The sequence below is a fragment of the Homo sapiens genome, chromosome 5 (genome assembly GCF_000001405.40).
Source record: "Homo sapiens chromosome 5, GRCh38.p14 Primary Assembly".
NCBI lineage: Eukaryota > Metazoa > Chordata > Mammalia > Primates > Hominidae > Homo > Homo sapiens.
This window is the reverse complement of record NC_000005.10, coordinates 98,798,596-99,086,953: the sequence shown is the minus strand read 5'-3', so window position 1 is coordinate 99,086,953 and position 288,358 is coordinate 98,798,596. Positions and strand designations below refer to the sequence as shown.

Below are 288,358 nucleotides of genomic sequence, written 5' to 3'. Positions count from 1 at the left end.
ATATTTAAATTTATGTACATAATATATAAATGCTTTTTACATATGCAGTCAATATTTTTGCTTTTAAAAAAGTAAAGGAAAAAAACAAAAAAAAGGGGCTTTGAATATTTTTTCTTCTTCACAGCCCAAACAATCCTAATTGTGCTCAAACTGCTCCTAAATCTCTTCAATGATTTCTTATAAAATTTTAAATATTTTTAGCAAATATTCAGTGTGCTGTTACATATACAAAAGATTTATAATTGTGTTCCTATATGGTATTTATTTTTATTAATTATGGAAAAATATATACAAGATGAATCAATAATGGATATATACATATATAGAGATACACATCTTATAATCTGTATAAACCAATAATTTCCATAACTCATAGAGCAACTTATTACATACTAATACTATAACATAACTGAGAAACCAGGAGCCTTTTTTTTTTTGAAACAATGTATCTTGCTCTATCACCCATGGAGTGCAGTGGTGCCATCTCGGCTCCCTGCAATCTCTGCCTCCTGACTCAAGTGATTCTCCCATCTCAGCCTCCCATGTAGCTGGCACCACAGGTGTGCACCACTACAGCTGGCTAACTTTTTTTTCTCTTTTTTAGTATTTTTTGTAGAGATGATGTTTAGCCATGTTGCCCAGGCTGGTCTTGAACTCCTGGACTCAGGCTATCCTCCTGCCTCAGCCTCCCAAATTGCTGGGATTACAGGCGTGAGCCACCACATCCAGCCACAAGGAGATTTCTGTTTGAATACCTTTTTCTCTATCGGACTAGTTTTATTCACATTATGAGAAATAGATTCGGATGTGGCTGAATAGTCAACTTGTTAATTACTCTCTGAACAAGTTCTAAATGTGTCATTATTATCTAAATAATGAATAAGTGTGGGTGTGATTTCAATATGGAATAACCTGCCCTTGGCTTTTATTTCTTGAGAAATGTAATATCACTTCAATTGCTTTCGATCAGATGTGACATCTTCTGTACACTGATAGATATATTATTGATATTCCTGGTCTTGATGTGACAAAATATCTCTTTCATCTTTGATTAAAATGAATTATCACATTGCAACAGTTACTCTCCCAGTTGTCAGTTGCATAGCCGGCTTGCCTCTCATTTACCACAACACTTCGGTTTTAAAAAGCACGTTCAATGTTCAATGAATACACTGGTGTTTCTATACATGTAACTCAGCTTCCTTTCTCCTGAGATACCAGGCATATAAACTTCTATCCATTGCAGTGCCAGTCTATTGCTTTTGCCTGCCTGACTTCCTTTCTATGTGAGGTCACCGCAGCCCAACTTTCCTTTGAAGAATCTCCCCTTGTCCCTTTTCAGTCCCTGTGATATGGGTGGTGTTGATCTTAGCAGTCCTTCAATCACCCCTCTCTAAGAATAAGCATGTGAATAAACCTGACCCATGAGTTTGGTCCATGACCCAGCCACAGTGAATGGTTCAGGGTTAGGAACATAACCCAGTTGGGTGAATCAGAATCATCCCTTAGACTTTGTTGGTCTGAAATAAATAAATAAATGAAAGTGTAAGTTAGACTACAAGTTGGATGCAAATCCCGCTGACATGTTTTGATTCTTTTGATTCAGCTCTGCCTAAATCTGAAAATCCACTTTTGGACCTTTCAATTATATAAGCCATTCAATTCCCTTTCTTTTTAAACAAATAAATTGAGAGGGATTTTCATTCACTTGCAAAAGACCCTTGATTCATATGCCCATAATTAGATTTTTTTCCCATTAAGATTATATATTAGTCAAAATGGGATAAACTCCGGTGAAATAAATAAAATTAGAAATTCATCTACACAGTATAAATTATGTTAAAATAAATGAATTTTAAGGCCGGGCACGGTGGCTCATGCCTGTAATCCCAGCACTTTAAGAGGCCAAGGCATGCGGATCACTTGAGGCCAGGAGTTCAAGACCACCCTGGACAATATGACGAAACCCCGTCTCTACTAAAAATACAAAATTAGCTGGGTATGGTGGTGCATGCCTAAAATCCCAGCTACTCAGGAGGCTGAGGCAGGAGAATCACTTGAACCCGGGAGGCAGAGGTTGCAGGGAGCCAAGATCGAGCCGCTACACTCCAGCCCGGGTGACAAAGCAAGAATCCATTTAAAAAAAAAAAAAAAAAAAGATGACACAGACCACTACAGCTCACAGCCCATTGTCCAATCTGGTCACTTGGCATCAAACTATCTCCAAGGAAGGTTGGGAAAATGGAGGGAAGCACCTTCATACTCACTGGGCAGCAGCAATCTGTATCAGTCTGGAGTCGCCAGAGAAAAAGAACCAATAAGTCTTATACACACCCACACACCACACACACACACCCCCCCCCCCCCCACACACACACACAGGTATTTATTTTAAGGAATTGATTCACATGACTGTGGTGGCTGGTAAATCTGAAATCCACAGACCAGCAGGTTGGAAACTCAGGCATGAGTCGATACTGCAGTCTTGAAACCAAAAATCTTCTTTGGAAAACCTTAGTTTTCACTCTTAAGGCCTCAAATGATTAAATGAGACCAACCCAAATTACTTAAAGTCAACTGGTTATAGATATTAAGCATGTCTACAAAATACCTTCACAGCAGCCCCTAGATTCGTGTTTGATTTAATAACTGGAAACTATAGCCTAGCCAAGTAGACACATTAAAATTAACCATCTAACTAACTCTGCTCCAAATGAAATACCCTTCTTTTCCATTTTTTTCTTTTAATATTGCTATGGATATAAGTATCTCTGCTGTATGGTGGGAGATTATTGTCACGTCCTATTGCTGCACATATACTATACGTCTCCTCTCACAGCACAAAGCTGACTGTTTTAACATTAAAAAATTATTTCTCTGCTCATTAGGATGTTAATTCCTTTCTGAAATCTTAGAAACTTTCAATGCTATGTTTTCAACTGCTTCCATTTATGTATTCATTAATTTGTTCAATTAATATTTTTCAGTACCTACTGTAAGCTAGATACACCAAAGGTCATCTTTTCATGTCATAAATTTGCATCATCATATTGATAGAGAATAGTAACTGTAGTAACCATTTATTGTTTTGTGACAAATCGTCCTAAAACTTAGAGGCTAAAAGCAAGAACAACTTATTTCTTATGGTTTCTGTAGGTCAGGAATTTCAGAGCAGTTTCATTGGGTAGTTGGTTCTCTCTCAGGATCTTTCATTTGAAATGCAGGCAGATATTGGCTGGTGCTACAGTCATTAGTCATTAGAAGTCTTAACTAGGACTGCAGGATTACTTTCAAGGTGGCTCACTCAACTGTGCAAGTTGGTGCTGCCTATCAGCAGGGCTTTCATGGCTCTGCATGTGAACATCCTCACAGGGCTCCCTGTGTGAGTCCTGAAAGCTGGCTTTCTCTGGAACAAGAGATCCAAAAGTCTAAGGCAAAAGCTTCAATGACTTCAAAAGCTTTTATGACATATATTTGGAAGTCACACACAGTCACTTCCACTGCCTTCTATTGGTCACACAGACCAGCTCTGAATCAATATGGAAGGAGGCTATACAAGGCCATGCATTCCAGCTGAGGGTCACAGGGGCCATCTCGGAGGCTGTTTACAGTAACTTACGTTAATCCTTTACTACAAATACCTTTTGTTTAGTGATCCAGCTGGCTCACCCTATTGAATATATGGCTCCATCATTCATATATTCAGGTCTGACTACATCATGAGCTGACGTTTTAGTTACATTTAGCATGGACCTAAAACTGCTACCTTAGGTAAGAGTAACATGAAAAAATTACACTTCTTTCCTCACTGGACTGGTAGCCCAGATGTTCTCTGAGGAGGTTCAGCTGGAGGTTGTGGACACCAGACACATGTACACACACACCAGTCATTTACCTAAGTACACCATTCTAGGTTCCACCAACTCCTACACAAATAGAAGTTTCCTAACTTTGGTCACAGAAGCAAAACAAGTAAGAACTAAGTATTATTTGGGCATTACACTTAATAGAAAATAAAGAATTATGTAATATTGGCTCATTTCTACATCTTGATCTCTCTGAAATTTCCATCTTATTACATTAAAATGTCTAGTAAGTTCAGTCTTAGAGAAGACACAAATAGTAACAGAACAACATTGAATTTATTTTATTGGAAGGGGTACAAAATTGACATGCAGCATAAAAGGTCATGGGAGCTCTTGGGAAGATTCTCATAGGGAGACAATTGCCACGATGATAAAATGTGATAATTGCCATGATGGGCACAGCAACTTTGGGCTGGGTAATGTCGCAATATAGTTTCAGTTCTTATATCCATTAGTTGTAACAATAAAGCAGTTATATGCTAATTCCTATCTTTAATAAGGTGAAAAATGCTTTGAATTTTTAAAAATCACCATTTAAATTCAAATAATTATTCTCTGCGTTCTCCTCCCAATTCTACAGGACTTCTCCTAAGTGCATTTACGTTTGGACCCCAACACATAGATTGAGAATCTATTCGTTTTTATTAGGCCAGGTAGTTTGACTAATAGAGACACTTAAGGAGATGTTCAGAATAAACAACTTACAAAAATCTGAGTTAACTGGCCAAATAAATGTTTAAACATTTTCAAAGTTAAATAATCAATTATTTATTACTCAAAGGAAAATTTGACAGCACAATATGAGCTTTAATGATTCAATTAATGACAAATTATAATAAAATTTCTACAGACTTGTTTTCAAAATCCTGGTATACCACCAGATTTATTAACATTGTCATCACTTTTTTTGTCATTACTTTAAAAAATATTAATATTAAGGGAGCAGTTAGACAATTCAAAATAGGAATTCAAACTATCTCTTTGCAGATGATATGATTTTATACCTAGAAAACCCCATAGTTTCTGCCCAAAACCTCTTAGATCTGAAAAACAACTTCAGCAAAGTGTCAGAATACGAAACCAATGTACAAAAATCATTAGCATTTCTATACCCTAGGAATGTCCAAGCTGAGAGCCAAATCAAGAACACAATCCCATTCACAACAGTCACACACAAAAATAAAATACCTAGGAATGCAGCCAGCCAGGGAGGTGAAAGATCTCTACAACATTAAATAAAAATGCAGCTCAAAGAACTCAGACATGACACAAACAGATGGAAAAACATTCCGTGCTCATGGATAAGAAGAATCAATATTGTTAAAATGGCCATGCTACCTGAAGCAATTTACAGATTCAGTGCTATTCCTATCAAACTACCAATGACATTTTTCACAGAATTAGAAAAAATTATTCTAAAATTCATATAGAACCAAAAAAGAGCCTGAATAGCTGAAGCAATACTAAGGAAAAAGAACAAAGCTGGAGACATCACACTACCTGAATTCAAATTACTATACTACAGGGCTGCAGTAACCAAAACAGCATGGTATTGGTGCAAGAACAGACGCATAAACCAATGGAACAGAATATACATTCCAGGAATAAGACTGCACACCTACAACTATCTGATCTTTGACAAAGTCAACAAAAACAAGCAATGGGGAAGTACCCCCTATTCAATAAATGGTGCTGGGATAACTGGCTAGCCACATGCAGAAGATTGAAAGTAGACCCCTTCCTTTCACCATATACAAAAATCAACTCAAGATGGATTAAAGACTTAAATGTAAAACATAAAACTATAAAAACCCTAGAAGAAAACATAGGAACTATCATTCTGGACATAAACCCTGGCAAAGATTTCATGACAAAGACTTCAAAAGCAATTGCAACAAAAACAAAAATTGACACGTGGGACCTATTAAACATAAGAGCTTCTGCACAGCAAAAGAAACTATCAAGAGAGTAAATAGACAACCTACGGAATGGGAGAAAATATTTGCAAACTATGCATCTGGCAAAGGTCTAATACCAGAACCTATAAGGAACTTAAGTAAATCAATTAGCAATAAACAACCCCATTAAAAATGGGCAGAGGACATAAATAGACACTTCTCAAAAGAAGACATACATGGGGCCAACAAGCATATGAAAAGATGCTCAACATCACTAATCATCAGAGAAATGCAAATAAAAACCACAATGAGATACCATCTCATACCACTCAGAATGGCTATTATTAAAAAGTCAAAAAAATAACAGATGCTGGTGAGGTTGCAGAGAAAAGGGAACACTTACACACAGCTGGTGGAAATGTAAATTAGTTTAGTCACTATGGAAGGCAGTTTGGAGATTTCTTAAAGAACTTAGAACTACCATTTGACCCAGCAATCCCATTACTGGGTACATACCCAAAGGAATGTAAATCATTCTACCATAAAGACACATGCGCGCATATGTTAATTGCAGCACTATTCACAATAACAAAGTCATGGAACCAACCTAAATGTCCATCAGCAATGGAGTGGATAAAAAATATTTGGTACATAAAAAGGCAAAGCAAAATGGTAGAGTAGAAGCTCCATTGATCATGTTCCCTGCAAGGACATCAAGTTAACAACTATCTACACAGAAAAACACACTCATAAGAACTAAATATCAGGTGAGCACTCACAGAATCTAGTTGTAACTTCATATTTCTGAAAGAGGCACTGAAGAGATCAAAAAACAGCACTAATCACCGATGCCACCCCCCACCAACCACCCACAGCAGCAGAGTGGTGTGAAGAGCATCTCTGTGTACTGGGGGAAAGAGGACACAGCAATCATGAGGCATTGAACTCAGTGCTGTCCTGTTATAGCAGAAAGGAAAACCAGACCAAACTCAGCTGATGCCCACCCACAGATGGAGCATTTAAACCAGCCCTAGCCATAAGGGAATCATCCATCCCAGTGGTCTGAACTTGAGTAGCTGTAAACCTCACCACTGAGGTCTACAGCATTCTTTGTTTCTGAGGAAACTTGAAAGACAGTCTAGGCCATAAGTACATGCAACTATTAGGCAAGTCCTAGTGCTGAATTAGGCCCAGAGACAGTGGACTGGGGGATCATATGACATACTGAGACATTAGCTGGGGAAGCCAAGGGAATCCTGGTGTCACCCCTCCTCTAACCCCAGGCTGCACAGCTCATGGCTCCAAAAGAGACCCCTTTCTTCTACATGAAGAGAAGAGAGGCAAGAGTAGGGAAGAATGTGTCTTATATCTAGGGTACCAGCCCAGCCACCACAGGATAGGGCCCTGGCCAGAGTCATGAGGTCCTTGTTTCAGGCCCTAGCTCCCAGACATTTCTAGACACACTCTGGGCCAAACTGGAACCTGCTGCCTTGAAGGAAGGATTCAGTCCTACCAATATTCATCACCTACTAACTGAAATGAGCCACCATTCTGGAGGCTGAGAACTCCAAGATCAAGAGGTAGGCAGATTTGGTGTCTGGGGAGGGCCCACTTCCTCCAGCATAGACAGTCATTTTCTCACTGTGTCCTCACATGCTGGAAGTAGGGAGGGAAGTGTCTGGGGCCTGTTTTATAAGGGCACTCATTTCATTTATGGATGCTTCATTCTTATGACCTAATCACCTCCCAAAGGCACCACCGCCAAATGCTATCACACTGGGGACTAAGTTTCATCATACGAATTGGGGGTGGGGAAGGAAAACAGACACATTCACTCCTTAGCAAGGGACTTCTTGATAAAGCATAAAATAAGGAAATTCACTGGTAAAGTTTATCTGATGACACTTACACTCCGCATTAATAAATTTTTAGCAGCACATCTCATAGCTGACAGCAAAACAATGATGTTATGATAATGTACATTTTTAAGAAACATTGCCCAAATATACATTTACATTTATTTGGTGGGTTTCAAGAAAAACTTAAAAGTATGCTTGTTACAGACTGAAGCTTTGTATCCCCTCAAAATTCTTATGTTAGAGCCCTAGCCCTCCATGTGATGATATTTGAAGATGGAGCCTTCAGAGAGTAACTAGGGTTAGATTAGGTCATGAGGGTGGGGGCCTTGCGATGGGATTAGCATCCTTCTAAGAAGAGCAAGAGAGACCAGAGTGTGTGCACTTTCTCTCTCTCTCCCTCCCTCCTTCTCTCCCTCCCCCTCCCCTTCACCATCCACTCCTCTTTTCCCTCTCTCTGCCTCTCTCTTCCATCATGTGAGGACGCAGGGAGAAAGCAACCATCTACAAGCCAGGAAGAGGGCCCTCAACAGGAAGAGAATTGGCTTGCACCTTGATATTGGACCCCCAGCCTCCAGTACTGTGAGAAGTAAATGCTGTTTAAGCCACCTAGTCCATGCTATTTTGTTAGGGCAGCCTGAGTAGCCTAAGACAACACTACTTAAATGTAGTCATAAATCTGCATTGCCAACAAAAGGAACACTACAAATCTTCATTAGAACAATTTCACTTCAAAGTCTTTAGCCAAAAGAAATAAAAACATGTCCACAAAAAGATTTCTACAGAGCTTCCAGTTTCCAGTCCAACATATAAAGGGCTTAGCAGGTGTCGTCACTCCATCAGCAAGCAAGGAGTTGAACAAACTAAAAATCAGCACCTGTTCTTAAATCCATCAGCGAAGTGAGGTCTCAAGGCAAACTGCTGCTCCAAAAATTAGAGAGATAGGCAGATCCAGAGAATGACAACTTATCAGAGCAAAAGCCTCTGTGGTAACCACTGCTGGAGTAGGAAAACCTGAACTGTAATTGATGAGTTGCTGGAGGCTCAGTGTGGGCAGCTCTGAGAGTTAAGACCTCGGGGTGGGGGAGCCGTCACGGGGAAGAACCCACATTTTCTGACTTACCTCTAAGAGCTCTAGTAGAATCTCACAGTATAGACACCTTCCTTCTTCTGGCTACAGGAGGATAAAAGTAATCATTTTGAAATAAGTCAGAGCATTCTGTTCTTAGTAAGACCTGCCCTCGGGAGAAATTATTTTACCAAAGCCTAACCTGTTGGGGTTTTATCAGAGCCTAATTAAACTACGGCAAGGGAAATACCCAACTCTACAAACGTTTCTACATATCATGTCTCATCTAAGGGAGTAAAAAAATATGAGAAGCATTTCTGAGGTTTACAGTCCATGGACAGAGGCTCACTGGAAGACTGAGACCTAATCATGGGACTATGGAAAGCTTCCCCCACCCCCTGCACCTTACCACCACGTTGCTAAAGGTCTATTTACTCAATTCCTTTTACCTAGTACATCCTACTCTGCTTTTAACAAAAAAATTACAAGCATACTAAAAATGCAAAAAAGCACAATTTGAAGAAAACGAGAAAGTACCAGAAGCAGAATAGGATACGGCAAGAATCTTAGAAATATCAGGCCACGACTTTAAAATAACTATAATTAATATGGTAAGTAATCTAATGGAAAAAGTGGGCAACATGAAAAAAAATCAATGAATGATGTAAGCAGAGAGACAGAAATTCTATAAAAGAATCAGAAATGCTAGCTAGAGATTGAAAAGCTCTGTAATAGAAATGAAGGATGCCTGGGATGTGCTTATTAGTAGACTAGACACAGCTGAGAAGAGAACCACTGAGCTTGAGGATGTGTCAATAGAAACTTCTGAAACTGAAAAGCAGAGATAAAGAAACTAAAACAAAACAGAAAAGAATATCCAAGAGCTATGGGACAGTTTTAAGAAGTGTAGCATATAAGTAATGAAAATACCAAAGAAGAATGAGAAAGGAACAAAAGAAATGTTTGAAGGAATAATGACTACAGATTTCTCCCAAATTAATGTCAAACAACAGATCCAGCAAGCTCAGAGAACACCAAGCATGATAAGTCCCCCCTGCAAAAAAAAGAAAACTAACAAAACAAAACTATGCCTAGGCATACATATTCAAACTGCAGAAAATCAAAGATAAATAAAAAATTTTGAAGTAAGCCAGAGAGCGGTGGCAGGGGAAAAACCCTTAACAGTAGAAGAGCAAAGATAAAAATTACAACCCGCTTCTCAGATAAAAATTACAACTGGCTTCTCAGATAAAAATTACAACTGGCTTCTCCTCAGAACCGATGGAGGCAAGAAGAAAATGCAGTGAAGTAAAGCGAGAGGGAAAAAGACACCAACCTAGAACTCTGTGTCCTGCAAAATTATCCTTCAAAAGTGAAGGAGCCAGGTGTGGCTCCTGTAGTCTCAGCTACTCAGGAGACTAAGGTGGGAGGATCACATGATGGCAGGAGTTTGAGGCCAGCCTGAGCAATATAGTGAGACCACTATGTCTTTAAAAAAAAAAAAAAAGGTGAGGGTGGGGGTGGGAACAAAGAGAAAATAGGCTTCCACACAAAGAAATATTTTTATCAGCCTTATTAAAAATAGCCAAAACCTGGAAACAACCCAAATGTCTAAGACAGGAGATAAATTGTGGTATGTTTATATAATGGGATACTGTTTGGCAATAAAAAAAAAAAAAAACCAAACTACTAATACATACACCAGGATAGATAAATCTCAAAAGCGTTTTTTTGTTGTTTTTGTTTTTGAGACAGAGTCTTGCTATCTCCCAGGCCGGAGGGCAGTGGCTCACTGCAACTACCGCCTCTGGGGTTCAAGTGATTCTCATGTCTCAGCCACCCAAGTAGCTGGGACTACAAGCACGTGCTACCACGCCCAGCTAATTTTTGTATTTTTAGTAGAGATGAGTTTTTGCCATGTTGGCCAGGCTAGACTTGAACTCCTGGCCTACAGTGATCTGCCTGCCTTGGCCTCCCAAAGTGCTGGGATTACAGGCATGAGCCACCACGCCCAGTCTGGATCTCAAAAACTTTTGTTAAACCAATGAGGCCAAACCCAAAAGTGTATATATTGTATGATGCAATTTACATGAAATACAAATACAAATAAAACTAATCTATCATAATAGAATCAATTTTTGGCTGTGATATGGAATGGAGTAAAAATTGACTGGAAAGAAACACAAAGGACTTTCTACGCAATGAGAAACAATATCTTGCTTTGGGTAATAGTTACAGGAATGCACACAACTGTAAAGTTCATCATATGAAATAATATATGTGCATTTCATCATGTTAATTATAACTCAATTAAAAATTTATTTACATATAAACAATTTTAAAACAAAATTGTATCATACCTGCATCATTTAAAAATAGAGCTAAGCAACGTAAAGACTGGCCAGAACTCTGACCTTGAACTGACTTTTTTTCTGGTCTTAACTCCAGCTGCAAAGCACTTCAAATGGCTCACCTTACAAAAAAAGGAGGAAACAGAATGTTATACCCCACCTGATTACTTTGAGCCTAGTGTCTCCATCTAGTTTCCAAGAACTGTAGTGATAATAATAATGATGATAATAATAGTACGTAATGTTTATTTAATGTTTATTGTGTGCTAGGCATTGTACCAAGTATTTTGTATATGTTATCTCATTTCATCTTTACAACAGTTCTTTAATTCCATTATTTTCATCATATTACAATAATAATATTGAAGCTTAGAATGGTTGAAGAGCTTAGGCATTAGAAGGAAAGTGCCTCAACATAATAAAGACCACTTCTGAAAAAACCTCAGCTGACATTGTAATCAATTTTTCCACTAAGATATGGCAGAAGACAAGGATATACACTCTTATTACTTCTGTTTAAGAGAGTACTGTAAGTACTAGCAAGAGCAATCAGACAAAAAAAAAGAAAGAAAGAAGGCAAGAAAGAGAGAAAGAAAGAAAGAAGAAAAGAAAGAAAGAGCATCCAAATCTGAAAGGAAGAATAAAATTATCTCTATTTGCAGATGACAAAATCCCATATGTAAAAAAAAGAAAGAAAGACTCCACACCAAAAAAAAAAGAAAAAAAAAGTTAGAACTAATAAATGAATTCAGTAAAGTTGCAGGATACAAAATCAACATATGAAAATCAGTAGCATGTTTATACACAAAAAGCAACCCCTAATTGGAAACAAAATCAAGAAATTAATTCCATTTAGGGTAGCATCAAAACAATACCTGGGAATACGTTTAACTAAGGAGGTAAAAGATCTGTATACTGGCTGAGCACGGTGGCTCACGCCTGTAATCCTAACACTTTGGGAGGCTGAAGTGGGCAGATCACTTGAGGTCAGGAGTTCGAGACCAGCCTGGCCAACATGGCGAAACCCCATCTCTACCAAAATACAAAAGTTAGCCTGGAGTGATGGCACATGCTTTTAATCCCAGCTACTCAGGAGGGTGAGGTAGAATCACTTGAACCTGGGAGGTGGGGGTTGCTGTGAGCTGAGATCGTGCCACTGCACTCCTGTCTGGGTGACAGAGCGAGACTCCAACTCAAAAAAAAAAAAAAAAAAAAAAAAAATATATATATATATATATGTATACTGAAAACTATAAAACATTGATAAAAAAAGACACAAATAAATGGAAATATATCCTGTGTTCATGGATCAGAAAATTCAAATTGTTAGAATTACATACTGACCAAAGCAATATACAGGTTTAACATTATTCCTATCAAACCCCAATTGCATTCTTCAAATTCCATATTAATTTTTCTTAAATTCATATGGAACCATAAAATACCCAAAACAGCCAAAAGAATTCTGAGAAAGAAAAAGTTAGGGGCATCACACTTCCTGTTTTTAAATGATGTTACAAATTTGTGGTAATCAAGAGTATAGTACTAGCATAAAAACAGACACATCGACCAGGAGAATAAAATAGAGACCCCAGAAATAAATCCAAACATTTACAATCAACTAATTTTTGACAAGGGCACCAAAAGGACACAATAGGGAAAGGAGGGTCTCTTTAATAAATGGTGCTGGGAAACTGGAATTTTCATATAAAAAAGAATGAAATTGGACCCTTAAGTACCTTACACAAAAATTACCTCAAAGTGGATTAAAGAATTAAATATAAGTCAAGAAAGTATAGAACTCCTAGAAGATAACATAGCGAAAAATCTCCTGGACATTGGTTTTGGTAATGATTTTTTTTTGTATCACACCGAAAGCTCAGGACACAAAAGCAAAAATAAATAAATGAGACTACATAAAACTAACAGCCTCTGCACAACAAAGGGAACAATCAGCAAAATGAAATAGCAGCCTATGGAATGGGAAAAAATATTTGCAAGCAATATATATGATAAGAAGTTAGTATCCAAAATTTATACAACTCAATAGTTGTATAAATTTGTGCCTGTAATCCCAACACTTTGGGAGGCCAAAGCGGGAGGATCACCTGAAGCCAGGGGTTTGAGACACTCCTAGGCAACATAGAAAGACCCTGTCTCTTCAAAAAAAAATTTAAAAAGCTGGGCATGGTGGTGTGAGCCTGTAGTCCCAGCCACTCGGGAGGCTGAGCTGGGAGAATGACTTGGGCCCAGGAAGCCAAGGCTGCAGTGAGCCAAGATCACACCACCATACTCCAGCCTGGATGACAGAGTTAGATTGTTTCTTAATTAAAAAAAAAATCAAATAAGTTGATTAAAAAATGGACAAGGACTTGAAGAGACATTTCTCCAAAGATGATATAAAATGGCCAACAGGTATAGGAAAAGGTGCTCAACATCATTAATTATCAAGGAAATGCAAATCAAATGATTATGAGACACTACCTCACACCTGTTAGGATGGCTATCATCAAAAAGTCAAAAGAGGGGAGAAAGAATGAGAAGAAAAATAAGTCAAAAGATAACAAAAGTTGACTAAGGTGTGGAGAAAAGGGAACTCTTGTACTCTGTTGGTAGGAATGTGGATTGGTACACCCATTATGAAAATAGTATGGAGGTTTCTAAAGAAATTAAAAACAGAATTATCATATGACCCAGCAATTTCTCTTCTGTACATATACTCAAAGCAAATGAAATCACCACCTTGTAAATATATCTGCACACTCCCATGTTCACTGCAGCATTATTCACAATAACCAAGTTACAGAAACAACCTAGGTGTCCACTGACGAACAAATGGATAAAGAAACAGTGGTACATATATGAATGGAATATTATACAGCCCAAAAAAGGGATGAAATCTTGCCATTTCTCACAACATGGATAGGCTTGGAGGACATTATTCTAAGTGAAATAAGCTAGACACAGAAAGAAAAATACTGCATAATTTTACTAATATGTGAAATCTAAAAAAAATCAAATATACAAAGAAAACAAAACAGTAGTTACCCCTGTGAGGGTGGAGAGAGAAGAATTGGAGATATAGGTAAGAGAATGTAAAGTAGCAGATATGTAGGATGAACAAGTCTAGAGATCCAAGGTACAACATGAGGACTATAGGTAATACAATTGTACTGTATATGGGATTCATGCTAAATGAGTAGACTTAGCTACTCCTCACACACACACACACACACACACACACACACACACACACAAATGGGTAACAATGTAAGGTGATGGATATGCCAATTTGCTTTACTATAGTAACCATTTCACTATCTATATGTATCCCATAATATCATGTTGTATACCTTGATTATACACAATAAAAATTATTTTTTAAAAAAAGAAAGAAAAACAGACTGAACTATAACTAAAGTTTGAAACAAAGCCAGGCCTTGAATCTAAGGTGGCCCAACTCCAAAACCTATGCTTTTAACCACTACACTGTATGGTCTATCCAAAACTATTCCTGTTAATGAGACTTGGAAACTAGTAAGTTATCTATTTTATGATGGTGGTATGGGAAAAAGAAAGAAATCAGAGAAGACATAGGTAACAGTAGCTTATTAAGGCAAAAGTTGTTACTTATAATCGTAGATCTACTACTAGTTCAATATGTCACCTTGGCTTGATAACTTTATGAATAAAGTGAAGAGAAATGGACAGACCAGACCAGGTTTTGCGCCTATTAGACTGGAGTATACTAATGGGCTTCAAGAGATCTAAAAACACTAAAATTCTGTGATTCTGGGTATGTATTGTGAACACACCAGAGCATATGCATTTTTCTGGGAAAAAGATCCATGTCTTCAGATTCTCAAGTAGGTCTGTAATCCCAACATTTTTAAATAATCTCTAAGATCCCTTTAAATTTCAAAAGTGTGTGCATCTTTCATTTTGAGTCATAGATCTCTACCTTAATTTCCATCCACTACAGAGACTGTATTCATTCCAAAATACATAACATTTGAAGGGAAAAGAACAGAAATACATATAGTCACTGTGTCAATTTGTTGAAACTAGAAAATCTGAATTTTTAGTAATTTTAAGCAACTTTTATAGACTAAGTAGACATGAAATTTGTTGGAGGAAATGTTTGCTATGTCCTGAAGAGAAATGTCAAGTATTTTTTAGTTAAGTAGCAATGACAAGAATCTTTGCACATTTTCAGAGAAGTCCTGACATTGGTAAGTAATCCAAAGGTAATACTTAAGGATGGATTTATGAAACATAAGCATTCCCTGGGGATTCTAAGAAAGATCTGGGGAGGATATTAGACTTTCATTAATTACACATAATGGGACTTGGCTGTGTTCACCATGTCTTCATAGGAGAGGAGTCTCACTTAAAGGGCAGAAATATGAGAACAAACAAGCAGTGATATGCTGATAAATGTTTAACAACTGGGTCTCCAGGAACAAAATGAAAAGCTCCGACTTGTACTGTTGGCTGATTTCTGAAAGACTTCTTGGATTAGTAAAAGTAAAAATGAACTTAGACTAAAAGACAAAAGACAGCTCTGCTGTTAATCAGACTGAAAGGACAAACAATAAAGTCAGCTACAAAGTTACCAGGACATATGCTTTCTCCCAGGGTTATGTGGCTATGAGATGTCATCACGACCCTCACTATGAGTGATTACTGCTTCCTTACCAATGCCACTTCCCAATGCCCTTTGCTATTCCTGTTGGATGCCCAATTGCTAAACCTTCTTACCCTCATGACAGTAAGAAATCCCTAGTTGATCCACACTACTAATCCTGTCACAGAAGTAGCAACCAACCGAGAATGGATTTCCCATTCCCTTAGACCCTCCTCAGACTCCTCTGGCAGGAATCCAACACTTACAAAGCACAGGTGACCTTACACAGTTCCTGCATGTGCTCTCCTTGGCTATGACTCAGTCAATATATCTGATTTTGTCAGACTAAAGGCTGGAAGTCTTTTGCTGGTTAGGCTTTAACGTTTCCATGGTGTTAAAACTCCCACCAAGGTTGCTTTTAAGCTAAGAACATGATGTCCCTGAATACAGATTTGGGAAGAGAGGAACACAATCAGCTTAGGTACAAGCTGGCCTTAGCACACCACTGCCCAGATTACACTCAACAGCCATGGAGGAGATAACGTTTTAATCTCCATCATACAGATAAGGAAACCTAGGTTCAGAGAGTTTACATATCACGAAGCTAGTGTAAGAGTCACCATTTAAATCTGTGTCTTTCTGATTCACAATGCCATGATCTTTAACACCGCACTGTGTAATATGTTATAACATTACCATCTCTTATAATAATTTCATGGGTGTGGACCTTTTAAATACTACATTCCATTCCTTGTACACAGTGCATTTTATAAGACTTTTGTAGCTTCTATACACTATGTAACATTGGGTGAAAGATTTATCATCTTTAAGCCTCAACTTCATCATCTATAAATCGGGAGGGAACAAATATAATGTCAATCTCATAGGGTAGTTGAGTAGATTTTAAAAATTAATGAATGTAAACTATTTAGCATATGGTACTTAATAAATGTTAGCTATTAAAAGTATAATGCTTTACATGTAAAGTGCTGAACAAATATTTGTCATTTTTATGGAAATTCAATGTAATAACTTTCTATAATTATCATTCAAATCACTTTTGGATTTCATATACAGATGAGATGGTTTTAAAAATACTTCTGTAATCCTGCTTCCATTATCTGTTGCTGCTTTACAAAACAAAACTTACTGGTTTAAAAGCACAATGGTGTATTATTTTTCACATTTCTCTGTGTTAACTGGGTTGTTCTGTTCCATGCATTGTTAACTGAGGTCTCTCACATGTCTACACTCAACTGAAAACTTGGCTAGGGCACTTTGGTTTTCGTTCAAGTTGTCTCTCTCTTCATGTGGTGTCTCACCCTTGGTGGCCTATATTAGTCTGTTCTCACACTGCTATAAAGAACTACATGAGACTGGCTAGTTTATAAAGAAAAGAGATTTAATTGACTCACAGTTTCACAGGCTGTACAGGAAGCATGGCTGGGGAGGCCTCAAGAAACTTATAATCAAGACAAAATGTGAAGGGGAAGCAAGCACATCTTCACATGGCAACAGGAGAGACAGAGCACATGCAAAGGGGGAAGTGCTACGCACTTTCAAACAACCAGATCTCTTGAGAACTCACTCACTATCACAAGAACAGCAAGGGGAAACTGCCCCCATGATTCAGTCACCTTCCATCAGGCCCCTCGGCCAACATAGGGGGATTACAATTTGACATGAGATTTGAGTGAGGATGTACAGGGATATTCCACATGGTGTTTCTCTTTAGCGATATAGCCTGTACTTTCTTACAGTATTATCTGGCTTCCAAGATGGAGTTTTCTAAGAAGACAACTTGAATGTGAAAGCCCTCAACAAGCCTTGCTTGTGTCACACTGGCTGATGTCCACTGATAACCACAGCAAGTTACATGACCAAACCCAGAGTCCTTGTGGAAGATGGGCTATATAAGGACATTAGTATTGAGAGGAACAGTTTGGAAAGAGGGAAATCAAAGCACGAGGCTGCCACAGATTCCTATATAAATTCATGTATAAGCCTTTTCCAGAATCAATAAGAAGATGCCAAAGAACTGATTTTAACTGAAAGAGTCTTTAGTCCTGTGAATAATGAAAGCAGAATTGAAACTGACTTAATGTTCTTTTCAGTCTGATTCTCTGTGTCGATGCGCATGGCCCTATTATAGAATGAGAATTTAGAAATAATAGCAAAGTCATTTCAAACAGCTAAGGAAAAGAGAATAAATCATGACCTCATAAGTACCACTCAATTCTACCTCTTAATGCACTAAAAAAAGTGTCATAGATTATGATAATCATTCATCTAATAACACACACAAAACATCATCATCATTAGGGTTGCCATTATAACCATTACATTTTTATTAACATTTTCTTCCTGAAATTTCTATTTGAAAGCCAATGGCAATTTTCTTTTGAAATAATTTCTAACTATGAATGGCTCCACTATGTATTTTGCTCTAAAGCCAACCTCCCCTGACAAAACCTGTTTAACTTTTTTCTTGTTCCTTTCCTGTGCCCTTCTAGGTCAAAAAAGAAAAAGACATTCTTTAAAGAGAGAACTATTATTGTATGTCTGTCATAATTACACACAAGATTCAATTACACTGCTCTGAAATATTCATTGCAAATGTGTGATTTAAAGATATCTCATTTCTATTCATGTGTAGTTCCCATACTCACAGTATAAATATTAACAGTTAATTATGGAAAATTTCACACAATAATTCCAGGAGCGGGAATATATATTAATGAATGAGTCTTTAAAAAATTATCTTGAAGTGGGAAAAGAGATGGGTGTGATGTATCTACAGTAGCCAGTGCTTAAGCTTTGGGATCTCTCATTTACCCAGATCCTTTCCAAGGCCACATTCACATAATCATATGCTTCTGTAAAATTTACCAAATGAAGATACTTTATCTTAGGGTGACCTCTGTCTCTTTCCACTGTGAGTTTCCTCCCATTGCCTGTCTCCTCAGGTAGAGTGGTATTGATGTGGCCGTGGCATTTTTAGGATCTGCTTAGGGCTACATTTAAGGTCTTGTGGGATATATTTATGTGGTTTGCAGCTGCTTCAATATATAGTTAAGTTACTGCCGGTCATCCCCATACAGAAAAGGCTTTCAGAAATACATCTTTCCTGTAAACACTGCACACATTCATACAATGTGGTCACACAAAGGCTCAGACTAGAGGTCCTATCTCCATGTGAATGTATCTTACAGTATCTGGCATGGAAGTTGATATGTTTTGGATCTGTGGCCCTGTCCAAATTCATGTGGAATTGTTAACTCCCAGTGTTGGAGGTGTGGCCTGGTGGGAGGTGATTGGATCATAGGGGGCGGATTTCCCCCTTTGGCGCTGTTCTCGTGATAAGAGTTCTCACAAGATCTTGTTGTTAAAAAGTGTATAGCACCTCCCCACTCTTTCTCTCTTCCTCCCGCCTTGGCCATGTAAGACATGCCTGCTTCTCCTTCACTTTCTACCATGATTGTAAGGGCCTCCTCAGAAGCCAAGCATATGGCCAGCATCATGCTTCCTGTACAGCCTGTGGAACCATGAGCCAATTAAACCTCTTTTCTTTATTAATTACCCAGTCTCAGGTATTTCTTTATAGCAATGTGAGATTGGACTAATGCAGAAGTTTATTGGTAATGGAGGAGAAACATAGTTTGAAATGTATGAACTAAATTGCCTTTCTATTCTGAAGGGGCAACCAAAAATACACACCAAAAACTGGAGGAGAAGAGAGTAATAAACATCTATCAGGGAATTAAAAGCATATATTAATTATACATATTAATATATACTAAGTATATATATATTAATTAAAAGTAGGTATTTCCTTTCTGGATTTTGTTGTGTTTACAGTATTTTTCAGCTTTTAAAATTTTGTAAATTGTTATGATTTCTTTTCTCAATCTACATAGATATTCACTTCATACCTAATTTCATATTAGTACTTTTGCATTAACTTCTTAAAGAAAGGTCCCCAAACTGTACAAGCAAAACCTGAATCTGCTTCCAACGGTAACTAATCCCTGATACTGTGACATATTCTCTTATTTGAGGGGGTGAGTTCTTGAACAATAATAAGATCATGTTGAGTAAACTATCTTCTTGTTTTGGGGTTTCCATTTTTCTTCTCTTTACTCATGAAGACTGATTTCTGCATCTATGAAATGTGACTTTAGTCTCATACTTTTACATTAAACTCTAACCTGTAGGAATAGTGATGAATTTTAGCCAGAGGTAGATCATTAATCATACTTGACTGATTGTATTAGCCAAGGTTCTCCAGAGAAAGAGAACAAATAGGAAATATATATATGGAAAGAGAGATTTATTTTAAGGAATTGGCTCATGCAATTGTGAAGGCTGGCAAGTCCCAAATCTGCAGGGTATGCTAGCAGGCTGGGCACCAAGAAGAGTTGGTGTTGCAGCTCAAGTCTGAAGGCAGACGGCAGGAAGAACTTCCTCTTCCTCATGGAGTTGGTATTTTTGCTCTTCAGGCCTTAACCTGATAGAGGGAGGCCCACCCACATTATGGAGGGTAATAGAATGTTAATTCTATCTTAAAAATACCTTCGCAGCAACATCTAGACTCGTGTTTGACCAAATATCGGGTCCTATGGCCTAGCCAAGTTGGCACTGAAGAACACACAGTGAAGGCGGGGAAGCAGTATTGCTACATTGACCTAAATCATGACATAAAAATATATATCCCATATTCTGTTGATTCATCTGGAGGATGGACCCTATAGAATTGAGTACAAAATTAATAAGTAAAGAACTGGATAAAGCAATCTTTATCCAGATGCCAGAGAAGTAAACAAGGTCTTAGCTCTAGATACAGCGCATAAGAAAAATGTTGAGATTTGGCCAGGTTATAATGTTGGTGCAGTCCCCAGGAAGCACCTAGAAAAAAAAAAGATTACTTTGTATTGTATTTCTTTTAATCCCTTGGAGAATTAAAAAAAAAAAAAAAACCACAAAGATATAACCATGTGAATCAAGATCCCTTACAGTTTTAATATCCTGTAACTCAATTTGATTTTATGAAATGAAATTTTGGAGAGATGAGGAGGAACTATTGAAACCAGAAGATTGGGTAATAACTCTAGATTAGGTGTGTTAATAGCATATGCTACCTTCTACCTCAGAGCCTATTAAAAAATTCTTATCTAAAAATGACAGCTTTGAGAGGCAAAGGGGTTTTAAAATCAGACATTTATAGCTTATATAATAGTTCAAAATAGCTGATTCTCTAAACAATGTTTAAAAAAAACTGCTTTTCAGGTGACTCTTAAAAAGTGCTTGAGAAGTTAAACACAAAGTAACCACCCTTTATGATCTGAAACTTTAACATTTTGAAAACGGAACTCATGAGGTGAAAAACTTTTAGTTCAGGTTTCTTCTGACAAGCATCATTCTCTTCATGCCACTGTGCAATTTAATATCATACATTGTCTATCAAATTGTCTATATGATACATCGTCTATCAAATCAGCCTCCAGACAACATTCTCTCCTGTTAGTCTCTAACTTGATTCCTCTCTGTGTTCTACTAAAAGCCTGTCTGCACATCTCCTTTCACCTACACTTCATTCATTCTCTGGCTTATATGTTCTATTTCTTAATTCTAATCCAAATCTAATACCTCATTCAAAGGTCAGATCATGTCTTAACCCCTTAATAAATATGAGTACAAAACAGAGAATCATCAAGATAATATTAAACCATTCAATATTTGTAGCAGTGGTTTTCAAACCACGCTTTTACAAAACACTCGTTTTCCTCAAGCTGACGTAAGATTTCTTAATACGAGATATTTTAACTGCTAACATTTTAATATTGGTAGTCTTTCCCCAATCTGCATATTTTTAATTAGTAGCATTTTTTAATTAAATAGCACTAATTAGTAGATAAAATTTTTGATGCTAAAGAATTTGTTCTATAAACTTACACTAATTTTTAGTATCAGGTAGAATTCACCAGATGATAAAATGAATGTCAATAAATGAATATTAAAGAAAATTAAAGAACTTATTTATTTATCTTCTGGTGGTTATTAGCTGTCACTAAATTTTATGCACGCATTCTCCTCTCTTGAAAGGAATATCCTTCACTGTAAATTAATACATCAATATTCTGATTATCCAACATATTGCCCAAAAAATAAGTTTCTGGTAGCCATACTGGCTCAAAGCGCACTAACAAATTGAGTTTCTATATCTGACATTTTAGGTTTTTTGTTTGTTTGTTTTTGAGATGGAGTTTTGCTCTTGTTGCCCAGGCTGGAGTGCAATGGCACGATCTTGGCTCACCGCAACCTCCACCTCCCGGGTTCAAGCAATTCTCCTGCCTCAACCTCCCAAGTGCCACCATGCCCAGCTAATTTTGTATTTTTAGTAGAGATGGGGTTATTCCATGTTGGTCAGGCTGGTCTCAAACTCCCAACCTCAGGTGATCCGCCACCCTCAGCCTCCCAAACTGCTGGGATTACAGGCGCGAGCCACTGCGCCCGGCCAACATTTTAGTATTAACCCTGAGCTTTGACATCTCCACCAAAGCATCGCCATCACACAAGACCATGCAGAAACAGTCAGCCTTCCAACTTACCCTCATCACTCATTCTAGAAATGCAATGTGGATTTTGTGTTTATCCAATTGTAAGTTATTCAAATACATAGACTATGACTTCCACTTCTTGTGTATCCTCCACACCACCTATCCCATTACTGACATGTCAGAGACACTTAATAGATGTTTATGGTATTGTTATTTCTGCCATGGTATCCTCCAATGTTAGAAGATCTACCAGTCTTCACCCAACTACCACCACCCACAAACCCATACATGTCTTCCCAGCACCAATGCTAGCTGCTGATCTCTTGGTCAAAACCAAGGAGTAATTGGAGACTGATGTTTTGTTTTGTCCCCAAACCTCAACCCCCACAACCCTGCACTGGTCCCCACAGTGTATACATTTGCTCTCCTAACTCTGAACTACTGAAAAAGAAGCAACAGAAAATGACACCCTCACTCACCTCTTTTCTGGCAGCTAAATTTCTAGAAATTCAAAGTGTTCTGGCCTGAAAGCCAGAACATCTGCATCAACAGCATTAGTAGTGCTAACTACTTTTATCAGAGGCTTCATTTATATCGGGCATTGTACTAAGCACTTTACAAAGATCATCTTGTTTATTCTTCTTAATACACCTATGAAGTATGTTCTGTAACTTGAGGACTATTTTCCATAAATCCTACATTGGATCTGTTACGGAAAAGAAAACTAGGATTCCTAATGAGGCCTTGCAGTGGGGATGAGAAAGAAACAGCAGTCATGATGACTAAGCCCCGGGCAGTCAAGAGAATGTCCCCAGGAGAGATAGATGATGACACCCAGGATCAAATACTCTTTGCCTCCTTACCTTACGGCTATTCAAGGAAAAGGAAAGATTTTGTGTATATGAGCTAAATGAACCTGAATTAACTGAGACTGTTTTCCTTAATAGATAAATTAGACATTCATAACAGAAACTAACTCCAGTTACGGAAAAATAAACCTGTATTTCTTGCACAACTCTATTTGTGGACTCACATAATAATATCACCCCTCTGCTTCTGGAAAAAATAAAAAATAAAAAATCCTGAGATTCTGACATTAACATGTCTGTCCATGATCATACAGCTATTTATTGATGGTATCCAGATTTAAAGTCATAAGGTCTGAATCCAGTCTTCCAGAAGGTTTGCCGTTTCTGTGTATCTTCGGGTCATCAAGAAAAGGTGAAAATGTATTTAGCTCATAGCACTGTTTGATAAAAATCTAATTCAAAATACATATATAATTTTAAGTTTTCTGGCAGCCACAAGGTAAAAAGTCAAAAGAAACAGGCAAAAATAGCTCATAACATATTCCTTTTTAAAAATAGGTATATAAAATATTACCAATTTAACATGTAATCAATATTTTTAAACTTTTAATAAACTATTTCACATTCTTTTTTAATTTAAAGTCTTCAAAATCTGATGTGCATTTTATACTGACACTACATTTCAATTCAGCTTAGCCACATTTCAAGGGCTCAATAGCCGCGTGTGGCCAGTGGCTACTGTATTGGTCAGTGCTGGCTTAAGTAAAAGAATAAAGTGATGATTCAAACTCATCAGAAGGGACACTTTATGGTCGCCACTCATGTCGTCCCCAGATACTCATTCCATAGTGTGCAGCAGGAAGCACAGCCCTCCTGTCTGTCTTTCTCAGAACTTTACCTTTCTTTGAAAGAAAGCTCAGATTTTTCAGGAGTGGAACTTAACATTTTCTTCTAGTATGACAATTTTCATTTCAAAAATGTCTCTCACTTTAGTTAACAGCTTTACCGAGGAATAACTGACATACAAAAACTTACTTTTATGTGGAGAGAAAAGTTTTATTTTGCCTTAGTAACTGTCCTTGGTTTTATTGATGATCTCAGTTAAGCCTTGCCACCTATAAGGTAGGTACCACTAGTGTTATTTATCCAATGTCATAACATCAGGAAATTGAGGCTCAGACTATTGAGAGAACTCGTCCTAGGCAATTCACCAAGAAAGTTGGGGCATCTGAGTTCAAAACTAAATAGGCTGCCTCCACTTAGCAATCAGGAGAATCTATTTTTATATTATTGGGCCATAAAATGTGAGAAGCAGAGATGGGGAGGTGGGAGCATTTTAATATAATTACCTTGCAAAATAGAAGAAACAAAAATGTCTTTATGCAAATTTCTAGCTAATCAGTCAAATTAGCATACCTTGTTATGCTTTCTATTGTTTTATATAATAATTTGGCAATTTGGCAATTGCATAAAAGGATATGTACCAATGATTCTAATAATAGATAATGCCTTTAGGTAATGCCTACTTACTTATATACACATTTGTTTGACCATTAGGTCTCTTATAACTTTCGTATTTGTAAACAATGAGCTTAATAACAATTTGACATGTTTGCTGAACACATCACAAAGTGAGAGTACTTTATAAAACAGAATAGTGTGAGATTTTTAGTATTATGCTGTCATGATACATTCAAGCACTTTTGAAACTATACTGAAAGTTTTCATGGATGTGCTCCTCCCCTAAAGAGCAATTTCTGGAATATTTTAGAAATATGAGGGCTGCCAATATTTTTCCTCTAAAGATGTTCCTTCCCTCCTTGTAACCTGGTCACCACTGTCCACTATCACCTTTGTCACCATTAACTAATATGGAGAGAATCCTACACAAGCCTAAGTTGCATTCTTCCTAGATGCAGACATGCCTGAGCATTTCTGAAGAATGGATGAATCAGAGCCACAAGGAATCAGTTTGAGAAAATTAAAAACAGCCTCAGAGCAAAGAAAAAGAAGTGAAACTTACTGTTTCATCTAATAAAAATGCCCTGGGTAAAGACTGCAAGGAGTGATATAAAGCGAGTGTGTCTCATCTTGTTCTGTGACTTCCCCTCTTCCTCATAGGCTCTCTCTTCCTTCTATCTCTCTGGGAACCCGAGGGGAAGAGCCTTTGACAGAAATATAAGACAGCTGCCTAGCTCAAAGGTCAGAGAGCTACTGGGCACACAAATCAGCATTGCTTTTGAACTTTGAAAAACTATAGAACAAGAGTGGGATTTTTTCCCATTTGGCCAATACAGATCTAAGAAGTCAAAAAACTTGGTGAACCTTGGCATACCTAGAGCACCAGCACATCAGCAGTGACCAAGACCTCTCCACACAGAGCATTGCCCCAGTGACCTCAGCTGGCCTCAACAAGGCAGGAGCAGCCACCTCATGGCAACAGATTCAGGAGACACCTACATATACACAAACAAGCAACACGTGGCAGCCTGCATCTCCTAGGGTCCAGCTAAAGAAAGGAAAGTGTTTGTGTGGTGGCCGAGAAAACTATTTGAACACCTATGGGAATTTACAGGAACTCCCAGAAATAGTTGAGATAGGGACACCTGGAAGTGGCTGGAGCTCCCACAAAGGCAGGTATACAGTCAAAGAAATAATTTACATGACCACTGCTATGAGCCTAATTTTTTTTCCTAGCTTTGTGTGGTCTGGGCATGGGTTATACCCTGACTCATTAAGCCCTATTATCACATTAGCACTGTGCTAATCCCTCTACTGTTACTCAGACTCCAGCTCATCGTAAATGCTCAATGATGCTCAATTAATCTTTCCCGACCACAAGAAGGAAAATTAACGTGTCAGTGGAGGACAGGATGAGGAGGATGGGCCAAAGGAGAACACTGTTGTAGGAGATGCTAGGAAAGGAATGGCAGTCGGATGAGTTATGGAATTGTGCTGGAGGACCCATCCTGCAGTGGCAGACTGCCAGGACTCCAGTGACCACGGTGGGTCTTGACCCTGGAGCTGGGAAAATAAATGCTGAATGGAAGCCTCCCCTTTAGTCAAGTCCTAAATTGAGAAGGAAGGAAGCAGAGATGATTGATATTCTTGCAATTAATTATTATCAATATAAGTTAGAACCAACAATCCATCTAACAAAAAATGTAGTAGGAATTTCATTGCTTTATCGGGAGGTTTTTTTTTTTGTCTTATGTTTGCTTTAATAGAAATTTCTCTCAGTTCAATTCTGTAACTGAGCAAAAATTGTCACACTATTTCAGAAATTCAAATTATTTTGCATAAACAAATAGGAAAATTATTCGTTTTTTCAAACTTCCCTAAACAAGGGAGCTGCCAAAAACACTAGGAGCATTTGTCCACAAGAGGGCGCCAGAAGCCGACGGTTTCTGAGTTTGATGACAAAGTCAAAGGAGGAAAAACACCAAATAAAAAGCGATAGGTAGATGTATCTGGTTCACATGCTTGCCTTATGCTAATGCTTACATCGTATTGAACTCCCTTTAGAGATTCAGGATGTTAAATATGTAAATAGCAACCTCTGAGCAAGGGAGATAGTGGTATCTTTCTATTGAAATTGCCTTGCGACAGTGGGGTTTTTTAAAATGAATTAATTTTAATAGGTTTTCCTCCACTTAAAGGGGAACTGGAAATGCCATTTCAATTATTAGAATCATTGATACATGTCTATTTATGCAATTGCCAAATTGTTACATAAAACAATAGAAAGCATAACAAGATATCTACCGAAGTATATCATTGTTAATTTGCTAAGCAATGCCAATTGTAAGGATTTGGATTTGAAATGAAGCTGCAATGTAGAATACAAACAGAAGATTTTAGAATATTCTATTATAAAAAGAGACAGAAATAACATTGTTTTTAAAAGGGGAAGGACACAATATGTGATAGCAAATTACAGTAGAAATAGATTTATTTTTTTTTTTTTTCAAAAAAGAAAAGGTCAATGGTATTGAGGAACTAAGAGTTCAACTATTTTCAGCAGGAACATGTGAAACTGATGACTGTGACAGGTGCACACCATGTGATTTTATTCATAGTATTCAGTCTCTCACAACTGTATTTACTTTTATATGCAAATAATAACTGTTAATGAGTTATATCATTTCATTGTATATTTCTTAATTTCTTAAATTTCAGCATTTAAAATTGTAACCCAAACACCACACCCTTTATTTTATTTATTTATTTAACTACCTATTTGCTTACTTCTAGAGACAGAGTCTGACTCCGTCACCCAGGCTGGTCTTGATCTCCTGGCCTCACTATGTTGCCCAGGCTGATCTTGAACTCGTGGCCTCAAGTGATCCTCCCACCTCAGCCTTCCAAAGCACTGGGATTACCAGCATAAGCCACCTCACCCAGCCTACACCTTTTATTATGGAAGGGTAGGGTAGTATACTTGATAATCCTAGAGTCTTGTGGGCCAGTCAAGCAGACACACAGAATTTAAAAGAATAAACAAATAGCTTAGATTGGAGCAACATGTTCAACCTCTATATAATCCACAGAACAGTGGAATCTTGGAGTGGATTCTCTATTTAATTCATCTCTTAGTGTATTAGTTTTCTATTGCCACATAATTAGTTATCTCAATACACGTGGCTTAAACCAACACAGATTTATTATCTCAGTTTCTTAGGGTGAGGAATTCAGGAGAATCTTAGCTGGTGTTGGCTCAGGGTTTCTCATAAGGTTGCAGTCAAGATACCAGCCCAGGCTGTAGTCATCTGAAGGCTTGACTGAGAGGAAAGGATATACCTCCAAGATTGCTCACTTGGAGGGGGTTCTCAGTTCCTTACCTATGGACCTCTCCACAGAGCTGCTTGAGAGTCCTCACAACATGGCAGCTGTCTTCTTCATGATTAAGTGGTCCAAGGACCACATGTCTTTCATGATCTAGCCTCAGAAGACAAACTCCATCATTTCCACAATATCCTATTAGTTACACAGGTCAGCCCTTTTCAGTGTTGGAGGAGACTATATAAGAACATGAATACCAGGAGGCTAGAATTCTTGAGGGCCATCTTGATGTCTGGTGCCACACCTAGCTCCTCCAGTGTTCAAGATATTTATGGCATCCCCATATGGCCAACATAAATGTAGGCAGAAAAATATCTTTGCCAAAGGCCTTTTCTATCTCCTTCCTCCCACAACCTCTACAACCCTCTTCATATCCCTTTTCTCCTTGCCCTCATCTCCTTCAACCAAACCCCATGAGTCAGTCATCTGGTCCTTCCTTGTTCAGCTCCTTCACATTCCATTGCCAAGTTGTTGCAGAGATTTTCAGTTGCTGAAGGCAGAAGAGAGAAGAGAAAAAAATCTTCATTTAGGTCAGTCTTTTACCTTTTCGGTATAGGGCCATTAGCTTCTTCATACTATCAAAATCAACACATATTAGTATATCGTTTGCACTTTATTGTACTGAAGAATATCTGTCTCCTTTTTGAGTCAAATTCGCCACAGCTCTGTTTACTTGCTCTCAACAGGAGTCAGTCTTCACATGAGACATGTGGTGGGGAGATGAGGGGAGGGGAATCAGAAATCCATATTGCCACACAACAATTACAATCCACAAATTACTTGTAAATTATTCCTTTGGTATACCTCTTGTCTAATAAAATATAACCTTGCAAATGTAAACAGTGACTACTTAGAAGAAGGTTAGAGATTCATTGAAGAGGGGGAGTCTTTGAAATGAATCAAGGAAGAGAATACCATGGTGTCTCCCTTCACCTACACGAGAGGACAGGGGTGTGTTTCCCTAAAAGCAAGCCAAGGAAAGGGGACCCTAAGAGGACCACTCAGAGATGAAAGTTTTCTCCAAGAGATAGTTCACTCCTTAGGTGGAAGTTTGCTGAGTGGCAAAACTATGTAGGCAAATTGATGAGAGTATTTGGGGAAGCTCTGACATGTCTCAGTTATTTCTCCACGCATGAAGAGACAGACTGGGACTCTAAAGGAATCTGTAAGCAAGAGACCGCTGGAACAGCCCATAATGGTAGGGCAAGGACAGAGACTGACAGGCAAAATGGCCTACACCTCCAGCGTTTAGCTGGCCCTAGATGCACGAATTTTCCCATTTTCCATCATTCTGCCTGCTCTGGGAAGAAAACTGCATGAGTCTAGCAGAGTAAGAACTGAGGTAGGGAGATTGGAAAGCATCAGCCAGTAAGAGCATTACAAACACCAGGAAACTACAGTGCAAAGATCCCTGTGGGTGGAGAGGAAGGCAGAGAACACACAAAATCATCCCACAAGAGAACTAGTGATGGACACCTGCCAAGGTAAAGAGTAATCGGCATTGGTAAAACAGCCCCAGGCTAGACACAGTGGCTCATGCCTGTAATCCCAGCACTTTGGGAGGCCGAGGCAGGTGGGTCACTTGAGGTCAGGAGTTCGAGACCAGCCTGGCCAACATGGTGAAGCCCCATCTCTACTAAAAATACAAAAAATTAGCCAGGCATGGTGGCACATGCCCATAATACCAGCTACTCGGGAGGTTGAGGCAGAAGAATCGCTTGAATCCAAGAGGCAGAGGTTGCAGTGAGCCGAGATTGTGCCACTGCACTCCAGCCTAGGCGACAGTGCAAGAGTTCGTCTCAAAAAAAAAAAAAAAAAAAGGAAGGAAGGGAGGCAGGGAGGGAGGGAGAGAGAGAGATGAGAGAGAGAGAGAGAAAGAAAGAAAAAGAAAGAAAGAAAGAAAGAAAGAAAGAAAGAAAGAAAGAAAGAAAGAAAAGAAAGCCCCAGAAAAAAAAAAGAATAATACCCAGTAATAACTACTCCCATAAAAATATCCAGTAACACCTAACAATTACTGAGTAAGTGCTTTACATAAATCAATTATATGATCGTCAGAACCGTAAGTCATTATTTTGAAAGTCATTATTGGTATTGTGAGGAAGGGACACTGTGGAGACACATAACCAAGGTGACCAAGCTAGTGGGTGGTAGGGCCTCCAACCCCACGTCTCTCACTCCAGAGTTCATGATCTTAACCCCGTTTAACTGCCTCCTTTTTAACCCCTTTACCTCTCTTCACACCCCTGCCCCCGACCTGGACGCTGGAAGAGCCAGGAACAGCATAGTGAGCTGGAACTAAGGAGATAGAAAGAAGAGTTAACACCTCCGCCGTCTCCACCTACATCACTAATTCCTAAAACAGGGTCCAGCTGGAGGCTGAGGCAGGAGAACGGTGTGAACCCGGGAGGTGGAGGTTGCAGTGAGTGAGATCACACCACTGCACTCCAGCCTGGGCGATAGAGCGAGACTCCATCTCAACAACAACAACAAAAAAAAAACAACAGAGTCCATGCCGAGCCTAAAGTGAAAAAACTTTAAAGTGAAGGCAAGATTAGAATGCTGGCTTAGAATGGACTTTTAAACACTTGTTGGCTGGGCGCAGTGGCTTACGCCTGTAATCCCACCACTTGGGGAGGCTAAAGGGGGTGGATCACCTGACGTCGGGAGTGTGAGACCAGCCTGGCCAGCATGGTGAAACTGCGTCTCTACTAAAAATACAAAAAATTAGCTGGGCATGGTGGCGCATGCCTGTAGTCCCAGCTACTCAGGAGGCTGAGGCAGGAGAATCACTTTGAACCCGGGAGGCAGACGTTGCAGTGTGTCGAGATCCCACCATTGGACTCCAGCCTGGGCAATAGAGCAAGACTCCATCTCAAAAAAAAAAAAAAAAGTAAATAAATAAACACTGTTAATGACTGACAAACTAAGAGATCTGTTTAAAAAACGCTGTCAAATAGTGGGAAAGGGGAAGTCCAAAACTCAGGTGTGATATATAGTGGTGGAAAAATAAAGCTATTTTCTGATTGTATACTACGGAATCCAGATCATTCAATAAACGCTGCTTTTAGTAGCTTTTTATAGCTGCTTTTAGTAGTTTGAAACAGACAAATTTGTGCTTATCCTTCTGCCATGCAGATCAAGAGAATTAACTCACCAATGTGTGGACAAGATTAATTTTAGTCATAAATGTATTAAAATATAAGTCTGGAAGGACAGTGAGAAATATCTATTCTCCTTTCAAAAGACTATGTTAAGTCTAACCAATAATGAAAAATAATTGGGCACACAATGTAAATGAAATATAAAGGAAAAATGATTATTGTTTTCAAAGAGTAATTGAATCATGACTTAATAACAAAAGAAAAAACTAATAAGATTTATTTGCATGTTTTTTCAAAAACTCACAACTCTGAAAATTTACAACTTTAAAAATTTTTCTTATTAATTGATTCATCTTTTTACTTTAATACTGGCAGTACAATAAATGACTCAAAACAGTCAAAGCTGTAGGATACATGGTAAAATAGTCTAACTTCCACAAACCACAACTTAGAGTTTGAAGTAAGTTAGACAAATAACCTTTATTTTTCTTCTATCCGCAGATATAAATCATTCTTGAAAAAAAACAGATTTTCTAAAGACATCTGTTTTTCTAGCAGGTTACACATCTAAAACTCTCTCAAGAGTTACTGAGGAAAAAAATGTCAAAAACATTGATATTTTGTACCAGATGATTGCCTAAATGACTTCCCTAAGACATTTTACATATAAAAGAGGTCTGAAGAAAAAAAAAAACCCCTTCTTAGAAAACCTAAGTTCTCTACACAGTCTTTAAAGTTCACTAATCTTGGAAAGGAGGTCATCTCTAGATGAGAAGAGAAACCATTTCAAGGAGCTGAAACCCTAAACAATGGTTCAGTCTGGGGTTTGTAATTGTGCTCACAGAGGGCACAAAAATAACCGTTACCTCATTTTGCTTCCTTCCTGACCTATTGTAATTTTCAAGTGTAATATACTTTTTAAAAATTAATTTTATCACCATCTCCATTTTTAACTGAGGATAAAATTAAAGGGAAAGAATTCCAACTTTTTGACTAACAGCAATAAATGTTAGGCCATACCTCCAGAAATTCTGAGTTGTAATGCATCTTGGGTTAAAACTGAATATTAATACTTTTTTTTTTTTTTTTTTTTGAGACGGAGTTTTGCTCTTTTTGCCCAGACCGGAGTGCAATGGCGCGATCTCGGCTCACGGCAACCTCCGCCTCCCAGGTTCAAGCGATTCTCCTGCCTCAGCCTCCCGGGTAGCTGGACAGAGTCTTGCTCTGTCATCCAGACTGGAGTGCAGTGGCATGACCTCAGCTCACTGCAAACTCTGCCCCCCGGATTACAGGCATGCATCACCAACGCCCAGCTAATTTTGTATTTTTAGTAGAGACGGGGTTTCTCCATATTGAGGCTGGTCTCGAACTCCTGACCTCAGGTGATCCGCCCGCCTCGGCCTCCCAAAGTGCTGGGATTACAGGCGTGAGCCACCAGGCCTGGCTACTATTTTTTAAATAGTTTCCCTAGGATGAGAACCACTGCTCTGGTTCATTTGTGTATACAGGTATGCCTTGTTATTCCTTTACTAATAAGACCTTATGTCCAAACCTAAAGAGTAGGCAGATGCAAACCTCCAGCTATACCTACGTGCAGAGTCTGCCTTGTGTGTTCAACATTCCTGTAATTCTGCAACTACACTGTTCCTGGTCATTCACTGTAGTTTTCCGAGTATTATAACACATATCTTAATTGTGAATCTAAATGAGTCCTAAATGGAATTTAAAAGCTGTTTTTTAAACCATTAAACATATTAGGTGCCTAGACACTATGCATTCATTGAGCCTTTGCTAAAACTGAAATTAGGGCATTGTTTTTACTTCAAATGACCCTTATTACAAATTTATTTAGTATTCATTGGAACAGCATTTTTTGGAATGACATTTGTATTTAAATGCATGTATATTTATTTCTATAGATATTCCATTAATACAGTCTTTGTTAAAAATTAGTTGATACTTCCTCAATTGCCTTATTTGGGTGGAGATGAGTCCTCCCTTCTTTCAGAAGATCCCTGAAGCTGGCCTGATCAAGAGTTCTGGGTACGTAAGGCAAAGTCTCTGGTCTCATTTTGCCATACAAGCCAATCATCATTATTGCAACTGAATCCTCACTTGGTGAGAAAAATCAGGAAAATGTTCATTCTCCAATTATAATGTGGCATATAAAACTGCACAATAATGGCCAAGATAGACATGGAAGCTAGGTAGGAAAAATCATTTTCCATTTGTAAAATATAAGAGTGTCTTTTCAACCAGCAAGGCCATCTAGTCCTTTATCTAACTGCTGATGTTAAAAATAAATATCAGTATTTATGCATTTTTATTCAACAAGAATAACAGTTATTATTTAACTAGCATTTATATTACCATTCATATCTTTTCTCATTCTCATGGCAAATCTATGAGACCAAAAAAAAAAAGACAGGCAAGCTGGAGCTTAGAAATATTTAATGATTTTTTTTTCAGTGTGAAATAGCAAAATGATGGCAAAAGCAAGACCAAATTTTGAATCTCTCTTTTTTTTTTTTTTTTTTTTTTTAGATGGAGTCTTGCTCTGTTATCCAGACTGGAGTGCAGTGGCATGATCTCGATTCACGGCAACCTCTGCCCCCCAGGTTCAAGCAATTCTGACTCATCCTCCCAAGTAGCTGGGACTACAGGCACCAGCCACCACGCCAGGCTAATCCTTGGCCTCCCAAAGTGCTGGGATTACAGGCATGAGCCACCGTGCCTGGCCTTGAAACTCTTAATTCTTACTTTATCTCTAATATAAATGTTAATATATATTAGTTAAATGCAGGGGTATTTCTCTCAGTAATTGTATTAGTCTGTTTTCTGTTGCTTATAACAGAGTACCTGAAATTGGGTAATTTATAAAGAAAATAAATGCATTTCTTAAGGAGGCTGAGAAGTCCCAGGTTGAGAGGCCACATCTGGAGAGAGCCTTCCTGCTGATGGGGACTCTCCGAAGAGACTTGAGGTGGTGAGGGGCATCACATGGACAGGGGCTGAGTGTGCTGAGGTGCTCATTCCCTCTTCCTCCTCTTAGAAAGCCACCAGTCCCACTGCCATGACAACCCATTAATCCATTAACCCATTAATCCATGAATGAATTAGTCCATTCATGAGAGCAGGGCCCTTATCACCCAGTCACCTCTTAAAGGCCCCACCTCTCCAATACTGCACAACGGAGATTACATTTCAACAGGAGTTTTGGAGGGGACAAATATTCAAACTATAGGAATAATTGATCAAGCAACAAGTATTTCTTATTTGCCTAGCACTGTATCCTCAGGCCCCATAGGATGCAAAGAAGAAAAAAGCATAATCTCATAGAATTTAAAGTCTGGTTGGGTCTTGCTAAATTACTACCTCATTTAAATTTTAAATTTTTATTTTTTTAATTTAATATTTTCCATAATACTGTGGCAGATACAACCAGACAAACAAGAATGTGAGAAATGCTACAGAATTAGTTATGTATTTTCTTAAACAAACAGAAACCAGTTTTTAAAAAAGAAAAAAGAAAGACAGAAACCTACTGATGAAAAACTGTTAAGACAAATGTGGCCCTTGTTTAGATCCTACTTTGAATAAACCTACTGAGGGAATAGGAACATTGAACATTTAATGATAGCAAGAAATCATGGGTCATTTCTTTGAAGAGCAATATTAATATTTTAGTCACGTTTTTTAAATAGCCATCAAATTTTAGAAATAAAATTGAAAGGTTAACAGCCAGTTAATAATAGATAAAATTAAAAGGTTAGCAGCCAGCTATTGTTTACTGAGCATGTCATATGCTCCAAGGACTGTTGTAAGTATATTGCATGTATTTTCTCATTTAAAACTTACAACATTAAACATTGGGTCTCATTTTACAGATGAAAAACCGAGGGTCAGATTTCTTAAAAGCAATACCTACAATCATAGAGCTAGCAAATGTTTGAGCTAACGTTTGAACCCAGGTCTGTCTGATTACAAAGTTCACACCTTAGGTCCTCTGTCTGCAGTTAATTGTGTTTGTACATACTGCAGAGCACGAAGCTATGCTTTTAAAGGGAGAAGAAATAAAAAAAAATTCTAATTTTCTTTTTGAAACCAGAGCAATCAAAACTTTTACTGCTACTGAGAGTATATAAGAAATGCTCTCACAAAGAGCAAATCAGATTTTCTTTTGATTGTCACTGTAAGGAATTTGAGAAATTTCTTAGGGGACGCAGAAACATTGTTCTTCTCCTAAATTGGTTCTATAAATTCAGCCAGTGAGTGAACACATTCAAGAACAAGGGATATGGCAGAAAAGGCATTTAAATCACTTCAACTTCAAAATGCTTCGTGCTCTCTAAAACCTTTTGATCATTAAGCCAGCAGTAAGAGGATGTCTAAGTTAGAACATTTTGGGGAATATTTTCCAGAAAGTTTGTAAGAAATACTGATCTTTGAACTGAATGAATTTTCTTCAATAACATATTTGAAGGCAGATGAACCAGTGACAGCCTATTGTTATGAATGCAGTGAATCTTTTATGATGTCTTAGAAAATAATTGGATGTGGTTAAACCCAAGGGTAGAGAGATAGGACTGGAAAGATGATATTTAGAGATACAGAAGCAGCAATGTCTCTCAGATGAACATGTTTGTCCTAATATCTTCTCATGTGAAAAAATAGTGTGAGCCAGCACTAACATATTTTAAAATTTCGGAAGGGGAAAAAAAGAACTATTGCCTGATCTCCATCCATCCACCTCTCTACATGTAAAGCAGACGATGTACCATTCAGCATAGCAATGTCCTTCATATGCAATACTTTATATTTGTAAAATATGTACAAGGAAAGAGCTAGCAGAAGTATATTATATCCACCCTGTAATTCCAGCTACTGCTTCTTATCTCCACCTGTAGCAAAAGATGAATTTGCAGATAAAAGAAAGTGCTTCTTCTCTGAATACTCTCTTCAGATAATACAATTTTATATCTGTTATCAGAGAGTCAAAGAAATTTAAAATTGGGAATGATTTTGAAATTACCTAGTCAAACTTTCCTGATTTGCATATAGAAAAAGTAATCCCAAAGAACTGACTCTCCAATATATTGCACATTTTCAGATTCTTTTTTATCAAAAAAATTGACTGAATTATTAGTCAAGTAATTTACCTAAGGTAATAATAGAGCTGGCTAATGAAAGATCTGGGACTAAAAATAAAACTTTCTTACCCCTCAGGATCATTTTGGAGCAAAAGACTACCTAGATATATTGGGAAATTATAATTAAGCCTTCAAGGATAACTGTGCATATTTTAGCTAAATCTTGCTTTATGACATAAACATCCCACGGGATGAAAAATTTTAAAATTTCAAATATGACATGAGAATAACCGAGTTCTGTAAATATATATGTTTCTGCATTTCAAAGTTAAAACATTAGTAACAAATATAGAAAATATTCTGAAAGGACTATAAAGAAGTAATAGCTTCCTTAAGAAGTAACACACTTCAAGCCATTCTATGAAAAAGGCACGCATTGGGCATTGTGTGCACATTGAAGTACTTTTTCACCAGGAAAATTATTTGAAAAGGTCCTGTATTTAGCATTTCTGAACAATGCTGTATTGTTCATCTGAAAGTTCCTATGGCATTTTAATTTGTTTTTAAACATTCAACTGGATTCAGAATTCTGAAGGTATATGAAATTTTATCTAATTTTAAAATTCACAAGAAATCTCATAAAACAGTGAACACGAACAAAGCGGTATTGAGCAAAAAATTGCAGATGAAGTTATACCAAGAAGCAAAAGCCAACTAAACTCTATTGTTATCATCTCTAATGCTAGTCTTTGAACTTAATAGAAATATTTTTTCTTAAAAAGACATAAATTGGCCAGGCATGGTGGGTGATAATAATAATTACACACTTTGCCGTGGTATATAAAAACATTAAATTTTGTCTTTTTAAAAAATTTTGTCCTGAAGATATAGAGGAGACCAACTAATTGTTTCAAATAACTAAGTCATTTATATCTGTAGGAGATGCATGTAGGGAATATCAAAATAGTAACAAATCTAAAGTTTAAATCTTCCAAGACATGAAGTCAAGAGGAATTAAATGTAATGGATGAATATGATCATGCCAAAAACATAAAAGAGCAGGTCTGAAGAGGCTCCTTCTGGCCAAATTTGGGATAATTTGACATCAAAATAATAATAATAATAGTGAATTATAATGCGTTAAAATTTCTTCATTATTCAAAGTGTTAACAAGGAAAGAAAGAAAAATGAGAGAGAGGAGATAAAGCTAGTTTGGCAAACTATTAATAACTGGTAACTAAATAAAAGATATGGAAATTCATATGTCATAATTGGAAAGCTTACATTCAATCAATTTATTGATGTTAGCTATTTCTATTTAAAAATATATATATAGACAAACATGGAGTGGTCTTCTTGTTATCTATGAAAGAAGAATTTGGAGAGCCTTATTTGAGTGGTGCTGGGTTTCTAGCACTTTCTGGAGGACAGGGCATAGGACTTTTTATTAATTTGACAGTTAAACCACCATTATGAAACTGAGTATGCCAGGGCAGGCATGGTGGCTCATGCCTATAATCCAGCACTTTGAGAGGCTGAGGAGGACGGATCACTTGGGGTCAGGAGTTCAAGGCCAGCCTGGCCAACATGGTGACCCATGTCTCTACTAAAAACACAAAAATTAGCTGGCCGTGGTGGCAGGCACCTGTAGTCCCAGCTACTCCAGAGGCTGAGGCACAAGAACCACTTGAACCCAGGAAGCGGAGGTTGCAGTAAGCCGAGATTGAGCCACTGCACTTCAGCCTATGCGACAGAGTGAGTCTCAAAAAAATTTTAAAAAAAGAAAATGAGTATGCCAAGGGCCAACTGTAGTGACACAAGTTATTAAATTATCCTGAGTCTCTGCTCATGAAGACAACTCAACAGATTTGGGTAGGGGTAAGGGAGGAGAACTATGTTGAGTACTCAATATGCTCTACTTGGCAGACAAAGTTTTATTGACATTATGATTGATACATCAATTTTCTCCAGTTTTAGTGAGTATACATGGTTAAATATGTCTAGTCAATTAGGAAAAAATGTGTTTCTGAGTTTTTAGACAAGCAAACATCGGCAACAGAACAAAGACATGATCGATAACAGAATAGTTTTTTTTAATTAGAGCCTTTATTTTACTACCAAGTATTTCTGAAGTGACCTTGAAATCTAGTAATAATATCAGCAACAAACTAATGTCAGAGGATAAGAAACAGATAGAATTTTATGGTATAAACATCTTCAGGAAAGGCAAAAGAACTTTGACACACTTTCCAATAAAAGACAATATAGACTCTTAGTTAAGAGAGGTTTCAGCCGGGCACGTGGCTCATGCCTGCAATCCCAGCGCTTTGGGAGGCCAAGGTGGGAGGATCACTTGAGGTCAGGAGTTGGAGACCAGCTTGGCCAACATGATGAAATCCTGTCTCTACTAAAAACAAAAATTAGCCGAGTGTGGTGGCAGGCACCTGTAATCCCAGCTACTCGGGAGGCTGGGGCAGGAGAATCGCTTGAACCAGCGAGGTGGAGGTTGCAGTGAGCAGAGATCACACCACTGCACTCCAGCCTGAGTGACAGAGTGAGACTCTGTCTCAAAAAAAAAAAAAAAAAAAAGGAGGAGACTTCAACAAGACAATTTTTTCAACTCTCATCTGTGTATTTCTTTGAAGGATCTCTAATTCCCACAGATGAGTGAGTTGAAATTAATTCATTCAACCAGCATTTGTTCTGAGTCTGTTACATGTGAGGCTTCACTCTGGAGATTCAGCACTGGTCCCTACTTTCATAAATGTTTTGTTATATATTGTCTGTAATTTATTATAAAATTCTTCAACATGGATGGCAAGGTAATTTTCTTTCACAGAGGCCCTAGTCTGCCAAACCACACTCTATTTCATGTGTTATACTGGCCTAATTAATGCATCAGGTTATTTCAGCTTCCAGCACACCACCAGAAGACAAATTAGGGGGACCCCATAATGACAAATCCGGATATTGTCAAATCTAAGACAGTCTTACAACTAATCAAAATTTTCTAAAGATTATGACATGCCAGATGTCCTGGATCCTTGGTATTTACCCTGTAACAAATATTGGCCATATAAATTGTTTCTGGGACCAGCTACAAGACAGTGCCATAATCTGTCTGGATACCCAAGGAGAGGGTTATGGTAGCAGGTGGAAAGTAACAGGATATCAGCATTGGAATCTGACTAATTTGTGGGAACCTTCTCAGCACCAAATAAATATTATAGATGAAATCATCAAGATGAAATGGAAATTATGGAATATCATGGGAAAACCCTGGAAGGAAAAGATTACAGTAAGTGAATCAAATACACCCTTACACGGAAATATAATGAATAAAAAAAGAACAATGATTAGTATATTTACAAATGCTTAGGATATTTTACATAACAACCAGAAACAAATAAGAAATGAAATACACTATAACAATTGTTCCCGGATAGCCATTTTGGCACAAGCACAATGGGAATTATTTTTTAAAATTAATAGAATATGTATTATAAAGCAGCCACATTGGACAGGGTCAGTTAGAGTTCTGAAGACAGATATCTGCTCAGTGAACTGCCTCCAAATTATAGAAACAAAAGAAAGAATTAACATGTATTCCACCTTTTTAGAAGGAATTGTGATTTAGAAAATTAAATAGACCCAGTTGAAGGAAAAAGCAGTCTACATGATGAAGAAAGCTAACTAATAAGTGTGAAATAAATGATAAGAATCACAGATATAACTATTTGCCCTGATTAGATTATCGATGCAGCCAACTCTTATCAATTGGTGTTAAAATAAAATGACATAAATGGCTGTTGGTGACCTGAAAATTCACAGTTCTAGCCAAAAAAATTTGATCACAAACTGAGAAACATAATTTTGCAATAGAAGAATCAGACTTTTATTCCCTTGATCCTGTGGCCAAATTTAATATCACCACTGGTGGGACAATCAGACATTTATGACCATCAATGTGATGCAATGTTAAGTGTACGACATCACCTATGATTTTAACTTTGACAAAAATGTTTAACTTGAATTTAATATAACCTTTAGATTTGACTGCCAGATTACAGAGATTACTGGAGATGAAGAAACAAATAAAACATCACCACAAGAAAGGGATCAAACAGCATAAGATCTTCTAAAGGACAACTGGGAGGACTTCAGCAAGTCAGGGTGTCATGATAAAAGGTACTTTCAAAGAATAGAAGAGACTCACGGGATTTAACAAAATGTACTCAGACTGGATCTTGGTTCAGATTAAACCACCTGAAAAGGGAAAAATAGGAGAAATTTAAATATGGAGTGAGTATTACATGATACTAATAAACTAATAATTTTGTCAGGTGATATCATGTCATTTTGGCTATGTAAGGTGTTTTCAAGGAAGCATATTGATATATTGGGGCAAAATGTTTATTTTACACAAAATAGGTCATCATAGGCAATGCAATATATACATATGCATGAGCTTTAATATACAAACTATAAGCAGAATACTTATACTAAGGATAATTAGCATTTGGAAGACTATTCAAAAGCCCTTCAAGAGTAGCTTCAATTATCTCTATTTCCAGTCACCAAGCCTGCATTATGTACCGCCTGCATCTAAAATAAAAGTGAAAATTATTTTTAAAATAAATAAATAAATATGCCACTCATACCTAGGTTGTAGGAAAAGAGATATATAGAGTCTACCTACATTTAACTATTAGAAGTAGTTAACTATGTAACTACCAAAGGAACCTAATTGTGAACAAGCAATGTAGTTAATGTCAGTTTGAGTTAGAGTCTAACAAACTGCAAGAGCGGTAACTTCGGGCACTCGTGTAAACACTGTGTCGAAAGCAAAAACTCTCTGTGTTAGCTAAACAGGAAATTGTTCTCAAAGAGTTTACATTATGTAAAATAAAAGTAATATCTGGATATCTATTTTCAAACCAAAATTTAGTGCTTAGTTTAACTTTAACCAGTTTAATTCCCAATTCCTTGCCTTTTTCTTTTCTCTACAACAGTATCACACTCCTTAAAATAGATCTTTACTATCTTTTTAACATCAAAAGTATATTTATGTTAGTTCTTTGAAGCTAATCATAAAACATTTTAGACCTACAATTCCCACAAAGTGAAAAAACAAAGGTTGTTTCATAGGACTTCGGGTTCCATCTTATTAATTGATCATAAATCATTGCTTTCCCTTTACTTGCTAATTCTGAATAAGGGCAAGAAAAAAAAAATCTCAGGTTCTTTGTTCAAAAAAGCATTCCTGGTACTGAATCTTGTCACAGTAACTACCAGCTTTGTAGAAGCACAAAAGGAGAAAGAAGCTCCTTAATATTAGATTATTCAGGGCTTGACATTCTTGCTGAATAAGCAACATATTTCCAAAAAAATCAAAGGTCAGATGTCAAATCTTCCTGGCCAAGTGATGACCTGTTTTAAGATTCCCTAGTCACAACTTGTTAGAGCATCTGGCTTTCAATATTTCCTACGACTAACCCTTTATGCATGAAGTAATTCACACAAATAAACAATATATATTTGATGTTATTTTAATTTGGAACTAATTACATGATACTTCAATACAAATTTGCCCCCACTTTATGGAATAAGGCTACTCCTGACAAATTATCCAAACATTAAATATTTGTGGAGTATATATTTTAACTTCACCAGGAGTCCTTACTTAAAATAATAGCATCTACAATATACAATGGAAAACATTCTTTATGTAACAGCAAAAATAATTTATGCTAAGTTGTTGGTGCTTTTGGACAGCAACTTTATATTTCAATTTCTTTCATGTGCTCCTAAATCTATGTGTCTAAATAAGGTGGCACATAGATTTTAAGGCTCATTATTCCAGCTAAACAAGTGGAAATTTAAATGTATTGACATTTTGTATATAAAGGCTTGAGTCACATTCATAAATGAACTATTGTTTTATTTCTTCTTAGGACATTTGCAAAGTTAGGATTAAGGCCAACTGAAGAAAAGTTGATATATTTCCTCTAAGACAGTATCACTCATTTGTGTGCTTCCACCAGTGAAGGGTGGTGCTTTGAGACATTACAATGTCGCTGAACTTTCCTCCAGAGCTAAGAAAGAGCAGAAGTGGCTCACACACCACCCAATTATTCCTATTCTATTAAAAAATTGTTTCCCTATAGAGTACATTCTATTTACTAACATTTGCAGAAACATGTAGGAAAAATTAAATATGAAGCACTCTTTCAAGAAACACAGAAAAGAGGGTATCTCAGTCTGTCTGAGCTGCTATAACAAAATATTATAAACTGGATAACTTTAGGCCAGGCGCAGTGGCTCGAACCTGTAATCCCAGCACTTTGGGAGGCTGAGGTGGGCCGATCACCTGAGGTCAGGAGTTCGAGACCAGCCTGCCCAACATGGCAAAACCCTGTCTCTATTAAAAATACAAAAATTAGCTAGGCATGGTGGTGCATACCTATAGTCCCAGCTACTTGGGGGGCTGAGGCAGGAGAATCGCTTGAACCCAGGCGGCGGAGGTTGCAGTGAGCTGAGATGGCACTGCTGCACTCCAGCTTGGGTGACAGAGCAAGACTCCATTTCAAAATAAACAAATAGGATAACTTATAAACAACAAACACTTACTTCTCACAGTTCTGGAGGCTGGAAGGTTCAAGATTAAGGTGCTAGCAGATTTGGTATCTGGTGAGGGCTTGCTTCCCTTCATGAGGGCTCGGTGATCAAGACTTAATCATCTTCTAAAAGACCCCAACTCTTAATACCATCACTTTGGGGGTTAGGATTTCAACACAGGAACTTTAGGGGACACAAATATTTAGTCTGTAACAGTAGACAAAGTCTTTCAACATCACCAGCTTCAAGGTAGATACCAGACTTTGTGATCAATTTAAATATCTTTTAGGCCCTTCCTTCCTCCTGTTTTAATCTATTTCAACAAGACTTCTTCCTTTTGGCAGCTGACGATGTTAACTGCACTCTTGCCTAAATTGCTTTAAGCACTAACATCTTGTATTTAACTAGCTTATAATCCTTAGGAACCTCAAGCCCCCACCCAGTGTTTGCCTTGAGAAAATAATTCTCCCTGGAGAGAGATTCTTTATTATTATTATTATTATTATTATACTATAAGTTCTGGGGTACATGTGCAGAACATGCAGTTTTGTTACATAGGTATATGCGTGCCATGGTGGTTTGCTGCACCCATCAACCCATCACCTACATTAGCTATTTCCCCTAATTCTATCCCTCTCCTAGCCCCGCACCCGCTGACAGGCCCTGGTGTGTGATGTTCCCCTCCCTGTGTCCATGTGTTTTCATTGTTCAACTCCCACTTATGAGTGAGAACACGCAGTGTTTGGTTTTCTGTTCTTGCGTTAGTTTGCTGGGAATGATGGTTTCCAGCTTCGTCCATGCCCCTGCAAAGGACATGAACTCATTCTTTTTTATGGCTGCATAGTATTCCATGGTGTATATGTGCCATGTTTTCTTTATCCAGTCTATCATTGTTGGACATTTAGGTTAGTTCCAAGTATTTGCTACTGGGAATAGTGCCACAATAAACATACGTGTGCATGTGTCTTTATAGTAGAATGATTTATAATCCTTTGGGTATATACCCAGTAATGGGATTGCTAGGTCAAATGGTATTTCTAGTTCTAGATCCTTGAGGAATCGCCACACTGTCTTCCACAATGGTTGAACTAATTTACACTATCACCAACAGTGTAAAAGCATTCCTATTTCTCCACATCCTCTCCAGCATCTATTGTTTCCTGACATTTTAATGATTGCCATTCTAACTGGCATGAGATGGTATCTCATTGTGGTTTTGATTTGCATTTCTCTAATGACCAGTGATGATAAGCTTTTTTTCATGTTTGTTGGCTGCATAAATGTCTTCTTTTGAGAAGTGTCTGTTCATATCCTTTGCCCACTTTTTGATGGGGTTGTTCATTTTTTTCTTGTAAATTTAAGTTCTTTGTAGATACTGGATATTAGCCCTTTGTCAGGTGGCTAAATTGCAAAAATTTTCTCCCATTCTGTAGGTTGCCTGTTCACTCTGATGATAGCTTCTTTTGCTGTGCAGAAGCTCTTGAGTTTAATTAGATCCCAGTTGTCAATTTTGGCTTTTGTTGCCATTGTTTTGGTGTTTTAGACATGAAGTCTTTGCCCATGCCTATGTCCGGAATGGTATTGCCTAGGTTTTCTGCTAGGATTTTTATGGTTTTAGGTCTTACATGTAAGTCTTTAATCCATCTTGAGTTGATTTTTGTAGAAGGTGTAAGGAAGGGGTCCAGTTTCAGTCTTCTGCATGTGGCTAGCCAGTTTTCCCAACATCATTTATTAAATAGGGAATCCTTTCCCCATTGCTTGTTTTTGTCAGGTTTATCAAAGATCAGATGGTTGTAGATGTGTGGTGTTATTTCTGAGGTGTCTGTTTTGTTGCATTGGTCTATATATTGGTTTTGGTACCAGTACCATGCTGTTTTGGTTACTGTAGCCTTGTAGTATAGTTTGAAGTCAGGTAGTGTGATGCCTTCAGGTTTGTTCTTTTTGCTTAGGATTGTCTTGGCTATGCAGGCTCTTTTTTGGTTCCATATGAAGTTTTAAAGTAGTTTTTTCCAATTCTATGAAGAAAGTCAATAGTAGCGTGATGGGGATAGCACTGAATCTATAAATTATTTTGGGCAGTATGGCTATTTTCACGATATTGATTCTTCCTATCCATGAGCATGGAATGTTTTTCCATTTATTTGCATTCTCTCTTATTTCCTTGAGCAGTGGTTTGTAGTTCTCCTTGAAGAGGTCCTTTGCATCTCTTGTAAGTTTTATTCCTAGGTATTTTACTCTCTTTGTAGCAATTGTGAATGGGAGTTCACTCATGATTTGGCTCTCTGTTTGCTTGTCATTGGTGTATAGGAATGCTTGTGATTTTTGCATATTTATTTTGTATCCTGAGATTTTGCTGAAGTTGCTTATCAGCTTAGGTAGATTTCGGGTTGAGACGGTGGGGTTTTCTAAATATACAATCATGTCATCTGAAACAGGGACAATTTGACTTCCTCTTTTCCTACTTGAATACCCTTTATTTCTTTCTCTTGTGTGATTGCCTTAGCCAGAACTTCCAATACTATGTTGAATAGGAGTGGTGAGAGAGGGCATCCTTGTCTTGTGCCGGTCTACAATGGGAATGCTTCCAGCTTTTGCCCATTCAGTATGATATTGGCTGTGGGTTTGTCATAAATAGCTCTTATTATTTTGAGATACATTCCATCAATACCTAGTTTATTGAGAGTGGTTAGCATGAAGGGCTGTTGAATTTTCTCAAAGGCCTTTCCTGTAACTATTGAGATAATCATGTGGTTTTTGTCATTGGTTCTGTTTATGTGATGGATTATGTTTATTGATTTGTGTATGTCAAAACAGCCTTCCATCCCTGGGATGAAGCCAACTTGATCTTGGTGGATAAGTTTTTTGATGTGCTGCCAGGTTCAGTTTGCCAGTATTTTACTGAGGATTTTCGCATTGATGTTCATCAAGGATATTGGTCTGAAATTTTCTTTTTTTGTCGTGTCTCTGCCAGGTTTTGGTGTCAGGATGAGCTGGTCTCATAAAATGAGTTAGGGAGGATTCCCTCTTTTTCTATTGTTTGGAATAGTTTCAGAAGGAATGGTACCAGCTCCTCTTTGTACTTCTGGTAGAATTCGGCTGTGAATCTGTCTGGTCCTGGACTTTTTTTGGTTGGTAAGCTATTAATTACTGCCTCAATTTCAGAACTTGTTATTGGTCTATTCAGGGATTCGACTTCTTCCTGGTTTAGACTTGAGAGGGTGTACTGTCCAGGAATTTATCCATTTCTTCTCGTTTATTTGCGTAGAGGTATTTATAGTATTCTCTGATGGTAGTTTGTATTTCTATGGGATCAGTGGCGATATCCCCTTTATCATTTTTTATTATTTCTATTTGATTCTTCTCTCTTTTCTTCTTTATTAGTCTGGTTAGCAGTCTATCTATTTTGTTCATCTTTTCAAAAAAAAAAAACAGCTCCTGGATTCATTGATTTTTTTGAAGGGTTTTTTGTGTCTCTACCTCCTTCAGTTCTGCTCTGATCTTAGTTATTTCTTGTCTTCTGCTAGCTTTTGAATTTGTTTGTTCTTGCTTCTCTAGTTCTTTTAATTTTGATGTTAGGGTGTCAATTTTAGATCTTTCCTGCTTTCTCTTGTGGTCATTTAATGCTATTAATTTCCCTCTACACACTGCTTTGAATGTGTCCCAGAGATTCTGGTACACTGTGTCTTTGTTCTCATTGGTTTTGAAAAACATCTTTATTTCTGCCTTCATTTTGTTATTTACCCAGTAGTCGTTCAGGAGCAGGTTTTTCAGTTTCCACGTAATTGTGCGGTTTTGGGTGAGTTTCTTAATCCTGAGTTCTAATTTGATTGTACTGTCATCTGAGAGACTGTTTGTTATGATTTCCATTCTTTTGCATTTGTTGAGGAGTGTTTTACTTCCAATTATGTGGTCAAATTTAGAATAAGTGTGATGAGTTGCTGAGAAGAATGTATATTCTGTTGATTTGGGGTGGAGAGTTCTGTAGATGTCAATTAGGTCAGCTTGGTACAAAGCTGAGTTCAAGTCCTGAACATCCTTGTTAATTTTCTGTCACATTGATCTATCTAATATTGACAGTGGGTTGCTGAAGTCCCCCACTATTATTGTGTGGGAGTCTAAGTCTCTTTGTAGGTCTCTAAGAACTTGTTTTATGAGTCTGGGTGCTCCTGTATTGGGTGCATATATATTTAGGAGAGTTAGCTCTTCTTGTTGCATTGATCCCTTGACCATTATGTAATCCCCTTCTTTGTCTTTTTTGATCTTTGTTGGTTTAAAGTCTGTTTTATCAGAGATTAGGATTGCAAGTGTTGATTTTTGTTTGTTTGTTTGTTTTTCTTTCCATTTACTTGGTAAAAATTCCTCCATCCCTTTATTTTGAGCCTACGTGTGTCTTTGCATGTGAGATGTGTCTCCTGAATACAGCACAGCAATGGGTCTTGACTCTTTATCCAATTTGCTAGTCTGTGTCTTTTAATTGGGGCATTTAGCCTGTTTACATTTAAGGTTAATATTGTTATGTGTGAATTTGATCCTGTCATTATGATGCTAGCTGGTTATTTTGCCCATTAGTTGTTCCAGTTTCTTCATAACATCGATGGTCTTTACAATTTGGTGTGTTTTTGCAGTGGCTGGTACCGGTTGTTCCTTTCCATGATTAGTGCTTCCTTCAGGAGCTCTTGTAAGGCAGGCCTGATGGTGACAAAATCTCTCAGCATTTGCTTTTCTGTAAAGGATTTGATTTCTCCTTCTTTTATGAAACTTAGTTTGGCTGGATATGAAATTCTGGGTTGAAAATTCTTTTAAGAATGTTGAATATCGGCCCCCACTGTCTTCTGTCTTGTAGGGTTTCTGCAGAGAGATCTGCTGTTAGTCTGATGGGCTTCCCTTTGTGGGTAACCCAACCTTTCTCTCTGGAAGCCCTTAACATTTTTTCTTCCATTTCAACCTTGGTGAATCTGACAATTATGTGTCTTGGGGTTACTATTCTCGAGGAGCATCTTTGTGGTGTTCTCTGTATTTCCTGAATTTGAATGTTGGCCTGCCTTGCTAGGTTGAGGAAGTTCTCCTGGATAATATCCTGAAGAGTGTTTTCCAACTTGGTTCCATTCTCCCTTTCACTTTCAAGTACACCAATCAGATGTAGATTTGGTGTTTTCACATAGTCCCATATTTCTTGGAGACTTTGTTCATTCCATTTCATTCTTTTTTCTCTAAACTTGTCTTCTCACTTTACCTTATTAAGTTGATCTTCAATCTCTGATATCCTTTCTTCCACTTGATCAATTCAGCTATTGATACTTATGTATGCTTCACAAAGTTCTCGTGCTGTGTTTTTCAGCTCTGTCAGGTTATTTATGTTCTTCTCTAAACTGGTTATTCTAGGTAGCAATTCATCTCATTTGTTTTTGAAGGTTCTTAGGTTCTTCCTATGCAAGGTTCTTTCTTGCATTGTGTTAAACATGCTCCTTTAGCTCAGAGCAGTTTGTTATTACCCACCTTCTGAAGCCTGCTTCTGTCAATTTGTCAAACTCTTTCTCCATTCAGTTTTCTTCCCTTGCTGGCGAGGAGTTGTAATCCTTTGGAGGAGAAGAGTCATTCTGGTTTTTGGAATTTTCAGCCTTCATTGGTTTCTCCCCATCTTCGTGAATTTATCTACCTTTGGTCTTTGATGTTGGTGACCTTTGGATGATGTCTCTGAGTGGATGTGCTATTCCTTTCTTTTTGTTAGTTTTCCTTCTACCTTCTAACAGTCAGGACCCTCTGCTGCAGGTCTGCTGGAGTTTGTGGGAGGTCCACTCCAGACCCTGTTTGCCTGGGTATTACCAGTGAAGGCTGCAGAACAGCAAAGATTGCTGCCTATTCTTTCCTCTGGAAGCTTCGTCCCAGAGGGGCACCTGCCAGATGCCAGCCAGAGCTCTCCTGTATGAGGTGTCCTTCAGACCCTACTGGGAGGTGTCTCCCAGCCAGGATACATGGGGGTCAGGGACCCACTTGAGGAGGCAGTCTGACCCTTAGCCGAGCTTGAGCACTGTGCTGGGAGATCCACTGCTCTCTTCAGAGCCAGCAGGCAGGAACATTTAAGAATGCTGAAGCTGCACCCACAGCCGCCCCTTCCCCCAGGTGCTCTGTCCCAGGGAGATGGGGGTTTTATCTATAAGCCCCTGACTGGGGCTGCTGCCCTATTTTTCAGAGATGCCTTGCCCAGAGAGGAGGAATCTAGAGAGGCAGTCTGGCCACAGCTGCCTTGCTGAGTTGCGGTGGGCTCCACCCAGTTCCAACTTCCTGGATGCTTTGTTTACACTGTGAGGGTAAAACCGCCTACTCAAGCCTCAGCAATGGCAGATGCCCCTCCCCACACCAAGCTCAAGTGTCCCAGGTCGACCTCAGACTGCTAGGTTGGCAGCGAGAATTTCAGTCCATGTTAGCTTGCTGGGCTGTGTTGGGGTGGGACCCACCGAGCCAGACCACTTGGCTCCCTGGCTTCGGCTCCCTTTCCAGGAGAGTGAATGGTTCTGTCTCGCTGGTGTTCTAGGTGCCACTGGGGTATGGAATAAAAAACTCCTGCAGCTAGCTTGGTATCTCCCAAATGGCCGTGCAGTTTTGTGCTTGAAACCCAGGGCCCTGATGGCATAGACACTGGAGGGAATCTCCTGGTCTGTGGTTTGCAAAGACCATGAGAAAAGTGCAGTATCTGGGCTGGGGTACACTGTTCCTCAGGCACAGTCCTTTACGGATTCCCTTGGGTAGGGGAGAGAATTCCCAGACCCCTTGCGCTTCCTGGGTGAAGCAACGCCCCACCTTGCTTCAGCTCACCCTCCGTGGGCTGCACACACTGTCCAACCAGTCCCAATGAGTTGAACCAGGTACCTCAGTCCAAAATGCAGAAATCACCCACCTTCTGTGTCGATCTTGCTGGGAGCTGCAGACCAGATCTGTTCCTGTTTGGCCCTCTTGCCCAGGAGGCTGATAACCCAAGAGATTCTTTCCTGAGTCCTCTTCACTCACAAATTGTAAAGAATTGTATACCTACATGATAGGTTTACAAACATACCTGTCTTTTTTTTCTAATTAGTAGATAATTATCTTATTCACTCTATTCCTTATCACATATTCACATTTTATTCACATATTCATTCCATTCTTTATCAGTTCAGTACTTCATTTTCACCAAATAGTTTTTGGCTTTCCATAGAAAAGTTAAGTTTTCGAGGACTCAAATATTTCTTTTTATTTTGTCATGTGTGTGCAAAGTGTGTGTGCATGTATGTGTATGTGCACACTACTTCAAAGTAGATTGAGGAAGAGAGTATGTATATGCTTTTTATCATAATATTTTAATTATAAAATTTATATACTTCCACCTGGAACTATAAAAATCCTGGAAGAAAACCTAAGGAAAACTCTTCTGGACATTGGTCTACTCAAAGAATTCATGATTAAGACCTCAAAAGTGCAAGCAACAAAAACAAAAATAAACAAATGGGACTTAATTAAACTCAAAGGCTTCTGCACAGCAAAAGAAACAATCAATAGAGTGAACAGACAACCTGTAGGATAGGAGAAAATATTTGCAAACTATATGTCTGAAAGAGGGCTAATATCCAGAATTTACAAGGAGCTCAAACAGCTCAACAACAACAATAACAAAACAACCCCATTAAAAAGTGGGCAAAGGACATGAACAGACATTTCTCAAAAGATATACACATGGCCAACAAGCTTATTGTTAAAATGCTTAATATTACTTATCATCAAAAAAATGCAAATTAAAACTACAATGAGATATCATCTTACACAAGCCAGGATGGCTATTATAAAAAGTCAAAAAACAACAGATGTGGGTGAGGGTGTGGAGAAAAGGGAATGCTTATACACTGTTGATGAGAGTGTAAATAAGTACAACCTCTCTGGAAAATAGCATGGAAATTTCTCAAAGAACTAAAAGTTGAATTACCATTTGATCCAGCAATCCCACTACCGGGTATCTACCCAAAGAAAAAGAAATCTTTATCTTGAAAAGATATCTGTACTCATGTTTATTGCAGCATGGTTCACAGTAACAAAGACTTAGAATCAACCTAAGTATCTGTCAATGGATGAGTAGAGAAACTGTGGTATATGTACATACAATGAATGACTAGTCAACCATAAAAAAGAATGAAATCATCTTTTTCAGTAGCATGGATAGAACTGGAGGCCATTATATTAAGTGAAATAACTCAGAAACAGAAAGTCAAATACTACATGTTCTCACTTACAAATGGTAGCAATGTAACATGTACACATGGACATAGAGTGTGGAGTAAGAGACACTGGAGACTCAGAAGGATGGGAAGGTGGGAGGGGAGTGAGGGATGAAAAGTGGCTTAATAGGTGCGATGTACATTATTCAGAAGATGGTCACACTAAAAGCCCCAGACTTCACCATTATCCAAAATATCCATGTAACAAAACTGCACTTGTGCCCTTAAATTTATACAAATAAAAAAAGTTTTAGATGTACATACTTCTGATAGAAAGTAGATACAAAATCACCCATTATTTCATAATCAAAGAGTAATAAAATTACAATGTATGTCTTCTCAATATGTTTTTATATATGCATTTTTAACTTAATTTGTTTTAAAATTTTTACCAAAAAAGTCATATTATATAAATTTTAGCCTATTTTTCCCTTAGTAGTACATTATAATATTTTCACATATCAAAAAATATTATTCTATAATATGATTTTAAAGGAATCATAGTAATAATGGTGTTTTTAAGTAATTGAACAATATTCATCTTATGAGTAACTCCTTAGAGATAAAGCAACAGAAAGAATCCATAACAGCAAAAAGTGTAGTGAGCTTTTTATTTGTTTTTACATATCAAAGTAATTTTTGCCAAATGCCTACTGTTTGTCTTTTATGTACTGGGAAAACAAAGATAAGTTTTTAGAGCAGTTATAAGATAGGTAAGTTAGTCAAATATTATGTGATGGGTACTAAGACAGAGATAGTCCTACGCGGTACAGGAACACAGAGAAGAGGCCTCTAAGTAAGAATGAGAGTCACCTGTAAAGTGACACTAACTAAACTATTGAAGGACAAGGGGATTGGGAATTGCAGAACAAACAGCATAAGTAAAAGGACTGCCTAGAAACAGTCAATCATTAATTCACAAACTGGCTTGATCATAAAAATCAGTAGAGACTGCCAGGCACAGTGGCTCACGCCTGTAATCCTTGCACTTTGGGAGGCCGAGGCGGGTGGATCACCTGAGGTCAGGAGTTTGATACCAGCCTGGCCAACATGATGAAACTCTGTCTCTACTAAAAATACAAAAAATTAGCCGGGCGTGGTGGCGGGCACTTGTAATCCCAGCTACTCAGGAGGCTGAGACAGGAGAATCACTTGAACCCAGGAGGTGGAGGTTGCAGTGAGCTGAGATCACGCCCCTGCACTCCAGCCTGGGCAACAAGAGCAAAACTCTGTCTCAAAAAAAAAAAAAAAAATCAGTAGAGACATAAGCCCCACTCCTGGAGATTCCAATTTAATATGTTTAGGGTCAGGCCAAGAATCTGCATGTTTAATATGTCCCCAGAAATTCTTACATTCAGTCAAGGTTAAAAAACAATTCTAGTCCCTCCAACTGGAAACCTGCTTGTTTTACAATATAGCAGTAAGGAAGTAGCCATCCCTGAAGCTTGGAAAGTGGCCAAAGACAGAATGTGTGGGTTAAGCCTTGAAGTTTATCCTGAAAGATAAAGGACTGAATCTGAGTTTGCAGAGCAGATTAGCATTTTAGAAGGATCACTCTGTAAGAAACGGAGTATGATGTGTAAGGAAACCTTTTGAGGAGGCTAATGTAGCAATTTAGGTGAGAAGTCATTAAGACCTTAATTTAAAAAGTGGTTATGAGTTTAGGAAAGAGGAGAACAAGAGATACCAAGGAATTAAAAGCCACAGGGATTAGGGATTGATTGAGTATAAGTGAGAGTGACCTAGGAAGACTCCCAGGGAAGTGGATTGGGTGACTGGATAAGAGATATGCCATTTATGAAAATGTGGCATTCAAGTAAAGCGCAGGTTTGAAATACATAAGTTCACTTTTAGATATACTGAATTTTATTGGAAATTCAATCGTAGGTTCCATCGCAAACTCAAAACGAAGATTTGGCAGGAGGAAGTTTGTAATATAACAGTGATCGAAGTTGAACCCATGAGGAAGATAACACTTACTGTTTAAGCAGAAAAAAAGGGAACCTACAATGGAGACTAAAAAGAATTATCTTTTTTCTTTTTAAGGAAAGAATAATGCCACAGAAAACAAAGGAGAAGGACTCCAGAAGGAGAACTGCTACCGATAAATCAAACAAAATAAGGACAAAGCAAAGTTCCCTGAACTGTGCCTTATGGAATTCAATGGTGCAGGTATCAGGAGCATCTCCTCTGCACATGTTTCTGGTGGGCTTGGCCAATCAAATGTTTCCTTCCTAGGAGCTAAATCTTAAGTGGTGACACAAGGAGGAAAGGTAGTTGAACCTTAGTAAACATACATGATTATGCATGTCCACGGTTTCATTTCAGTGGTCCTGTACTTTCTGCCCTCAGGAAGCTTGACTGTTTAGTATTTTCTTCTGTTCTGCATTATACCAGTATATTTCCAATGAATATCATTTTTTCCATAAGTTGTTCTCAATTTGTTTCTTTGGCTTATAATTAGAGACCCAAAACTGCCAAGGTAATTTTACTTTTGCTTTCATTTTCAATAAGACAAACCACTGTTCTGTTTATTTTCTGAAGTAAAACAGGAAAGAGGGCGATGATTGATATAATAAAGTCATTGAGTACACAGAAGAGGATGGAATCCAATCTACAGGTTGAGAAATGAGCCTCGAGTTAGATGGGCACCTTTTCCAACAGGAAGGAGAAGTAAAAATGCCAATAAATAAGCGAATAAGTAAGAGGGAGAGGAAGGTGCCGTTTTCACTTTCTGCCCTTGCCTTTTCACAATGAAAAGGACAGAATCATCATTTGCTGAGTGTAAGAAGAGTTGGTGGTTTTGACAGTAAGGGAAGTAAATGTTTGGAATACCCACTGTCAGTTGATCAGAAGCACCTTCACCATAACTGAGGACTCAGCCTTGGTCAGAAAGCAACAACATACAGTGACATCAATTGGTATGGCTGTGTGATTTTTCTCCAAGAACTCTCAGCTGCTCAGTTCCAGAGTCAGAGAAACAGGATGGCTGGATTAAGAGTTGAAAGTAATATTGAAAGCATAATTTAAGTAGTGGACACCAGTGTGTGGAGCTGAACAGGGAAAATGGGAAGACAGAAGGAGACTAATTGATTAGGAGAAAATGGAGGGCTCAAAGCATATGGGGTCATGAGGTCAAAGGGCAGGCATAGTTCATATAAGGACCAGAAAGTTACCAAAAACAAATGGTGAGGAAAAGCAGATGTCTTGTCTAAACATGAAGCCTGTATCTGAATCTCCCTATGGATGGAGGGTTCACGTTTATCTACCTTCAGACTGCTCTACTCGGCTATCAGTCAGTCTTTCTTAGGATTCCTAATTTGTTTTTCTGACTTTCGCCCACAAGCTGGATGACCACTTGGTGGAGCTCCTGCAAAGAGAATGTCAGCCCATTGGTTAACAAGATACCCTGAAAAACGAGATTCCATAAAATTATGCAGTTCACTGTAGCCTAGTCCAGTAAATGGTGGACTGATTGAGAAATACTTTTTTAAAAAAATGTTGTGAGCTACCCTTTCCCTATTGCTTCCAACAGAATGACAGCTGATTCTGGTACTTGGAGCAACCAAAATTTCGGAAGGTTCTTTGATCTTAATGCAGCAATGAGTGTTCCCTCTACTGCTAGCCTAAGCCTAATCTAGTCCTTCATCAGTTGTAGAAATATAATATCTTTAAGAAAGGATAGGAAAAAGAGTCCATAATTAAGACACTGTTCCTTTAGGCCTAGCCTATTAATAATACCTTTAATCTACTTTACCTCGCGGGTTTAAAAATAATTCTGCCTGTTGCTTAGTGCCACCCATACTGCTGATGATGAACAATGATCTGTTGCATAAATTGCCACCTACCTTTTATTCTGTAGCAGCCATTCATTACAACTCTAAGGCCAGTAATTACCAGTGATGAAAGTGGCATTATCTGCCGTGACTTTCTGTTTGGTTTTACTTTGAAAGTGCCTTAGCTGGTTACCTTACTTGGATAGTGTAGACCGTTCGAGTGCCATAGACAACTTATTCTCCTATCCCTGGCATAGTCCCCCAAACAGTGCCTTCATTACTGCAAGGAGAGAGTGTGGCTTAATTACACTATATTCATCTCTATGACAAGCCAGACAACTCAAACCATAAGGTTTCATTACATGGTTCTTATAGTTTCATCACGGTTTATGACCAAGAGCACATACTTTCTAATGCAGTGTGAGAAAATCAAGATGTAGTTAGATTAATTAATTTGCAGCAAAATACTATCTGGAACATCAGGAAGACTGGCAGGTGCTTCCAGTTCAACTCCATGTCATAGATCAAATTATAAAATTTCAATAAGCAGTTTCTCTTCTTTTAATTGACAGATATAATGGTTACTTTTAGCTGTCATAGAATTGAATAAAAATCTGAGATAATAAGATAATAGGATGTTGACATGTTTTTAGGTGGCAAAAATAAACCTTAATATTGTGTCATCAATTTCTTCTTCTCTGCACCTATAATTATGCAGGCTGTGTGGATTTCATTCTTTTCATACTGATAGTGTTATACTATATTTGGTCACATTCCCCCTAAGATGATGAGGCTAGATTATAGATCTGGAGCAAACTTTTGCCCTTGGATTGTTGACAGGCACTGCAACTTAATTAAGTTGACATTTCTAGCATAAATTCCCAGAGATAGAAGACACCTCAGAGAATCTTTTATCTAACCTTCTGCCCACTATAGGAAATCTCTCCACAGCACACCCAACAAGTTGCTTTTCCAGTCTTCCTTGATTTCATCAGCATCCCAAATTATTCACTGGGTGTTTACTCATGGTTCTGCTTTCTTCTAGGAAACATACATACACAGAGTCAAATTTTCTACTATCAGAGAGGACAAAAGGGAAATGAGTTGTCTGACAGAGAGAAATGGGCAAGGACAAAGGGAAAATCATTAGTGGAAAGAAAAAGTAGCATTAAAGGGCAGTATGATGAGAAACAGGAAGAAGAGATGTATGCAGTTTAAGCAGAGCAATCACTTTCACTAAGCCCTTTTCATTCTCTTGCAATACTCTCAGGAATTACAGATTGGAAGGCACTGCACTGGTGTGGAAGTAGGCTGAGAAGAAACATGGGTTGGACACAGTGGCTCATTCCTATAATCCCAGCACTTTGGGAGGCCAGGGTGGGAGGATCACTGGAACCCAGGAGTCTGAGACTGACCCTGGCAACATAGCAAGACCCTATCTCTACAAAAAATTTAAAAGTTAGCCAGGCGCGGTGGCACATGCCCATAGTCCCAGCTTCTCAGAAGGCTGAAGTGGCAAGATCACTTGAGCCCAGGAAGATGAGGCTGCACTGAGCCATGACTGCACCACTACACTTCAGCCTGGACAACAGAGTGAGACCTGTCTCAAAAAAAGAAAGAAAAGAGAGAAGAGAAGAGAAAAAGAGAAGAGGAGAAGGAAGGGGAAGGGAAGAAACATGGACTGGAGAGAAGTGTCAATGTCATTATCAGAGCCTACACTGGCATTAATGTGACCAGTACTGTGTCTTTGTTTGGGGGTTAAGAAAGAAGGTCTACTTAGGTCAGTACCTAAGAAAGATGCATTCCTCTATTTGTAATGCTCACTTCTAATCTGTCACCTACCTGACCCACTAACTGTGGACCCACTAACTCTATTAACAGTAGGTATAATTGTATTAGTATAGATCTCTTTTTAAAAAGATGAAACAAGGGCTTATGTGCAAGGGATTATTTTGGGAAATGATCCCAAGTTTTAAGAAGTGAAGGGACTGGAGAGAGTAAAATAGGGAAGAAAGGAAAGCAGTATCAGGGGAAGAAGGTCTCAAGTTGAACATGACCACAGATCATGATCCATTGAGAATCCTCTAAAGATCCACACAGAATGAGCCTCAGAATTCTGCAAACAAGGGACAGAAGAAGGTGGCATTTATCCACTGGGTCTGTCCCTGATAGGTCACGATTTGCCTTAATGACATTAACCTCTTGTATACAATGTGTGAGGCAGATCTGTTACCTACCACAGACACCCCAGTTGCCCTGTAGAGTTAGCAATGGGGCAGAAATTAAGAAAAGCCAAGTGTGGCCTGGCACAGTGGCTCACACCTATAATCCCAGCACTTTGGGAGGCCGAAGCGGGCAGATCACTTGAGTTCAGGAGCTTGACACCAGCCTGGCCAACATGGTGAAACCCCCGTCTCTACTACAAATAAAAAATTAGCTGGGCATGGTGGCAGGCACCTACAATCCCAGCTACTTGGGAGGCTAAGGGGGGAGAATCACTTGAACCCATGAGGCTGAGTGCACTCTAGCATGGGCGGCACAGCAAGACTCCACCTCAAAAAAAAAAAAAAGAAAAAAGAAAAGAAAAGAAGAGAAAACGCAAGTGTAGGTTGAATAATGGACACTTCCACATTAAAGAAGACTAAAAAGATCTAAGAAGTAAATGCTATGTGTGATCCTGTTCAATTCTGAACCAGAAAAAAGTCATAATTCATAAAAGACATGATTAGAAAAATTTGCAAACTTGTATTAGGTGTATTGATTCAAATATTATATCAATGTCAAATTTCCTAGGTTTGATCATTTTACTACAGTACATAGATGAATATGCTGGTTCTTAAGAAATACACACTGACGTATTTAGGAGTAAAGGAGCATGACATCTGCAAGTCACTTTCAAATGGTCCTGTATATATGGGGGCAGGGTGGGAGAGAGAAATCAAATGTGGTAAAATGTTAACATTAGTGAATCTGTGTGAAGTATATGGGTGATCTCTGCACTATTCTTGCATCTTTTCTATAAGTTTGAAAATATTTGAAAGTAAAAAGTTTAAAAACTGTAAGCTCTGGACCAAAGGGAATTATAGCAAGGGTTCAAAAGACCTGAGCTTTAGTCCAAAGTCATTGATGCTTGTTGTTTCTGTTTTCTCATCCAGAAACTTTATAGAATTACTGTAAGAACTAAATAAAGTGATTTATGTAAAAGACGTTTGAAAGGTTTAAAATAACATACAATTGTGTAGTATTGTTAGAAATGGGAGTCTGACATTTGAAGACGGCTTAATAGGGTGTTAGATCATGTATCAGCTAAGCAGTGACAGACATATACAGAGAAACAGAAGAATGTGTGGGTTTATAACTTGAAAGTAGAGAGCATTTTAGGTCATTTTCAGCTACTAACTCCTTATTCCAAATTGGTACCCTGTAACAAACTTTAATTATCTACTGTATACTAGACAATATGTATATTGTAAGAATTGCAAGGATGAATGATTCATATTCTCAAGGAATTTAGAGTCTATTAGAGGATAAAACTACAAAACTAAAAATCAATCATATGATCTGTTAAGAAATGACTACAGAAACAAAAGTAAGAAAGCAGCAAATGTGAGGTTTGAGGATAGAGACAGAAGAATTTCTGACAGGAAGTAATTTTTGAATTGAGCCTTGATGAATGAGAATATCACTTAGAAATAAGAAAAGGAGGACCAGGTGCAGTGGCTCATGCCTGTAATCCCAGCACTTTGGGAGGTTGAAGCAGGCAGATCACCTGAGGTCAGGAGTTCGAGACTAGCCTGGTCAACATGGCAAAATCCTATCGCTACTAACAATACAAAAAAATTAGTCATGCATGGTGGCGTGCACCTGTGGTCCCAGCTACTCGGAAGACTGAGGCACAAGAATCTTGAACCCCGGTGGCAGAGGTTGCAATGAGCCAAGATCGTGCCACTGCACTCTAGCCTGGGTGACAGAGTGAGACTCTGTCTAAAAAAAGAAATAAGAAAAGGGCATTTTAGGTAAAGAAAATGGCTGAGGAAGCTATAAAAATACCTTACATATTTAGTCTCTTTGCAGTTTTTTGCCTCCTGTGTGACAGCTTCCCCACATTACACTCCCTAACTAAATACCCATGAAGCCATAAGAATTCCCTCCATTTTTATTTCTTGTTTTGTCACCAACTTTGAAATTTGATAGTGTATTAAAATAATGGATGGTCCACCACAGTCATGAAGAATGAATAGAACCTCCTGATAAAAGTGGTTTTTGTGAGTTTTTTTAGGGATGGTTAATTTTTTAAAATCTGATTCTGGAATGCAAGAAGATTATAAAATGTTTTTAAATTTAAAAAAACAAACATCTGTATACCATGCTGTTCTCTTCTTTGCATTGGGATTTGGGTTATTTCATAGAGCATTTTAATTAATGGTGCAAATTAGTCTAATTACCAAATTAGTCTAAAGCTCTCAGAAGTGAGGTCAATGGATACACATGCTGTGGAAAGGCCAGACTTTTCATAAAGCCACAAAAACTATTTTTGGTACCCAGAAGATGACTTGGTTAGTATCAAAAACAGTAAGATCTACCTTCATTTAGGACATAAGTGAAAGACACTTCTGTGGTTAATAAATTTCACTGGCAGCAAGGGAGTAGAAGCCCCTAGGAGATACACTCCACTGCTTCTACAGAGAGGTAGAAGTGGAGTTTCAGTTTTAATTTTGCACTGTCTTTCTTTGAAATGATTCTAGCTTCTGCTTTTGAACAAACAGTAACAGTTTCTGATCCCTGTTTTACTGTCATTGAATATCAAATGGAGAACTTGTTTCTGAGACAGGAAATGCTAGTGAAACTCCTCGCTCCTGTCAGCACTTTCTAAGCAAAGTCAGGCACACTGCTTGCATTCTCTGTATTTGGAGATCTTCATCTTTACACGATGCTTATTGCAATCTGGAAGCTAAAATAATCCATACTCAGGCTTCAATAGCCTAAACTGTTTTTTTGTTTTTGTTTTTTGTTTCATTTTTGTTTTTTTTTTGTTTTTTTTTTTTTTTTTTGAGACAGAGTCTCGCTCTGTCACCCAGGCTGGAGTGCAGTGGCAGGATCTTGGCTCACTTCAACCTCCACCTCCTGGGTGAAGCAATTTTCCTGTCTCAGCCTCTCAAGTCCCAAGTAGCTGGGACTACAGGCATGTGCCACCATGCCCAGCTAATTTTTGTATTTTTAGTGGAGACAGGTTTTCACCATGTTGGCCAGGCTGGTCTCAAACTCCTGCACTCAAGTGATCTGCCCCCGTCAGCCTCCCAACGTGCTGGGATTACAGGTGTGGGCCACTGACCCAGGCCCAATAGCTTAATCTTCATATTTCACACCTGGAAAACTATAATTATAGTACTGCTGACTTTTTAAACTGGTACAAAGACTTATCTTAGGCAATGTCTAAAAAGTGCTCTAATCACCTTAGAAGAAAATTATGCACTCTACAAATCACAGACTTGGGAGGCTTTGTTAAAAGTAACCTGTTCCAACACTGCAATATATGAATCAAGAATCATTTGTATGATACAGTGAATTAAGATGGGTACTCTGGGCATTTTATTTTGAAAGGTCAACAAAATGCAACTTGTTAGAACAGTTTTAGCTCTGTAGCCTATGGCTACCAGTTTACGCTAAAATAAGTCTTTTATTATACACAGTGACAAATTCTTCCATCTCTTCAGCTCTTTTCACCAATGCAATGTATACTGAGTAGTATCTCCTTCAGTTAGTTTAGGCCATCTCTGGCTCTTCTGGAATATTCTGTCCCTCTCAGGGCTGCATTTGATATGCACTTTAAATGTATTTTGCCTATAATTTAAAAGATAGGATGGGGCTGGGCACTGTGGCTCACACCTGTAATCCCAACACTTTGGGTGGCCACAGAAGGCAGATCGCTTGAGGTCAGGAGTACGAAAACAACCTGGCCAAGATGGTGAAATCCCATCTCTAATAAAAATACAAAAATTAGTCAAGTATGGTGGCAGGCACTTGTAATCACAGCTACTTGGGAGGCTGTGGCACAAGAATCGCTTGAACCCGGGAGGAGGAGGTTTCAGAGAGCCGAGATTGCGCCACTGCCCTGCAGCCTGGGTAACAAAGGAAGACTCTGTCTCAAAATAAATAAATAAATAAGATAGCAGGATGGGTGCAGTGGCTCACACTTATAATTCCAGCACTTTGGGAGGCCAAGGGGAGAGGATCACCTGAGTTCAGGAGTTTAAGACCAGCCTGGACAACATGATAAGACCCCATCTCTGTAACAATTTTAAAAATTAGCCAAGAGTGGTGGCATAAGCCTGTGGTCCCAGCTACTCGGGAGGCTGAGGTGGAAGGATCACCTGAGCCCATGGGGTAGAGGCTGCTGTGTTTGCACCACTCACTCTAGCCTGGGCAACAGAGTGAGATCCTGTCTCAGTCAATCAGTCAGTAATAAATAAATATAAAATGATAGCAGCTGGTAGTCAGCAGAGGCGGCAAGGGAGATTTCCCAAAATAACGAAATTCTCAAGATTCTATCCTCAGGATAGATTCTGAAATCCTCAGAGAATTTGGAAATTCTCAAGAGGTAGTTTTGCTAACACACATCCACTTGTAATCCATATTGTCTTTTCTCCCTTGGGGTGCAAGGCGTTAATTAACAATATTTAACTTAAACAGACTCATAGTGCTACAACTAAGGGAATTCCTGAGCTACTTCCTGTTTCCAAGTCCCTGGCCAAGCCGCTCTTGAACTGCTCCACCCCCCAAAACAAACAAATTCTTTTAGTTAATATTTAAACTCTGTTCATTTGAGCTTTATTCCTTTGACCCTAATGCTTTAACTTCTGCTAAAATAAAAATGCTCTTTGTACTATTATTAATTATTTATGCTCTACTGTGATGGAAGAATCCAAACAATTTTGATAGGTGACTGCTTAAGCCTCTGAGAGTGAATTAACTGTATTGATCTCTTTGAGAATAAATTAACTATTATTGCTCATTGCTCATTTGCATGTATAAGCTCTGGACTGGATACGTTTTTTAAGACACTTAATATTTTAAGGCACTTAATTATTGTGAGACTTTATATATACATATATAAATATATACACATATATGTATGTATGTATTTTTAAGTCTCACAATAATTCTACCAAGTAGGCATTCTTTTTCTGAAATGGAGTCTGGCTCTGTCTCTCAGGCTGGAGTGCAGTGTCACCATCTCTGCTCACTGCAACCTCCTTCTCCCAGGTTAAAGTGATTCTCCTACCTCAGCCTCCCGAGTAGCTGGGATTACAGGTGCGTGCCACCACACCTAGCTAATTTTTGTATTTTTCATAGAGAGGGTTTCACCATGTTGGCCAGTCTGGTCTTGAACTCCTGACCTCAGGTGATCTGCCCACCTCGGCTTCCCTAAGTGCCGGGATTACAGTGTAAGCCACCGCGCCCGGCCCAAGTAGGCATTCTCTCTATCTTACGAAAGGGAAAACTGAGGTTCAGAAGTTGGGAAAGGTTTACACCACCTGTAAGTGACAGCCAGAAATTGAACTCATTTGTGTCTATCAGATGCCAAAGCAGGGGTCACAATTTTGCCTAGACTCAAAATGACATATGCAGGTTCTTATTTTAGATGGTAGCAGGAAGAGAGTAGATGGGTGAGAACCAGAGACCCAGGAGAAGACTGGGGCTGTGGTATAGGAAACACAAGAATAAAAGAAAATTGTGGCCAGGCACAGTGGCCATGCCTATGATCCCAGTGCTCAGGGAGGTCCAGATGGGAGGATCACTTGAAGCCAAAAGTGTGAGGCCAGCCTGGGCAACATAGTGAGGCTCTGTCTCTACAAAAAATTTAAAAACTTAGTTGGGCATGGTAGCATACCTGTAATCCCAGCCACACAGGAGGCTGAGATAGGAGGATTGCTTGAGCCCAGGAGTTCAAGGCTTCAGTGAGCTATGATCGGGCCACTGTACTCCAACATGGGTGACAGAGTGAGATCCTGTCTCTAAAAAAAATTAGTTAATCAATTAATTAATTAAAATGGAATGAGAGTAGCAAAACATGAGGAAAAGTACATCTACTCAGTTAAGAACATTTATTGAGTAACTACTTAGAAGACACTGTGCTAAATCCTGGCACAAATATACACAAAGATGTGTATATTAATATATAAATGCACACATCTTTGTGTGTATATAAAAATATATATTAATATATATTTGTTATTTAAGGTAAAATACATAGTTGCTCTTTAAAAAATGTAGACAACAAGCTGGACACAGTGGCATTAGCCTGTAGACCCCGCTATTAGGCTGAGGAAAAAGGATCATTTGAGGCCAGAAGTTTGAGGCTGAGGCTGTTGCATACTGTGATCATGCCTGTGAATAGCTATCATACTCCAGCCTGGGCAACATAGCAAGAACCCATCTCTGAATATAAAAATAAAAAGAGAAATGGTAGTGTACAATACAAACTATTTATTCTACATCTTGCTTTTCTTATTAATATTTGTTATGTTAGTAAATATAGCGCTATCTCCATTCATCCCAATGGCTACATAACATTCCATCATCATTACCATACGTCAGTATGTACCAACATGTATCAGTACCATAGGTTATTTAACCAGTTCCTTTTTCATGGACATTTAGGTCGTTTACAATATTTTAGCATTAGATATGTGTTGCAATGACTATCCTTATGCACATATGATTTTGCAAGTGCAAGCCTATTTATAGGGTAAATGTAGAGACATAGAATTGCTGAGTTGAAGAATATGTAATATGTATACATTTATTTTTGACATGCATTGCCAAAATGCTCTCCATAGAGTTATTCCCAACTCACATTCCCACCAGCAATATATGAGAGTTTCTATTTCCCCACACAACACCATTTGAATTTATCCAGTCTGTAGGTGGAATACAGTGTTTCTACAGTTTTTATTTGAATTGACAATATTTTAAATACAGAGTATTTCATTTTTTAAAGAAAAGGATTTCCAACTTCTCTTGAAAAATCTGAAATGTATCAACTCTGGATCCACTTTCCACAGCTGAATAGTGACTACTTTCCTTAGGCAAGGTATATGCAGTCAATATTGTCCTTCCTCCACACACACACACAATCTCATATTCATCCCTGACACTGAAGCCAAGAGCCAGTTGCTATTCATCATTTTCCAATGCAGCCCCATTTACTAATCTATATTACCTTACTGGCTTCAGATATTTGAATTTTCAGCCAGGCTGAAGATAAATTAATAATAAAAGAGAAAACAAATGAAACAAGAAGTAGAATAGATAGACAGAATATTGAGTGAATATGAAAGAAAGATATGTTAACATAGTTCATGAGTAACAAATTTAAGGCTCTTCTGGTCACCCATCCTCCTGGAATTTATCGGGTTATATCCACAAACTTAATACAACATTGAATAACTTTATGTCTCTGGCACAAACATGCCAGAGTAACATTTTGAGAATCTTGAGGATGACTCTGGTTGTGAATCTAATTTTAGCAATAACCTTGGCCCTGACCTTCTAGAAAGCAAATACCTTCTATATATTCAGGTACAGAAAGCATCACATTCCTTTATTTCCTTATATCAAATTAAATTTGGAGTTATGCCCACACTCACTATGGAATTAAAAACAGCAGATATTAGTTATCATGGGGAGGCAAGAGAGAAGGGTCTCCCTGGGGTGGATGAATGCTGCCCTGATAACTTGGAGAAGGACTCTAGTCTGTGCTTTATCATCTTCTAAACCTGTGATGTTCATAGAAGACCAGCAGCCCATTTCCTTCATGGCAATTATGAGCACTGGAAGCTTTCACCATGATTCTCAAAGCTACAGCATCCATGCACTTTCTGGAAGAGTCCTTCCTCCTACACCCTTGGCTCCACAAGGGGTAATGTGCACCCTCAGTCACCACACCACTGGGAAGCTACCTGGTGGAGATAAGCCACATTTATCTGTTCAACTCCAAAATCCAGTTTTGGTGCTTTCTTCCTCTGAGATAATCCAGTTTACTTTTCTCCTGTCTAACCAGACGCGGAAAGAGAAGTTCTAACTCAGGCCTTTAAAAACAAATTGCTGGCCACTCCTCTCTTGTTTGGGGAAAGGAGATGCTTTACTCTTCCCTTTTCAATTCACAGTGGGGAAAAAAACACCACTTTAGATTTTATTTTCTTAATAACATTTAGTATGCTACTTAAGAGGGAAAGTTCTGCAAATCCTGCTATTTAAGAGTAGATTAGAAAGCCAGGTGTGGTGCCTCATGCCTGTAATCCCAGCACTTTGGGAGGCTGAGGAGGGAGGATCATTTGGGCTAGGAGTGAGCAGCCTGGGCAACATAGCAAGACCTCATCTCTACTAAAAAATAAAAGAAATAGTTTTTAAATAAAGGGTGATTAGATCTACTCTAGATTGAACCATATAAGAGATTTGCTCCTAGATTAACCAGGCCAACCTAGAGAATAATTAAATTGCCATAAATGAACCCAACTATTAAAACGTCTCTGAGACTTTTTTCTACACAATTACTTATAGAAATACATCTGGTCTGGATCTGAGTCCCACCATCATAGGGTATTAGCCATGTACTAATCTCTTCCATGCTGACCTGCCATTTAACCCATTTTCTCCATGAATTTGAAATTATCTCTTTGGAGTACAAAGAGAGTTATATTTATTATCCTCAAGCTTTCAGTTGAAGGGAAGGATGGAGGAGGTGAGGGAGGACAGTTAGATTCAGGTTCAATTAAAATTTGAAAGCAGATATGAAAGTTAGACTAAATCATCATTCATACAGATTTACCTTCTTCCCCTACTGACAGACAGCCAAATAAATATGTATCTGAATACGTCTTCCTTTCTTGTAATAAACTTAGCTACAGGGAAATAATTACCATTGCAAAGAATAGAGATATATGAAGCAGTTTTCCTGCTTATATAAGATCTCAGCAATTAATCACAATCAGAAAATTTGCTTATTGTATTTTTCTCTCAATATTTTGTAACTTGTCTAATAAATCTGAAATGTTTAGCAGAGTGTCGTGCCATGCACCTGTAATCCCACCTATCTGGGGGGCTGAGGAGGAAGGATTGCTTGAGACCAGGAGTTCGAATACAGTTTTGACAACATAGCAAGACCCTGTTTCTAAACACTTAATAATAATACTCTGAAATTTTTTAGACAAAAATAAGGTATTTCCAGTCACTAAAAATATATAAAGTACTACATCTAAATGAGATTTAGTTATAAAACTAGTTGACTTTCCAAAGTCCCCTTCCTGTGACTGCTTCAGAGATGAATGCAGAGAGCAGGAATCCTGATTATTTCATGTGGGAGAAGGGTCAAGCCTCTATAAAAGCTCTGTACCTTGCCCTGTCAAGTGTGTGCTTGCCTCCAGAATTCAAACTTTGGAAATATAATTAAGTAATTAGGTTGGATTTGCACTGATAGAGTTTTTGTTTTGTCTTTGTTTTTCTTTATAGAAACAGGGTCTCATTCTGTCATGCAGACTGGAGTGGAGTGGCATGATCATAGCTCACTGCTGCCTGGAACTCCTGGGCTCAAGTGATCCTCTCACCTCAGCCTCCCAAGTAGCTGTGACTACAGGCAGGTGCCACCATGCCTGGCCCCTGACAGAAACTTTAAGAAGGCATTTAGTATTATGATGAGAGGCTTTTGCACTGATTTCATGCAAAATGGCAACAGATAATTTGTACAGAGTACAGTTTTCCAGAAATAAAGTTGTTCTTAAATGAGAATGATGTCATACTAAAGCCATATATCAAGGATAAGTGCCCAACATGTGGTCTGTGAAAAGGAAGCTCATTATAGGTTTTATGTGATGAGTCACCACAGTTACAGTCACTGGACAATGTCTTCAGTGTAAATTTTGAATAGACTTTCCAGTTCATGGAAATTTTTGGCACCTTTTATACATAAAACGTTGCAGATTTCTCCATGACCCAGTTTTTTGTTGTTGTGTTGTTTTGTTTTGTATGGATTCAGCCCAGAACTTCTAGAGAGAGCAGGGCTTCCCTCCACCATTCCATGCTGCTGCTTCCTGTGTTCTTTCTCTGTCTTTTTGACACCATTTGCTTTCTACCTCCCATGTATTCCTCATATCTTACCTGTTTAAAAGTGAAGTTAACGTTTTCATTACCAAAAACAAACAAAACCAAAGATAAAGCTTTCCAGTTACTTCAGTGAGAGCTTGCCAAGAGAGTAAGGGAGTTGCACGAGTTCAGTCCTACTTCTTGAACATTTTCAGTGGCTCTTCATCACCTACCTGTATTTTTTAAAATTAATTTCCTCAGCCTAGTATTCAAAGTTCTTTATGCCCCACCCTAGTAGCTCACTCTAAACTTAATCCTATTACTCTCAAATCATTGCTATATAAGAAGTTTCTGGCCAGGTGCAGTGGTTCATGCCTATAATCCCAGCACTTTGGGAAGCCAAGGCACGCTGTTCACTTCAGGCCAGGAGTTTTGAGACCAGCCTGGCCAAGATAATAAAATCCCATCTCTAAAAAAAAAAAAAAGTAAAAATAAAATATTATGGGTTCAATTGTATCCTGCAATAAACGTACGTTGAAGTCCTAACCCCTAATACCTCAGAATCTTCCCATGTTTGGAAATAGAGTTTTCACAGAGGTAACCAAGTTAAAATGAGGTCATTAAGGTGGAAATTTGGACACAGAGACAGACACGAACAGAAGGAAGATGATGTAAAGGCAGGGAGAACATCATGTGAAGAAGGAGGATTGAAGTGACGCATCTGCAAGCAAAGGAATGCCACAGATTGCCAGCAAACCCAGAAGCTAGGAAGAGGCAAGGAAGGATTCTTCTGAAGCTTTCGGAGGAAGCATGGCCCGGCCAACACCTTGATTTCTGATTTCTAAACTGTGAGATAATACTTTTCTACTGTTTTAAGCCACCTAGCTCTCCAGTATTTTTTGTTGTTACAGCAAACTTAGGAAACTAATACAACTGCCACATTTTAAGCTTCTGTTGATATTATTTCTTCTGCTTCTATTTCTCCCCTTTTTGCTCTTTAAAAAAAATTCTATTCATTTTTAGAAGCCCAGTCACATCTTACTTTCCTCTGTTGCCACTGTCTCTTTTAAAAACTGGGCCAGGCACGGTGGCTCACACCTGTAATCCCAGCACTTTGGGAGGCCGAGATGGGCAGATCACTTGAAGTCAGGAATTCTAGAACAGCCTGGCCAACATGGTGAAACCTTGTCTCTACTAAAAAATACACACACAAAAAAAAATTAGCTGGGAGTGGTCGTGGGTGCCTGTAATTCCAGCTACTCAGGAGGCTGAGGCAGGAGAATCGCTTGAACCCAGGAGGCAGAGGTTGCAGCAGTGAGCAGAGATCTAGCCACTACACTCCAGCCTAGGCAACAGAGTGAGACTACATCTTAAAAAAGAATAAAAAGTAAAAATAATTATTCCTTGAAATTTGAACTCCTATATCATTTCTTGTATTCTTAGTACTAATGATTTGTTATATTCTGTGGGTTATGAGGTTTAAAAAGCAATACATACCCTTGTATGTATATATTCTCTTCCTCAGTCTAGGCTTTAAACAGAGAATATGTCTTATCTGTTGATATTTAATAGGTTAGCAATGACATAAGTGTAAGTACTCAATAAATATTTTTAGTGACATTATGCTATTATCTCCTAATTGGTAAATACACTTGAATAATCTAGTAAAACATAAAAAACACCAATGACTTTCATTATTAGAAAGATGATCTAATTTTAATGAATCTTAATTATATAAATAATAAATATGATGGTACAGCATTTTTCTCCCAATCATCTTTATATGTTATGAGGTTTAAAAAGCAAACAATCTATTCATTCAATCTTATATTCCACTTTATCGATTTAATATATCATCATAGAAACATTTTCTCTACTTTTGTATGTTTATGCATTAATAAATAATATTGAAATCATAGTATGCATTCAATATTTTGTTCCACTTTATTCATTTAAAATATATTGTACTCTGAGAAAGTTATATATTAACCAATTATTCAAAAGCATTTTATTGGTTATATAACATTTTATTCATATAGGTACACCATAATTTATTTAACGGTTCTCTATGGTTATTTAAACGGTTGTAATCTTTACTCTCATAATTTCATGAAGATTATCTTTGCTCATATATCCTTGATAGTATCTGATATGGTTTGGATATTTGTCCCTCCAAATGTCATGTTGAAATACAATGCCCAATGTTAGAGGTGGGGCCTGGTGAGATGTGTTTGGGTCATGGGGGTGGACCCGTCATGCCATGTACTGTACTCATGATAGTAAGTGAGTTATAATGAAAATATGGTTGTTTAAAAGTATGTGGCACCTCCCCAACCTCTTTCTTGCTCCCACTCTCACCATGAGATGCCAGTACCCCTTTCCCTTTCACAATGATTGTAAGCTTCCTGAGGACCTCACCAGAAGCAGATACTAGCACCATGCTTCTTGTATGGTCTGTAGTGTACAGTGAATCAATTAAACTTCTTTTCTTTATAAATTACCGAGTCTCAGGTAAATTTTTATAGCAATACAAAACTAATAAAGAAAATTGGTACCAAAACTAGAGTGTTGGCTGGGTGCAGTGGCTTACACCTGTAATCCCAACATTTTGGGAGGCCAAGATGAGTGGATCACCTGAGGTCAGGGGTTCAAGACCAGCCTGGCCAACATGGTGAAACCCCATCTCTACCAAAAATACAAAAATTAGCCAGGTGTGGTGGTAGGTGCCTGTAATCCCAGCTATTACAGGGGAGTTAAGGCAGGATGATTGCTTGAGACCGGGAGGCGGAGGTTGCAGTGAGCTGAGATCATGCCACTGCACTCCAGCCTGGGTGACAGAGTGAGACTCTGTCTAAAAATAAAAATAAAAATAAAAAATATGGTGTTGCTTTAAAGATACCTGAAAATGTGAAAGTGGCTTTGAAACTGGGTAACAGGAGAGGTTGAAGATCTCAGAAGACAAGAAGACAAGGGAAAGTTTGGAACTTCTTAGAGACTTACAGAGTAGTTATAACCAAAATGCTGATAGAAATATAAACAGTGAAGGCCAAGCTAACAAGATCTCAGATGAAAATAAGGAATTTATTTGGAACTGGAATAAAGGTAACCCATGTTACTCCTTATCAAAGAACTTTGCTGCATTGTGTTCATGCCCTAGGGATCTGTGGAAGTTTGAACTTAAGAGTGATGACTTAGGGTATCTGGCAGAAGAAATTTGTCAGGCCTCTGAACCCAAGCTAAGTCATCATATCCCTTGTGACCTGCACGTATACATCCAGATGGCCTGAAGCAACTGAAGATCCACAAAAGAAGTGAAAATAGCCTTAACTGATGACATTCCACCATTGTGATTTGTTTCTGCCCCACCCTAACTGATCAATGTACTTTGTCATCTCCCCCACCCTTAAGAAGGTTCTTTGTAATTCTCCCCACCCTTGAGAATGTACTTTGTGAGATCCACCCCCTGCCAGCAAAATATTGCTCCTAACTCTGCTGCCTATCCCAAAACCTATAGGAACTAATGATAATCCACCACCCTTTGCTGACTCTCTTTTCAGACTCAGCCCGCCTGCACCCAGGTGAAATAAACAGCCTTGTTGCTCACACAAAGCCTGTTTGGTGGTCTCTTCACATGGACACATGAGACACTTGGTGCCGAAGACCCAGGTCAGTGAGACTCCTTCAGGAGACCAGTCCCCTGTCCTCACCCTCACTCCGTGAGGAAATCCACCTATGACCTTGGGTCCTCAGACCAACCAGCCCAAGGAACATCTCACCGATTTTAAATCAGGTAAGCGGCCTCTTTTTACTCTCTTCTCCAACCTCTCTCACTATCCCTCAACCTCTTTCTCCTTTCAGTCTTGGCACCACCCTTCAGTCTCTCCCTTCTCTTAATTTCAATTCCTTTCATTTTCTGGTAGAGACAAAGGAGACACATTTTATCTGTGGACCCAAAACTCCAGTGTGACCCGGGAAGGCAGCCTTCCCTTGCTATTTAATCATTGCAGGGATGCCTGCCTGATTATTCACCCATGTTTCAGAGGTGTCTGACCATGTGGGGATGCCTTCCTTGGTCTTTCACCTTTAGCAGCAAGCACCACTTTTCTGGGGGGCAAGCACCCCCCGACCCCTTCTGTCCGTGTCTCTACCCCTTCTCCACTTTCCTGGGGGGCAAGCACCCCCCACCCCTTCTCTCCGTGTCCCCACCCCTTCTCTCCGTGTCTCCACCCCTTCTCCCCTTTCCTGGGAGGCAAGCACCCCCCACCCCTTCTCCCCATGTCTCCACCCATTCTCTCCATGTCTGTACCTTTCTTTTTAAACTTACCTCCTTTACTATGGGCAAACTTCTGCCCTCCATTCCCCTTTCTTCTCCCTAAGCCTGTGTTCTCAAGAGCTTAAAACCTCTTCAACTCTCACCTGACCTAAAACTTACATGCCTTATTTTCTTCTGCAATACCACTTGGCCCCAATACAAACTCAATAATGGTTCTAAATGGCCAGAAAATAGCACTTTTAATTTCTCCATCCTACAAGATCTAGATAATTTTTGTCAAAAAAATGGGCAAATTGTCTGAGGTGCCTGACGTCCCCAGGCATTCTTTTACACATTGGTCCCTCCCTAGTCTCTGCTCCCAATGCGACTTGTCCCAAATCTTTCTTCTTTCTCTCCTGTCTGTTCCTTCAGTCTCCACCCCAAGCTCTGAATCCTGTGAATCTTCCTTTTCTACTGACCTATCTGACCTCTTACCTCCTCCCCAGACTGCTCCACCTCAGGTTTCTCCCCGCCAGGCTGAATCAGGCTCCAGCTCTTCTTCAGCCTCTGCTCCCCTACCCTATAATCCTTCTATTACCTCCCCTCCCCACACCTGGTCTGGCTTACAGTTTCTTTCCTCGACTAGCCCTCCCCCACCTGCCCAACAATTTCCCCTTAAAGAGGTGGCTGGAGCTAAAGGCATAGTCAAGGTTAATGCTCCTTTTTTCTTTATCTGACGTCTCCCAAATCAGTTAGCATTTAGGCTCTTTTTCATCAAATATAAAAACCCAGCCCAGTTCATGGCCTGTTTGGCAACAACCCTTAGATGCTTTATGGTCCTAGACCCAGAGGAAGGCCGTCTTATTCTCAATATGCACTTTATTACCCAGTCTGCTCCCGACATTAGAAAAAGCTCCAAAAAATTAGATTCCGGCCCTCAAACCCCACAACAGGACTTAATCAACCTCGCCTTCAAGGTGTACAGTAATAGAGTAGAGGCAGCCAAGTAGCAATGTATTTCTGAGTTGCAATTCCTTGCCTCCACTGTGAGAAAAACCCCAAGCACATCTCCAGCACACAAGAACTCCAAATGCCTGAACTGCAGCTGCCAGGGGTTCCTCCAGAAGCTCCTCCCCCAGGAGTTCCCTTCAAGTGCCAGAAATCTGGCCACTGGGCCAAGGAATGCCCGCAGCCCAGGATTCCTCCCAAGCTGTGTCCCATCTGTGTGGGACCCCACTGAAAATCGGACTGTTCAACTCACCTGGCAGTCACTTCCAGAGCCCCTGGAACTTTGGCCCAAGGCTCTCTGACTGACTCCTTCCCAGATCTACTTGGCTTAGCTGCTGAAGACTGATGCTGACTGATCCCCTCAGAAGCCCCCAGACCATCACGGACACCAAGCTTTGGGTAACTCTTACAGTGGAGGGTAAGTCTGTCCCCTTCTTAATCAATACAGAGGCTACCCACTCCACATTACTTTCTTTTCAAGGGCCTGTTTCCCTTGCCCCCATAACTCTTGTGGGTATTGACAGCCAGGCTTCTAAACCCCTTAAAAACTCCCTCACTCTGGTGCCAACTTGGACAACATTCTTTTATGCACTCTTTTTTAGTTATCCCCACCTGCTTAGCTCCCTTATTAGGTCGAGACATTTTAACTAAATATTCCCAGGCTACAGCCACACCTCATTGCCACCTTTTGCCCCAGTTCAAAGCCTCCTTCGCATCCTCCTCTCGTATCTCTCCACCTTAACCCCCACAAGTATGGGATACCTCTACTCCCTCCTTGGTGACAAATCATGCACCCCTTACCATCCCATTAAAACCTAATAACCCTTACCCCGCTCAGTGCCAACATCCCATCCCACAGCACGCTTTAAAAGGATTAAAGCCTGTTATCACTTGTATGTTACAGCGTGGCCTTTTAAAGCCTATAAACTCTCCTTAAAATTCCCCCATTGTACCTGTCGAAAAACCGGACAAGTCTTACAGGTTAGTTCAGGATCTGTGCCTTATCAACCAAATTGTTTTGCCTATCCACCCCGTGGTGCCAAACCCATATACTCTCCCATCCTCAATACCTCCCTCCACAACCCATTATTCTGTTCTGGATCTCAAACATGCTTTCTTTACTATTCCTTTATACCCTTCATCGCAGCCTCTCTCCACTTTCACTTGGACTGACCCTGACACCCATCAGGCTCAGCAAATTACCTGGGCCATACTGCCCAAGGCTTCACAGACAGCCCCCATTACTTCAGTCAAGCCCAAATTTCTTCCTCGTCTGTTACCTATCTCAGCATAATTCTCATGAAAACACACGTGCTCTCCCTGCTGATCGTGTCCAGCTAATCTCTCAAACCCCAATCCCTTCTACAAAACAACAACTCCTTTCCTTCCTAGGCATGGTTAGGTACTTCCACCTTTGGGTACCTAGTTTTACCATCCTGACTAAACCATTATGTAAACTCACAAAAGCAAACCTAGCTGACCCCACAGATCCTAAATCCTTTTGCCACTCCTCTTTCCGTTACTTAAAAACAGCCCTAGAAGCGGCCCCCACGCTGGCTCTCCCTAACTCATCCCAACCCTTTTCATTACACACAGCCAAAGTACAGGGCTGCGCAGTCAAAATTCTTACACAAGAGCCGGGACCATGCCCTGTAGTCTTTCTGTCCAAACAATTTGACCTTACTGTTTTAGGCTGGCCCCCACCCCTCATGACTGTATCTCTCTGATCCACCTGACATTCACTCCATTTCCCTGTATTTCCTTCTTTCATGTTCCTCACCCAGATCACACTTGGCTTATTGATGGCAGTTCCACCAGGCCTAATCGCCACATACCAGAAAAGGCAGGCTATGCTATAGTATCTTCCACATCTATCATTCAGGTTACTGCTCTGCCCCCCTCCAATACCTCTCAGCAAGCCAAACTCATTGCCTCAACTCGAGCCCTCACTCTTGCAAAGGAATTACGTGCCAATATTTATACTGACTCTAAATGTGCCTTCCATATCCTGCACCACCATGCTGTTATATGGGCAGAAAGAAATTTCCTCACTATGCAAGGGTCCTCCATCATTAATGCCTCTTTAATAAAAACTCTTCTCAAGGCCACTTTACTTCCAAAGGAAGCTGGAGTCATTCACTGCAAGGCCCATCAAAAGGCATTAGATCCCATTGCTCAGGGCAATGCTATAAGGTAGCTAAAAAGCAGCTAGCATTCCAACTTCTATCCCTCGTGGCAGTTTTTCTCCTCATCTGGCCACTCCCACCTACTACCCCGCTGAAATTTCCACCTATCAATCTCTTCCCACACAAGGCAAATGGTTCTTGGACCAAGGAAAATATCTCCTTCCAGCCTCACAGGCCCATTCTATTCTGTCATCATTTCATAACCTCTTCCATGTAGGTTACAAGCCGCTAGCCTGCCTCTTAGAACCTCTCATTTCCTTTCCATCATGGAAATCTATCCTCAAGGAAATCACTTCTCAGTTGTTCCATCTGCTATTCTACTACTCCTCAGGGATTGTTCGAGCTGCTTCCCTTCCCTACACATCAAGCTCGGGGATTTGCCCCTGCCCAGGACTGTCTAATTGACTTTACTCACATGCCTCAAGTCAGGAAACTAAAATACTCTCGGTCTGGGTAGACACTTTCACTGGGTGGGTAGAGGCCTTTCCCGCAGGGTCTGAGAAGGCCACCGCGGTCATTTCTTCCCTTCTGTCAGATATAATTCCTCAGTTTGGCCTTCCCACCTCTATACAGTCTGATAACGGACCGGCCTTTATTAGTCAAATCACCCAAGCAGTTTCTTAGGCTCTTGGTATTTAGTGGCTCCTGGTTTTACCTCAAATCGCCACTCTTAAGTCTCTCTTGAAGTGGATAGAAGATCTTCAGTGGCAAGGTACCCTCCAATACTTTCACCCTGATGAAGTCCTATTCTTTACTTTTATACTCACTCTTATTCTGGTTCCCTTTCTTATGCTACCCTCTACCTCTCCCCAGCTATCTCCACCACACTATCAATCTCACTCTCTCCTACCCATTTCTAATCCTTCTTTAACAAACAGTTGCTGGCTTTGCATTTCTCTTTCCTCCAAAATCTCCAAGGCCTTGACTTACTCACTGCTAAAAAAAAGAGGACTCTGTATATTTTTAAATGAAGAGTGTTGTTTTTACCTAAATCAATCTGGCCTGGTATATGACAACATAAAAAAACTCAAGGATAGAGCCCAAAAACTCACCAACCAAGCAAACAATAATGTTGAACTCCCCTGGACACTCTCTAATTGGATGTCCTGGGTACTCCCAGTACTCCCAATTCTTAGTCCTTTAATACCTATTTTTCTGCTTCTTTTATTCAGACCTTGTGTCTTTCGTTTAGTTTCTCAATTCATACAAAACCACATCTAGGCCATCACCAATAATTCTATATGACAAATGCTTCTTCTAACAACCCTGCAATATCACCCCTTACCACAAAATCTTCCTTCAGCTTAATCTTTCCCACTCTAGGTTCCCACGTCACCCCTAGTTCTGCTTGCAGCAGCCCTGAGAAACATTGCCTATTATCTCTTCATACCACTCCCAAAAATTTTCGCCGCCTCAACACTTTACCACTATTTCATTTTATTTTTCTTATGAATATAGGAAGGCAGGAATGTCAGGCCTCTGAGCACAGCTAAGCTGTCATATCCCCTGTGACCTGCACGAATACATCCAGATGGCCTGAAGCAACTGAAGATCCACAAAAGAAGTGAAAATAGCCTTAACTGATGACATTCCACCATTGTGATTTGTTTCTGCCCCACCCTAACTGATCAATGTACTTTGTCATCTCCCCCATCCTTAAGAAGGTTCTTTGTAATTCTCCCCACCCTTGAGAATGTACTTTGTGAGATCCATCCCCTGCCCTCAAAACATTGCTCCTAATTCCACTGCCTATCCCAAAATCTATAAGAACTAATGATAATCCACCACCCTTTGCTGACTCTCTTTTCAGACTCAGCCTGCCTGCACCCAGGTGAAATAAACAGCCTTGTTGCTCACACAAAGCCTGTTTGGTGGTCTCTTCACACGGACGTGTGAGACAAAATTTCTAAGTAACAAAGCATTCACAGTGTGGCCTGACTGCTTCTACCAACCTATGTTCAGATAGAGGAGCAAAGAAATGGCTTAAAGTTGGAAATTATATTAATATGAATGGGAAGCAGAGCATAAAAGTTTGGAAAATTTGTAGCCTAACCATGTAGTAGGAAAAAAAAAAAAGCCCATTTTCAGGGGAAGAATCCAAGTGGCTGTGGAGCAACCACTTGCTAAAGAAATTAGCATGACTGAAGGTGAGCCAAGTGCTAATCTGCAAGACAATGGAAAAAAGGCCTTGAAGGCATTTCAGAGACCTTTAAGGCAGCTCCTCCCATCACAGGCCACAAGGACACTATGCAGCCTGGGGACACAGCTCCCTGCATCTAGGCAACTTCAGCTCCAATCTCTGCTCAAAGGGCCCCAAATACAGCTCGGTCCACCACTCCAGAGGGTGCAAGCCATAAGTTTTGCCAGCCTCCATGTGGTTTTAAGCCTGCAGGTAAACAGCGTAAACGTGAAAGATGCTTAGCAACTTCCCCCTGGATTTCAGCGATATATTGGAAAGCGATGTATTGGAAAGCCAGAGTGCCTGGCAGAAGCCTGCCACAATGTGGGGCCCCACACAGAGAAATTTACTAGGGCAGTGCAAAGGAGAAATGTGGGGTCAGAGCCCACACAGAGTCCCCACTGGGGACTGCCTAGTGGAGCCGTGGGAAGGGGGCCACTATCCTCTAGACCTTAGAATGGTAGAGCCACTTGTGTAGCTTGTGCCCTGGCACCTGGAAAAGACACAATCTCTCAACTCCAGCCTTTGAGAGCAGTTGTGGGGACTGCAGCCTGCAGAGGCACAGGGGTGGAGCTGCCAAAAGGCTTGGGAGACCACTCCTTGCACCAGTGTGCTCTGGATGCAGTTCATGGAGTGAAAGGAGATTATTTTGGAGCTTTAAGATTTAATGACTATTCTGCTGAGTTTCAGATCTGCATGGGCTCTGATGCCCCTTTCTTTTGACCAGTTTCTCCCTTTTGGAAGGCAATGTTTATCCAATGCCTCTACCCCCATTGTATCTTGCAAGTAAATTATTTGTCTTTGATTTCACAGGCTCATAGGTGGACATAACTCATCTCCAGATAAGACTTTGGGCTTTGGGACTTTTGAGTTGGGGCTGAAGTGAGTTGAGACTTCGGAGGACCAATGTCATTTTGGGAGAAGGGATAATTGTGTTTTGAAATGTGAGAAGCACATGAGATTTGGGGTGCCAGGGTGGAATAATATGGTTTGCATAGTTTTCCCTTCCAAGTCTCATGTTAAAATTTAATCCCTAGTGTTGGAGATCAGGCCGGGATGGAGGTGTTTGGGTCATGGTTGTTAATCTTATAGCTTTGTGCTGTCCTCACAATAGTGAATGAGTTCTCGTGAGATTTGGCTATTGTTGTTTTTTTGTTTGTTTGTTTTTGAGATGGAGTCACACAGGCTGGAGTGCAGTGACACAATCTTGGCTCACTGCAGCCTCCACCTCCCTGATTCAAGCAATTCTCGTGCTTCAGCCTCCCAAGTAGCTGGGACTACAGGTGTGTGCCACCATGTTCAGTTAATTTTATATTTGGTTGTTTAAAAGCATGTGGTACCTCCCCTACTTTCTTGCTCCCACTGTCACCATGTGAGATGGTGGCTACCCCTTCAACTTCAGTCATGATTGTAAGCTACCTGAGGCTCACCAAAAGCAGATGCTTGTATCATGCTTCTTGTATGGTCTGAAGAACTGTGAACCAATTAAACCCCTTCTCTTTATAAATTACCCAATCTCAGGTTTTTTTTTATAGCAATGCAAAACTGACTAATACAGTATCTAAGATTATTTTCTTGAGTAAATTTTTGGAAAAGGAATTAGTAGGTCAAAGAGTATGAATATATTTGTATTGACACAGGTTCTTGACATGGGTCCCCAAATTGTTCCTCATAACTGGTTATTCTTATTTGAAATCCATCAGCAGTGTATGAAAAGTGCCTATCACCCATAAGCTTGAAACATTTTAGTATTATGTATTTTTTTTTTGAGATAAGGTCTTGCTCTGTCACCCAGGCTGGAGTGCAATGGCATGATCTCAGCTCACCGCAACCTCCACCTCCTGGGTTCAAGCGATTCTCCCACCTCAGCCTCCCAGGTAGCTGGAACTACAGGGGCACGCCACCACACCCAGCTAATTTTTGTATTTTTAGTAGAGATGGGGTTTCACCATGTTGGCCAGTCTGGTCTTGAACTCCTGACCTCAGCTGATCTGCCGCCTCGGCCTCCCAAAGTGCTGAGATTACAGGCGTGAGCCACCGCACCCAGCCTTGATATTATAAATTTTAATGGCAGTATGATATATAAAATTGTCATACTGGTGTATTTGTCTGTTTTCGTGCTGCTGATAAAGGCATACCAGATACTGGGCGATTTACAAAAGAAAGAAGTTTATTGGACTCACAGTTCCACATGGCTGGGGAGGCCTCAAAATCATGGTGGAAGGGGGAGCAAGTCACGTCTTACATGGATGGAAGCAGGCAAAGAGAGCTTGTGCAGGAAAACACCCCCTTATAATAACCATCAGATCTCATGAGACTTACTCACTATCACAAGAATGGCACAGGAAAGACCTGCCCTCTTGATTCAATTACCTCCCACTGTTTCCCTCCCACAACATGTGGGAATTCAAGATGAGATATGGGTGGGGACACAGCCAAACCATATCAACTGGTCCAACAATATTTTGGATTTCCTAAGATTGCAAATGTTTATTAGTGATTTGTATTTTTGTGGATTTTCTGCTTAGGATCTTTTGTCATTTTTCTATTGTAGTATTAGTATTTTTCTTATAGAATAGGGTGTTAGGTAGACTTTTCTACTCTCTTCAATCTAGGCTTAGACTTAAGCTGAAGTCCAGAGGTGCCAAGTATCCTACATGCTAAAGAAAGACATAAAAATGCCATCAAATTTGTGAACAGAGAGTTTTCTCTACCCTCAAGGTTTACAAAATAGCCCTACAGCATCTTCCCACCCCCATCTTCCACTCCATACAAAGCACACTGCTAAGAAGTAGGAAGAATACAATTCAGAGAGTAGTTATTTTGGCTATTCAAGAACTATTTTTGTAGCATTTTTCTAATCCCTCTACCCATTTCTTGAAGTCACTCCCAGTAGCCAGAAACACAGCTTTTGGTAGTACTAGGAATGAAGACATGACCTGGTGGTTTGAAACTATGCAGGACACATTTAATTAAAAAAAAAACCAGCCCAGGCGCGGTGGCTCATGCCTGTAATCCCAGCACTTTGGGAGGCCAAGGCGAGCGGATTACAAGGCCAGGAGTTCAAGACCAGCCTGGCCAACATGGTGAAACCCGTCTCTACTAAAAATACAAAAATTAGCTGGGCATGGTGGCAGGCACCTGTAATCCTAGCTACTCAGGAGGCTGAGGCAGGAGAATTGCTGGAAACCGGAAGGTGGAGGTTGCAGTGAGCCCAGATCATGCCACTGTACTCCAGCCTGGGCAACAAGAGCAAAACTCCAAGTCGAAAAATAAAATAAAATAAAATAAAAAATAACCAGAAGATTTTGGAATCTGCCCAAGAGTGTGCTAAGGGATGAAAAAGAAATTTCGACACAGCACATTTTCAAACAATAATTAAAAAAAAAAAACTATTTCATTTCTATACCCGAACAAGTAGAAATAACTCAATGATCTATTATACTTATTAAAATAATATAAAGTGCTATTTCTGACAGTGTTAATATGTGTTGAAATAGTTTTCTCAATTTGTCTTTTGCCTTTTATTTAAATTTGTTATTCAATATACTGTGTTACATTAAAACTATTGGCCTAACTTGCACTTTAAATGAAACTTTCATGATTTTGTAACATCATGCTTTGAACATTTGGAAAATATTGCATTACTGAGTTATTCAGACCTTCCAAGTAGTGACACATTTCATTGTACAATAAAATAAAATGACAATCACTAATATCACATTAACATTATTTTTAACATCTTAATTGTGAAGTTTTCATGCTCAGAGTACTGGATGGTTTTCTAAAACACTAACTCTTAGTTGAAAGCTTACATTTTTTTTTTATTGATAACAAAATACTGTCAGTTGTTTTCCTTGAGATGACAGTCTTACTGCATTCATTTTTGAGAAAATGTCTGCCAAATATCCAAGTCTGAATAATCCTAATTTGTCTGTCAATTGTTCTTTCAAGTAAAAATAGTGCCCCATGAAAAAAATCAGCTAGTTTGGCCCACAACTTCATCACACAAATGCTTTTCCACAAGACAAATATTGTATTTTTGTACGCAGCAAAAGTGCTATATGAATGACTTATTTGCCACACAGAATATTTAGAAGCCATGTACTAAAGGGTTAATATTTAATCAAATTAGTTGGGCATGGTAGCATTTACTTGTAGTCCCAGCTACTTGGGAAGCTGAGACAGGAGGATCCCTTGAGCCCAGGAATTAGGGTCCAGCCTGGGCAACAGAGCAAGATTCCATCTCAAAAAAAAAAATTACTAAGTAATCATTTTTACTACCTCATCACTATATTCTTGATGTGAAACTACATTTTTTTCTGAGTCCCCAGTGGCCAAGAATCTTATAACTCAGTACAGTTTGGTGCCCCTGCCTTGATTTGTGCTAAGGAGACAGAGGTTTGACCCAGCATTGCTTTTGCATTATCAGTATAAATGTAAACACAAAGAAAATGGCAAGTAATGTCTTAGTTCTGTTTTAAAAATTGTTCTGGCCTTATAGATCCCCTGAAAGGGTCTTGGAGATCCCTATGGTTTCATGGATCATACTTGGAGAAACACTATTATGTGTAATACCATGATAGTGAATGAAATATTCATAGGTTAATTGATGGTGATGCTGACAGACATTTCAGACAAATAACACAAATTTTAAAGCCAAATTTATCCAAAGTGACAGTATATTCAAGAAAATCAACCTGCCAACAGATTGGTAACTGGTCTCCCCGGGGAATCCTGCTCTTTCAGAGGCTCAGCTAGGCTACTGGCCAGGCAAGCACTCAGCAGTGGCATTAATCAGATCAGCCTTGATGAGAGTAAGTTCATGTTGTTGAACCCATGTGTAATCTCCATTCCTGCTGTCAAGGCCACTTTGTTCATAAGCCCTTGAGGAAGCACTTGTAGATGCAGCTAGAAGCTGAATGTTATGCATACAATGGGTCTTCTTGTCTAGCTGGTAACTGCAAGACTCTTCAGTCAGTGACCTTTGGTAGGAATTCACATGAGACAAATACTCATATTCTGTCCTTATTCTGGGGGCACATACAAATACCTTTTGCCCAGATCTCCTTATCTTCATTCCTCCAGTTGTGTATCTTTCAAGTCATTGAATTTCCAGTGACAATCACTAGCCACTGTCAATATGATCCATATTTTTGGCCATCTCTCCTTCCAGGTGGAGTGGGCAAGCAGACGGATATACTGCTTGAAGTCCTGCTCAGTAGAAGTATTTCATTTCCTTACTATCATTCCAGACCACCTCTGAGTTGGGCCATAATTATGCATCAATTCACTTCTATCTGTGTCAGCATATCACTCAGAATCATATGTAAACCAGGCCTGAATTTTTTTCTTCCTCAGTCAGGGGGAACTCCCCATGAGGTCAGAAGAGTGAGTTGAAGGACAGGCAGCAATGCAATAACAGTAGGTGTCATGAGAGTCTAAACCTCAATTCATGCAAATCACATATTCAGTACCTCTTTGAGCTCAATCTCACACCACTATCACTTTATAATGGGGTTTTGCTGTTGATGTCCAACTTTAGAGCTTTGGGGATCAGATACATCCAGTTCATGACACTCATCTCAGATTGCCTGGTCATTTGATGTCCCATGGTCAGATATTCAATCTCTACCAGAAATGAGTGGCAAGAAAGATGCCATTTCTAAAAAGGTGAATGAATATCTACATTACTTTGTCTTAAAATCTTACAAGCATAGATTGTCATTCTTTATGGGGATTTGCCAGTAGCTCCATGGAACAGCCCTAAAAGTCACAGACCTGCTGATTCATATGGCCTAAATGGTAAAATAACTTGTACTGTAACCTGGACCAGCTTCAGAGTCTTCTTTTGCTCTGAGCTCCATTCGAAACTCAGTAAATGGGCAAAGCAAATCACACAAATTAGACATATGTTGACTCCAGATCCACAAAGTACCCACTTGTTTAATGCTAGTGGGTGGGAGATACATCAAGTTAACTTTTACTTTGGAGGAGAGATCTCAGTATATCTCGAACCCCAGGGACCTTGGGAACCCAATAAGTTTTCATGGGATTTATCTCCTCCCCCAGCACAAATGTGTCTTACTAAAGTTTCCCAATAGATCTATAAGTATGATTTCATAGATTATGTAGCCTGGATTATGACAGAGAGCCGCCACAGAGCTGAAAGTTAACAGTGAATTTTTTTTTGTCTTAATCATGTGACAGCAAATTGCTTCTTGGTTGGAATAGAGTGAATAAAGCATTTGCCAGAGCAATAGCTGCATACTAGGTATCAGAGATTTTGTTGTTTTGATCCAGTAAAGAGACTACATACATAAAAGCAGTAGTATTTCCTGTCACCACCTGATTAAGTTTATGAAAGTTGGCCAGGCACGGTGGCTCATGCCTGTAATCCCAGCACTTTGGGAGGCCAAGGCAGGCTGGTCACTTGAGGTCAGGAGTTCAAGACCAGCCTGGCCAACATGGTGAAACCCCATCTCTACTAAAAATAGAAAAATTAGCCAGGTGTGGTGGCGCTCACCTGTAATCCCAGCTACTTGGGAGGCTGAGGCAGGAGAATCACTTGAACCCGGGAGGCGGAGGTTGCAGACAGCCAATATCAAGCCACGGCACTCCAGCCTGGGCAACAGGGCAAGACTCTATCTAAAAAAAAAAAAAAAAAAAAGTTTATGAAAATCCTCTATCACTCTCCAAAAGCCCACTACCATCATGACAAGCTAAATCAACACTCTTGCATCCCTCAAGACTTTCATGGTGACATTAATCTCCACAGACCTCCTCATTGATGCACTATTGCTTTTGATTTAACATTTCGGTTGATCAGAGTAATTCTAGTGGTTTCTACTTGGCCCTTTTCATGTTAGCCATCATTCTACAGGCAATGGACCCAGTTTGAAGAGTCTGTTGGTTTTCAAGTGTTTTCTTGGGAACTACAAATTCAGAAATAAAGAGAATTACCATAGGGCCCACTGTGAGAAGAAATTAGACCAAAGCTCCATATAACTTCTAACATCTATAAATCCCCACTCTGACTATTTGGTCAAAGACCATTTGAATTCTCCACGAATTAGCATCAACTCTAAGTCTGTCCCAGTAATCCCAGAAAAATCTGGATGTTACCCTCTTTCCAGTACACAGATAACCTATCAAACAGCCTCTAGTGACTTTCAGGAAGGCAAAGTGGAAAACTTACAGTATACTCTATTGGTAGAATTGTAGAATTGTTCCTCAAGGAGACAACCTTGCTCCTATCTCAAAATCGGATGTCTATTCCTGAACCAGTTCCACAGTGTTTCTATTAATATAGCTTTATAATGTGTCCTCAAAACTGATAAAGTAATTCCTAATATTGTCAAAGATTATTTTGGCCATTCTTATACATTTGCTTGTCCTAATGAATTTTGGAATCCATTTGGCAAAGTACACACATGCATATACACACACACACATTAGCATTTTTATTGAGATTGTTTGGATTTATAAATTAATTAAGGGAACAATTAGATTTTTGTAGCATTAAGTCATCTCATCAGTGAACATGATGCATCTACTTATTTGGAAATTTTATATCTTCTATTAAATTTTGTAATGTTCTCAGTAGAGGTCTTGCACATTTTTATTAGTTTTATTTCTAATTGGTCTCATCCCAAAAAATTAAAATTTATTAGAAGCTCACATTCTCATCCATCTACCTCCCTTCTCCCCTTTATAGCCAAACTTCTAGAAAAGTCCACATACATGTTTCCATTTACTTACTTCACTTCCTCTTAAACATAATGCAATTTGGATTCAATTAGCCCCACTTCATCAAAACTGCTCAGTCACCCATGAAATGCATAATGAAAAACTCGAAAAGTCTTTTCTCAATTCTTATTTTGCTTAACTTTTAAAAAATTTTAGATTTAAAATTTATATAAACTCACTTATTATAATTCATATTTCTATGAATTTTGACAAATTCATAGAGCATCATCACGGTCATATACCAAACAGTTTCATCAGGCTGGGCACAGTGGCTCTCACCTGTAATCCCAGCACTTTTGGAGGCCGAGATGGGCAGATCACTTAAGGTCTGGAGTTCGAGACCAGCCTGGCCAACATGGTGAAACCCCATGTCTACAAAAATTAGCTGGGAGTGGTGTCCTGCACTTGTAATCCCAGCTGCTCAGGAGGCTGAGACAGGAGAATCGCTTGAATCCAGGAGGGCGGAGGTTGCAGTGAGCTGAGATCATGCTGCTGCACTCCAGCCTGGGCAACAGAGCAAGACTCCATCTCAAAAAAAAAAAAATAGTTTCATCACTCCCCAAATTCCTTCCTGCTTCCTCTTTATGGTGAGCCTCCATCTCTACCCTACTCGTGGCAACCACTGATTTGTCTCCCATCTTAATATTTTTGACTTGTTTAGAATGTTAAATATGTAAAATCATACAATATAAATTTTTTTGCTTCTATCTTCTTTCACTTTCACAAAATATATTTGAGATTCATTCATGTTGCTACATGAATCCATCATATTTCCCATATTTTATTGCTAAGAAGAGTTCCAATGTATAGATATACCACAAATTGCTAATTCATTTATTCAAGTTTGAATTGTTTCCAGGTTTTGACAACTACAAATAAAACTGCAATAAACATTCATGTACAGATTTCAGTGTGAACATAACCTTTCATAAATCTTGGGTAAATATCTGAGAGTCAGACTCCTGCATTATGAAAAGTATGTTCTTACATGATAGAATATATGATGGTAAGTATCGTTTAAATCTGCTTAAATCAACGAGGTTGTCAAATTGTTTTTCAAAGTGGCTATGACAGCAAAATATGAGGATTCCAGTTGATCCACATCCTCACCAACATTTGGTAATATCAGGAATTTTTCTCTATTCTCATAGGTATTTTGGGCATTTCATTGTGATCATACTTTGCATTTCCATAATGAGTACCATATCTTTTCATATGCTTATTTACCATCAACATATCTTTTTGAGTTGATTTGTTTATATTTTTGTTTTTTTAATTGTTGAATTTTGAGCATTCTTTATATATTCTGAACACAGGTTCTTGTTGTTGTTGTTGGTGGTGGTGGTGGGGCTGCTGGTGGTTTTTTTGGTCAGAAGTGTGACTTTAAATGTTTTCTTCCAGTCTGTAGGTTTGTCTTCATTTTCTACCAGTGTCTTTTTCAGAGCAAAAGATTTTAATGTTGCTAATTGTTGGACTTCTTAGCAGCATTTGACATAACTTTCTCATCTTTCAGGTCTCAGCTTCAGAAGGCTTAGCTGAATTAGCCTTCTTCAATATTTTTATCTCAGTAAATTTCTACCATATTACCCTCTATATTTTCTTTATGGCATCTCTTACATGTTGTAATTATTTTATTTATGTATTATGTTTCTTATGTATATTCCCCACTATGTTGTAAACTCCATGAGTATTAACTGGCCATGTCTGCTCTTTCACAATAGTGCTCTCAGTGACTAATAGAGAATCTGGCAAATAGTTATGGGAAGGAAGGAAGGGACAGTAGGTCTTGAAAGAGAGGTCAAAGGTTATTCTGATAATTCTAGCTCAAGAAATTGGCTAATTGTTAATAATTTAAATGAAAATCGAATATAGAGCAGGAAGAGATGGCTTGAGAGAAAAGTTAATATATTTATTTAAGGCCTACTAATTTTAGAGAATATCAGGAGACATGGTGGTATCTGCCAAATTTCTCCATGTAATTATCCCTCTTTTCCCATTATTAATAAGTATGTTAGGGGTAATAATTTGAGACTATGCAAATATCTTATTTTTCCTCAAACTTTTTCCCACTGATTTTAGAATCCTTCCACATATTTTACCTGCAACAATTGTGTTTGTCTATTGGAAATTTTAAAGTTTCCTCATTCTTTTCTCATATATTAATTGGATTTTTCTATAAAAAATAAGCTTTCCTTTCTCTCTCAAATATTTATTTATTCAACTATTCCAAATCATATTCCTTCTGTTTGCCTTATTTGCCAGGCAAGTGAGGATTTAGCAAAACAACAAGAGAAGAGCAAATGCTATTTAAAAAGACAAATCACAAACAATTTTCAAATTTTTCACATTAGCCTGTCAAGCCAGATGGACTGGTCAAACAACAAAAAAGTTAGATTAAGACGAGGCACACAAATACCATTGATCAAAGCAACATGAGTCCATAGAAAACAAAGTTACCACAAAAAGACAAAAGTACTTACCGACTGTGTGTGGTGTCTTAAGAGCAAAAGGTAAGTCAATGCATTTTGATAACTAATGTTCACTTTGTTCCTCTCCGACTCTTACTGGGTAGAGTTTCTAAATACAAGAAGAAACTAACTGCTTTATTTCAAAATGGGTAGTGGGTTTTTTCTCTTCTTTTAAAATCGACTTTTATTGTATTCAAAACAATGGATAGTGGTTTTAATGGTTTATTTGAGCAGGGGCTTTTTCCCTCCAACCAAGACATCTATTATTTTTCAGAGAAAACCCAACCAATACATTGTTGGGTTGAAGCAGTATGAATATTGATACCATCAAATGTTTCTGCCTTAAGAAAGATTATTTCCACGCCTATATCAATAATCTATTTTTTGCAAAATAGGTTTTGCAACAGATTGGTATACTGTGAAAGAAAAAAAAACATCATTTGCCTGTGAGGAGAATAAGCATTGGATTTTGGAAATGAGCCACAATTTCTTGGGTTGCCTAAGAACAAGCCACCAAACTTGCCTAAACCTGATTTTCCCATCTATGAAACAGTAATAGTTTTTACCTACCTCATTAAGCGATGTCAGACATTAATTAATGTTCATAATGGGCTTGAGATCTGTGATTAAAAGCTGTCATCGTTGATGGAAAACAGAGCCATTCAACTGTTGAGGAGGAGTAAACAAATCGGGGAAGATATGTAGTCCATGAGAAGAGATATTGAAAAGTGAAAAATTCATCAGGAAAGGGGAAATGGAGACTGAGTCAAAAATCTCATCTGATCTATAAGTATTTGTGATTTTCCCCATGGAATTAAGTAATATACCTCCCTAATGTCTTAATAAGGAACTATTCTTTCCTACACTAAGATTCTTAACCTTCTAGTGCCATCGAGCTTTTAAATATTTTAGCAAAGCCTATGGACTATTCTTGTAATAATTTGTAAATGCTTTTAGAAATATGTAGGATTATGAAAGAAACCAATTTTATCAAGACACAGTTTTCAAAATGTTTTCAAATTTAATTTTAGAGTAATACATATGCTTCTTTATTAAATTAAATGAAATCTAATGGCAGTCTGGTAACTACCATAATTTTTAAGTAGTGATGGTTATAAACAACACTTCAAGATATTTGCAGCAACTCCAATGCAATATAAAAATTTCAGTGTTTTCTGCTGATGACAAAGTTAATACTGTGCTTTGTTGTCTACATTTACAATTTTTTTAATGTTAGGTTTAATTAGGAGTTACTGAAAATAAAGATGTATTTTACCCCACCCAAGTTCGTGAACACTTTAAATTTTATTCACAGGCTCCTTTGGGATGTTTGGATCTCAGGTTTTAAGAAATCCTATTCTACACTTCTCCTGGAATTTCTAGGGTAATACTAAGAAATAAATATTATTTCTCAATGTGTAATCAGGTAATCACAGGTACAAGTGTTTATTAAAATGCAAATATGTTGGCCTTTTCCTAGACTTACTAAACAAAACTAGGGATGGAGAATAGGTGTGAATCCATATTTTTAGTAAGTACCCAGCTGACTGACATGTATACTAAAGTTTGAGAATTGTTAAAGAGTTGATTACCTCAATAGTCATCTTCAATGGAATCATAGTTATCAAGCCAAGGAGTCTCAAATATTAGTTTGAGATATCATAACATAGTAGCTCTGAAAGGGAATAAGAAATTTTAATTTTTCAACAGGAATTTCAAATATTATGATGAATATATTCTCCATTCCATTATGAGAAATATTCCTAACCAAAGACATTAAAAGTCAAAGTAAAACATCTGCCTGAAAATGAGAGGTGCTGCTGAGGAGCTTCACATCAGAATCTTCAACAGTACTCCACTCCTTTTCCTTTTCTGCACCAATTAACATTCTTTAAAAGAGTATCCTCACATAGAACAGTTAAATACAGAATCGATGCATTATGTCACAGAAGATACAAAAGAAGAGTGGCACTTATTTCTGCCCATTTAAAACATTATGCACTCAACTGGTAGGCAAAAATTAAATTTGTCATCAACATGAAAAGCAATAATTATAGAATAATAGGGTTGCAGAAGATCTAAAGATCATCTCAAGCTTTCAGTTACTACCTTTTTGGCTTCTGCCTCACAAATCTTTATCCCTATCCCAGAACTCTCTGTAATTTGATTTCAGACCAGTATATCCAACCACCTGCTAGACATCTATTCCTGAATATTACAGACAACTACAAACCAAAACTGAAATCATCACATTCTCTCTTACATTGTTTGTCTGGGGTTTTGGTACCCCCATCTTACAAGGCATTCAGAAGTTATCCTGGACTTCTCCCTAATTTTTTCTTTGCTAGGAGACACTGAGACACTTTTGGGGTGGCTGACCAACTTTAAAGCTCCAGCAGTGGCCTAGCATCCCTTAAGTCTGCATTTTTTTTTTTTTTTTTTTTTGAGATGGAGTCTTGCTCTGTCACCCAGGCTGGAGTGCAGTGGCGCAATCTCAGCTCACTGAAACCTCTGCCTCCCGGGTTCAGGCAATTCTTCTGCCTCAGCCTCCCAGTTAGCTGAGACTATAGGCGCGCAACACCACGCCCAACTAATTTTTGTATTTTTAATAGAGACAGGGTTTCACCATGTTGGTCAGGATGGTCTCGAACTCCTGACCTCGGTGATCCGCCTGCCCCAGCCTCCCAAAGTTCTGGGATTACAGGTGTGAGCCACCACGCCCGGCCAAGTCTCCATTTTTGGAGTGCCAATCTCCAATATGGCTGATGTTGTAAGATGAACATAGTGCTTGGATGCTGTGTATCCTTCTGATACAGCTTTCATGCCCCAAACTAACTCCAAAAACACAACTACAGACCTAGGAAAGTTTAGGAGATTATGTTTTACATGAGTTCAGATTTAGGCCTCTTTGAGAAATGCCTTTCATGCCTATGATTCATTTTTCCTTGTATTCATCTTTACGTTCCCCTCACTCCATTCAAGTCATAGGATTTCCGGATCTGAATTTAGGGTATAGTTCTTGGTGAACAGTCTTTCAGTCTGCCTCTGACCTAAACAAGAGAAATCCTTGGGGACCCACAAAGTCCTGATTGAATCACGAGTAGACTACATTAGAATTGGAGTCCAAAGCCCAACCTAGCAGCATATGACTCAGAAGTTGGAATTCTAGCCAGCTGCGGTGGCTCATGCCTGGAATCCCAGCACACTGGGAGGCTGAAGTCGGATGGCTGCTTAAGCCCAGGAGTTCAAGACCAGCCTAAGCAATATAGTGAGACCCTGTCTCTACAAAAAATAAAAATTTAGTCCAGTGTGCTGATATGTGCCTATAGCCCCAGCTACTTGGGAGGCAGAGATGGGAGGATCACTTGAGCCCAAGAGGTCAAGGCTGTGGTGAGCCATGATTGTGCCACTGCACTCCAGCCTGGGCAACAGAGCAAAACCCTGTCTCAAAAAATTTAAAAAATTTTTAAAAAGCAGAATTTGGAATTCTGATCACCAACATCTGGTGTAGTTAAACTGATCAAAGCATATATACACAGCTAAGGTTTAGGACGTAAGATCACTAAAGAATCTTAAACTTTAAGGGCTGTTGTCCTATTTATGGATAAATCCCCACAAGAAGAGCAAGGCTAATGCACAAGTATGGGATCCAGTAAGTAGACCATTGTCTTGGTGAAGACGGGGATTCAGTTCTAGGGTGTCTGGCTCAAGACAGAGCCTCAGTATGTAAACTTCTGACTTAAAAATACCAAGTACTGCTGGATTGCTCTGTGTTCTCCACTCCAAGATCAACTTTCTTCTTCATCCTATTCCTCAGCCAGGGCTGAAGGAATAATATTCAATGCTAGAGAAAATAGGCAAATTCCTCCTGGAACAGGAAAATAGGTGGCAGAAAAGAATGCCTGCATCACCCTGAGAAGAACAACTTTAACCAAGGTTTTGTGATTTCGACGCTGAAGAAAGGTGAGATTTGGGGAACGAGACTCTGCAGAGATAATATCCTTCTCAATGAGCCCCTGTATGCACAGTGCTGGAAGAACTTGGAGCAAAGAAAGCTAGGGTTCTGCTGGGATTAAAGTAGCTCATAGTGGCCTCTGTTCATATATTATTGAACTCATATTTAGTGGAAGATGACCTAGAATATACCTTAGAGGAAAAGACTCGGGCTGAAACATGGCCCTGAGTTAGTCCCAACAGTGGGAATGCATGGATTTAAAAGAAAATGTGCATGGTTGCAGGTAAACAGGAGGGAGACATGCAAGAGAGCCTGAGACACTGAATCTGATATTAGAGCTTTGATTTCTCTGTAGGAACAGAGAATTGGCTTGATATTGGGAAAAGATTTGTATTGTTAAAATGTATAAGGTGTATACAGAAAATAACTTACATTATGTGGTGCAGACCTCAAGGGCTCATTCTATTCTATAGTGGTTGAGAGGTGGATTTTGGAGTCAGACCATCTGGGTTTTAATACTACTTCCTCTATGGGCAAGTCTCTTAACCTCTTGTCTTCTCTTAAAAGTAGAAAAAATAATTATACCTATCCATAAATTAGTTGTGAGGATTACACGAACTGATATATAGAAAACACAGAATTGTGTTTAGCACATAATAGCTGTATAAATGTTAGCTATAATTACTGTATTATAGTGTGGTAAGTTTGCCGGGCAATGCATAGCTGAGCATACTTTATTTTTATTTATTTATTTATTTTTGAGATGGAGTTTCACTCTTGTCACCCAGGCTGGACTGCAACGGCATGATCTTGGCTCATTGCAACCTCCGCCTCCTGGGTTCAAGTGATTCTCCTGCCTCAGCCTCCCAAGTAGCTGGGGCTACAGGCATGTGCCACCACACCCAGCTAGTTGTGTATTTTTAGTAGAGATGACGTTTCATTATGTTGGTCAGGCTGGTTTCGAACTCCTGACCTCAGGTGATCCACCCACCTCGGCCTCCCAAAGTGCTGGGATTACAGGTGTGAGCCACCGTGCCTGGCCTGAGCATACTTTAAAATAAGGAAAGAATCACATCTAGAGGCACATGCCAGAAAGAGTAAAAAATTTAAAAAAAGAAAAGCAAAATAAAATAAGGATAGAAATAGAAGGAGCATTTGCCTAATGCAGGCTACAAAGGAAGTAGCAAGCCCAAATACTTGTAGGGGACAGGTAAGTTGCACAAATATATGTAGACGATGTGTATTAGAGTTATCAGAAAGACAGATATAATAGGATATGTACATAGACATATGACAGGGGATTTATTAGGAGAATTGGCTCACATAATTGTGGAGGGTGGGAAGTCTCCCAATAGGCCATCTGCAAACTGGATGCTCTGGGATGCTGGTAGCATGGCTTAAACCAAGTCTGAAGGCCTCAAAATCAGGAAAGCCAATGGTGTAACTCTCAGTTGGAGGCTGAACGCCTGAGAATCTGGGAGCTGCTGGTGTTAAGCCCTGGAGTCCAAAGGCCGGAGCCTGGAGTTCTGATGTCCAAGGATAGGAGAGGAAGAATGCATCCCAGCTCTAGGAAATAGATGGACATATTTGTCTGTCCTCTGTTTTTGTTCTCCAGCCCTGGCAAATTGGATGGTGCCCACCCACGTTGAGGGAGGGTCTTCCTCACCTAGTCCATTCACACTCACATGCTAATCGCTTCTGTAAACACCCTCACAGACACACCCCAAAATAATGCTTTACCAGGTTTCTGTGTATTCAGTAATCCAGTCAAGTTGACATCTAAAAGTAAACATTACAAGGTGTATTGGGGAGTTCAGAGACAGGGAAATAAAGTAGCGAATAATAGAATCTAGAAGAGGTAGTTGGCTTTTGCAAATCAGAGTAAGCATGTCTATAGTCTAAGGGCATTCAAATTCAGTATTTATTTATCAAAAGTGCTAACCAAATTAAACAGTTTTTGGATCATTCTAAGAGGCTAGCTCCCAGTTGGCCACATACATAGTTTTGAGTTGTCATATGTCATTTCGGTTAAAATATTGTCCTATCCTATTTCTGATGTGTCTAGAGGAAACACCATGCCTTGAGCGGGCTACATGGCCCATCTCTGGATGATGCAAAGCAGCTGTGGTAAGGATTACAATCAGTTAGGGCATTTCTTTTTTTTTTCTCTTTGAGACAGGGTCTCACTTTGTCACCCAGGCTGGACTGCAATGGTGTGAACATGGATCACTGCAAACTCCACCTCCTGGGCTCAAGTGATCCTCACACCTCAGCCCCCTAAGTAGCTGTGATTATAGGGGAACACCACCATATCTGGCTAATTTTTGTATTTTTTGTAGAGACAGAGTTTCCCCACTTTGTGCAGTTTGGTCTTGAACCCCTGAGTTCAGGCAATCCGCCTGCCTTGGCCCCTCAAAGTGCTGGGGATTACAGGCATGAGCCACAGTGCCTGGCCCAGTTAGGGTATTTCTAATACTCTGTGATCTCATTTGAATGGAACAGCAACATCCCATGGTTGGAGTGTTAAATTCATGTGGGTTAACAGGAGGACAAAATAAAAGCTATTGGCTTTACACTTGAGGGAACTCAAGGCGTTTCTTGCCTCACTTCGCCTCCAAAAGAGGATACCTACTGATAACAAAAGTAGGTAACAATGCTGGGGGCTGGAGTTTTTTATGTCACTAGTGAAAAGGTTAAAGCAGTACTTTCTCAACCTTTTTCAGTTTATGCCACAGCCTGCAGTGACTGCGATAAAATTCTTTCATCCTCCTACCTGCCCCAAAGGCACACTCTGACCCTTTTCTTTGAGAAGCACTCTTTAAAGTTCCTTGAATGCATGTGGTATTGCACCTGGCTTTTCCTCACTGGGTTTTTTTCTATAAACCTTCCTTACTTTATGGGTAAGTAGTAGATGGCCTTAGGGTTCCTCCTAATTGAGAAAGTGGTGTCTTCTTTTCTTTTTTCTCTTCCATTCCTAAACCTTCCCTTTTTAAAAGTTCACTTACAGAAAGAATTCACAGAGGTCTATTTGAGCTTGTCGGTCTTCAAGAAAAACATATTTTTGCTTGTGATATACTTTTGCTTGTGACAGTTCTCTCTTTGTTTTTTTTTTTTTTTAATTTAAGTTCTGGGATACATGGGCAGAATGTGCAGGTTTGTTACATAGGTATACATGTGTCATGGTGGTTTACTGCACCTATCAACCGGTCATCTGGTTTTAAGCCCCATATGCATTAGGTATTTGTCCTAATGCTCTCCCTCCCCTTGCCCCCCAGTTCTCTTTTTCTTAAAACTTTTAAGTTTGGGGTTACATGTGCAGGTTTGTTACATAGCTAAACTCATGTCATGGAGATTTGTTGAACAGATTATTTTATCACTCAGGAATTAAGCCTAGTACCCATTAGTTACTTTTCCTGATCCTGTGCCTCCTTCCCACCCTCCACCCTTTCATAGGCCCCAGTGTGTGTTGGTCCCCTCTGTGTGTACACATGTTCTCATCATTTAGCTCCCACTTATAAGTGAGAACATGCAGTATGGATTTTCTGTTCCTGAGTTAGTTTGCTAAGGATAATGGCTTCCAGCTCCAACTATGTCCCTGCAAAGGACATGACCTCATTCTTTTGTATGGCTGCCTAGTATTCCATGGCATATATGTACCACACTTTCTTTATCCAGTCTATCATTGATGGGCACTTAGGTTGAGTCCAGTTCTTTGCTATTGTGAACAGTGCTGCAATGAACTGTTCAGGCAGTTTATTGCAAGACACATGCAATAAAGACACATGCATGTGTCTTTATAACAGAATGATTTATATTCCTTTGTGTATACACCCAATAATGGGATTGCTAGGTCGAATGGTATTTCTGTCTTCGAGGAATCACCACACTGTCTTCCACAATGTCAACCTTTTACCATCTATAAGTCATCAAGAGCCCAAACCAGTGTCTGAGTTTATGAAAAAATGGTCAAGAATGACAGGTGGAGCACTGGGCACGGTGGTTCACACCTGTAATCCCAGCACTTTGGGAGGCCGAGGTGGGTGGATCACGAGGTCAAGAGTTTGAGACCAGCCTGGCCAACATGGTGAAATCCCATCTCTACTAAGAATACAAAAATTAGCCAGGCGTGGTGGTGCGTGCCTGTAATCCCAGCTACTGGGGAGGCTGAGGCAGGAGAATCTCTTGAACCCGGGAGGCGGAGGTTGCAGTGAGCCAAGATCGTGCCACTGTACTTCAGCCTGGGCGACAGAGCAAGACTCTGTCTCAAGAAAAACAACAAAAAAAGAATGATAAGTGGAAATTAGGAAAGTGTACAAAGCTTCTTCTGCTAAGAACTGTACAGTTTTTATTTAATATTAAATATACTAATATATCACCACACCCAGGCAAATCACTTGAGGCCAGGAGTCTGAGACCAGCCTGGCCAATATGGCGAAATCCTGTCTCTACTGAAAATACAAAAATTAGCTGGGCATGGTGGCGCATGCCTGTAATCCCAGCTACTCAGGTGGCATGTACCAGTAGTCCCAGCTACTTGGGATGCTGAGGTGGTAGGATTGTTTGAGCCCAGAAATTCGAGTCCAACCTGGGCAACATAAAGAGACCCTGCCTCCAAATAAAAATAATTAAAAAAAATCAAATATATAAAATACCTAATGAATGTGCAATGCAGATGACTTCAGCAGACTCCAATTCTACTAGGAAACTTGTGGAGCTAAGATAGTAGTTATTCATTTGTCTCTCTTTAATATCTCAACACAGTTTAGAAATCAAAAGATGAGGAGCAATATTAAATTTGGTATTCAAAATTAAGGTTTACATTAATGCTATCAAATGACTTTTATTAATTTAATACTTATATGCTTGGTTTTTCATAGATCAACTTCCCTCTTATTATTTTAAATTTTTATAGACTTAGAGAGTACAAGTGAATTTTTGCTTGTTTCTTTGGTTGGTTGGTTGGTTTTTTTGAGACAGGATCTTGCCCTGTTGCCAGGCTGGAGTGCAGTGCTGGAGTGCAGGGCTTACAGTAACTTCGAGCTCCCAGGCTCAAGCAATCCTCTCACCTTGGCCTCTTGAGTAGGTGAGACCACAAGTGCACATCACCACACACAGCTAATTGTTAAAAAAAAAAAAAAAAAAAAAATTGTAGAGACTGGGTCTCCCTATGTTGCCCAGCAGGTCTTGAACCTCTGGGCTCAAGGGATCCTCACACCTTGGCCTCCCAAAGTGCTGGGACTACAGGTGTGAGCCACCGGGCCAGCACAAGTGCCGATTTGTTACATGGATATACTGCAGAGTGATGAAGTCTGGGCTTTTAATGGTCCCATTATCCTAATAGTGTACATTATACTCATTAGGCAATTTCTCATCCTTCACCCTCCACTTCCACCCTCCTACCTTTCCAAGTCTCCAATATCTGTTATTCCTCTCTCTATGTCCATGTGTACATATTATTTAGCTCCCACTTACTAGTGAGAACATGAGATATTTGGCTTTCTGTTTCTGAGTTACTTCATTTAAGATAATAGCCTCCAGTTCCATCCATGTTGTTGCAAAAAACATGATTACATGTATTTTTATGGATGAGTAGTATTCCATGGTATATATGTACCATCTTCTTTATTCAACCATCCGTTGATGGACACTTAGGTTGGTTCCACATATTTGTTATTGTGAATAGTGCTGCTATAAACATGAGTGCAGGTAGATTTTGATATAATCATTTCTTTTCTTGTGGGTAGATACTCAGTAGTGGGATGTTGGGTTGAATGGTAGTTCTATTTTTAGTTCTTGGAGACATCTCCATACTGTTTTTCACAGAAGTTGTACTAATTTACATCCCCACCAACAGTGTATAAGCATCCTCTTTTCTCTGCATCCTCACCAACATCTATTTTTTTTTTCATTTTTAATAATAGCCATTTTTCACTCCTGTAATCTCAGCACTTTTGGAGGCTGAGGCAGGAGGATTTAGACAGTCTCAACATAGACAGGGTCTTACTATGTTGCATAGGCTGGTCTTGAACTCCTGGGCTCCAGACAGACTCTTGGGCTTGAGCCCAGGAGTTCAAGACCAGCCTGGGTAACATAGTGAAACTCTGCCTCTACAAAAAATAGTAAGTTAGCCCAGCATGGTGGCATGTGCCTGTAGTCCCAGCTACTTGCAAGGCTGAGGTGGGTACATCAGTTGAGTGTGGGAGGTTGAGGCCGTAGTGAGTTGTGATCATGTCACTGCACTCTATCCTGGGTGACAGAGCAAGATTGATATGATTAGGCCTTCTGTTACCACCCAAATCTCATCCTGAATTATAATCCCCATAATCCCCATATGTCAAGGGTGAGACCAGGTGGAAGTAACTGAATCATGGGGCTGGTTTCCCCCATGCTGTTCTCATGATAGACAGTGAGTTCTCAAGAGATCTCGTGGTTTTATATGGGGCTCTTCCCTCTTCCCTTGGCACTTCTCCTTCTTGCCACCTTGTGAAGAAGCTTCCTGCTTCCCCTTTGCCTTCTGTCATGATTGTAAGTTTCCTGAGTCCTCCCCAGCCATGCTGAACTGTGAGTCAGTTAAACCTGTTTCCTTTATAAATTACCCAGTCTCGCGCAGTTCTTTATAGCAGTATGAAAACAGATTAATACAAAGTCCTTGTCCCTAAAAACAAAAACAAACAAATAAACAAAATGAACACACAAAAAACAAAATAAAACCAATCCCAGCCATTCTGACTGGTGTTAGATGATATCTCATTGTGGTTTTAATTTACACTTCTCTGATAATTAGTGATGTGGAGCATTTTTTAATATGCTTCTTGGCCATTTGTATGTCTTCTTTTGAAAAACAGCCCACTTTTTAATGGTGTAGTTTTTTCTTTTTCTTTTTCCTTTTTGTTTTTTTTAGACGAAATCTTGCTCTATCGCCAGGCTGGAGTGCAGTGGCGCGATCTCGGCTGGCTGCAACCTCCGCCTCCCAGGTTCAAGCGATTCTCCTGCTTCAGCCTCCTGAGTAGCTGGGACTACAGATGAGTGCCACCACATCCAGCTAATTTTTGTATTTTTAGTAAAGATGGGATTTCACCATGTTGGCCAGGATGGTCTCGATCTCTTCACCTCCTGATCCACCCACCTCGGCCTCCCAAAGTGCTGGGATTACAGGCTTGAGCCATCGCACCCTGCTGGAGTAGTTTTTTTCTTGCTGAATCGTTTGAGTTTCTTGTAGTTTCTGGACATTAGTCCTTTGCTGGATGCAAAGTTTGAAAATATTTTCTCCTATTCTGCAGGTTTTCTGTTCACTATGTTGACTCTTTTGCTGTACAGAAGCTTTTGAATTTAAGTCCCATTTGTCTATTTTGTTGTTGTTGCATTAGCCTTTGAGGTCTTAGTCATGAATTCTTTGCCTAGGCCAATGTCCAGAAGAGTTTTTCCTAGGTTTTCTTCTAGAACTTTTATTGTTACAGGTCTTACGTTTAAGAGTCTTTAATCTATCTTGAGTTAATTTTAGTATACAGTGAAATAAAGGGATGATCTCTTGAGTCCAGGAGATGGAGGCTGCCGTAAGCCAAGACTGCTCCACTGTACCCCAGCCTGGGCGACAGAGTGAGACCCTGTCTTAAAAGAGAGAGAGAGAGAGAGAGAGAGAGAGAGAGAGAGAGAGAGAGAGAGAGAGAGAGAGAGAGAGAGACTATTAACCCAGATAGGAGATTAAGATGGTTTCAAAATGGTGAAAAGTTTCTGGATTTGGGATATTTATTGAAGGTGAGTCTAAAAGAATTAGTAATAGATTGGATGTGGTTATGAAGAAAGAAAAATTAAAAATTACTCCAAATTACAAATTCCTTCTTTTCCTTAGACTTTACTTCAGTCAAAGATGCTTCCACCTGTCTTTCATTCTTCCTGCCTGCCTGCCTTCCTCCTTTTCTTCCCTCCTCTCTTCTTCATTCAGAATCAGACTTGCATTGCATTCTGATGGTTCAATCAGCTCCATTTTTCTCTCCTTATTTTACAAACAGCATTCTTTTTTATTTATTTATTTATTTATTATTATTATACTTTAAGTTTTAGGGTACATGTGCAGAATGTGCAGGTTAGTTACATTTGTATACATGTGCCATGCTGGTGCGCTGCACCCACTAACTTGTCATCTAGCATTCGGTATATCTCCCAATGCTATCCCTCCCCCCTCCCCCCACCCCACAACAGTCCCCAGAGTGTGATGTTCCCCTTCCTGTGTCCATGTGTTCTCATTGTTCAATTCCCACCTATGAGTGAGAATATGCGGTGTTTGGTTTTTTGTTCTTGCGATAGTTTACTGAGAATGATGATTTCCAATTTCATCCATGTCCCTACAAAGGACATGAACTCATCATTTTTTATGGCTGCATAGTATTCCATGGTGTATATGTGCCACATTTTCTTAATCCAGTCTATCATTGATGGACATTTGGGTTGGTTCCAAGTCTTTGCTTTTGTGAATAATGCCTCAATAAACATATGTGTGCATGTGTCTTTATAGTAGCATAATTTATAGTCCTTTGGGTATATACCCAGTAATGGGATGGCAGGGTCAAATGGTATATCTAGTTCTAGATCCCTGAGGAATCGCCACACTGACTTCCACAATGGTTGAACTAGTTTACAGTCCCACCAACAGTGTAAAAGTGTTCCTATTTCTCCACACCCTCTCCGGCACCTGTTGTTTCCTGACTTTTTAATGATCGCCATTCTAACTGGTGTGAGATGGTATCTCATTGTGGTTTTGATTTGCATTTCTCTGATGGCCAGTGATGGTGAGCATTTTTTCATGTGTTTTTTGGCTGCATAAATGTCTTCTTTTGAGAAGTGTCTGTTCATGTCCTTTGCCCACTTTTTGATGGGGTTGTTTGTACAAACAGCATTCTTAAAAAATGAAATTGTCACTTGTTCCACATTACTGCAAAACAAACAAAAACACAGAAATTCAGTCACTTGTTCAATGAGAGGATCTTTAGAAATAATAATAACAACAATAATAGCTGTATTTGTCAGGAGAGTCTAGGTTATGTTGCTATCATGGAAAAAAATTGGCTGGATGCAGTGGCTCACACGTGTAATCCCAACACTTTGGGAGGCCTAGGCAGGTGGATCATTTGAGGTCAGGAGTTCGAGACCAGCCTGGCTAACATGGTGAAACCACATCTCTACCAAAAATACAAAAAAGAAAAAAAAAATAGCCTGGCGTGGTGGTGCATACCTGTAACCCCAGCTGCTTGGGAGGCTGAAGCAAGAGAATCCCTTGAACCCATGGCAGAGGTTGCAGTGAGCCAAGATTATGCCACTGCACTCCAGCCTGGGCAACAGAACAAGACTCTGTCTCAGAAAAAAAAAAAATGCAGACAAAAATCCATTTCTTCCTTTATGCAAAGTTTACTGCAGGTCCAGGAATTATTCTAGGGCACGTGTTTTCTATGGATTTTCCGGAGATCCAGATTACTTTGATGTATGTTAGCTCTTTCACCTCGACTTGAGGCCTCCTTCATGACCAGCAGGGAAAGATAGATGAAGAATTGTCAATGGACTTTCACTGCATCTGCCTGAAAATGATATGCATCACTTCTGCTCACATTTTTTCATCAAATCAAGTGACACAGCAGTCTTCCATGTGTCAGGAAGGGGAAGATGATGTAACATAAATAAAACCCAGAATTGTCTACCTTATTGTAGCATTGTTACCTAATATATAAATATATAGCATTTTCTATGTGACAGGCTATGAGATTAAGACATATCTATATCTATTTATCTAATCTTTCTATTCACTTTATTCTCACAAAGCTCCTAAGTGATAGGTAATACTAGAATCCCTTCTTTTCAAATAAAAAAAAAGAAACAAAAACCCCCTGCTAATTTAATTTTTTTAAACACTTATTTCAATAGATCACATAAAATCTTTTTATTTTCAATATAGTCCTTGTGGCAGTGGCAACCATGAGAGTGTGCCTCTTAGATCTTCTACAGCAGGAAGTCTAATGGGTCAAGAGCTCTTACCTCTGTGGTCTGAAATCAATTGCTAGGTTTGCACTGAAGCCAAATTTTCCAGGAGCTGCTCCCATCCAGCAGGAAGACAGGCCTGTTCCTGGGAGATGCCAGGACTCTTCTGATGGTCTGCTTTGTGTTTTTTTGTTTGTTTGTTTGTTTGTTTTTGAGATGGAGTCTCGCTCTGTCACCCAGGCTGGAGTGCAGTGGCACGATCTCGGCTCACTGCAACCTCCACTTCCCAGGTTCAAGCGATTCTCCTGCCTCAGCTTCCCGAGTGGCTGGGACTATAGGCGTGCACCACCACACCCGGCTAATTTTTGTATTTTTATTAGAGACAGGGTTTCACCATGTTGGCTAGGCTGGTCTCGAACTCTTGACCTCAGGTGATCTGCCCGCCTCAGACTCCCAAAGTACTGGGATTACAGATATGAGCCACCACGCCCAGCCGGTTTGCTTTGGTTTGAGGACCCTCCAGTGGTCTTGCAGACTTTTCCTTTGATTACACAACAGTAAAAGTTGCTTCTCCCGGTCCTTCCTTTTTCCTTCCTTCCTGCCTGCCTACCTTCCTCCTTTCTTTTTCCCTTTTCTTCACTCAGAATCAGACATGCATAATAGTCCTATGGCTCTCCTAGCATCTCCCAACTCCCCATGTTTCTTTCATCAGTATTTACCCTAACAAATATTTTTCATATTTAATCCTATCTTGGCTTCTGCTCTTTGGAGGATCCAGACTAACACAGGGCTAGTGTATTCTATATGTGACTCTGTGTATATATGATAATAATTTGTAATTTGTAATACTTTTGACTTTTAACTAATTTTAACTTGTATTAAAATAATGTATACACATAATTTAAAAGTTCAGTGGAACAGAAAAAGGCTTATAACAAATTGTAGCAAACTATAACCTTTCCCCTACCTTTCTCAACCTATTCCTTAAATGCTACCACTTTCAATATTCATACATTTTGCTGAGGTGAAGGAGTTTGTAATGATATGCTAATATTGTTCATTCTTGTTTTGTTAATTATATGTATCATAGTAGGTAAGGATATATAACCCCATTTGTCTTTCCCTAAAATTTCTCTAAATATTTTAAATGATCAGTCACTGTTCAGAATATTAAGAATATTAAAATATAATCTAATATTGATTCACTGTGTAATATGATAGTTTTTCATTTTGAAATGTTTTCTTTTTTCCATTTTTTCTTTTTTTTTCTGAGTTACAAATTATCAATCTGTCCAATTTATGTATTTTCCCACATACCTATCAAAAATTCTTTCCAAATTCTCAGAAAGGTCTTCAAAATATCCTCAATACTATTTTGTATATAGTTAAAATGCATCAGATTATCCATCAATCCCAGACACATAGCTGCCATCCAGGAATTCCTTTACCCTGCCTTTATTTTGGGACATCCTGGATCTCAGTGCTCATGATTTGTTTCTAATTTCCAAGATCCAGGATGACCAAAAATATGTTTGGATGGAGTAATTCATTAAATAATATATATATATATTTTTAATTTAGAGACAAGGTCTCACTCTGTCACCCAGGCTGGACTGCACTGGTGTGATCATAGTTCAGTGCCTTGAACTTCTGGGCTCAAGGGCTCCCTCCCTCCTCAGCCTCCCAAAGCACTGGGATTACAGGTGTGAGCCACCACATCTGGCTTGTAATTTTTTTTTTTTTTTTTTGAGACGAAGTTTCACTTTGCTGCCCAGGCTGAAGTGCAGTGGCATGGTCTCAGCTCACTGCAACCACCTGGATTCATGTAATTCTCTTGCCTCCGCCTCCTGAGTGTCTGGGATTACAGGGGTGCGCCACCACACCTGGCAAATTTTTTTTGTATTTTTAGTAGAGACGGGGTTTCATCATATTGGCCAGGCTGGTCTTGAACTCCTGACCTCAGGTGATTCACCCGCCTCGACCTCCCAAAGTGCTGGGATTACAGGCTTGAGCCACCATGCCCGGCCATGGCTTGTAATATCTTAAGAAAGAATGGAAGGGAAGTATATTTTTTGAGACTCACACGTTAAAAATACCTTTGGTTTTTTCTGATAACTAATGAGTAGTTTGGCTAAATATAAAACTCCAGGTTGAAAATTTTTCCTTAGAATTTTGAGAGCATTGACGCACTGTCTTCTACATGTACTTACTGCTCTTGCAGTCTGATGACATAATCCTCCATATACTACTTTTTTTTCTCTCTCTTCAGGTTAAAGAATGTTCATTTTATGTGTAGTATTCTGAAATTCCACAGTGCTATGCCTTGTTGGCCTTGTTGTTGGTCTTCATTTGCTACTATGAGCACTGAGTGGACCCTTTAAACACACAGACTCGTTCTTTCAGTTTGAAAAATTTTCTTTATGTTGTGTCTTTGATAATTCCCTCATTTCCATTTTCTTTATTCTTTATTTTTTTGGAACTCCTACTAATCAGATATTGAAAGTCCTGAATTTTCTTTTCTTCTTTTTCTTTTTTTTCTTTCTTTCTTTTTTTTTTTTAATAGAGATAGGGGCCTCACTTTGTTGCCCAAGGTGGTCTCAAATTCCTGGCTTCAAGTCATCCTCTGGCCTTAAAGTGTTGGGATTACAGGCATGAGTCACTGCACCTGGCCCAAACTTCCTGGATTTTCTTACATTTTTTTCTTATATTTCACTGCCTTTTGTTGTTGTTGTTCTATTTTCTTAAGGTTTTCATTTGTCGTTTTTTTCTAAAAGGACTTTTTTGTGGGGAGGGTTCCCAAATTATCCTTTTTAAAATATAGCATCTTATTTCTTTGCTACAAAGTAACATTGTTTTTTGTTGTGAGGATGCTATATCTTCTCTTGTTTCTCTGAGAATATTACTGATTTTTTAAAAAGATTTTCTTTTCTTCTTCTTGCCCTATCTCAATATTCTCTGGGTTCCTTTTCCATATTAGGTTGATTGAACCTGTGCCTCTCATGTCAAGGGGTCATTTTCAAACATCTAGAGATCTTTGGCTAATCACCCACATTTCAGGTTAAGGCAGTATAAAGCTTATTGGCTAGTTTTATTCTCAATTACCTGGGTAAAAAGCTGACTTTTTGGTTGGGGGATCCCAAGGCTATTCAATTTTTCGATGAAGAAATCCCCTGATCTCCTGTCCGATAGGGCATAGGTCTGATTGTTGGCATTTCGGGAAAAGAACAAATGAACTCAGGGTGTCACCTTCAGTATCTGAAGTTAACCCTCCCCCATCACCATCTGCTGAGCTGGTGTCTCCTATCCCAGAGCTTCTCTAATTCAGTATATCCAGAGACTAAACATCTAGTTTGTGGTGGGAGATAAGAAGGCATTTGTAGGAGAGTCTACCTACTCTGAGTATAGATTTTTCAGAGTTTCCCTCTGTTTCCAGCAGTCTTGTCTTGCTCCTTACTTTAACTGTTTACCAGAGTCCTGAAACAATTCTATTTGCTTCTCTTGGTATTCCCTTCTGCAGGCATTTAGGTTGCAGCTTACTTTGCTCTACTAATTTAATTATTGCTCCTCTGTGTTCCATCATCTTCCAAATATTTGTTTAAATTCTTTGCCTGAAGCTGGGCATGGTGGCACACACCTGCAGTCCCAGCCTACTCAGGAGGGTGAGGTGAGAGGACCACATGAACCCAGGAATTCAAGGCTGCAGTGAGCTAGGATGGCACCACTGCACTTTAGCCTGGGTGACAGAGCACGACCCTGTCTCTAAAAAATAAACAAACAAATAAATAAATTCCTTGTCTGCTATTGTCCCCTCTACCACTGTCTCCAAATCTGCCATTTTAGTCAGAATTTCCTGAGGCTATAAATGAATGTAATCCTCAGCCTCAGTATCAGTTATAGTACCCACCATTATTGTGATTATTGCATGATTGTTAAACATGATTTGCCATCATTTTCTATTCAGTGATATCATTTATAAGGAAAAAGCCTAGTAGGGTGAGCAGATATGGAAACAATTTTAAGTTCATTCCTATTACGGCACATTCTTATTGTAGTCTGGGACCATAAGTAGGTATTTTGGTAATGTTTTCTTTTCATAAAAAAGAAAAATATATATATTGAGGCAGAGTCTCACTATGTTGCCCAGAATGGCCTTGAACTCCTGGACTTAAGCAATCCTCCTGCCTCAGCCTCCCAAGTAGCTGGGGCTACAGACATGCAACACCATGCCCCATTCTTTTCCACTTCTAATAATCTGAAATAGTGCCCATCATTCATTCATTCATTTACTAAACAAATATTTACTATTGCCCTGGTACTGGACTAATTTCTGGAAAAGACAAAGGTGAGTGAGACCATCTCTTCAATAGCTCAGTGACTTGAAAAGACAGGCTTCTCCAGAAATAATCATCACAAAGTGAGATAAATTCCAGAATAATGATTTGGGCATGTGCTTAAAGAACAAACGATGGAGAACTATATGCCTATGAGAGCTCTACAAGGATTTTCTGAAGTTACTTTTATTTTTTTCAAATTATTTATTTTTAAAAATTGACATATAAAATTCTATGTATTTAATATGTACAATATAATGTTTTGAATATATACACATTGTGGAATGATTCAATCTAGCTAATCAACAAATCTATTACTTCACAGTTATCATTTCTGTGGTGAGAACAATTAGCATTTTTAAACTCTTTTAGCATTTTTCAAGAACATAATATATCTTCATTAACTAGTCACCATTCTGCACATGAACTTATTCATTCTAACTACAATTGTGTATTATTTGACCAACATCTTCCCAATATCTCCTCTCTCACTCCCCACAACCCCAGCCTTTGGTAATCATCATTCTACTCTCTATTTCTACGGAATAAAATTTTTAGATTCCACATATAAGTGAGATCATGTGGTATTTGTCTTTCTGCGCCTGGCTTATTTCACTTAACCTAATGTCCTTCAGATTTACCCATGTTGTTGCAAATGACAAGATTTCTTTTTATGGCTGAATAGTATTTTATTTTATATAAGTACAATATTTTCTTTATCCTGGTTGATTTTTATATCTGGCTATTGTGAATAGTGTTGCAATAAACATGAGAGGCCAGATATCTTTTTGAGGTACTGATTTCATTACCTTTGGATATATACCCCTTAGCTGGATTGCTGGATCTTATGCTAGCTCTATTTTTAATTTTTTTAGGGACCCCTAAATTGTTTTCTACAATAGCCATACAAATTTACATGCCCCACAACAGTGTGCAAGGGTTCCTTTTTCTCCACATCCTCACCAACACTTGTTTATCTTTTGCATTTTTAATGGTAGCCTTTCTAATAGGAGTGTAGGGTGTTATTGTGGTTTTTATTTGCATTTGCTTGATTCCTTAATGATTAATAATGTTGAGATTTTGCATACTTGTCCATTGTGTGTTTTCTTTTGAAAAAAAAAATGTCTATTCACATCTTTGGCCCATTTTCCAGTTGGGTGGTCTTCTTGCTATTAAATTGTTTACATTCCTTATATATTTTGAGTATTAACCTCTTAGGTGTATAGTTTGCAAATATTTTCTCCCATTCTATACATTGCCTCTTCACTCTGTTGATTATTTCCTTTGCTATGAAGATTTTTAGTTTGATGTAATCCCATTTGTCTATGTTTGCATTTGTTGCCCTGAGGTGAATTTTAAATTATATCTTAAACAATGAGTAGAACACTCTCAGGTAAAGAAGACTAGTGAAGAGAAAAACAGCAAACTATCGGAAATCTTCAGAGGGTTACTTATCAGGTAATCTCTCTCTAAAGCTTTTAAAGGAATACATATAGTTAAAGAAAAGGCAAATATTAATAGTATATCTTTGGTTCCTATCCTTTAGAGCATCTTTACTGGATTCTTTCACAAATAAGGCACAGATGTCATGTCCAGTATCTTTGAATTACTATTTATCTGAACTTCAGCTCATCTTTAGTTCATGCAACACCATGACAGACTAAGAGACTGAACACTGCAGTCATATGAGGGTTCGAGTCTGAAGTCAAATGAAAATGAGTCATGTAACAGTTCAAATTTTTAAGGCATACATATGGCCAGTCTTGGTGGCTCAAGCCTGTAATCCCAGCATTTTGGGAGGCTGAGGTGAGAGGATTGCTTGAGCCCAGGAGTTCAAGACCACCCTGGGCAACATAGGGAGACCCTATCTCTATAATTAATTAATTAATTAGGCATACATACAGTACCATAGTAAAAGGAAAGCAAAATAATCATGAAAACAAGATTCACAATAGTGATTACCTTGGATGCAGTGGGGGATAAGAGTGTTTTAGTCTGTTTTGTGCTGCTATAACAGACTACCTGAGACTGGGTAATTTATAAAGAATAGAAATTTCCTTTTCATGGTTCTGGAGGCTGGAAAGTCCAAGATCAAGACACTGGCAGGTCAGGGCTCAGTCTCTCTGCTTCCAACATAGCACCTTGAATGCTGCATCCTTCGGAGGGGAGGAACACCATGTCCTCATATAGCAGAAGAGAGAGAAAGCCTACTCTAACAAGTCTTTTTTTTTTTTTTTTTTGAGATGGAGTCTTGCTCTGTCTCCCAGGCTGGAGTGCAGTGGCCCAATCTTAGATCACTGCAAATGCCACCTCCTGGGTTCAAGTGATTCTCATGCCTCAGCCATCCGAGGACTACAAGCATGTGCCACCATGCCCAGCTAATTTTTTGTATTTTTAGTAGAGACAGGATTTCACCATGTTGGCCAGGCTGGCCTTGAACTCCTGACCTCAAGTGATCTGCCCACCTTGGCCTCCCAAAGTGCTGGGATTACAGGCATGAGCCACCACGACCAGTCTCACAAGCCATTTTTATAGGCACATTAATGCATTCATGATGGTCCATCCCTCATGACCTAAACACCTCCCATTAGGCCCCACATTCTAACACTGTTGTATTGAAGATTAGGTTTCTAACACAAGAATTTGGGGAAACACATTCAAATCAAAGCAGGAGGGAACAAGATAAGGAAGAACCACAGAGGTGGATGTAAATTATTGTCTGTGCTCTAGTTTTCCTGTGGTAGACTCATAAATGGTCATTTTCTTATTTGCAATATATAAAATTATTAAAATAAAAGGTTTGAGCCAGGCGCTGTAGCTCAGGCCTATTAATCCCAGCTATCCAGGAGGCTGAGGCAGGAGGATTTATTGAGCCCAGGAGTTTGAAACCAGCTTGAGCAACATAGCAAGACCCCATCTCTAAAAAAATAAGGCCAGGTGCAGTGGCTCACACCTGTAATCCCAGCACTTTGGGAGGCTGAGATGGGAGGATCACTTGAACTAAGGAGTTTGAGACCAGTCTGGGCAACATAGTGAGACCACCTCTCTACAAAAAAAAAAAAAAAAAAAAAAATATATATATATATATATATATATATATATATATATATATATATACACATATATACACTAGCTAGGTGTGGTAGCACATGTCAGTTGTCCCAGCTACTCAGGAGGCTGAGGCAGGAGGATCCCTTGAGCCCAGGAGGTTGTGGCTGCAGTGAAACATGATGATGCCATTGCACTCCAGCCTGGACGATGGAATGAGACCCTTTCTCAACAAAATAATTTTTAAAATATTTGAGGAATAGTAAGTGAATAATAAAAATAATAATCAAAAAATATTTTAAAATAAAAATAAATAAATAAAAAATAATAAATTGGCCAGGTGTGGTGGTGCATACCTGTAGTCCCAGCTACTCAGAAGCCTGAGGCAGAAGGATTGCTTGAACCAAAGAGATCAAGACCAGCCTGGGCAACATAGTGAGACCCTGACTACACTAATAAATTAAAAAAAAAAAAAGGCCAGGCATGGTGGCTCACACCTGTAATCCTAGCACTTTGGGAGGTCAAGGCAAGAGACTGGTTTGAGCCCAGGAGTTCAACACCAGGTTGGGCAACAAAGTGAGACCCTCTCTCTAAAAAAATAGAAACCAAAACAAAATAAAATAAAACTTAGCTGGGCATGGTGGCACATGGCTGCAGTCCTAGCTATTCTGGAGGCTGAGGTGGGAGGATTGTTGGAACCAAGAATTTCAAGGCTGCAGTGAGCTACAATTATGCACTCCAGCCTGGGTGACAGCAAGACCCGATTTGTAAAAAAATAAAAAATAAAGAAGGTTGGAAGGAGAGAAGGAAGGAAGCCCTGTGTGTACAAATGATGAGACTGTGGTAGTAAACAAGAATTATGAATAATTACATTCTGTGTATCAAATGTTTGATAAGAAAAAACAAAAGAAACTGAATAATTCAAATTAGGAAGTGGAGGTAAGGCACAAAAAAAGAACAATTAGGCCCTTAATAAATAAAGTACAACTTTCAGAATGAGAAGCCAGGTGGAGTGGGTGAGGTGAGAAGCATTAGGTTTTAATCTGGGGGTAAACATATCTAACAGGGTGAGCCTGGCTGTGCTTGGTGACTCAAAAGATTTACCTGGCAAGGGAGTGAGGTGGAATGGGGCCAGCCAGTGGAAAGCTAGAATTTGTTCTGGCAGAATACACAAGGAAAGATTGGCTCTTCTGTTCTACAGCAAGTAGCTCTTCTTACAACTATGTGCTTTAGCTGGCTTCTAGGATCCCCGGAGTCCAGAAAGCATAAATGGAACCTGCTGTCTCTCTCTCCTAGCTCTATCAGGAAAACAGTCAGGATGCAACATGAGATCTATAAAGAAAGAGCCTAAATATAAGCAATGAAAAATAGGTTGGAGATATTTGAAAGAGGACGATGAGGTACTAGTCCACTAGATAATTTCCTGACTTGAAAAGGGCTCAGTGACCTGTTCTTAAGTTTTTTCAGGGCCCAGTGTGGTGGGCGAAGTGATGAGGTACTTTAAATTCAAGTCTCTCTTGCTGCAAATTGCCTGTAATTATGGCCATATAGCTTTTTCTTGGCCAACAACGGATTAGCCTGAAAGTACATTTTTGAGGCATGGAATCCTAAGAACTGTTTATCTGCTCTGGTGGTGGTGGAGTTGTAGGGCCAAGGAGAAAATACAAAGTTCACAGTTATTTATAAGACCATTTTGTGTGGAGAATGTTTTAGGGGAAAAAATGGCTTCTTACCTGTTTATATGGCACCATAATCCAATAAAATTTATAGATACCCACTGATTAAAGTTTCATAATGTTCTGGAAACTCTTTCCTAGAAGTATTGATGATATGTGAAAATACAGCAAGTTCTCAGACAACGAACTTATGTTAAAATGTTTATGTATTTAAACATATAGTGTAATACAACCAAATACTAAACATCAAGTATAGTATATTTTTTTCCTCAAACCCCCAAATTCCCAGGAAACGTCAATCCATAGAATACCTCTCTCTAAACCAATGGTATTTATTTTATTTTTTGAGGGATCCTAGGGTACCTTATGTTATGTTCAACTTTTGGATTCTTTCATTCAGCATTTAGGATTTTACTCCATATGTTAAATCTTGGAAGCAGCAAAAAATTACCTCTAATACAGCAGACTCATTATTTCATGGCTTTATTTTTCCTGGTCCCAATTCTCTACTTGCATTAGGCTATGGTCTCTTCACCACTTTCTAGGAAACCCCTTTCATGGCAGCATCTGTTCCTCTTCACCTAGGCAGTACAAGAAAGGATGTTGTTGTAGGAAATAAAACTTCATCCCTTCCTCTGGCAGTTATCATTCTGTTTCACCCTTTTCATCTGACAATTTTTCCCCCTTGTTCAGAGGGTCTCTTCCTTTTTTTCCCCTAAGTCTTCCAGTGATGTCTGTGCACTCAGTTTGAAGCCCAAATCCAGTGCATCCCTGAATTATGGTCTCACTAAATTTACAAATTGTACTTGTGCTTCCATGAAGTGGCTTGAGGGGAAAATGAATTCCTGTAACAGGTTTCTATCAACATACTCCTTTAAAGTGTGCACCCCCAATCCTGAGAAGAATTACAGCTCTTTTGCAGGAACCACGAGAGTTGTGACACATATCATTGTATAAACAGAGGCAGCTCATAGGCTCTGAAATTATTGCTTTGAAACTGTCCTCAACCAGCAACACCAGCACATGAGGGTTAAGAGAAGATTGGGAATAAAGGAACTACAGAGCTGCTTGAGAAGCTGTAAGACCTTTTCTAATATGTTCTCACTTTCGTATACTCTGGAGTGGCACTCACGCATGACATAGTCTGGGTTTCCTGCCCTAGACCCTAACAGATGTGGCTTTTAATGCTTGGGACATTAAAGACACACCCACATAGGGTACCTAACTAAAGACACACCCACATAAACAAGCCACAGCTTTCAGAAGAGTCTATGCTTAGGCATTAACATTCATGAACTCTGTTCTTCTAATGTTTGGATATAAAATATTATGTCTTGGGAAGTTGATGCTATGTGCAAAAAGATTAATTATCACGGTATCTAAGAGATAGCCCTCCTCTGGGGCATCCTCAAACTGAACAGCTAGGCAATTCTGTAGCCTCCATAAAGTTCATGAATGTTACTCACTGCCCACAAGCAGCTAACTTTTGTACGTAGTAGAACTGAAAGAAATTCAGGGCACCCAACATGGCAGGGCACTATATGCAATGAGGATTCCTGTACCAGGGTAGAAACTGATATAGTTGGGATGTTTGTCACCTCCAAATCTCAAGTTCAAATGTAATTCCCAGTGTTGCAGGTGGATTCTGGTGGGAGGTGTTTGGATCACTGGGGTGAATCCCTCTTGAATGGCTTAGCGCCATCCTCTTGGTGCTAGTCAGTTCTTGCTCTGAGTTCATGTGAGATCTGGTTGTATAAAAGTGCATGACATCTTCTCCCTCTCTCTCCATGTCACATGCTGGTTCTCCTTCACCTTCTGCCATGCTTGTAAGCTTCCTTGAGGCCTCACCAGAAGCAGATGCACTAGCATCTGCTTCTGTACATACCCTATGTGGGTGTGTTCAGTTCCTGTACAGCCTGCAGAACTGTGAGTCAATGAAACTTGTTTACTTTATAAATTACCCAGCCTCAGGTATTTCTCTCTCTCTCTCTCTCTCTCTCTCTCTCCTCTCTCTCTCTCACACTCTTTTCTTTTTTTGAGACAGGGTCTTACTCTGTCACCCAGTTGCTGACGTGCAGTGGTGCAATCATGGCTCACTGCAATCTCCGCCTCCTGGGCTCAAGTGATCCTCCCACCTTAGCCTCCTAAGTAGCTGGGACTACAGGTGTGCACCACCAGGATAATTTTTGTATTTTTTTGTAGAGACAGGGTTTCAGTGTGTTGCCCAGGCTGGTTTCAAACTCCTGGACTCAAGTGACCTGCCCCCCTCAGCCTCCCAAAATTCTGGAATTATAGGTGTGAGCCATTGTGCCCGTCTAGGTATTTCTTCATAGCAATGCAACAACGAACTAACACGGAGGCAAGGACTGAATGTAGATTACTCCAAAATGGCAGTGGAAACTCATAAGGCAAATTTCATGAGATTATAAAAAAAGTTCCAGGTGCAAATATTGTTCCAGATGAAGTTACATTCCAAACATTTGTATAAGCATAACAGTGAGGTTCAACTGTCTCCTGTCAAATGAGTAATATCCAGGAGTTTAGTATTTTAATAGGAACACTAAAGTTTAGTACTTCAATAGGAATATTTGTTCCTATTAAATAGTTATTGTGATATTCCATGATTTTATACCAGAAGGCTTTTTTTTCCTCTCTCCTGAGTGTATCTTCCCCATTATGAGTATCCTGTTACTTCAAAAGATCTTCCATTGATGAAACACTCCAGAATCAATTTTGATTATTGGCAAGCCATGATTCTTCCAGGATCTTTTTTTAAAATACTGGCTTTTTATATATTCACAACTATAAACATGTAATTTACTTTGTGTATTACAAATTTTTATTCTCTATTTACGTATCTTAGTTCAGTGCTTAATAACATTAGTAGCTTTGCTATGTGATCTGCTTGATGAAATATTGATTTGGGGTAAGTGTTCCCAGACCATCTTAGGGCATTCTATTAATATGTTCTGTTCTTTCCTCCTCCTTGCCAGGATTTCACATTTCATCTTAAAGGATTCACTGGTTCACTTCTACTATGTAAAAATGTCTTTATATCTTATATTCCCATTGTTACAATAAAAGTTTATATTATAGCAGTTGATATGCAAAGTATGTTAAGCAAATTGCATATTAGATGTTTTATTCAAATGTCAAAGTAAAACTTTGTCAGTTAAACAACTCATAACAATACCAATAAATTTCAAGTTGTCAAATTGTATGTATTGTTAAGAATTATGTCCCATTACATGGGCAGTAATCTTTTTTAAAGCCACAGAGCATGGAAATGTTTGTCTAATAACTGAAACATATGTAGCCTTCTAGCTATGTAGCAACAGTTGCCACTTGATGTTTTCCTGCATCCTATTTTCTTTTTTCCAAGATAGATATTTTGACAGAAGTGACGAAAGTCTCATCTTTCAAAAATTAAAATCACGATGTTTAATAAAACATGTTTAATGTTATTTAGAATCAACGTGATGAATTTATTCTATAAGTGTGTTTTGTTTTGAATGTTTGAAATTTTCAGCTAACACCATTGGAAGCACATACAGTTAGACTGATAAAATATTGGTAGGTTTTTGGTTTCAGAGGAAACAAATACAATTTTTATGTGACTTTGAAATTGCGAGGTGCAGTGTAGCTCATGCCTACAATCCCAGCTACTCAGGAGGCTGAAGCAGGACTGCATGAACCTAGGAATTTGAGATCAGCCTGAGTAACACAGAGACCTCATCTTAAAAAAAAAAAAAAAAAAAAAAAATTGGCATGGTGGTGTGTGCCTGTAGTACAGAAGGCTGCAGTAAGCTATGACTGAGCCACTGTAATCCAGCCTGGATGACCTAGTGAGACCCTGTCGCTAAAAAAAACAAAACCAAAAAATACAAAACAGGTTCACATTGTACTATTCTTTTCTTCTTCTTTTCTCCTTCTCTTTCTCCTTTCTCCTCCTCTTCCTCTTCTTTCTTCTTCTCCTTCTTCTTCTGCTCGTCACCCTCATCCTACCACTTCTCCTCCTTCTTCCTTCTCCTCATTCTTCTTTTCTTCTTCCTTCTCCTTCTTCTTTGCCTTCTCCTTCTTCGGCAGGGTCTCACTCTGTCACCTAGCACAGGTGCATGCCACCACATCTGGCTAATTTTTTTATTTTTTATTTTTAGAGATGGGGTCTTGCTTTTTTTGCTCAGGCTGGTCTCAAACTCCTGACTCCAAGTGATCCTCTCGCCTGGGCTTCGAAAAGTGTTGGAATTACAGGCGTGAGCCACCATGTCTGGCCTGTACTATTCTTTATACAGTATCTATTAAAAAATTATAATGCTTCTTCCTTCTTAATGTCTCATGTGTCATATCTTTTTTTCTCTTCCCATTGACATACCTATTAAGCTAGATACCAATAACTTTAGATCAGCGTAGCTACTGTAGATTTCTCATTAATCTCTCTGGTTATCTAAAAAATTTAGTCTCTTGCATATAATGGCTTTAAAATCTCTTAAAATTTTCTTAAAATTTCTGAAAATTATTTTTTCATTAGACATTTTCTTATTCACTAACTTGCTGTTCCTGGCCAAAGTAATAATTTCTTGTGAATCATATCTTGCTCTTTTTCTAACCCTGGCTCCTACCAAGTACGCTCATCCTAAATAAACATTTTTTAAAATTAATGACTTAGGGCCAGGGGTGGTGGCTCATGCCTGTAATCCCAGCACTTTGGGAAGCTGAGCCAGGTGGATCACTTGAGGTCAGGAGTTCAAGACCAGCCAGACTGACATGGTAAAACCCCATCTCTACTAAAAATACAACAATTAGCTGGGCATGGTGGCCCATGCCTGTAATCTCAGCTACTCGGGAGGCTGACGCAGAAGAATTGCTTGAACCCGGGAGGTGGAGGGAGGTTGCAGTGAGCCAAGACCGTACCACTGCACTCCAGCCTGGGCAACAGAGTGAGACCCTGTCTCAAATAAATAAATTACATTAAATAAAACAAAATTAATGACTTGGATCCATGTGCTGTGGCTCATGCCTGTAATTCCAGCATTTTGGGAGGCTGAGGCAGAAGGATCACCTGAGCCCAGGAGTTTGAGACCAGCCTGGGCAACAAAGCAAGACCATGTCTTTAAAATTAAAAAAAATAAAGTTAAAAGAAATAAAAGAGAAAAATAAATAAATAAAATTAATGACTCTAAAATTATTCTGAGTGGTGCCAGTACATAGCTGAAAGCAAGTGATACTGCAAGGGAAAAAGGAAACCAAAGAAAAATAATATGTAATAAGCTCTTACCTTATCATGTCATGTATTCCTTTAAACAACCCATGAGCTGGATATCATTATTCTCGTTTCATACATGAGAAACAGGCTAAAAAGTTAAGCGATGATCAAGTACACGTAGACTGCATATGGCAAGCCAATAATCAAAGACAGGTTGACTAAAACTTCTTGCCTCTTTCTCTGACCTCGCGTGGTGCCATCTGCGTTTTGAATTGGGAGTATTAAGTTTCTCTGCTGAGAGAGAAGAGGGAATTCCATGCTAGGCAGAGGGAACAGTATGAACAAATAGTTATGCATGTATATGCAACGTTTAGGAAAATCTGAGTTGTTGACCATTGTTAGAACACAGTTCCACCATCCCTTCCATTGGTGAATCGGGTAGAAAGACTGGGGAACCTGCTTGTGGTCTGGAGTGGGACATGGGACTTGGGGCAGAGGGTAGAATTACCCACCAGACAGCCATGGTAGTATGTATGTTACCAGGGTATTCTGGAGCAAGGTGAACTATCCCTTTTCTTTTCCTCAAAGGTAACCAATATTCTAACTTCTAAAATTTCATTTCTGAGTATACATTAATAGAATCATGCATTTATATTATTTGGTGTCCGGTATGTTTGTGGGACGCATTCACATTGTGTACATAGCTATAGTGTCTTCACTTTTACTGCTGAATGGTATTTTGCTCCATGAATATGTCACATATTATTTATCCATTCTAACTCCATTGGGGTTGCTTGCAATTTATAGCTAGGATAAATAATACTGTTAAGAACTTCCAGTGTAGCTTTGATATGCATGTTTGCATTCCTGGTGGGCGTATCCCTAAGATTTTAGGAGATTAAAATTTTAGCAGATTAATACTGTTTTTGCAAAGTTGTACCAATTTATAGTCCTACCAAAAGTGTGTGAGAGTTTCAGATCATCAACAAATTACCCAAATCAACTTTTTATCTTTTTCAATAGAGGTAGGGTCTCTCAGGCTGGAGTACAGTGGTGTGATCATAGCTCACTGTAACCTTGAATTTCTGGGCCAAGGAATCCTCCTACCTCTGCCTCCTGAGTAGCTAGGACTCCAGGTACATGCCACTATGCCTGGTTAAGTTTTTAAAAATTATGTTTTAATTTTTATGTAGAGACAGTGTCTTGCTATGTTGCCCATGCTGGTCTTGAACTCCTGGCCTCAAAGGATCCTCCTGCCTCAGTCTTCCAAAGTATTGGGATTACAGGCATGAGCCACCCCATGTGGCCCACATAACTCTTAGTATTGATATTCTTAACCATTCTGATCACTGGGTAGGGAATGTTAACTCCTTATAGTTCTAATTTCAATTCCCTTTTGACTAATGATGCTACGTACCTTTTCATATATTGATTGATCAATTGTGTATCCTATTATATGGAGTACCAAATTAAGTTTTGGGATTTTTTTTTTAACTTTTTTTTTTTTTTTTTTTTGAGACAGGGTCTCACTCTGTCACTCAGGTTGGAATACAGTGGCATGATCACAGCTCTCCATAGCCGCAGCTCCCTGGTCTCAGGTGATCCTCCCTCCTCCACCTCCCAAGTAGCTGGGGTTACAGGTGCCTGCCACCACACTCAGCTGATTTTTCTGTTTTTTTGTAGAGACGGGGTTTTATCTTGTTGCCCAGGCTGGTCTCAAACTCCTGGGCTCAAGCGATCTGCCTGCCTCAGCCTCCCAAAGTGCTAGGATTGACCACACCTGGCCAATCAAATTTCTTATCTATTTTTCTAGGTACTTTTCTTATTAATTTGTAGGGTCTCTTTGCTGTACGCACTGCAAACGTTTTTTTCGTATCTTGCCTTTCCAGTCTCTCAATTGTATCTTTCAAGAAACAGAAATTCTTAATTTTAATATTATCACTTTGTTAATATTTGCTAATCTTTTTGTTTATTGTGTTGTCTGTAATACTGATTAAGAAATATTTGCCTACAGAAATGGTAGGTTAAATAAGAAGCGTCTCCAATTGGAAATCACTTAAGGACAGGACGAAAGCAGGAACAGAAAATGAACAAATGAGGAGGGTCAGGTCATGCTCCTTTAGGTTCCCCACGTGGATGTGTTAGGATGACTTAAAGCAACAAATTTGAGATGGACACTATATCTGACGCAAGGCTCCCCTACTAGACAAGGCTCAGTGTAACTTTTCTGGGGAAGGTCCATGGAAAACAGATACATTTATGGGCAATTTTGAGATGGGAGCCTGGGTTGCAGCATGCCAGGTCACCAGGACACTGCTTTCACTATGTACTCTGATTTTTCCTGAAGCTGTAGACCCTAGATGTAGAGCAAGGTGTATGCCAGTCAGGCTTGGCATGAAGAAATGAAAGAGAGCATAAGTGGGCAGAGGTAAATACAGGGAGAATACTGAAGGGTTGGTTACTTCAATGAATTACCTCAAAGAATCTCATGAAATAGTCCTCAAATTTCTCCTAGATGCAAGCGTAAATGTTTGCAAAGTCTGTAGAGCCATCCAGTGGTTTCAGTGTGATCTGTAAGCTTTCACGTTTGATACAGGTTTCTGTGTATCACTCCTTGCATATTGAAGGATATATTAGGAGTTTTATCAGTTTTATCAGTTTTAACAGTCAAACTGGCTTCTGAAAAAAAGCGGAAAGGGGAATTTGCTTATTTAATTTAAAAAAAAAAAGTTTAGGCCGGGCATGGTGGCTCACGATTATATTCCCAGCACTTTGGGAGGCTGAGGCGGGTGAATCACGAGGTCAGGGGTTTGAGACCAGTCTGGCCAACATGGTGAAACCCGTCCCTACTAAAAATACAAAAAATTAGCTGGGTGTGGTGGCAGGCCCCTGTAATACCAGCTACTCAGGAGACTGAGGCAGGAGAATCGCTTGAACCCGGGAGGCGGAGGGTGCAGTGAGCTGAGATCGTGCCACTGCCCTCCAGCCTGGGTGACAGTGCAAGATTCCGTTTCAAAAAAAAAAAAAAGTTTATGATTTCAGGTATGATTAGATCCAGGCACTCAAAGACAAATAACCAGGACTCATTGTCTCTCTCAGGCTCTTACTCTCTCTCTAGCTGTTTCTGAAGTGTGTATTTATTAGTCAATATATTAGCATACATTGACACAGTGTAGCATAGCGGTACTGAACATGGGTTCTAGATCTAGACTGCCTAGGTACAAATCTCAGCTTTGCCATTAGCTGTAAAACTTTGGGCAAGACATTTATTCTTATTGACCTCATCTCCAGCTTGTGGATGATCAATGTGGACCCTGTTTCTAAGAGTTACTGTAGAATTAAATGATCAATTGTGATGAACACATAGTAATTGCTCAATTGATATTAACTAGTCATTTCTTGGTTCCCTTTCCTAAGCATTATCTTCAGTCTCAGATAGGCTCACCTCAGGCTCTCCACACATGATAGCAAAAGTGCAACCAGCAGCTCAAAATTTTTTAGGTTTAAACCTGTTGTGAAGAGAGCTATTCTGCCCCCAACAATTCCAACATACAGCTCAGAAATGGGTTTCATGCCTTTGATTTGCCTGTTTCCTGTTATACATTTATCTATGACCCAAGCACTGTGGCAAGGCTAATGAGATTCTCTGACTGGCTTACATAATTTCGTCTGGATTAAAGGTGGAGGGATCAGTCCCAACCTAACGATGTGGAATGGTAACCAAAGAAAGACAGTGCCCTAAGCAAAAATCTGGTGCATTTACCATAAGAATGACAATGTGCTGACTATGCTAAAACATTAGATGTCCAAGAGCAGAGTGGATCCTGTAGGTTTTCTTAAGCAGCTTATCCCACTATCAATCAGAGGCTGGTTCTTAGAGGGGCAGGGAAGTGGGGATTTAGGGATGGAAGCTGTAACGGTAATGACTGCTGGGATTAGCTGAATGGGTAGAGCAACACATTCTGCAAATTCTATTCTAGTGAATTATGCCTTGGGCCTGTATAGTACGTAGAAGTGTAAATGATCTAGAACCCAGTGCAGTAATTGGCCTATGATGGTGGGTTACTGACAAATGGATACTGAGATGGAGAACTTTGAGCAGTGGCTGCTGCAAGTTTGAGGAAAAAAGTGCTCACTGGTAGGATAGCAGTGTTAGACTTGGCAGTTTTTCTTTTTTTTTAATTTTATTTCATTGTTGTAAGAACACTTACCATGAGATCTACCTTTTTAACAAATGTTTAAGTGTACAATAACAGTGTTTTTGATTACAGGCACAATGTTGTACAGCAGATCTATACAACTTGCTCATCTTGCTTAAATGAAACTTCATGCCTATTGATTAATAATACCCCATTTCTCCTTCCTCCACTCCTGGAAACTACCATTCCTTCCTTGAATTTCCAGATTTGACTATTTTAGATACCTCAAATAAGTGAAATCATGCAGTATTTGTCCTTCTGTGACTGGCTTGCTTTGCTTAATGTAATGTCCTCAAGGTTCATCCAGTGGTTGCATATTGTAGAATTCCCTTCTTTTTTAGGGCTGAATAATATTTTACCATTTGTATGTACCACACTTTAAAAATCCATTCATCTTTCCATGAACATTTAGGTTATAGCCTCATCTTGGTTATGGTGAAATAGTGCTGTAATGAACACAGGAGTGCTAACATCTTTGAGATCCTGATTTCAATTGTTTTGGATATACAGTCAGAAGTGGGATTGCAGAATCACACAGTAGTCCCATTTTTTAAATTTTTTGAGGAAGCTCTCTATTGTTTTCCACTGCAACTGCACCATTTTACATTCCCACTAACAAGGGTTCCAGTTTCTCCACATTCTTGCCAACCCTTGTTTTTTGTTTCCTTTGATAGTAACCATCCTGACAGGTGTGAGGTGGTATCTCATTGTCGTTTTAAATTGCATGTCCCTGATTTATGACATTGAGCATTTGTTTTTCACATATCTGTTGGCCATTTGCATGTCTTCTTTGGAAAAATGTCTGTTCAAGTCCTTAGACCATTTTTTAAAATCTGGTTATCCATTTTCTTACTATTGAGTTGTAGGAAATCACTGTATATTTTGGAGATTAACCTTTATCAGAATGTGGTTTGCAAATATCTTCTTCTATTGTGTAAGTTGCTTTTTCACTTTGTTGATTGTTTCCCTTGCTGTGCAGGTTTATGTACCTTGATGTAGTCCCACTTATTTTTGTTTTTGCTGCCTGTCTTTTTGGTGTTGTATATACAAAATCATTGCCGATCAATGTCATGAAGGTTTTCCCCTAAGTTTTCTTCTAGGAGTTTTACTGTTTCAGGCCTTACATTTAAATCTTTAATTTATTTTGAGCTGATTTTTGTATATGTATTTTTGTATATGTGTTTTTGTATATATGTTTTGATTACTGTAGTTTTGTAATATATTTTGAAGTCAGGATGTGGGATGCTTCCAGCTTTGTTCTTTTCCAAGATTGATTTGGCTATTCGTGGTCTTTTGTGGTTCCACATGAATTTTAGAATTTTTTTTCTATTTCTGTAAAAAAAAAATGCCATTGGGATTTTGACAGGGATTGCATTAAATCTGAATTGTTTTGTATAGTATGAATATTTTAACAATTTTAAACCTTCCAGTCCATGAATACAGTATCATTCCATTTATGTATGTCTTCTTTATTTCATCAATGTTTTATAGTTTTCAGTGTATGTCTTTTACCTCCTTAATTAAGTTTATTCCTAAGTATTTTATTATTTTTGGTGCTGTTGTAAATGGGATTGTTTTCCTAATTTTCTTTTCAGATACAAAATAATTAAACAATGTGATTTGCCACATCAACAGATAAAATCCATATGATCATTTCAATAGATGCCAAAAAAGCATTTTATGAGATTCAACATCCTTCTGTGATTAAAAAAAAAAAACCCACAGACTCTCTCTACTACAATTTGGGATTTTTAAAAAATTTTAAAAAGGGAAGAGAAGTGAAGTACCTCAACATAATAAAGTATATATATGAAAAGCCAACAGCTAACATCATATTCATCAGTGGAAAACTGAAAGCTTTTTCTCTAAGATCAGGAACAAGGCAAATATGCCCACTTTCACCACTTCAATTCAACAAAGTACTAGAAGTCCTAGCCAGAGCAACGTGGCAAGAAAAAGAAATAAGAAATATCCACATCGAAAAGGAAGAAGTAAAGTTGTCCCTCTTTGTGAGCAACATCTTATGTATAGAAAATCCTTTAAAAATGCCATAAAAAAACTCTTCGAACTAATAAATCCAGAGAGTTGCAGGATACAAAACCAACATATGAAAAATTAGTTGCATTTCTATACACTAAAAACAAACTATTCTGTTGTTTAAGCCACCCAATCTATGATATTCCATTATAGCACCCTGAACTGACTGAGATAATGCCTAACTAGCAAGAGACTGAAAATGTTACTTTTTGGATTCCATATTTATGCACTCAAAAATATTTACTGTGTACTTATTATGTGCCAGGAACCTTTTTAAGGTGCTGGGGCTGGAGTGATGGCTCATGCCTATAATCCCAGCACTTTGTGAGGCTGAGGTGGGCAGATTGCTTGAACCCAGGAGCTCGAGACCAGCTTGGGCAACATGCGAAATCCCATCTCTACAAAAAATACAAAATTAGCTGGGTGTGGTGGCGTGCAGTTGCAATTTCAGCTTCTGAGGGGGCTGAAGTGTGAGGATCACATGAGCCTGGGAAGGCTGAGGCTGCAGTGAGCTGTGATCATGCTACTGCAATCTAGCCTGAGTAACAGAGTGAGTCTTTGTCTTAAAAAAAAAACAAAAAAAAAACAAAAAAAAAAGATGCTCGGAATAAGAATAACTTCTCAAACTTGAATGAATTTAAAAAGAAAAAGAAAAAAAGATGCTGGGACTGTTTCTGTGAACAGTAGATAAAAATTCCTGCCCTTGTTGAGCACATATTCTAGTAGGAGAAGACAGACATTAAATAAGTAAAACAGTATGAAGGGAAATGTCATGTCTGGTATTCACTTTAAAACATTTCAGAAAAAAGCCCAAACAAAGCAAAACAAAATGATGAGGGTATAGATTAAATGATGGGTAAAATATTAATAATTATTGAAGCTTGGTGATGGGAACATATGAGATTCATTATATTATTCATACATACACACTGTTGTTTGTGATAAATGCTATGTAGAAGTGTAAAGCAGAACAGGAGAAACAGGAGTGCTTGGGGTAAATTATAGTGTGGTTAGGGAAGGCCTGCTGAAAGGTGACATTTCAGCAAAGACCATATGGATGGGGTCACACATTTACTCACTAAACTTGAATGTACAATGACAATGAGGTCTTTTCATTTACTATAACCTCTTAGTCCCCTCTGGGTACTAAGGATATAGCAGTCAACAATCTCATCTTCCTTTTTAGTTCCTCCCCTTTTGGGAGGCAAGGAAGAAAAAAATCTAAATTTAACCCAGCCTGGAAAAACCTCAGCTTAATCTACTTGTTGCTTCAAAGGTAGGATGGGGGAAACTGATGAGACAATGTGGAGACACAAAATTCTATTATCTTTATTGAACACAACAACCTTGTCGGTTAATTATAACATGTCTACAGCACCTAGGCATTTTCTCTAAGTATGCAAGTCTGTACATTTTTTTTTTGAGATGGAGTTTTCACTCTTGTTGCCCAGGCTGGAGTGCAATGGCGCCATCTCAGCTCACCACAACCTCCACCTCCTGGGTTCAAGTGAGTCTCCTGCCTCAGCCTCCCGAGTAGCTGGGATTACAGGCATGCGCCACCACACCAGGCTAATTTTTTGTATTTTTAGTAGAGACAGGGTTTCACCATGTTGGTCAGGTTGGTCTCGAACTCCCGACCAGGTGATCCACCCGCCTTGGCCTCCCAAAGTGCTGGGATTACAGGCGTGAGCCAGTGCGCCCGGCCTACAAGTCTGTACACTTTTATGCCTACCTCATGTTTATCATTTTCATGGTCTCATCTTTCTTGCACAACTTTCCACCTGCAGCCACCACCACCCAACCCACCACAAACACAAGTGCTCCCCACTCTTTCCCTCAAGGTGACAGTAACTAGACCACAGGTTGCTCCACCACTGGTTACCAATTACTTCATTTTCTTACTTCTTTCTTTTTATAATATCATTATCATAAGGAGGAATTTCACTGCCCAGGTCATCAGGAGGGACCCACACAGAGCAATGTCAGTTATAGCCAGTTCTTCTTTGGTCAAACACCAGCTGTGGTTTTAGCTTATCCTGTGCTTATCCCTGTAAGAATGTAAACATTCTGCAGTTGCCTCATCCTTATCTATTTTTTTACTATGTCTTGGTGACCTTACAGTTCCCCCTGAATGCAGTGACTTCAAACTTTCAGCTTTTAATAAGCGACATCAAATAATTCTATTCTTCACTGTAAGATATTTTCCCTCTGATCAAAACCTACCCAACACCAAGAATTTGAACATTCTGATTCTTCAGATCCTTTCCCTAAGCACGGCCCCCACCCCTGCCCATCCCCAACCCTCCCCCCAGCAGAAGCAGAATTAACTTCTTTTTCTGTCTCACTGAATTCTCCCTTTTGAAAAATCCTAGGTGGTATTTTTTTAATGCACATCACAGTTCAGTGTGCTGTGAATAGTGTATTAAAAAGAAATAAAATTGTAGTGGATAGAATATATCAAAATGCATGTTAAATTTTTGTTTCAGTGATAATGCATATGTGTGTGTGTATGTATATTATGATCCAGTTCACATGTACGTATAATATTCGGTCTAGGTACATGTGAACTGGGTCACAATATGATGTTTCCTATTGTGGGCAGTGGTGATGTGAGAGCCTAATAGCTATCAGGCCTAGCCTTTGATGTGTTAATGCCAGCAAAAGGAGTTTGGGAAACCCTTTCATTCTCCAGGTTTGCAAGATAATTCTCTTCTTAGAGAGGTCAGGAAAGTCAGCTTTGAGTCTCAAAGCTAATCAGCATCCTTTCTGGTGTAGCTTCCTTTGTGTAATAATCCTCTGGCTCCTTTTGTGTAATAAGCCTCAAACCAAGGAAAAGGAAAGCTGTGAAGATTACATTGTATCCTTATAATATCGTAAAATATCACCCTACTATACATATCAATTATGAGTCTCAGGCTTTCATATGAATTTGCAGTTGCTTAAGCAAGGAAGGCTGTTTTTGTTTTTGTTTTTTACAATTGATCCCAAGATATGTTTGAAGAGGGTGAAGTAGCAATGGCTTACAGAACCCTTGGACAACTATGGGAGGAGATGCTGGTACAATCTACTGGACAAACAGTCTCTCTCCCTCTTTAACAAACTAGGTCAGCCAGGTGAGAAAGTGTAAATATTGTGGTTATTCCCCTCCCTCATCTCTGAGCTTCAACAGATGCACTTTTCCCACTAGAATGTAAACTCTATGAGAATAGTAATTTTTGTTGACTGCTACATCCTTAGTACCCAGAGGCTTCAGCTCAGAGTATGAGAATGATAACATCACCTGCAGGGGTCCAGAGTACAGCCAGCCAAGTCTGTATCCTACAGGATAGATAGGATGGATACAAGAGCCCAAACACACACATAAATGCCAATTCGAAGTAAAAGAGACAGAATAAGAACTCAGGATATGTAATGGATCAGAAACAGGGAAGTGGGGCCCAAATTGGTTTTCACAAATACCGCTGGATACAGTTTCTTTTACAGACTGTAAAGGTAGGTGGTATGTGGTGAGTTACACCAAAAAACTGGGAGGATGGTTAAAGAACTAAAATTGAATATCTAGGTAGCCTTTCAGACCAAAAAAGAAAATAAAATGACAAGACTTAAGTAAAGCAGTAGAAAAAATAGATTTTACATTTCTGATTAGAATTTTCAAGATTTGGTGATCAATCAGTATAACATATGGGAAGATTAACAATGGTTAGATCATTTACTTTAGGGGAACTGGGCAGATAGTGACTGTATTAAAACATAGAGACTATATGGGGAAGTGGTTTAGATGGTAATGAGTTTAGTTTTGGACACAATAAATTTGAAGTGTCTGTCAAAAATTCAAGTTGAGAGGTCAAATAGGCTTAGAAAATTCTTATCTAAACCTCAGAAAATGGTTAGAATTGGAGCTAAAGATTTAGGAATCCACGTGTGTATAGGTGCTAATTAAATTCATAGGACTTACCTGAATAGAAAAGATGGTTTATAATTTTTTTTTAAGAGACTGGATCTCGCTATATTGCCCAGGCTTGTCTCAGACTCCTGGCCTCAACTGATCCTCCCATGTCAGCCTCCCAAAGCGCTGGGATTACAGATGTACACCACCACATCTGGCCTCTTTATGCAATTATAGAGAGAAAAGTGGGTAAAGAATGGAAGGATGAGGTAGTCTAACATTCAGAGGTAATTAAATGATAATCCAATGTAAGGACTATAGAAAAAATAGAACCAGTAGTATTATATAAGAAAATGAATTTAATATCCAAGCCTTGTTTTCCTGGCCTTTCTCCCATGATTATGCCACATGTGATAGGCAAAATTAATCAACTCATTCAAACTTCTTCTTTTTTCTCCTTCCATTTCCACACACACATATTTGTAAGCAGCTGCAAGTTGGGATCCCAGGAAATAGACTGAGATTCTGAGGTGCGCATGTAGGAGGTTTGTTGTGGAAAGGAGGGTTTCTCTCAGGAACATGATCTGTGAGAGGTAAGGAAGTAGGATTAGAGAGGGAGAAATTGAACTGTGATGAAGTTACAACAGAGGCCTCAGTTGACCCACGGGAGCTCTGAAGCCCCTTCAGAGAAGTTCTAAATTAAAGCCAAGGGTCCAGGCCTTTGTATTCCCACATTGATAGTGGGGGTGTAAACTTAGGTGAAGCAGCTTCTTTATGTAAAGAACAATTTCACAAGAAGAATGTAGCTGCCAGCAGTCAGCAGCCAACACTCTGGGCAAACGGGCGCTAAGTGTCTTAGTCCTTAAGGGGCTAGAATTGGGGGGTGCGGTGGGGGTCATACCTCATCATCCACCATAGAACCTGATTTGTAGCTTTGCAAGTGTGTGTGTGTGTGTGTGTGTGTGCATGTGTGTGTATTTAGTGAATCTCTGGTTGGTCAGTAAGTGGATCATAAAAAATGATTACTGACGACCAAAGTATTCTCGTGATATAACAAATATGTTGGTAAACTGACTAACTACACCTGCTGCTGGTGAGAATAATTCTTCAATTCATCTCTGAGGCAGAGACAAACCTGCGTGGGAAAACCAAGGTTGAGGGAACTCATCTTTTAACTAAGAGAAACAAGTACATAAAAATGTCTCTCCTCATGCTTCTGATCTTCAGTTTCCTCAGGTTATAGCATTAAAGTGAGTACTACAATATTGAGAACAAACACAAATACAGTTTTTGTCAGAAATGTTCAAAGCCTATATAAAGAATAATTTTTAACAGACGTATAGATGTCATTATAACGTGCTGTAAATAATGACTTTTAGAAATCGTCCAAACTTGGCCGGGCATGGTGGCTCATACCTGTAATCCCAGAACTTTCAGAGGCTGAGGCGGATGGATCACCCGAGGTCAGGAGTTTGAGACCAGCATGACCAACATGGTGAAACCCTGTCTCTTCTAAAAATACAAAAATTAGCCAGGCATAGTGGCACATGCTTGTAATCCCAGCTACTTGGGCGGCTGAGACAAGAGAATGGCTTGAACCTGGGAGGCGGAGGTTGCAATGAGCTAAGATCACGCCACTGCACACCAGCATGGGCAACAAGAGTGAAAGTCCGTCTCAAAAAATAAAATCAATCAATCAATCAATCAATCAATCACCTAAACGTATTACTATAGTACAAAGCAAACCTAAGAGTTTTATGCAATATGCTGCTGGGTTATCTCAAATACTCTGTAAATAATTAAGATGTATGCAAATATTAACATATCAAGAGGAGAAAAACAGCAAATGAGAATTAGGATATAGGAGCAGGAAAAGTCATCAGGTTTGTTTGGGAATTTGATAATGTAAATGATTTTTGAATTATCTTTTGAATTTCTAGGTAATTCTGAAGCATAAACTCTGCCATCAAGTGGCTAGGTAGTGTTGGACATGTCATGTAAGCTTTTCAGGCTTTACTTTTCTTATCTATAAAATGAGACGGTTAGACAGTTACTTAGGACCCTCCACGTTCTAAGGGTTATATCAGAGGTATAAATGATGTGTCAGCAGAGTTTAAATAGTATGTACTGGCTGGGTGCAGTGGCTCATGCCTGTAATCCCAACAGTTTGGGAGGCCAAGACAGGCAGATCAACTGAGGTCAGGAGTTCGAGACCAGCCTGGCCAACATGGCGAAACCCTGTCTCTACTAAAAATATAAAAATCAGGCGGGCATGGTGGCATGAGCCTGTAGTCCCAGCTACTTGGGAGGCTGAGGCATGAGAACTGCTTGAACCAGGGAGGCAGAGGTTGTGGTGAGCCGAAATTGTGCCACTTCACTCCAGCCTGGGTGACAGAGTGAGACTCTGTCTCAAAAAAAAAAAAAAAAAAAAAAAAGTATGTACCATGTGTTACTGAACTAAGTGTTTTTAAAGCAGAATTAAAGGACTTTTGCCTCTGAAATATATGTAGGCTATAGAATTCTTAAAAATAGTCTATGGCTGCCCTCTTATTAATAATATAGTAAAGATAAGAAATAAACCAAATATAAAGAGTTTTTATTTTAAACTAATTTATAAGCTCTCCCCCAACAAATATTCATTTACTCAGAAAGAAGGAAGTATATAAAAATACTATGTTTATGTACATTTGATTGAACATTGTAATTTCTTTTTTTAGAGAGATGAGGGTTTCACTCTTACCCGGGCTGGAGTGCAGTGGCATGATTATAGGTTACTGCAGGCTTGAACTCCTAGGCCCAAATGATCCTCCTGCCTCAGCCTCCCAAGCGCCTTGGAATACGTGCACGTGCTGCCACCCACCTGACTAATTGATACTTTTTTTTTTATAGAGGCAGGGTCTTGGTATGTTGCTAAGGCTGGCCTAGAACTCTTGGGTTCAAGCAAGCCTCCTGCCTCAGCCTCCCAGTATCTGAGATTACAGGTGCAAGCCGATTCCAAACATTGTAAATGTTTACAGTTAATGTGTAAGCCCATGGCTCTCACCGCATTAAGAAATTGACCCAAGGGAATAATAGGCAACATATTAGGCATCGTGAATTCATGGCATTGAATGTAATACTTACAAAGCATAAAAACATTTTTTTTTTTTTGAGACGGAGTTTTGCTCTTGTTGCCCAGGCTGGAGTGCAATGGCGCAATCTCGGCTCACCGAAACCTCTGCCTCCCGGGTTCAAGTGATTCTCCTGCCTCAGCCTCCCAAGTAGCTGGGATTACAGGCGCCCGCCATCACGCCCGGCTAGTTTTTTGTATTTTTTAGTAGATATGGGTTTTTACCATGTTGGCCAGGCTGGTCTCGACTCCTGACCTCAGGTGATTCATCCGCCTTGGCCTCCCAGAGTGCTGGTATTACAGGCGTGAGCCACCACGCCCGACCCATAAAAACATTATAAAATGCCATAGAAATTTATGAGTGAAGTTGATCTAGTCACTATTTTGCCTCTGAAAACGCAGCAAGGAAAATTCTATTATGTAACATGCTTGCCAAAATCTTAAAAACTTTAGGAATGTGGCCAGGTGCAGTGGCTCATGCCTGTAATCCTCGCACTTTGGGAGGCTGAGATGGGCAGATTTCTTGAGCCCAGGGGTTCAAGACCAGCCTGGGCAACATGACAAATACCCATCTCTACAAAAAATACAAAATTTAGCTGGGTGTGGTAGTATGGGCCTGTAGTCCCAGCTACTTGGGTAACTGAGGCAGGAGGATCCCTTGAGCCTGGGAGGTCAAGGCTGCAGTGAGCTGTGTTTGCACCACTGCTCTCCGGCCTGGGTGACAAAGTGAGACCTTGTTTCTTTTTATATAAACAGAGTGTCACTCTATTGCCCAGGCTCATCTTGAACTCCTGGGCTCAAGCAATCTTCCCACCTTGGCCTCCCAAAGTGCTGGGATTACAGGTGTGAGCCACTGTGTCCAGCCCCAATATCCTTAATGTCTCCTGACAACAAGTGGCAGCTTCTTTTGTTCTTTTTTAATTTTTTTTTAATTTGGTTTTCGTTGTTGCTGTTGTTTTATTCTGAGCACCAGAAATTAGGATTTTAAAACTGCAACAAATTCCCTTACGTCTACATCCAGAAATATAACTATTTAATTCATTCACTTAACAACTTAAAAAAACAGATACAATTCACGTACCATAAAATACACTCTTTTAAAGTATACAATTCAGTGGTTTTTAGCATAGTCATAAGGAACAACTATTTATTGAATGCCTACTATGTGCCAAGTTTCTATTCAACTTGATATTCATGAACTAGAAGTCAGAGTTTTCAAATATGTAACAACATGAACATTCCTTATTTGTGTCAGATAAACTAGGCAATGTTGAAATAATTATTGGTTCATGATCAGGGATGAACGTAGCCAATATGAAAAATGAAATTTGCTTCTAGTGTTAAAAACAATGCCAAATACAGAGTCAAGAACTATTTCCTCTTTGGCACAGCCTGGCTTGCTCATGAACTTAGATTAAATCTCTGGCATTGATTGGACAGATGTGGAGTAATTTATCAACAGTAGCACTTGAAATCATAAAGTTTTAGAGCTGGAGGATACCTCAGAGATCATCTACATCTTATACCTCCACTATACCAATCACGGAACCAAAAACCAGAGAAAGTTAATGACCAGCTGCAAGTCTCAAACTCAGAACAAAGCTTTCAGATTCTTACCTGGTGCTTGTTCCTTATACCAGTTCCTAAACTCGATTTCTGAAGGACCCAGGATTCTTGGTGAATCCTACAGGGCTTCTAGGATAATGGATGGATGGCTGAGTGGAAGAGCCTCTGCATCCCAACCAAGCTTCAACTCTAGCATTGCTATGTTTACCTCTTTGACTTCCTAAGATTCTAAGCAAATTTTTGTTTTAAAAATAGTTCCATTGCTAAAAAATACATGAATATTTTTTGAAAATACTTTATGGAAAGTGATTCCATATTGTCCAAAGGAGAAATGTGCCTATTACTGAACATATGGTTTAAATATTCTGCCTAGAAAACTGTGCAAAACCACCTGAACATTTAACAGATTTCTTAGTAAATGGTATATGTTTTAGAAGTGAATCAATATCATGAAAATGGCCATACTGCCCAAGGTAATTTATAGATTCAATGCCACCCCCATCAAGCTACCAATGACTTTCTTCACAGAATTGGAAAAAACTACTTTAAAGTTCATATGGAACCAAAAAAGAGCCCGCATTGCCAAGTCAATCCTAAGCCTAAAGAACAAAGCTGGAGACATCATGCTACCTGACTTCAAACTGTACTACAAGGCTACAGTAACCAAAACAGCATGGTACTGGTACCAAAACAGAGATACAGACCAATGGAACAGAACAGAGCCCTCAGAAATAATGTCGCATATCTACAACCATCTGATCTTTGACAAACCTGACAAAAACAAGAAATGGGGAAAGGATTCCCTATTTAATAAATGGTGCTGGGAAAACTGGCTAGCCATATGTAGAAAGCTGAAACTGGATCCCTTCCTTACACCTTATACAAAAATTAATTCAAGATGGATTAAAGACTTAAATGTTAGACCTAAAACCATAAAAACCCTAGAAGAAAACCTAGACATTACCATTCAGGACATAGGCATGGGCAAGGACTTCATGTCTAAAACACCAAAAGCAATGGCAACAAAAGCCAAAATTGACAAATGGGATCTAATTAAACTCAAGAGTTCGGCACAGCAAAAGAAACTACCATCAGAGTGAACAGGCAACCTACAGAATGGGAGAAAATTTTTGCCATCTACTTATCTGACAAAGGGCTAACATCCAGAATCTACAATGAACTCAAACAAATTTACAAGAAAAAAACAAACAACCCCATCAAAAAGTGGGCGAAGGACATGAACAGACACTTCTCAAAAGAAGACATTTATGCAGCCAAAAGACACATGAAAAAATGCTCATCATCACTGGCCATCAGAGAAATGCAAATCAAAACCACAATGAGATACCATCTCCCACCAGTTAGAATGGCGATCATTCAAAAGTCAGGAAACAACAGGTGCTGGAGAGGATGTGGAGAAATAGGAACACTTTTACACTGTTGGTGGGACTGTAAACTAATTCAACCATTATGGAAGTCAGTGTGGCGATTCCTCAGGGATCTAGAACTAGAAATACCATTTGACCCAGCAATCCCATTACTGGGTATATACCCAAAGGATTATAAATCATGCTGCTATAAAGACACATGCACATGTATGTTTATTGCAGCACTATTCACAATAGCAAAGACTTGGAACCAAGCCAAATGTCCAACAATGATAGACTGGATTAAGAAAATGTGGCACATACACACCATGGAATACTATGCAGCCATAAAAAATGATGAGTTCATGTCCTTTGTAGGGACATGGATGAAGCTGGAAACCATCATTCTCAGCAAACTATTGCAAGGACAAAAAAACCAAACACCACATGTTCTCACTCATAGGTGGGAATTGAACAATGAGAACACGTGGACACAGGAAGGGGAACATCACACACCGGGGCCTGTTGTGGGGTGGGGGGGAGGGGGGAGAGATAGCATTAGGAGATATACCTAATGTTAAATGACGAGTTAATGGGTGCAGCACACCAACATGGCACATGTATACATATGTAACTAACCTGCACATTGTGCACATGTACCCTAAAACTTAAAGTATAATAAAAAAAATTATATTTATAATTATAAAAAAAAAGTGCTCCTCTTTTTCATGCTTGCAGAATTTTTGAAAGTAGATTGTGCATGTTTGAAAGAAAACAAAGCATTTTTACTTACCTCAAATTCAGTTACTGAAATTGCAGGAAAAAAATGATTTGGGTAGATGATTGTACTTATTAATGGAATATAAAAGTATGTACATTCAAAAACATTTTTCCATAATATCAATGGAAAATAGAGAAGCATCATCCCTAGAATCCTTGTTTTCAAAGTGTTGATCCCATTATCTGACTGGAAAACTAGACAATCCACCACCCCAGGAGGGGATGGGTGTGCTTAACCCTCCTCTTGGTTATCTCCAGGGGCACTCCAGCCCCACCCTGGCCCTTCTTGGAATTCTTCTCTTCAGGAGGCCCAGGCGACCACTGCCAAACAAAGAACAAAGAGAGAAATTGCCGTGCTTCTGGGAGTCCAGGCAGTCAATGAAGGACAGACAGGATGTTCACCACCTGCAGACCTAGATATGGTGCTAGTGGATCAGCACAGGGGCATGATGACTGGACTTGGTCACTCCTGGCTTGAAGAGCTGGGTCTGCAGTCATCTCTGCAAGAAAGCCTCAATCTTCAGGCCTAGGATGCAATCTAGTTTCATTCTGCCCCTGTACCGCACTCTGATGTGAATAAGTCACCACAGCAGGGCACTGCCTTCAAACAGATGCCATGGGTCCTTCTCAACAAGCATCAGCAGCTCCTGGGCAGCCCTGCAGATCTTGTCCAGGGTAAATTTAACCCTTCAGATGTCACGTTTGCTCTGGAGGCCATACTTGCCTATCAGTTTTAGCTCTTGGTTGAAGGGGGACTTCTCAAAGGGTCTCCCTGTGATCACACAGGTTTTCCGACCCAGCTTGGGACCACTAGTGTGTTGACTCTGCGTGTCCATCTGTGCCTCACCTAAGGGTAGGTCCCGGTTACTGCGAAAGGGGCTAGAAAAATATATTTAAAAAAATAAAATACACCACATGCGGTGGTTCAGCCTGTAATCCCTTTGGGAGGCCAAGGCAGAAAGATTGCTTGAGCCCAGGAGTTCAAGGCTGCAGTAAGCTATGATCATACCACTGCACTCCAGCCTGGGGGACAGAGTGAGGTCCTGTGTCTTAAAAAAAATATAATAAAATAAAATGTCTAAAGTCAAAGTATGTCAAGAAATAAAGATGCTTAGCTAAGTATTGTATTCAAATACATATTCTAGTACTCACTACACAACATGGTGTAACTCAGTATTAATAAAGTTATATGTCATATCATTATATAACATTTACATTATGCTTTATTGTATACATAATTTTCATTTTGGGGGTGCTGAATTTGTGTTTTCTTTGTGAAATTAAAGAATCATTTAATGATGTCATAAAGTGTGTTTGGTTGCAAAATATTTTTGAATATTACTGGTGTTCAATTTGTGAAATACATGATTAATCTCACAGCATAACCATTTGGAAAGCCAAATGATCCACTTCAGTTTGTGTGATAGTTAATACTGAGTGTCAACTTGATTGGGTTGAAGGATACAAAGTATTGATCCTGTGTGTGTCTGTGAGGGTGTTGCCAAAGGAGATTAACATTTGAGTCCCGGGGCTGGGAAAGGCAGACCCATTCTTAATCTGGGTGGGCACCATCTAATCGGCTGCCAGTGGGACTAGAATAAAAAAGCAGAAAGAAAAATGTGAAAAGACGAGACTGGCTACCCTCCCAGCCTACATCTTTCTCCCATGCTGGATCTTTCCTGCCCTCGAACATGGGACTCCACGTTCTTCAGTTTTGGGACTCGGACTGCATCTCCTTGATCCTCAGCCTGCAGATGGCCTATTGTGGGACCTTGTGATCATGTGAGTTAATACTTAATAAATTCCCATATATATATCCTATTAGTTCTGTCTCTCTAGAGAACCCTAATACAGTTTGTATACTTTATAAATGTGGAATTTCATATATCAGTAGTGCTAAATTAAAGTATACCTTTATATATATAATATAATATATATATTATATTACTTCAGTAAATATATTTGTTCAGTAAATATATATGTTCAGTAAATATATATATAATTCAGTAAATATTTATATATATAAATATATATATATAACTTCAGTAAATATATTTGTTCCAGAAAAGTTACATGTAAGCTGACCTTTTAAGGACATAGAACTTCACATATATATTTTCTTAATTTTTTAAAATTTTATTTTACTTTTAACTGACAAATAATTGTCTACTTTCTTATTTTTTGTCTTTAATCAGCAGTGGCTATGCTCCCACTACTTCAAGTCTTTCTGCCCTTTATACTCTCTATCAAGTAACTAATGATGTGAGAATAAATGTTTAAATATCTTAGAGCTCTCCTATTATAGCCTGTGTACACCTACATAAACACATAGGCATTCAATGCATATTTATTGATTTTCAAAAGGATAAAAGAGTTTATTTTATATATGTACCGTGCCAGTAAAGTAAATCATGTTCCAAAAGTGCTAATGGTATATGTCTTAGTCCATTTGTGTTGCTGTAACAAAATAACACAGACTGGGTAATTTATACAAAATAGAAATTTATTCCTCACAGTTCTGAAGGCTGGAAAGTCTGAGATCAAGGCACTGGCATTTGATGTCTGGTGAGGGCCTTCTCACATGGCAGAAGGCAGAAAGGTAAAAAAGGGAATGGATGCTGTGTCCTTGCATGGCAAAAGAGTGGGAGAGAGAAAATCCACTTCCGTAACCCCTTTTATGGCCTTAATCACCTTCGAACAGCCCCACATTTTATATTACCACATTGGCTAATAAATTTCAAATATTAATTCGGGGTGCGATATTCACACCACAACAGCATAAAAGGTCACTGGGATTATTTTATTCTCCTGAAGTCTTGGGACTATTTAGTTTCCCAATAAGTTTGCTCTTTTCCATGTTAAAAACACCCTAGGTCAAGTCACAGAGAACTTTTAAGGCCAAAGATTATACTACCTAGGGAGTGGTACATTCATATTACTTGCCCCTTTCTCTCAAGGGCTTTTTTTTTTTCTTGAGATGGAGTCTCGCTCTGTTGCCCAGGCTGGAGTGCAATGGCGCAATCTCCGCTCACTGCAACCTCTGCCTCCTCCCAAGTTCAAATGATTCTCCTACCTCAGCCTCTGGAGTAGCGGGGATTACAAGCACCTGCCACCATACCCAGCTAATTTTTGTATTTGTTGTAGAGACGGGGTTTCACGATGTTGGCCAGGCTGGTCTCGAACTCCTGACCTCAGGTGATCCGCCTGTCTCAGCCTTCCAAAGTGCTGTGATTACACACGTGAGCCACTGCACCCAGCTCTCAAGGGCTTTCTACATGAGTATATCTTAAACACAAAGTAGCTCAGGTGTCACTCACCTGGCCTACTGGATCCTTCCTGAAATTCTCCCTTAGACTGTCATTAGCTGTATGTATCTTCTGCTTTTTACCTAGCTATCACTTTACCTTAGGAATGAGGCCAACAAAAGGCAGGGTACAGGTGGGAGGGAACAAAGCTGTACTGCCTTTATATAACCCTAATTCTAGAGTCTTGAAGATTATTGCCTAGGGGAACTGGTCTTTACAGAGTCCAAAAGGCTTGCATGGTACCTAGAGTGCTCAACAAATTTATTAAATGTCATCAAAATGCAGTTGGGGTAAAAAGAATCAGGTATATTTGCTGACTCTTGATCTATGCTCTTGGGGTTATTTACATCTGTGCATTGTATCTACTGTATCCCTGTGGTGGGATTACTACATAATGGTGTGCTGCTGCTTATCCTCAACTGCATCCAGAGAAATCATGTTGGTAGCCTGAAACTGGCTGTAGTGGGGGAATTTTTACCACAGAAATTAGCAAACTTCTGTGAGGTGCAAATTTTTCTGGAAAAGACCATGCAGTAAATATTCAAAGCCATTTTTTGTTTGTTGTTGTTGTTGTTGTTGTGTGTATTTGTTTTTTAAATTGACATTAGAGACAGGGTCTTACTATGTTGCCCAGGCTGGTCTTGAACTTCTGGCATTAAGTGATCCTCCCATCGCAGCCTCCCAAAGTGCTGAAATTATAGGCATGAGCCACTATTCCTGGCCCTATACCAAAGCTCTTTGGAAGTAATTTCAATCGATTTCTTCTGCAGGAACTTTTGACACTTTCTCAGGTCACTTACTCTATCAGTCTAAGGCTACAATAGCAAAGTACCACAGAATAGGCAGGTGAGATGACAGAAATTATTTTCTCATAGTTCTGGAGGCTAGAAGTCTGAGATCAAGGTATCAGTAGGGTTGTTCTCTTCTGAGGCCTCTGTCTTGGCTTGTAGATGACTGTCTTCTTGTGTTACCACATGGTCTTCCCCAATACCTGTTTGTAAAAATTTCCTCTTCTTATAAAGACACCAGTCATACTGGATTAGAGCCCACCCTAATGACCTCATTTTAACTTAAATGACTTTTTAATTTTTATTTTTTTGAGACAGAGTCTCGCTTTGTCACCCAGGCTGGAGTGCAGTGGCGTGATCTCAGCTCACTGCAACCTCTGCCTCCTAGGTTCAAGTGATCCTCCCACCTCAGCCTCCCAAGTAGCTGAGATTACAGGCGCATGCCACCACACACAGCTAATTTTTGTATTTTTAGTAGAGATGGGGTTTCACCACATTGGCCAGGCTACTCTCAAACTCCTTGCCTCAGGTGATTCGCCTGCTTCGGACTCCCAAAGTACTGGGAATACAGGCATGAGCCACCGTGCCTAGCCTTAAATGCCTTTTTAAAGACCCACCTTCTGGGGTACTGTGGGTAGGCACTTCAACATATACCTCTGGAGAGGGGAAACAATTCAGCCTGTAATACCCTGTAGCGAAAAATGCTGCAGGTCAATGTTTAACAATCAGCTGTCCAAAAAGAAAAAGTCCCGAATTGTAGCATTTGCTAACTTCTGTGGTAAAATTCCCCCATTACAGCCAATTTCAAGCTACCAACATGATTCCTCTGAATGCAGTTGGGAAGAGATAAGCAGCAGCACACCATTATATAGTAATTCTACCATGGAGATACAATAGATACAAATAACCTCAATGCATAGATGTAAATAACCCCAATAGCATAGATTGAGAATCAGCAAACTTTTCAGCAAGCTTTTCTGGAAAAGACTAAGCAGTAAATATTTTCGCATTTGCTCAACACTGCATCATAGTAAAAAAAGGAGCCAGGCTGGGTGCAGTAGCTCATGCCTCTAATCCCAGCAATTTGGGAGGCCGAGGTGGGTGGATTGGTTGACCTCAGGAGTTCAAGACCATCCTGGGCAACATGGCAAAACCCCATCTCTACAGAAAAATACAAAAATTAGCCGGGAGTGGTGGCGTGCGCCTGTGGTCCCAGCTACTCGGGAAGCTGAGGTAGGAGGATAGTTTGAGCCCAGAAGGTCAAGAGTGTAGTGAGCCGTGATGGCACCACCGCACTCCAGCATGGGTGACAAAACAAGACCCTATCTCAGAAAGAAAAAAATAAAAATAAAAAAAGGAGGTATAGATAATATGTAAATGAAAAAATAAAAAGGAGCCATAGGCAATATGTAAATGAATAGGTGTGGATGTGTACTGATAAAACCAGTTTTCAACTGGCCTTTGCCTAGTGACAAGAGTTGGGGATATCTAATGGGATAACTGCTCCGTCATCAGCTTTCAACCAACCTGCCTTGTTTTGGCCTTACTCTCCTTCCTCATCAAATGCTTAGACTACTAGTTGCAGGCACCTCCTGAACCTTCTCAGGTTAGATCAGTGGGGCAGTCATAGGAGGTACACCACTAACATCTCCCTTTTAGATAGAACTTGCCATTCAGCTGCAATGAATACCATTAAGCTAACTGCCTCCATCTGCAGCACTGTCAAGATCTACCACAGCATACCAGTTGAGGCAACGTCTTCTCTGGCAGCCCTCAGCCAATGACTGAACATGGCAATGGTATGAGGGTCTAGTCATTTCTGTCCAATGTTGAATTTCCCTAACAAGCGATATTTTCCCCAGAGTTCCACAATGGGTTAGCTGAGATTTTGCTAGATATTTACTTATTTATTTGTTTTAGAGTCTCGCTCTGTTGCCCAGACTGAAATGCAGTGGCACAATCTCGGCTCACTGCAACCTCTGACTCCCAGGCTCAGGTGATTCTCATGCCTCAGACTCCCGAGTAGCTGGGATTACAGGCATGAGCCACCACACCTGGCTAATTTTTGTATTTTTTAGTAGAGACAGGGTTTCACCATGTTGGCCAGACTGGTATCGAACTCCTGACCTCAAGTGATCCACCTGCCTCGGCCTCCCAAAATACTGGGATTACAGGCATGAACCATCCAACCCAGCCTGATTTTTAGATCTACACCACAGTCTGTGTCTTTTTTTCCCCATCATTTTTCCAGTATTCTTGTACTCCTGAGTTAATGTTATATTCTCCTTCCTGGAACATCCAAAGTGAACCAGTTGGTATAAGGATTAGTGGTCTGAATGTTTATGTCTCTCCAATATTCATATGTTCAAATACTAACCTCCAAGGTGATAGTATTAGGAGGTGGGTGGGGCCTTTGGGAAGTAATTAGCCCTCATGATTGGCATTAGTGCCTCAGAGAGCTAGTTTGTCCCTTAAACTATGTGAGGGTTGCTGGGCATGGTGGTTCACGCCCGTAATCCCAGCACTTTGGGAGGCTGAGGCGGGCTGATTACCTGAGGTTGGGAGTTCAAGACCAGCCTGAGCAACATGGAGAAACCCTGTCTCTACTAAAAATACAAAATTAGCCGGGCATGGTGGCACATGCCTATAATCCCAGCTACTCGGGAGGCTGAGGCAGGAGAATCACTTGAACCCGGGAGGCGGAGGTTGCAGTGACCCGAGATTGTGCCATTGCACTCCAGCCTAGGTAACAAGAGCGTAACTCCATCTCAAAAAAAAAAAAAAAACAGCTATGTGAGGGCACATGAGATGACGCCATCTATTACGAAGTCAGCCCTCACCAGACACTAAATTTGCCAGCTCTTTGATCTTGAACTTTCCAGCCTCTGGAACTGTGAGAAATAAATTTGTTATTTATTAGCCAACCAGTTTATGTTATTTTGTTACAGCAACCCTGTAAAAAAAGAAAAAAAAACACATTCTGTTTCCCACAATCCCACTCTCACACTAAACACAGAACACTTCTGTGAACAGATGTGTGGGGGGCTATTCCCAAAACTAAGCAATTCTCCACTGGACACCAAATGGGTATTATATAATTGAATTCAATTCTGACACTATCTACCTGGACTAGTGTAATCCACCTGGCAATTTACCTGGAGATAATGTCAGATCCCACAGTTTGAGGGTTCAGCCCCACAAGATTGCCTTCACTTCAGATTTAAGTATTAGGTTGTCACCTATACTCTGACCTGCTACAAATCAGGGTTCCCACAACCTTCTTCCAGCATTTAATTAATTTGCTAGGTTGGCTCACCGAACTCAGGTAAACAACTTATATTTGCTGGTTTATTATGAAGGATATTATAAAGGATAAACATGAACAGACAGATGAAGATAGATAGGATGAGGTAAGGGGAGGAAAGCAGGCACAGAGCGGCCATGCTGTCTCTGGGTGTGCTAGCCTCCCAACATCTCTGTATCTTCAGCAACCCGGAAGTTCATCAAATCATGTTGTCCGAGTTTTTATAGAGCTTGACATCCATCCAGCCCCACTCCCTTTCCTGGAGGTTGTTGGGTGTAGTTAAAAGTTCCAATCCTCTCATCCTGTAATCACCTGGTTTTTCTGGCAACTGGCCTGATCCTGAGGCTATTTAGGGGCCCCACCCTAAATTATCTCATTAGCATAAACTCAGATGTGATCAAGAGAGGGATATTATGAATAACAAGGAAATTCCAAGGGTTTTAGCTCTGTGACAGGAACTGGAGACAAAGACCAAATTATTTCATATTATACCACAAACTCAAACAAACGGATAGATGGGGCTTGGGGTTAGATCAGAACTGTCCCACTGTTAATGGGATATGTGATTGCTGGAGCATGGATAGTTCCTGGAAGAACGTGGTGGCTCAGTCATTAAAACTTACAGGAGTAGCCGGGTGCGGTGGGTTACACCTGTAATCTCAGCACTTTGGGAGGCCGAGGCGGGTGGATCATGAGGTCAGGAGATCGAGACCATCCTGGCTAACATGGTGAAACCCTGTCTCTACTGAAAATACAAAAAATTAGCCGGGCGTTGTGGCGGGCGCCTGTAGTCCCAGCTACTCGGGAGGCTGAGGCAGGAGAATGGCGTGAACCCGGGAGGCAGAGCTTGCAGGGGGCTGGGATCACGCCACTGCATTCCAGCTTGGGCTACAGAGCAAGACTCCGTCTCAAAAAAAAAAAAAAAACAACTTACAGGAGTGACTTGGGAGAATGTTCTGATGCAGAGCAATGCCCTTGTTGGGGCAAAAATTCAGTGTGTGTGTGTGATAATATCTACAAGAACAATGGAATTGGCCAGCTATTATAAAATTACATTAAGGCCTACAAAACGTTAATGAAAATCTGAGAGCTTGTTAACAAACAAGTGAAAACTTACTGTGTAGGCCAGACAGCTTCTTTAGTAGCTTACAAAGAGGCCCTTATCTTTTTGTCCTGGGAAAACAGAAAAAAGCTGGAACACCAAACTCAGGACTTAACAGTCAAGAAGATTAAAATACAATTGAAGCCAAGGTTAGGTTGTTAGTTGGAAAACTTGGGACTCTGGCATACAGGATGAGGACAGCTAGGGGGATACCCCCAAACATTTTGGCTGTCAAATCTCCTCTGAATACTCAGTCTGCAGAGGCTGCCTACCTTTCTTACTGAAAGCTAGTACTCAAAAGTAGATAGTTCCTGAATAAGGCAACAGAGGGCCTTCTTGGAAACCTACCCTATCTCTCATGACTGTCAGACCAGTATCTAGGATTAAGTCATGGCCCAAATGGGAATGTGCTAGGCCTAATGTATACCCCCAAAAGAAGCTGCAAGAATTAGTCAGAATATATTGGTAGGAAATAGAGGAGTATGTGGGACTGGATGTTGAGGGTGTTTGATCAAGAAGGCTGAAACATAAGACTGGAAAAAAGTGACATCATTAAGTTGGAGGCAATTTGAGGATATGAGATTTAATACTCTATCGGGGTCCCTGAGGAGGGTGCAAACTTCCGGTTAGGATGGTTACTAGAAGCAATTGCCCATGTTGAGTGAAGTCGAAATGCCTCAACTGCTAAAGGCAGACAGTGAAGAACAAGATTTAAAGGGGTCAGGGAAATGGGTAGGCTGGAGTAGATACATTATGTGAGGCCAGCAGCCCACACAAGAATGATGTTCCATGGGAGGGCCTGGAGGACACACCATTCACTAAGGCCATCAGGAATGTACTAGTAAGAGAGGCACTAGCCTCACTAAAAAGTTCAGTGCCAGTTCACCTTTGATAGTCAGAGGTAACGGTAGAAGATACTATCACAGAACTTGGCTTATCAAAAGGAATGGGAATGATGGGCCCCAGAAGCACATTAAATGCCAGGGGGCAGGGTTTATTGCCAGAAGTCAGGGGGAGTCACAATTATCATGACCAGCAAAATCAGAGTGACAGTCAAGGGGGTTCAACCCAAAACAAGTTTTAGAGTTGGCTAACAGAGTTCAGTGTCCCTATGTGCAAAACAGATGGGGAGGCAACAAGAGTACCGCCTCACATATATAATCAAAAAAAGCAAGAGTGGATGGGGAGACTAAGAGTGGTTATCACAATAAAAAGCATCATGATCCCTCACTCAATTGCCAGATCTGAGCCAATTTTCAGACTGGGAACCTGTTGACAGGTGGCCAGATCCCTGGAGGGAAGGAACCCATAATCATATACTGTAATGATTCTTCCCATCCTTTCCTAAAGGGATCTAGGCCTTTTCTCAGGTGACTGCACACTGGAAAGTGGGGAATATTTAGATACTTCAGAGAAGACAGACACAGGGTCTGAGTTGACATTAATACCTGCAGACCAACAGTATCATCTTGGCCTTACTAGAGCAGCAGCATATAGGAGCCAGGTATTAGGTTTGTGCAAAAGTAATTGCAGTTTTTGACATTTTTACTTTTAATGTCAAAAACTGCAATTACTTTTGCACCAAACTAATAATAAACTTTAGTCTTGGCCAAATCCTGGCTTATGATGTGTACCCTGGGTCCATGGGAACAGCTGATGGTCCCCAGTCCCTGAATGTTATATTTGGTATAGACATGCCTGGCAGTTAGAGTAATCTCTACATTGAGTTTTAGGTCCTGAAGTTAAGAGCTATTATAGTTAGGAAGGCATAGACATGCTTGGCAGTTAGAGTAATTTCTACATTGAGTTTTAGATCCTGAAGTAAGACCTATTATAGTGGGGAAAGCTAAGTAGAGTCTTGGAAACTTCAGACAAAAGAGTAAACCAAAAGCAGTATCTCACATTTCAGGTGGGGATGGAGAAGATTAGTGCCAACTCTTAAAGACTTCCAGGATGCCTTGATGCTGATCCCTATCATATTTTCATTTAATTCACCTGTCTGCCCCCCACAAAAACTAGATAAATCCTAGACAAGGACCACAGGCTACTGCTAGTCCAAGTAGTAGCCCTGATTGTAGCTGCCAGAACTATATCTTTAGTAGAGCATAGTATGGCCACAGGTACACAGCATGTGGTATAGCAAAATGAGCACATAACCTTCTTGACAGTTACGCTGCCCACTCCTTTAATTTTATTTATTTTTTAGAGTTGTTCCATCCATACCTCAATTATCCCAATATTTTTAGCAACTTGTTGCTATGGACTGAATGTGTGCATCCTCCCAAAACTCAATCCTACCCCCTAATGTAATATTAGCAAGTGCGGCCTTTGGTAGATAATTAGGATTAGGTGTGGTCTTGAGGGGACACTAATCCCATGAGGGATTAGTACCCAAGAGGGCTTGCTTCTTTCTGCTGTCTGCCATGTGAGAGTCCCACAAGTAGGCAGTCTGCAGCCCAGAAGAGGGCACTCACCAGAACCTGAATATGTTAACACTATCTTAGACTTCCAGCCACCAGAACTGTGTGAAACAAATTTCTGTCATTTATAGACCATCCAATCTACAGTAATTTGTTATATCAGCCTGAACTAAGACACTTGTCTTTCAGTTTTTCAAAAGCATGCAACAAAATTTTCATAGAAACAGTTGCCTTCTTAGTTCATCAATTTCCATAATTTTTTCAATTACATAATAGCAATAATGTGCAACTAGCATTAACAGGCTTACCAACAGACACAATAATCTCTTAAAACATACAATTCAACTTATAGGAAAAGTAATGCATATTGTATTAGAGTAGCTTACCATCTGCAAACACGTAGATTCATCATGCCGATGACAACAGTTTTACAGATAGAATACATAGGGTCTGGCATTCATTCCAAGGAGTTAAGTGGGGCTCAGTTATGAGTGCATTTACACTCAGAAAGAATATGATTTTCCCCTTTCTCCCAGCTTTGTGTGGGGGGTGTTGCGGGGGGATTTGTGGGAAGGGATAGAGGGTAATATAGTGAAATTTTTGCTCTTTTCAACTCTAAACAGATATGATTTTATCATATGCCTGCCCCAAACCACTATTAGTCCCCATTGCCTTCAAGAGAAATCTCTTTAAAACTAGTGCATAAGGCCCTATACCATCTCGGATCCTCACCATCTTTTCAGTCTTAATTTCTACCTTGTGCCATTTTCTGCTGCCAACTTTTTTTTCAAGCCAAATCAGAGGAGATCATGCTTTTTCACGTACCCATGTCTCTTCCACTCAGTCTGGGATGAATTTTCCCTTTTTTTGGGTGATTAGATAACTTACTGTCCAAACTGTGACACACGTGAGAAAGGGGACACTAATGAGATAAAACAATGGGAAAGCAGATGCAAACTGGGGTAGTACCCTGCAAACTGGCCTATGGTCACCCCACTCGTCATTGGCCCAGTGAATTCATCATCACTGTGATCTCACTACCTAACACTCAGTGCGTGCTTCAAAAATCTTAGCTAAAATTTATTATGTACTGTACGATCTATTGCTGTTTTTACTGCTCTCTCTAACCTTGGTCACCACTTACACATATAGAAACTTTGTGTCAGTTACAAAATGTGCCCTTTCTTCTTGGCAGCAAATTCCAGACTATATGGTGAATGGACACCAGGCTGGATTTCACAACTTTCCCCTCCCATGAACATTTTTGTGTAGCAAAACAAATTGCTCAATGCGTCTCCAACTATATATCCTGTATAAAAATTAAGAGGTTGTAAAGATATTGAAACATTCCACTAAAATACATGTCAGATGCCAGCTGAATTTTGGGTGAGATAAGATGCAAAGTGGATCTGTAGTAAGAGAAAGAAGTTAAGTATCAAATACCTATCTGGAATTTTATGCAGTGAATATGAGAACACTGTGAAAATCTATTGGGAAGTAATAAATTTGTTACACATAGAAACAGTTGAGTATTTTACAAGTGGAACATAGGGCTATAATATTACTTTGGGAAAACATACTGCCAATATCAACCTAAGAAAAAGAAAAACTGATATTCTTCTCTCTCCAAAATGGGCTTTGATAAATTATGTATAAAATGTTCAATTTGTTTTAAGAAATCTATCTTAACAAATCTATCAGTGTTTTTGTTGTTTTTCAACACTTTTGCAGTACTTTTAGCATGGTACATACATTAAAAATATTAGCCATTAGGCACTTAAAAAAACCCCAAAACTTCAAACTTCGTAACCTTTAAGATCCTGACTTTCCTTCTAGGCCTACTCCATGTACCCTACTCCTCTATTACCCATTCTCTATATCTGGAACACCAAATATTTTTATTTAAAATTGCTTGCATTAAAATAGCAATTTAAGATACAATTTTTAAAATGGGCTCAATTTAAAAGTCTAAGCTTCATCAGGTTAAAAAACTTAACAATTAAAATATGCAATTAACAAATCAAAGTGTTGAAAGGCTCACAATTAAAAAAAAAATAGCCTGTGCCTCATCTCTCCTCCCCATCTCTGTTTTCTATTTTAAAGAGACAAACACTTTTTAGCTACTGAAAGCTGTTTATTCTGCTAGCAAGTTCCATTTTTCTAAATAATATATATTCCTAGCTACTTCTTCATTTATATATTTTAGACCTTATCTCTTGACTTCTTATTAATAGGATTTTATCAGTTAGGATGCCTCAACTTGTAGTAATCACAATCCCACCTAGTTTAAAAAATGAGAACTACAGCCGAGCACAGGGGCATGTGCCTGTAGTCCCAGCTACTTGGGAGGGAAGGATCACTTGAGCCCAGGTTTTCAAAAACAGCCTGGGCAATATAGGAAGACTCCCGTCTCTAAATAAATAAAATTTTGAAAAATTTACAAAAAAAAGAAGAAGAAGAAATGAGAACTGCATTTATTTTCACAACTGGAAGCACAGAGTTTATGAGAAGCCTCAGAGTCAGCTTCACCCAGCAGCTCTAGCTCCATTTCTCTGTAGTTCCCTCAGTTCTCTTCTCTTCTGTGTGATGTCTTCATCTTTACATCGATTGCGTCTCTCGTGGAAGCAAAAGAAATGTAACAGTTCCTGGTTTCACAACAACACACCCAACACCCAGAGGCAAAAAAGAAGCTCATTGTCATCTTTCATTTAAAAAAAAAAAAAAAAGCCTCCTCTCTGAATTCCTAAACAAACCTCTCACAACTCTTTATTCCAAATTGGGTTATATGCCCATTCCTTAACTATGCCCTATGGCCTAGGGAATGCCATGAATTTATTGGCTTAGATCTGCCCATCCATAAATGTAGTAGAGTGGCAAGCAGGATGGGATTATACTAATCAATTTAAGTGAATCAGGCTGAACTCTAAAGCTGGACCATGTGGCCACTATCCTATGGGAGAAAGACAGATGGAGGTTGGATCAACAATGCCAACTTCCACTATGGGCATTTAGCACTCACATGCTACATCCACCCCTACCACTCCAATAGAACTACTGTCTATCACCATATTTTTTAAAATCAATAACAATATTTACTTCACGTTGACAATAGATGGTAATAGGGCACGATGATTTTGTTTCCTTTCTGTATAATTGTTATGCTTCACTGGTAATTTTTAATTGCTGCTTCTTAAAAATCCTACAAAATTTACTTTTAATACATCCTTAAGTTTTCCAAATGTTTCATCATATCAGTTTATCAGGGAGCTTATGTATTAGTAACAGAGAAGACAACAGACAAGACAGGTAAAATAAAGTAATTGCAAATCACGATCATTACTACGAAGGAAATACACAGGGTAATTAGAAAAGTAACAGAGGAAGCCCTCTTTGGAAAATGTTTTGGAGGCCTCTCTAAGGAAGTGACATCTGGCCTCAGACCTAAAAGATGACAAATAGCCCTATGTGTGAAGAGCCAAGGAAGCATTCCAGGAACAGAAATGACCAGAGCAAAAGCCTGCAAGTGGAAAAGAATTTGGCAGGCTTGAGGACAGAAAGCAAGCCAATTGGCTGGAACATAATGAGTAGAGGGGAGAATGATAGGGGATGGGATTTTGGAGAGTTAGACTGAAGTGAGATCATGCAGGCTCTTGTAAGACTCAATAGAAAGGAGGTTGAATTTTTCTGAAAGAGTGCAAAGCAACATGATTTGTTTTACATTTTTAAAGACCTCTCTCTCTCTGATTTCTATATGAGAGTGGCAGGCAGGGGGAAGGCACAGAACAGAAATGGAAGTATGAAAAACAGGCGGAAGTCCTACCACCATTCTCTTCCTTGCAGCAGTTCTATTTTACTGTAGATTTGGGGCTATACAGAGTTTTTTTCTTAAGTTTGAACCCTTTTCAAAATGTCTAATTAGCTTATTTTATTAATGTATTGTCATTGAAAACTGCATGTTGATTTAACTGTGAAAACCCATAGGACAACAACATGGAGAGCTAATTGTACTTCTTTTCCCTTCCCATCCAATATGTCTATTTGTCTAGGCTAATTATTTTTGATGAGTTAGGTAGGTCCATATACTGTCTCCTTGGGAGCTTTGTTAATGGCAGTATATGAAACAACAGTTTTGCACAGTTTTTACTTACATTTCTCTAAAGTGATATTAACTAAGCAGAGGAAAAAACAGAAACATGATTCATAATAACAAATGTTAAGAAATGATAAAATCAAATTGATTGAAAAATCATTTCTTAAAAGTAAAATATTCATGCCTTATACCTGTTATACCAAGTCTAATTTCAGGCAGTTAAAAAATTAAGATGTATAGAGAACTTAAAAAATGAAAAGAAAGAGAGAAGTTTCTAGCCAAATGAATATTTTTACTTCCTCAAATTAATGTTAATACAAAATTTGTAAAAATGAATTCAGATAAAAATTAAAAAATAATTTTTTAAATTGTTGAATGAGTGCTCACTCTATTATCAACTCTATTTCTTACTTACTTATCTTCAGCAGTATCTGCCTCTTCCAGTCCTTTCCATGTCACAACGCTCTCCTACCTTAAGGTCTTTGCATTTGCTCTCCTTCCTACTTTTCCCACGGTTCTTCCTACAATCAGCTCCATCTCATCCTTCCAGATACAGCTCAAAGAAGCCTTCTCTGACCACCCTAACTGCTCTTCCCATGTAAATGTCTCGTTACTCTTTCTGATAGTACCCTATCTTTCCTTTACAGAAATCATCCCAATATCTTATTTATTTATAAAGATAGAAGGACTTGCTATGATGCCTAGGTGGGCCTCCACTAAAGGTCGTAGACTCAAGCAATCCTCCCGCCTCAGCCTCTCACGTAGCTGGGACTACAGGCATGTACCACGGCACCCAGCTTCCATTTAGAATCCTGTTATTTACTTATTCATCTGTCTTTCTCCTCCTCCAATTTCAAACTAGAATGTCAACTCCAAGTGAGAAAAACCCTGTCCTTCACACTGTTTTCCTAGTACTTGGCCTGAGGACAGGGATAGAGAGAGCTTTCAAGAAATATTTGAATTTATACTGCAATCTGTGGACTCAATACAAATTTAACTAGCTCAATTACAGTATATACTGTATGCAGCAGGAGTATGATAGGACATAATAGGCCCTTGTAATCTTACAAGGCATAAATTAATTGAACCACTTCCTAACCAGTTATTAGAAAATCTGGCTACACCCAGTTTGGATTCCCTTTTATAGAGTCCTTCAGGTACATTCCCAAGTGAAAGACACTGAGGTTCCTCATTTGGGTAAGGGTACTCACTTATGGCAGGTGCAAATTCCTTTGAATTGGAGAATGGGAGGTGCCTGAGAAGTTGAGATAGTCTGTGGTCTGGGTCTACTGCAGACATTGGGGTTTTATGGCATGCAACTGCTCTACTGTGAAGGATTGCTTGCCGATTTTCTTTTAGGGGAGATTCCTTTTGTATTTAGTTAATGCTGAAGACCTTAGTGGGTCAGCTTTCTCCTTAAGTTGTCAATTCTTCTGAACTTCTGTTTCTTAGCAACAGCTGGGACTCTGTCCATCGACATTGTTCTGTTTTAGCCTCACAAGCAAACAAGAGAATAAGCAGGCATGCCAGCTTGCCCTTTAGTCATATCCCTATACACACAGTGCATTCCAATCCTAGTTGCTATTGATAGATGGTGTGAAGTATCATCATATTTCTGTGAGGCATGAAAAGGGGTAGGCAGTAGAAAATATTTGGGGAGGAAGCTGAGGAATTAGAGTTCTTTATTATCACTTGCACCTCCTTGAGTCTTATTCCTAATACTAAGATTTCACTTTCTGGTACTCAGTGTAAAAACTCTAGTATTAGAAAAAATGTGGCAAAAAAATGCTGCAATTAAACACGCCTCTCGAATAATTTGATCTGGTCAAACATTCTCAGACCATAGGCTACAGGCAGAAATGGCTTCCAATAATTGTCAAATTTGCAGAGTTTGCTCCAATCTGCTTTGTTTCTGGAAAACTTGTTTAGAATGCCTCTCTTTTCCAATGTGCTTTTCAAAACTCATATATAGTAACCAATATACTTGACATTTAAAAATATTTGGCTACCAAATTCTGTAATGCAACACTCAATGACTGAGTTCTAAAACACTGTTGGAGAAAGTCTGGATAAAAGGATTCACTGCTGCATAACACAAACTAAGTTTCCATCTTAATGGTGGAAAGTCCACATTACCCACCTATCTCACCTTGAATCAGCCATTGTCAGTTTCTGTGAGGTTTGTTATTTGCAACCCCATTCACAGTCAAACTGAGGCAGGGCTCTTTCAGTTGCAACTGGCTGAAACCCACTCAAGCTAGATTAAGACACAAAATTTTATTTTAAGGATAAATTATTATAAATAATTCAAAGATAGGGAGCAGACCTATCCTTGCAAAGCGCTAAGATCAGGAACCAGAAAGCTATCAGGAACTGAGGCAGCTACAGTATCTCTGTCTGGTATGTCAGCACTGCTTCATGAAAGCAGACTCCGGGGTCAAATTACTTGGGTTTTACTATCTTTAGCACTTACTTTAAGCAAGCTTTTTAGTTTCCTTACCTGTAATGTAAGGATAATAGTACAGGTTGAGCACCCCTAATTAAAAAGCTGATTTGCTCCAAAATCTGAAACTTTTTATTATTATGTTTTAAATACAGCTGGGGTTTCACTATGTTGCCCAGGCAGGTCTTGAACTCCTAGATTCAAGCAATCTTTCTGCCTCATGAAACTTTCTGAGCACCCACATGACACAGCAGGTGGAAAATTCCACACCTGACCTTGTATGATGCATCACGTGTTTCATGCACAAAATTACTGAAAACATTGTATAAAACTGCCTTCAGGCTATGTGTATAAGGTATATATAAAGCATAAAATATAAAGCATAAAAGAATTTCATGTTTAGACTTGAGTACTCATCCCCAAATATCTAATTATATATACGCGAATATTCCAATAACCCAAATCCTAAACACTTCTGGTCCCAACCATTTTGGATAAGGAATACTAAACCTGTACCCAAATTCACAGACTTATAGCACTTAGAACACTGGGTGACACAGTAAGTAATCTGAGATTACTCTTGTTCTGTATCACAGCTCTCAGATTCTCCACATGCTGCTTGCTACCAAACAAAGCAGCCCTGGCCTAAGGTTATATTTTCCCAGTTCAAGTGATCAGCAGTCTGACAAGCTTCTCTCAATCCTAATTTTAAATTCTCAGAAAAATCTGATTCATTCAGATAGGGTTCTGTTGTTCAACTAGCTAAAGCCAGAGGTGTTAGGTCACCTAATGCATTCTTAACTGCTGAGGCCCATTCCTGAATGTGTGTGGACGTTTCTCAGTGGTGAGGGATCATGAATGAAGGCTAAAATTTTAAAAATGTTTTTTATACTTCTCTCAGCTATCTTCTGTTCTTTTATAGTCACAAAAAGTACCCAAGTAAGTGACTTATTCAATGTCATACAGCTAATGAAAGATGAAGCTGTGATACAAAACTAGGTCTGAAGCTGGTCCAAAGGTAGTGAGTTATCTCAATTGGTTGTTCAGTCAGGTCTAGATTGAACTCTTGTTCTACTCTTTCCCTCCTTCTCACTCCTGCACTTGACTAGTCTTAAAAAACAAACAAACTAGGTCTGATTCCAAATCCCATATTCCTTTTACCAAATAATGCATTAGAGTTATTTATATTTATTGAGAATATAGTATGTAGTTGACCCTGTATTTAACCAAGCTTGAGACAGAAGACTTCAAGTAGTTAAGAAGTGGCTTTGCTGTTTTTCTTATATTTAGTAATTAAAAAACACTGGAGTATAACACATATAAAGTTCACAAAAAGTCAATGTGCGGCTTGATGAACTTTCTCATACGCATACACCAGTATAACATTCCAGATCAAGGTATACATTTCCATCACTTCAGAAGGTTCACTGTGCCCCTTCCAAGCCAATACCAACCCCAGAAAGGTCAATATCATCCTGACTTCTATCATCGATTAGTTTCGCTTGTTCCTGAATTTCATATAAATGGAATTATACAATATGAATTATTTTGTGTTTATTTCACTCAATGCAATGACTGCGAGATTTGTCTATGTTACTGTGTGTAGCATTTTCTTTTTTATTACCAGATAATATTCCATTTTATGAATATGCTTCACTTTGTTCCAGTTTGGGGCTATAATGAATCAAACTGCTATGAACATTGTTACACGAAACTTTTAGTAGCCACATACATTAATTTCTCTTGCGTATACACTCAGGAATGAAACTGCTGAATTACAGGGTAGGATAAGTTCAGCTATAATGAATACTGCACATCAGTTTTCCAAAGTGGTTGTAACCAATTTGCACCCTTACCAGCAATAACAGTTTGTTACACTGTAAATTGTTAACAAGAAAAATAACATTGCAATCAGTCTATTATGCTAGTCACATTTCTTTGTTCTGAAAAATGTATTTTATTTGAGGCTCCTTTGTTACTGGTTATAAGAAAGGGTGAGTTTTGGCTAAGCTGTTAGGTAGAGAGTAGATCCTCATTCATTAGCACCCTTACCAAACCACAACTCCAATCTGTGTAAGATTTCACTGGAAAATACTACCTAGCTTGCCATCGCTTACAGCAAGTTTTTTCAACAAGGGCACTCTTGTCATTTTGAGCCAGATAATTCTTTCTTATGAGAGGAGAGGGGGCTGTGCAGTACACTGCAGGATTTTTAACAGTATCCTGGCCTCTAACTACTATGTATGAATAGTGCCAACTCCGCAAAACCCACCCACTGGGATGACCACAAAAATGTTTCCAGATTTTGGCAAATGTTCTCTTTTGGGCGAAATCCTCCCTACTCAATGGCCATTACCAACCACTGTTTTATAAATAGGTGTCCTGTCCTACCCACATGTCATCTAAACAAAACGTTATGAGTCAATACTGTGTTAATAGGATGCTGTCAATGATTTTTCAACAATGGCACATTAGAATCACCTAGGGGAGCTTTTAAAAAAATGCATGTGCCAAGGCCCCACCTCAGAACCATGGAATATAATCTTGAGCATTTTTAGTACACAACTCCTCAGTTAATTCTAAATTTTGGCACAGCTGAGAATTATGTATCTTCTAAACATATTACTCTTCCCAGGAATATATGCTTTAAAACAGATTTCTATCAATGACTTTTCAAGCATTAGTAGAGGATGAAGTATAGATTTGTGGAACAGGAGGTTCTCAGTCTCAAATCACACCAATTAAGTGACCACCCATAGCCCGTAACTGTAAATGATGGTATTGTTCAGTTCCTGTTTGAAAAAAAACAATGAAAACAAATTCTCCCAAATCAGACTTTGAAGATATTAATGTATTTGTTTTTTAGATGATTAATATGTGCTAATCCTTCCACCTAATTCTTATACAGCAACTGGACATTATTCACCACTCTTTCCATGAAGCCTTACTCATCTTCAGTAGCGCAACACCCTGCTGGTAACTGTGTAACTCCTCCTTATCCAGTTCATCTTCCTCTACCTAGTCAAAAATAAACTGGAATTCTTCACTGCACACACTTAGGCTGTCTTCCAAGTTTACTTCATGAATACTCAAGACTTTAATTTTTCCCTACACACTTCACACTTAACAGCTTTAATTTTCAGTCTAGACTTCACTTAGCTCCATGGTTCTATCCAGAAACCTCCTGGGCAATTCAAAGGCATCAGAAATTCTGTAAGTCTTTTTTTTTTTTTTTTTTTTTCCCAAGACAGAGTCTAGCTCTGTCGCTCAGGCTGGAAGGCAGTGTCACGATCTCGGCTCACTGCAACCTCCGCCTCCCAGGTTCAATCCATTCTCCTGCCTCAGCCTCCCAAATAGCTGGGACTACAGGTGCATGCCACCATGCCCGGCTAATTTTTTAATTTTTAATTTTTAGTAGAGATAGGGTTTCAACGTGTTGGCCAGGATGGTCTCGATCTCCTGACCTTGTGATCCACCCGCTTTGGCCTCCCAAAGTGCTGGGATGAGCCATCACACCCGGCCCAATTCTGTCTTAAACCAAACGTAATGATCTCCCTATCTATACATCTCCAAATACATTACTATATAAGTGAATGTCATTCAGCTGCAAATGACTAACATCCCTCCTCCTCCTAACCCTGCCTGAATCCAATCCCATCAAGTTTTGTTACCCTTCCCAATTCTACTTCTCTCCACCTCCATTACACTATCCTAGTCTATCATGTCATTTCTAACCTCTCTTATCTGCCAAAGACTCCTGACTTAATTAGGAATACTGTATCTACTTCAACCCACATCTAATCCTTCTTTGGGATTTATACCTAAAGTAAAAACTTTCAATTTGCCAGTCCCATCAAGCTACCACCCAGTTTCAAATCCTTCAATAGCTTCCTCATTGTCTTGAAAAACATACTTCACTTAGCCTTTGGGCCTAGTGTCTATGTAGCCTCATCTTGTCCAGCTGCTGTTTGCTCCAGCAGAACCATGCTTCTTAGAGTCCCTTATAGATAGGATGGCCCTGCAATTTACTATCCAAACCTGAACACTTCTGAAAGTGAATACGGCCTGTTCTTGGCAAACTGGCAAGTGCACTGACGTGATCTCTCTGACCCCAGAATCTTTGCCCATGTTGTTTCTTTTACCCAGAAAGCAGCTCTTGTACTTCCCTTTCTTGCCTACCTAATTCATATTAATTCTTCAGCTCTAGACCACAACGATCACGTCACTTCCTTGAGACTTTTCTGACTAGGGTTCTTTATTATGGATTCTCACAGCACCGTATGTCTCTTCATACTATTTTTCTAAGTTGTCATTTTATAGTGTGACTGTGTCCTGAACTAGGCTTTAACTTTGAAAGTGTTAGTTTTTGCTGTATTATAATCCCTCCCTACCCTCAGCAGAATGTCTGGTATGTAATACATTCTTACATTTGTATTGAATGAATATCAATACAATGCACTGGGGCACAGTACTCTTTGCTCAAGGACCTCACAATGTAGTATGGAAACAAATGCTATATTGTGATACAATGACATGCCGCACTTACAGAATACTCAATTCCATGTCCTAAAAGGGAGGTCAGAGAGTTTTCTGACAAGTCTTATAGGTTGTCAGCACAATTGTGTCAAGGTACTCAACAGTTCTTGAGCATTTACTTAAACGAACTTATGAAAGACTGACCCATAAGATAAATGGGTTATATCCACTTACAATGAGAGATACCTTTCCAGTGACCTGAAGAAGTGTCTAGAGTACCAAGTGTCCATTAGGAATGATGAGAGGCAATACTGAGATTAGTCTGTGAAAAAATTAAGTAACTAAAATACTAGGAATATATGATATGTACATACATCTTCATATATGTTTAGTTTACAAATATATGTGGTATATAACAGGGGACTGATTTAGTTAGATTTCAAGTTTGAAGGAAACCTAAAGGATAAGCTGAAGGGAAAGATAGAGAAAATAGAGGCCTAAACTAAGCCCGGTAGTGGGAGTTAAAAAGAAAGGATGAATACAAAATTTCTGCATTAAAATGAGTGGTACCGTTTGTCCCTCAGTATCTGCAGAGAATTAGTTCCAGGACCCCCATTTACCAAAACCTGGGGATGCTCAAGTCCCTTATAGTTGAGCCTCTGTACCTGCAAATCCCTGCAGGTACAGAGGACCAACAGTATTTGGACAGCAGTGAATAAAGAATCTGGGCAAGGGCTGGGCATGGTGGCTCACACCTGTAATCCCAGCACTTTGGGAGGCTGAAGCAGGCAGATCACCTGAGGTCAGGAGTTTGACACCAGCCTTGCCAACATGGTGAAACCCAGTCTCTACTAAAAGTACACAAAATTAGCTGGGTGTGGTGGCGCGTGCCTGTAGTCCCAGCTACTTGGAAGGCTGAGGCATGAGAATCACTTGAACCCAGAAAGCGGAGATTGCAGTGAAATGAGATAGCACCACTGCACTCCAGCCTGGGTGACAAAGTGAGACTCTGTCTCAAAAAAAAAAAAAAAAAAAAAGAATCTGGGCAAGGAAATGAGTGATACAGCATCAATGCAATAATTTTTAAATATTTTTGAGGTTGGCTACTTAACCTTCTTTCTTACTCTGCGTGCACACTTAATTTTTCAGTAGAGGATGGAATCTTTGTATCTTCTTCAATGCCTATTAGATTTTATACATACTTGCCTCTTAGTATCATCTCTAACAATTTTCTGTTTGAAATTTAGCTTTTAGTGATTCAAGAATTTATCATTCAAAATCCCCAAATACAGTGACCATAAAGAAGGTGGATGAGCCGCTGGTAGATATCAGAATAATCTGGGAAACTTCCCAAATACTACCTAGAACCTAGAAATTCTGCATATCAGCAGAGGGGAAGAATAGGAGTGTCAGGCACGTGTAGTTACAAAAGAACTTTCCAGGTGACTGAGTCCTATCCCTTGCCCAACACTGGGAACTAAACTCCTCTAATTTCTTATTAGGAAAACAGAAAATGTACAGCAAATCTTCACTAGAAGATGACTTAGGATTTCATGGTTTCTATTCAGAGGACTTTGTAAATTTAAGAATCATATTGGAAAGACTTCCTCTGGTTTTGCAAGGACATGGGAAATACTGTCACAGGTTGAGATTCTAGGGTATTTTAATAATGTCCCGATTGTTTTTGTGGTTTCTCATATGCAAATCCTCCAGGCAACAAGGACATAATTATGGAATTAAAATCTTAACCCTGGCATCCAAAAAGCTAACAAAGGAGCAAGTTATCCTGTTTATGTTATATATTTCACAATTCTGGATATGTGGTTCCCAGCCTATCCCCACCTAAGGATACCCATTTAGTACTTTACCTAGTAAAGCATATCACAATTAAGGACCCACAAAATGCTGTCTTAGATTCCGGAAAAGTAATATTCTTTCCAAAGAATATGAAATTTTAAAAATGAGAAATTAAATAGTAACAAAAACCTCCTGGTTAATGTTAATTATGTGGAATTTTTCGTTAGTCATGTGTTGAGATTATCAACTGTTTGGCTATTGTTTTAGTACCACTAAGTAGAGATAAAGCTAGTTTATTCAAATAAAGTGACACTGCAAATTTAACTATGTTGATAACAAATCATCAAAAAGGTATCTTTGGATTACCTACACGCTTTTTAAAAAATGAACTGGCAAGATTGTTGCAATTTTCCACCTACTGTGTACTTCTGCAAAGCAATAAAGTATGATTTTACTCGAAATCTAAATCTCCAATGTTCAATATTTTATTACAAATTGGGCAAGATCTTTTTTCGAATAGCATGTTTGATGGCACAATACGACAGAATAGCATATTCAATGGCACAATTAGTAGTAAAAAAACAAAAAACCTGCCTGACGTGCTTCCGGAAAACGTAAAATAGACTGTATATACAGTAATTCTTTTCATAAGACAATGACAAAATGTCAGAGTTGTAATTGAGGACTTTATTAACTGAACTATACTTCTGATTACAACATTCTGTGTATGTTAATAGTTTCTCTGGAGAAATTACGGGCACAGGAAGTTCCTCTCATTAAGGATATTAACATAAAGCTTAATATGAAAAATTAGCACTCAGTTCAGAAATGACGACTTCAGAAATGACTTCAGAAATGACGATTTGTATGATCTTTTCATTCCTCACAACCCAGTATTAAAACTATCTAATATTGCAAAGGATGGTAGTGTTCCACTTCGTTTTGCTATTCAATTATTGCTGATAGATACATGTTTTCAAAAAGGCCATTGGCATCTGTTTGCTTTCTCCTACTTCTCCAAGTGAATACACCCTTCAATATGTAGTAAATACATATGTGGAGTTATGTTTTGAGATTTTTTTGAAGGATTTGAACCAAACTGTTTAAACAGCTGGTAGCCTAAAACTGGAATATTTCCCACAAGGGAAAAATAATTATTTGGGGAATGTATGTTACCACAAACTCATCTGACTTGGAAAGTGCGCCTTTACACCAAATCAAATAACTGAACAATGGGATTAGAAACTTTTAATTATTATTAACCTCGGCCACCGGGCGCCGTGGCTCACGCCTGTAATTCCAGCACTTTGGAAGGCAGTGGCAGGTGGATCGCTCGAGCTCAGGAGTTCAACACCAACCTAGCAACATGACAAAACCCCGCCTCTACAAACATAAATAAAAAACAAAAATCATTAACCTTGAGTGAGTCAAGTTCATCTGCAGACTGAAAAAAATAAAGTGTAACAGAATTTTGATTTAAAAAACGCTTTCAAAAAAGCATTTCAAAATGCTCTAAGTATGTTTCAAAAATACACTTAAAAATATGTTTCCAACACACTGAAGGGATTTAACTAAGATCCACAATTACAGTTACGATACAAACTGTAAGCTAAAAGGCAGCAACTTAAGCTGAGACAGTTACTAACATCCCTCGAGCAGCGTTTTTTGTTGCGATTCGGCGCCGCACCCGTCACCCCGCCCTCCGGGGAGGAACCTAGAAAGGAAGGGTGGTACATTTCTAAACCAGGCCACCCACACATGAATCAAGCGGCATCACAGGCTGTCAACAACCGGGTCTCTATTTTCTCTCCTCCTCCGGCGCCCCGCCCGTGCGGGACATCAGCTCCCAGGATGCGTCAATCGCAGATCGCCCAAGCGTAAGAGGTGGCGAGAGGCCACCACGGTTGCCCAACAGTTGCGTTCCCAGGCTGCCTGGTGTGACGCAGCAGCCCCCGCCCGGACCCTGAGGCCTGGCGCTCCGACTGAGCCGAGGCCTGTGCTACCCGACACTCCTTGCGACCCGGCCCCTTAGGCTTATTCAGCGCGGCCCTTCCCGGCTTCCCGAGTCCCATCGCAGTCTCTCCCCACCCCCGTTCCTCCCCGGTTCCTTGTCAGTGTCCGCCGCGATGTCCTTGCGCAACCATCCCAAGTGACATTAGCGCCCATACCCGCACGGAGCGAGCCTGAAGCTCCCACTTCCCGGAATTCAACGCCGGGCCGCTAAGGGCGGGCACCCAAGCGAGGATCAGCGGACTAAGGCCGCGACCAGAGTCCAGCGGTCTCCGCGCAGTCAGAGTCCGACAGCCTCTGCGCATCCGCCGTGCGCACTCCCATTCGTGCGCGTGCGCGCACTCGCCCCCCCCGCCCCGCCCCAGCACCAATCGCTTTTTTCCTACGCCCACGACCCTTCAACGTAGTCCCTCCCGCCTCCCGCGCGCGAGCAGAAAGGCTTCGGCGTGCGCGCGCCCGCCCGCCTCGCGCTCTGTCGGGAAGGGGAGTGAGCAGAGGCGCTTACGTCGCGCGGGAGGCGGAGGCGACGGCGACCTCGGTGGCGGCGGCGGCTACGACGGAGACGGTTGCGCTCGCTTGCTTTCTCGGCGTCATGGCGGCTGCCGGGGGCAGATAAGCGGAGGGAGCGGGAGCGCGCGCGCGACGGCGGCGGCGGCGGCGGCGACGACTGGTTACTTATAGCTCTTGCTGCCCTCGCCCTTGGTGCTTCAATAATGAATTGTTAGCTCCACTCCGCAGGGGATCGCGCGTTGGTGCTGCGGACCGGGGCTTCCCCTTCCCCTCCGCGTCTGTCCCCTTCCCCCTCCCCCGCACGGACTCTTGCTTACCCCGAGACGCCGGAGCCCTAGGACTGGGCGGCGGAGATCCCGGGCCTGGGCGCGGGGGAGGCCGTCCACCCGAGTCGGCTCCCTCCGCCCCGCCAAGCCCGCCGGTAAGAAAGGGGGCGGCGGGCGGGTCAGGATGTGGCGGAGAGGACAGGAACCGGCCGGGCGGAGGGCGGGCGCGGCGCGGTGCCCAGGCGGCGGCCCAGCGGCCGGGTGAAGGCCGGGTGGCTCTGTGAGTGCCGGTGGCGGTGTACGGGCCTGGCGCGCAGGGGGCGTGTGAGCGGCGAGTACAGGCCGGGGCCGCAGAACGCATCCTTGCGCCGGCCCGGCGGCCCTGCCCCGGCCTCTTCGGCTTGGTGCCGACCGGGCCGCGAGAGGAGACCCGCGAATGGCTAGCACTTAGCCGGTGCGTGGGTCCTGCCGCGACCCGGGCTCCCAGCACGTGGGGAGCGGCGGGAGGGGGAGGGGGCGGCGGCTCGGGCGAGCCTGGGAGGGCGCGGGGCGGGTCTGCGGGAAGTTTGAGGCGGGAAGAGGGACTCCTGGACCGGGATGGAGGCCCTGGGAGAGGGGGGCAGGTCCGCGAGGGAGGCTGATTGGAGCGCGCTGGATGGATGAGTGAGGATGGTTTCCAAACCTCTTTCGAGTGCCGCTTTAAAAACTTAGCAGGAGCAAAGCAACTGCTAAAAGACAGAGGATTGAAGAGGTTTAATAACTTAGGGTAGTCATTGTGGAGACGCTTGAGAGGACACAGCGCTGTGTGCGCTTGGAGCTTCAGAACTCAGGGTTGTGAAAAGGGTCTCAGAGGACTTATTCGGATAAGGGAGATGGAGGGGAAAGGAAGTTAAAATGTACAGAGAAAGCCATTTTGAGGGACGAAAGGAAGGTGAAAAGGAAAGAACGAAAAGGGGAGTGAACTTTTTAAAGGAAGAAACGGGAAAGGCAGTTTGTTAACATACTTAGATTTTTTAAGACTTAATTGTTCAGTAAGGCACTTTGACTAGGGTTGAGATTAATATTTAACATTAGGAATAAATGTTGAGTAGAACGGTTACTTTTTAGATAACCTGTTCTTGCAGAGTCTACTGGACAGTAGTCTAGAGAATTAACATCCTGATCCAGATGCAGACTTTGCTATCATTGAGTTGGTAACAATCTGTTTCCCTCCCTCTCTTGTGGAATGGAAATAATCGTAGGAGTGAATTCTCTTTGCTGAGGTCGGAGGACAGCTCTGCTCTCAGTTGGCTGTCTCGGTACTTTCTGGCTGGGGAAGGATCTGACGTCTCCTTCCCCCGCTTCTTCCTCTCCCTCCCCTGCCAGAGATCTCCTTTGTTTATTCGTGGATGGCTTGTAGGTGATTCTTCAGTGTTGTACTGAAATCTTTAAAGGTGGAAATGGTGTGTCTTGGTTCATTATTCTTGCCCCAAATTTTTTACGTAAAAAATCAGATATAGTGTATATTCTATTACCTTTTCAATTTTTTTCACAAAATAAAAACCAAGTGCAAACTGGTTAAGTATTATTTAAATGTTATCATCCCACTATCCGTTTACCTGTTAAATAACACATTTATTTTGAGCTATGCATTTTTGTTGAGAGTATATGGTATCTTTTATTTGCCTGTTCCTCCCATGGGAGCGTTTTCAGAACTTTCTCACTCAAGTGTATGAAGTTCTTGGTGATAGGAGTGAGGGCTTGATTAAAGGTAACCTCCTCCCACCCCCCCCCCCACTTCATTTATTCGACCAAGTTATCTAATAAGACTCCGTTATCTACTCTTGGGATGTATGCATATGTTACATCGTATCACCTTGCTTTAGGAGTCTATAAAAACATTGTTAGTTGCAGTTAGTCTCTAAAAATCCTTTCACTCCACAAATATTTTAATTTTTTCTGTCCGAAGTATATTAGCAGTAGCATACTAAATTCTAGTTAGCAGTCAGGAGTGTAGTTATTACAAGTCTAGATATTTTAAGTATTTAATAAAAGGCCCCCACTTCTTCCTTAACAGCTGTAGTCTAATTGGCCTACGTAGATTTATACGTTTTAGACAGGGCTTAATTTACCTTTTTTCTGCAGGAAATTTTGTTAATTTATTAATATATTTTCTTTAGGTGAATCAAAGGAGAGTCCCAGAAAACCTGTGACTGTTGAAGAAAATTCATCTGTGAATTTTTATATTCAAGGAGTCAGTATTTATATTCATCTTTTAAACTGGGAAGATTTATATTTTACTTTAAAACTTCTTGATAATAATTTACAATGAATGGACACAGTGATGAAGAAAGTGTTAGAAACAGTAGTGGAGAATCAAGGTAAGTAAGCACTTTGTTATCAATTGTTTACTATGAAGAGAGTTGAAAACTTGACTTTTTTCTTTATTGTTATTGTTGTTATTTAGTTTTCCTCATAGGTAGCAGAGTTTTCAGGTTTTCCTCTTAGCTATCCAAATACTAAAAAAATTCTGATATACGAACCTTTTTTCATAATACAGGTTTTAATTATATTTTTCATTCAGATACACAGTAGATCTTAAATATAGAAAGTTTTTGTTTACTTAAATCTATTTGGAAGTTTATATTTGAGCTAATAATTAAGCTGGAGCATGTATAATAGATTTAAATTGTTTTGACTGTTAGTGAAATTTCTAGATGAAGGCAATAAAAATTTTTTCACTCATCTTTTTCTGGCATTTTGTCTTCTATACCTGTACTGTCCAGTGTGGTAACCACTAGCCACATGTGGCTATTTGAACTCAATTACAAAATATTCAGAATTTACTTAGTCATACTAGATATATTTCAAGTGCTGAATAATCACATGTGGCTAGTGGCTACCATATTGGACAGCACATAGAAAACATTCTATCACTGGAGAAAGTTTTAGACAGTGCTGAGCCAGACATTTGTTGAAATATTACTGTGGCCCTTTTTTATTTTCAGATTGGAGTTTTAATTATCTGTGAAGGAGTTAAGAGTTCTTGCTTGGGTCAAGTGTTTGCAAAGAAGATTCTTTAAATTCTGTAGCTCTCAAATTTTGAGTTATCTGCACATTAGTTTACAATCCATGTAGTTATATGCATTATCATATATAGAAATTAGGAATGTGGGCACTGGAGTCAAACTGTTTGCTTACCCTATTTCTACCTCTTATTAGTTGTGTGAATTAGGGCAAATTACTTAATCTCTGAGGCTCTGATTTTTGCCCCATAAAGAGGGGATTAAACTATTGTTTATCTTATTTAAAGTTCACGGCTGGGCTTGTTGGATCCTGTTTGTAATCCCAGCACTTTGAGAGGCTGAGGAAGGAGGATCACTTGAACTCAAAAGTTGGAGACCAGTTTAGGCAGCATAGTGAGACTTTGTCTGTAATTTATAAAAAATAAAATTTAAAAAAAATTTGAGGATTGAGATGCTTCATGTAAAGGGCTTAAAATATTTTCTGAGATAATGAGCACTGAATATTTGCTTATTGTAACCAGCATGTTTTGTGTAACACAGGATACTATATAAAAAAAACATTAATTACAGTGATGGAGACATGGGGGTGGACAAGAAACAGGAAAGTTTTGGCAATTAGGAAGATTAAGAAAAAATGTTAGATAGAAAACTAAATAGTGGTATTTGTATTTGATCTGAAACTTGGACTTTTCTTTTTCTTTTTTTTTTTTTGAGACAGAGTCTTGCTCTGTCGCCCAGGCTGGAGTGCAGTGGTGTGATCCCGGCTCACTGCAACCTCCACCTCCCAGGCTCAAGTGTTTCTCCTACCTCAGCCTCCGGAGTAGCTGGGATTACAGGCGCTAGCCACCACTCCCAGCTAATTTTTGTATTTTTTTTGTAGAGATGGGGTTTCGCCACATTGGCCAGGCTGGTCTCGAACTCCTGGCCTCAAGTGATCCACCTGCCTCGAGCTCCCAAAGTGCTGAGATTATAGGCATGAGCCACCACGCCAGGCCTGACACTTGGAATTTTCTGACCTTGCTAGTTATACTTTAGTTTATCAGCTTTCATACATACTGTTTGGATAAGCAAGAACATCATAGAGAATAAAATAAGGAACAGTTATGGAAAGCAGCATTATTACTTGAACAAGTATTGGTCTAGGAGTTATACAACCTGAGTTGATGCTATCTCTGCATTAATTAAAACTCATATGATTGCCTCAACTCTAAGGATTGAACTGATATTGAAGTTTCATTTTAATTAATTACAAAGTGCATCGTAAAGTTTCAAACAGTAAAGTTTTACTAGAATCACCAGAGTTGAGGTTTAATTAAAAGACTTTTGAATCTGAGCTTTGATTCAAATCTCTATAGGTATGTTGACTACTGACTATAGTTAAGTAAATAGAAGAGTCATATTGTCCACCCACAATTTTTTTTTTCTTTTCTTTTCTTTTGAGACAGGGCCTCACTCTGTCACCCAGGCTGGAGTACAGTTGTGTAGTCTCAGCTCACTGCAGCCTCTGCCTCCACCTCCTGGGCTCAAACGATTCTCCCACCTCAGCATCCTGAAAGGCGTGCATGCCACCACACTCAGCTAATTTTAAAATTTTTTGTAGAGATGAGGTCTCACCATATTGCCTCAGCTGGTCTTGAACTCATGGGCTCAAGCAGTCCTCCCACCTTGGCCTCCCAAAGTGTTGGGATTACAGGTGTGAGCTGCCACACCCGGCCTCACATTTTCTTATTCATAGTTGGAATGGAATGGTTAGTAGGTAGAAATACCTAGAGGAAACAAAGGAACCAAACTATTCATAAAATAGGAGATAAGACTCGAGAGTAAATCTTCTAGTTGGATATGCAGACAGATCATGTGCTGGTATATTCTGACTACTTACCTGTTCCAATATTTTATATATTTTTCTGCCATATCTAAAGCGAGGAGGAGTAATAAGTCCAATTTGATACTACAGGTGAAAAAAAATTAAACCTTGTGGCCGGGTGCGGTGGCTTACGCCTGTAATCCCAGCACTTTGGGAGGCCGAGCAGGCAGATCACCTGAGGTTGGGAGTTCGAGACCACCTTGACCAACATGGAGAAATCCTGTCTCTACCAAAAATACAAAATGAGCTGGGTGTGGTGGCCTGTAATCCCAGCTGCTCGCGAGGCTGAGGCAGGAGAATTGCTTGAACCCAGGAGGCAGACGGAGGTTGCAGTGAGCCGGAGATTGCGCGATTGCACTCCAGCCTGGGAAACAAGTGAAACTCCGTCTCAAAAAAAAAAAAAAAATTAAACCTTGCGAAATCAAATTTAAGGAATCTTTTACAATGCATACTCATCTTAAATAATTGCAAAGCATATTTCTTTAATTATTCGGAGTTGTTAATTCTGCTATACAGGTTTTGTGTGCTTCTGAAAAGTGTGGTTATCAAGTTATCTAGTTTTTACAACTGCCTTGGAGTTTATCAGGAGAGAGACCTTCTTTTTTGCCTTCATTTTCTTTCTTACCGCTGCTATACTATGCTCTACTGTCATTAACACTCAATTCCCACTCCCTTCCCCAGAAGCTTTTGTCATAAGACATTACAAAGAAGGGAGATTGTGCCTAGTTAAAAGACTGAGGAGGTGAACTTTAGAGGTAGAGGGATTTTCTTGCAAAAAAAACTAAAGTTTCTATAACTATGAATATTAATATAGAGTAATTTTTTTTCTTTTTTTTGAGCCAGAGTCTTGCTCTGTCGCCCAGGCTGCAGTGCAGCGGTATGACCTCGGCTCACTGCATCCTCCGCCTACCGAGTTCAAGCAATTTTCCTGCCTCAGCCTCCCGAGTAGCTGGGACTACAGGCATGCACCACTGCATCCAGCTAATTTTTGTATTTTTAGCAGAGACGGTGTTTCGTCATGTTGGCCAGGCTGGTCTCGAACTCCTGACCTCAGGTGATCTGCCCGCCTTGGCCTCCCAAAGCACTGGGGATTACAGGCATGAGCCACCGTGCCTGGCCCCTAATATAATTAGATTAGAAATATACTTTGTTTCTAAAGTTGATATTCATTGTAAGTAGCTTTTTAAAGTAAATTTTGGTTTTTTAGTGGCTAGAATTCTATAATGTATTTTTGCTTCAAAATTTCCTTTTTCTTTTGTGAAAGTTTATTAAACGGAATAGAATTAAGAAAGAATTCATTTGGCATTTGCAGGTTACAGTTAGCTTTCTACTGAAAAAAAAAATTTTTAACTATTCTTTCTGTCTGGAGATCTCTCTATAACTATTCACTGAAAGGAAGAAGAATACACAGGAAAAATATGTCTCTTTTGCTATGCTATTGCTGACAGTCTTGAAATTTAGTTACTAAGAAATGTGGGCCAGGATGCACCTGTATAACAGTTACAGCTCAACACAAAGTTTTATGTAACTGAAGTTAAGCTTTTTAAAGATAATGCTGGAAGATTTCAAAGCATCAATTTGCAGCTGTGTGGATTTGTGGTGGTATTTGCAAGCAAATTTTTCAAATCCTGGTAGACTTTTTTTTAGTGTGTGTGTGGTTTGTTTTTTTTTAATTGAGATGGAGTCTCACTGTTGCCCAGGCTGGAGTGCAGTAGCACGATCTTGGCTCACTGCAGCCTCCGTCTCCTGTGTTCTGGCAGTTTTCTGCCTCTGCCTCCTGAGTAGCTGGGATTATAGGTGCCCGCCACCATGCCCCGCTAATTTTTGTATTTTTAGTAAAGATGGGATTTCACCATGTTGGCCAGGCTGGTGGTCTTGAACTCCTGACCTTGTGATCCACCCACCTCGGCCTCCCAAAGTGCTGGGATTACAGGCATGAGCCACTGCGCCTGGCTGACTTTTTTTAGTTTTAAATAAGTTATCTTGAGTGATGATTTACTTCAGGAATGGCTATATGGTTAAAGATCAGAATGGTGTATGAGTTACCTTTCAAAGATTACTTTTCTGTATGTAGTCATAATGTGTGGGCAAACATTAATGTGATGTTACCCCTTTTACTCTGCTTAAGTAGCTGCTTGTTTAAGATCTTGATGACTGATTGGTTATATATGGTGCAGTTTTGTGTTTTAAAATGAGTATTACTTTATGATGAATGGAGAAAATGTTTAACCTTTTTTTAAAATGGGAAATATTTAAAACTACAGAAATAGAAAAGTTGCACCAGTTGTGGTCCGTGGACCAGCGGTGTTGGCATCATTTGGGAGCTTATTATAACTGTAGAACCTTGTGCCTCGCCCCAGACGTACTGAATCAGAATCTTCATTTTAACAAGATTCTAAGTGATTCTTATGTATTAAGTTCATATACATTTATATGAAGCTATTCATCTGGAGTCATAGCATCTTGCCACTTTGTTATTGATGTTGTTATACATGGTTTTCATTCTCTGCGAACCTCCAATTAATTGTGTCTTGAGCAGGACTAGCAAGAGGCTAGGTAAGTTTCGTTTCTCCGGAAGCAGTAACAATGGCAACTGATGATTGTTGAGCTCTTGCTGTGCCTTAACCTAGCATGATGCACATAGGGCATTGTGCATTACTTGAATTGTCACAGTTCATCCTCACAAAACTTCTGTGATGTATACATTGTTATGATTCCCACTTTCCAGATGGGGAAACAAGATTTATAGCCATTTTATTTATTTTTTTATTCTTTTTTAAAAAACTATTACCTAAACTCTATACTTGGATTTCATTGATTTTTCCATTAACTCCCTCTTTTCTGTTGTAGGATTAAATCCAGAGTGCCACATTGCATTTAGTTGTCACGTCTCCCCAGTCTCCTTTCATCTGTGAGAGTTTCTAAGTCTTTCCTTAGTTTTCATGGTCTAAACCATCTTGAGAAATACTGGCCAGGTATCCTGTAGAATGTTTTTGAAATCTAGATTTGTCTTTTTTTTTTTTTTTTTGAGACGGCGTCTTGCTCTGTTGCCCAGGCTGGAGTGCAATGGCACGATCTCACCTCACTGCAACCTCCGCCTCCTGGGTTCAAACGATTCTCCTGCCACAGCCTCCCGAGTGACTGGGACTACAGGTGTGCACCACCATGCCTGGCTAATTTTTGTATTTTTAGTAGAGACAGGGTTTCTCTGTGTTGGTCAGGCTGATCTTGAACTCTTGACCTCAGGTAATCCACCCACCTTGGCCTCCCAGAGTGTTGGGATTACAGGTGTGTGAGCCACCACACCTGGCCTTGTCTATTGTTCTTAGGATAAACTAGGGTTATTGGTTTTTAGAAAGAATACCACAAAGATAAAGTGTGCTAGTCACATCATATGGGAAACATGTTATCCTCATGACATTACTGGTGGTGTTAACCTCTCACTTGGTCAAGGTAGTATTTGCAAGTTTCTCTACTGTAAAGTTACTGTTTTTCCCTTTCCATAATATATTCTTTGGAAGCAAGTCATTTTGTCTAGCCTACTTTCAAGAGGGTTGGGATAGGAATTAAATTCCATCTCCTGGTGGGGGGAGTATTTACATATATTAAATGGAATTTCTGTAAGGAAATTTCTAAATCGTTTATATATGTATGGATTTATGTATGTGCTTTGAGTTGTAATCCAGCTTAGTGGATTACAACTCTATAAAATATATATTTGTATATATTTATGTATAATAGGTATTTTATGTATCTATTGTATAATAGTTGACTTTTTTGTTACTTAAATTGATCTAGCCTTGGCTCTTGGAAGCTTTTTTAGGTTGGCTCGTATGTTTCTTTTACACACTGCCTTACTTTTACCCTAGAATCAGCCACTCTCCAAGGAGCCTTGGTTCCATTTTTTTGGAGAATGGCATTAGAAACCAAGATTTGGGTACTGGGTGTGCTTGTTGATATTCAAGTGTCACTGCTTTTATTTCCTCTCAGTGAACAAAGTAGACAGAGCTAGGTAATATATGTAGATATATTATGTATACCTACGTATCTATAGTCATTTCTGTATCCTTACGTCTGTATACATATTATCTCATACATAAACGTGAGTTCATACCGATGGCTCCAACTCTAATCCTGTGCTATAGGGTTCATTCTAACCTTTCTTTCTTATTGCTTTGTAACTTCCTTACTCAACATTGAGAAACCTGGCTCTGACCATCCACCATTTATCTGCTTATATATTCACTCATAATATACATGTAAAGCAGTTTTAGAATTTTTAGGATATACTTTATCAAGAGAAACTAATTTCGCAACTAAAATACGGTGTTTACATACAGTACACTTTAATATTTAGCCTTTAAGTTTCTAGTCAAAACACTGTTTTCTGATGTTGGTCAAGTTCATTTTTCTCTCACCCCTTTGAGTGTAATTATGTGATAAATTTATAATAAAATTAGATTCATTTGTCACAATCTGCATTCCATCCTGTGATCATCATCATACTGGTTGATTTTTAAAATTTGCATATATTAATGCTTATTCAATGATGCACAGTTCTTTGGGTTTTGACAAGTGCATAGAATCATTTTTTCTGTACTCCAGTAATGTACAGAACAATTCCTTCATCTTAAAAGGTCCCAGATCTACTGAGCCAGAATTTCCATTTTAATAAGATTCCCAGGAGAATTGTATTCATGTTAAATTCATATGCATGTATATGAAGCTATTCACCTGTAGTCATTCAGCATCTTGCCATGTTGTAAAGTTATACATTAACTTCAAGAAAGATTATTATAATCTAGGGGTGATAATGGAATAGCCAGTTTAAATATGCAATTGAGTATATTCAAATTTGTGGGGCCAAATGGGCATGCAAGTGAGGTAAAAAGAAAATGGAGGGTAGATTACTAGAGTCATTTAATGAGCTATTTGGAAAGTTTTCATAGCATGCTTTAACTTTTGTAATTTTCATAATGATGAGAAATGTAGTTTGAAAAGAAAGAACAAATGATATATATTCAGAAGGGTGTTGGAGAGGAAGTTTTTTTTTTTGTTTTTTTTTTTTTTTGAAGAGTCTTGCTATGTTGCCAGGCTGGAGTGCTGTGGTGTGATCTTGGCTCACTGCATCCTCCAACAAGTGATTCTCCTGCCTCAGCCTCTCAAGTAGCTGTGATTACAGGCACGCGTCACCATGCCCAGCTAATTTTTGTATTTTTCGTACAGACGGGGTTTCACCATGTTGGCCAGGATAGTCTCGATCTCCTGACCTCGTGATCCGCCCGCCTTGGCCTCCCTAAGTGCTGGGATTACAGGTGTGAGCTCCCGCGCCCGGCTCAGGAAGATGTTTATGGAAGTCATAGTCCCCCATTAAAGAAGTATGCAAGTCCCCTAATAAGGAGAATGTATTTGACATCTAGCTTTGCAGTTCTTTACCTGAGGTTTATTCATTGTTAAAAGTTTTTGGCCAGGCGCGGTGGCTCACATCTGTAATCCCAGCACTTTTGGGAGGCCGAGTCGGGTGGATCACAAGGTCAGGAGATCGAGACCATCCTGGCTAATATGGTGAAAACCCCGTCTCTACTAAAAATACAAAAAAATTAGCTGGGCGTGTTGGCGGGCACCTGTGGTCCCAGCTACTCGGGAGGCTGAGGCGGGAGAATGGCATGAACCCAGGAGGCAGAGCTTGCAGTGAGCCGAGATCGTGCCACGGCACTCCAGCCTGGGCGACAGAGCGAGACTCCATCTCAAAAAAAAAAAAAAAGTTTTTCTGTGACTTAGTTCCAGGTGAAGGAAGGAAAAAAAAGGAAGCATAGCAGAAAAAACACTGCCAATGGGGACTGTATTCCCCACGTGAATGGGTTGGAACCACTAGTTTTAGGGAGAGATTCCAGGAATCTTGTACCAGAATCAACTTGTATATATGACTGAGAAAATTAGTGTTTATGATTGAAAATATATTATGTATCACTATGGTATGAGGTGACTGTTGAGTCAGAAGTCAACTTTAAATGTTAAATTGCACTCAGAAGTTTCTTTGGTGTAGATAGATTGAGATCTAAGTTATTGAGATTAAAATATGTAGAGACAAAGCTGGAGATGTGCAAAGTTCTATTCAAACAGTACTGACTTCTGGAATTCAGTGTCTACAGTATCTCTCAGAACTGAGGCATAAGGCACAAGAATAGCGGGGTACTCTTTTCTTAATGAGAATGACTCCAAATAGCTATTTCTCAGTTCCACTGTTGTTGCTTTCAGAAATACAAGTGTTTGTTTTCAGATAGTTATTTAGATGATTGAGCAACTACTACGTGGTAGATATCATGGGATTCTAAAATTTGAGTTCCTTTAAAGCTTATAATCAAGAAAGAGATAAAAGTCTTCAAAAATACATGTATATGTCAGGTGGATACTGTAAATGCAGAGAGATACTAAAATCTGTGGCCAATCAAATGTAGGAGTGAAGTTTGATCATAAGGACAAGTATCAAGCCCAATATTAATTAAGAGGTTGTTTTTTTTTTTTGTTTCTTTGTTTTTGGAGGGATGGGCTTAAAACCATGATAATCTTAAATTTCACGTATGTTAAAAATGTCCTGGTGATGTGACTTTGGTGGTAAGGCATTTAGACAGGCTTAAGCAAAAAGCAGAGTGATTTAATTTTTATACTAAGGAAAAGTATGTTAGTAAAAGCTAATGAGTCCTAGGATCAAAAGTTTTTATGTCAAGGCATGGGGCCATTGGAGAAGAGTGAAGTAACATTCTAAATTCCTACAAGCCTAAAACAAGGAGTCTTTTTGTTTTTATGCTTGAGATTGATTACTATTACTTCTGTAATACTGTTTTCACAGTTCTAAATGATTCAGTCCTCAGTTACATTAGTAAAAGGCAGAGGTCGGATATGAAAGGAAAATTTATAATAAAAGAATCAGAATTAGTTGTATAAGGGGTACCAAAATTTCTAATCATCTTTTATCTATTCCAGTTTTAGAATGTATTTTATAGTGAAGGATTAACCCATTGTCCACCCTAGCATCTGGTACATACTACATTGTTTATTTCACATTTTTTAACCAAATGACTCACAATAAAGGCAGTTTTTTCTTAGGTGCAGTACACACCCATAGGTATATGCAGACAGATGAAATGCCACATAACAAATAATTTTGTTTAAAATTACATATTGCTGGTAACTTCATTTTTTTGTGGCAGTATTCATTAAAGTAATTTAAAAGCATATAAATATTTTTAAACCTTTTTTTTTTTTTTTTTTTTTTTTTGAGACGGAGTTTCACTCTTGTTGCCCAGACTGGAGTGCAATGTTGCAATCTCGGCTCACCACAACCTCTGCCTCCCGGGTTCAAGCGATTCTCTTGCCTCAGCCTCCCGAGTTGCTGGGACTACAGGCATGCACTACCACACCTGGCTAATTTTGTATTTTTAGTAGAAACAGGATTTCTCCATGGTGGTCAGGCTGGTCTCGAACTCCTGAACTCAGGTGGTCCACCTGCCTTGGCCTCCCAAAGTGCTGGGATTACAGGTGTGGGCCACCACACCTGCCAAAACCTTTTTTAAAAAGCAAACTAAATATCAATAATCTCTTTAAAATTGAACTTTTATTTATTTATTTTTTAAGATGGAGTTTTGCTCTTGTTGCCTAGGCTGGAGTGCAGTGGTACAGTCTTGGCTCACTGGAACTTCCACCTCCTGGGTTCAAGCGATTCTCGTGCCTCAGCCTCCCAAGTAGCTGGGATTACAGGCATGTGCCACCATGCCTGGCTAATTTTTTGTATTTAGTTAGGACGGGGTTTCACCATGTTGATTGGACTGCTCTTGAACTCCTGACCTCAGGTGATCGACCCACCTCAGCCTCCTAAAGTGCTGGGATTTTGGGTGTGAGCCACCGCGCCCAGCCAAAATTGAACTTTTAAATGTAGGCATTATTTGCGTTAACTTAAATATTATTATGAATAATTTGAAGTTTATATTAAAGTACTGACAGTAGTAAAATGAGCCCCATGTACACACCATATAGCTTCAACATATTTTATTTCATAGCCCAATCTAATTTAATCTCTTAACTCCTGTTACCCTCTCCCACCTCACTTGATTTTTTGGAAACATAATTTCTCTATGTGTTAGACTTCTGCCTGAAAAAAGTCATTAAGGTTTGCCTTGTTGTTGTAACTATAAATTAGAGAATTAGAGATTTTCATTCATGTCATTGATACTATAATAAATTTTAGATGTATGTTAGGAAACTATTTTTCAGTGACTTTTCAGTGTATATATCCATAGCCCTTATTTCTCATCTGCTCATTCTCTGCTTACTAGAAAATATTTACTTTTGAGTTTATCCTGGGTTCAACACAACTAAGTAATCATCTTTGAAATTAGTCATGTTAAAAGTTACTCTTCCTAGTATCTCTCCACTTTTAACAGTTTTAAATTTCTTCAGTTAGAAACTTTAAGGAGATAGAATCATATTGTACTTTAAGCAGAGTTTATAATACAGTTTTGTCTTGGATTGATAGTTTAGAATGCTGAAAGGAACTGTTGTTTTGCTGGTCAGTGCTTAACAAAGCAGTGGAACTACCTGGTTTTCAGAGTTGTACAAATGAGAAGATGTTTTCCAGGTTTTCTGAAACCTTTTATAGTTTTTATTTGTACTATTTCATCAAACTTTGTATTTATGTGTGTGTATACTTCATCATGATGTAAAATGTATTATATAGGTCATGGTCCAAAAAGTTTGAAAGCCGTTGCTTGACTTTGGCCACTAATTGTTTTTTTGTTGTTGTTGTTAATGTTTAGCATTCAGTCATTACCTACTACTTTCCAGATTCTTTCTACAGTCATGCTAAAGTGGACAGTGGTCTATAAAATAACTAAAATAAAGGTCCTGACTTAATGATCTTCAAGACCTAGTTAGGAGAGATATATGTATAAAAATAATTGTAATACTGTGAAGGAATTATTAGTAACATGAGCAAAGTATTGTGGGAACATGAGCTAGGGCAATGATCTGTGCCTGGGGAAACCAGGGAATGGCTACCTAAAGGACATAGTTTTGAATAGTCTTATTTTTTAATAGTCTTGAAGAGTGAAAAGTTTTATTGATTGCTTTGGAGAGAAAGCATTCTCCAGACAGAGGGAAAAGTATGGAGAAAGATACCGTTGCTGAATTCTGAAATCACTCCCTATAAAACCATACATGTAATTGCATTTCCCCCATTTCCAGTTCCTCAGTCAGGAATCGGACCAGTTGTATTTTATCTTTTTACTTTCACATAAGGTATTTTTTTTTTCTATGGCATTTTGTTCCCAATAGAAACTCTAGCTCAGTACTCATTAGTTGAAGAGATGAGCAAGTGAGTTAAAATTGTGTATGTATAAAACCTGTTCTTTCCAAAATGTTTATTTCACAAATGTTAGTACAGTGTGTTAGCTAGAGAAACAGGGTACTATATTAGAGAACTAAAAACACAGGGGCTTAAATATAACTACTTCTCTTTCACTCCTAGGTAAGGGAGTTCAAACCTTTGGACAGCCTTACTCTTCTTAATGTATGGCTTCCAATACTAGTGGTTGCCCTTTTCAGCTAGCAGGGAGAAGATGCAAAGGGGGAGGATTTAAGGCAAGCCACTTCATTTTTAAGGCTGTGATGTAGAAATCACACATCACCATCACTTCTAGTTGTATCTCATTGGCCAGAACCTACTCACATGACTACACTGAGCTGTAGAAGATGCTGAGAAAGGTAATCTTTAGCTGGGTGGGCATGTGTCAACCTAAACTGGGGGGATGGTTGTTTTACTAGAGGACAAACAAAATAGATACTGGGTGGATAGGGAGGGGCACATTTTCTGCCACAAACATTAAGGAATTTTTTAAAAAAAAAACTACTACTCTCATCATAAGAAATGAGTGGCTTTTTTCTGAACTTCCTTTCAGTTCTCCATATATATTCGTAACTTGTACACTTGTTATTACAGTGTTGGCATTTGTTTACACAGCCTTCTCTGAGCTTGAATGTATTTGTATTATGAAAATAAAAGGATTAAATAAGAACCTAATATCTGGCACATAGCACCAACTAATAACATCTTTTCCTTTTTTTATTAAATAATTAAATAATTAGTTCTATGTGGCAGAAACCTGAGGCTCATCTAACCAGTGTACAGATATAAATACAACTAGAAGGAGAAGAAAGGGCTAGAGAGCTAGGGGAAAATAATTTATGGTTGAACTTCAGAACATCAAGTTAGTCCCAAATTTACCCTATGGGGGAAGTGTGCGTCCAAAAATTCTTTCAAGAATTCCCTAAAAGAAGGCTGCCTCCCCTTTTTTTAAGAGTTAGGGTCTGGCTCTTGTCCAGGCTATAGTGCAGTGGCACAGTTGATAGCTCATTGCAGCCTCGAACCCCTGGGTTTAAGGGATCCTCCTCCCTCAGCCTCCCGAGTAGCTAGGACTGAAGGCATATGCCACCTCCCCCAGCTAAGTTTATATATTTTTTTTGTAGAGATGGGATCTCATTATGTTGTCCAGGCTGATCTCAAACTCCTGGCCTCAAGTGATCTTCCCGCCTCAGCTTTCCAAAGTGTTGGGATTACAGGTGTGAGCCACCATGCCTAGCAAGAAGCTCTTTCGAATGACATTGACACTTAAGCAGTAGCTATAGGTGGAAGGGAACAAGAGGCATAGGATGAGAATTTAGTACACTATCCTGTATTCTTTAGTAAATAAAATTCTTTGATTTGTTTATTTATAGCTCTCTTTGTCAAGCACACAATCCTCCATTATAATTCTGTGGAAAATTAGTTTACCTTCTATCAGGGTTTCCCCAGCACCCCCAACTGGAATCTAATTCAGCTAATCACTGTTAACAGGTTAAAAATAAAGGAAAGAAAAAGTAGGGAAATTATATGTACAAGAAAGAAAATCTTTATGTGCTAAGGACAGAAGTAAATAAATGTATATGTTATATAATTGAAAATAAATAACAGATCTAAGGCTTTGGTATAAGCTGTCTAATTTACGTATAATGTTTAAATACACGTAAACAGTCTCTTCTCTAGTGCTACTAGCACTTGCCGAGGTGACTTTTGTATACATTTGACTTTGCTTTCTTTATTTTATTTTATTTTATTTTTTTGAGACAGAGTCTTGCCTTGTCGCTCGGGATGGAGTACCATGGCTCAATCTTGGCTCACTGCAACCTCTGCCTCCTGGGTTCTAGTGATTCCCGTGCCTCAGCCTCCTGAGTAGCTGGGAACACGAGCATGTGCCACCACACCTGGCTAATTTTTGTATTTTTAGTAGAGATGGGGTCTCACCATGTTGGGCAGGCTCGTCTTGAACTCCTGGCCTCAAATGATCCACCTGCTTCATCCTCCCACAAAGTGCTGGGTTATAGGTGTGAGCCACCGTGCCCAGTTTGACATTTGCCTTCTTTAATGTTCATTTTTATCTTTTCGGATTTTTTTAAAAAGTTTTGTTAAGTTATTTTATTTCTGTTGGCCTAGTTTGGCCAATTTATTGACACATTATACATTAGATAATTGTATTTTCATTTTTCATAAATTGAATGTTTACTTGCCTGTTATGTTCACTTCTGTGGCTTTTAAATTTTTCCATCATTGTACATTTTCACTACCTGCAAAGAAGATTTCACAATCTTGGATGTTAATAAAGAAAACTTGTGATATAGTAGGTTGCAGAAATCACACCTCTTACACTTCAGTATATATTTTTTAATTTTTTTTTCTTTTAGACCATTCTCTGTAACAGTCAGTATGTATTTTAGAATAAAAAAAGTATTCTTTTACTCAAGGCCTATATTGTTTATTAAGTTCAGGAAAATTTACACTGATTTAAGAGTACTTAAATTCTCAGTCTGCATTCCAGTTTGGTCAATCATCTTTCCGTACAGAGATTACATATTGCATTTGACTGTCGTATCTCTTTAATCTCCTTCATTCTGGACAGTTCCTCTTTCTTTGTCTTTCATGACATTGGCATTTTGAAAGACTATAAGCTAGTTATTTTATAGAATATATTTCTCAATTTGGGTTTTTCTGGTATTCACTTATCATTAGATCCAAGTTATGCATTCCTTACTCTGCGTACCAGGCTGGAGAACCGTGTTGGTAATGATATATCTTCTAAAGTGTTTCACAGCTGGAGCTCACATTGTTTGTCTGTCCCTATTAGTGATGCTACATTCAATCACCAGGACATGGTGTCCGGTTTCTCCACTGTGATTTCTAATTCATCTGTTACAGCTAAGAAGCAATTTGTGAGAAGACACTTTGAGTCTATGTAAATTATCCTACTCAGCAAACTTCCCCTAGATGTAGTATCCATTGATGATTTTTTGCCCAAACCAGCATTTTCTGTGATGATTGCATAATTATGGTTTTCTAAGACTAATACCCTTACCAGTTGACATTCAGAGCTCTATCAGAGCCCTCCTCTGTGTGTCTGTTTCTGTCATCAGCACAGACTCAAGGGTTCCTGTTTTATTTACTGAGCAGTGATCCTTAACTGTCTTTATTTTTATGCTCAAATCAGATTTGGTCAATGGAAGCCCCTTCAAGTGGGCTCTCATGTCCTTTTGTTTTTCCTCTGTCCTTTTTGACATGCCTCTATATATATATATATATATATATATATATATTTTTTTTTTTTTTTTTCATTTTAGCACAGGAAGGTTGTTAGACTCATCTTGTATCTTCCCTATTGCAGCCTTAGAGCCTGCCATTTCTCAAAGGAGCTGTAGTTTATTTAAGTGTGCAGTAGTATTTAGAAGTCAGGATCTAGGTGCTAGGTGATTGTAAATTTAAAACTTCAGAGAGGATGAGTTTACATTGGTTGATAAATAGCACATCAAAATACACACTGTCATAAATAAAAAAGATATCTGCAGAGGGCCATTTTTTTTTGTATCACTATTTGTAGAATCAGAGAACTGAAAACAACATGTACATCCTTGAGGCACATGAAACGATGGTGCATCTACAAAATGGAGTATATGCAGTTTCACAAAGAATAATATGTCCACTACTGCAGAATGATCTCCAGGATATAATGTGTATATAATCTGCTACCATTTATTTAAGAGTGTAAAATATGTTAATGATTATTTGTGAAAGGGGAATATAAACATTCTTATTCGTAATTTGCTCATGTTAAAAAAGGGGAAAATAAAAAATTTTTGAATGGTTACTATAGGGGAAGAGAGGACATAGTGTAGAGGAGTCAAGAATGGAAGCTGAACTTCTGACCATAGCTTGTTCTGTAGCTCCGAAGTTGGATCCAAGTAAATAAAGCAACATAAAATCAAAATTAGTAAGAAAGCAGTCTCTATTTAAAAAAGCAGATGGTCCTAACTGTGCCAAATTGGTGGTCACACAGAGATAAATTATTTTACCTGACTTTATAGCAGTTATTTGACTGTAGAAGTGAGTATTCCTGAAAACAAAAAGAATTGCATAGTCATCTTAACTTTAATAATCATATTGTTTATGATAATGGTATTATTTTGAAACTATTAAAATTGAAATAAAGCAAATAAATAGTGCCATTTGCAACCAACTCAACCCGAGTGATGACATGAACATACAATGGAAGTAAAAAGCTTGCAGTTTTGAATTTGAATTACATGAATTCTTAATGTAGTTTCTCTAAAAATACACACATCCTAGCTCATTCCATTGAAACATCCTAAATAAGGCAACCAGTCCAGTAGTAATAGGTTCACCTAGTACTTAGATTGCAACTTAGTTTCTAATTTATTATAAATAGAAGGGCTTTTTGATAAAATGGCTGGGTTATAGCCTCAGGCAAGAAATACGCAAGATGAGCCTGGTACATCCTGTCATACTAGAAAGATAGGCAGGTTATCAAAGACTACTTCAGGTCTTGTCAGAAGGACTTAAGAGCTAATAAAGGGTTTCCTGTTGGAAAAAGATGGGAGAGTTTGGAAATCAACAAGGATGCTGACAGTAGATTAAAATTTATAAAATAAGTTCAAATCCATGAGTTCATAATGGGACTTAAAAAATTATTGGTCTACTTTGAAGGATGCTGGCGATTTAACTCATTTTGAAAACTGGTAAATAAGGAAAAGAAATAAAACCCCTTTTCTTCATGAACTATACCTCAGAGTTAACAAATATGATGAGGGAAAGTTTCTCTTTACAGAAGTGTAATGAAGAAAAGATGTTTTGGGTAACTGATGAATGATGTCACCATTTTACTGCCTCTTATTAATGGAGGAAGACATATCATCATCAGTGGCTGCTAAAAATGCTAGGTATGAAGTGATGGGGAGCTTTATAATGGATGGATAAGGCTGGCAGTACCTGAATCCACAGATTTATACTAAATCTCACACAAAAGAAAACAACAAAACATTAAATGCCATCTGGTAGAAGTCCACAACACCACGTATAAACTATTCTTGTCAAGAAGAACTGAATTTGAATCTGATCAAGCCTCTAGATATAATAGCCAGTTTATAAGAAATACAAGGGATAGAAAAATATGTTAAATGATAACACAAGGGTGCGCTTAGCAAAATCTGGAAAGCAGAAGAGTGGAAGAAACAATTATGAGACTAAAGGGATAGCCTGATTGGATATTTAATATTCAGTGTACTTAATTTAATGTTTAATAATATTAAATATCTTTAATATTAACGAAGTGATCTTTTAAGAGATATTGGTATTGCAAATGTTTACAAATAGTTTCTTAGTTGAATCAAGATTGGTATGAGTTGCTAATTGTGGAGCTGGGTGATAGATTCATGATAATTCATCATATTGCTCAGTTTATATTTGAAATTGTATATTAAACTTGAAAAGACACTTTAATTTGAATTACTATTTTATCTTTTAAATGTGGTATTTCTCCTTAATTTACCCTAAGAAAACACTATAATTTTATCACAGTACCTATTAATGGTGGTTTTTCTTTCGTGAATTGAGGAAAAGAATTCAATGGGTTTATTTATTTATTTATTCCGTGGGTGTATTATCTGAATTAAGAATTCAGTGTTTTTAGCAATCTACCTACCACTTTAATACTGTTGTGCTGGTGAGATTTAATACACTTTAAGGATAATTCAAGTGTTGTACAGATATTTCAGTTTTATAAAAGATTAGTAATACTGGTTATTACCTAAAATAAAATATTAATTGGAGATCAGAGATTTAATAGCCAAATTTGTGAGTTTTACATAAAATATGTAAAACTGTGTCCCCTATATCTCTTTGATTTACTTATTTATTCATCTATCCATGAAACATTGTACTCTTCATTTAATGCTTGACATAAGAGCAGCAAAAAGCAATCCCAGCGCTCAAGGAACATAAGGTCTTAGGTAGGGTACCTGAAAACTACAGTGATTATTACATCGTTTGCTCATAACCAAGATAGAGGTATATATTCCAGAAGTTTTGGGAGTGCTGTGGAAGTAAACCTGATTTAACGTTGGGTTGGGATAGAGTTGGCAGAGATTTGCTGGAGGAGTAGCTGTGAGGTGGGACTCAAAAAATTACATAATAAAAAGAAAAGAGAAGGAATGGTACAAAGGCAGGAAGTGGAAAGAGTAAGTGGCTTTTAGAGAATTACATGTAGCTTGCCATAGCTTGAACTTAGGGATTTAAGTGAGCAACTAGTTGAAAATAGATTGGAGAATTAGAGAGAGATCCTGAAAGGTCTCATAGATGTTTGTTGAACTTTGTTATAGAACAGAAGACAAAAAAGAAAGGCCACCATCAGCTTTTTATTTTAGAAAGAGCATTTGCAGCAGTAGGTGGAAATAAAATTACTTTATTAGGGAGAGGCTTTTCACCTATTTTAGCTCAAAGTTTTAAGTCTAATTTTTTTTCTGGCCCCATGTATATTTTTCTTTCATTTTTAAAAATCTCTTTTTAAAAAAATCATGTAAAACATTTACGTAATTCTAAAACTGAAGACTCATTTCAATTGCTGTTCCTTCTACTCTTCCCTCCCTCTCTTTAGGCCATCATTTTCAAATTAGTTGGGTTATTCTGCCATTGTTGCTTTTCAAAAAATACAAGCAAATATATATAAATATTTTTCTTTCTTATGCAAAAGAAACATTCTATAAACATTTGGTATCTTTTTTTCACTTAAACTGTATCTTAGATCATTCTATAGCAGTAAATAAGATATTCCTTACTCTTTTTGCTTTTTTTTTTTTTTTTTTGAGATGGAGTTTTGCTCTTGTTGCCCAGGCTGGAGTGCAATGGCGTGAACTTGGCTCACTGCAACCTCCGCCTCCAGGGTTCAAGTGATTCTCCTGCCTCAGCCTCCCAAGTAGCTGGGATCACAGGCATGCGCCACCATGCCCAGCCAGTTTTGTATTTTCAGTAGAGTCGAGGTTTCTCCATGTTGGTCAGACTGGTCTCGAACTCCCGACCTCAGGTGATCCGCCCCCCTCTGCCTTCCAAAGTGCTGGGATTACAGGCATGAGCCACCGCTCCCAGCTCTTTTTGCATATTCTTTATCGTACTAAAGAACAACTCAATAAAATAAATACTTTATTCAGTATTTCTAATACCCAAGGTAAAGACATTCTAACAATAAACCTGTGCAACTAGAGTAGCATAGCCTCGGGCTGTTGCTTTTATCTCCAGCCAGTACTACTGCCTAAAGAATATGAAAGGAAAGATTTCTGTATTCATTTAAGAATTTTGATTTGTTAACAAGCAGTTTTTACTAGCTATGCATCTGGAATGACTAATGACTAATGAGAATTACAGGCCCACAATAGCCCCCACAATTTAATCATTCATCTGTCTACTGTTCACATATTTATTGAGCACCCATCTGTGTGAGGCACTCTGCTAGGTATTCTGGAAAAAAATTGAGTTTCATAAATATCCATTGTGTCATAGATACAAATTTAAGACATCATGAGGTCTACTTGTTAACCTTACTGTGTATGATCTCTACTTTCAAGATCTTCAGAGGAGATACTTTATTGCTACTAGCAGAATAATTTAATAGAACTCACATTCCTCAAAAGAAAGAGATACTCTTTTATTTCTTTGCTGAAGAATTCATTTAACAGCACTTTCTTCTAAGTGTTTTCTGACTACTGTACCAAACTTGGTTATATCTTTAGTGCTCCCCATACATGGGAATCAGTTGTCTTAAACATAGCAAAGAAGGATATTTATTCATTTATATGACTGTCTCGAGGTTAAATAGTTCTTTTGATGATAAAGACTTCATCTCATCTCAGTCTGTCCCCAGTGCCTAACACATGATAGTTCTCAATAAAGTTTATTGAATAAATGAAATATTTTGCTTACCTATTATGTTAAGGGAAAAATAAAGTTGTATGTCAGGAAAAAAAATCTTTTAATATCCTTGCTAAAATTTCTCGCAAGGTATGCAAGTAAAATATGGCCTTAAAAATTAAAATTTAATATGCTGTTTTTGGACCTCTAAACTATGTGACCAGAGAGGAGACATGATGGCAAAAATGATCTTCATAGCATATGCCTTTAAGAAGCAAATTTTAATTTACTGTTTCTATGAATACAACATTTATTCCATTAGATTGAAAAACACAACAATGCTTATTCATACTTTAAGCATTTATATATCTCACCTGTAGAATCAAAATTCTTCCTGCAAACTTTTATTTCTCTGTTCTCATGCAGAAATTACTAAATTCTTGCTCTGGAAAAAGAGAATTACTGTGTTGTCTTAGAGTAATACCTCCATCTGGTGGCATTTTAGAAAATTACAGAAGAGGACAGGAAACTTGTATTTTCTTGTATATCTGTAAACTGTATTACCTGTGGTTTCTCATAAAGCCAAATGAAATTACATCAAAAGCGGAGTCAACCATATGTACCAGAAATTTAATGCCCTAGTTTTCAACATATAAACAAATGACCTTGGGGATAATTATATAATCAACTGTTTAGTCCAGACTATTTCTGCTCTATCTTGGACTAAAAATTAGAAATGGAAAAAAGGATAGTTTATGAAATGTCAATTGCTTTTTTATGTGTGTGTATACACGTTAGGAAATATGAGAATTTGCTATTTCAGATTTATTGCTACAGATCCACAAAGAACTTATTAATAAGTGATTTTCTCAGACAAGCAGTGTTACTGATTTTTTAAAATAAATTATATTTTATCATAGCTCGGTTATAATAAATTATGTTCTCCTGGAGTGATAGAGATGGAAACTTGAAAACAAGCAGAAACTACAAATAAATTTCTGCCTGTTACTGTAAGAATTTTTTTTAACACATTTAATCTTTTCTTCACACATTTCTTACTTTATTATTGCTAGAGCTTTATAAAGGTAGGTACCATGCCTTCAACTTCTTGACTTCTCAAAGTTTCTAACCCAGGATTTTGTACTTAGTAGATTTTGCATATTGTCTTAGAAGAAGATTACAATCTTATTGCTTATGTTTTAGCCATAAAAATCTATAAAATATGTCATAAATCTATCAAGTATGTAATAATCTATCACGTATAAATAAATTATCAACTATGGCAGTTGTTACTATAGATTAAATCAATTCCTTTTTCTTTTTTTTGGCCAAAGATAGTTGAAATATTAAGTATGAAGTAAAATTTAATGATTTGGGGCTTTCTGCTGACGTCTAAGAAAAATTAAATTCCTAATGAATTTTGTTTGAAATTGTTTATTTTCAAATTATAGCCAGTCGGATGATGATTCTGGGTCAGCTTCAGGCTCTGGATCTGGTTCGAGTTCTGGAAGCAGTAGTGATGGAAGCAGTAGCCAGTCAGGTAGCAGTGACTCTGACTCCGGATCTGAATCAGGCAGTCAGTCAGAGTCTGAGTCAGACACTTCCCGAGAAAACAAAGTTCAAGCAAAACCACCGAAAGTTGATGGAGCTGAGGTAATCAATAAAATACCCAATGAAAGGTAGATTGCTTGTATTACTTTGGGAAAATTTAGAGGATTGGTTTATACCATTCTTAATCTAGCTTTTAGAGAAGACAACATTTTAAATTAAAATTTACTTTTAGTGATTCTCACATTCATGGTGGTACACCTGTGGACTAATTGGCTTGGAATAGATGCATTTTCGAACTAGAAAACACAAAGTGTAAATTACACACAGGCAAATAAAACGTTTTCTGCCTCTTAGGCAGAAATTGAGTTTCATAAATATCCATTGTGTCATAGATACAAATTTAAGACATTGTGAGGTCTACTTGTTAACCTTACCGTGTTATGATCTCTACTTTCAAGAGCTTCAAAGGAGATACTTTATTGCTACTAGCAGAATAATTTAATGGAACTCAGATTCCTCAAAGATAATGATGGAATAGGGTAAGGGGCTATTCTGTTTGGAAAAAACTACAAGAGATACAAAAACTTGTCTATACTTCGTGGTAGTATACAGTGTTACTCAGAGTACCAGTCTGTGATGAGATAAGATGCTTGAGGGCCAGAATATAAATCGACACACAGATTCCTTCATAGAGAAAAATGTTGCTACCGGCCCCCCGCTCAAATCTGAGCTAAAACAATGTGCCTAGTGACATCGTTGACGTATATTCTGACTCAGCCTCTTCACCTCACACTGATAAAATAGGTAACCACACTATGAGTAGCACTAATACAAATAATACTCTTAGCATCAAGAGGATATTGATTAATATTGTCTGTGGAACTCAACACACCATTTTTTTTTATACATAACTAGAGCTCAGCATTTTATTTAACTATATTGCAATGATAATTGTGTTACATATAGGTAAGGAATATAGTCTTTATTACTTTGAGGCAGTAAAGATGGTGGTATAGTTTTTCAATAAATTAACCTTTTTTTGCAGTTTTCTTAATACTTCTTCATTCACTGGTTTATATTTCTATTATAGTTTTGGAAATCTAGTCCTAGTATTCTGGCCGTTCAGAGATCTGCAATCCTCAAGAAGCAGCAACAGCAGCAGCAGCAACAACAACATCAAGCCTCATCTAATAGCGGATCAGAAGAGGTGCATTTTCATCATGAGCTATTATTTTAAAAGTGGACATGCTGCTGAATCAGTTAACTAGTATTTGTGAAATTATTAAAAATAATAAGTGCTTTGAAAGAATAAGTAGGAAATACTTTAAGTGTATATATCAAGAATCTTGAAATACAGATTTTGCATTATCCAGTAATTCCAATTTTAGGGATTAATCCAAAATAAGCAGTGGGACATTTGTGTGCATTTGCTCATTACAGCAAAATTAGAAATAAACTAAATGTGAACTCTGTGGGAAATAATTAAATGTGATATGCACCTACACGCATATACATGTATGAATGAAGGAATATTATATCATTAAATCATATTTGTACGAAATAATAACAGAAATCTCAACATAATATTTTTGAAAGAGTAGATGGCCACTATACACAATGTAGTTTGTGTGTGTGTGCAAGCATGCATACATGTATGTTTGCACAAAAACATTCAGGAAAAATTATAACAAAAAGTAATGGTGAAGAAAAAATTCAAAATTTGGCATGTTGGCACCTAGGATTTCTTGTTTTGGCTATACTAGGCAACAATAATGGTCTCCAGTGAGGGTAGATTTTAAGGTTTCATACAAAGTGCTGACATTTTGCTATTTACTTAATTTCACTGGCTATATTAATTTGCAATAAAAATGTTATTACTTTCAGCTAGTTAACATAAATAAAACTACATTGAAAAAAGGCTTCACAAGTGCTGTTATTTGTAAAGTGAATGTTAAATAGTATAGCAAATAAAAATTTAATATGGTTAAATTCTAATCATTAGTGGATGATACTGACTTTATTTCTTTTCTACAGGATTCCTCTAGCAGTGAAGATTCCGATGACTCATCAAGTGAGGTCAAAAGGAAAAAGCATAAAGAGTATGTCATTTTGTTCAACTGACTACTTCATTTTAGAAAAATCCTGATTATTTCATATTTCTTTCTTTATGAAAATTGTTGCCAAAAGGAGACTCTTCTAAATTCTTAGTTCATGGCATTTTATGAAGTTAATTTACACCATTACACAATTTAAAGATAAATCTTTAACATTTATCTTTCTGTGACCACCTGAGGGTATTATGCCATTTCTTTATCTCCTGTAACTCCCCCTATATATTTTTAAACTTTAATGATCTCCCTAGTTGTAATATCAGAAAATCTTAATAACTTGGGAATATAGGAGTATAGGGATGACAGGATGACTGATTTTGGATGGTTCTTATAATTATATTAATAGCTATCCTTACTATTCAGTTGCATGTGAAATTTACTTCATACCGTAGAACTCATTTTAGAAACTCACTGTAATTTCCTAAAGATCTGGACCCAGAAAGTATTAAGAATACTTCAGATTCTCAATCCATGTTTATTTTAATGATTTGGAAACATTATTCCATTTTCTTGTCTTTTATTTTCCTATTTGCCTTTGATATTCTGCATATTAGATTTGTTACTTATTTTTCCCAAAAAAAGATTCATGCATTTTTAATGCGAAGATTTGTATCTTTTATTAGTCTGTTCTATCTTTTATTCTGAAAATTCAATCATTTATCTTTGGATTTTTTTTCCTTTCTCTTTCTACAAATCTCTCTGGTCCTCCTATTAATAGATGTATATTGGATCATCCAGTTTTTTTTCCATTATAAAAATACACAACGGAAACTTTTTTTCGGTGTGCAAGCCCTGAAAAGATCTCAAAGTAAAAAATTTGCTTCTACTATGTTTTTATCATAAGCAGATTTTATCATATATGCTTGTTTATGTAGCCTTCATCATAGTTACAATTGGTGCAAAAGATACAGAGCAATGAAGCAGAAGCATAGCTGAAATAGGATATAGTGTATTTGTAAGAATTCAATGTGTGCCTTTCATTTGAACTTCTTATGATAGCAAAATATTAACATCCATTATTTTTCTCTACATGTTGATTGGAATGAAATAGACTTAATAGACTAAAAATAATAATACAGGTAAGGTACTCAGATTGAATATTTGAGATGGTACTACTGTTGCTCTTTTTTTTTTTTTTAATTTTTCTATGTTTCTTAATGAACGTGCACTATTTAAAAAATCAGTTTAAACAGGTGTTTTTCAAAATCACAACCTCTCGAGGATTAAAATGGCATGGATTAGTATCTCTTTTTTGAGAGGGCAAGTAGAATAATTTTATGAGATTTTCATCTATAATGAAAATTAAAATATCATTTATTTGCTGTTCACTGACGTATAACTAAGTGATTAGCAAAACTAGAGTTGTGAGAGAAGTCTATGAAGAATATTTTCCAGAGTGTTTTTGTTTTATAAATATTTCATTTTTAGCATGAGTAAAAGCAACAGTATTTTTGATAGCGAATATAGTTTGGTTGATTTGATCATCTTTGTATTAGGGATAAAACTTGCCATATAAGTACAAATAAAAATACTTTATAAATTTTGTCTGCAGTGAAGATTGGCAAATGTCTGGGTCAGGATCTCCATCTCAGTCTGGTTCAGATTCAGAATCTGAAGAAGAGAGAGAGAAAAGCAGTTGTGATGAAACAGAATCTGATTATGAGCCAAAAAACAAAGTCAAAAGCAGAAAACCTCAAAATAGGTATGGTCTCAGTTTGGTGCTGAAAATTGATTGTGGAAAGTATTTGTTCTTTTTGTATATAGTTTCTCAAATCTTGTTTTTTTTTCTCTTTGCACTTTCCTAGATCTAAGTCAAAAAATGGAAAGAAGATTCTTGGACAAAAAAAGAGACAGATTGATTCATCTGAGGAGGATGATGATGAAGAAGATTATGATAATGATAAAAGAAGTTCTCGTCGCCAAGCAACTGTTAATGTTAGCTATAAGGAGGATGAAGAAATGAAAACAGATTCTGATGACCTACTGGAAGTCTGTGGAGAGGATGTTCCTCAACCTGAGGAAGAGGAATTTGAAACCATAGAAAGATTTATGGATTGTCGGATTGGGAGAAAAGGAGGTAGTTTTTAAAAAACCATTTATTGTTTGGTTATTTAAATAATATTTACAGGAGTAGAGGGCTGGGCACAGTGGGTCGCCCCTGTAATCCCAGTACTTTGGGGGGCCGAGGCCGATGGATCAGGAGTTCTAGACCTGAGGTCAGGAGTTCTAGACCAGCCTGGCCAACGTGGCAAAACCCCATCTCTACTAAAAATAGAAAAGATTAGCTAGGTGAGGTGGTGCGCACCTGTAGTCCCAGCTACTTGGGAAGCCGAGGCAAGGGAATTGCTTGAACCCACGAGGCTGAGGTTGCAGTGAGCTGAGATTGCACGACTGCACTCCAGCCTGGGTGACAGAGCGAAACTCCATCTCAAAAAAAAAAAAAAAAGGTAAAGTATTTAAGATTTTTCTACAGTGTTGAAAGCTAAGAGGGTGGATTTTTTGTTGTTGTTGTTTTACTTATGTTTTATAAAAGCTACTTTGCTTAGCCTGAGTACCTTCTTAATAACCACCTGACCACATTTCTTTTTTCTTTTTTTTTTTTTTTTGTGACAGAATCTCGTTCTGTTGTCCAGGCTGGAGTGCAGTGGCACGGTCTCAGCTCACTGCAAGCTCCGCCTCCCAGGTTCACGCCATTCTCCTGCCTCAGCCTCCCGAGTAGCTGGGACTACAGGTGCCTGCCAGGACACCTGGCTGATTTTTTGTATTTTTAGCAGAGATGGGGTTTCACCGTGTTAGCCAGGATGGTCTTGATCTCCTGACCTCGTGATCCGCCCGCCTCGGCCTCCCAAATTGCTGGGATTACAGGCGTGAGCCACCGTGCTGGGCCTCCAGCTGACCACGTTTCATATATTGTGGATAATTATAGAATAATGCTGTGGGATCTCAGGTGGATCTCTGTCTTTTTATTTTTTCTAATTCGAAAAAGGAGGGGATTATATTAGATAATTCTGAAATTCTCAGTTTTATTTATGAGCAATAGAATTTCCCATAAGTTTCTATACCCCCAATACTTTATTTAAAAGAGTATATATTTTTGTACTCATATTATTGAAATTTTGAGTTGAAATATAATCCTACAACAGAATTAATTACATGGAAGGATCTTGTGCTTTTGTTTTCAGCTACTGGTGCTACTACAACCATCTATGCAGTTGAAGCAGATGGTGACCCAAATGCAGGCTTTGAAAAAAACAAAGAACCAGGAGAGATTCAGTATTTAATTAAATGGAAAGGATGGTCCCATATCCACAACACTTGGGAGACAGAAGAAACCCTCAAGCAGCAGAATGTTAGAGGAATGAAAAAATTGGATAATTATAAGAAAAAAGATCAGGAAACAAAAAGATGGTAAGTATGCTGTATATCATATACTTCTTTTAATAGTTCAAAGATTACTAAACCTTTATGTTAATAAAGAATACATAGTAACATTAAATGATAGCCTAAAATAGCTATAGACTTTATAATACAGTTGGCTGTCTTTGTCCACAGCTTCTCTATCCTTGGTTTCAACCAACCATGGATTGAAAGTATTCGGAGGGAAAAAAAACAACAATAACACAAATTAAAAACAATACCATGTAACAACTATTTGCACTGCATTTACGTTGTAAATGTAAAATTGGGTATTATAAGAACATCTAGAGATGATTTAAAGTATGGGGGAGGATGTGTGTGGGTTATATTTTAGGTACCATGTCATTTCATATAAGGGACTTGAGCATCCTCAGATTCTGGTATCTGTAGAGGATCCTCAACCAATCCCCTGCAGGTAGTGAGGGATGATTTTATTCCATCTCAAGGTAAAACTCCTAGAGGTATACCTATCTAAACCTATCCTTGGTAACAGTCACATAGAGTGTGTCTCATACATTATAAATTACAAATTTTTAGTTAAAAATTAATGATGCTTTATTCCTGTTTGAGTTTCTTTATTACTCAAACTTGGCCCACACAGTGGCAAAATGGGAGATTTTGTGCTACAAATAGTGTTGGGGATGGGGGAGTGAAAGGTTATTTATGGGAGATTTTTAAGTCTATTCCTGGATTAATAATTTTTCAGGTTGAAAAATGCCTCTCCAGAAGATGTGGAATATTATAATTGCCAGCAAGAACTTACAGATGATCTACATAAACAGTATCAAATAGTGGAACGTATAATTGGTTAGTGATAAATGATTCTAGTTAAACTTTCTTTTTATGCTTGAAATAATCTGAAAAAAGTCATAAGTTTGCCACTTACATATCAAACACAGTAGCTTGCTCTTACTAAAACAGTATTGTAAACTAGATAGCTAAATTTTACTTGTGTAGCCTTTACTAAGAATTATGTATCTGATGATTAAATGTAAAAAAAAATAAATAAATAAGTAAATGCCTGATTCTCTCACAGCTCATTCCAATCAAAAGTCAGCAGCTGGTTATCCTGATTATTACTGCAAATGGCAGGGCCTTCCATACTCAGAGTGCAGCTGGGAAGATGGAGCTCTCATTTCCAAAAAGTTTCAAGCATGCATTGATGAGTATTTTAGCAGGAACCAATCAAAAACCACTCCTTTTAAAGATTGCAAAGTGAGTATTGTCTAACATTTTAAATTATTAAAAATATATTTATACATTATAAATATTTACAAGCCTAAATACAAGAGTTGGATCCTGATTTCAGATAGACTAAGGGAGAATATTTCTTGGTTAATAGGTCTTACAGGAAGTGAACTTCTGCAATTGCTGTGTGTTTTTTAGTTTTAGTTTTATAATTTTTTATTTCAAACTTTCTCTTAAAAAAATTGTAAATGATGTTTTCGTCAATGTATCTTCTTAAGTGTTGTCTTTTATCTTGTTGAGCATCACTATGTCAGAAAGATGAGTTGGTTATGGTGATTGTCAGGAAGGGTTGGGAGAATAAACAGAAAAAAACCCTTGGAAACTAGAGATATGCTCAATTTTAAAGATAGTGGATATTTTCTTAGAAGGTAGAGAAAAAGGAGAGTGATATAGGAAAGTATCCAGAACTACCTTGCACAATACTTTCTGCATCCTTGTAACTTACCCAGAGTTACTAGTGATGTGTTGAGATCTATGGACTACTAGACTTTCTTTCCTTATTACAAGAATTACATTCTTCATAGGGATAACTTGGAATTCAGAAATTGAACGGTAAGCTAAGCCAGTTTTATGGTTTGTAGCTTAAGGCTGGAGTGATGGTTTTGAACAATTTAACGTAGGTTTTGCTTGTGAAATACATGAGACTCATATTTTGGCAGGAAGTTAATTTTCTCTATACATTTTTGTTTAAAAAAGAAGGCAAAATATTTCACTGTTCATTTTTGTAGAGTAGTAGAAAACAGTATTGACTGAATCCTCAGGTACATTTTGAGTAATGGAATCTCTGAGCTTGATGATTAGAGATGAAATTTAAGAATTTATGGTAAAGCTGAGGCTTTCATCTTTTAGTATAATTTCTTATATTTAATAACTCTACATAATAATGTTTATTTCTACTAAAGGTATTAAAACAAAGGCCAAGGTTTGTAGCCCTGAAGAAGCAGCCATCCTATATTGGAGGACATGAGGGCTTAGAATTAAGAGATTATCAACTGAATGGTTTAAATTGGCTTGCTCATTCTTGGTGCAAGTAAGTATATTTTGAATCATCTATTTAATTTGACAGAGTAAGAATTTACCAATACAGGATTCAGAAAAGATTTCCATTTACATAAAGAATAAGACTCTTTGGCAGTTTATATGCTAGTCTTTGTATTTCCTAGTTTGTATAAACAATACTTACTACATACTAGGAAGAAAATCCAGTGGAGTTGGAGTTTAACTTGATTGTTGCCTTTTTAAAATATGTTTTTATTCAGTTTAAAAATCAAAATGCATATCTGTTCTCATCCCATGCTATTCCTGGAATATTTCTCTTTTTCCTAGTTATTTTAATATCCATTTACTCTTCTACATTTTTTTTCTATCTTCTATGGCCCCCACTCTACTTTTGTGAATCTCGGTTGCAATTTAGCTATAGTTTTTTTTTTTAATCTGTGTTCTTCCTATATACTTTTTACTTATTTAATATATCTGGACTCTACTACTAGTAGATGAATTGCATTATTGGCTTCATAATTGATTAAACATAATACTATTAATCTTTAAGCCTCTTCTGGCCCAAAACGGTCATCTCCTTTTACTTTTCTTACAGCATTAGTGATTAAGTCTTTAGCCAGATACCTTTACATTTATTATTTGTAGTTAATAAAAGTGGTATATTCTATATAATACCTATCAATTTTATTTAACTTCATAAAAACATATACACATGATGTAAAAAGGTTTCTTTGTATATTTGAATATTTCCTTGCATGCTAATTTTTTTTTAACTTTGTAGAGGAAATAGTTGCATACTCGCTGATGAAATGGGCCTTGGAAAAACAATACAGACGATCTCATTTCTGAATTATTTGTTTCATGAACATCAATTATATGGACCTTTTTTATTGGTAGTACCGCTCTCCACTCTTACTTCCTGGCAAAGGGAAATTCAGACTTGGGCTTCTCAAATGAATGCTGTGGTTTATTTAGGTGACATTAACAGCAGAAACATGGTAAGTTGTTTCCCTGTAAATGTAGAAATCAAAATGTACTTGTCTTTGAGATCAAGTGTTTTTGTTGTTTTGAGATGGGGTTTCACTCTGTCTCCCAGGCTGGAGTGCAGTGGTATGATCTTGGCTCACTGCAACTGGGACCACAGGAGCACGCCACCACTCCTGGCTAATTTTTTATATTTTTTAGTGGAGACAGGGTTTTACTGTGTTGCCAGGCTGGTCTTGAACTGAGCTCAAGTGATCTGCCTCCCTTGGCCTCCCAAAGTGCTGAGATTACAGGCATGAACCACCGTTCTTGGCCTAACAAGGATGAGAGGTTTTGTTTTGTTTTGGTCTGTATAACAGTCTTTGTTTCTGGTATAGAACTTGCCACAAATAAGTTCTCAGTACATGTTTAATTGACTGTAACAAAGTCAGTTTTGGTTTAGTGTTACTTAGTATATATATTTGACTGTTTTTTTGGTGGGTTTTTTTTTTTTTGTTTTCACTCTGTCATCCAGACTGGAGTACAGTGGTGTGATCTCGGCTCATTGCAACCTCCACCTCCCAGGTTCAAGTGATTCTTCTGCCTCACCCTTCCAAGTAGCTGGCATTACAAGCGCCTGCCACCAGGCCCGGCTAATTTTCATATTTTTAGTAGAGATGGGGTTTCACTATGTTGCCCAGGCTGGTCTCAAACTCCTGACCTCAAGTGATCCACCTGCCTTGGCCTCCCAAAGTGCTGGGATTTACAGGCGTGAGCCACCATACCAGCCTATTTTACATTTTTAATGGAAAATTTCAAATATGCATGAGAACAGACAGAAGAATGTAATAAACACTCATGTTCTTAAGTTTCACAAATTTACTGCTAGTTTTGTTTTGTCTATACCTCTACACACGACTTTCCTAGTTACTGTGAAGCAAACCCCAGACATCATATTTCATCCATAAACATTACATTATTAAATGAATTAATCACTTATGTTTTCTTAAATAAGACCTTTTCGTTTGTGAAAGATGTGCTTTAAAATTGTGTTTACTTCGTTTTTTAAGAAATGCTGTGGTATTTATGTTTTATTTATAAGATTTACATAGCATTTTGGACTATATAAAGAATAACTCTGGCCGGGCATGCCGGCTCATGCCTGTAATCCCAGCGCTTTGGGAGGCCAAGGTAGGTGGATCATCTGAGGCTGGGAGTTCGAGACCAGTCTGACCAACATGGAGATACCCTGTCTCTACTAAAAATACAAAATTAGCTGGGCGTGGTGGTGCATTCCTGTAATCCTAGCTACTCGGGAGGCTGAGGCAGGAGGATCACTTGAACCCGGGAGGTGGAGGTTGTGGTGAGCCGAGATCACGCCATTGCACTCCACCCTGGACAACAAGAGCAAAACTCTGTCTCAAAAAAAAAAAACCACAAAAACTCTTTTATTACATAAACATATATTAATAGTTACTTACATATTTGAATGGATTTTAATTTTTAGATATGTAAGTAAAAGTATAATTTGCTTGATGTTTGTCTTAAAAATTGTCCTTCAAATTTCTTAATAGATAAGAACTCATGAATGGACGCATCATCAGACCAAACGGTTAAAATTTAATATATTGTTAACAACTTATGAAATTTTATTAAAAGATAAGGTATGTATTTATTTCTCACGTGTTTTGGTCTCTTGTATATCAGTTTTTTCTTTATCATATGCTGTGGACAAGATGAGAGAATAGCCTAAATCGTGAGTCAGCAAGCTATAGCCTGTGGTCTTATTTTTTTAATGGTGCTTGAACTAAGAATGGTTTTTACCTTTTTGAAAGGTTACATTTAAAGGGTCTTAGAAAGAATATGTAACAGAGACCATATATTTATCTGCAAAGTCTGAAATATTTACTATCTGGCTCTTCTTAGAAAAAGCTTGCCAACTCAATCGAATGAAACCAGTTTGTTATAGTGTGTATTGATTTGTAAGCTCTTTAAAGAAGAGGAAGATACCTAACAGGATTAAGCTACCACTGTGTGAAGCAGTGAAGGCTTTATAGATACTGTCTTATTTAATTCCTCCATCTACTTTATATTCACTTTCTCTACTTTATGGAAAAGAAAATCAGTCTCAAAAATGTCTCAAAGAATTTAATGAACTTGGCTGTGGTAACACAGCTCTTAAGTAGCGGAATCAGGCCTGCTCTAACTCAGAGACCTAAGTTTAAGAGAGTTCTACAGTTCATAAAAGTTGTACAAAGAATTGTACCTACACTTGGAATAAGACACTGTTCTGAATTTGTGTCATAGTTTTTTTTTCATATTGACATTAATAGAGGCTTCTATTGGGGTTAGGCTAAAAATCTTTTGTAAAAATTTTAAATGACACTGCTGATTTTTCTCCGTTAATTATCAGTTTATAAGCTAATAAAAACTTTGGCTTGATATTACATTCTAGTGGTTAAATTTGTCATAGAAGGAATATGTGCTGAGTTACTTATGTATTGTAATCTTGAGATTACGATTTTTTATTTGAAAATTAGACAAAGTTTGTTTTTAATTTTTATTTCATTTTAATAATTGAGTTCAGATTAAATGGGAAGGCTAAATTTGAATTCCGTTTTTCTCTCAAAATACTGTTTTTCTATTATTTTAAGGCATTCCTTGGAGGTCTAAATTGGGCATTTATAGGTGTTGATGAAGCACACCGATTAAAGAATGATGACTCCCTTCTGTATAAAACTTTAATAGATTTTAAATCCAATCATCGTCTCCTTATCACTGGAACTCCTCTACAGAATTCCCTCAAAGAGCTCTGGTCTTTGCTACATTTCATTATGCCAGAAAAGTAAGACAACTTTACAATTTTAATCATATTGTGTGGATATTATGTTTAGTGGGAATAAACCCAGGTAATAAGGTCAGTAAGAGTTTTTATTGCCCTAAAAGATTAGATCACAGATTACTAAGAATTTTTTAAAAAGGAAAATGAGGTCAGGTAGTTTGTAATACTATTTGAATTTTTCAATTTTGTTAATAAACTTAAGCCATGTGTAATAAATCACGACAGTTGATTTTGCACATTTTCAAAATATACCTTGTTTGAAAAACTAACACAGTACCATTCTTTGTATTTAACAGTAGGAGTAACAACAATGAGGTGCTGGTAATCCCTTTTTCTAAATGAGGAAAACTAGACTAGACAAGGCTAAATAAGTTCCCAAAGGTCACTACTTGTTCTCTTTCAGTAGGTCCAGAACTTTAAAAGTATATTTTTTTGAGAAATATTTTAGTGATAATTACTCCCATACTTCAAAATACTTCATATTCACTTGATTCAAGAATCATAACTTATAAAACAACTAATTATATTTCATCATGCATCTTCTTGGGAGGGAGATTTTTAGAGGTAACTAAGTTTAGCTAATTTTTTTTTCTAAAAATCTGTAGTATTTTGTTTATAAATGACTCCCCTAAAAAAAAAAGTTCATACACAACATACACAATTTGATTTTTTCTAGTAATTGTTCCAATTTCTTAAATTTTAAAGGTTTTCTTCCTGGGAAGATTTTGAAGAAGAACATGGCAAAGGGAGAGAATATGGTTATGCAAGCCTTCACAAGGAGCTTGAGCCATTTCTGTTACGCCGAGTTAAGAAAGATGTGGAAAAATCTCTTCCTGCCAAGGTTGAGCAGATTTTAAGAATGGAAATGAGTGCTTTACAGAAACAATATTACAAGTAAGCTGTACACAGAACACAGTTCTGAACTTCTAATTCTGAAAACCTTCCATGTCTGTGTCCTGCTTTTGGTGCCCCCACCTTCTCTACAATAGTGTCTTAGAGCAGTTGCAATTCTCGAGTTTCAGAATAAGTTTATTCTGTGTCGTTAGGAGGCAAAAGGAGATTTAATGACATATCCAAAATTATGAGTGACAACACTGAGTAATTCATCTTCTGACACATAATTAATTGCTTTCCTATATATCATACTGTTATCTTATAAAGAGTTTAAGTGTTAGGATTTCCACAATAATAAAGGTATTATATGATTATGACAATTAACAGAGGCCAAAAAAAGAAACTTAGAAAAAAATTTTAGGCTCTGCTGCTTTTTGAAGAGTATTAACAAATCATAGCTGGTATAAATTTTGTATGTCAAGATCTATACAGTAGGACTTTTCAAAGAATCAGAAAGGAAAATCTGTTCTAATATCTGTTTAAACATTTAATTGCATAAAAGGAAATATATTGCTACATGCATTTGGAGTTTCAGAAACATTTATATTCTATGGTAAATCTATAGGTGCCATACATTTGAAAGAATATACTTAATTGCATAATTATTTTTATTATGGAAGATGTCAGACATATACAAAAATAGGATAATTTAATGAACTCTTATACCCATGACTCAGCTTCACTTTCTTTCTTTTTTTTGTTTGTTTGTTTTTTGAGACGGAGTCTCCCTTTGTACTCCAGGCTGGAGTACAGTGGCACAATCTTGGCTCACTGCAACCTCCACCTTCTGGTTTCAAATGATTCTGGTGCCTCAGCCTCCCAAGTAGCTGGGTTTACAGGTGTGCCCCACAATGCCCTGCTGATTTTTTTATTTTTAGTAGAGACAGGGTTTTGCCATGCTGGCCAGGCTGATCCTGAACTCCTGGCCCCAAGCGATCCACACGCCTCAGCCTTCCAAAGTGCTGGGATTACAGGTATGAGCCACTGTGCCCAGCCCCAGCTTCCCTTTCAACTCATGCCAGTCTTTTTATGTATCTCTGGTCATCCCCATTTCCCTCAGTACCTGTCCTTTTGAAGCAGATTGGAAATTTTTCCATAAATATTTTTCTGTGTATTTCTAATAATTGATTTTTAAAAATACTAGTATCACCTGGGCCCAGTGGCTCATGCCTGTAATCCCAGTACTTTGGGAGGCTGAGGCAGACAGATCACTTGAGCCTCAAGAGTTTGAGACCAGCCTAGGCAACATGGCAAAACCCTGTCTCTACTCAAGATACAAAAAACTTAGCCAGGAGTGGTGGTGGGTGCATGTGGTCCCAGCTGCTTGGTAGGCTGAGGTGGGAGGATCGCTTGAGCCCATGAGGCAGAGGTTGCAGTGAACCGAGGTCATGCCACTGCACTCCAGCCTGGGTGACAGAGTGAGACCCCATCTTAAGTAAATAAATAACCCACTTTAAAATTTTCACAATTTAGGAAATTATTGCTCTCTCAGCAGAATCAATTTCTTGATACCAATATTCAGTATCAGTGTTCAAGTTTTCTCTGTTGTCTCAAAAAATTTTTTTACGTTTACTCGAATTGGGATTGAGATAGGTTCATATATGGCAATTGATTTGTCTCTGAGTTTATTATCTATAGGTACTTCTTTTTTGTTAAAATGTATACGATGGGGAAAACAGTTATTCTGTAGAATTTTTCCACAATCTAGATTTTGCATAGTACTTCCCTCTAAAATAGTTTAACAGTATCCTCTGTATTTCCTACAGATTGGTAGGTAGATGTAGGTGCTTGATAATATTCAAATTAATAATTATGAGAAGAGTATATTTTGTAGTACACAATGGCGATTATCTAATTTTGTTATGGGGTTCTTTAAAAAAAGTAATGCATTTTGTAGAATATTTAGAAAGAAAAGTCAAAGTAGGAAGAAGACACATTCACCTGTAATTCTCTTAGTGCTAGTCATATATCATGGATGTTGAACTTAAACTCTTCAAGGTACTTTTTGGCAACTAAGGTAATAAGATACTGCCATAAATTTCTGGAAAAATTCTTAGAATTTTTACCTCTAGAGAAATTAATAATAAATTTTTTCTGGATAAGGAAAAATATTCTTTATTCTTGATTACCTCTTAGGGCATTGAGCATTGTCCATGGGTTTCGTTTTGCTTTTCATTCCAGTTTTGGGGAACTGCCTGTATAACTAGTGGTAAAGAATGGTAATAAAAGAGTATGTACACTAGATATTTGAGACTTTCAAGTCCCTTCAAAAACTGACCTTGTAAAAAGGAAGAAAATAAAAGGTGGAAAAGGTCATGGTGAGAGGAAATTTTTCTTTTCTTTTTTAAATTCAGCTTTTATTTTAGATACTGGAGGTATATGTGCAGGTTTGTTACATGGGTAATATTGCATCCAGGTAGTGAGCATGGTACGCAGTGGGTAGTTTTCAACCCATGTTCCCCTCCTTCCCCCCTCTAGTAGTCGACAGTGTTGTTACATGTTTATGTCCATGTGTGCTCAGTGTTTAACTTGCACTTGTAAGTGAGAACATGCGGTGTTTGGTTTTCTGTTTCTGTGTTAATTCACTTAGATTATGGTCTACAGCTCCATCCATGGATATTATTTTATTTGAAGGGCATTATTTCATCCTTTTTTTTCTGTGGCTGTGTAGTATTCATGGGATATATATACAAAAATATGGAGTGTTCATGGATTTGCATGTCATCCTTGTATGGGGACCATTCTAATCTCTGTATTGGTCCAGTTTTAGTATAAATGCTGCCGAAGTGAGCACAGGAATTGTTACATGTAGTTTGGAGTAGTAAAATATCACCAAGATGTTTTCTATAAGTTACATATGTATTGTGTAATTGCAATCTAGAGAAGGCAGTCGTGGCTAAAACCAGGTATCCTCAGGTTTCTTTTAGGTCCATGCAAAATAATTCAGTTTCATTAGCTGTCTAATGCAGTAAAAGTTGTAAGAAGATTCAGATAAATAATGCAGCTGACCATCTTTTTAGCAAATTTGAGGGGAAAGGATTAATACACTGTAATAATTATGTTACATTAGCCTGTTCTGTGTATAGCTAATGGTTCAGAAAACAAGTTGTGTTCTCATGAGTATTATGAAAGAGGTTTGGTCCGTTGTATATACAGCTGTGAATTTTATAACGGTACAGTTTTACTTTGGTACTATCGTTGGCTTTTTTTGTTTGTTTTAATGCTTTTAGAATTTATCCTGGTAATTGTTCTGCTAAACATCGTTTTCATAATTTTTTTTTTTAAGATGGATTTTAACTAGGAATTACAAAGCCCTCAGCAAAGGTTCCAAGGGCAGTACCTCAGGCTTTTTGAACATTATGATGGAGCTAAAGAAATGTTGTAACCATTGCTACCTCATTAAACCACCAGATAATAATGAATTCTATAATAAACAGGAGGCCTTACAAGTAAGAATTTTTAAATGTTGTTTCTTTGTGATAAAGTTCTAGAAATGTTGATTTCACTTACAATCGAAAATGGCTCAATGCTTTAACTTATTGGATAAAAGTTCTCTTTAGTTAATGGTGCCTTTCTATAATGGTCTCAGTTATTAATCTTTGTAGAAAAGACTTTAAAATTCTAATTTATGTAATTATTTTGATGAATTTTCTAAAAATAGGTCTCTCAAACCATGGCCTATAATAACTTATCCAGCAAGAAAATCCCACAGTATGTTCATAATTATGAAAAAATCGTTAATAGTAATTGTGCTGCATTTGTGATTTGGTAAATGGTAATCTAAAGGACATCTTGACCTCACATCTTAACCCTTCCTGGTACTTCTGGAAGATAAGTCAGAAGTGCGAAGGCACAGCTGCAATCCAGCCACTGTAGTGCATTGAAGGGCTAGGATCAGCATCTAGAATTAATACATTAGAATGCATTTGCTTACTCTTTTTAAACCTTTGGTTGCTTAGTTGCTGCTGCTTCTGATGTCATTGTTCTTCAGCTAAGATTTTTGGAGAAACACTGTGGTATAGTAACTAGCAAACAGAGTGAACAGTACTTTTTTCCTCCCCGATAGTATAACAAAACCTAGGTGTGATATGGCAAAGGGTATTTTAGCTTCAGTCATAGAGTGAAATGGTAAAGGTCTTAGAAAATTTTGAAAAGTGAAATAAGTTGTTTTCTAACATGAAAATTTAAAATCTCAATTTAAAATAATTCAGGCAACTAAAGTGTTACGTGGACAACTTACCATTTATGTCTTTTAACATATAACAACTTGAATTGTTTCTGTAGCACTTAATTCGTAGTAGCGGAAAATTGATTCTTCTTGACAAGCTATTAATTCGCCTAAGAGAACGAGGCAATCGAGTTCTTATTTTTTCACAAATGGTGCGGATGTTAGATATACTTGCAGAATATTTGAAATATCGTCAATTCCCCTTTCAAGTAAGCATTTAATTGTATTTGTTGTTTTAAATTTTATCTAATTCCTGTGCATATTTTACAGAATTAACTGAAATTATTTTATAAGTGTTTAGGTTTTTATATAAACTGTACTTTTTCTTTAAAAAGATGTATCTGCTTTAAAAAATATTTGTCATTCCCGGTTTTTCTTGACTTTACATATTGCAACAAAACAATTTTTCTTCCTTTCCTGTGATTTTTATTTTCTTTTAATTCTGTCTTTTTCTTCTATGCTTGCTTTAGATTTTAAAAACTGAACTAAGGCAGAATTTTCTTGATTGGATAGATCTAAAAGCAGGGGAGCCTTTAGTCTTCAATCTGAATGAGGAAAACAGCCAGTAGTCTCTGAATGTGAATGCTGCCAAGATTCTGATGATTGGTGTGCTCATAGTTATCTGACACAGGGTTTGTTGAGTAAAACTAGACAACTTTACAGAAGAAACTAAAGACCAAAATTCCCTTCCATCTATTCAAAATTTATATTGAAGTTCATTCAATATAACTAAAGCTAATATTGATGAGTATTTAAAGTCAGGTGCTGTTTTCAGTACTTCAGATCTAATTACTTAATTCTCAAAGCAATTTTATGAACAGTACTAGGAACATAGCAGACATTATGTAGATACAGCTAGTAAATGCTGTATATTTAGTGCAGATAGTAAAATAGCAGTAAAATTATAATAATGGGACTGAACACACAATCCCTGCTTTGTCAGAGCTTATCATCTCTTACAGGAGACAGACATCAAGCAGGTGATTACAAATAAATGTAACATTACAATTCTGGTAAGTGTTGTGAAGAAGGACAGGTATTTGGTGATAGGAATATCATTGAGAAATAATTGCAGTCATTTAGGGGAAAACGTAGAAGAGTACCATTAGTTGAGGTTTTTGAAAACACCTTTATTGATACGTAATTCCCATATCATACAGTTTACTCATTTAAAGTATACAATTCAGTGGTTTTTACTATGTTCACAGATGTGTATAATTGTTCGACAGGTGGTTTTAGAACATTTTCATCAGAAAGAACCTGTAGCCTTTAGCTATTCCTCTTGTCCTTCCATTTGCCTTCCTCTTCTGCCCTGTGTTGATTTGTTTTTAAACAAATTATTGTGTACATAGTCAAACAAAAAATTAGTTTGACTAATTTTGAGTGTTAATAAGCGCCACTTCTCTGTTGCTAATTCCTTCTCATTCCTAGGTCACTTCCTGGAGAGAATAATTTTTAATTTTATTTGGTTTAGGTCATGCCACAGTAATGAGATGCCACTATTCTTAAAATTTGTACTAATATGTATTTTAGTGGAAAAGAAAAATTATTTTAATTTTTTAAAACTTTAATAGACATGTTTTCCTACTTTGAGTAGGTGATAATTAAGAGCACTTCATTTAAACCACTTAGAATACATCATTTAAAATGTTTATATTTTTTCTTCGCAGAGTTAAAATTCATATAGTAACAAAGCAAAGGTAGGCATATGGCTTCCCAAAATACTAGTTTAATTCGTCGGTTAAATGCATGGATCATAGTAGACAAGTTATTTCTAGTCTATAACCAGTTAATAATTATAAAATCATTGCCATTTCTAAAGTGAAATAGCAGCTAATGTTTAATAAGCGTTCAGTATGTTGTAGGCACTGTGCTACATGTTTTCCTGTGTTCTCTCACTGAGTTCTCTATAGTCTATGAAGGAGGGACTACTATTATGTCTGTTTTGTTTAAAGCGGAACTGACATGGTGAAAAAGTTTGTGGAGAAAAGTCAAATCACTTGCTCAAGATACCAAGTGAATAAAATACTCATTTGCTGGCTGTTGACTAGAACCCATGATGCTTCACATCAATAATTTTCAAACTTTAGTGTGCATCAGAATTAACTGGATGGCCTTTGCTAAACACCTTCAGTAGGTCTGGGGTAGGACTCAATAATTTGCTTATCTATGTTCTCAGGTGACACTAATGCTGTTCTAGTAACCACGCTGGACTTAATCAGTGTTTTTAAAACTGAATTGTAACCTGTTAATGGATCTGTGAATCAGTTTAATGGGTTGCACCAACATTTTGAAAGTAAAATGATAAAACATGAGAGTATAACATAGTATATCATGTCATGATATGAAACTGTTTCAGGTGTTTGCAAACAGCTATGTACTCAATCACATACTTTTAGAATGGGGACTCAGGCAGAATAGTATGACAGCCTATGCTGTATTTACTCTTGAGGGTGCAGTCTTAGTGATTTGGAGCACAGACTAAAGACAGAATGCCTGAGCATTATTTTACTGTCTAGTAAGTACTTTCTATTATAGTTTTAGCAAAGGACATGCTTCACATTTCTACTTAATTTTATAATTGATTTTAATTGCTTTGTAATACTTTGATTCTGTTTATGCAGTATTTTAATGTGTTTTTTTCTAGAGATTAGATGGATCAATAAAAGGAGAACTGAGGAAACAAGCTCTAGATCATTTTAATGCTGAGGGATCAGAGGTATGTATTAGTGCTTTTAAAATTATAAATAATTTTGATTTAGTATCAGTATATTACATTATTATATTCAGACATTTTTAATCTTCATATCTAGTTTGATAAAAAAAGAGTGGTGTTAGCCACCTTTGATTAGCAAATGAGGTTTTAAAGTCACTATTCTAGTTTAAACCTAAGGATTTTATCTTTGAGACAGAGTCTCACTCTGTGGCCCAGGCTGGAGTGCAGTGGCACAATCTCAACTCACTGCAACCTCTGCCTCCCAGGTTCAAGCTATTCTCCTGCCTCAGCCTCACAAGTAGCTGGGATTACAGGCGCGTGCCACTGTGCCCAGCTAGTTTTTGTAGTTTTAGTAGAGATGGGGCTTCACCATGTTGGCTAGGCCGGTCTTGAACTCCTGACCTCAGGTGATCCACCTGCCTCAGCCTCCCAAAGTGCTAGGATTACAGGCATGAAGCCACCGCGCCCAGCCAAGAATTTTACTCTTTATTATCAATAATGTTTCAGCATGGAACAGTTATTTTAATTTGCTTCAAAATAAATTAGCCAGATTGGGCACAGTAGCTCACCCCTGTAATCCCAGCACTTTGGGAGGCCAATGCAGGAGAATCGCTTCAGACCAGGAGTTTGAGACCACCCTGGGAAACAGTGAGACTGCTGTCTGTACAAAAAAAAATAAAAATAAAAAGTAAAAAAAATAAACTGGGCATAGTGGCACTCGGTTGTAGTCCCAGTTACTTGGGAGGCTGAGTTGAGTGGATCACTTAGCTCAGGAGTTTGAGGCTGCGGTGAGCCATGATCATGTCACTAGACTCTAGCCCAGGCAATAGAGTGAGACTCTGTCTCAAAAAAAAAAAAAGGGAAAGAAAAAACCCAAAAACAACAAAGTAGCCCACTTTCCTTTAAAAAAAATTTTTTTTATTTCCGTGGATTTTTGGGAAACAGGTGATATTTGGTTAAATGAGTAAGCTCTGTAGTGGTGGTTTGTGAGATTTTGGTGCACCCTTCACCTGAGCAGTATACACTGAACCAAATTTGTAGTCTTTTATCGCTCACCCCCTCCTACCCTTTCCCTCTGAGTCCCCAGAGTCCTTTGTATCATTCTTATTACTTTGCATCCTCATAGCTTAGTTCCCTCTTACAAGTGAGAACATACAATGTTTGGTTTTCCATTCCTGAGTTACTTCACTCAGAATAGTAGTCTCCAGGCTGGGCGTGGTGGCTCACGCTTGTAATCCCAGCACTTTGGGAGGCTGAGACGGGCGGATCATGAGGTCAGGAGATCGAGACCATTCTGGCTAACACAGTGAAACCCCATCTCTACTAAAAATACAAAAAAATTAGCTGGGCGTAGTGGCGGGCGCCTGTAGTCCCAGCTACTCGGGAGGCTGAAGCAGGAGAATGGTGTGAACCCGGGAGGCGGAGCTTGCAGTGAACCGAGATCGCGCCACTGCACTCCAGCCTGGGTGACAGAGCGAGACTCCGTCTCAAAAAAAAAAAAACAAAAAACAAAGAGTTAGAGACCAGCCTGGCCAACATGGTGAAACCGCATCTCTACTAAAAATACAAAAATTAGCTGGGTGTGGTAGTGCCTGCCTGTAATCCCAGCTACTCGGGAGGCTGAGGCAGGAGAATTGCTTGAACCTAGGAGGTGGAGGTTGCAGTGAGCCAAGATAAAAAGAGTGAGACTCTGTCAAAAAAAAAAAAAAAAAAAAAAAATATATATATATATATATATATATATATATATATATTTAGTCTCCAATCCCATCTAGGTTGCTGCAAATGCCATTATTTCATTCTTCTTTATGGCTGAGTAGTTTTCCACTGTGTATGTATACCACAGTTTATCTTCTTGTTGATTGATGGGCGTTTGGGCTGGTTCCACATTGTTGCAGTTGCAAATTGTGCTGCTGTAATCGTGTGTACAAGTATCTTTTTCATGTAATGACTTTTTTGCTCTGGGCAGATACTCAGTAGTGGGATTCCTGGGATCAAGTGGTAGTTCTACTTTTAGTTCCTTTAAGGAATTTCCACGCTGTTTTCCATAGAGTTCTTTTTTTGGTATATGCCTTTTATTTTTTAAGGAAATAAAATTTACAGTTAGAGTTGAAGTGTCATTCCTTTCCTATCCCGTTTTCTTTCTTTTTCACCAGAAGTAAACACTGTATTGAATTTGGTGTTAATAACATATATATTTGATTTTGGAGTCTTTTTGTTGATTGGTCTTGCTAGATGTTTATTAGTTTTAAAAACTGCCTTTCTGTTTAATTAGTACCATACTGCTTACGTTCAGAAAATCAATTGAAAAATTTTTCATTTTGATTATTCAATTTCTTACAGGATTTTTGCTTTTTGCTGTCCACAAGAGCTGGAGGTCTAGGGATTAATTTAGCCTCTGCTGACACTGTTGTTATATTTGATTCCGATTGGAATCCACAGAATGATCTTCAGGCACAGGCTAGAGCCCATCGAATTGGGCAAAAGAAACAGGTATTTTTAATTTTAATTTATATTATATTGCTGTTTTAGAATTCTTTTTTTTTTTTTGGAAGTGATTTCAGTTTATCCTCTAGAGGATAAGATCACTGTAACAGTCATACTACTGTTTAACCGATAGGATACTGAGGAGCTTGGTTTACCAAAATCACCTGGAGAGTCTGACAGAATTGAGATAACTATGCATATATAGGATCATGTATTCTGTTTTGATCCCGTATTCTAGTCGTAACTATAAAATGCAGTGTTTTTCATTTTATAATAAAAACTTTAAAACGTCTTTACTTGCTTATTTTAACTTGAAAGGGAGTTTGAGTAGCATATGCTACCTTTCTGTTAGTCTATATTTTGTCCATGTGCTTACAAGATTCTCCACATGTAAACGTGACCCCATTTTATAATTGTAACAACATACCCTTAAATGGTGGTACTGAACCTTTACCTAGAGAAATAGGGAAAATTTACTGCAGAATCTTTGACCTAGAGAAATAGGGAAAATTTACTACACCAATTCTTTTCAATTTTGGAGAGTTTGTTTTATGGTGGGTTTCTTATTAACTTGGGGAGTAGTTCATAGAATTTTGCATTATATAGAGTGATGAAACATTAGAATCAAGGCAACGAGTATAAGAAGGCTATCAGAAGTTTACATGCCCCCCCCCCATTTTCCCCAGCTAAATCATAACATAAAAATTACTGTCATTCCTTTAAAAAAAAATAAGCAAATGCAATCTCCTTATCAAAATATTAAGAAGGAAGGAAGGATATAGTTTCAAAATAGTCCCTTAAGTTGAGGAACTCTAGCTTTAAACATGTTTTTTAAATTTTCATTTTGCTTTTAACCAGTGAAAACTTCATATAGAATGAGCTTCAATTTGTGTGCCAGTGTTTAGGCACTTGAGGTTAGCAAAACAAATCCTTTATACTGCAATTTGTTTCCTCATGTGTATTTTTACAGGTGAATATTTATCGTCTAGTTACAAAGGGATCAGTTGAAGAAGATATTCTTGAAAGGGCGAAAAAGAAGATGGTTTTAGATCATCTTGTAATTCAAAGAATGGACACAACTGGGAAGACAGTACTACATACAGGTTCTGCCCCATCAAGGTGGTTACTTGATTATTAAAAAAATGTCATTTTAGAGTCAGTAAACTCATATTTTTGATATGTTACATCACTGTAGATCATTGAGGAAATGTATTCAGAGTTGTACTTTTTATATTTTGGAAGACTTTGGACTAATTTCTAGTTAGAAGACATACTTCAAATACCTGGTTTCATCGCTACAGATTTGTAATTTTAGGGGTAATCTCTTTCACTTCTATGCTTCAAGTTCCTTATTTTAAAATAAATATACTGCACTAGGCAACATAGTGAAACCCCACCTCTGCAAAAAATAAAAAACTTAGCTGGGCATGGTGACACACAACTGTAGTCCCAGCTACTCAGGAGGCTGAGGTGGGAGGATCAGTTGAGCCCGGGAGGCGGAGGTTGCAGTGAGCTAAGATTGTGCCAGTGCACTTCAGCCTGGGTGACAGAAGGAGACACTGTCTCCAAAAAAAAAAAAAAGGATTCTAATACTTGATTTGTCTAACTTCTTCATGTAACTGTTGTAAAGGTGAAAATGTCAGTAATTAATAAAAGTGCTGTGTAACTGTTATATTTTTAACTGTTAATGTTAAGCATTTTTGTTTTTCCTGTTTTAGTTCTACTCCTTTCAATAAAGAAGAGTTATCAGCCATTTTAAAGTTTGGTGCTGAAGAACTTTTTAAGGAACCTGAAGGAGAAGAACAAGAGCCCCAGGTAAAAAAAAAAAAAAAAAAAAAAAAGGCCTGCCTCAGAATATGTGTCATATATTTGACAGGATGAAAGGATTCAAGTATATTTAAATATTGTCTTTTTAATTATAGGAAATGGATATAGATGAAATCTTGAAGAGAGCTGAAACTCATGAAAATGAACCAGGTCCTTTAACTGTAGGAGATGAATTGCTTTCCCAGTTCAAGGTAGATTTAAACAAAATTTTCCTTGTAATTACATAAATTGAGAGGAATTGAGTTATGTCATTTAGTGGTTTGTTAATCTTTCTTTAAGCATAATCAGGAAGATTGCTGTGTTATGTAAAAACTACTCTCTCTTGTTCAGACAAACCAGTAGCAAACTGATTTGAAAGAGACCAAACCCATTTATGAAGTTACATTTAGTTGGGTGGAAAGAGCTGTTGTTTCCTAATTAGCAACTAGAATAGTGTTTGGCAAATAGCATGTCCTTAAATACTTAGGTAAATAAATGAATCAGTGTGATCTCTTACTTAGATTTCCATGACTGAAAGCTTTCAGCTGATATTTTTTTGAAGCAGTTTTTGACATTAACTTATCACAAATAAGAAAACTCAAGTAAATCAGTCAAAGTAAGCAATAAGCTACTATATATTGATACTTAATATCCCTGGTTTGTTGAGGGTCAATGAGTTGAAAGGAGTCCTAAAACAACGTAAGTCAACTGACCTCATGGAGTAAGTTAAGTGCCATTTGTTTGAAGAAACAGGTTTCTCTACATCTTAGCTGTTTTCTCTGAACTGTGGTTTTTAAAGATCAATTCATTTCATGTGTTCATTTGACAAATATTTATGGAACACCTACAGTGTACCCCACACAGTGAATAAAAAACTTTTATAATTTTAATGAATCATTCTGACTACTTTGTGGTTGATTGACTGTAGTGAGGAAAGAGCTATAGCAGGGGGAGATAAGACAGAATGTTGAGTAATCCTGGTTAAGAGGTGAAGGTTTCTGGAATCACAGGCGTGAGCCACTTCGCCCGGCTGTGATAGTTAGCCTTAATGGGTGCTTTCTGTATACCAGACCTTGCATAGTACCTTAAATGTGCTATCTTATGTAATCCTCACAGAAATTAGTGTGCTCTCAAAGAGCTCTATGTCTCTGCCAGTAGCTCTTTAGATAGTGTTTTTGTGACCATAAAAATGATATTAGATTGTTCTACAATACTTGATAGGTGGACTGGTCTGAGAATTTCTGCAGATTATTTAGCATGTTAATAGTATAAATTACTTTTTTGTTGTTCTGTTAACTGCTCTTAGTTCTGTGATGCTACTAATTTTGTTGAGCAGTAGGGCAAAATAAAATCATTCCTAGAGGATTATTAGATGTCATTTGGTTTGATCTGCTTTGCCCTAATGAAGAAATGAATCTAGGTTGTTTAGAAGTTATATTTGGTTTAGTCCACAGCCATGTTCATTATCCTAAGGAGCATGCCAGTTCTTCCCCTTAAAAAAAACTTTTAGGGATCAATTTTTCTGTAACAGTTACTCTTAAAATTCTGAAATTTATCAGGTTGCCAACTTCTCAAATATGGATGAGGATGACATTGAGTTGGAACCTGAAAGAAATTCAAAGAATTGGGAGGAAATTATTCCAGAAGATCAAAGAAGACGATTAGAAGAAGAAGAAAGACAAAAGGAACTTGAAGAAATTTATATGCTCCCAAGAATGAGAAATTGTGCAAAACAGGTGATTTTGCAATTTTAAAGATATTTCTATAAAGTAAGAGTATTCAACCTGGGCTGATTTTGTTTGTTTCTACGAGGTATCAGTCCATAGTTTTCTTTTCTTGTAATGGCCTTGATTTGATAATGTTTGCCTCATGAAATGAGTTGAGAAGTGTTTCTTCCTCTTTTATTCATCTTTTCAAAGAACCTGCTCCTGGTTTCATTGATTTTTGTGTGTGTGTGTGTTTTTAATTTCATGAGTTTCCACAATTTATTATTTCTTCCTTTCTGCTTTTGATTTAATTTGCTGTTTTCTTTCTTTTCTTTTCTTTTTTCTTTGGTGACAGCATCTTGCTCTATTGCCAAGGCTGGAGTGCAGTGGCACAATTCTGGCTCACTGCAACCTTAACCTCCCGGCCTCAGATGATCCTCCCACTTCAGCCTCCCAAATAGCTGGGACTACAGGTGTGTCCCACCACACCCAGCTGATTTTTGTATTCTTTTTGTAGAGATGGAGTTTTACCATGTTGTCCAGGCTGGTCTGGAACTTCTGGGCTTAAGTGATCCATCTGCCTTGGCCTACCAAAATGTTGGGACTATAGCACGAGCCACTGCACCTGGCCTCTTTTATTCAGTTTCTTAAGGTGCAAGCTTAGATATAGAAATGTAATCTCTCTTTTCTAATATCGGCATTTAATGCTACAAATTTTTCTTTAAGCGTTACTTTTTCTGAATCTTCCAAATCTATTTTTATATTTTCCTTAATTTAAAAACATTTTAAAATTTCCCATATGACTTATCTTTGACCCACAGGTTTTTTTAGAAGTATGTTTTAAAATGTTCAGATATTTAGGAAATTTTTCAACTATGTTTGTTAATCATTGGTAGTTTAATTCTGTCATGTTCAGAAAGCATATTTTATGTAATTTTAATTTTTAAAAATTTGTTGGTGTTTATTCAGTGGCCTAAGTAAACAAATACCAAAATTTTGAATAACTGTAATAGTGCCATGCCAAGCTATATTGCCAAAAAGGAAAAAAATTCTAAGACTAATTTCTTTTTCTAGTATCCTTTGGTTTTTAGGATATAAGATTTTTTGTCTTGATTGCTGAGTTTTTTCGTGCTTCCTTAAATTTTAAGCCTGGGGCAAATGAGGGGCTTGCCCCACTCTAGTCCCTGCCCTGCTACCATTCCCCGAAGGGTAGAGCTTTTTGTTTTTTCTTTTCTTGCAACCGTATTAGATCTTATTCTGTTCCCTCAGTTGAGCAGATGGGAAAGGTCTGGCAAGGCTTCCTTCCTGTTTCCACAAAGGTGACTGCTCACTTTCTCCAAGGCTGTACCATGGAGGAAAGTTTTCTCCAGTCTTCCTTCTCATGAGCACCTGGTGGAAGTTCGTGGCAAAGTGCTTGAGAGTGGGTGCAGGTCCTCCGAGTTTTGGCTGTTAGGTCCTGTGATCTCACAATAGCGTACACTCAGCCATTAGCAGATTTTAGCTGATCTCCTCTTACCTGCTTGTATGGTACTTGATTTCTGTCACCTGTGTTCTTCACAAATGAGCCACTGTTCAAGTCCTCTTTTTCTCTTTTTGTAATCTCCTGTATATCCTTACATTTAGATGTGTAGGTTGCCGTGTGATTTCATCTCTCTGATGTTAAACAGAAAAATTATGATTTTGTACATCAGATTTGTTGTTAGAGTAGGAGCAGTGCCCCTACCAAGTTTCTACATAACAGCCAGAAGTAGAGCCAAAAATAATGCTTTTGGCCTGAAAGTAACCATGCATGTTATTTCTTGTTTCTGTTTATTTCTCCAAACCCCTAAGTAGTTTTGTTTTAGAGTGTGTGAGAATGCAGCATTGCATTAGATCTTGTGAAAGGATCAAGGGAGGTTAGAAAAAAAAGGTCTAAATACCATTTTTTACTTCATTTAACTTTCAGCATATTAGAGGTTCGGAATATGTGCCAAGGCTTTGGAAAAACTCCCAAGACTTACAGAATATATGTTTTGATGTATCTTATTAAAATTAATGGATGTTACAAATAGCCTTTTATGTGGGTTCAACTGGCATTTTTTTCTTTCAAATATCTGATTTGTCTAGTTAGAATAGCAATATGTGGATATTAAGCAGAACGGAAAAAAAGACAGCTAATCAATCTGTTCATCCAGAGATAGGACTGATAACATTATCACAGTGTACATCATTCTAATTTTTAAAAATTCATTATCATTTGCCAAATTAAGTTGGAGTTGTATTAATTTGGAACTTTTTCTTCTTTTTGACAGTATGTCATGAATGTTAATTATTCTACAACCCCATTTTTAATGGTGTCTCAGCATTCTATCGTATAGATTTGTCTGGTCTCTCTTTGATGAATATTTAGATTATTTGCTTTTTGTTTTTGAGACAGGATCTCACTGTGTTGCTCAGGCTGAAATGCCATGGTATGGTCATGGCTCACTGCAGCCTCAGCTTCCTGGGGTCAAATGATCCTCCCACCTCAGCCTCTCATGTAGCTGGAACTACGGGTGCATGCTACAAAAATACCTGGCTAATATTTTAAATTTTTGGTAGAGACAAGGTCTCACTATGTTGCCTAAGCTGGTCTTGAACTCCTGGGCTCAAGTTATCTTCCTGCCTTGGCCTCCCAGTCATGCTGGGATTACAGGCATGAGCTGCTGCACTCAGCCACATTTTTCTTTTATGATGTAAATTACTTTATTGATCAATGTTTCTTCACAGTTCTGATCTCCTCAGGAAAAATGCCTAGAGGTTATGTTGCTGCGTCAGTAGAATAACTTTTGGAGGCTTTTGATATAATGTCTGATTACCTTTTAAATCAAAATATCCACCAGAGGTATATATTTTTCTCTGTTTGCTCTTTAATTTTGTTTATGGAATGTTTTTGATACATTTAATAACATTTTTAAGATTCCGACCATCTTTTATAATGGTTTTTGCTCTTAAGATACAAGCTGTTTTTACACTAAGGTTGGGTAAATATTTTCCAATTCCAGATTAGTTTCAATGGAAGTGAAGGGAGGCGCAGTAGAAGTAGGAGATACTCTGGATCTGATAGTGATTCCATCTCAGAAGGGAAAAGGCCAAAGAAACGTGGAAGACCACGGACTATTCCTCGGGAGAATATTAAAGGATTTAGTGATGCAGAAATTAGGCGGTAAGGTGTTATAAGACAATCGCTTCAACTTGGTTTTAGTAGAGTGTGAAACTAAAATGTAAAAACGCCGTAATTTTCAAAAATTGTGATGAAGTTTTAGAAGAGGCAAATCTGTTATTTGAGTAGGAATTGGGTGGTTCTGCTTTTGGGTATTTGTTATAACTGAACAAAACAAGTTTGGTGTCTAATCTTTGCATGTTATTTATTTATCGCTAAACTGCTTAGACTACACAATTTTTTTTATTAATTTGACTCAATAGTGATCCTTTCGAATAATAAAAGTAGTTTTGATGCATTTGATTTTTAAAAATTCTCACGGTGTTTATGACTCCCAAAGTTACTAATTTTTTGTGGAAATTCTGTATTTTTCTAGTTTCTTAACAACAGGGTAATTTCCTTTTTGAAAGTAACCCTGTTAAAAGCATTTCTGATATGTTCAAGTAGGAATTGAGATGAGGTAAGATTGGCCAGGCAGGATATATTTATTGTAGTGTCCATTCAGAATATGTTTATATATACACATTTATTTAAGAGGAATGGGATAACAGCTTACTTTTGTTTATGTAATAGTTTTGGATATGACATTTATTAAAATCTTATTCAGTTTTGTATTTTGAAAGTTTCTTTGAAGCCATTGTAACTTTTTTCTTTTAAAATCTTAGACCTGACAAAATTCTTCCTTATTCTTTCTACCAGAAAATTTAATACATTGTTAGTCTTTTTAAAAGGCACTTTCATGACCACCTGAATTGCTGTACTTTTCGTCTTTAGTTGAGGAAGCATTTCGACTTCTACTTTACCTGGATATTTTTCCTCATTTATTAACCACTTACGTAGCTTTCTTAAGTAAAATTTTAATTTTGCATTGTTGGTGTAATACACATCTGAATTAAAGCTATTCAGTGAATTTTTATCAGCACTTGGAATGTGAGGAAGTGTAATATAATTGATAATTATTGTGGAGACACTTCCTGTGGTAGCTTCAGACCTTCTTTTGGTCTTATGAAAATAATGAAGTAATTTTTAAAACAAAATTTAGCTTCTATTGTTTTATTTATACTGATATCTAAACATCATCTTGGATGTTAATTTACCTTGTCTTACCTGGTGTATCTTAATGTTTTAACATTTTTGTTTTTAGCATAGTTTATTCATTCTTCTTAGATAACAGTGCCTTGAATTTTTATACTAACAAGTATTTTCTTATATCTGTAAATATCAGAAATACGTATAATTTTAGTGAATACTGAAGCTCACATTTACCAAACAATTATTTTCTCTTAGGTTTATCAAGAGCTATAAGAAATTTGGTGGTCCTCTGGAAAGGTAAATACGTTTATTATTCTCATAGAATAATGGAATGTGTTACATGCTGTCACCTTTATTTATTTGTATTAACATTCAGTTTAGCTACTTTGTTAAATTTGCTTTTAATCGGCATTTACAAAATTAATGTACAAGGGAAATTTCAGATTGTTTTTAAAAATGTTTTTATACTGTGTTTAATTTCCAGTCTCAAATTTCTTTCCTGTAAATTATCTATACATGTTTAAATTGCACTTTTATGACGGTAAGGCACTTTTTACAATCTTTATCTCATTTTTCATCAATAACTTAAAAGTAGCACGAGCAGATTTATCCATAGAGGGGCTGAGTTGCTAACCCAGCCTTTTTTTTTTTTCTTTTTAAATGGAGTCTCTCACTGTCTCCCAGGCTGGAGTGCAGTGGCGCGATCTTGGCTCACTGTAACCTCCACCTCATGGGTTCATGTGATCCTCCTGCTTCAGCCTCTCGAGCAGCTGGGACTACAGGCGCATGCCACCACACCCAGCTAATTTTTTTTTTTTTTTTTTTTTTTTTAGTAGAGACGGGGTTTCACCATATTGGCCAGGTTGGTCTAGAACTCCTGAATTCAGGTGATCCGCCTGCCTCAGCCTCCCAAAGGCTAACCCAGCCTTTTAACCAGCTCTGCTTTCCCTAAGTAGAGATATTTTCTTAAGTTTCTCAAATTCATTCTCTTATTATACAAACTGTATTAAAATTCAAATTAAGATAGTTTTTTTGAAGTTATCAGATAATCTCAGTAATTATTGTGATTTGGATATTCTTTGCCCTTTGTTGTGGCCAACCCACTGTCTGAATATAGATCAGCAAAGACTCAAATTAGTTTATTTTTTTACTCTTAAAAAATCCCTTCAAAAATAGATATATTTTGTTTTATTTTGAGATGGCATACTTAAAATATAATGAAATACTTGCATAATTATTTTAGATGAAAAAATGTCTTGAGTATTAATCATTCATATCTATTTGGTGCACAGTAATAAAAAGTTACAGAACTTTACTCAGCTTTTGTGTTTACAATTATAAAGCTTTACCACTTCATTCTGAACATCTTAAAATTTGATCAGTTATTAAAAGGTTTTACAGAATTGGTATATAATCTTCCATTTGCTCTATAATGAATTAAACTCATTATTATTGAATATATAAATGAATTGTTTGTCTACCACATTGTCCTGGTTTTTATGTGTTTCCTGCCATTTATGTGAACAAGAATATATAGAGCATGCAGTAGAGTGATATTCAGATCTTGAAATAGAGTGAAACTTAATCTTAAATGGCACCACTTCATTTAACATATTTACCTGAAAATTGGATTATTTTGTTACAGATTAGATGCAATTGCTCGAGATGCTGAGTTAGTTGATAAGTCAGAAACAGACCTTAGACGACTGGGAGAATTGGTACATAATGGTTGCATTAAAGCATTAAAGGATAGTTCTTCAGGAACAGAACGAACAGGTAACATTAAACTGAGAGTGATTTAAAAGAGAAGTAAATGAAAGCTTCAAAATATGCTTTATTGAGCTAGATATTATATCTTAAATTATTTATTCATCAGTCTCAAAAGGTTATTTATAAAACAAAGTAAAGCTATTCTGGGTAATAGGAAATGGAGAACAGAATTGCAATTCGAAGGCAGTAGAATCTGTTTTTAATTCCCCTGACATTTTCTGTCTGGGAGGTAAGGTCAGAAATTACTGTTTTATACACACACATATGTACATTCATAGATATATGTGTATATATACACACACACAGTACAATATGTATAGTATCTATAGGTTTTTTAGTATAGATGACTGGGAAAATATAATGCAAATATACACATATGATATTGGTTTGGGACATAATTATTTTATTATTATGCTTATTTTGCTGTTCATTTACCTGAATAAAAATTATTTAGATAAAATTTAATAAGCAGACCAGGCATAGTGGCTCACACCTGTAATCCTAGCACTTTTGGAGGCTGAGATGGGAGTTTAGCTTGAACCCAGGAGTTTGAGACCAGCCTGGGCAACATTGTGAGACCCTGTCTCTAAGAAAAATGAAAACATAAAAATTAGCAGGGTGTGATTGTGCGTGCTTGTAGTCTCAGTTACTTGTGAATTGAGGTGGGAGGGTTGCTTGAGCCCAGGAGGTCAAGACTGCAGTGAGCAATGATTGCACCACTGCACTTCCAGCCTGGGCGACAGAGTGAACCCTGAGTCATCATCCTATAATTCTTTATTTAGAGGCTGACGGTATTAGTAGATTGATCCATCTTATGTAATTGGTAAAACACTTAGAGAAATACTTTTCGTGAATTTGCATCTGCAAGATTATTATCACTTGTTCATATGTAATGAAGTTCAAGGTTTTCCAGTAATCTCTTAATAATATAAATAAGGAATACTTATTGTTAAATAACATAAGTAATAGCATCAGTTGCTTGGTGTTTTGTAGAATTATGTTTTATACTTTTAAAAATACTGGTTTTTTTAAAAAAAATCAAGGTGGTAGACTCGGAAAAGTGAAGGGTCCAACATTCCGAATATCAGGAGTACAGGTGAATGCCAAACTAGTCATCTCCCATGAAGAAGAATTAATACCTTTGCACAAATCCATTCCTTCTGATCCAGAAGAAAGAAAGCAGTGAGTGATTTATTTTCTCCATTGTAAGATTTTTGTTATTCAATAATTGCAAAATGAATGTGCTGAATTTTTATGGTGTTATTGGCTAGTTTTGAAAAAAAAAAGGAAGAAATAAAGCATATTATTTTGAAGTTCTAATGACTCACGTTTTTCAAAATTAATTTTTCAGTTAAGGCAATTACAAACTTATCATTAGTTATTAACTTTGATGCCAGGTATACTATCCCATGCCACACAAAGGCAGCTCATTTTGATATAGACTGGGGCAAAGAAGATGATTCCAATTTGTTAATTGGCATCTATGAATATGGATATGGAAGCTGGGAAATGATTAAAATGGATCCTGACCTCAGTCTAACACACAAGGTATTTATCTATTTCTGATTCTGTTAACCATTCATGTTGAATTTAATTTATTCTAATTCTTGCTTTTAAATTATGTTGGAAATAATGGAAATCTGGAAACCAAGGCACTAGCTGGTTGTGTGACCTTGGTGCGTTTAGAAGATGCTTTGCATGAAAGGATCAAATTTAAATGATTTCTGAGATTTTGCGTTACTGTGAAATTATATGTTATTAAGGCATTAGGTGTATTATTTTTCAAATTACGAGGTTAAAAGTCTTATTCCATCATTAGCTTTAAAAAAATTTTTGATGCATAATAGATGTACATATTTTTGGATGCATGTGATAATTTGATACAATCATATAATATATAAAGATGCAATCAGGGTAACTGGAACATTTATCACCTTAAATATTTATCTTTAGGAACATTTAAGTGATTCTTTTCTAGCTATTTTATAATGTATAGATTATTGCTAACTGTAGTCACCCTACTCACCTATCAAACACTAGGTCTTATTTCTTCCATCTAACTATATATTTGTACCCATTCATCATTAATTTTATTATTCCAGTAAGACAAAATCCTTAAAATCTTTTATATTTATTTTTAAAAAACATCGGCATTGTAGTATTTTTGGTCATTTGGTTGCACTGTGCTAGCTGAAATCCTTTTTTTTTTTTTTTTTTTTTTTTTTTTTTGCCTAAAATGGGAAACACTGGGAGAACTTCCTTATTGTTTATCCTGTGTGTTGGGAACCTTTAGATATTGGTGCTTTGTCATTTGTTACTGTGAAGAAAAAATTAAGTAGTCTAGATTCCCCTGTAAAACTTTCCTCCCAGTGTATGCTTTAGGTCTTCTTCTAGAAGGATGACATCTTGTAGTCTAGGAATTTCTGTGTACATTATATATAAGTACACTTTTACTGAGAAGGGAAGGTGTTTAAGGATTATATAACATTTAATAGTGGATGTTAAGTACACTTTTGTATATTTGAAGGAAATTTACAACCTTATGCTTTCTATTTTCATTTTGAAAGATAATCTGAGGGTTTTTGAAGTTTAGAATTCATTCTCAGAAAAATTAAATTTTTGGCTCTGGCATACGTATAAAAAATACATTTTGCATTGAGTTTATTCCTACAAATATTAATAATTGAAACTTGTTGGTGAACTATATATATATTTAAATGGTTAAGCATTTTTTAGCCAGTACATTTCTCATGTTATTTATTAAGACAATCTGAAAAAATTTATTGCTTTTTCAGATTCTTCCAGATGATCCCGATAAAAAACCACAAGCAAAACAGTTGCAGACCCGTGCAGACTACCTCATCAAATTACTTAGTAGAGATCTTGCAAAAAAAGAAGCTCTTTCTGGTGCGGTAAGTTAAAGCCCACATGCCTAAGACCAGTTTACTTTTTAGTAAGGTAAATTTTGTTTACTTCACCATGCTAAACATCTGAAGTCAATATGAGCTTATATAAATGGATTTTTCTGTAATTAAGTAGTTTTATTTGATGTTGCCATATTTAAATTTTACCTTAAATTATCTCAGCATACATGTTAAAACTGATGAATCATAGCTTTCAGAAGTAGGATTCTGTTTTTTTTTTCTAGTTTTAGAGAGGGATAGAGAAAACTCGTTTAGCGTGCGGAGTACTTTTTGAGAAGTCAAGCCTTACATAGCCTACATGACTGTTTTACTTGGAGTCATTAGAATGCTTAAGGGACAGCGTCATAGGTTGCCAAGCTTACTGAAAAAGAAGGAAAAAGACACCAAAAAGGAGGTGATTGGAAACTTAGAGCAACTGTTAGAAGTTTACCTGTGACCATAATGTCAATAACTACCTGTGTAGCGTTAAAAATCATTCCTAATGCAGTCTCTTGTGCTATAGAATTAAGCTGAAGGCCATAATAATCTCAGAGGGTAAAAAATTTGTTTCTACTTCTCTCTGATCCTTTTTTTAAAGGAATAATAATGGCTAGTATTTATTATTTACATTAATATTATATTTGACTCATTAAGTTATATCACCTTTATTGAGTTTCTGATGTTGGTACAGCTTATTACCAATAGACTAAGGATCAGGTAGGAATATGTGTTCTAGCCCTTGGATTTAATGTTTATGAAGTTTTTAAAAATGAAATCTGTAGAATTGGTTAAAATTAAAATAATGATTTTTAGGGAAGTTCAAAGAGGAGAAAAGCAAGAGCTAAGAAGAATAAAGCAATGAAGTCTATAAAAGTGAAAGAGGAAATAAAGAGTGATTCTTCTCCTCTGCCTTCAGAGAAGTCTGATGAAGATGATGATAAAGTAAGAATGTGTTTTAGAACAACAACCTTTTCTATGGAAAGGGAATATGGCATGTTTTTGTGTACTTTACATTTAAAATTTATATTTTAGGTACCGAAGTCTGTGTGTGTGTGTGTGTGTGTGTGTGTGTGCGCGCGCACGTGCGCACGCACTTATAGTTCATAACAGTCTCAATTATAGAACAGAATTCTAACTGTCCAGTAGATATTATATAGCACTAGAGGCATAGAGCAAAGGTCCTTCCTTTTCAAACATTTGCCAATTTGATGAGCTTCTGTCTCTTTTAATTGTATTATGAACTTGAATGGGACTGGCTTACTTTAGTTTATAGGAAGGTAAACATTGCATGTATCATTATTAGGGGGATTCTGGGCTCTTTCAGAATCCACATACATGCAATCTGTAGTCATATGAAGAAAAATTAGTCGTTGTTAAAATTTGGTTAGTAATACATTGGCCATACTTGCACTTTCCAGGATGAGATCAGTTCTGTGAAACATCCAAATAAAAAAATTAAAACAGAAAGAGACAGTGAAGAAAAACCTGAGCCAGATGTTTATATAAAGAAGGAACCAGAAGAAAAGAGGGAAGCAAAAGAAAAGGAGAATAAAAAAGAACTTAAAAGGGAGATAAAAGAAAAAGAGGATAAGAAAGATATAAAGGAAAAAGATTTTAAAGAAAAAAGAGAAAACAAAGTAAAAGAAGCTATACAGAAAGAAAAAGACATAAAGGAAGAAAAGGTATGCAAATCATAATAAAAAATGTAGAAAGTAAAAACAATCAGCATATTTACATTTTAGGAGACTAAATTGCATATCAGCCCTTATTAGTCTCAATAACTGAGTTCTTCAGAAGCATGTTTGGGTATGCAGTAGAGGAGAATAGTAGGTCTGAACACTCTTTAATGCTTTACCTTCAGAGTAACATTACAGAGTAGCTTTGATTGTTTCCCCAAATAAAATTGGGGAAAAAAACAAATTAAAATAGATGAGGATATTCAATGAGAATGAGCACTTGTAGAATAAAATGAGACAGTAATTATTTTCTGGAAGTGTTAGTCATTTTGCCTTTGTTGCTATTGGGGTTTTGTTTTTGTTTTCTTTTCACTTTTTCTTTAGTTGAGTGAATCCAAGTCTGATGGTAGGGAAAGATCCAAGAAATCTTCAGTGTCAGATGCTCCAGTTCATATCACGGCAAGTGGTGAACCAGTTCCCATTTCTGAAGAATCTGAAGAGCTGGATCAGAAGACATTCAGCATTGTAAGCCTTAGACTTTCTGATTATTAGTATTAACTCATAAAACATTTAAGTTGAAGTTTGTCATTTATAGCATTTAATTTAGAACTGCATTTGAATTTATTGTAGATTGATAAAAGCAATGTATTTGAAATTTGAAGGGTGTCTTTTTTTTTTTTTTTTTTTTCTTTTTTGAGTTAGCATCTCACTGTCGCCCAGGCTGGAGTTCAGTGGTGCAGTCACGGCCCATTGCGGCTTCAACCTCCTGGGCTCAAGTGCCCCTCCTGCCTCAGCCTCTCGAGTAGCTGGGACTAGAGGCATGTGCCATATACCCAGCTAATTTTTAGTTTTTTGTAAAGATGGGGATTTTTTATGTCACCCAGGCTGGTCTCGAACTCCTTGGCGTAAAAGGGAGATAAGCCTGGGCATGGTGGCTCACACCTGTAAACCCAGCACTTTGGAAGGCCGAGGCAGTGGATCACCTGAGGTTAGGAGTTTGAGATCAACCTGGCCAACATGGTGACACTCTACTAAGAAAAAAAACAAAAATTAACTGGGTGTGTTGGCGAGCACCTGTAATCTCAGCTACTCGGGAGGCTGAGGCAGGAGAATTGCTGGAACCTGGAAGGCTGAGGTTGCTGTGAGCTGAGATTGCACCATTGCACTCCAGCCCGGGCCGACAACAGTGAGACTCTATCTCAAAAAAAAAAAAAAAAAAAAAAACAAGGAAGATAAAAGGAGGCCAAGGTGGGCCCAGGTGCTGGGATTACAGGCATGAGCTATCGCACCCAGCTGGTGTCTTAAATTTAGAAGCAACTCGGAAAGACTTTTTAATAAAGACTTTTAAGAAGAGGGGTTTAACAAGTACTTTGAGTGAATTTGTTTTCCTCCAGCTCGTATTTCAAATTTTTAAATTCCCAATGCCATTAAAAAATAAATATGTACACACACACACACACATGTGTAATAGTGCTTCTTATTTATGGTGAAGGACTAGTTTTTTTCCCAGTTTTTTGCAGACCAATATATTTTTTAAAAAATACAAGAAGAATGAAATGTTTCACTAGAAAAGTGAAATAAGAAAAAATTATGTACAAAATATGAGCCTAATGTTTTGTTAGTAGATGCAGTAGCTATAAAGTTGCATTGTCAAATTATGAGTTTCTAAACAGGCTCAGTTTTTGTACCGATGTTGTTTTGGACTGGCAATATCTCTTGTCAAATATACTGATTCTCCATGTTGTCATGCCTTTGCGTTCCTCAAAGTGAGGGAGAAACTATCTGTGCCTTTATTCTAAAGACCTTATTTACTGAAGATAATTATAATTTATGTATTTATTTATAATTTACTCAATGTATGTATTCATAATTTATTTACTGAATATAATTATATACTTATGTAATTACATAATATAACAGTATGTATGTGCTTAATAGTACTGACTCTTGAGGCAGAATGCTATTTGGTAAGTAAGTATGAAGATTAAATGAATTGGTACATGTAAAGTTTACAGATCAGTGCTGTCTTCAGAAAAGCTCAGAAATCGATAAGTGATTGTTGTAGATGTTGTTCCTAAATTCAGACATGTGAAGCAGATAAGAGTGAGACTAAAAAGTCCAATTGCAGAGCAAAACCAGGAAGAAATAATAATGTTAGAGAAAAAAGGGCTGAGTGATACGAGACCGATAATGTAGTTTGGCTTTAACTAGGACTAGGAAATGTTTCCTTACAAGCCACAACTGAAGGAAACACTTATAGTCTGATATATAGATGTGTCATGTTTATATATAGTTACAATATACACAAATTTATATATAAATATATATTCCTATATTTCCTTTTTAGAGATTTCTAGCATCTGAATCTTTTATACTAGTTGGAGCAGTTAACATACTTCAGTCACTTGTTAGACTTGGGTGTCAGCTTTATCACTAGTATTAATCAAATGCTATACTTCAAAGAGGGAAAATTTCACCTTCTAAAATTATATTTGTTTTCAACCCATTATGTCCTTCTAGATCCCCAGCTTATCCTCTTGTCCTACTTTCTCTTCTTTTGCACCGTGACTAGACAGTGTTGATTTAATGAACCCACTAATGTATTTCCTACTGATTCCACAACATGCCCTAATATAGTTCAACTATTGTTCATGCTCTTTAAATATATTGGTTTTTTACCATCCTCTTGTTCTCCCTACTTTGAGCTGTTGACATTCTTCCAGTCACTGGGAGTATTGGAGACATTCAAAGCTGCTGCAGCTCCTATCTTCCATTTTATTTATTTGAGCCATATTTTTTATCTCTGGACTTTTATTTTTATCTCCTCTGCAGGTTCACAGGCTGGAATTTCTTCTCTCTTTTTCAAGGGTAACCGTTTTTGTTTTTGTTTTTTGTTTTTGTTTTTGTTTTTTACCTACTCTGTATTGGGTGGGAGTCAGGGGAGGTGGTATTCTTTAGCTTTTTTGAAGTGAAAACATTAAACTTTTCACTGGAGCTACTTCCCCTTCTCTATGTGGTCTACTAATGAATTAGGTGAAATTGTATCTCTTGCCACCTTTTTTTCCCCCCACATTTCTTTTTTAATCTTCGGACTTTTTCATGTAACTGCTGGAATGGAAAAATTCCTGCTGTGCACAATGCATGAATTTCCTCTCCATTAATCTTAAATGATATTGTGTGTATCATGGAAATGAAGACTGGAATAGTTCTTAAACGTGGACTCTGTAGCCAGACTTTCTGGCCTGTATAGGATTTTACCTCTAAGTAAGGAATTCCATTGTATTTGGGAATAGCTCTAAGTAATTATGAAATTCAATGGCCTTTTCTAGGTCGTCACTCTCTAAACATATTTGCTTCATTTGGCACCTTGATTTTCCTTTTACTGGTTGTCTTCCTAAATGACAGTATAATTTAGCAGTCAAGAAAGAGCAGAGTCTGAGGTCAGTTAGAGCTGGGTTTGACAGATGTCATTGTATTCTAAGTTTCAGTTTCTTCTATAAAATAGATTAAATACTATTGCAAAGGACTATTGTCAGGGTCTGTTCTTATTGCTTCCATCCTACTCATACCTCAGTTTGTACTCCACATAGCAACCAGAGTAATCATGACTTAGAGGGAGAATAAAGTCACACCGTTATATTTCTGTGCCTACAACACTCCAGTGGCTTTCCATCTCATTTAGGAGAAAAGATTCTTAGCCTGAAACCAGCCTCGTAGCATCTAGTCACCTCCCATCGTTGCCGGCCACTTCTCTGACTTACTTGGTTCCAGCGACACTGGCATTCATACTTTTTTAAAAAACATGTCAAACAAGTTTTAGGACTTTCATGTTTGTTTTTTCCTCTACTTGGAATGGCTTGCTCCTTCATTTTCTTTAGGTGTCCTCTCAAACATTGCCCTTCTTTGAAATCTTGCTTATGATAAGATAGGAAGCTCCCTGCTCTTTCTTCCTTTATTTTTCTTTATCACAGTTGTTGTCATCTGACATACTATTTCTTGTTCATTTACTGGCTCTCTTATACTAGAGTCCAGGTTCCATAAAGGCAGGATCTGTTTTACTTACAGCTCTATTTCCTGCATCTGGAACAATGCCTAGAACATAGTATGTACTAAACTTACATATGTTGGATAAATTATTTTCTAACAGAATATAAACTGCCAAAGTTGAACAAAAAATAGGAAACATAAAAGCAATGAATAAACTAAAAGTTAGAAAGGAAATTAAAGATTTTCCCTTTCTTAAAGCATCAGATCTGACTGAATTCTAATTTTATTTATAATAAGAGAGGTCCTTCAAAGCAGTGGTGTGAGGATTTATTATTTTATTTTTTTGAAATAGGGTCTCACTTTTGCCTAGGCTGCAGTGCCAGTGGCATGATCACAGCTCATTACAGTCTCCTGGGTTCAAACAGTCCTCCCACCTTGACCTCCTGAGTAGCTGGGACTACAGGTGTGCGCCACCATGCTTGGCTAATTTTTTTTTTTTTTTTTTTTTTTTTTTTGGTATAGAATCAGGATCTCACTGTTGCCCAGGCTGATCTCAAACTCCTGGACTCAAGTGATCCTCCCGCCTCAGCCTCCCAAAGTGCTGGGGTTACAGGCCTGAGCCACCATGCCTGGCCCAATTTCTTAATAAATGATGTTGGATTATCTAAATGCATTGTCTGATGTTGACCCATCATCCTTATATTCCTAGAACTAAACCAGCTTGCTTTCTGTGAATATGATGTTAAATTTTTATTTGTTTTTGCATTTACAAATTTTATCTGACGGTTGCCTTGTTAGTAATATTTTTATTCTGATTTTGGCATAAGGTTATAGTGCCTATTGCTACAATAAAACATGCAATTCTTAATATGTCATCCTTTTATTAGCATGTCAGGAATGTACAGGCCAAGGAAAAAGTTACCCTTTGACCCTCTACTCCCCAACCACCCAAAATATGAAGAGCAAGCCATTATTGCCACCTTCTGTTATCACAAAGGTTTGGAAGAATACAGTTTATATATCTAGCTATATTGATTTTAATAGTTTTGCTAAAATCATTTTACCCTGTATTTAGTGGATAGTAGGGTATTAAGTTATACTCTGAAATATTTTACTATCTTTTAATAGTCTATATTTAAGACTCCTTAGAATAGTGTGCTACAATATAAAAAATAACCATTTTTGTAGAAGCTAAGTAAAATCCAAAACTTTTACTTACTCAAAGACTGATTTTAAATGATAACAGAAAGGCTTGCTCTCCTGAAGAAAATCTAAAGGGGAAAGAACCCTGATGTATAAGATTTGTGAAGTGAGATTTAATTGCTTATTTTGCTATCAAACAGTGTTATAATATTATACTCATGTAAATATCATTGAAGGAGGTAGACCTTGTTGAATTTAGGTTTTTAATACATGTGTTTATATTCTTGTTTTCTCATTTTAAAGTGTAAAGAAAGAATGAGGCCTGTTAAAGCAGCTTTGAAACAACTTGATAGGCCTGAGAAAGGCCTTTCAGAAAGAGAACAACTAGAGCATACTAGACAATGTTTAATAAAAATTGGAGACCATATCACAGAATGTCTAAAAGAGTATACAAATCCTGAACAAATTAAGCAATGGAGAAAGTAAGTGATACACTTTTCAGGAAGTGTTAAATTTATATTATATAACTGTCTTTTTTTTTTTTTGTTTTCTTTCCTGATTCTGAAGTTTAGGTAACAAGATAATTTTTAAAGAGGTAACCTACAGATGATTGTTTTAATTTTTCTCCCTTTAATGTTAAATTTTTTTATTTATGAGTGGTTACTTATGTATCATGGTATGTAACAAGTGGCATCTCTGCCTTTAAAGAAATAGTGAAAGCTGTTTCATTAAAATTCAGATTGCATTTTATTTGAAAAAGTCTTTGCAATTTACCAAATTATTATCAGTAATATCTTTTGAAGTTGGTGTTCCCACAAAGTTTATTGTTGCTTGAATTTAGCAATTTACCTCCTGGATACATGTATAAAGATGTAAAAATTAACATCCTCACGCAATGTAAAATGCAAAAAATTAGGAAAATAAAGGTAATGTAGTGCAAATTGTTCTTAAAGCTAAATTTAGCTAATCTAAAGGATTATATTAAAATTCTTCTCTACTTTTATTAGTGTAAAAATGCTTGGCTTCTATCTTTTACATTTAACTGGAACTATAAAATTTGAAAGCCTGGCAACTTCTCTTTTAAATAATGCCTTTTGCCAAGAATGGGTTATCATTTTGGAGGACCACTGAATGAAAATACTTAGTTGTATCTTCACCAATTTTTTGAATCCTTATAATTAGGGCTTAGATTTTTGAGGTTCAAAGAGTTAGAATGTCTACCTTTTCTGCTTTCTAGATGAGAAATAAGGAACATCTTATTGAAATTACACAGTGAATTTGGTTGAAAGTAAATTTAAAAATGAGCAAAGAATTAAAGAATTTGAAATAAAATTTTAAGTAAAATAAAAAAAGTTACACAGTGACTAATACAAATAGGTACCATTTCAAATTCGGTTTGTTATAAGGAAAGGGTGGGGAAACCTTTGGAAGAAGAGAGACTAATAGCCAGGAGACTTAACTTTTTCATTGTGTTCTGTCACTTTACATCCTAAGGCTGTGCTCTCACCTCACTTTTCTTTACTCAGTTGGGCAGATTACCTTTTTGGTTTTCCCCTGTTTGGTTCTCAGTTACTTTGATTTCATATTCCTTATTGTTCATTCCTGCTGCCACTCTCTCTGGTTAAACCAAATTCCCTTAAGGGGGAGATGGGGAAGGAAAGAGGGAAATATCCCATAAAGCAAAATAGCTTTTGCTGTCTTGGAGAAATTTTATTTTGATTTATTTATTTTTTTGAGATGGAATCTTACTCTGTTGCCCAGGTTGGAGTGCAGTGGCGAATCTCAGCTCGCTGCATCCTCCGCCTCCTGGGCTCAAGCTATCCTTCCACCTCAGTCTCTTTGGTAGCTGGGACTACAGGCCCACGCTACCAGGCCTGGCTAATTCTTGTATTTTTTGTAGAGATGGGGTTTCACCATGTCAGCCAGGCTGGTGTTGAACTCCTGACCTCAAGGAATCTGCCTGCCTTGGCCTCCCAAAGTGCTGGGGGGAATTTTTTTTTTATTTTTAATGCAGAAACAAGAAAAAAAAGTACCTTATATTAAGACCTATCATTGGCTGACCCGATCCCCTCAAGAACAGTCATTGTGGGCTGGGCACAATGGCTCATGCCTATAATCCCAGCACGTTGGGAGGCCAAGGTGGGCGCATCACAAGGTCAGGAGATTGAGACCATCCTGGCTAAGACGGTGGTCTACTAAAAATACAAAAAAAAAAAAAAAAGTAGTCGGGCATGGTGGCATGTGCCTGTAGAACCAGCTACTCAGGAGGCTGAGGCAAGAGAATCGCTTGAACCCAGGAGGTAGAGGTCGCAGCTATTTTGCTTTAAGGGATATTTCCCTTTCTTTCCTGAATGAAAGAAGATAGAGATCTAAACCACAATTACAGAACAGTTGGCATTAAGCAAGTGTTACAGTAGTTACCATAATGATCTTTTTGTTTTTTGCTTACAATTTTTTTCAATATATTTTTTGACCAAATTTCTTAAAAACAACTGAAATGCAAGACTAGTTTTTATTTAAAGATGACTGTAATAAAGTGATGGCCAAAATAGAATGTATATTTGTATTTTGTCTTATTAAATATGCCTCATTCTAGCTGATCCTTTTAATAGTATTGTAGAAAATGTGAACAGATATTTACTATTCCATTTTACAGAAGAAAAAAATGGATTCAGATGAAAAGCATTTTAGGGCTGGGACTGGAGAATGACAAAGGAAACACCTAGGACCTGAACTGTTTAAAAGAGGCACTAATTCTTAGGTTTGTGTAAGTGCTGACGCTTGCCTCAGCTCTGGTGCTTTGTTCAAGATCAGACAGTCATTCGGATGATATAATTAAGACCAGAATCTGATTCCTGACTAGATTTTTTGGGGGGAAAATATATTTTTATAAGGAATTTACTTAGGAACAAAAAGGTACTTTATTAACTTCCTACCTTTTACCCTTATAAGTTAATCGTAGAATGTAGATATGTTCGAGATAGTCTGTGAATTTATATAAAGGCTAGATGAATTTTCCTTCTTCTGTGGATTTCATTTCAGTAAGGTATCATTCAATATATTCTCAAAGTTCATTTTAAAAATATATTTCAAGGTAAATATTATACCTCTAGTGTATATTTGAATCTTCTAGGGATACTACCCTAACTTAGAACCTAACATTCCTTTTCTTTTTGGAGGTATATTTGACAATTACAGTTCCTTATATATTTAAGGTATACAATTTGATGATTTGATATACACATGCATTGTGAAATAATTACAGTCTCTGATTAATTACTGATGCCTCCCTTGGGATGGGAAGAGATAGCAAACTGTACCTCATTTATGGTGTTTGGTTGTGTTACTCTTGGGACCATTACATTACCATTATTAAGTGACAGTTAACTTTTTAATGCATTATTTAAGACAATTCTTTACAAGCATAATTCATATTATCTGATGGTATTTCCACTCCAGTTATTAACATACCTGTCCCTTATATGCATAATCAGGATCACAATATGAATCTGAGTCACTTCCTGATTTAATTTATGTCTTTGGTGCATTTCAAATTAGGATTGTACTGCTTTTCACCCTAAAGACTATAAAATGAAGCGATTTGGAAGAGAAGTAAAATTTAATGTTTAGTTTCACTGGAGTCTTAGTCATATATGAAGTTTTGAAAAAATGCATAGGAAAATTAATATCCTTAAGAGTTTGTTCCATAGAGGGCTGTGTATGTGTATATGTGTTTGTGCCTGGAGGGAAGGAGTTCCATGAAAAAAACTAAATATTTTCCACCAGACTAACTTAATTTGCCTTTTTTTAAATTCTTCTAGAAACCTGTGGATTTTTGTATCTAAGTTTACTGAATTTGATGCAAGAAAATTACATAAATTATATAAGCATGCTATTAAAAAACGGCAGGAGTCTCAGGTAAACTTGACATCATATTTTTTCCCTGAATTTATATAATTAAAACCTTGAGACATTCTTTTTACAGAGCAGTTTGATTAATAAATACAGAATGAATAAGATAAATTTAAAAAATCACCATTGAACACCACAGTAATGATTGTTGCAGGCGAGATTCACAGAAGAGAGGTAAAATTAATGGGCAAGAAAACAGGATATTGGCAGATCTCCTCTGAAATGTTTATTAGTTATAAAGGGAAAATAATAACTTTATAGAGAAACTTGCCTGACCCACCTTAAACAAGTGATCAAAGTTAATGTCACCAATAGTTAAGACATATCAGCATCATGAACCCTCTGATACTGAGAAAGGTACATCACTTATGTGGAATTCTTGCCAAAAATATATGTGTTATTATGTGAAAATATCAGACAAGCCCTACTTGACGGATATTCTATAAAATAACTGTCTGCTACTCTTCTAAAGTGTTAAGAGCATGCAGTAGACTAAGGAGCTGTCCCAGAGGAAGACGTGACAACTAAGTGTAATATGGGCTTCCAAATCGAATCCCCGAGCAGATAAAGAACATTAGTGGAAAAATGTGAAATCTGAATGAAGTCTGTTCTTCAATTAATAGTGTTATACCAATGTTAATTATTTGGTTTTGATCATTATACTATGTTTGTATAAGATATTAACATTAGGAGAAGCTAGATGAAGGGAACTCAGTATTTTTGCAACCTTTCTGTTAAGTCAATTTATTTCAAAATGAAAAAATATCTTTAAGTCATGGGACAAGTAGTTCATGCTTTAAAAATGGAGATCTATAAATGTCATACATGTATATATACACACATAAACATTCTAATATCTTGTGTGAAGACTTCATTATCAGTATTTTCTAAGAATTATCTGTGCTTTTTTGTAAGTTTGTGAAGTCACCTAAAGATTCTTAACACGTGTGCATTTATTTTAGCAAAACAGTGATCAAAACAGCAACTTGAATCCTCACGTGATTAGAAATCCAGGTATGTAAGCCTTACTGATTGGGAAAATAAATTAAAAAAAATTTTTTTTAAATTTTTGTTTTAAATAAACCAAATGATAAAAAAGGTTCTTACCTTGTTTTTATTTATAAGTACCTTTATATTAAGGAGATACAGTAATTCTGATACATACCTACATTATTATGTAAAATGTATTCTCTTAAACTGTAGTTCATTTTAGTTTATTATCCTTTTAATCATCCTTTTCTCAGTTTCTAGAAATTGTAGAATGACTGTTAAAATGAACAAATATTCTTTTTTATGTAATTTGGAATAGTAATGCATTCTTTCTGTATCAGAGTCACAAAAGTATAGTCTGAGAAAGGAATAGGTCCCATATTTTTTAGTTTTTGTGACATTTCAGAATCAAGCAACCTTTTTTAATTAATCCTTAGTACTGCTTTTATACACCATTTCTAAATGCTTTAACTGCTTGTATTTGGGAACCGATTTTGTTTTGGCAAGGGTTGAAACGAATTCTTGTTATCTATCAACTAAGTTTTTTTTGCCACATTATTTTTAAGGTCATTAATAAAAGTTGTACTTATCTAACAGATGTGGAAAGATTAAAAGAGAATACAAATCACGATGATAGCAGCAGGGACAGTTATTCCTCTGATAGACACTTAACTCAGTACCATGATCATCATAAAGACCGACATCAGGGAGATTCTTACAAAAAAAGTGATTCCAGGAAAAGACCCTATTCTTCTTTTAGTAATGGTAAAGACCATCGTGATTGGGATCACTACAAGCAAGACAGCAGGTAAACTTGGCAGTCACTTTAGAAATTTTGCTTATGCATGTTTTTCTCCTTATCATGATGTTCCTGTATTTGACCTGTCAGCCAATTCAATCTTCATGCAGTCAAAACAAATCTTGTGAAATAAAGGTGTTGTATATAATTAAGAAAAATGTATATATTTTAAGAACTGAATTTCTCTATAAAATGGATTTTGAATTATAAAATTGAGATCAAAATATGTAGTAAGGTGATGTAGGGAGTTGTATGATTATAAATTGCGTGGGGTTCATTGTTCGTTTTGAAGAATATTGGCTCAAATACTCTTTAAAATATAATAAGTGGGATAAAAGCTTGATATAATAGTGATTCAGGTTTGGTTTAGGAAATTTTGCATTCCATATTTTTAAAAAGTCGGGAAAAATTAATATATGTGAACACATCTCATTGAGGTAAAACTTAACCTCAGCAATCTGGAATATTATTGGAACCAGGAAGGTTTTTTGTTTATTGTTTTTTGAAGCCTTTGAACAGTAAGCAACCTCAGTGTAATAACATCAGAATACTTTTTATTCCTTTATTGATAAAGAAGTATTTTCGGTAGTTAATGATCACTACTAAAAGTAAACTTGAAAACTGAGATTTATAGTATTTATGCTTTTATAGTAAGTAGAAGAAACAAATTAGAAGACATCTTTGTATTTTAGTGTTCATTACAATAATTTCTTTGAGAACCTCTGTCAGCACTATGAACACATCAGTTGTAGAATGGCTGTTATTTGAAGGGGTCAAATAATTAAAAGGAAAAGGCAGATTTATAGTATATATTTCACAGGCTTATGCAATATAGTTACAGTTGTGTGTGTGTCAGTTTGGAAAAGGCACTCATTTTAGAGAATAATTCTCATTAAACTGCCACATTTATTTTTTATCAAGCTGTCACATGTTTGTATGGAGTAAATTTCGTAATGATTCATGTGTCGAGTCTTACTATATAACTAGTCAAACTTGAGGAAGCTTTTAATAGGCATCAGCAACCAGTGAAAAATTTTTCAGCATAGACTGCATTCTAGCATTTTTAAACTTTTTCCTGCTTAGAGGTTGGTAAAAGGCTCTGGTCTCAGGAGTATTTCAGATAGTTGTAATAATCTTAATTTCAGCTTCCAGACAATTAAGATGCAGTCATATAAATGATGTGTAAAATAAAAAGCAGCTAATTATCTAAAATAGCCATGTGAAATTAGATGCTATTTTAGGGGTTTTGTATGGTTCGCTTTAGTTTTATGAATCAAATAGTTTTTCCAAAGAGATATATCCAGTGATTTTTGAGTTAATTAAGTAAGTTTTATAATGCAACACTGAATTTCTATACAATTAAAAACATGTTTTAAGGTATTTTTATGTTTTTTAGTTATCTTTTATTTGGAAACATTTTAATTTGCATGATTTGTCTAAAATTCTCAATTTTTCTTTATTAGATATTACAGTGACAGAGAGAAACACAGAAAACTGGATGATCACAGGAGTAGAGATCACAGGTCAAATTTGGAAGGAAGTTTAAAAGATAGATCTCATTCTGATCATCGTTCTCACTCAGATCATCGGTTACATTCAGACCACCGGTCAAGTTCTGAATATACGCACCATAAATCTTCCAGGGATTATAGGTATCACTCAGACTGGCAAATGGACCACAGAGCTTCCAGCAGTGGCCCTAGGTCACCACTAGATCAGAGATCTCCTTATGGCTCCAGATCTCCATTTGAACATTCAGTTGAACACAAAAGTACACCGGAGCATACCTGGAGTAGTCGGAAAACATAACAAAAACTGATACTTCGTCTTTCTGGACTTTTCTTTTAGCCATATATCATAAACCAACACAGTAATTGCCTTACATGACTTGAAAGATATAAACAGATCTTCTATCAGTAGCAGTATTGTTACTTCTTTCCAGGATGCAAGGTCTATTATCCCAACAGAAGAGAAAATATTTTTATATTTAAGGATTATGCTGCACTGTACTACAAAATTGTAGTACTTTTTTTTGTTTTCTTTTTTAAAGAAATGGAAAATGTTTACTATTACAGGGACCTCAACACTGCCCTCCCATACAGGCTGGATAAAACTGTTTTTAAGTCAGTGATTTTAGACTGACCTCCATTTAAATTATGTTTATATATGAACTTTACTCTGACCTGTGATCATGTTTCAGGAAGGAATGAAAGAGAGTTCTTTCTTAATAAAGAAAAACACTCAAGGACTTTGTTCATTTCCAAAGCTACTTGTTTACATTGTACACTGCGACCACCTTGCCGCTTTTCATCACAAGCTTGAATATTTAAATTCTGTACTTATATCTGTAAAATAGCCAGGAATTTCCTGTTTGTGATCTATTATGCCTTTTTACAAAAAAAATGGCTGTAAATTATTGTAAATATTAAAGGAACTTTCCTTACTTCCTTCCCTTTCTCAGGCTTTTTTTGACTGTTCCTTTCCCTACCAACTCAGGCCTTCTTATTAAAAAAAAAAAAATCAGTGTAATAACACTTTTTAATGATTTGTCTTGATGGAATCATTGTTTAGAATGTAAAAATGGGGAAAGGGGCCACTTAATTCCATTAGTCCTCTTTTTATACTGAATATTTTATTAGATACATGTTATTCCCTTTTTTTTCCTTTTTTAGTCAATATTGTGTTTGTAGTTTTAAAAAATGGCGAGATATGTAAAATCTAAACTGCATGCTCTGGAAACACTTTTTTCAGATGCATCTGGTTTAAAAGGGTAGGTGTATAAACACTTTTCAGAATCCAAAACGGCCAAAAGTTATTGTAAATCCGTTTGTTTTCCCGTTTTATGTGGGCAATAATGTCAAATGTGCTATGCAGCCAGGTTAACATTTTAGATAAACTTGATTGACTTTTAATATAAACTGTTACAATGCACACTGATTGTATATAAAAACGTTATATATGACAAATTAAATTTAAGAAAAAGGATATGTGGGCTCCTGTAATTTTCTGCTGCATTCTTACTCCCTCAAGCACTTACCACCACCACCACCGCCCCCTACCCCCGTTTTTAAGTAACATTTTGCTGCCAGAAAAAGTATTTTGGTAAGCAGTTGAATATTTGTAATGTGTAGCATTACAACTAAATCTGTTTTGGAGACTATGAATATTCCTATGAAGTAAAACTTAGGTCATAGACATTTTTGTTGGCCCCTTTTGGCTTCCTACAGATATTATTATGGGATGCTTTATATTTATTCACAGATTTTTATTTTGTTTTATATTCAGCGGGAAGTTTTTAAGTCATGTGGCACACATTCTTGCATGTATGCTTTGATGTAACAAATTTGAATCTTTGACGAATATAAGTATGTGGACATAATTTCTATAGTATTGCTATGTGTGTCACTGTTAATTAGCTGTGGGAGCAACCTACAGATATTTGTCCATAGGTGTATTTTTTAATATTTTCCTTTGTCCAATTAGGTTTATGTGTATAAAAGCTTGTGGGTTTTTTTGCTTTTTGTTTTGTTTTTTGCAGTAATTTCTCTTTCTGATACAGTTACCCTGAAGAATAATAATGCTTTGTTTCTTTTCTGGTATATGAGAGAACATGTGAGGGAGTAGCTCAGTTTTTTAAACATCTAATTTATAATTAAATATAAAAGTAATGAAGGTAGTCCTGGCACACATTTTTGAAACTTTTATCACTTTTCTCTACATTTAGTATGACTATTTTATTCCACAAGATAGCATTTGACTAATTCATAATGCTTAAGTCATAAGATGGTGGCTGGCATTTTTTAATTTATTACTAAAAGCTAAGATATTTGCATTATATTGTGCAAATTTCACAGAACAATGTTGCATTTTCTGAGATAAGGCTCTAATTTTTTAAATAGTGCTACATTTAGTTGAAAGTTTCAGTCAGCTAGTTAGCTGAGTTGAATGAAAAATATAGAACTGTATGTACATTTATCAAATGATAAAATATGTTCATTTTTGTAAGAAATCAGAAAAATTAAGACGCAATGGTGAAGAACATTAGTACATAAATATAGCAGAACATTCTCCATAAAATATTCTGTTTTCATTCTGCTTTGTTATTTTTATCCAGTTATGTTTAATTTTTCAAGGGTGAGAGATTATGTATAGTACTGTACCAATTAACCTTCCACTTTTATACAATAAATAATTCTTACTAAAAGCAATAGCCTGTTTGCTTATAAAGATATTCTTTGTTTAGAGTATGTTAGAAATTAATTTTCAGACTATGGAAAATGAGTTTGAATAATTTTATTTTCAGAGTGAGTAGCTTAATGAGAACCTTTTTAATTTTATGTAATATAAATTATAATTTCTTTTTGTAGTTAATATGAAAAGGTTGAGTAGGTTATTCATTTTCATGAAGTTTATCAAGAATATGCTCTAGGAGTAAATGGCCTGATTTTTACTCTACCCCATTACTATTTCTAACTAGAAAATAATCTTTGCACCCCAAATTAGCTGTCATAGCTTTATAAATACAAATAGCTTTATAAATACAACAGCTTAAAAAGGGATAGGGATTTGGAAGAGCAACTAATTTTTAAATACAGGATTTTAAAAAACGACTTTCAGCTTCATAGGAAACTGCAAAAATATTTTAAAATATTTCTGAGTTAATATGTAAAAGCACATTAATATAGATGCCTCTATTAAATATACATTAAATACTCAATTTGAAAATGCAGACAAAACTTAGATACATTTTAGCATTGTACAATAATTGTAGTGAATGGAGGATGTTATAGAGGACACAACTAGATAGTAATGCGACAAATATTTTGAGATAGTGTCAAAATGTGTGTGAAAATTTCTAAGATTCAATTATAGATATTTGGAAGAAAGTTTGAGATTATATTTTCTGACAATAACTAGTAATTGATTTTGTAGAACACTTCATGCTAATTTTCTTTAAAAAATTAGGACCTAATAGGTTGACTCCATTACAGAAATTCATTGAATTCTCATAGGAAGATCTAGGAATAGGAAATCTTAGCTATGGTGTAAAAGGATGAAAGATGAGATTACTGGGGAAAGTAGGATTAATGAAAAATGTTAAAAGGTTGTTCCAAGTACCTATACAAATTCTCTAATGGGGCTTCATGTGCTGGATTTTCTACACTAAAAGGCCACTAACCACTCTGCCCTTTAGCTTAAAAAAAAAATTACATCTATATTTGAAACAAAATTTGTAGTTCCAACTCCCAAATGAATGAAATTATTTTAATTCGATGTTCTACTCCACATTTGAGTCCTGATCTAAATATGAAACTAAAGAGGTATGAACAGTCTAAAACTCCTAATGATTCTATTAAATGAGCTAAGGATATTGTTTCCGTTGGTGATATGCAAACTTTATGTGACTGAAAAATGTGTGATGTATTATCATTTCATTATTGTTGACTAATATTAATTAGATTTCCAATCTAGAATGAGCTATGGAACTGCCACTAGTTACTTTTTTTTATTCCTTCTGTTTACTTTTCAAATCTTTGATTTGTCTCTAGTGTTCTGCAGGCTGACTATATTAAGTCCTGGTGTGGTGGTTTTATTTATTTATTTTTTTTAAATTTCTTTTTTTATCAGCTGTTGCCTCTTACCCACTTCTTTTTACTTTCTGGAATCCTATATCATTGCTATCATAAGACTTAATTTCTGATCTCTCTCTTTCTCAACAGCTGTACTATTTTTCTCTTCCTGTTTCTAGTGCTATCTTCAGCTTCAACCACTACCCTGAACTCATCTCCACTTAGACAGCTAATAGATATGTAATATTAAAATATGTAAAACCAAACTCAACCCTTTTACACTAAGACATTAAAAGTTTTAAAAACTGCAAGGCTGGGTGCAGTGGCTCACTCCTGTAATCCCAGCACTTCGGGAGGCCGAGGCAGGCAGATCACTTGAGATCAGGACTTTGAAACCAACCTGGTTAACACGGTGAGACCCTGTCTCTACTAAAAATACAAAAATCAGCTGGGTGTGGTGGTATGCGCCTGTAATCCCCACTACTCGGGAGGCTGAGGCAGGAGAATCACCTGAACCGAGGAGGCAGAAGTTGCAGTGAGCAAAGATCACACCACTACAGCATGGGCGACAGAGTGAGACTGCCTCAAAAAAAAGAGAAAGTTTTAAAAACTAGGGTCTTTGATAAATGCATTCACAGCTTTCTGCCTAAGGCACTTCTTAGCTATTTCTGTTCTTTTTGCTTCACTTCAGCCACTCCTGTCAATGCAAAGAAAATACTTCTTGGCCTTTGCATTATTGTCCCTCTATTAAAAAATGCTTGGCCGGGCGCGGTGGCTCACGCCTGTAATCCCAGCACTTTGGGAGGCCGAGGCGGGTGGATCATGAGGTCAGGAGATCGAGACCATCCTGGCTAACAAGGTGAAACCCCGTCTCTACTAAAAATACAAAAAATTAGCCGGGCGCGGTGGCGGGCGCCTGTAGTCCCAGCTACTCGGGAGGCTGAGGCAGGAGAATGGCGTGAACCCGGGAAGCAGAGCTTGCAGTGAGCCGAGATTGCGCCACTGCAGTCCGCAGTCCGGCCTGGGCGACAGAGCGAGACTCCGTCTCAAAAAAAAAAAAAAAAAAAAAAAAAAAAAAAGCTTATTTGTGACTTGTACAAAACTCGTTTCCTCAATTCAGGTTTCTTTCAGCTCAAATGTCATTTCAAGTCTTGAAATTAGTACCCTGCCCCATCATTTTTAAAAATCCCTTATCTTGCATTTTCTTCTAGCATTACCACAGCTTATATATTTGGTTCATTTGCCATTGACTGCTTCCCCACTAGAATATAAGTTCCATTAGGGCAGGGACTTTATTTTGTTCACTGCTATATTCTCAGTACTTAAAACAATGCCTTGTATCAATTATATTTTCATTTTTTTTAATGTCCTTCCCGGAAATGCTATGCCCTATAAATGGCCAACATTACCAAACTTTTTGTCTTACCGTTGTTAACCTGATTTGTTAGTATTGGAAATTATCGTATGCCTTACTATCTCATGGATTACTTGAGTCTGTTTACTAACTTCCAGTTTTTAAACTTGACTGATAAAAATCACCGGAGGTACTTGAGAAATATAGAAAAACATAAGCCTCATCTCTAGGAATTAAAATGGCAGGGAAATGCTCCAAGTAATGGGGCTTTAATATCTCTTTCATTTACCTGAATAATTAATATAGAGGTTAATTCCACTGTTATAAATAATACAGTAATGCTTAAATGAAAAACTGGTTTCTGTAACTATATGGCTACTTAGGAAATATAATTGATACTTTGCGAAGAGATATGCAGAGATGTGGTATATAATAGGAAAATATAAAACATTCTGATTTGTCTATTGCTTTACCTTTCTTATGAACCTTCTTCATTATTATTTTTTAAATTAGAAGTGAAGTCTTGCTATATTGCTCCAGGCTGGTATCGAACTCCTGGGATCAAGGCAATCTTCCTGCCTCAGCCTCCCAAGTAGCTGGGATTACAGACTCAAGCCACAGTGACTGGGTTGTCTATTCCCTTATCTTTCGAAAGGAAATATGTTTTTAGGTATCATGATACACTATCTTTCTTAACGCACAAGAACACGACTTGTAAAAACACTAAGAGAAATATGTTGTATTTCCAATGTTTTTAAAGTAAAATTGCAAAAGCAAAAAATATCCCCTCTCTTGCTGTTACTTGCTAGGTTTTTCCCATTAAGAAATTTACATCATGTTTACCCAAGTTAAATTCACCTTCTCTAGGTGTACAGCATGATGAGTTTTGACAGATTATGCAGTTGTTGTAACTATCAGCGTACTTAAGATATAAAATATTTCCATCTTATCAAGTAAATTCTCTTTTGCTCCTTTCCCCTATACCAAGCCCTTGGCAATCACTGATTTGTTCCTATAGTTTTATTTTTCCCATAATGTCATATAAATGGAATCATATTGTATGTTGCCCTTTGAGTTTGCCGTTTGCTTAGCATGATGCTTTTGTAATTATCCATGATTTTGCATTTATCAGTAGTTCATTTCCTTTTATTGCTGAGTGATCCTCCTTTCCCAGGTTGGAGTGCAGTGGCACAATCATGGCTCACTGCAGCCTTGACCTTTTAAGTATGTCTGTGATTCATTTTGAGTTGATGTTTTGTATGTTGTGTGGAACACACAAAGTTGTGGGTTTTGTTATTGCTTAAATATTATATATCCAATTTTTTCAGTACCATTTGTTAATAAGACTATCCTTTTTCCACTACATTTCTTTATTATTTATTTATTTATTTTGAGACGAGATCTCACCATATTGCCCAGGCTGGTCTCAAACACCCATGCTCAAAGCCGTCCTCCCAACTAAGTCTTTCAAGTAGCTAGGACTATAGGTGAATGCCACCTTGCCTGGCTTATTTGATTTTTATTGAAAATCAGCTGTTCATATATGTGTGAGTCTGTTTCTGGGCTTTCCATTCTGTCCCATTAATTTATATTTCTGTCTTTATGCCAACACCACACTATGGTGATTACTGTAGTTTATAGTAAACCATAAAATCAGGTAGTCGTGAGTCCTATTTTGCTTTTTAAAAATTGTTTTGGCTTTCTCTTTATTTAATATTAAAAAAATTGGATCTCAGGCCGGGCGTGGTGGCTCATGCCTGTAATCCCAGCACTTTGGGAGGCTGAGGCAGGCGGATCAGAAGGTCAGGAGTTTGAGACCAGCCTGGCCAACATGGTGAAACCCCGTCTCTACTAAAAAAACACAAAAATTAGCCAGGCATGGTGTTGTGCGCCTGTAATCCCAGCTACTCGGGAGGGTGAGGCAGGAGAATTCCTTGAACCCGGGAGGCAGAGGTTGCAGTGAGCTGAGATCATGCCACTGCACTCCAGCCTGGGCGGCAGAGCAAGATCCATCTCAAAAAAAAAAATTGGATCTCAATGAACTACAATGTTTTGTTCTAAATTAGAAAGCATGCTGGGATTTTGAGATTGCATTGTTTACATAATCAATTTGGGAAATACAATTTAACAATATTGAGACTTCTAGCCCATGAACACAAAATATGTCTACATTATTTAGGTATTTTGATTTTTCTTATCAGCATATAGCAGTTTTTTGGTGTATGCAATCTTGTAACATATATTGTTACATTTATCTTTGGTAAATTATATTTTTGTGCTATTTAAATTTTTTTATTTTCAGTTTTTAAGTGCTCATGTTTTGGATTTGACCTTGTGTCCTTTGACCTTGTGTCCTCTGATCTTGCTCAATAACTCATTGGGTCTAATAATTTTGTTCCAGATTCTTTGAGATTTTCTGCATAAATGATCATGTCTTTAGTGAAAAGTTTTATTTGTGCCTTAGGTTCTTCTATGCACACGATCACATCTGCAAATAAAGACAGCATTAATTCCTCTTTGCAATCTGTATACTTTTTTTTTCTTGCTTTACTGCACTAGGTATGACCACCTATACCATGTTGACATGGGGGAGAGGTGGAGAGTGGATATCCTGGCTTATCCCTTATCTTACAGTGGAAGCATTTAGCCTTTCTTCATTATTATCTTAGCAGTTAAGTTTTTTAATAGATGCCTTTTATCAGGTTTTGTAATTTGCCTTCTACATTTTTAGAGAAGTTTTATCATAAATGTTGTCTGTTGAGGTGATATGTTCTTTCACCTTAACTTTTAAATGTCTGTATGTTCTGTAGTGATCTTTCCTTTTTTTTTTTTTTTTGTTTCTGATATTAATCATTCATCTCTTTTTCTTATTCAGCCTAACTAGAGGTTTGCCAATTTTGTTGATATTTTTAAAACCAGCTTTTGATTTTATTTTGTATTGCTTGTCTTTTTATAAATATATATATTTTAAGGCTTATTTATTTATTGAGACACAGAGTCTTGCTTTGTTGCCCAGGCTGGAGTGCAGTGGTGCCATCATGGCTCACTGTAACCTTGAACTCCTGGGCTCAAGGGATCCTCCTACCTCAGCTTCCTAAGTAGCTAGGACTACAGGTATGCACCACCATGCCCAGCTAATTTTTTTGTAGAGAAGGGGTCTCACATGTTTCCCAGGCTGGCTTTAACTCCTGGCCTCAAGTGATCCTCCTGCCTCAGCTTCCCAAAGTGCTGGGATTATAGGCATGAGCCACTGTGCTCAGTCTAAAAGTTTTAGGTTCATGGCAAAATTGGGAGGAAGGTACAGACATATACTCTCTAGTCGCCACGCATATATAACCTCCCCATAAATGGAGTATTACATTTGCTTACAATTGGTGAATCTGTATTGACACATCGTCACCCTAAATCAATAGTTCACTCTTGGTGTTGTATATTCCGTGGATCTGGATAAATGTATAATGATATGTATCCTTCATTACAGTATCATACAGAGTATTTCCACTGCCCTAAAAATTATGTGCCCCTCCTATTAATTCCCTCTCTCCCTCAATCCCCTAACTTATGGCAACCCCTGATCCTTTTACTGTCTCCATAGTCTTTACCTTTCCAAGTGTCACAGTTAGAATCCTATAGCATGTAGCTAGACTTTTCAGATTGGCTTCCTTCACTTAGTTATAGGCATTTAAGTTTCCTCCATGTTTTTCATAACTTGCTAGCCCATTTTTTCTTAGCACTGAGTAATATTCTGTTGTCTGGATGTACCATAGTTTTATATATCCCTTCACATACTGAAGGACAGACATCTCGATTGTCTTCAAGTTTTGGCCATTATGAATAAAGCATCCATGTGCATGTTTTTGTGCAGACATACATTTTCAACTCGTTTGGGTAAATACCAAGGAGGGCAATTACTGGATTACATGCTAAGAGTATGTTTACTTACAGAAGAACCTCTCAAACTGTCTTCCAAGTGGCTATACTATTTTGCATTCCAACCAGCAGTAAATGAGTTTGTTCCACATCTTTGCCAGCATTTTGTGTTGTCAGTGTGCTGGACTATAGACATTCTAATGGGTGTTTAGTGTTATCTTGTTTTAATATGCATTTCCTTGATGACATATAATATGGAACATCTTTTCATATGCTTATTTGCCATGTGTACATCTTCTTTGGTGAGGTGTTTGTTCAGGTCTTTAATCCCCCCTTTTTAGAAAATTGGGTATGTTTTCTTACTGTTGAGTTTTAAGCATTCTTTACATATTTTGAATAACAGTCTTTTATCACATATATCTTCAGCAAATATTTTCTCCCAGTCCGTGTCTTGTCTTCTCATTCTCTCGACAATGTCTTATACAGAGTAAAAAAAAAAAACAAAAAAACCTAAACTAATTTTAATGAAGTCCAGTCCAGTTTATTATTTATTTCATGGATTGTGCCTTTGGTGTCCTATAAAAAGTACAATACTGATAGATGCAGGAGGCATATAAGGGTGCACAGGGCCTTGTCTGGGCATGCCTGCAACAGACTGGGGGCCCGCATGCATGCACTGGGAGAATGGGGTGGAGACACCAGGGATTCACACCTTATGCCGGGGATGGAGTCTGCCTCTTCAGCTTGTGTATGGTGGCCTGGTATTCAGTCTGTGACGTGGAGGCCTGTTGGCAGGACCACCTCTTTCTTTGCTGAGAGCTTTCTTTTTGCCTACTCCTCACCCTTCAGTGTGCCTGTGTGCCTAATTTTTCCTGGTTGTGAGATAAGAACCCAGATTTTAGCTGAACTAAGGAGCAAAAATTCTGTATCATTTTGGTGGCCTGTTTGGAACTATGAGACATGGTGAGTAAAATGTGGACAAAAAAATTTCTCTCCCTTTCATTTCTGAGCCTTGTTGGACTTCTTCTGAGGGTAGAGGAAACTCTCCACCCCGACCCCCGACCCCTTGTCGCTCTTGGGGGTCAGGAATGTTGGTCTCGGTCCAACCCAGCCTTTTCTATGGCATTTTGCTTCTTTTTATTCGGGACTGTAATGTCACCTATCTTTTCTTTTACAATATTGGGGGTGTTCCACTCCCACCCCAATGGCCGCAGGTGCACATGTGGGACAAATGGGTGAACAGCGGCTCCCTGCTCCCCTTCCCTCCTGGCTGAGGTGCATGGCTGAGTCCACCGCATGTGCATGCCATGTCCAGTGGCCATGCAGGGCAGGGATGAGCCACCACCACCGCCCAGCCCAAGGTGGCCTTGGGGGCCCGGGCCTTGTGTGGCCATCTGGACAGCATTTCCCGCTAAGTACCCACAGAGTCTTCCCTTCCCCCAACCGAGGGCTCCAGCTTGGTCCAAGACCCAGGGAAGAAACAGCAATTAAAAGTTTCTCTTGGCTTGGTGTGGTGGCTCACACCTGTAATCCCAGCATTTTGGGAGGCTGAGGCAGGTGGATCACCTGAGGTCAGGAGTTCAAGACCAGCTTGGTCAACCTGGTGAAACCCCATCTCTACTAAAAATACAAAAAATTAGCTGTGCATGGTGGGCAGGCGCCTGTAATCCCAGCCACCTGGGAGTCTGAGGCAGGAGAATTGCTTGAACCTGGGAGGCAGAGGTTGCAGTGAGCCAAGATTGCGCCATTGCACTCCAGCCTGGGCAACAAGAGTGAAACTGTCTCAAAAAAAACAATTCTCTCCCTGTTGGAGAAACCCATTTGCATAAGAATAAGAGGTTCTTCCTTCAGGCATCTTTCCAGCCCTGCATTTAAGCTGTTGTTGTTTTTTTTTCTTTTCTCCACCCCGTCAGAGTTAACTTTTATGTAAGTTTTTTTTTTTTCCTTTTAGAAGATGTTTCACCAGGTCAGGACCCCAATTCCTTTTCCTTGTTGGAGGAGTACTCAATTCCACAGCTTCACCTTAGCATTCAGCTTATGATAAGGAGTCCATGCAACCCCCTGAGGCAGGTCTTTTGTCCCAAACTCAATTCCAAGCTTCGAGTTGAAGCCCAGGGAAAGAAAACTGTATCTGAGGGATTCAGAGGCAGACGATGACGGAAGTTAAAAGGCACAGCGCAGGTGAGCATGACTAATTGCTGCTGATTAAGCCAAGCTTCTCATTTCATGGATAAAGGTCATGCTAGTATCCATGGCATAAATGAGATCTAGGGAACTCAAAAGCTACTGACAGCAGGGGACATAGGACATACATGGGTAAGAGAGGATAATCCTATCCCCTAGGCCCCACTGTTAACATGGGTGAAAGCTGCTTTGACACTCATGGGCAGCACCCGTGTGCTGGTGACCACCCGGTGTTGTGGTCACCGGGACTCAGGGATATAAATAAAGAAAGAGGGATGCCTCACTTTCTCTACCTCATGTACCCCAGGTATTCACTAGGAAGAGAAGGGAATCAGGGATGCCTCTCTCCCCTCTTTCTAGATGCGTAGCCATTCATTTTCAGTCTGCATCTCTTTCAAATGCATCCTGAGTCCTGGGGCTCTTTTGAAAAAATGCTGCCTTTTTCCTCCTCTGTCCTTTCTTCACAGATGGGTGGTTGTGTCCCCATGCTGCAGGGCACTCCCCTCAGATGTATCCTCCAAACTGGGAAAAGTTAATTTCCCAAGCCTTAAACTGGTTGGCTTGGGATTGAGCTTGAGGGGAGGGAAGCCAGAAGCCTGACGTGCTGGAAAAAGGATAAGAGTTTTTTTAAACCAGTTGGGCTTTTGGCCTCCCTGTCCCTGTGCAAACCAGTAAAGAGAATGTTTAGGATCACTGTTTATATTCTCTTTAAAGTTTTAATTATGAAAAAGTATTTGTGAAGTTGGCCTTAAGCTGTAGCCAATCTGGTATGCCTTGCATGTCTCTCTGTATGATTCTGTCAGAAAGAGGGGTACCTTAGGATGCGATGTGGGCCTGGGACTCCATAGGCCCACTGTTCAACCCAGCCTAGCAAACTGGTCAGTGGCAAACTTTGCTGCGGGTCTCCATCTTGTTTTACTTCCTTGAAAGCGTGACCTGTAACCACGTGGCAGTGCTTTCTTTTAGCCTCTGCCATTTTACAATGGTGGCCTGGGTTCAATCCTGGCTTAGGTAATGGGTCCTTTCTGGTTTGATTCTTGATTCTCTTTCTGGTTTGATTGTTGATTCTCTCCCCCTTCATGAACCACCTTCAATTTTCCTTTCTCTGAGCACCTGGGAGGTTACCTTTGGTAAAATTCAAAAGCCAGAAATATTGGCTGCTTGGCATGGGTAAAATCAGGTAATAAGGGATTTAAAAGGATTTTCTTAAAGAGCACTCAGCTTAATTAAAAGTGGATATCCAAGTTATAGGTATATTTAAAAGGCCTTTATGTTTTTCTCCTCTTGGATCTTATTTTGCTGGAAAAAGGTTGTTTTCTCAGTTGACTGAATTCTTTTTCTCCATTTTTTCTTGCCACCCTTAATGCACACATGAGAGGCCCTAAGATAATTTCTGATGGCCTGGTGAAAACAGAAAAGGTGCCACTAATTCCATTTTTAGAGAGACCTCTGTTTTCCTCATGGAGCTCCAGGAATTAGAGGCAGATGGATTCCTTTCAAAATCTGCTTTTGTCTTCCAGCTATACCTGTTTATTAGGCCCTAGGAAGTGCATGCTTTCCTAGCCTTGCTCTTAAAGGGCCCCACTTAGAGGCCAATAGTCCAATAAGGAGATTGGTGAACAGAAAATCTTTTTTTTTTTTTTTGAGACGGAGTTGCGCTCTGTCACCCAGGCTGGAGTGCAATGGCACGATCTTGGCTCACTGCAACCTCTGCCTCCCAGGTTCAAGCTATTCTCCTGTCTCAGCCTCCTGAGTAGCTGGGACTACAGGTGCAAGCCACCACGTCCGGCTAATTTTTGTATTTTTAGTAGAGATGGGTTTCACCATATTGGTCAGGCTGGTCTCAAACTCCTGACCTCAGGTGATTCACCCCCATCAGCCTCCCAAAGTGCTAGGATGACAGCCACTGCGCCTGGCTGGTAAACAGAAAATCTTATAACTACTGAATCTGCTTCTGTTTGTCTGTGTGGTTATGTATGTGTTGTGTGTGATGTCTATAAAAAAGAGAGCTCTAATTAATTGGCCTAAAGGAAAATAAGTGCTTAGATCAAATATTTTTGAAGGAAAAATAAAAGCTATAATGCCTTTTAGTTCATGTGACATTAATCTTTGAGTAATAAAAACAGTCTTGGCTGGGCATGGTGGCTCACGCCTGTAATCCCAGCACTTTGGGAGGCCGAGGCGAGCAGATCACAAGGTTAGGAGATTGAGACCATCCTGGCTAACACGGTGAAACCCTGTCTCTACTAAAAATACAAAAAATTAGCCAGGAGTGGTGGCAGGCACCTGTAGTCCCAGCTACTCTGGAGGCTGAGGCAGGAGAATGGCGTGAACCTGGGAGGCGGAGCTTGCAGTGAGCCAAGATCACACCACTGCACTCCAACCTGGGTGGCAGAGCGAGACTCTGTCTCAAAAAAAAAAAAGTCTTAAAGATTATTGGTAAAATGCAAATGTAGCTAAAATGGAAATAGGTGGTCTAAATTCTGTGGGTCAGATAGTAGATTTGCTAAATGTTTTAAAGTTGTACACTGTTTCTTTGGCCTTTGAGAACTTGCCTACTTTACAACATGGTAAGGCCTGGGGACATAGGCCTTAATCTTAGTAAATAATCATTAATCATATAATCTTAGTAAAATATAAGAAGGCATGGAAATCTAAATTTTTGCCTATGGTAAAAGGATTGTTTTAAATTAGATAAAATAAAGCTAAAGATTTAAGAACGTTATGGAAGGATTGTAAAAATTAATCTTGCAAAAGAAATTCTGTGTGTAAACATTGACTAAATTCAATAGTGTATTATATTGTTTTTCTCTAAATTCAGCATTGAAATGAAAGCACAACAAGTTTCCCTTAAGGCAGTAATCTGCTCTTTAGCAAAAATTGTAAAGGGTTATGAAAGGTTATAAGAATCTTACCTAATGGTCAAACTGGTTAAGATCAGATAGAATTGTCTGTAAGTTTTCATTAGAAAATTGGGGTTGACATCAATAGTAAACTAATGTAAGGGCAAAATTTGGCTCTCTCTCCCATGTACAAGATTTTTGTGTAATAGTAAAGGATAATGAAAGATTTCTGTTTGCCTTGTGGATAGGCTTCCAAAGAAAATAAAGAGAAAGCAGGAGACAAACTGTTTGGAAAGCTAAGTTTTCCCTCTTAATGAGTAAAGGTTTTTGCTTTGTTTTAAATTTTTTGAGTCATCATTTTGGCAAAATAAATAACTTATGGTAATACAGAATTCTATTTCATAGCATTAACAGGCTTCCCAAAATCAAATTTCAGCCTCAAGATTGTCTTTCCTGACCCCTAGCTCTTGGATGGTACAGAGGACCCCTGGAGCATCCAAAAGAGAGGTAAGCAGGATTATTTGACATGTTTAGGTATGTGTGATTGCCAATATGATGTTTAATCTTCTTTGGATTGTACTTTAGGAAATAATATTAATATTTGTTTCAGAATTGTCTGAGATTTCTAAAATTCTAATGACTGAGTATATGCTATTGATCACAATTAAGGTTATTATGTTAAATTATTATAAACCACAGAGATAACCAGATTTCTTTGTCAATTGTGTTTTGAGAGTAACTACCCTGGACATTTTGTTATTCGCAGACAATTGTTGTCTTGTTTTGATCCTCTTCAAAACATGGTTTATAATCAGCTATAGAATCTTGACAGGTGCTCTCAAATGCAGGTTTCTGATAACTTCGGGGATTGTGACAATGGAATTAAAAAAAGTACAGGACTCATGAAGAACTGAAGTGTTCATGAATGTCAAGCAAAGCAAGAATAAACTGAATGGACTGACCTAACAGAAAACTGAAGTAATATTTTTTGGCTTTTGCTTGGAACATTGCTGATCCTTGTTTTGTTTTTCAGAGTCAAGGATATGTATTTTGAGCTATTTATGGGCTTTAATAATTGAGTAAGGTATACTCCTGTGAACAAAATTTGGAGCATATTTGTTTTTTTCTCTGACTGGCTTCTTCAGGATTTGGAAACTTGTCATGAGTGTTCTTGACTTAAGGCAGTATAGTTGTTTGCATCAGTGCAATAACAATCCATTTCCTTTTGCAACAGGATGCAATGGGAGAAACTGGTTGTTTTGCCAAGGCTTTGACTGGAAGGGTATGCTTCCCTTTAAGGAATCAAGCTTGACTTGTAGAGCCGATAAAAGCCCCTTGGGAAAACTGCCTCATACCTTGTCTACACAGTCCCTGTACAGGGTTCCTAATCTATGGTGAGTAAAGAATGTCACTTTTTAACAGGTCCCGGAACCCCATGTTCTTGGGACCTCAAGAAGAGTGGAGTTTACCCAACTCATAGGTATTTGAGGGTACAAACCCATAGCTGGGCTTGGCTTTCAAAAGTCCTATCTGAGATTCCTTGTGGAATAGAATTCCATCAAAGCCTATGTCAGCTGAGGCAGAGGAATCGCTTGAACCCGGGAGGCAGAGGTTGCAGTGAGCCGAGATCGTGCCACTGCATTCCAGCCTGGGCGACAAGAGCGAAACTCTGTCTCAAAAAAAAAAAAAAAAAAAAAAAAAAAAGGCCTATGTAAAAACAATTATTCTTGCTGCACTTTATGCAAGTAATCAAGCCAAGTATTAAGACTAAAGTCTATTTTGCAAACAGCTCAGGTTTATCATGATTTATTTTTAACAAATTGATTGGAGAGAGAGAAATTATGTTTTGAAATTTATCATACATTTGTCATTAAATTCTAAACTCATTAGTTGTTTTTAAGTTTTTGCCTACATTTTAGACTAACCCTACTTGTTCCTGTGAACCAACCAGCAATCTCCGGCTGCAGCTCAGAAGGAACAAAAGGGATGGCTAATGTAAAAATCTAGATCAATATTTTAATTCTGAGTAATTATCCTGCAAATCCTACCAGGTGATGGGAGTAAATAGGTGCTCATAACCTGGAGGTTTCTTTTTGGGAAAATGAGCCCAAGGGAGCTCACCAAATCCAAGCCCCATGCACCCAAATCTTAGCAGGCATAACTGTAGCCACTAGTTATCTGCGCGTGTTGGAAGTCTGGGGATTTTTGAGCTGTCCTCACCCCTTTTTGTTTCGTTTTGCTACATGTTTTCTAATAAGCCAGTTTGTTTCTTCTTACCTTAGGCCACTGAACTCCAAACGATCATGTAATCGGAACCTTAAATGGTAGCCCCCTTTTACCGAGGACCCTTACTTAGATAGGCCTCCGAGGGAGATATGATTGCCGTCTTCCTAAAACAGTGCCCTCTGTCGGCAGGAAGCAGTTCAGATCGTTCTTTGTCCTTATCCTTATTCTAATGGCAGTTGGATGTACTTCTTTAGAGGGGGGAAATGATAGATGCAGAAGGCGGTTAAGGGAACCTGTCTGGGCATGCCCACAACAGACTGGGGGGCCCGCTTGTGCGGGGTGGAGCCACTGGGGATTTGCACCTTATGCAGGGGGAGGAGCCTGGCCTCTTCAGCTCATGAAGGGTGCAGCTCCAGAACTCGAAGCCCTGCTGCTTTGGTACGGTCTCCAGGCGCGCGAGGGTCCAGCCTTGTCAGCCGCGCGCCGCTGGCTCCGGGGGCGCCGGGCCCGGCTCCCGCCCCGCTCTCGCCCGGTCGCTGCCGCCGGGGGCGTCTGCAGTGCTCCCGTCTAAGCGAACGCCTGCACAGCGCGGGGGCCGCTGTCGGGCCTGGGCTCCAAGCCGCCACCCAAGATTTCTACTTTAATCTCTAGGTTGAGTCCATTCTGTCATCCAATAGATTTTGCAGACTTCAGTGTTCTCCCAGTTCAGTGAGGTCTTAGGATACCTGCCTTTCACCTGTGTATTCACTTGACTGAATATCATGTCCAGAGGTCGAACTTTCTTTCCCTCAGCCTTGTGTAGCTATTGCTACGTCCTCTTCTGTTAACAGCCTATCTTTTCCCTCATGTAGTTAGTTGTTTTGTAAGGAAACATGAAGAAATTTTTGTTCTTAAATTCAGTAACTTAACCAGAATATGTGTTTATGTTTATGTTGATAATCTGTATACTTTTTCTACTGCAGATTTCATTATTTCTAACATTTATGCAAGTTATTTTAAGAAAATAATATCTATGAATACATTTTCTGTTTCATTGTCCTCCTTTTCTACAATCTTCTATACAATTTCTTCAATCTATTTTTTTTATTTTTTATTTTTTTTGAGAGGGAGTCTGGCTCTGTCACCCAGGCTGGTGTGCAGCGGCGTGATCTCTGCTCACTGCAACCTCTGCCTCCCGGATTCAAGCGATTCTCCTGCCTCAGCCTCCCGAGTAGCTGAGATTACAGGCATGCACCACTACGCCTGGCTAATTTTTGTATTTTTAGTAGAGACGGGGTTTCACTATGATGGCCAGGCTGGTCTTGAACTCCCAACCTCAGGTGATCTGCCCACCTCGGCCTCCCAAAGTGCTGGGATTACAGGTGTGAGCCACTACACCTGGCCTCAATCTGTTTTTCTTATTTTGCATCTGTAGTGATTGTCTTATGTCTTTCTCTCTAGGCCACTGATTTGATTTTCAGCTGTGGTTGTTTTGCCCCATGCTGTTTCTAATTTCTTTATAATTTTTAACAGTGGTGTTTTGGTTTTTAATGTTTACCTTGGTTTCATAAATCTCCCTATTCTTTTGTTTTGACTGTATAGTTCTCCATTCAGCTTTCTAGTTTAGCTAACTTTCCATTATTACAAACAACCCTGAGATTAATATCCTTGCATATGTCCTCTCATAGGCTGAGCCTGTGTAAGAAAACTCTCACATATGTACCCAGGAATGGGATTACTCAGTCACAGGGTCTATTTTACTTTATTATTCCATTTGACAAACTGTTACCAAATTGCTCTCCAGAGGGGCTGCACCAGTCTACACTCCCATTTGTAGTCCGAGACTCTGTAGTCCCAGACTCTGTAGCCCCTTATTTATGTCAATGATTGACATTATCAGACTTTCTTTTTTCCCCCCAATCTTATAGGTATAAAGTAGCATCATCTTGCTTTATTTTAAAAATTCTCCCTTTTGTTTTCACTTGTATTTCTCTCGATTAACAATGAGTTTGACATCTCTTCATATATTTTATACTCCTTTGAGTTATTTTCGTCTATGGATTGCCTGCTCATATCATTTATCAATTTTTGTATTGATTTTCCTTTTACTTGTTAATTATTGTTCCTTTGGAATACTAAAAATTAGTTCCTTATTGGTTCAAAATATTGTAAATATTTCCTTCCAACCAATTATCTGTCATTAACTTTTTCTTGTTTCCCAAAGCTGATATTGTATTTAGGTACCTTTAGACAAATACATTGTCTTGTTTGTTCCTTGCATATTTTGGCCTTCAGATTTTAAAATTAACTTGTACAAATTAAAAAATATGCACAGGGCAGGGTACAGTGGCTCACATCTGTAATCCCAGTATTTTGGGAGGCAGAGGCAGGTGAATCACCTGAGGTCAGGAGTTTGAGGCCAGCCTGGCCAACATGGTGAAACCTCATCTCTACTAAAAATACAAAAAAATTAGCCAGGTGTTGTGGTGGGTGCCTGTAATCCCAGCTACTTGGGAGGCTGAGACAGGGGAATCACTTGTACCGAGATCACGCCACTGCACTCTAGCCTGGGCAACAAAATGTGACTCTGTCTCAAAACAACCAACAACAATAACAAAAACAGAAAAATATTCTGTGATACATTTGATGCAAAATTTTTCTGGTTGGATTTATATTTTTTGGTTAATGCAAATAATTATAAAGTAGTTAATGCCTCTGTTATAATGATATATTTGCAATATACTTGTGCAAATGTATAAATATTTTATGTATAAGTATTTTTATGTTTTAAATTGTTTTATTCCATACTCCTAAAGTATTAAATAATACTGGAATTAAATACATGAATACATTTACAAATATATATAGAATCAAGTTGGAAGTTAATCTTAGAATTTGCTTTATTTATCTCACTTTGTAAATAAGAAAATAGAGACACAAAGAGGTAAATTGACCTAAGTGGATACAGGTTAATTATTGACTTCACCAATCTCATCTAACATATATGCTTATTTCTTAACTTTGGCCTGTGTATATAGTTCTGATGTCTATGATTTATTCACTGCTGAATCTTTCATTCAACTATAACACAGGAAAACATGTTTGTCAAAATAGATTTTTCAGATATTAGACAATTCTTGTTCACATTACCTTGATCATGTGTAACCTTCATTATTGGTCTTCTAGGGTAGAGATAATATTTATTCTTGATAAATTTGGCAAAATTGAGACTAGGATATGGTACTTTGGCAAAAGTGTTCTGCTATCATAACAAGTGGCATATGTCTGTAAAGCAACTGTTTTCAGAATGGACATCTCTCACTATCTGCATATTTGAGAAAGTTCAGGATACAGTTCAGAGGCGGTAAGTACTCTCTTACTTATAATATCTAATTAAAATAGTAAGATGACTGAGCAGATGCAAATATTTTGCAAAACAGATGCCACTAAAAGGCTTTGGTAAGGATGCATGTAAATATGTAAATGTTCTTTCCAAAGACTGTCCTATTTGATTAAGAAAAAGAAACACCACGATAACAATAGACTCCATTTATTTCACAAGAAACTGGCAAGCTTTGGTGACTTTTTAATGTGTCAACTTGGCTAGTCTACATTACACTTCCCAGAATTTACTGTCCTGTGTGTTGCCAGTTAGAGTGGGCGGGACATTTTTGTGCGAGATTCAGAGGGTAAAAGTGAAGAAGCAGCCATTTTATGGCCTAGACAGCTCGTTGTTTGTCTGTTGGATCACCTCCTGGCATGAGTCAGTGACCAGGCCTGCACCTGTTCTACCCTCCCCTGAAGTCAGTGTCTCCGACTCCTGGGCCAGGTGTGTGTGTTTAACACCTTGATGAAAGGCCCTTGCTTCTGCAGGGCTTGTATTTCCTTAAGGCGAGAAGCAAAAAGAAATGACATATTGGTCAGTGTGTTCTCATGGGCTCCAATTGTGCTTATGAATTTGAGACTGTCCTTGGTCTTCCTCACTTTACACCCATCTTCTTTCCCAACTGTCTACTGTATGGACTGAAGAGTTTCAGCATCAGGTGCAAAGTCTACAGCCTTACAGAGACTGCTTAACCAGCTCCCAAAGTTGATAAGGTCAAATCCCTGTACCAAGTCCCTCTATCTATCTATCTATCTATCTATCTATCTATCTATCTATCTATCTATCTAGTCATCATAATCATCTGCCTCCTAATAGTTCTTTTCTGATATATTTCTTCATTTATTTGAAGAAGTATGACTAAAATTTCCTTCTAAGCTATATGTGTTATATATAGCACATATGTATTAAAATAAAATTAAGGATTTTGAGTTTTTCACTTTGTATTTGGACCTAAACCAAGAATGACTCTTCTTCTTCTTCTTCAACTATCAGGAACATTTGATAAGGTTGATCTGACTCTTCTTAACTCTGGCTGCATTTTACATATTAATGTGTACTTTGGGCTGCAGAAAATCCTTACTAGACTGATTTAAACACTGAGGAGAAGTTATCTTCCATAGTCCTGAACTATTTTGTCTCAAGGATAACTCATCAACAATTTAATGATGTGATTGAGGACCCAGGTCCTTTCCATTTTCTACTCTGCCATCCTGAGATAGTTTTCTTCAATACAGGATGGCTGCTGCAGTTCCAAGAGGAACAAAGGCTAGAAGAAGGGGAACTTCATTTCTCAGCAGCGAAACTCTTTCCCAGAAGTCTCTACAGCAGGTTTTCCCTCACAATGCATGGGCCAGAACTACTGTGTGTGTGTGTGTGTGTGTGTGTGTGTGTGTATAAACATATACGCAATTATATATAACATATACAAATATATACACACATATATTATATATAGAGATATATATGCCAATCTATGACAAGATGAATGGAGCACAATGATCAGCTTAGGTAAATTAGGATTTACCCCTGGAGCTGGGAGTAGCTCACCCTTCCCAGAGTGAAGTGGGCAAAATAGAATAAATTGGGATTGAGACAGCAAGAATAAAAGAGAAAAATGAATGAAAGGGAAATATGCTCCTGAGAGGCCAAGTAGTGCTGCTACATAGTAGTGGATGATTTCCGTCCCTTAAATCAGACCTCTTTTTTTCTGTCTGTTTGAAATCCTTAAAAATGTACCAAGCTCTCTGATATGGTTTGCCTGTGTCCCTACCTAAATCTCATCTTGAATTGTAGCTTCCATAATCCCCATGTGTCCTGGGAGGGACTTGGTGGGAGGTAATTGAATCATAGGGGTGGGTTTTTTCTATGCTGTTCTCATGATAGTGAATAAATCTCTTGAGATTTGGTGGTTTTATAATGGGCAGATCCCCTGCATACCCTCTCTTGCCTGCTGCCATGTAAGACATGCCTTTCCTTCTCCTTCACCTTCCACCATGATAGTGAAGCCTCCCCAGCTATGTGGAACTGTGAGTCCATTAAACCTCTTTTTCTCTATAAATTACTCAGTCTCAGGTATTTCTTCATAGCAGTATGAAAAAGGACTAATACACTCTCTTTTGTTCTTTTTACACATTCTTCCTTGGCAATGCCATCTACTTTCGTGGCTTTAATTATAATGTTTCAGTAGATGCTTTCTATATCATTGCCAATGGTGACCTCTCCCAAACTCTAGAGTGCTGTTTTCAGAGGCCCATTGGACATTTTCAACTGGTTGTCTTCTGTACCTCAAACTCTGCTTAATTTTTTAGCAATCCATTTTCCTTCTTCAAAGCATTTTCCCTCACCTCAGTTTCTGTATAACCTATTTTCTGATCAGTAGAATTCCAGTTAATTATGGTTTTGCTCTGACTGCAAATTGTGAAAACAAGACACACACATACAAACAAAAATAAGACACTGCATTTCACCTATACTTTAGTAATTTAGTATTAGGGTGAATAAATATTTTATACTACTGTGATATTCAAGATTGCCCTATACTGGTCCAGAAAGAAAACGGCAAGAGTCAGAGTTTACTAGTGGCTAGCTGCTGTCAGAAAGTGAGGTCAGACTCCCTCCTAGTCTTTGCCTTGGGTCTTTCACCTCTTTGCTCCATTCCAGTGAAGTTTTCTTCTATATAGTCTGTCTTTTTGAAAGTGTCACCTCTTCTCTCACTTCCAGAATGCAGAGGATTCCAGAGTGCCTTTTCTACTTTTTAATTTTTTAAATTCCCCCAATTTGTGTGTGTCAACCATTTAGTTAACTTTTCCACTTGAAAAAATGCAGTAGAAAACCAGACACCATGTTTCACTCTCTCAGTTAATAGTCACAGTTACAGTGGCTACAACTCAGGATACAACATCACCAATGCTGCTCAGAGTCCGTTTATACTGAAATTAAGTTCTTTACATCAACACTGTCCATAACCACTGGCTAGTGTACATATGAACTAAAAATTCTAGATTTGGAGAGAAACCAATGCTGCTCTGATCGTCTGCTCTGCTTCTTCTGTTCCTCAATTCATGCTTAGAAACCTTTCATGTTACTCTTGCTTTTATCAGTTTGCTTGCCTGTGGGAGTTTGGGCCTGCTGACCCTGCCCACTGGAAGAGGCTGCTTGCTGTGCTACTTTCTGCTTTTACATTGTCCAATCAAATGTGTAGTCATATTGATGGTTCACGGTCCTGAAAAGAATGCGGAATAGCTGCTTCAGATGGGAGCTATAGTTGCTATCTGAGTTGAAGTATGTGATAAATTCTGCAGGAAACCCCTTACATAAAACTGCAACAGTAGTGAACATCTTGTTTTCACTAATCTTTTTATAATTTTGTTTCTTTGTTGCAGCCTTTAGCCCTTGCCTATTTTTAAAACTTTATATTTTTTAACTTTTATTTTTGTAGAGATAGTGTCCTGCTATGTTTCCCAGGCTGGTCTCAAACTCCTGGGCTCAAGTGATCCTCTGACCTTAGCCTCCCGAAGTGCAGAGATAACAAGCATGAGCCACCTCAACCAGTCCCTTTTCTATTTTAGTTCTAGCCACTGAAGCTATAAAATGTCAATATGAATAGTCAAATTATTTAAGGAAGTGGTTTAAATTTTAACTATGTTACCAATATTAATTTGTATTTATTTGTATTTATAATGCACTATATTATAATAAATAGTATTAATTTAAAATATGCTAGTCTTTTCTTTTTGAGACGGAGTCTTGCTCTGTCACCCAGGCTGGAGTGCAGTGGCGCAATCTCTGCTCACTACAAGCTCCGCCTCCTGGGTTCACGCCATTCTCCTGCCTCAGCCTCCTGAGTAGCTGGTAGTACAGGCGCCCGCCACTATGCCCAGCTAATTTTCTTTTGTAGTTTTAGCAGAGACGGGGTTTCACCGTGTTAGCCAGGATGGTCTGGATCTCCTGACCTCTTGATCCGCCCGCCTCGGCCTCCCAAAGTGCTGGGATTACAGGCGTGAGCCACCATGCCCGGCTGCTAATCTTTTAATTAAAAACTTTTTGTGTGTGTGGAGATGGAGGTCTCACTGTCTTGCCCAGGCTGGTCTTGACCTTTTGGCCTAAAGTGATCCTTGCATCTCAGTCTCAGGATTACAGGCCTGAACTACCATGTCCGGCCCCTAATCATTTTTCATTTTTCCAGTGAATCCTTTTCTATTTAATTTATTTTGAGTGAATTTGTATTATTTACTACCAAGTCATCAAGGTATCACCAGTATATCATTTTCACATACCACATTTAAAAAAAATTTAAGTGGTCAACTGTCAAAAGCTGCTAAGGAGTTAGTTAAAATAAGAGCAGGGAAGGTTTCAATGAATGTAGTATCACAGAATTAATTTCTGATCTTGACAAGAGAAGTCTCAGCTGAGTGGAAGAAAATTATTCCAAATGAATACTACTGAGGGAAGCATGTGAGGTGAGGAAATAGAAAGTGATACTATAGGCAACTCTTCCAAGAAATTTAATTTAGACAACATTTTCAATAAATTTAAAAACACATTTATTTTCAATAGAGACAGGAGTCTTACTATGTTGCCCAGGCTGATCTGGAACCCCTGGCCTCAAGCGGTCTTCCCACCTCAGCCTTCCAAAGTATTGAGATTACAGGTGTGAGCCACTGGACCCCGCCCCAAGAAGTTTAATGGTGAGGAGAAACAGAGAAATAGGTCATTAGCTTCAAGATCATGTGAAGTTAAGAAGGATTTCGAGGAATGAGGTGGGGGTGGGGATTGTTTTCAAGAGAAGCAGATACTTGAGGATATTTTCGGGGGATGAAAATGATCCAGTAGAGAGGGAAAAATGACAGTAGATAGTTCTGATTTTAGTTATTTAAGGAACACACAGAAGAGCAGATAATTGCAAGGATGAAGCCTTTGATAAAAGTTACAGGGGTCAAGTGTCAGAGCAGTCAGGGAGGAGCAATCATATGGGTATGATTGCTCAAAGTCTGGTTGTTTTAGGGGCTGGATATTTTTTCCCAATACCAACCCAGCTCATTACCTGAGAAAAGGAGAAGGGAGGAAGTTCAATGGAAATATTTATGTCAGAAAATGGGAAAGAAAACCCTTAGGAAGATGGCACTATCGTGACCAAATAAGTAGAAATGACTAAGCTACTAAAAGAGACTCCTTAAGATTATATTCTGTATCCTCTAAATGGACAGAGCTACTTATCTTTCAAACATATAAAGTAGCAATAACGACAATTGGTTGCTATTATTGAGCATCTTACTTATGTGCTTTTTTAATTTTACAAGGCAACTGTAAGGCTAGAATTTTTTTTTTTTTTTTTTTTTTTTGAGATGGAGTCTCGTTCTGTCACCCAGGCTGGAGTGCAGGGGCGCAATCTCGGCTCACTGGAAGCTCTGCCTCCTGGGTTCACGCCATACTCCTGCCTCAGCCTCCCAAGTAGCTGGGACTACAGCTAATTTTTTGTATTATTAGTAGAGATGGGGTTTCACTGTGTTAGCCAGGATGGTCTCAATCTCCTGACCTCGTGATTCACCCACCTCGGCCTCTCAAAGTGCTGGGATTAGAGGCATGAGCCACCATGCCTGGCCAAGGCTAGAATTTTTAAATTACTTATTAGTTTATTTTATTTTTAAAAAACATTTATTTTAAGTTCAGGGGTACATGTGCAGGTTTCTTACATAGGTAAACTTGTGTCATGGGGGTTTGTTGTACAGATTATTTCATCACCCAGGTATTAAGCTTAGTACCCATTAGTTATTTTTCCTGATCCTCTCCCTCCTCCCACCCTCCACCCTCTGCTAGGCCCCAGTTTCTGTTGTTCTCCTCTATATGTCCATGTGTCCTCATCATTTAGCCTCCACTTACAAATTAGAACATGCAGTATTTGGTTTTCTGTTCAGGGATTCAAGTTCTTCCTGATTCAGTCTTGGGAGGGTGTATATGTCCAGGAATTTATCAATTTCTTCCAGATTTTCTAGTTTATGTGCATAGAGGTGTTCATAATATTCTCTGATGGTTATTTGTATTTCTGTGGGGTCCAGTGGTAATATCCCTTTATCATTCTGATTGTGTTTATTTGAATTTTCTCTCATTTCTTCTTTATTAGTCTAGCTAGTGGTATATTTTATTATTTTTTTCAGAAGACCAGCTCCTGGATTTGTTGGTCTGTTGAATGGTTTTTGGTGTCTCTATTTCCTTTAGTTCAGCTCTGATTTTGTTATTTCTTATATTCTGTTAGCATTGGGATTTGTTTGCTCTTGGTTCTCTATTTCTTTTAGTTGGGATGTTAGGTTGTTAAATTGAGATCTTCCTAATTTTTGATGTGGGCACTTAGTGCTATACATTTCCATCTTAACACTGCCTTAGCTGTGTCCCAGGGATTCTGGTACATTGTGTCTTTGTTTTCATTCATTTCAAATCACTTCTTGAGTTCTGCCTTAGTTTCATTATTTACCCAAAAGTCATTTAGGAGCAGGTTATTTAATTTCCATGTAGTTATATGGTTTTGAGTGAATTTCTTAGTCTTGACGTCTAATTTGATTGTGCTGTGGTCTGAGAGAGTGGTTGTTGTAATATCAATTCTTTTGCATTTGCTGAGCAAAGTTTTGTATTTGATTATATAATCAGTTTTAGAGTATGTTCCATGTGGTGGTGAGACGAATGTATATTTTGTTGCTTTTGGGTGGAGAGCTCTGTAGGTATCTATCAGGTCCATTTGATCCAGTGCTGAGTTCAGGTCCTGAATATCTTTGCTAATTTTCTGCCTCAATGATCTGACTAACATTGTCAGTAGGATGTTAAAGTCTCCCACTGTTATCGTTTGAGAGTCTAAATCTCTTTGGAGATCTCTAAAAACTTGCTTTATGAATCTGGGTGTTCCTATGTTGGGTGTATATATATTTAGGATAGACAGGTCTTCTTGTTGAATTCATCACTTACCATTATGTAATGCCCTTCTTTGTCTTTTTTGATCTTTGTTGGTTTAAAGTCTGTTTTGTCAGCAATTAGGATTGCAACTCCTACTTGCTTCTGTTTTTCATTTTTTTGGTAGATTTTTCTCCATTGCTTTATTTTGAGCCTATAGGTGTCATTGCATGCGAGATGAGTCCTTGAAGACAGCATACCAATGGTTTTTGTTTTTTTTTTTAATCCAGATTGCACTCTGTGCCTTTTCATTGGGGCATTTAGCTCATTTACATTCAGGTTTAGTATTGATATGTGTGGATTTGATCCCATCATCATGATGTTAGCTGGTTATTTTGTAGACTTGTTTATGTGGTTGTTTTATAGTGTCAGTGGCCTATAACACACTATGTGTGTTTTTGTAGTAGCTGATAATGATCTTTTCTTTCCATATTTAGTGTTTCCTTCAGGAGCTCTTGTAAGGCAGGTCTGGTGGTAACAAATTCCCTCAGCATTTGCTTGTCTGAAAGCAATCTTATTTCTCCTCTGCTTATGAAACTTACTTTGGCTGAATATGAAATTTTGGGTTGAAATTTCTTTTCTTTAAGAATGCTGAATATTGGCTTCCAATCTCTTCTGGCTTATAGAGTTTCTACTGAGAGGTCCTCTGTTAGTATGATGGGGTTCCCTTTGTAGGTGACCTAACCTTTCTTCCTAGCTGCCTTTAACATTTTTTCTTTCATTTCAACCTTGGAAAATCTGATGGTTATGTATCTTGGGGACGACCTTCTTGTGAATTATCTTACTGGAGTTTTCTGCATTTCCTGAATTTGAATGTTGGCCTTTCTGGCTGGGCTGGGAAAGTTTTCATGGATAGTGTCCTGATGTATGTTTTTCAAATTGGTTCCATTCTCCCCATCTCTTTCAGGTATACCTGTCATTCATAGATTTGTTCTCTTAACACAGTCCCATATTTCTCAAAGGTTTTGTTATTTTCTTTTCATTCTTTTTTCTCTATTCTTGTCTGCCTGTCTTATTTCAGAAAGATAGTCTTCAAGCTCTGAGATTCTTCCTTGGTCTATTCTACTATTAATACTTGTGATTGCATTATAAAATTCTTGTAGTGTGTTTTTTAACTCTATCAGGTTAGTAATATTCTTTTATATACTGGCTATTTTGTTTGTCAGCTCCTGTATTGTTTTACTGTGATTCTTAGCTTTCTTGGATTGGGTTTCAATGTACTCCTGCAGCTCAATGATCTTTGTTTTTATCCATATTCTGAATTCTATTTCTGTCATTTTAGCCATCTCAGCCTGGTTCAGAACTCCTCCTGGAGAGGTGGTATGATCATTTACAGGAAAGAAGGCACTCTGGCCTTTTGAGTTGTCAGAATTCCTGCGATGGTTCTTTCTCATCTTTGTGGTTGAATATTCCTTCAATCTTTTAAGTTGCTAACCTTTGGATTTTTTTTTCCTTTTATCCTATTCGATGATCTTGAGGGTTTGATTGTGATATAAGGTGGATTCAGCTGATTGGCTTCATTTCTGGAAGATTTTAGGAGAGTAATGCTCAGCTCTCAACTCCTAGACTGCATGCTTTAACTGAGGGGGACTTGTATTGAGGCTCAATGTTGTTCTCTGGCTCCTCAAGGTTAGAAATCCACTGTGCTGGGGGAGGGGGCCCACGGTGCTCCCAGACTGCTGGTCACTGCACTCTGATGGGTGGTCTCAGCCTAAGCATTTCATAGTGCAGTGGCAGCATGATTCATTCTCATTTGCATGTGCCAGAAGCAGCGCTGTGGGGTGTATGCTCCATCAGCTGTAGCAGGGTGCTAGTGGGTGCTGGGATGCCTGCGTCCATGAGGGCACACCACAGTGGCAGAGGCAACACACATGCTAGAATTTTAACCATTTTATTGTTGTGGAAATTGGCCTAAAGAAGTTAATTCTTCCAAGATCACAGCTAGTGATAGGCGGGGATAAAATTCAGATATATAGTCTTTCTCAAATTTCATCATCCCCTACTCATACCACTGAGCCATGCTTTCTCCGTAACGTGCATTCTTGTTACTGACAGTGTCAGACCATGGAGACCCTGGGGACAGTGATGGGTAAGGAGAAAAGATGTTATGGGGACACTTATACAAAGGCAAACCTCTACAGTTACACAGAGAACACAATGAACCTGTAGGTGCATTCAGTTAATTGAATGTCTTCATCGTGTCTCTGAATATGATGCAGACATTGTATTGTTTGGATCTCTCTGGAAAGCAAAAATCTTGCTTGGTTCACACCAAATCACAATTATTAAAAGCAGATAAGTTGTTTTTCTATGGTCCATTTTGTTCTCAAATCCTAGTTTTCAAAATCCTTTTACTATATCCAGATTTTGCAAAACTTGCTATTTGTTTAATGCAACAAAAGGAAATGAAATTCCTGTGTTTCCAAAATGCCACAGGTCCAAATTTGTATCTCATGTGTTTTTGACCATCTTAACCACCAGAGGGGAGTATGAGTCCACCTATTAAACTGAGCCGCAGATGGGTTTACTTTTAACAGGTGTTTGGTATGAAATGCTTGGTCTCAGACTTCCTAAAATAATTTCAAAAATTATGAATCCAATTTAACAGTTTAAGTTGATATCTAAAATTTTTCCAGATAAGACATAATTTTTGTATGTTATAATAAAGGATATAATTTCTAGTGCATTTTAAATATTGGAATTTGTGATGGTTAATATTGAGTGTTAACTTGATTGGCTTGAAGGATGCAAAGTGTTGTTCCTGGCTGTGTCTGTAAGGGTGGTGCCAGAGGAGATTAATATTTGAGTCAGTGGACTAGGAGAGGCAGACCTACCCTCAATCTGGGTGGGCACAATCTAATCAGCTGTCGGAGCAGCCAGAATAAAGCAGGCAGAAGTATATGGAAAGACTAGACTGGCTTAGCCTCCCAGCCTATATCTTTCTCCTGTGGTGCTGGATGCTTCCTTCTCTCGAACATTGGACTCCAAGTTCTTCAGCTTCGGGAGTTGGACTGATTTCCTTGCTCTTCAGCTTGCAGATGGCCTATTGTGGTACCTTGTGATCATATGAGTCAATACTCCTTAATAAACTTCCTTTTATATATACATCTATCCTATTAGTTCTGTCCCTCTAGAGAACCCTGACTAATATGGCATTTTAAAATAAAATAGTACATTTTTCATATATCTGAAGGAATCTAAATAACATAGCAGTTTGATACTCATCACTATCCATTAAAAAATTATATGGTGAGGTGTTGGGGAGGGACTTGTGCTTCCTGTGGGTGGTGCCCCTCTCCCAGCCCTGCCTAGACTCATCCTTGTATTCAATTAAATAAGTTGTTTTTTTAATTGATAGATAAGTTCTCTCTCTCTCTCTCTCTCTATATATATATGAATATTTATATATATATGAATATTTATATATAAACTATTTAAAATGTACTTTTAAAACATACTTTTACTATTAAAAGTAACTATTTAAAACTATTAACTATTTAAAACATACTTTTCTGTTTTTATTGAATTAATCATACACATAATATAAGGACAGAAATACCTCCACAAAACTTTTGTAAAAAAGAGCAGTCCCTTGCCTCCCCCAGCTCACCCCCAGCATTGTCTACTTCCCTTCTTAACTCTCTTGATTGATTCTTGTGGTTGTAACTGACTTAAATCTATATAAAAGGTATGTATTTCTACTTCTCACTATTACTGTTTTAGGCATTAACTATTAACTTTCTATTACGAAAGGATTTAGTTGAATTTTATCTCCAGCTTCCCCTCCCACGGCATCCCCCTGCCACATCTTTCCTGTATAGATATAACTTTAATAAGGACAATGTTCTGGCAGGCATGGTGGCTCATGCCTAATCCCAGGACTTTAGGATGCTGAGGCAGGAGGATCACTTGAACCCAGGAGTTGGAAACCAGCCTGGGCAACATGATGAGACCCCATCTCTACAAAAAATACAAAATGTAACTGGATGTGATTGCACGCACCTGTAGTCCCAGCTGCTAGGAAGACTGAGGTGGAAGGATAACTTGACCCTAGGAGGCGGAGGTTTCAGTAAGCTGAGATCATGCAACTACAGTCTAGCTTTGGAGACAGAGTGAGACTGTCTCAAAAAAAAAAAAGAGAGCAATGTTCAGTGTTTACATTATCATGACCATGTAAACAGTTTGTTGATGAACCAGGCAGTATTTTGTGGTTACTTTTTTTTTGCTAGCACAATATTTATCTTCCTTGGAATTTTTAAGTGTCTTGTTTGTCAATATACTTGTTTTTTTTAATGTACTTAATTTAGTCCCAAACTCTCCCTTAATTGTGTAAATCTTCAATTATGATGTTCAAACACATTAGATACTCTATCAATTTCATCTCTTTAAGAAGTTTCTTCCAAAACTTTCTAACCTTTCCCCTTCAGGACTGGTGGGCTTCTACCCTGGCGTGTAACCATAGCCTTGGGATTTTTCTTCATTCTGTAAATGGGGGTTCTCTTAGTCTCCCTCCTGTGTTGGATTCCCTGGTTCCTGGATCTCCTATTTTCCTCTTTGGTTTTTCTCTTATTTTATGGAGTGTATTCTCCAGTAGCATTCTAAGAAAGGATAAATAGGAATTAAGTTTTTGAGAATCTATTTCTAAAAATGTCTTTTTTTTCTAGTCTCCCACTTAATTGATAATTGGGAAGACTTTAAAATTCTAGGTTGGAAATAATTTTTCTTTTTTTCTAGTCAATGTGCAGTTTTCATGAAGGTAGTAGTGAGGTTCCATATCCAGGCAGTTTTTATCTTGATGATTATTTCAATTGAACTAGAACATTACATTTGTGCATTACTGAGAATGGGAGCAAGTATTTGATAACAATCAGTTTTCCATGTTTGTATTGAAAATGAACCTGAAGTTAAAGAGCGATTGCTCACTGAAAATGGCTTTAGTTACTTTCTTGGACACGGTGTGGATGAGTTATCACATTAAAATAACAACAGCCACCAAAGCAACCTATACAGTTGGATTGGGCACAGTGGCTCATGCCTATAATCCCAGCACTTTGGGAGGCCAAGACAAGAGGATTGCCTTAGCCCAAGAATTCGAGAACAGCCTGGGCAACATGGCAAGACAGAAATACTCTTTACAAAAATCTCTCTAAACAAAATTTTAAAATTAGGTGGGCCCGGTGGTGCATGTCTGTAGTCCCAGCTACTCGGGACACTGAGGCAGGAGGATTGCTTGAGTCCAGGAGTTCGAGGCTGCAGAAGGTATGATTGTGCTACTGCATTCCAGCCTGGGTGACAGAGCGAGACCCCAACTAAAAACAAAAAGGAACCTATAAGGTTGATTGCTTTGACACGTGAGGTTAAACTTGTAGGTTTCATGTAGTTCTGGAAAATTTCTTCATGTTCTGATTACGCATTTGTGGGGTTGGGTACTTAAAGTTTGTACAATAATATATCATTGATTTAATTCTCTGAAAAATGAAAAAATATTAGGTGCTTAAAAAGAGTAACACTCAGCAATGGAATAATTTGAGCCACAATTTTGTCTTCTGATGAAAATTTATATCTTATTTTCAACATATAAACTTGTGAGATTTTGGTCTTGAAGTGTTAGATTCTGGCTATTCACTAGAGTAACACAACATGAAACTAAAAATATAATCTTTCCTGGCATTTTCAGCATCATGATGAAGTGTTTTAATTTCATCTCTCCTTTCCAAAAGTCATGTGAGCAACTTTCCTTTCAAAATCTCGGTAACTGTAGTATGAAAAAGCATAGTTATTTACTTACTCATTATTTCTTCATATAACATGAAGAAAGGAGTTATAGTAATTACCACAACTTAATTATCTTAATAATTTTTACAATTTCACCTAGTCCTGAATCATTCATGGTCAGGCGTCATATTTTCTTCACAACTGTTTTCTGTGAATAAAGTAGTGCATACATTGGCATTAATGTATAACCTATTTTATTTGCAATTTACCTCTTTTCTTTCCTTCATATTCAATTGGAGCATATGAGTCACCCATTTGTATCCTATGTCAGGGGCTGGTAAACGTTTTTGGCAAAAAACCAGAGAGTTAATATTTTAGGCTTTGTAGGTCCTATGGCCTCAGTTGAAACTACTTGGCCATTGTAGCATGAAAGCAGCCATAGACAAGACATAAACAAACAAAGGTGCCTGTGTTTAAAAAATAGCATTGTATTTATGGATACTGAAGTATTAATTTCACAAAATTTTCATATATCAGGGAATATTGCTTTTTATTTTATTTTAAAAACGCTTTAAAAATATAAGTCTATTCTTAGCTGGAGGGCTAATAGGTGGTGGGCCAGATTTGATCTGTGGGCCATAGTTTGTCAACTCCTGGCCTATATTATGGCTCAAAAAGAAAACCAATTAACCAAGTCTGTTCTCATGTAGTCTAGGTTTTCAGTGATAAACGAAACAAATAAAAATCATCAAATGCTCACTTTATATGTATTACATATATGCCCAAATCTAAATCATACATTTACCATTGGTAGTAATTTAACAGTAAAGTGAATTATCTGCTAACACAAAGAAGAAAATTATTGCTCTAACACTTTTATACCATTTATATTATATCTAACAGTGTCATTTGAAAAATGAATTTTACCAGTAGCTTAATTTTTTTTATTTGTTCATTGGCAGGCAGATATGATTTTTTTTTGTTATGGTAGCCTGAACAGACTAAGACATTGATATATTTTAATATTTCTATGTTTCTAATTATATTTTTACAGTTCATGTAAGGCATTCAGAAAGAAAAGCCGGCATAAACATGAGAAGGAAACCACTCTTGTCAGAAAAATCCTCGGTGGGAGCAAAACTGGATTTTTGAAACTTGGGAAGATAAAATACCTATAAGTTTTAAAAAACAAGGCCCTCAGTGACACAGGTGACCTTGTACAGAACTCAGTGCAAGATTTCTAAGATGCAAAACGAGGCTAGAAAGAAGGCAAGTGACATCAGGGAGAAACTAACATTTCAGGTTATGGAGTTTAGTGAATAATATATATTTTTTCTTTTTTTAATTATTTCAATAGTTTTTGGGGAGCAGGTGCTGTCTGGTTACATAGATAAATTTTTTAGTGGTGATTTTTGAGATTTTGGTGCACCCATCATCCAAGCAATATACGCTGTACCTAATATGTAGTCTTATCCCTCATCCCCCTGTCCCATCCTTTCCCCTGAGTCCCCAGAGTCCATTACATCATTCTTATGCCTTTGCATCCTCATAGCTTAGCTCCTGCTTGTAAGTGAAAACATAACAATGTTTGATTTTCTATTCCTGAGTTACTTCACTTAGAATAATGGTCTCCAACTCCATCCAAGTTGCTGTGAATGCCATTATTTAATTCCTTTTTATGGCTGAGTAGTATTCCATGGTATATATGTATGTATATATACCATATTTTCTTTATCCACTTATTGGTTGATGGACGTTTAGGCTGGTTCCATATATTTGCAATTGCAAATTGTGCTGCTATAAACATGCATGTGCAAGTGTCTTTTTCATGTAATGACTTCTTTTCCTCTGGATAGATACCAAGTAGTGGGATTGCTGGATGGAATGTAGTTCTATTTTCAGTTCTTTAAGGAGTCTCCATACTGTTTTCTATAGTGGTTGTACTAGTTTACGTTCCCACCAGCAGTATAAAAGTGCTCCCTTTTCACTACATCCATGCCAACATCTATTATTTTTTGAATTTTAAATTATGGTCATTCTTGCAGGAGTAAGGTGGTATCACATTGTGGTTTTTGATTTGCATTTCCCTGATAATTAGTGATGTTGAGCATTTTTTTTTTTTTTTTTTTTTTTTTTGAGACGGAGTCTCGCTCTGTCGCCCAGGCTGGAGTGCAGTGGCGCGATCTCGGCTCACTGCAAGCTCCACCTCCCGGGTTCACGCCATTCTCCTGCCTCAGCCTCCCGAGTAGCTGGGACTACAGGCGCCCGCTACCACGCCCGGCTAATTTTTTGTATTTTTAGTAGAGACGGGGTTTCACCGTGTTAGCCAGGATGGTCTCGATCTCCTGACCTCGTGATCCGCCCGCCTCGGCCTCCCAAAGTGCTGGGATTACAGGCGTGAGCCACCGCGCCCGGCCTGTTGAGCATTTTTTATATGTTTGTTGGCCATTTGTGTATCTTCTTTTGAGAATTGTCTATTCATGTCCTTAGGCCACTTTTTAATGAGATTTTTTTTTCTTGCTGATTTTTTTGAGATCCTTGTAGATTCTGGATATTATGCACTGTTTGTGAAGATTTTCTCCCACTCTGTGAGTCATCTGTTTACTCTGCTGATTATTTCTTTTGCTGTTCAGAAGCTTTTTAGTTTAATTAAGTCCTATCTATTTTTATTGTTGTTTCATTTGCTTTTGGGTTCTTGGTCATGAACTCTTTGCCTAAGCCAATATCTAAAAGAGTATTTCCGATGTTATCTTCTAGAATTTTTATAGTTTCAGGATATAGATTTAAGTCTTTGATCCATCTTGAGTTGATTTTTGTATAAGATGAGAGATGAGGATCCAATTTCATTCTTCCACATGTGGCTTGCCAATTATCCCAGCACCATTTGTTGAATAGGGTGTCCTTTCCTCACTTTATGTTTTTGTATGTTTTGTTGAAGATCAGTTTGCTGTAAGTACTTGACTTTATTTCTGGGTTCTCTATTCTGTTCCATTGGTCTACCTGTCTATTTTTATACCAGTGCCATGCTGTTTTGGTAACTATAACCTTGTAATATAGTTTTAAGTCAGATAATGTGATGCCTCCAGATTTGTTCTTTTTGCTTAGCCTTGCTTTGGCTATGCAAGCACTTTTTTGGCTCCATATGAATTTTAGGATTTTTTTCTAGTTCTATGAAGAATGGTTATGGTATTTTGATGGGAATTGCATTGAATTTATAGATTACTTTTGGCAATATGGTCATTTTTACAATATTATTCTACCTATCCATGAGTAGGGGATGTGTTTCCATTTGTTTGTGTCAACTATGATTTCTTTCAGCAGTGTTTTGTAGCTTTCTTTATAGAAATCTTTCACCTTCTTGGTTAGGTATATTCCAAATATTTTATTTTATTTTTTACAACCGATGTTAAAGGAGTTGAGTTCTTGATTTTATTCTCAGCTTGGTCACTGTTGGTGTATTGCAGTGCTACTGATATGTGTACATTGATTTTGCATCCTGAAACTTTACTGAATTCATTTAGTAAAGACCTAGCAGCTTTTTGGATGAGTCTTTAGGGTTTTCTAGGTATACAATCATATCATTGGTGAAGAGTGACAGTTTGACTTCATCTTTACCAATTTGGATGCTCTTTATTTCTTTCTCTTGTCTGGTTGCTTTGGCTAGGACTTCCAGTACTACGTTAAATAGAAGTGGTGTAAGTGGGGATCCTTGTCTTGTTCCAGTTCTCAGGGGGAATGCTTTTAACTTTTCCTGGTTCAGTATAATGTTGGCTGTGGGTTTGTCATAGATGGATTTTATTATCTTAAGGTATGTCCCTTCTATGCTGATTTTGCTGAGGGTTTTAATCATAAAGCGATGCTGGATTTTGTCAAATGCTTTTTCTGCATCTATTGAGATGATCGTGTGATTTTTGTTTTTAATTCTATTTATGTGGTGTATCACATTTATTGACTTGCGGATGTTAAGCCATCCCTGTGTCCCTCGTATGAAACCTACTTGATCATGGTGGATTATCTTTTTGATATGCTGTTGGATTCGGTTAGCTAGAATTTTGTTGAGGATTTTTGCCTGTATATTCATCAAGGATATTGTTCAGTAGTTTTGTTTTTGTCTGTTTGTTCTTGTTATGTCCTTTCCTGGTTTTGGTATTTTGGTAATCCCAGCTGTATAGGATGATTTAGGGCGGATTCCCTTTACCTTTTGGAATACTTTCAGCAAGATTGACACTATCTTCTTTGAATGTCTGATTGAATTCAGCTGTAAATCCATCTTGTCCTGGACTTATTTTTTGTTGGTAAATTTTTAATTACTGTTTCCATGTTGCTACTTGTTATTGGTCTGTTCAGGGTTTCTATTTCTTCCTTAATCTAGGAGGGTTGTATATTTCCAGGAATTTAACCATCTCCTCTAGGTTTTCTAGTTTGTGCATGTGAAGATGTTCATAGTAGACTTGAATGATCTTTTGTATTAATATTTCTGTGGTATTTTTGGTAATATCTCCTGTTTTGTTTCTAATTGAGCTTATTTGGATCTTTTCTTGGTTAATCTCACTAATGATCTATTGATTTTGTTTATCTTTTCAAAGAACCAGCTTTTTGTTTCATTTATCTTTTGTATTTTTTTGTTGTTGTTTCAATTTCATTTAGTTCTGCTCTGATCTTTGTTATTTCTTTTCTTCTGTTGGGTTTGGGTTTGGTTTGTTCTTGTTTCTCTAGTTCCTTGAGGTGTGACCTTAGATTGTCTATTTGTGCTATTTCAGATTGTCTATTTATGCTATTTCAGACTTTTTATGTAGGCGTGTAATGCTATAAACTTTTCTCTTAGCACCACCTTTGCTGTATCTCAGAAGTGTTGATAGTTGTGTCACAATTATCCTTCAGTTCAAATAATTTTTTTTAAATTTCCATCTTGATTTCATTGTTGACCAAAAAATCATTCAGAAGCAGATTATTTAATTTCCATGTATTTGTATAGTTTTGAGAATTCCTTTTGTAGTTAATTTCCTATTTTATTTCACTGTGGTTTGAGAGAGTACTTGATATAATCTTGGTTTTCTTAAATTTATTGAGACTTGTTTCGTGGCCTATCATATGGCCTCTCTTGGAGAATGTCCCATGTGCTCATGAAAAGAATGTTCTGCAGCTGATGGGTAGGATGTTCTGTAAACATATGTTAAGTCCATGTTTTCTAGAATGCAGTTTAAGTCAATTTTTTGTTGTTGACATTCTGTCTTGATGACCTGTCTAGTGCTGTCAGTGGGGTATTGAAGTCCCCTACTATTATTGTGTTGCTATCTATCTCGTTTCTTAGGTCTAGTAGTAATCATTTTATAAATTTGGGAGCTCAGTGTTAGGTGCATATATATTTAGTATTGTAATATTTTCCTGTTGAACTAATCCCTCTTTGTCTTTTTAAATTGCTGTTGCGTTAAAGTCTGTTTTGTCTGATGTAAGAACAGCTACTCCTGCTCAATTTTGGTTTTCATTTGCATGGAATATCTTTTTCCACCCATTTACCTTAAGTTTATGTGAGTCCTTATGTGTTAGGTGAGTCTCTTAAAGACAGTAGATTCCTGGTTGGTGGATTTTTATGAATTCTGCCACTCTGTATCTTTTAAGTGGAGGATTTAGGCTATTTACCTTCAACATAAGTATTGAGATGTGAGGTACTGTTCTATTATTAGTCATGCTAGTTGTTGCCTGAATACCTTGTGTTTTTTAAATTGTATTATTGTTTTATAGGCCCTATGAGATTTATACTTTAAGGAGGTTCTATTTTGGTGTATTTTGAGGTTTTTCAAGATTTAGAAATCTTAGCATTTCTTGTGGTGCTGGCTTCGTAGTGAGTTCTCTCAGCATTTGTTTGTCTGAAAAAGATTATTTCTCCTTCATTTATGAAGGAGATTATGTATCCAGTTTCACTGGATACAAAATTATTGGCTGATAATTACTTTGCTTAAGGAAGCTAAAGATGGGCCCTAATCTCTTCTGGATGGTAGGATTTCTGCTGAGAAGTTTGCTGCTAATCTGATAGATTTTCCTTTATAGGTTACCTGATGCTTTTGCCTCATAGCTCTTAAGATTCTTTCCTTCATCTTGACTTTAGTTAACCTGATGACTATGTGCCTAGGTGATGATATTTTTGTAATGAATTTCCCAGGTGTTCTTTGAGCTTCTTGTGTTTAAATGTCTAGATCTCTAGCAAGGCCAGGGAAGTGTTCCTCCATTATTCTCTCAAATAAGTTTTCCAAACTTTTAGATTTCTCTTCCTCCTCAGCAATACCAATTGTTTGGTCATTGAACATATATTAAACAATTATATTTGGTCACTGAACATATATTGAACAGTTATATTTGGTCATCGAACACAATCCCACATTTCTTGGAGGCTTTATTTATTTTTTAAAAATTCTTTTTTCTTTGTTTTTGTTGAATTAAATTAATTTGAAAGCCTTGTCTTTGAGCCCTGAATTTCCTTCTTCTACTTGTTCTAGTCTATTGTTGAAGCTTTCCAGTGTATTTTGTATTAGGCTGGTGCAAAAGTAATTGTGTTTTTGCCACAATACTACAGTAATATTTCTCTAAGTGTGTCTTTTATTTCCAGCAGTTATAGTTGTTTTTTCTTTATCATATCTATTTCTCTGGAGACTTTTTCATCTATATCCTGTATTGTTGTTTTAATTTCTTTAGATTGGTTTTCACTTTTCTCTGGTACCTCCTTGAGTAGATTAATAATAAACTTTCTGAATTCTTTATCTGGCAATTTAAAGATTTTTTCTTGGTTTGGATCCATGGCTGGAGAGCTAGTATGATCTTTTGGGGGTGTTATAGAACTTTGTTTTGTCTTATTACCAGAATTACTTTTCTGGTTCCTTTTTATTTGGGTAGACTATTTCAGTGGAAAAATCTGGAACTCAAGGGCTGCTGTTCAGATTCTTTTGTCCCATGGAGTGATCCCAGGTGGCTTTTGACCTAGCCACCCAGCAGGGATACCAGATGCTGGGCTGGTGCTACGGAATGTCTGCAAATGTTGTGTGATGTGGTCAGTCTTCAGGTCTCCCAGCTGTGGCTACCAGCACCTACTCTGGTGGAGGTGGCAGGGCAGTGAAGTGGACTCTGTGAGTCCGTGGTTGTAATTTTGTTTAGTGTGGTGGTTGTCTCAAATACTGCTTATGCTAGCACTGAAGTCATCACGTGGAAAGACTCAGGACCTCTCGTTAATCAGGATGTTGCAGCACTGGAATTAGCTGTTTTCTCCTTCTTTGGAGCAGGGTTGTTCTCTTATGGAGTTACTGTAATGGGCTGAGTTGGTTGGCCTCCAGCCAAAAGGTGGTGCTTTCAAGAGAGCACCAGCTGTGGTAGTAGAAGGGGTAGATAAGCTTGCCCTAAGTTGGCCAGAGTAAATATTTAACTTTCTCAGGCGACAGTCCGGGCCATCTAGGTAAGAATAGTTAATTGTGATATTCTAATTTTATAATAAATTTGTTCCATCCCAGCTCAGATACCTTTATACTTTTGGCACAAATTGTAGCCAAAAAGATCCCAGATTGAGCATAACTGATCTTTGAGAAAAATCTGTATTTATGAGAGGGTGTGTGTAGGGGGATGTGTTATTTAAATTTGATTTATGTCTTTTGTGAATTTTGGAAAATATTCAGCCATTATCTCTTGGAATATACTAAGTATATTAGTCTGTTCTCATGCTGCTAATAAAGACATACCTGAGACTGGGTAATTTATAAAGGAAAGAGGTTTGATTGACTCACAGTTCCACATGGTTGGGGAGGCTTCACAATCTTACATGGCGGCAGGAAAGAGAACATGTGCAGGGGAACTCCCTTTTATAGAACAGCATGGGAAAGACCCACACCCATGATTCAATGACATCCTACCAGGTCCCTCCCATGACATGGGGGAATTATGGGAGCTACAATTCAAGATGAAATTTGGGTGGGGACACAGCCAAACCATATCACTCAGCTTCCATTTTCCCTAATATTTCCTTCTGGAGCTCTTATTACTATGTGATGGACCTAAAATTCTATTTTCCATGTCTCTTAAACATTCTTAATTTTTTTACTACAATCTATTTCAAGCATAAGATAGATAAATTATAGAAAACAATATAACCCGCACCAGTAGGACATCTTTGTCAAACTATAGCATTTTGCTATAAATGTTTATTATACATATTTTTGAGAAATATAGATACAATTATATATAGATAAGCATATATGGATATAAAGATGTTTTTGAGAAATTATACATATAATTAAAATATCCTGGGTACTATCTCTGGATCTATTGTTCTTCCTGCTTCTCTCAAATTAACAATGATTCATGATTTTATATTTTTAGTGCATAAATATATCTTAAAATTTTATATCCAAGCTAAGCATTTTGATATAATCAGATATATCAATGTTTTCTTCATGTCATTTGCTTCTTCTGTTTTTGGTATATTGTTTAAGAAATTCTTACTCAATTTAAGGTTCATATATAAACAAATATATCTATATTTTCTTCTAACATCTAAAAGTGTTTTTCTTTTGACATTTATGTCTTTAAACCATCTGGAGTTTATATTCATGTAGGGTGAGGTAAAGATACATTTTTTTTGAAGATGAATAAACAATAGTTCAAGTGCAATTTATTAAATACGTTATTCTTTTCCCATTGATTTGAATTGTCAATTCCATTGTATGTCATTTCTATATATATGCTGGGGTCAACTGCTGGTTTCTGTTTCACTAGATTGTATTTCTAATTCTGAGGCAGTATAACATTACTTTAATTGTTATGTGTTATGTAAGTTATTCATTCCTAGTAAGACATGTTGTTTGGACATATTATTCTTCAAAAGTATTCTGCTTTCTCCCCAGTATAACAAAAGGCGTTTACTTTTTTATGGTTTTAAAAACCTTCAATAAAGTGTAATAGGTATATAAATTTGATTAAATATCAGTTGGTAGTTTGGTCATTTATATGTCATCAGAAAAAATACAATCATTTATTGAATACCATAATTCTGCACAGTTTCATAAAAACTGATTGATTTTACACGAACAGTCGCTATGCCTGAAGTCCTCTAGAGCTGTATGTTGCTATAGACAAGTATTCTAACAGATAATGTACTGGGACTGGTGGCAGTGGATCAATTTTCCAATAAAGTTTGTTTATCATATATTCATCATTGGACTTAATCACACTTTTCTTTTTTGGCTGCTTGTGCAAAATCATTACATGTTTAGATTTATTTGCTTTTGCACATACAGATCTGCATTTTACATTCACACTAGAGCACTTCTCCCTATTCATACTTCCAACTTTATTTTGGGTCACGGTATTTATATTGCCATTTTTATCACTTCTTTTAATGTTTAATGAGCTACTTTTTTTAAATAATTTTTTTAGTATTTATTGATCATTCTTGGGTGTTTCTCGGAGAGGGGGATGTGGCAGGGTCATAGGACAATAGTGGCGGGAAGGTCAGCAGATAAACATGTGAACAGAGGTCTCTGGTTTTCCTAGGCAGAGGGCCCTGCCGCCTTCCGCGGTGTTTGTGTCCCTGGGTACTTGAGATTAGGGAGTGGTGATGACTCTTAACGAGTATGCTGCCTTCAAGCATCTGTTTAACTAATGAGCTACTTTTGATAGATGGGTATATTTTCTTTGAATTAGAATGATAGCAATGAAACATGCAAATGTAACAAATTATTTAAGTGATAATATTCAATTAACTTGAAAACACTGTGAGCCCAAGAGACAATATTTCAGTTTAGTTGAATGTTAAGCAAGAGTTTCTTATTAATACAGTACAAACTCTTAAAGCCTATAAATTATTAGAACAGAATAAGATTTCAGCAAAACTTATAGTTAATCTTACATTTCAAATTTACAAAATATGTATAAATAATTGTTGTAAGTTTAAAAAACTTTTTAATTGCTAAACAGACAGATGGTCCTTCATGGACCATGAGGGACAGAGTCTGAGGTCAGCACTGTGAAAAGCCCTGTTCTTAAGCATTTGCTTCAAAAGTGCCATAGCTTTGTACTATGTATCAGAGAAGTAGAACCTTAATAATCGGAAGACATATACTTTGACAGAAGAGCTATACCAACCTCAAATGTAGTCAGAAGTAGACTCTAACATATTTTTCAATTTCACTCTGTTGCTCAGGAAATTCCCTATGATATCACACGATTCATATCCTTTCGGTGAACCACACACAGCCAGTGATCAAAGGATAGTCATTTTTATGATTTGAGAAGTTTGTGTGGATGTTTTCATAATATTTTAGAAGTTTCAAAGAAATCACATTCCTGGTTTAAAAAGGATTAAAGTGTTAAAAGGCTTACACACACACACACACACACACACACACACACACACACACAGAGCAGTTCCCATGATCCTTTACGCCTGAATTGTATTCCCCAAAAGCAATCACTTAAACCTTTAGCTTTTTTTCCCCTAGTATTTTACCTCTATATTTCTACCTATTGCTTTTTCCCAATTTATCAATTTTAAGCATTAATTTCTTTTCAGTCAACTTTTCCAGCTAGAATAAACTTGCTCTATTTATTTATTTATTTATTGTATTGAGACATGGTCTCCCCCTGTTGCCTTGGCTGGAGTGCAGTGGCACAGTCTCAGCACCACTACAACTTCTGCCTCCTGGTCTCAAGCAATATTCCCACCTAAACCTCCCAAGTATCTGGGACTACAGGCTGGAGCCACCATGCCTGGCTAATTTTTATATTTTTTGTAGAGATGGGATTTCGCCATGTTGCCCTGGCTGGTCTCGAACTCTAGGCCTCAAGTGATCCACCTGCCTTAACCTCCCAAAGTGCCGGGATTACAGGTGTGAGCCACTGCGCCTAGCCATATATTTTCTTATATTCCAAAAAGATTTTATGTAGATTAAAAGATATATAACTAATCTCTAAGTGCCTCCATTTTTAACCATAAATGGATATGATAACATAGGGTAACTATGAGAACTAAATGAATTAATATTTGCAAAGTGCTTAGAACAGTGTCTAGCATATGGTAAATTCCATATGGGTTTTTAAAAATAAAATAAACCATATAGCAAAAAGATGTAACTTCAAAATAAGTGAGAAAAATGATGCAAATAAAAAAAAAACAAAATGCAAAACACAAAATAATTCCCATGAAATCCTTTACACTAATGAGATATGGATCACAATCTTGGCTTTGAGCTTTCTGATACCAAGGCAGAATATGAATGACAATCACTTATATTGTTTGCAGAGTCTACAATTTAAAAACAAGAGCTAGTATGGTTCCTTACGTTAAGAAGAGAAAGAAATGCATCCTCAGATCCAAATATTTTCACTAAGTTTCTCATAGTGAACATAGTGTTGTTGGGCTGCATCTCATCATCCCATTCAGTCACATCATAAACAGTTCATTGAGCACATTCTAACACTGCTGAGGACCTGTGTAAGACCAGGCATTGTGTTTCAGTTCCACACCATCTTTACGGCCTGGGTTAGCTTAGGAGTAACTTTAAGAATGTCATTAGTGGCTGGACACAGTGGCTCACGCTTATAATCCCAACACTTTGTGGGCCTGAGGCAGGTATGGGTAACACAATGAGATCCATTTCTTTAAAAAACACAAAAAATTAGCCAGGGGAAGTGGTGCCTGCCTGTAGTTCCCGCTACCCGCTACTCGCTACTCTGGAGGTATAGGTGGGAGGATGGCTTGAGCCTGGAAAGCTGAGGCTGCAGTGAACTGTGGTCACACCACTGAACTCCAGCCTGGGCGACACAGTGACAACCTATCTCTAAAAAAGATTGCATAGAGTTGGTTGAATAACAAGTTGGTTTATTAAGCATGTAAGAATTGTATCTAAAATAGAAGCAAATAAGTCCTGAGAAATGGCCAGAGAGATTCTTCTTTGAGTAACATTCTGTAAGAGTATTACTTGGTTGTTCAGATAATTTTTTCATCTTCCTATTGATTCTTGGCTGTGTTCTGAATAATTGACTTTGCAAGATAACTGATCATGGAACAAATGCAATATTAATCTACACATGATACAATATTATGCTGAATAGGGTGTCAAAGGGAGAGCTTTCTTGCAAAATATTTCATGAGAAAGAGATTGCAGAATTGCTGCCGGGTGAGCCATCCTGTTATACATAATAGATCAGTTAAGGAAGAGCTCCAGGTGAATGGGGACCATATAAACCAAACTGTAGAACTGAATCATCCAAGGGTAGGAGACAGAGGTGTTGCAGGTCTGGGGCTTGGAGCTATAATGTCTTAGATATCCATTTGAAACACTGTTTGCCTGCCCTTAAAGCAAGAGTTTGGAGGTTAGTCACTGCTTCTCTTTATCAGTTTCATATTCCATGGGAGGAGTGAAGAGAAAGAACATTTTCTTCTTTCTTCCCTGAAATTTGGGCATATTGTCTCCAGTTTTCATTTAGTGATTTCATTATTACTATCAACATTTTAAGCACCTGGAGATACTTGGGAATGGGACAACAAAAGGAATGAACAATGTAATGCAATATGACCTTAAGAAGTTCATTTTCAACAGCATGAACAAGGATAACGAGGTCAATTTAGTTTTTCAAGTGGGTTGGTATAATTCAGTGAGCTTGAAAAGTGGAATGACATTCTCAAGAGAACAAGGAATGTATAGTTTGTAAAGTAAAAGCAAATCTTTGAGTTTTTTTCTGACAAAAAAAATTTACCCAATGTACTACTAACACAGTCAGAAGATAATTCATTAAGAATAGTTTTAGCGGTGGCTCGCTCCTGTAATTTATCACTGTGGGAGGCCAAAGTGCGAGGATCACTTGAGGCCAGGAGTTCAAGACCAGCCCTGCGCAACAAAATGAGACAGTATCTCTTACAAAAAGAAAGAAAGAAAGTACTTTTAGGCCAGGCATGGTGGCTCATGCCTGTAATCCCTACACTTTGGGAGGCTAAGGTAGGAAATTAATGGGGAACGGTGGTACATGTTTTTAATCCTGGTTACTCAGGAGGCTGAGGCAGGAGGATCACTTGAGTCCAGAAGTTTGAAGCTGCAGTGAGCTATGACTGCACCACTGCAGTCCAGCCTGGGTGACAGGGTGAGACCCCATCTGAAAAAACAAAACAAAACAAAAAAACCAGTAATTTAATCTTAGGAATTTTAGTTCATAATCTCTACCTGTTTGGATATATTCTTCCCACTTTAATCAGATCACCATTTGCTAGCAATTGCGCTCATTGATACTACTGCCAACTTCATGAATGAAATGGAGTATTTGAAATACTGACCCATTTATTTCTCTAAAAAACAAACCATTTCTCTTTATTTCTGAAATTTCTTCCCACACTTCCATTACCTTAGTCTCTATGAAGTTCTTACCAAATATCTAAATGCATCTCTTTCCTGTAAAAAAAAAAAATGAGCTTCAAAGTGGGTGATCATTACATTGTCTATTGGCTTGTTCAATTTACTTTAAGGTCATGCAAAAACTACATTATCCCAACTACAAATAAATTGCTTAAATTGAGGTCAGAGGTAGCCTAAGGAAGTAGCTTTCTTCATTGAGCCACCTGAGCCTACCCCCAGAATTCATTGACCCACATACCCAACACATGTTCACAATGGATTCAAAATGCCCTACAGTGAACCAGCCTCCTGCGACTTTCTTTGTAATCTTATCATCCACAGATTCCCAGAGAGCTCGGGAATCAACATGTGTGTCTATACTGATAAATGGCAGCAGGGCTTACAATGAAAATGGGAGCTAGGAAATGGGACTGAATCTTTGTTTATGGAGAACAGGAGGTACAGGGAGCACTCATCTCCATCTTACCAAAGAGTGAGGCTGGAGGAAGTTCTTACTGGAAAAAATTGCAACTGAGACCTCTTAATGTACTTTTTCTCTTCCTTCTATGGTAGAATCTGTTATTTACTATCAGGACATTTCTGGTTTTTTCTTTGTTTTTACTCAGTTCACTAAATTATTATTTTTTTAACTTAATTTTTTTGGCTGAGAGTGATGGTTCATACCTGTAATCCTAGTACTTTGGGAGGCCAAGGTGGGAGGATCACAGGAAGCCAGGAGTTCAAGATCAGCCTGGGCAACAGAGCAAGATCCCACCTCTACAAAAAATTACAAAAATTAGCCAGGCATGGTGGCAGTGTCTGTAGTCCTAGCTACTCAAGAGGCTTGAAGCAGGAGGAATGCTTGAGCCCAGGAGTTCAAGCCTGCAGTGAGCTATGACTGTGCCACTGCACTCCAGCCTGGGTGACAGAGTCAGACCCTGTGTCTACACATACATACATACATACACATATAACATATATATATATACACACACACATACATATATATATTTACTGAATAACATTAAAAAATTAACACATAGTAATTATAATTAGCGTATTTATAATCTTATTTGCATTTATCATTTCTTTCTATTGGGGACATTCAGTTTTCTCTTTCTGTTTTGTTTTGTTTTTAAACAGAGTCTCCCGCTGTCACCCAGGCTAAAGTGCAATGGTCAGAACTCACTGCAGCCTGGACCTCTTGAGCTCAAGCAATCTTCCTGCCACAGCTGTCAAGTGGTAGCTGGGACCACAGGTGTGCACTACCACGACCACTAATTAAAAAAAAAAAATAGTAGAGATGAGGTCTTTCTATGTTGCTCAGGCTGGTTTTGAACTCATAGGCTCAAGGAATCTTCCCACCTCAGCCTCCCAAAGTGCCAGGATTACAGGCATGAGCCACTGCACGTGGCCAATATCCTCTTTCTAGCTCTTTGAAACTATGTAACATATTATTATTAACTATAGTCATCCTCCAGTGGTATAGAACACTAGAACTTATTCCTCCTATCTAGGTGTAATTTTGTATCGTTTAACAAATCTTTCCTTATTTCCCTCTTAGCTCTCCTCCTTTCCAGCCTCTAGTATACTCTGTTCTATTTTTTACTTCTGTGATATCCACTTTTTTTAGATTCCACATAAGAATGAGAACATGTGGAGTTTAACTTTCTGTTCTTGGCTCATTTCACTTAACACAATATCCTCCAGTTCCATTCATGTTGCTGTGAATCACAGAATTTCATTCTTTTTTATGGCTGAATGGTATTCCACTGTGTATATATACCATATTTTCTTTATCCATGCATCTGTTGTTGTACAACTAGGTTGATTTAATATCTTGGCTAATATGAATAGTGTGGCAATTAAACATGGGGGTGCAGAGGTCTCTTTGATATACTGATTTATTTTCCTCTGGATAAATGCCCATAATGGGATTGCTGAATTATGTGGTAGCTCTATTTGTAGTTTTGTTTTTTTTTTTTAAACATTCGCACTCTTCTCCATAGTGGCTGCACTAGTTTACTTTCTCAAAACAGTGTATGAGTTCCCATTGCTCCACATCCTTGCCACCATGTTATTTTTTGTCTTTTTGATCATAGCCATGCTAACTCTGGTGAGATAATATACTATTGTAGTTTGATTTGCATTCTCCTGATGATTAGTGATGTCAAGCACTTCTTCATGTATTTATTGACTGTTTGCCTTCTTTTGAGAAATGTCTGTTCAGATCATTTGCCAAGTTTTTAATCGGATTTTTTTTTTTTTTGGCTATTGAGATGTTTGAGTTCCTTGTGTATTTTGGATGTTAAGCCCCTTTCTCATTTGTTTATTTTTGTTTATGTTGCTTATGCTTTTGAGGTCTTATACATAAAATCTTTTTACAGACCAGTGTCCTGAAGCATTTCCCCTGTTTTCGTCTAGTAGTTTTATAGTTTTGGGTCTTACATTCAGGTCTTGGATCCACTTGAGTTGATTTTTTTAATAGGTGACAGGTAGTTCCATTCTTCTGCATATGGATATCTAGTTTTCCCAGCACCATTTATTGAAGAGATTGTCCTTTACCCTATGAGTATTCTGGGTGCCTTGTGAAAAATCATTTGGCTGTAAATGTGTAGATTAATTTCTGAGTTCACTATTCTGTTCCATTGGTCTATGTATCTGTTTTTATGACAGCACTGTGCTGGTTTTGCTACTACAGCTTTGTAGTATATTTTGAAGTCTGGTAGTGTGATGTCAGCAGCTTTGTTCTTTTTTGCTTAGGATTGCTTTTTTTGTGGTTCCCTACCAATTTTAAGGTTTTTTTCCTATTTCTGTGAAGAATATCATTGGTAGTTTTGATATTAATTGCATTGAATCTGTAGATTGCTTTTGGTAGTATGGTCATTTTTACAATATTAATTCTTTCAATCCATGAACATGGATGCAAATGTCTTTTCATTTTTTTTGACCTCTTCAATTTCCTTCATCAGTGTTTTATAGTTTTCCTTGTAGAGATCTTTCACGTCCTTGGTTAAACTTATTCCTTTGTTGTTGTTGTTTTTGTTTTTATTATTGTTAAATTTATTCCTAATCATTGTATTTTCTTTGTAGCATTTGTAAATAGGATTGCCTTCTTGATTTTTTTTAGCTAGTTCACTATTTGTGTATAGATATGTTACTGATTTTTTTTTGTTTTTTTTTTTTGAGATGGAGTTTCACTCTTGTTGCCCAGGCTGGAGTGCAATGGCATAATCTTGGCTCACTGCAACCTCTGCCTCCCGGGTTCAAGTGATTCTCCTGCCTCAGCCTCCTGAGTAGCTGGGATTACAGGCATGTGCCACCACACCTGGCTAATTTTGTATTTTTAGTAGGGATGGGGTTTCTCCACATTGGTGAGGCAGGTCTTGAACTCCCAACCTCAGGTGATCAGCCTGCCTTGGCCTCCCAGAGTGCTGGGATTACAGGCATGAGCCACCATGCCTGGCCCTGTTACTGATTTTTGTATGTTGATTTTCTACCCTGAAACTTTACAGAATTTGTTTACCAGTTCTAAGGGTATTTTTTGATAGTCTTTAGGGTTTCCTATGTATAAGATCATGTCATCTGCAAATGGACAATTTGTCTTCCTCTTTTCCAACTTGTATGCCCCTCATTTATTTCTCTTGCCTTATTGCTTTGGCTACAACTTCCAGTACTATGTTGAATAAGAGTAGTGAGAGTGGGCCTTGTCTTGTTCCAGTTCTTAGAGAAAGCTTTTTCCTGTTCAATATGATGTTAGATGTGGGTCTGTCATATATGGCCTTTATTGTGTTGTTACACTTTCCTTCTATACCTGATTTATTAGGAATTTTTATCATAAAGGGATATTGAATTTTAGCAAATGCTTTTTCTGCATCTATTGAGATGATCATATGGTTTATATCCTTTATTCTGCTGATGATGTGATGTATCACATTTATTATTTGCATATGTTGAGCCATCCTTGCATTCCTGGGATAAATTTTACATGATCATGGTGTATTATCTTTTTGATATATTGTTGGATTCAGTTTGCTAGTATTTTGTTGAGAATTTTTGTGTCTATGTTCATTAAGGATGTCGGCCTACAGTTTTCTTTTGTTGTTGTGTCCTTGTCTATTATCAGGGTTATGCTGAGCCTCATAGAATGAGTTAGGAAAAGTTTCTTCCACTTCAATTTTTTGGAACAGTTTGAGAAAAATCGGTATTAATTATTCTTTAAAGGTGTAATAGAATTAAGCAAGAAAACCATTCAGTCCTGGACATTTCTTTGTTTAGAAGATTTTTATTACTGATTCAGTCGTGTTACTTGTTATTGATCTGTTCAGGTTTTCTATTTCTTCTTGGTTCAATTTTGTTGATTATATGTGTCTAGGAATTTATTCATTTTACTTTTAAATCTATTGGCATATAATTATTCAAAGTAGTCTCTAATGATTCTTTTTATTTCTGTGGTATCCATTGTGACATCTCTTTATCTTTAATTTCTGATTTTATTTATTTGGGTCTTCTATCTCTTTTTCTTAGTCTAGCTAATGGTTTGTCAATTTTATCTTTTCAAAAAAACCAGCTTCTTATTTCACTGATCTTTTGTATTTTTTGTCTCAATTTTGTCTATTTTGATCTTTATTATTTCTTTCCTTTTACTACTTTTGGGTTTTTTTTTTTTTTGGTTTTCTATTTCTTTGAGATGCATCATTAAGTAGTTTATTTAAAATCTTTTTATTTTTTGATGTAGGTATTTACTACAAACTTGCCTCTCAATACTGCTTTTGCTGTATCCAGTAGGTTTTGATATGTTGTGTCTCTATTTGTTTCAAGAAGTTACAACATTTTATTCTTAATCTCTTTCTTCATCCGTTGGCCATTCAGGAGCATGTTGTTGAATTTCCATGTATTTGTATACTATTTTTTGTTTGTTTTTCTTTTTGTTTTTTGTTTGAGAGACACAGTCTTACTCTTGCCCAGGCTGAAGTGCAGTAGCATGATCATAGCTCAAGCAATCCTCTTGCCTCAGCCTCCTGAGTACATGGGACTACAGGTATGTGCCACCATCCCCAGCTAATTTTTGAAATTTTTTGTACAGATGGGATCTTGCTATGTTTGCCCAGGCTGGTCTCGAACTCCTGGCCACAAGTGATCCTCTGGCCTTGGGCTCCCAAAATGCTGGGATTATAGGCATGAACCACTACATCCGGCCCGTTTGTGTAGTTTTAAATGTTTCTCTTGCTGTTAGTTTCTAGTTTTATTCCACTGTGGTTAGATAAGATACTTGTTATGATTTAAGTTTTTTGAATTTTTTTAGACTTGTTTTGTATCTTAACATATGGTCTATCTTGGAGAATGTTCTATGTGCTGATGAGAAAAATGGGTGTATCTCCAGCTGTTGATTGCAATGTTCTGTAAATCTCTGTTAGGTACATTTGGTCCATGCTACAGTTTAAATTTGATGTTTCTTTGTTGGTTTTAGATCTAGATAATCCGTCCAGTGCCAAGAGTGGGGTGTTGGAATCCCCATCTATTATTGATGGGGGTTTATCTTTCTCTTTAGACCTAATATTTGCCTAATTCTCTTTAGACCTAATTATATATCTGGATGCTCTCATGTTGCCATCTGGAATTTTTTATTTCCTTACTTATCTTTTTGAGAATACTAAACCACATGGAGAGCTACAAATTTTTAATTATAGGGAGGGTATTTGGGGGTTTTCCAAGCCTACCTATTCAAATATGAAGAATTGAAAACAATTTCCCAAAGTTAATTTATGTTAGTTATTGTGAAAATTATCATAGTTCTCTTTTATATGAAGCACTAGGGAAAAATGTTGAGACTTTAAAAGTGATCTTGTTTCTAATGATGGGCAAATAAGATGCTTGAACCTGTTTCTAAATGAATGCAAGTTACAAGTTTCAGTAGACTTTCAGTCTACTGAAACCATTTGAGTGGGCTGCCTTGGATGTCCAGCCCAACTGAAACTTTAGATCACTTCTGCCCTCAGGTGACCTCTAAACACCACTTCATGAGAGATCCCAAGGAAGACCCACCCAGGTGAGTGCAGTCAGTGCACACACCATGAGAGAAATTACTTTACTTTATTGAAATTATGGATAGGCATTATAGAAATAAATTATTGTTGATATATTAAAACCATATTAGTCCATTTTAAAACATTTTATTTCAAAGTTGAGCACTGAAGGTTGAACATAATATTCCTTTTTGCTAGACCATATGTTCTTCCAGGAAAGAAAATGGGCCTATTTAGTGTGGAATTTCCAGTTTTTAACAGAGTGGCTTGTACTTAGTAGGTATTCAATAAATGTTTGTTAAATGAATTACTTTTCCATTTTATGCTACATTCAGTCCAATTTTTCTACTCACTAAAATCTCTATTCTATTGCAGGTAGTTATTTTATAAACTGAATTCATAATACTATCCTGTGATTGCCAAAGAATGTGGTTCTGATGAGTGGACAAGTTTCAGCACATTTTAATGTAGTGATTAGTAATGCTGAAGCTTACATAAGGTTTTATTGACATTATACATATGCATATGTGTTTATACAGATGTTTACGCACAAAACAGGCTATAGATTCTTTAGCCCGATTTGTTGACCCCACTGATTTAAACAAAGATAATACAATTCATTTTTGTATTTGCTATGGACAAGGGGAAAAATTCATTTTTATAATAATTAAACAAGTGTTTGATAAGTAATATTATAGGATAAACATTTACATTTTAGTGACAGTATTCTCAAATATTTTAGATGCCCTGTTAGCAAACAATTAAAATGGTCATTTTTAGTGTTTATTTATTCATAAAAGGGAGTTAGCTTAATAGGGCTATTTGTTCAGACTTTGTTAGTATTTTCTTTCAAGTAGGTACTAAAATTCAGTGTAAACCTTATAGCAACAGTAAGACACTATTGGGCAGGATCATGGCTTCATATGGGGAGCATGAGTTTTAGAGTCCCAAGGAGTCTAAATTCTAATGTAAGCTCTGTCCCTCACTGATTGGTGATCAATCTAATTACTCAACCACTTTCCTCAGTTTCCTCAAATCTCATAGAGTTTGCAAGGTGCCTGCATTGTGTCTGGCCATAGTAGGTGATCAATAGATATTAGATCCCTTTGCTTCCCCTGCACTGGATACAGGATCAGTCTAGTTCTAGAACCAACTCCCTCCCTTCCATACAGCCTCCATTACTGATATCTCTAACAGGCAAGTATCAGAAAAAGTGATTACCATAAGCTTAAAGCCTTTCTGATTATAAAATCACATCTGTCAGCTTACTCTTGACTCCTTCACTTTTTGTTTCTTCTAGTTTCAGTTCTAGTTATACTCTTGAAGCATTACCAAATTGAATCCCTCCTTCCCTCCCTCCTTCTCTCCCTCCCTTCCTTCCTTCCTTCTTCTGTTTATACATAGTGGGCACAACTGTCTTCTCTGGGCCCAAAACAATAAATAGGAAAAATTTTCTTCCTTATGGACTTTACATCCTAATGCTGGAGACAGACAATGAACACATAAACAAGGACTGTAGTAAGATAATGAAGAAAAACAAAGCAGGGTGCAAGGGATGGGGTATCATTTTAGATAGAGTGGTCATGATGGGCCTCTCAGAGCCTGAATAAAGAGAAGGGCTTTACGCCTGCAAATATCTGAGGGAGGAGAGTGGATGAGAAGTCCTGAGGCAGAAGCATACCTGTCCTAGAAGAAGCAAAGATAGATGTGGTTAAAGTGAGAAGGGGGTGGGCCGAAAATTTAGACCATATCAGCCAGCATAGGGCTAAGGATTGTTTTTAACTTTTTTGGAAAAAAAATTGAACTTGCAGAAAACTTGTAAAAATAGTACAATGAACTTTTGTATATGCGTCACCTAAATTAATTATTAAATTTCTGCCACATTCAGGCTATTTATCTAGCTATGTATACACATACACATTACCATTATCTGCTGAATTATTTGAGAATAATTTGCAGACCTTTTACTTCAAAATATCTCAGTGTATGCCTCTAAGAACAAGGATATGCTCTTTAATAATTCATAAAAATTTAACATTGTATAACACTATAATCTAAGAGTTCATATTCAAATTTTATCCGTTGTCTCAATAATGTCCTTTAAGAACCATTTTTCCCCCTCATCAGGGTCCAGAATCCTACACTGACTGCATCTAACTGCCATGTCTCTTTAGTCTCCTTTAGTCTGGAACAGATCCTCAGCTTTGCTTTGTCTTTTATGACACTGCTCTTTTTGAAGAGTACAAGTCAATACTTTTGTAGAAAGTCCATCAATTTGTGTTTGTCTATAGGTTTTGAATTTTATTCTAAATGTGATGAAAACCAGGGGGGAGTTTTGAGCAGGGAGTGATTCTATTATGTTTTGTAGGTTCTATCTGGTTGCCACATGGCGAGCTGGAGCCCACAGAGGAGCAAGTGTGGAGGCAGGAAGGCTCGTGAATAGTGTCTTGCTATAGTCCAGGTTAGAGTCCATGGAGGCATGGGCAGGAGAAAGAGTCAGCAGGGAGACCTTTCGAATGGTCAGATTTGGAATATGTGTAACATAGTTTTCTGGTGAACTTAATGTACGGTGTGAGACGAAAAGAGACATGGCCAATTCTTTGAGCCACTATTTAAGCCTGAGCCCTGGTGAAGGGTGGTGCCATCGCTAGACACAGGAGGAGGCTGTGGGTTGAGCAGAGAGTGTTTGTGTGTGGGTGACAGGAATCAAGTGTTTGGTTTTATATTTGTTACATTTGAGATCTTTATGAGATATTAATGTGGAAGTGATATGTAGGTAGCTGGAAATACAAGGCTGGAATTCAGGTGAGAGACTGGGATTGGAAAAGCAAACTATCTAAATCTCAGTACTGATAACAAGAATACCTACCTTTATTAAGCACCATTGATGTGCTAGGTAATTTGGTAGGAGCTTTATATATACATAACACCCTCAAAACTCAACAAATACAGTGATATTAGCATTAATAGCACAACTTTCCAAGATTCTTGCCCCATCTGCCTCCTATAGATTCCACTCAGATACCTAGGTGTGAGTGCTACAGGGATGAATTACATGGGCTTTTGGATAAATCTTGCTAACTGGGTGGTGCCTCTGCCCTGTACCACTTCCTCCGAGTGTGCCTGTGTTCCTCCTGCTGTGCCCAGCTGGACTGCTGCTTTTCCTGAGGAGCTTAGACTGTCCTGGATGCTGTTGCCCAGCACTGCTGGGCGCTGGTGCTTTGCTTTCTCCTGCTGCGCCACACCACCAATGCCTTAGAGCCCCAAAGTGCCAAAAATTCAAGAAGGCCTGTGGTGAAATGAGGGAGATGCCCACTGCTCTTTTTGTATTATGCTATCTTACCTGGCCTAAGCTAAGCCAAAGGGATTCTCCCCTGAGGATGTGAACTCTCTGTAGGTGGACGAAACTATAACTCTGTGAGGTGGCCATGTTCCACCATGGGTACCTGCGAGGTAGAGAAGTCAGCTTGCCAAGTTCGAGAGGAGAAAGTGACTTTAGAGTCAGAAGCAAAGATGAGATCCTAACAGCTTCCCAGGCTCCATTCCTGCCCTTGGGTTCCACAAGGTACCTCTGTAACCATAAAATAAATCCCTCCCTTCTCCCTTCATGCTGGAGATAGTTCAAATTAGATTTTATTGACAAAACCAGTCTTGGCCAGTTATGCTCTCTAATGCCTGAGGGATCTATATAAATTTTAAGCCGGGCGTGGTGGCTCACGCCTGTAATCCCAGCACTTTGGGAGGCCGAGGGGGGCGGATTACAAGGTCAGGAGATTGAGACCATCCTGGCCAACATGATGAAACCCAGTCTCTACTAAAAATACAAAAATTAGCTGGGTGTGGTGGCGTGTGCCTGTAATCCCAGCTACTCAGGAGGCTGATGCAGGAGAATCGCTTGAACCCGGGAGGTGGAGAGTGCAGTGAGCCGAGATGGTGCCACTGCACTCCAGCCTGGCGACAGAGTGAGACTCTGTCTCAAAAATAATAATAATAAAATAAATAAATAAAAATAAATTTTAAAAACCATGATATGAAAGGATACATGGTTGCTCCCTGTCACTGCTCTTCTCCATAAACACCTCAAGCATTGCCTGTATTTTTGTCTCCCTAATCAGTGTTTCTATTAGCTGTATACAACTTTGTTAATCATCTCTCTTCCACCCTTCTCTGTCACTTGCTCCATGTTCCCTTTCCCATTTCTGTTATTTTTATAGTTTTTTGACATCTTTTCATTAGTTTTTTCCCATGTTGCCTTTTTATTGAGCATCTGTGTAAAATTTCTCACAACGCCTCTCACCTCTCCCATTTGAAACCATTTTAAGATCAGAGAGGAGAAGGGCATTGCTCAATTGGGCCAATTTAAATCTGTCAGCCTTCATGGCAGATGGCCTCTTCTCTTTCTTTTCTTCATTGTCTATTTCAAGCAATTCTGAGAAGATAAGAATGCTATCGTTGGCCTAGGCTGAGCGGGAAGGGATCTGTGGATAAGAATTACGGTGATGATGTGAGCACTGGAAGCCCAGTTTCCACACCTTTTTTATACAACCCTGTCTATCGAAACATTTCAGAGTGTCCTTTCCCAAAGTTCGATGCTCTCTATGCTGGGACTATGATTTGCCAAGGTGTACAATACATGACTAGCAGTGGCTAGCAATAATTTCTCCAGTAGTAGCTTTTCCTCAGAGTTCTTTCTGTCCCCAGTTTATCCCTAATTCCTGAAGTTATGTCCAGGGCAAATGGTTACTCACAAGTCAGTGTTATTTTTTTAGTAGGTGCTTTAAAGAACGTATGCTGGATTTCTGGGGTGGCTGCAGTGAGGGGGCCAGTAGGAAGCACCTGATATGCACAGGTTTTGCATTTGGTCTCATGCATTCTGCTAGGAACCATGTGCACAGCACATCTCCCTCATAGATGTGAATAAACTCTGCAAAACTGTGGCCCCGTCCTAAATTCTTGGATGTTCACAGGGGCATACATGCAAATTTCATTCTAGGAATAGCTTATAGGTTTGCCAGTTCCCAAAGGTGAACATACAACTCACTATCAATCTTAGGTCCATTTCTGAGTAATGCAGGTTGAACACTAGGTTTGTATCAGGTCCCATGCTAAAAACTTTAAAATGCAGCAAATTGAACCTCACAATGAATGTTGGAGGTGTGAATTTCTTTTAGAATTCTTACTGTAAAGATGAGGAAACTGAAGCCTAAGTACAGCTTGGCACGTCTGAGGCCACATAACTAGTAAAGTAGGTGGATTTAAACTCAGAACTGTCTACTCCACAGCCCAAAATCTTGACCACTATGGTATGCTGCCTCAAGGCAGAATATATAAAATAAATGACCATGCACAGATGAACCCTTCAAAATGGCCTGCAGCTCAAAATGTAACCAGAATGCATTCCATATTTATCATTTTGCTTTGTGAGCTCTTCCTGTCCTGTTGCTACCCTTCCTCCCAGCTCCCCAGGTACACTTCCCCAACCTTCAAATGTCATCCAGATTTCCAATTTGACAGGATGCTGAGGATCTTGTATGGCATGCTGCCTCAAATTATTTCACTCCTTTTTCCTTTTCCTTCCCAAGAAGGAAGATGAACATTCATGAGCTGACTCAGGCCGAGAATCTTTCCCTTCCACTTAGGGTGAGCCAATCAATAGCTCTACCCACAGTCCTCACTGTGCTGATGACCAACACTGCATTAATGGCATTGCTATTTAGCAGCGCAAAAGAAGGGCTCACTAGAAAATAAATTTATTGTCCCCCTCCATCTCCCCCTTCAGTGAATCCCACCTTACTGCTTCCTGTTAGAAGGCTTTGGAAACCCTGTGGGTTATCAAATAGCACCATTTCCCTTGGCGGTGTTACACTATTGATTGAGATAATGTTATCTTCTGAAAATGTCATCTATGGCAGGTGCAATTCCTACTTGGTTAATTCATCTGTGGCTAGGTCTTGTATATTCAATCTGGTAGCAGAATGCTTTTTTTTTCCTTCTGGAGTTGGAGTTTTCATTACTGAAATAAAAAATGGGTCATAGAAATATTACTCATGAAGAACTCAGAAAACATTGCCCTGTTGCTTTCTTCCTGCTGAAGTTTGATAGGCCTACTTTATTACATTGCAGTTGGCAGGACCAGTT

General features: G+C 38.0%; 1 protein-coding gene, 4 long non-coding RNA genes and 3 pseudogenes across 15 annotated transcripts, besides 13 other annotated features; 2 read left to right on the top strand and 6 right to left on the bottom strand.

Annotated features, from left to right (window-relative positions):
* Positions 1-26,967: 26,967 nt before the first annotated feature.
* On the bottom strand, positions 26,968-40,513 carry LOC107986436 (uncharacterized). The gene is made up of 2 exons (XR_001742822.1): positions 40,283-40,513; positions 26,968-28,365 (listed from the first exon to the last, which is right to left on the bottom strand). It is a non-coding gene; the product is annotated as an uncharacterized LOC107986436 (long non-coding RNA).
* Positions 48,519-49,182: an enhancer, noted in NCBI's record as "H3K27ac-H3K4me1 hESC enhancer chr5:98373476-98374139 (GRCh37/hg19 assembly coordinates)". NCBI's record gives its function as "activates a minimal SCP1, AML or CMV promoter by ChIP-STARR-seq in primed H9 embryonic stem cells {active_cell/tissue: H9 hESC(primed)}" and the evidence as "EXISTENCE:reporter gene assay evidence [ECO:0000049][PMID:30033119]".
* Positions 49,183-49,847: an enhancer, noted in NCBI's record as "H3K27ac-H3K4me1 hESC enhancer chr5:98372811-98373475 (GRCh37/hg19 assembly coordinates)". NCBI's record gives its function as "activates a minimal SCP1, AML or CMV promoter by ChIP-STARR-seq in primed H9 embryonic stem cells {active_cell/tissue: H9 hESC(primed)}" and the evidence as "EXISTENCE:reporter gene assay evidence [ECO:0000049][PMID:30033119]".
* Positions 53,471-53,530: an enhancer, noted in NCBI's record as "active region_22840". NCBI's record gives its function as "activates an Ori minimal core promoter by ATAC-STARR-seq in GM12878 lymphoblastoid cells {active_cell/tissue: GM12878}" and the evidence as "EXISTENCE:reporter gene assay evidence [ECO:0000049][PMID:35858748]".
* Positions 76,289-76,805: an enhancer, noted in NCBI's record as "OCT4-NANOG-H3K27ac hESC enhancer chr5:98345853-98346369 (GRCh37/hg19 assembly coordinates)". NCBI's record gives its function as "activates a minimal SCP1, AML or CMV promoter by ChIP-STARR-seq in primed H9 embryonic stem cells {active_cell/tissue: H9 hESC(primed)}" and the evidence as "EXISTENCE:reporter gene assay evidence [ECO:0000049][PMID:30033119]".
* Positions 81,598-81,657: an enhancer, noted in NCBI's record as "active region_22839". NCBI's record gives its function as "activates an Ori minimal core promoter by ATAC-STARR-seq in GM12878 lymphoblastoid cells {active_cell/tissue: GM12878}" and the evidence as "EXISTENCE:reporter gene assay evidence [ECO:0000049][PMID:35858748]".
* On the bottom strand, positions 82,933-158,392 carry CHD1-DT (CHD1 divergent transcript). The gene is made up of 4 exons (NR_151718.1): positions 158,312-158,392; positions 88,219-88,301; positions 87,197-87,292; positions 82,933-83,053 (listed from the first exon to the last, which is right to left on the bottom strand). It is a non-coding gene; the product is annotated as a CHD1 divergent transcript (long non-coding RNA).
* Positions 123,437-124,181: an enhancer, noted in NCBI's record as "OCT4-NANOG hESC enhancer chr5:98298477-98299221 (GRCh37/hg19 assembly coordinates)". NCBI's record gives its function as "activates a minimal SCP1, AML or CMV promoter by ChIP-STARR-seq in naive H9 embryonic stem cells {active_cell/tissue: H9 hESC(naive)}" and the evidence as "EXISTENCE:reporter gene assay evidence [ECO:0000049][PMID:30033119]".
* RPS9P3 (ribosomal protein S9 pseudogene 3) lies at positions 131,945-132,585 on the bottom strand (annotated as a pseudogene).
* Positions 153,079-153,258: an enhancer, noted in NCBI's record as "active region_22838". NCBI's record gives its function as "activates an Ori minimal core promoter by ATAC-STARR-seq in GM12878 lymphoblastoid cells {active_cell/tissue: GM12878}" and the evidence as "EXISTENCE:reporter gene assay evidence [ECO:0000049][PMID:35858748]".
* On the bottom strand, positions 155,945-157,820 carry LOC100289230 (uncharacterized). Its single transcript, NR_036530.1, has one exon. It is a non-coding gene; the product is annotated as an uncharacterized LOC100289230 (long non-coding RNA).
* Positions 157,032-157,930: an enhancer, noted in NCBI's record as "NANOG-H3K27ac-H3K4me1 hESC enhancer chr5:98264728-98265626 (GRCh37/hg19 assembly coordinates)". NCBI's record gives its function as "activates a minimal SCP1, AML or CMV promoter by ChIP-STARR-seq in naive H9 embryonic stem cells {active_cell/tissue: H9 hESC(naive)}" and the evidence as "EXISTENCE:reporter gene assay evidence [ECO:0000049][PMID:30033119]".
* Positions 157,214-157,543: an enhancer, noted in NCBI's record as "active region_22837". NCBI's record gives its function as "activates an Ori minimal core promoter by ATAC-STARR-seq in GM12878 lymphoblastoid cells {active_cell/tissue: GM12878}" and the evidence as "EXISTENCE:reporter gene assay evidence [ECO:0000049][PMID:35858748]".
* Positions 157,704-157,913: a silencer, noted in NCBI's record as "silent region_16205". NCBI's record gives its function as "represses an Ori minimal core promoter by ATAC-STARR-seq in GM12878 lymphoblastoid cells {active_cell/tissue: GM12878}" and the evidence as "EXISTENCE:reporter gene assay evidence [ECO:0000049][PMID:35858748]".
* Positions 157,947-232,969, top strand: CHD1 (chromodomain helicase DNA binding protein 1). Of its 11 annotated transcripts, none has more exons than NR_157078.3 (37): positions 157,947-158,415; positions 160,420-160,620; positions 181,856-182,057; positions 183,046-183,162; positions 183,990-184,054; positions 185,619-185,768; positions 185,872-186,143; positions 187,249-187,474; positions 188,190-188,290; positions 188,520-188,698; positions 189,634-189,761; positions 190,512-190,728; positions 192,268-192,357; positions 193,348-193,538; positions 194,241-194,429; positions 197,716-197,878; positions 198,714-198,866; positions 200,328-200,357; positions 201,305-201,376; positions 203,717-203,866; positions 204,831-204,979; positions 205,579-205,675; positions 205,783-205,878; positions 207,226-207,402; positions 210,396-210,556; positions 211,841-211,882; positions 213,231-213,361; positions 214,399-214,537; positions 214,753-214,903; positions 216,151-216,267; positions 217,072-217,200; positions 218,319-218,459; positions 223,368-223,546; positions 226,886-226,982; positions 227,939-227,990; positions 228,564-228,774; positions 230,229-232,969. NR_157078.3 is itself a non-coding variant. In NM_001364113.3 (37 exons), exons 2-37 carry the CDS (start codon positions 160,568-160,570, stop codon positions 230,572-230,574), a joined length of 5,397 nt encoding a protein of 1,798 aa, NP_001351042.1. In that variant the 5' UTR covers positions 157,947-158,415; positions 160,420-160,567; the 3' UTR covers positions 230,575-232,969. The 11 variants fall into 11 exon arrangements, 9 of the variants coding, with proteins under 9 accessions (NP_001351042.1, NP_001363123.1, NP_001261.2 ...); NM_001364113.3 differs by lacking the exon at positions 200,328-200,357 and adding an exon at positions 217,677-217,940; XM_024454344.2 differs by lacking the exons at positions 157,947-158,415; positions 200,328-200,357 and adding exons at positions 158,423-158,714; positions 217,677-217,940.
* Positions 158,174-158,803: a silencer, noted in NCBI's record as "silent region_16204". NCBI's record gives its function as "represses an Ori minimal core promoter by ATAC-STARR-seq in GM12878 lymphoblastoid cells {active_cell/tissue: GM12878}" and the evidence as "EXISTENCE:reporter gene assay evidence [ECO:0000049][PMID:35858748]".
* Positions 181,301-182,500: an enhancer, noted in NCBI's record as "P300/CBP strongly-dependent group 1 enhancer chr5:98240158-98241357 (GRCh37/hg19 assembly coordinates)". NCBI's record gives its function as "activates an origin of replication core promoter dependent on BRD2, BRD4, P300/CBP, MED14 and CDK7 cofactors, with strong dependence on P300/CBP, by STARR-seq in HCT116 cells {active_cell/tissue: HCT116}" and the evidence as "EXISTENCE:reporter gene assay evidence [ECO:0000049][PMID:35650434]".
* On the bottom strand, positions 197,121-197,223 carry RNU6-402P (RNA, U6 small nuclear 402, pseudogene; annotated as a pseudogene).
* Positions 232,970-241,287: 8,318 nt separating the features above from the next.
* On the top strand, positions 241,288-245,913 carry LOC105379099 (uncharacterized). The gene is made up of 3 exons (XR_001742818.2): positions 241,288-241,740; positions 245,023-245,093; positions 245,435-245,913. It is a non-coding gene; the product is annotated as an uncharacterized LOC105379099 (long non-coding RNA).
* Positions 246,847-247,347: an enhancer, noted in NCBI's record as "H3K27ac hESC enhancer chr5:98175311-98175811 (GRCh37/hg19 assembly coordinates)". NCBI's record gives its function as "activates a minimal SCP1, AML or CMV promoter by ChIP-STARR-seq in naive and primed H9 embryonic stem cells {active_cell/tissue: H9 hESC(naive and primed)}" and the evidence as "EXISTENCE:reporter gene assay evidence [ECO:0000049][PMID:30033119]".
* Positions 253,046-253,574, bottom strand: CSNK1A1P3 (casein kinase 1 alpha 1 pseudogene 3; annotated as a pseudogene).

Excerpts from the sequence above, each read along its gene's own strand:
- CHD1 (NM_001364113.3), top strand. The coding sequence starts at position 160,568 with ATGAATGGACACAGTGATGAAGAAAGTGTTAGAAACAGTAGTGGAGAA. Across the intron at positions 213,362-214,398 it reads TTCAGGAACAGAACGAACAG|GTGGTAGACTCGGAAAAGTG; the intron begins GTAACATTAAAC and ends AAAAAAATCAAG. Across the intron at positions 214,538-214,752 it reads GATCCAGAAGAAAGAAAGCA|GTATACTATCCCATGCCACA; the intron begins GTGAGTGATTTA and ends CTTTGATGCCAG.